The sequence below is a fragment of the Rousettus aegyptiacus genome, unplaced genomic scaffold (assembly GCF_014176215.1).
Source record: "Rousettus aegyptiacus isolate mRouAeg1 unplaced genomic scaffold, mRouAeg1.p scaffold_m13_p_16, whole genome shotgun sequence".
Lineage (NCBI taxonomy): Eukaryota > Metazoa > Chordata > Mammalia > Chiroptera > Pteropodidae > Rousettus > Rousettus aegyptiacus.
The window spans coordinates 34492912-34725780 of NW_023416291.1; the positions used below are offsets into that span (position 1 = coordinate 34492912).

The following is a 232869-nucleotide window of genomic DNA, read 5'->3' on the forward strand; positions in this document are numbered from 1 at the left end:
TACAAGCAGCTCTGACCTCATCCCGCCACCTCCCTCCAGGGTTCCCCCAACATGTCCAGGTTGATCCTTACCGCTGGGCCTTTGCATGTGCTGGTCCCTCTGCCTGGAATACCTTCCATCTCTATTTGCTGATGTCCGCTCAGAAAACTCATATCATAGTTAAAGATTTGACACCACTTTCCTCTGGGGACAGGTTACTTAATTGTTCTGTGTCTCAGTTTCCTCTGATGGGCAGTCTGGACAGAAAGGGGATGTCCAGGGCAAGGCATTAGGAAATCTGAGAGGCAGCAGGGAGCCACAGAGGGTGTTTGAGCAGCAGAATGTCCTCATGGGTAAGAAGAGAAAGGGCCCCCTTCTTTTTGTCCTTCCCCACCCCCACCCCCACCCCTACCCCGCCAATTTTTCTACAAGGGTCTTAGGGAGTTCGTATAAAAAGCTGTAGCCCCGACCCAGTCCCTGGATCCCCAGTGGCTAGTCCAGCAGCTCTCCCTCCCAGTGGGGCTGTTGGCTCCCCAGTGACCCCCCTGAGCCTGGCCAGCCCACAGCACCTGCCCCCTGGGCAGACACCAGCTGGGGGAAAGCCCTGCAGGGAAAGCCCCAGGCTGAGGGGTGGGGTGTCACCTCTACGGAAGTGCTGGTGCCTCCCTCTGCTGCAGAGGAGTTGGAGGCCCCACGGCTGATGTGGCTCACGCAGGACTCGCTGGTGAAACAGTGGTGGGAGGTGAGCCCCCTGTGCAGGTGCAGGTCCAGTGGGGCTGGCAGAGTCCAGAATGCTGGGGGCCCTTGGAAACCCCAAACCTGGACCGCCTCCCCCCGCCCATCCCAGTTCCTCTCTGTCTCTCTGGACAATGTCCCTTCCCTCTCCTGTACTGTCTCTGAGTCTTCGCTGCTCTCCCGCAGCTTTCCCGCCCCGTCTCTATCTCTCTCTGTGTCTCTCTCTGGCTCAGCTCTCTCCTTCTCTGGCTCCAAGGGTCTCTGGCTCTCTTTTGGTTTCTCTCTGTGTCTCCCTACCTATGTGTCTCTCTTTGTCTCTGTCTGCCTCTGTCTGTGCCCCATCCAACCCCACTCTCCAGGTGGCGGTGGAGGGGAGGACACAGGGTCCTCTCTCTCCTTAGGTCCTGCCTCCTCCGGTTGCCCTGAGTGGGGGAAGGAGGGCACTGCCCTGGGGACGGGCAGGGGGGGGGGGCTGGCTGGTCGGGGAGGGGTCCAGGGCCAGGCCCCATGGAGCCAGCTGCGGGAGCATCAGGCTTCAGACCCCATCGCTAACTGCCATTTTGGGGGACCTCCAGCAGCCACCTTCTCTCTGCCACCCATATCCTCCCCTACTTCCCACTTTCTCTCCAAAGTCCATCTTCCTTCTGCCGCCCACCTCTCCCCACAGCCCACCTCTCCCCACGGCCCACCTGCTCCTGGCTTCTCTCCTTGCCCTTTCTCATTACCAGGCTCCTGACCTCCCCTCATGTCTTTGCGTCTTCCGTGTTGCCCCCACACTGGGCTCCTGTTCTTTGCACGGTGCAGCTGGTGTCACCTTACCAACACTAACAGAATGAAAAACCCTGATTCCATGCAACTCCAAAAAGGACCTAATAGCATCAGTCCTTATGGGTGACTATACCTGTTAGTGGGTGTGTGTGAGGGGCAGGGGACTGGGTTGGGACTGAGCTCTCAGAAGATGGTACTTAGGAACCAGGGAAGGACCAGCTGTTGTGTGGCCTTCTAGGTGTCTGGCTGTCAGGTTCGTCACTGAGGAGCCCACCTGTGCTCCGGGACCTGGTGGTGAGGTAGATCCAACTGCTCTACCAACCTGTGGTCCATCTGCTGTGGGATCTGACAGTTGTGGGGGTCCAGCTATCGTGAAGAGTTGGAAGATGGTTGGGGCCAGTGTAACTGCTGTGAGGTTCCAGCGGCGGGGGAGGATGGGAGTGAGTGGTCGTTGCAGACAGTCAGTGGTCACAGACCCCCGCTGCTCTTCGCTGGAGCCCCTCGGTGTGTGGGGCTGTGGTTTCTGGTTAGAAGCCATCGGTGCGTGCTCTCTCTCTCTCCTTCCCTCCCTCCCTCCCCTCCTCCCTCCCTTCCTCCCTCCTTTCCTCCCTCTCTGCACTTTCTGCTTTCTCTCTTTCTTTCTCTGTTCATCTCTTTCCCTCCTCTCTGTCTCTCTCCATCTCGCTTCTCTTTCTCTGTCCTCATATTGCACCTTCATTCCAACGTTTACTTTGTGTCCACCATCTGGCTACAGCAGGTGCCTGGGTGCTCTGGGGCCTGCTCTGATGGGAAGAGGAAGTGAGGCAGCCACACTCACCCAAGGCGGGCACAGAGGGTGGGATTACTGGTTCGTGTGGAGCAAATGGGCTGGAGGTTTGTGTCTCAGGGACCACCCCCTACCCTGGCCAGTTCCCCAAACTGCAAGTCTGAGCTGAAGCTGAAGAGCTCGAGTGGGTGCAATGAGGGTTATGGGTCTCAAGAGAGGGACCAGTCATGCAGTTATTGAAAAGAGAGGGCACTTCAGGCAGCAGGAACAGCCTGTGCAAAGGCCCTGAGGACACATTGGGGAGACCCATGTGGCTGGAGCAGAGTGGCGGGGAGAGAAGGAGGAGGTGAGTGTGGGGAGGTGATGGAGGCAGGTTGTACAGGGCCTTGTGGCTGTGGGGAGGACTTGGGATTTTACCCCGAGGGAGGTGGGAGGCACTGGGGCGGGACATGTATGGGGCTCTGCTGACATCCCACAGCCCAGACGTGGCCACCAGCACAGTGCCCCCTCCCCCACTTCCTTTTATCCAATTAAAAAAATTGTGGTAAAACACACACAATGTAAAGCATGTCATCTTAACCCCTTTTAAGTATCCAGTTCAGTGGCATTGAGCACATTCACATTGTTGTACAGCCATGACTACCATTCATTCCCAGAACTCTTCAAAATCCTCCCAAACCTGAAACTCTGTCTCCATTAAACCCTAAATCCGCAGCCCTAGCCCCTGGCATCCACTATCTACGTTCTGTCTCGGTGGATTTGACTCCTCTAGGGATTTCATATAAATGGAATCATACAGTATTTGTCTTTTTGTAACTGGCTTATTTCACTGCGAATAATGTCAAGTTCACCCATGTTGTAGCATGTATCAGAATGTCTTTCCTCTTTAAGGCTGCATAAGATTCCATTGTACGAATACACACGTTTTGTTTACCTATTGATCAGTCAATAGAGATGAGTTGAATCCGCATTCTAGCTCTTGTGAATCATGCTGCTATGGACACAGGTGCAGAAATAGGTGTGTAAGACCCTGCTTTCAATTCTTTTAAGTACGGACCCAGAAGTTGAATTGCTGGATCATATGGTAGCTTTATTTTTAATTTTAGGAAACACCAGACTGTTTTCCACAGTGGATGCACCATTTTACATTCCCACCAGCAATTCACAAGGGTTCTAATTTCTCCACATCCTGGCCAGTACTTGTTATTTTCTGTTTTTTTGTTTTTCGGGTTTTTTGTTTGTTTGTTTTTGCTTTTAGATAGTTGCCATCTTCAGGAGTGTTTTGATTTACATTTCCCTGATTATTAGTGCCGTTGAACATCTTTTCATGTGCTTACTGGCCATTTATATATCTTCTTTGGAGAAATGTCTATTCCAGTCCTTTGCCCATTTTAAAATCACATATTTATTTTTGTTCTCAAGCTTTAGTTCTCTATTTATCCTGGAGGTAAATCCTTCATCAGATATATGATTTGCACATATTTCTTCTGACTCTGTGGGTTGCCTTTTCACTCTGTGCATAGTGTCTTTTGATGGCACCCCTGTTTTGACAGGTAAAACAGTGGCAGCTGGGTCCAGGTGAGATCTACCCTGGGGATCCACTACCTCTGATCAAGTAGCTGCTGGGCCCAGGCCTACCTGCGGGGCATGTCTTTATAAATCAAGCTGGGATGCGGGTACTTCCCCTAAAGCACAGTGTTCCTACCACACACCGTAGACATCTGGGGCGGGATAACCTCTGTGTCCTAGACACTGTAAGATGTTGAACAGCATCTTTGGCCTCTACACATGGATACCCAGTCCTAAGGCTCCATCAGGCTCCCTGAACCCAGTGAGAGTGTCACCTCTTGGGACTTTGTGGTGCTTCCAGGGCAGGGTTTGGGCTGCCCAGGGCCATGGGAACAGACATTGTGGGTCTCTCTCCTCCCTGATAGCTTCCTTAGAAAAAAGCCACCTTGGAACACCTTTATCCTGGATCCCCTGAGTTTGGGCGGGGAGGTAGAGAAGTCGGAGAGGAATTGAGGGAAGTGGTTTCTGACCACCCCCCCCCCCTTGAACACCTCCTGTGATGGACGTTTCGTTACCTCTCATGGCAGCCTTTGCAGGATTAATAAGCTGGAATTCTTCGAAAATTCTTTCAGATGCCAGCCCCAAACTGTACCTCCATCTCCTTCTCTGTGTTCCTGGCTCTGCCTTCTGGCACTACACAGAGCATATCCACCTCTTCGAATATTTCATTCCTTCTGTATTTATCAAAAGCTTATTCCAGAGACCTGTGGACATGGAGGAAGGAGACCCAGAGTGATGGCTGCAATGTAGGTAGAAATCCACAGGGCTCTAGGAGTCCAGAAGAGGCTCCTGGCCTAGCTTGGAGGGGTCAGTCTGATGAGCTTCTTGTAGGAGGTTACATCTATGCTAAATCCTGAAAGATGAGTAAAATTCAAGCAGGAAAGAGATGAGAGAAGAGAATGTTTCAGGCAAAAGGAACAGTATGTCGAAGTGAGAAAATATTTTTTCAACAAACAGGCTAGAATGGCATGTTTAATGAAGAATATTGGGGTTGCTGAGGCCAGAATAGAGAGATGCCTTATACAGTGATTCAAGTGAAAGGGAAGTGACACTTTCATTCCTCAAACAGCAGATGAGTCTAACTTCGATTCATATTGCATGATCGTTTTTCCAGAAAGCAGTTCACACATCCACCTTCTAGGTACAGAACTGCCCATCTCACCACAACCATGTTAGCATTAAGTTTTATCCTTTTTAAATTTTTTTCCAATTTCAGCTGGGAAAAAACTGTGTAAAAGAAAACAAATAAGTATTTGTCTTGTGAGCGATAGATATGAACAATTTATTTAGATGCCCATTGGTCATACAAATGTCACTTCTTGCCTGTGAATGTTAAGAAGTCTTACACCCACTGGAGAGTTTGTGGTCATTTCTAGCTCACCCCTTAGCATGGAACGAAGGGTAATCTTGTGGCCTTCCCTCTAGCCACATGGGTGGGGGAATTTGTGAGACAACCTATCCTCTCTTTTGTGAGTCATCTTTTTGTCTGTCCTTTCAAAGTTTTAAATTTTTCTCTCTTCCACTGATGGCTGAGTTGCCATGTAACTGTAACCTTTGTCTTTGGAGTCAAAGAAGAGGGTTTCAGAGTCCCTAGAAGATGTTCCATGTGAGATCATCGAGATATGCCAGATGTCTTGTACACACAACTTACTACGTAATTCTCAAAACATCTGTATGTGATGGGGACCCTTGAACCTACTTTACAGATGAGAAATCTGAGGCTCAGAGACATCAAGTCACCCATCCTGTGGCAATCATTGGCCATTTCTCTTATTTTCACTCATTCAGCTCATCTGACATTAATATGTTGTTTAATTAAATTCTAATTTTGGAGAAGAGGACTGGCTGGCTATTTCTCCACACCCATTGTCCCACCTGGCAAACTATGTTTCTCAGTAGGAAATATCTATGAAGTCCACCTCAACAACAACCCTATAACAGGAAAAGAAAAGAAAAACAGGAAGGAGAGAAGGGGAAACCACAGAACACTCTTGGAGAGACACAAATGACCTCTACGCTCATCTCTTGACTTAGATATTTGATATTGGCTTTTGAAACCTGGGCTCCAGGTTCTGGGTCCATCTCTGCCCCTAAAATCTCGTGTGACCTTGGTAAGTCCCTTCCTAGATCTGGGTCTTGGTTTCCCCTTCTACTACTCAACCCATCTCTTAAGTTTTGTAGAAACTATATTTTTCGTATCTTAGTTCTAACTAGTTCTTAGATATAACTACTTGTTTTTGTTTCATAACCTCTTGTTCTTGTTTTATGGCTGTTATTCCATCCCTTATATTTTTGAGTCACTTAATTTATTCATTTTAATAGATTTTAAGACTGCATAATATTCTCTATTTTCTCTGATGTAAATTCTTCCAGTTGGGGAGTTTATGGAAGCTTCATGAAGTGGTTGTGAATTTTTCATCTCTTCAGGATATTTCTCTCTGGTCAGAGTCTTCTGAGAGTGTGTGCTTTTGACTTTATATATTGGGGGCTACTGCGCTTCCACAAGTGGGACCCCATTGCCATCAGGTACCTCTGCTTTGCTTTCTGGCTTAAGTTAGCATTTTCCTACCATTATTAAGCATTTGGAAAAGAATTGGGAGGTTTCATTGTGATTTGGACAGCCATCTTGAAAGGAAGTCCAATTTTATCATCTGTAAACTGATATAATTGTGTTAATTGATCTCTGAGGGTTCTCATAGATATTCTAAACACAGAACAGCCCAGGAGTCTGGCAATAGATGCCCATTGGAAGAAAGTTCTGACACCACCACCACCAGATAAAAAATAGCAATGTAGACCATGTATTATTATTATGTCCTGTATCCTAACACATACAATCTCATTTATTCTTTTTGTAACTGAGGGAGTATGTGTTACTATTTTCCTCTTTTTAGATGGGGCATTGAAAGCTCGTAGAGGTGACCTGACTTGCCCAAGCATGCTCAACTAAGAAGGAGAACTTGAACCCAGTAAACCCAGGGATAAGCTCTTAACTCTGTCCACCTATTGCATCATCCTAGTGGCTCGGGTGCTCATCTCAGTCCTACGCCAGGTTAACTGTGTGGTTTCTAGACCCTTTTTACCTTTATGGATAGTGACCTCTACCCCTCAGAGGTGCTAAACTAACTCAAAAGTGTTTCCTCAGGGGGAGAATGGGAAAAGTGTGTTAACCTGGAGCCTGCCATGCCTGGAATCTGGCTGTACTAACTCAGGCTGGACACTTGACTTCTCAGTGCCTCCATTTTTGGTAAATACAAGGTGAGAAATTGACTGTGCCTGGCACAGAGTAGGTACTTTATAAACACCATTGCTTTTCTTGGAGGAAAGCAGACTAGAGTAACAATGAGAATGTGAGCATCAATTTTTCAAATCCTCAAAACATTTTTGAGGTCAGAGGGAGAAGTTTTTCATGGACACAAAGAGAGAACTGATTTCAATACATAAAGACCCGATGAAGGTGGAATTTAGTTCCATTCCAGGAAAGCTTTCTTGACCTAGACAGCCCACCTAGCCTCACAGAAGCTGACTAGAGTGAATGAGGTCCCCGTCCTCAAGGGAACCAAGCAGAGCTCTGATTGCCATAGGCCCGGGAGTCTGCAGAGGCTGATGGAGCTGATGGGGTTGAGTTGGCCTACACCAGGCCCTTTTTCTGTTTCCTCATCCCCCATGCTCTGTTTCACAAGGAGAGCCCCTTGTCTCACCACTTGCCATTAGTTCTTTCTCTGTGACCACAGGAAGGCCCAGCCCAGCCCTCACTGCTTCTTCTCTAAATAAACACATGCAGCTGAGCTATCTACTGCCCCATCTCCCTCTGGGTTCCTGTGGAGGTGTGGGGGGCGGTGGTTAGGGGGACCTCAGGCCAAGCCACAGAGAAGACAGACCAGGGCAAGGAGATGGAGCCTGCCCCTCCTCTATCTGACCATCAACCCACACACAGCCTTCTTCTTCAGGCATCTGCTTATTCGACTTGGCTTACAGGACATCTGTGCTGTGTCCCCTTCCCTTTCTAGCCCAGCTGGCCCCTGGTTCAGTCATCTCTGGGCTCGCCTGCCACCTGTTATCTCTCCCAATGCCAATGTGGTGCCTTCTGGATGCTGGCCCCAGGGCCCTGGCATGTGCCTTCGACCTCCACACTAGTGCACCTTGACTCCTGGTCTTCGGTTAGTATCCTTAAAGTTGGAATGGTGATCTGGACCCCATCTGAGGGTCCCAAGGACATAGCAAGGCAGGTGACAGGAAGATGCTGTGGCTACTGGGACAAGAGTTCCTGAGTGAGAGCTGGTCTGGAGACTGGTCTTGGCCAGGGCTCATATGAACTATCCGGGTGGTGGAAGACACAGGCCTAGTCCTAGAGTGGAGAGAAGACCCATTTGGGCTCACTGTGTCCCATTCTCGCAGCCCCTGCCCCTCGAGCATTACTTCCTGCGCTCATGCATTGTTTCACTCACATTTCACTCATTCTTTAATTTATTCAAACGCTCATGCATTCTTTGGTTCATCTCAAAAAACATTCATGCTTATTTATTCCCGCCCCCTGGGGAGAAGATGGGGGTTAACTGAGGCGCATAGGAACACTACTCTTAGGAGTCGAAGATGCTCACACTTTCATAAGCACATGCCACAGATTTTAAGCTGAAGGTAACTAGAGTTTTAAAAAAGACTTCTCTGGCCCAATGGAGGATTTGGGCGAACCAGGATGGAGGCTGGTGGGGGCCCAGGTGGGATAGGAGATGCCAGAGCTGGGGCCAGAGCTGCGGGGATGGGGAGAAGTGTGGGTGCAACTGTGAAGGGGGGACTGGTAGGAGATGGGGGTGAGTGGGCCCAGGGGAGGAGGATGACAGATGTGTAAGTAGCAATTTTGGGGACAAAGTTGGTGGGGTATGCATCACGTTGGGAGCGAAGGATGGGTGGGGAATAGGGAAGGTTTACTTTGGGAATTTTCAAGTATCCTAGAGCAGCCACTTAACTTCCTGAGCCTCAATTCAACACACTCATGACCAAGGGCATGGTAGTCTCAGGTGTCCAAAAGAGATCAGTGAACTTGGACCTGAGCAAGATTGTGTTAGTTGGTCTGGCTGCTGGGAACAAAGCCTGGATGTGAATAGCAAGCAGGTGCAAACTTAGGGTTCCCCACCTGGCTTCTGTGTACCAGGGCACAGGAACTGCAGATGCTCCAGCCCCTGTGTGTGGGCCACCGTGGTTGCCTCTACTGCAGCCAACACCAGCAAGGGAGGTGGGGTGGGCCCAGGTGCCTGTGGAACTCAGAGGGGCTCTTGGGCTTCGGTGCTGGAGTTCCCCCAGTGACCAGGTATTCTCGAGTTGGGGGAGTTCCAGGCTTTGGCTCTGGGTTCCCTCCTGTAACCAGGAGTTCTCATTGACTGCAGAGCCCCACAGGGCTTTTTTTCCCCTAAGCTCAGCCAAGAATGCCAGATACGGCAGCCCCTCAGAGCCATGAGCAGGCCACAGGGTGTAGCAGAACAGACCACACTAGACAGATTGGGTTTAAATCCTAGTCGTGCCTCTGACTTACTGTGAGACTGGGGAAGATAACATACCTCCTCTGGGACCTATGTCCTCCTTCATTGTCATGCTCACTCGTACCTTTTCCATAAGACCTGGGTCTTTGTGAAGGCAGAGAGGCTCTTCCATTTTATTAAGCACACTCCCAGTTTTGTGTAATTATCATCACCATCCATCCCTATCACTCTCTTTATATTGTGAAACTGAAACTTTGTACCCATTAGACAATAACTCCCCATTTTCCTTTCCCTTTAGTCTCTGGCACCCCCATTCCACTTTATGATTTCGACTACCCTAAGTACTTCGTATAAGGAGATACAATCATATGGTTTGTCTTTTTGTGACTGGCTTATATCATTACACATAATGTCCTCAATATTCATCCATGCTGTAGCATATTGAAGAATTTCCTTCCTTTTTAGGATGAATAATATTCTATTGTATATACAGACCACATTTTGCTTATCCACTTATCCATCTCTGGATATGTGTTGTTTCCACCTCTTTGCTATTGGAAATAATGTTGCTATAAATATGTGTATAAATATTTCTTTGAGACCCTGATTTCAATTCTTTTGGGTATTATGCCCAGAAGTGGGATTGCTGAATTATATGGTAATTCTATTTTTCACTTTTTGAGGAACCGCCATACTGTTTTCTACATGGCAACTCCATTTTACATTCCTATCAACAATTCACAAGGGTGCTAATTTCTCCACATCCTGGCCAATACTTACTATCACCTTCTTCTTCTTCTTCTTCTTCTTCTTCTTCTTCTTCTTCTTCTTCTTCTTCTTCTTCTTCTTCGTCTTCGTCTTCGTCTTCGTCTTCGTCTTCGTCTTCGTCTTCGTCTTCGTCTTCGTCTTCGTCTTCGTCTTCGTCTTCGTCTTCATCTTCGTCGTCTTCTTTCGATAGTAACCATCAAATTGGTGTGAGGTGATATATCACTGTAGTTTTGAACTGCATTTCCCTAATGATCAGTGATGTTGAACATCTATTCATATGTTTACTGGCCATTTGTATATTTGCTTTGATGAAATGTCTAGTCAAGCCCTATGTTCATTTTTTTAATTGGGTTGTCTTTTTGTTGTGGTGGTGGTCGTAGAGTTTTAGGAGTTTTCTATATACCCTGGATTTTGTGTGTCGGGAGGTTTCACTTTGATGCAATTGATGGTTTTTTAGTTTGTTTCCTTTTTAAATTTTCAGTTACAGGACATTCAGTATTATTTTATGGTAGTTTCAGGTATACAGCATAGTAGATAGACATTTATATATAACTTATAAAGTGGCCCCCACAGTAAGTCTTGCATCTAGCTGGCACCATACACGGTTATTATCATATTGACTATATTCCCAATGCTGTACTTTATACCCTCATGACTATTTCATAACTACCAATTTGTACTTCTTAATTCCTTCACCTTTTTCATCCTATACTCTCCCCATCTGGCAGCCACCAATTGTTCTCTGTATCTATGTATCTATTTCTGTTTTGTTTATTCATTTATATTGTTCTTTACATATAAATAAAATCATATTGTATTTGTATTTCTGTCTTAATTATTTCACTTAGTATAATACCCTCTAGGTCCATCCATGTTGTCGCAAATGGCAATATTTCATTTTTCATGGCTGAATAATATTCTATTGTATATATGTGCCACTTGTTCTTTATCCAATCGTCTTATTGTCCACTTAAGGTTTCTTCCATGTCTTGGCTATTGTAAATAGTGCTGCAATGAACATAGGGGTGAACGTATTTTTTCAAATTAGTGTTTTGTATTTCTTCAGATAAATATCCAGAAGTGTAATTGCTGGGTCATAAAGTAGTTCTTTTTTAAATTTTTTGAGAAACCTCCAAACTGTTTTCCAGAATGGCTGTATCAATTTACAGTTCAACCAACAGTGCACAAGGGTTTCCTTTTCTCCAGATCCTGACCAACACTTATTGTTTTTTATTTATTGATGATAGCCATTCTGACAGATGTGAAGTAATATCTCATTGTGGTTTTAATCTGCCTTTCTCTGATGATTAGTGACATTGAGCATCTTTTCATATGTCTATTGGCCATCCGTATGTCCTTTTTGGAGAAATGTCTATTTGGGTTCTCTACCCACTTTTCACCTGGATTGTTTTTTTTTTATTGCTATTAAGTTACAAGAGTGCTTTAAAAATTTTAGATATTAACCCTTTATTGAAAGTGTAATTGGAGAATAGTTCTCCCAATTGGTAGGCTGTCTTTTCATTTTGCTGATAGTTCCTTTGCTGTGAAAAAAAACTTTTTAGTTTGATAGTTTGATGTAGTCTCATTTGTTTATTTTTGCTTTTGATGCCTGGCCAATCTTATCTTAAAGTCAGTTGATTAGCAAACGTATTCCGTCTACTACATTAATTCTCCTTTGCTACGAAAAATGACATATCCCACTTTTTTCTTTGATTTTCCTTGCCCAAGGAGATATATCGAAAAATATTACCAAGAGCAATGTCAGAGAGTTTGCTGCCTATGTTTTCTTCTAGGAATTTTATGGTATTGTCTGACAATTTAAGTCTTTAATCTGTTTAGAGATTATTCTTGTATATAGTGTAAAAAGGTAGTCCAGTTTCATTTTTTTGTATGTATCTGTCAGTTTCCCCAACATTTATTGAAGAGAGTGTCTTTACCCCATCGTATATTCTTGCCTCCTTTGTTATAGATTAATTGGCCATATAGTCATGGGTTTATTTCTGAGCTCTCTATTTCATCCCATTGATTGATCTATATGTATGCTTTATGTCAGTACCATGCTGTTTTGATTTCTATAACCTTGTAGCATAATTTGATATCAAGAAGTGTGATACCTCCAATTTTGTTCTTTCTCAACATTGCTGTGGTTATTCAGGAACTTTTGTGGTTCCATATAAATTTGGGGATTATTATTCTTGTTCTGTGAAAAATGCCATTGGTATTTTGATAAGGATCACATTGAATCTATGGATTGCTTTGGATAGTATGGACATTTTAATGGTTAATTATTCCTATCCATAAGCACAGTACATGTGTCCATTTATTTGTATCTTCTTTAATTTCTTTCTCCAATGTTTTACAATTTTCTGAGAATAGGTCTCTTATTTCCTTGGTTAAATTTATTTATAGGTATTTTATTTTTTGATGCACTTGTAAATGAGATTGTTATTTTAATTTCTCTTTCTGATAACTCATTATAAAAGTATAAAAGTATAACTGATTTCTGAATATTAATTTTGTATCCTACTACTTTACTAAACTTATTTATAAGTTCTAGCAGTTTTTTGGTGGAATCTTTAGGGTGCTCTCTATACAATATCATGTCATCTGCAAAAAATGAGTTTTACTTTTTCCTTTCCAATTTGGATGCCTTTTATTTATTTATTTATTTTTGTCTGATTGCTGTGGCTAAGACTTCCAATACCATGTTGAATAAAAGTGGCGAAAGTGGACATCTTTTTATCATTCCCAGTCTTAAAGAAAACACTTTAACTTTTCACCGTTGAGTATGATGTTAGCTGTAGGTTTGTCATGTATGGCCTTTGTCATGTTGAGGTATGTTCCCTCTATTCCCACTTTGCTGAGATTTTTTATCATGAATAGATTCTGGATTTAGTCAAATGTTTTTTCCTCATTTATTGATTTGACTATATGATTTTTATTCTTCATTTTGTTTATGTAGTGTATTACATTAATTGATTTATGGATATTGAACCAACCTTGCATCCTAGGAATAAATCTCACTCAATCATGGTGTATGATCTTTTTAATGTATTGCTGAATTTGGTTTGCTAATATTTCGTTGAGAATTTTTGCATTTATATTCATCAGGAATATTGGCCTATCTTTGTCTGGTTTTGGAATCAGTATAATGGTGGTTCTATAAAATGAGCTTGGAAACTTTCTATCCTCTTCACTTTTTTGGAAAAGTTTGAGAAAGATAAGTGTCAAATATTATTTGAATGTTTGGTAAAATTCACCTGTGAAGCCATCCAGCCCAGGACTTTCATTTGTTGAGAGTTTTTAGATTACTGATTCAACTTCATCAGTTGTAATTGGTCTGGTCAGGTTTTCTGTTTCTTCTTGATTCAGTCTTAGAAAATTGTATGTTTCTAGAAATGTATCATTTCTTCTAGATTGCCCAATTTTTTGGCATATAATTGAAATATAATCCTTTGTATTTCCGTAGTGTCAGTTGTCACTCCTTTCCTTTCTGATTTTATTTATTTAGTTGAGTCCTTTCTTTTTTTTCTTGATGAGACTGATTAAAGGTTTATCGATTTTGTTTATGTTTTCAGAGAGCCAGCTCTTGGTTTCATTGATCTTTTGTATTGTTTTTTAAACTCTATTTTATTCATTTTCACTCTGATCTTTATTATTTCCTTTTTCTACTCAACTTAAGCTTTTTTCCCCCTGGTTCCTTTAGTTATAATGTTAGATTTTTTATTGGAGATTTTTCTTGTTTCTTGAGGTATAACTATGTTGCTATGAATTTCTCTCACAAATCTGCTTTCACTGTGTCCCATAGATTTGGAATCATTGTGTTTTCATTTTTATTTGTCTCAAAGTATCTTTTGATTTAATCCTAGATCTTATTGTTAACCCATTCATTTAGTAGCATGTTGTTTAGCCTCTATGTGTCTGTTTGTTATTCAGTTTTTTCTTGTAATTGACATCTAGTTTTATATCGTTGTGGTCAGAAAAGATGCCTGATCTGATTTCAAACTTCTTAAATGTACTGGGAAGTATTTTGTGGCCTAACATATGGTCTATAATGAAAATTGTTCCATGTGTGCTTGAAAAGAATGTGTATTCTGCTGCTTTGGGGTGAAATGTTTTAAAATTGTCAATTAAATCCATCTGGTCTATATGTCACTTAAGGCCTATGTTTCTTGCTGATTTTCTGTCTGGATGATATATTCATCGATGTGAATGGGTGTTAAAATCCTCTATAATTACTATTTTATTGTTGATTTCCCCCTTTATGTCCATCAATATTTGCTTTATAAATTTAGATGCTCTTACATTGGGTGCATAAATGTTTACATGGGTATATCTTCTTTTTGGATTGATCCCTTTATCATTATGTAGTGTCTTTCTTTGTCTCTTATTATAGCCTTTACTTTAAAGATTATTTTGTATGATATAAGTATTGCTATGCCAGTTTTATTTTACATTTCCATTTGCATAAAATATCTTTTTCTACTGGTTAACTTTCTGTCTGTGTGTCTTTTGATCTGAAATAGGTATCTTGTAGACAGCATATGTATGGATCTTTTCTTCTTATCCATTCAGCCATGTTATGTCTTTTGATTGGAGCATTTAATCCATTTACTTTTAAAGTGGTTATTGATAAGTTGTAGTTATTGTCATTTTATTATTCACATTTTTTTCTTCTTCTTATGAAAGTTCCTTTAACATTTTTTTTTGTAATACTGGTTTGGTGGTGATGAATTCCTTTAGCTTTTTCTTGTATAGAAAGCTTTTTATCTCTCCTTGAATTCTAAACGATAGCCTTACTGGGGTGAATTGTCTTGATTGTAGGTCCTTGCTTTTCATCCCTTTGAATATTTCATGCCAATCCCTTCTGGTCTGTAAAGTTTCTATTGAGAAATCAACTGACATTCTTATGGGAGCTCCCTTGTAGATAACTAGATGTCTTTTTTTTTTTCTGCTTTTTTGAATTCTCTCTTTGTCTTTAATTTTTGGCATTTTAATTATCATGTGTTTTGGTGCGGACCTCTTTGGGTTCATTTTGTTTAGGACTCTCCAGGCTTCCTGAACTTGTACATCTATTTCCTTTGCCAGGTTAAGAAAGTTTTCTATCATTGTTTCTTCAAATAAGTTTTCAATCGTTTGCTTTCTTTTTTCTCCTGCTGGTACGTACCCATATAATGTGAATGTTGTTACTCTTGAGATTGTCCCAGAGGCTCCTTAAACTACCCTTATTTTTTTTTGGATTTTTTCTTGTTGCTATTCTGATTGGGTGTTTTCTGCTACCTTGTCTTCCAAGTCGCTGATTCAGTCCTCTACTTCATCTAATCTGCTATTGATTTTTTCTGGTGTATTCTTTATTTCAGTTATTTTTTTCTTCATTTTTGGCTAGGTTTTTATGGTTTCTATATATTTTTTTATGTTTACTATCTCTCTGTTGAAGTTCTTACTAAGTTGATCTACTTTTTCCTGAGTTCATTGAGTATTTTATAACCAGTGTTTTAAACTCCATATCCGGTGGATTGCTTGCCTCCGTTTCGTTTAGTTTTTCCTGGAGTTTTCTTCTGTTCTTTCATTCAAACATGTCTCCTTGTCTCCTCATTTTGACTGCCTCTGTGTGTTTGTTTCTATGTATTAGGTATATCTGCTTTGTTTCCCAATCTTGGCATGGTACCCTTATGTTGTAGATGTCCTTTGGGGCCCAGTGGTGCAGCGCCCCTTTTCACCTGAGCTGAACACTTCAAGAATGTTCATTGTGTAAGTTGTATGTGCCCTTATGTTATAGTTTAGCCTTGATTGCTGTTGGCACATCAGTGGGTAGAGTTGACCCTCAAGCTGACTCACTATGAGGACTGGTCATGACCCCAACAGGGCTAGCACCATGGATCAGGATTCGCCTCTGTGGGCCTCTGGTGCCTGCTGAGACCACCTTTTGTGTATGCCATTGTGAAGCTAGGTGGGTAGTCCTCTGGTGTGGTCTGAAGCCAATCACAAGGTGTGTTGGTTCTCAGGCTTCTTGGAAGGGGCTCTGTTGCAGGCCAACTTCAGTCTCTTCCTATACCTGGCCTGAGGCTATGAATCAATTTGTGGTAGGTAGCTCCCTGTTCTGGGCCCAGAGGCATGTGGAGAGGCTAAGCTGTGATCCAAAGCCAGCTGCCACCTGCACTTGGCCTAGGGCCACTCAGCACAAGGCACGGAGCACACTGCTGCTTGCCTGTGGCCCTCAGACATGGAGACGCCATAAGAAATCTTGAAGCACCAGCCTATAAAAGAGCCAAGGAAGGTGTGAGAGTTGGGGGCAGTAGAATCCAGGGAGTCACCAAGGTGGGGCATTCACCAGGTTGAAGCAGATTGAAACTTGGCACCCACCTGCACAAGCAGGCTTTATTGGAAGGAGGCCTCAACACAGGGACCATGGAGGCCCTTACCCTGAAGTCACATAATTTGGTTTCTCTCAATATGTCTCTGGCACCTTTTGAGCTGTTGTCCCTTTGCTGAAGCGAAGGTGAGTGTTTGTGAGAGAGTTAACCTGTGTGCAGGCCCTTTAAGAGGACGTCTGGGTTTTCAGCTGCCCTCCATCTCACTGGGACTGGATGACATTTCAGCTGATTTTCACAGACAGCTTTTGTGGAGACTCCTTTTCCTGGAACCCTGGAGTCTGGTGTGGGGCTGGGACCCCTGGCTCCTCAAGGGGAACGCCTGCATCTGAGGTATCTCTCCTGATATTCAACTGTCACATGTGGGTGTGAAACCAGCTCATTTCACTTATCCACCCACCCACAGTCTCAAGGTGGTTTCTTCCTTTTATCTTCAGTTATAAGTGTTCCATCCAGCTGGTCGTTAGATGGTTCTCCAGATTGATTGTTTTATAATTTAGTTGTAATTTTCATGTGGTCATAGGAGGAAGCACATACAGCATTTATCTATTCCATCATCTTGACTACTGTATATATTCTGGATGTTAATTCTTTATCAGATATATGATTTGCAAATGTTTTCTCCTATTGCTTGAGTTGCCTTTTTATTCTGTGAATGATATCTTTGATGTACAAAATTTTAAAAATTTTATGATGTTAAATTTGTCTATTTTTCATTTGTTACCTGTATGTACAATATTTTTTTAAGTGACTCTATCTGTGAATGAGAGAACATTTGGTGGTAGATAAATAGATGATTGTACAATGGGATAGAGAAAGGATGGCTATTTGAATGAGTGGTTGGATGGGTAGATAAATGGATAAATGAATGAATGGTGATTTAGTTGGTGAGGCTGGTAGAAGAATGGACAAATGCGCAGCTGAGTAAGTGGGTGGGTGAATAGATAACCTTTTGAATGTGTGGGTAGGTGGATGGATGGGCAGGTGGAAAACTCCAGCCACAGATGCCGATCTTGCTGTACAACCTGGGCACAATTCCTCAGTTGTGGGTTATTTTCTGACCTCGACTTGGCTCACATTCACTCTATGAACGTATACTCTCTCTTTCCAGGTTCATACCTTCTTCTATTTTCCTCTGGGCCTCCAAGAATCTTACCCTGGAGCTCAGATCAAACTGAGCCCTTCATTTGTCTGCTGACCTTCTCAGTGGTAAGAAACCTGTGGGAAGGAGCCTGTATCCTCCTGAAGATAGAGTGCCCACCCAACCAGCTCTCCATGATGACTGTAGTTGGCCCTTAAGTCCTTCTCAGCCAGTGGTCTCTCTGGCGGCCTCACCCTCATCTCCATCAGGCATCAAACCATTCCATGAGTTCTCCATTCTTTTCACTATACCTCTCTTTCTGCCTCCACCCTGGCCTCCAGCCCAATGCTCACCCTACCTGCACCCCTCCCCCAATGGGGATGGTGAGGGATAAATTAGAGGGATAAGGTAATTCCAATCAGCCTCTTATTACCAGTCCAAGTCCTCTTTCTTGTTCTCCAGGTTCTATAGGCAACCATGAATGTGAGTCTTTTGGACCTGCCAGATGAACCCCAGGGTCGCAGCAAGACCTTACAGGGAGCCCAAGGCAGGGTCCTGGCTGTGCGTCGGCAGCGGGAGTTCCTGCCAGAAGAGAAGAAGGACACGGTTTACTGGGAAAGGAGAAGGAAGAACAATGAAGCAGCCAAGAGATCTCGGGAGAAGCGCCGTCTCAATGACACAGCCCTGGAGGGCAGGCTAGCAGCACTGCTGAAAGAAAATGCTCTGCTCAGGGCTGAGCTGAGGGCGCTCAAGCATCACTTTGGCCTTCTGCCCCCTGCTGGTGGTGCCAAGACTCTTTCTCTGCAGGCTCTGCTGTGGGAGTCCCCCTGGACTGGAGACCCCAGTGGGGCTGAACCACTCCCATCTTTGCCTGGCTCCCATGGCTGCTTCTTAAGGCCTTGTACCCCGGACACTGGGGTTCCAGGATTCCAAGGCTGCCTGATGGCTCACAGGTTGACTAGCCCGGCTACCTCACCCAGCTTCTCCCAGGACCCTGCTCCCCCTGACCCCAAGAGAATGGACATGGCCTTGCGGGCTGCCTTCCCAGCCACCTTCTTCAGCTGTCATCTCTTAAGTGAGCATACGAGCCCCAGACCTGAGCTCAGGCCCTGCTGGGGGCTGTGGTCACCAATACCAATTGATTGCAGGGACTCAAGGCCCTCAGATGTGTTGCTGACACACACTGCTTATCCCATGGTGTTGCTTCCCAGGGAGCCCTGTCCAGTTTCGGGGAACCATCCCGAGGGTCTGGCTCAGCCCTCCCTGCCCCACAAACTACGCATCAAGTCCCAAACCTCAGGCAGAGCACCTGGAGGCTGGAAGGGTAGCCAGGGTCCCCTCTGAGGGCTTTCCCTGGGCAGAGCCAGGCTTACAAGGGGTGTTCTGGGCTGAGCGTGGGTTTCAAATGAATGGGAATGAATGGCTTGGCCTTGACCCAGGTCTCAGGACTGGGCAAGGCTTGTGGGGAGCAGGGGCGGTACCCGGGCTAGGGGGTCTTCTCAGTGTCCAGAACCCTAGAGTTAGAGAATGGGATTCCATCTTGGATCATACCATAGCTCCTGCCCTGCTTAAAATATGTGCTTTAAATAGTAACTTTTTCTTCCTTCTTTCCTTCATGTTTTCCATCCATTCATCCATCTCTCCTTCCATCCATTTATTCATTTAATCACTCATTCTTGTGCTCATTTGTTTATCATTCGCCTAGTGAGTCATTCCCTCACTTATTTATTTACAATTTACTTGTCCCCTCATTCACCCACTCATGATATTTCTATCCCTCCCTCTGTCCTCAGTTTAGTGACAAGTGTCAGGACACCCTCCTGGCTTTGGGGATCCTGCTCTGGGAGTGGTGGTGGGGATTTGGAAACAGACACACTTGAGTGCCATCCTGAAGAAGGAGGTAGTGTTTCAGGATGTCTGAATCATTTCTTAGAGTCTCTTCGGAGGCTAGCTTCCCATACAGTTTGGGGCTCAAAACCATTCCAGATGACTGTGTCTTGGGTCAGAACTTTGAACCACCGGAAGAGGTCAGCACTATCTGAGGGAGGGAGGTCAGTTTCCTCTCTCTCCCCAGTTGCTTGCTGCCCTCTCCTCCCAGCACACACACTCCTAGCTGGGTAACAGAAGGCACCTCTCTGCAGGAAGGGGCTCCCAGGGACCCTGGAGCCCAAGAGTTCATCATAGCTCCCTCTCTTCTCAGTTTCTCACTCAGGACCCTCTATTTAAAAAGTCATTTTAAAGATTTTATTAGATTCAGGATGAAAAGACCCCATTCCACTTATGGAGAGATCTTGTGGGCGGGGGCAGTCCTCTAGGTTGATGCAGTCACTGAGCACTGGATGACCCTGCCAGCCGATCACTGGGCCTCAGATATACCCCCACCAAGCTCAGGCTGGGATAGTTCTTGGCTACCCAAATGTGTGCATGCCAAGAGCCCTGCTCTTCCTAGGCAGTGCAGGGAACCCCTACATCACTGTCCAGGCCTCCTCTGCCTGCTCACCATCTGTTCTGGTCCTTCACCCTGTGCTCAGTACTCCAGCAGGAACAAAAAATAAGAGCCTGGCCATGCCTTCCATCGTGCTGGTCACAGCTGCAACAGTCAGCTATGGAGGGGGGCGCCCAGCCAACATCTGCCACTCTGAAGACTTACACTGCCAGCTTCGCCACTGCCCTCCCGGGCACAGGTGAGTGGGAAGTGCCCAGTGTCCTGCCTTCTCCCTGACCCTTGGGCTTGACTTGGAAACATATCTCCCAAGAGTGTCCTGGGGAAGGAGGAAGGATGGCTATCTGGAGGAGGGGACTCTGGCCTCTCTCTCTCTAGCCAGGAGGGGTAGACTGGGAGTGCAGAGAAGCCAGCTTCCAACACAAAGATGCCACATAGCTATAACTGATCCTGCACAGAGGCCTTTAATGCAGCCCTGGCCCTGACCGGAGGACTATTAAAAAATGCTAAAGAGAGAGGGAAAGAGGAAGTTGGGTGACTGTGTAGCATCCTGCTGGTGGGAAATGTGTATGGCTTGGTGATAACACCGAGCCACTGTCCAAGATGTCCGAGGTGTCTGGGCCCAGCTCTGTCATACTCCATGGATATAGGAGAGCAAGGCCGACCACCTTTGGTCAACAGAACCCCTCTTTAACCTTCCAGTGCCAGCTGGAAAAGCCCAGAGAAAGATCTGCCTGAAGCAAATCATAGAATTCTCACTTCTAGAGGGGCCCCCAAAGTCTATTGGCCATTCAGTTTCTACTTGAATACTTCTAGGGATAAAGAACTCATTTCCTCGAAAACCCTAATACCTTCTCTAGAGTCAAAACTCACTTTTAGCAAACTTTTACCTATGATCCTGTTCTTACCTCAGGGGGACACTCACACCCACCTTCCCAAAATTTGGGGGCAGCTGGCGTGGTGGAAGGAGACTCCTCTCTAAAGTAGAGACCAACACACCTATCTCAGATGATTTGAGAAGATTAAATCTCATTTATTGTGTGTGGAGCACTTCATACACAGCAAGCACTCAACAAACATTAACTGCTTTTTTTTTTTTTTTTAGAAGGCTCTCCTTTTCCCAGCACCAGAGTAGTGCTCTCATCAGGGGAAACGTCCTCTCATTTTTTTCAATATTCCCTTTGCCCTGGCTTGGCTCTTATTTCTTTTGTCAATAGCATTTATGTGTAATGGATCCTGGAACTGAATATGAATCATTTATTCATTAATCAAATACATATATTTCATCAACAAATATTTTTTGAACTTCTACTATGTGTCAGACAGAAAATGGATAAGGGAGAAAGTGCTCCAAAATGAGGAGTTTGCAAGAGGAAACTCGCTCAAATATCTAGATCACCACCCTAGACATGTCGATTACTCTCTTGTGCTGGGCTCTGGGACCACAGGTGTGGCCTCTGCCCTCTGAGAGCCAATAGACAGCTGGCAACCTTCCACGTGGCTGCCTGGGAACTGCTGCTGCAAGAACTCTGGTGCCATGTCCTACCCTGTGGTGTTCGTGGGCCCCTTGGGTAATGTCTGTCACACTCATGTTTTACGTGGGGACTGAATTTTAAGACATTGCTCAACCGAAAGTTACATTTTGTCTTCCACTCATCCTTGAAGGCTGGTAAAATCTCTTTGACTATGAATGCATAAAATTCCCTTCCTGCTTCATGTAGAGTGTGCAGTAAACATTAAATGAAACTTCCTAATCTGTTGGTTATTGCCAGGGGCAGAGAGAAAATGAGTTGAAGATGCTGATGAGGTCACCTTTCTCTGTCTTGTCTATAAGGATTCACAGGCACATCCTGGCTGAATCCTATGCTCCCTCCATCCTTGGTACCCAAATTGTGGTCCACGGACCAGCAGAGTTGGCATCACCCAGGAACCTGTTAAAAATACAAAATCTCAAGCTGCTCCCAGACCCACACTTTGATAAGATCCCCAGCAGATCCATATGCACATTAAAGTTTGAGAAGCATTAATGCAAAGCAGGGTTGGTAAACTTTTCCTGTACGGGGGGCCAAAGAGTAAACATTGTTGGCTCTGTGACATTGTTGCATCTGTCCACTGCTGCATCTACTCTGCTCTGTCATTGTAGTGTGAAAGCACTACAGCATGGAAACAAATGAGTGAGTGAAGCTGGATTCCAATAAAACTTTATTCTCCAAAATGGGTGTGGCCAGATTTGGCCTTATGGGCCATAGTCCACTGATGGTGTATACCTAGGAATGGAATCGTGGATTTTAGGGGTACTTTTCTTCAACTTTAATATTGCTGAAGTGTTCCATACAGTGATATTTCCAATTGACAGTCCCTTGCATGTAGAGGAACTTCGTGTTCTGCCATCACTTGGTTTTGATAAGCTGCTTGATTTTTGATAATCTGGTATGCAAAATGATTTAAACCTGCATTCTCTGTTGAACATCTTTGTCAAAATCTATTGGCCACCTGGGTTTCCTAATCTACGATTGCCTATTCTGCCAGGATATTTCCCTTTTTCTTATTGATTTCTCAAAGCTCTTTTTATATTCTTTGTATGTACATATATTTCTTTTGTCATGTATGAACATCATTTTTTTACTTTTTTTACTTTTATTCATGATGTGTTTTATTGCACAAAAGTTGGAAAATTGAATGTAGCCAAATTTATCAATCTTTATGGTTTATATATTTTTGTCTTGTTTAAGAATCCTTCCATGTTTCAAGATCATTAATATAGTTTCCTAAATGTTCCTACAAATGTTTTCAAGTTTTGTTTTTCACATGTAGATATTTAGCCCATCCTCTTTCTGTTTCTTTTTCATTCTGTTACATGAAATGTCATTATTCAAACTTCTTTGATTAAAATAATCATCACCTATAGGTGTTTGTTTAATCACAGACCTCCTGAATTCAGACTTTTCAGGAGATAGGCCTTACAATCTGCACTTTTTACTAGCACCCAGTTGATTCTTTTAATCAGACCAGTTTGAGGAAAGCTGACTTAGTGGTTAGCAGATGGATTTGGGTGCTGAGCAAGACCAGCATCCTATCCTGGTTGGGTGGTCTTGCTGATATCATTGTCTCCCTCACATATCAGTGAATGGAGATTCCAAAAGTGCTCGTCCTCCAGAGAATTCTTGTGAGGATTAAATGAGAAGAAGTGCATAAATGGCTTGACGCAGGGCCTTTTCCTGGGAACTAGACTGTTTTATCCTCATAGAGAATGTAACATTCTATTTCCCTTTTCGTTTTGGCCACCAATGGGCTCAGGGCTAAATTTATGGCTCAATCATGATACATGCTCATTCATTCATTTTTCTAAAAATTCCTTTACTTAATTAACAAATACTTGTTGATCATATAGCATGTTTCAGGCACTGAGGAAAGAGCAGCGAACAGAACAGATGTGGTCCCTGCTTCTGTGGTGCTGCCAGCCTAGTGGGGAAAAAAGATAAAAAATAAATAAATAAGAAAAATGTACAGTTGAGTCAATGGTGATAAATGTCATGGAGAAAAAAGAGGTAGAAGATTTCGGAGGGATAATGGTGAGTGTGTTATAAGAATCGAAATAGGTCAGAAGGGGCCTTGCTGAGAAGGTAACATTTGAGCAGAGACTTGAGGGAACTATGTATGTGCTAAGGGAAGAGCGTTCTTTTTTTTTTTCTTCTTTTTTGTATTTTTATTGAAATATAATAGACCATTAATTGCTTGTATTTACATTGTACAATTCAATCAGGGTTTTGTTCACTTATAGTTAGCACACAATAATATATTAGTTTCAGTTGTATGGTATAGTGATCAGAGATCCACATATCTCGCAAAGTGATCACTCTGCTAAATCTAGTACACTTCTCCCTTACATATTTATTACAACATTATTAACCATCTTCCCCATGCTACACTCTACATCTCCATGTCTATTCTGCAACTATCCATTTGTACCTCTTAGTCCCTTTGCATTTTTTCGCTGTCCCACCAAACCCCTCCCATCTAGTAGCTCTCAAAATATTCTCTATATCTATGAGTTTGTTTCCATTTTTGTTGTTTATTTTGTTCTTGAGATTCCATGTGTACATGAAATCATGCAACATTTGTCTTTATCTGACCCATTTCATTCAGCACAATATCCTCGAGGTCCATCAAGGCAATATCTTTTTCCACCCCTTTCCTTTTAGTCTGTATCTTTTCATCTTAAATGAGTCTCTTATAAGCAGCATATGTAGGGGGGTCTTGTTTTCTTATCCATTCAGCTACTTTATCTTTCTGTTGGAGCACTTAATTCTTTTTCATTTGAGGTACTTGTTGATAAGAATGTAGTTATTACCATTCTTTATTCATGTTTTTGATACTTTTTTTTTTTTCTTAAAGAAGTCCCTCCAACATTTCCTGTAATACTAGCTTGGTGATGATAAATTTCTTTAACTTGTTTTTGTCTGAGAAGCTCATTATCTGTCCTTCAATTCTAAATGATAGCTTTGCTAGATAAAGTATTCTTGGTAGTAGATCCTTGGTTTTCATCATGTCGAATATTTTGTGACAAGCCCTTCTGTCCTGCAGTTTCTTTTGAGAAATCAGCTGCCAGTCTTATGGGTGCTCCCTTGTAGGGAGCTGTTTTTCTCTTGCTGCTTTGAGATTCTCTCTTTGTATTTAACCTTTGGCATTTTATTTTATTTCATTTCATTTTGTTTTATTTTTTATAGTGACATTGGTTAACAAAATCCAATAAGTTTCAGCTGTACACTTTAACAGTAAGGCATGTATATATTTACACTGTGTATTCACCTCCCATAGTTAGACTTCTTTCTGTCACCACATATTTAACCCCTTTTACCCTGTCTACCTTCTCCCTACCCCCTACCTCTACCCTCTGGTAACCACTAGTCTATAGTCTATGTCCATGAGTCTCTGTTTGTTAGTCCTGTTCATTTGTTGCTTTTAGGTTTATAGCTCACATATAAGTGATATCATGTGATTTTCAGCTTTTTCTGTCTGGCTTATTTTGCTTACTTAACTTTTGGCATTTTAATTATGATGTGTCTTAGTGTGGGCCTCTTGGGGTTCCTGGTTTTGAGGATTCTCTGAGCTTCCTGGGGTTTTATGTCTATTTCTTTAATCAGGGTATGGAAGTTTTCCAACATTATGTCTTCAAATAGCTCTTCAACATCTTTTTTTTCCTTCAGGTACCCCTATGACACAAATATTTTTACTTTAAATAGTGTCCCATATGCTCCTTAAATTATTATTATTATTATAGTCCTTGGCTTTTTTTTTTTTTTTTTTTTTTTTTTTTTTTTTTGCTATTTTGATTGAATGTCCTTGGTTTTCCCATCCTCTATATAGGTCGTTTGATCCTCTTCTTTATTCACTTTGTTTATTCTACTTAATATACTCTTTATCTCAGATAATGTGTTCTTCATTTCTGACTGGTTCTCTTTTATAATTTCCATTTCCATTCTTATGTTTTTTATCTCTTTATTGAAGTTCTCACTGAATTCATCTACACTTTCCATAAATTCATTGAACATCTTTATAACCAGTGTTTTAAACTCTATAGCTGTTAGATTACTTGATTCCATTATATCTGAATCTTTGTTCTGTTCTCTCACATGGTGTCCGTTTCTTTGTATTCCCATTTTGGCTGCCTTTATAAGTCTGTTTCTATGTACTAAGCAAAGCTCCTAAGTTTCCTGGTCTTATTAATGTGGATTTGTGGCACAGTCCTGAGAGGGACTCAGCTATAAGCCAATTTTAGCTCAGGCCTGTGCCCCTCCAGGTGCTCTGCTTACAGTTGCCATACCAGAAACCAAGGTCAGCTGCCACCAGTGTAAATCTTGGCACTGCTCAGCAAGGAGCATCTGACTTGCCAAGGATACATCTGGATGTGACTTGGATGGGGCCGCAAGTTGGAAGAGGCAGAGTTTCAGAGAATCCTCTGGCATCCAGTTCGATGACGTCTCCACTATGAGGCACTGAGTCTGAGCACTGGGAGGTAGGTAGGGCTCAACAAGGAAGAATGAATACTGCTGGCACTTCTGTACAGAGCAAGTCTCCCCTGGGCCCTCACTTCATCAACTCAGTGACCCCCTGTAAGTCTTTTCGCAGCCGAACCAGCACTGGTGCTCAGAGCAAGCAGGTTCATCACCACGAATGTCTGCTGGAGGACATGGCCCCTTTAAGAAGTATCTGCAGCTGCCAGCTGCCACTCCTATGGCCTCTGTTCTACTCAGCCACTTGGAACTGGATAGCCTCGTGTCTTCACCCCATCCTACCTTCTGCCATTGCAGGGTGATTTCTTAGATTTCTCCCTAGTTATATAGCTTGTTCATCTAGATCCCAGGTAATTTTTACTTGCTGTTTGCTCCTCGTTTCTGTCCCTACCTTGGTTTGGTTGCCAGAGGAATGAACAGAGCCTCTATCATCTATGCCACTTTTTTCCACCTCAGGAAGAGCATTTGTTAGGCAAAGAAAACAGTCCGTGCAAAGGTCCTAAGGCAGGACTGTGCCTGGTGAGTTGGAGAAACATGGAGGAGGCCCCTCTGGCAGGACCAAAGTGAGGAAGGGGGTGATAGAGAGAAGGAGAAGACAGGGAGGTGACAAGGGCAGGTCATGCAAGGCCTGCGGGTTGAGGTGAGGACTCTGTCTTCCTCTCTGTGAGACTGAGGTGTTGGGGAGTTTCTGAACATATTTCTGCTATAACTGCCCCTCCTCCCACCCCCACTCCATCCTGTGGTGGTGTGTGAGGCTGAGTGAAAAATAAATAAACCCACCACACAAGCACAGGAGAGTGGCTCATCATATGAGAAAGGGGGTGACTGATCACAGTGTCACTGGAACTCACCTTCCTACAGGAAACCCACACACCCCTTGCACTCTGACCCAAAATGTTCATCCCATCTCTGTTTCTGATTCTTTCTGAAGTATGAAAAGAAGAATAAGTAAAGCTGCCCCATGAGGCACAATCATGGAAGGGATAAAACCACCTTCCACTAAATAACCGTTTTGAACAAGCATGGGAGGGTGGGCTCAGCAAAACAGGAAGAGTTGGAGATAAGCTGGAAATAAGGAGGCGCTAGCTGGTGATGGTAAGAAGGATGGCCACGAAACACTACGGGGGTGAGAAAGAAGTAGAGGGTTACACTTGCCCCACAATTACTGTGACCACCGAGGGCATTTCACGTAGGATAAGTGGGCTCATTTCTCAGCCACCTGGTCTAGGCCAGTGTCTGTGCCTTGGATGTTGTTTCACCCTCTGCGAAAGGCTTCATTATTACTATTCTCATTAACGGATGGGGCGACTGAGGCTCGGAGTAGCTACATATCTGGCCTAACACTGTGCAGCTGGTGGCGAACAGGCCGCTTGCCCCCATGTCACTGCACTGGCATCACAGCCAACTTTCTCCTGCTTGAATTCCTTTTCTGCCTCAAGTCTTCATGCTTGCTATTCCCTCCGTTACAGTGATTTTCTTCAACCTTTATTTTTTATTTTATTTTTATTATTTCCAATTTACTTTCTATTTAAGTATAGTTGGTATACAATATTAGATGTTATATTAGTTTCGGGTATACAATATAGTGATTTGACATGTTTATACCCTACAAAGCGATCATCCCACTAATTATAGTACTCATCTATCGCCATGCGAACCTATCCTCAGCCTTTAAATGACTCCTTTCCCATCTTCAGGTCTTGGCTTAAATGTTACTTCCTCACTTAAGGCTTTAAATGCCACTCTAAAATACTTCTATTTTTTTAAATCAGTCTTGCAATAGTTGTTTAATGAATAAATGAGTTTGATATGAGCAGTTGAGCCTCCTTATAACAACTTCGACTGCAGTTAAATCCTGTTTCACTAGGTTTGATGGTCTGTCTCCACTTCTAGGATGAAGATGCCATTGGACAGAAAGTTTGTCCTTCAAGTCCACTGCAGGAAACCCAGTGTTTGGGATAAGACCTGTCACATAGTAGGTGTGTGATACTGTCGAGTTGCATGCTAGGTTTGACAAGAACCAAGGGCCACATGATGGGACAGAGAGAGAGATAAGGAAAAAGGAGGGTGTCACATGAGTCCTTCATTCATTCTTTCATTCATTTATTCACAACTTTCTGAGAGAACAAAATCAAATTCTTTGCCCTTCTGTGCCTATGCTTTGAGAAGGCGATGGACGACCATCAAATGGACGCATAGATGGTGAGGATTATGTCAGGTGCTACTGAAGGCCATGAACTTATGAGCAGGAAGCTAGAGCATTCAGGGCCAGGGGAGGCCAGGAAAAGTTCTCAGAGGAGGTAACATTTGACCTGGGACCTGGAAAACATAAGTAAAAGAAGCCAGTCACAAAAGGCCATGTGTTGCATGATTCCACTTCTGCAAAATATTCAGAATAGACAAATTCATAGGGACAGAGAGCAGGTTGGTAGTTGTGGGAGGAGAAGGGATGACTGCTTAATGAGTCCCAGATTTCCTTTTGGTGTGAAATGCACTAACTACCACTGAATTGTTTATTTTTAAAATGTTAATTTTATGTTGTGTGAATTTCACATCAATTAAAAGAAAATGCCAGTGAGTCTGCTGTGCACAGAACGGGCATCTGAGAGACAGATAGGAAGAGATCAAGGAACCGGGCACAGAGTGCAGAGGAGCTGTAGAAGGAGATGGGCCCTTGTTGGGTCCTAGCCTGGAGACATGACCTTCAGAAGATGGGGGTGCCTGGGGGCGAAATTGCCGGGCCTGCAAACACACACAAACTCCCGCCCATGTGCGCATGCGCACATGTGACAGGTACATGCATGTATGCACATGTACTTGGGGCCTGAGTAGGGACATGAAGCACACACATACATACATGTGCCAAAGCCTAGGTGTGCAAGGATTCCCTCTGGTCTCCCCAGATGTGGCTCCCCACACTCTGTTACAGGGGCTAAAGGCTCAAAGAGGTGGTGGAGGGTTGAAGACGGCAGAGTCCCCTCGTAATCCTAGGGGTGTGGGGACTAACTTCCGAACTGGGGTCTCTATCGCCCTATCTTTCTCTATTGCTGTGCAGGTCTTGGGGCAGCCCAAGCCTCCCCTCCCCCATCATACTGTAAATTCTGAGAAATCCTGTCTGTGGTTGCTCTGGCCCCTCCCCCACCCTCTGGCTGGGCTGTCCTGGCCACTGTCTTCCTGTCTTGGGGCCTAGGTGGGGGGCCAAAGAAGGCAAAAGCTAGGACCCACCCCTTCCCAGCTGGAGACCCAGACACTGGGGACAGGACTCTGCACACTGCCTCTGAGCCCTTCACATTGTTTTTCTGGGCCTTAGTTTCCCTTTTTGTAGAATGGAGATAATAATAATTTCTGCCTAAGTGTGGTTAGAGCAGCCTCTGGCAGGGAGGAAGGGCCTGATTTGCACTGGCTGCTGCTTTTACCCACTTCCTGCATCTTGGTTTCCCTCGATCCAGACTCCACACTTTTACCCTTGTTGTGCCTCCACCCAGAATGCCCTCGCTCTTGTCTCCATCGAACGCGGTGTTATTCAAATACTAGTTCCACCAGAAACAGGAGAGAGTAGGTGGACCACCCAGGTCTGTGAGACAGGAAACCTGGGTTTGAATTCCACCTCTGGCCCACACACACTCGACAACCTCAAATGAGGGACTGTGTGGCTCTGTGCCTCATTTTCCCAATTGGGCTCTGACACTCTGCTCCATTGGGTCAGCTGTTCACCATCCAGTCCTCACAACAAATCAGCCTGAAGGTCGATCCCTCCCATTTACGTGCAAACAGCAACCAAGGATCAACTACAACGAAACAGCACACACAACCTACACAAGGGACACGCCTGGAGCACCTGGCTCAGATGACCAGGAAGACTGCATCAGTGGGCCCGACAGGACACCTACTACATAAAGCTACTCTACTAAGACTGAGAAACATAGCAGCCCTACAAACACAGGGAGGCAGACAAAATGGGGAGATAAAGAGACATGTCCCAAGTGAAAGAACAGAACAAAGAACTCCAGGAAAAGAACTAAACAAAATGGAGACAAGCAATCTATCAGATGTAGAGTTCAAAACACTGGTTATAAGACTATTTAATGAACTCGGGGGAAGAATAGATGAACTCAGTGAGAACTTTAACAAAGAGAAAGAAAACATAAAGATGGAAATAGAAAACATTAAAAAGAACCATCAGAAATAAAGAATATAATAACTGAAATGAAGATTAGCAGAAATCAACAGATTGGATGAGATAGAGGATCAAATCAGAAATTTAGAAGGTAAAGTAGCATAAAACATCCAGTCAGAACAGCAACAAGAAAAAGAATCCAAAAAAAAAGAGAATAGTATTAGGGACTTCTGGGACAACATCAAGTGTAACAATATTTGCATCACAGAAGTATCAGAAGGAAAAAAGAGAGGGCAAGGGATCGAAAACTTATTTGAAGAAATAATGACAGAAAACTTCCCTAACCTGGTGAAGGAAATAGACATTCAAGCTCAGGAAGCACAGAGTCCCAAACAAGATGAATCCAAACAGACTCACACCAAGACACATGGTAATTAAAATTCCAAAGAGAAAATCTTAAAAGCAGCAAGCAAAAAGTATCTAGTTCCCTGTAACAGAGCTCCCATAAGACTGTCAGCTGATTTCTCAACAGAAACTTTGCAGGCCAGGAGGGATTGTCATGAAATATTGAAAGCGATGAAAAGCAAGAACCTACTACCAATGTTATTCTACTCAGCAAGGCTATCATTAAGAATCAAAGGACAGATAAAGAGCCTCCTAGACAAGAAAAAGGTAAAAGAGTTCATCACCATCAAGTATTATAAGAAATGTTAGAGGGACTTCTTTAAAAAAACGAAGTTAAAAAAAAAAGATTAAAAAATATGAACAATAAAATGGCAATAACTACACTTCTATCAATAATTACTTTAAAAGTAAATGGATTAAATGCTTTGATCAAAAGACATAGGGTAGCTGAATGGATAAGAACAGAAGACCCTGACATATACTGCCAACAAGAGACTTACTTCAGATCAAAAGACACACAGAGACTGAAAGTAAAGAGATGGAAAAAAGTATTTCATGAAAGTAAAAACAAACGAAGTTGGGGTAGCAATACTTATACTGGACAAATTAGACTTTAAAATAGAGGCTATGACAAGAGGCAAAGAAGGACCCAGTAATCCCACTTCTGGGTATTTATCTGAAGAAACTCAAAATACCATTTTGAAAAAACATGTGCATCCATATATTCATTGTAGCATTATTTACAATAGCCACAACATGAAGACAACCTAAGTGTCCATCAATGGATGAATGATTAAAGAGGAGGAATGATTAATATTCCAATATATATATTGGAATAAAAATGAATGTAATCTCGCTACCTGTAATAACATGAAAGGATCTGGAGGGTGTTGTGCTGAATGGAATATTTCAGGTAGAAAAAGACAAATGCAATGATTTCACTTACACGTAGAACCTAAAGAACAAAACCAACAAACAGAAACAAACTCATAGGTACAGAGAACATTTTGGTGGTTGCCAGATGAGAAGGGGGGTTGGGAAGTGGGTGAAAAAGGGGAAGGGATTAAGAAATATAAATTGGTAACTACAAAATAGTCATGGGGATGTAAAGTATAGCATAGGAATATAGTCGATATTGCAATAACTATGTATGGTGTCAGATGGGTATTAGATTTATCAGGGTGATCATTTTGTTATATAAATGTCTAATTATTATGTCATACGCCTGAAACTAATGTAATATTGTATGCAAACTGTAATTTTAAAATGAAAATTATAAAAAGAAAAATAAAGAAAAGATGGGAGATAGTAAGGAGCATTCTGACAACAGGTAATGGCAGATGCAAAGGTCCTGTGGTAGGATAGGTTTGGGTGCTTGGCATGTTTATTAGTCAGGGTTCTCCAGAAGAATAGGAAAATATGAGGCACATATGGGGAAAAAGAGATTTATTTTGAGAATTTGGCCCCATGAAGGTGGAGACTAGCGAGTACAAAATCTACAAGGTAGTCCGGCCGGCTGGAGACCCAGGAAGAATTGCAGTTTGAATCCAAAGGCAGTCTGCTAGCAGAAGTCCTCCTTCCTTGGAGGAAATAGTCTTTGTTCTATTAGAGCCTTCAACTGATTAGATGAGGCCCACCCACATTATGAGGGATAATTTATTTTACTCAAAGTCTCCTGATTCATATGTTAATCTCATCTAAATATACTTTTATAGCAATATCCGAATGGTGTTTTACCAAATACCTAGGCATCTAGCTTAGCCAAGCATGCACATAAAATGAACCATCACAAGGTCATCCCTTGTCAACTTGGCACACACACATCTCCTTAACCATACATTTGCTGTACAAAATATGGGGCCTTGCTTTCCGCACTGGTTCTACAGGAACCAGCAGAACAGGAACACACGCAGTGAGGTCAGGATGAAGGCCTCCCTCTATATGGAAAGAGCAGATCCCTGGCGTGTGTATGTGTGCACGGGGGAGATCAGGATCTCTGCTGCTTTCAGTGCTCTGGGTGGGGATGTGACAGGCAGAGAGTGCAGAGGTTTACCCACAACTCCTGGGATGAGGTGAGATTTCTAACAGTCGAGTCTTGGTAGGGAGCTCCCCATCCCTAAGTGTGTACAAATCTGAGGGGCACATATCCAGAGGTTTGTAGAGAAAATTTATGCCCCAGGGACAGTTAGGAGCTGGGGGAAACAGTCTGGTCTAAATAAGAGTCCACTCAGCAGCCCAAGGGTGATGGGGGTTTCTGCATCCTCTTCATTTCCTGTAGCATTAGAGACAGCCTATCCCACATCCCTTCTCTGTGTGCATGTGGCTGGCAGTGCCCTGACACCTCGGCATGGGGTGGTCTCACTTGAGGGCTGGGATGACTGGTTTGCTACAGTCATTGTAGTTCCAAATTCCATGTGACCCTCTGTGCCTTGAGCTTGGGCGTGCTGCCCATGATGGGAAGAATTAGAAGTTTCTTCTTCACTACACTGTAACCTCCTGGGGGTTCTTGCTGATTGTACAACCTGGGGGTTCTTGCTGATTGTACAAACTGAGATTGCCGTCTGGGGAGGTGAGATGGTGGCGGGGAGGGGGGTCCAACACTGGGTGTTTGTGATCTGGAGATCTGGGCCTGACTTTGGGGCCATCCCCTTAGGTGAGAACCATCTGCTGGCCAGGAATGGGAATGAACACAGTGGGACAGGGTGTGTGGGGATAGCTAGGGCCCTCACCCATTCCCATGGTCTGATGGTAGATGCAGAGGATGGCTGAGATGGCCTCAATACTTCACAAATAAATGAATTTCTACTCCAGAAATTCCTGCATAAAAAGTGCTGGTGAGTGAGTCAGACACACAGAAAAACTCAAGGAGAAACAGAAACAGAGCCTATAAGAGAGGCTCGAAAACATATTGACTGGTTGAATGAATGATGAATAAATCCTTGGACAGGGGAGGAGAGGACCCAACGTGAACAGAGATAAGCTCTGGCAGCTCGTGTTTATTTTGTTGATAAACTGGGGGAATGTGTCCAGGCCGAAGGATGGAGTTCCTGATATTTGTTGGGCTGGGGAACCTAAAGGTCATAGGTCCTGCCTCCAGCCAGGGCCTGGCCTGAGGACAGGGCCAAGGGAGGAGCAGAAAATCAGGTTGTCTTGTGGGGAGAATGCCCAGCCTCCCTGTCCCCACCCCACCCTCTGCCCCCCAGGCCTCTGCAGAGACAGGGCGGGGCAAGAGAAACTCATATGTCATCCTCATGGCAGGTCCCAGAGAAAGCCCCTGGGGTGATGTCACAGGACTGTTAAATAGGACAAGGTCTGGGCGGTTCTTACTAAATGCTCTTCTTGCTAAATGTTAAAAGGTAGCACTGTATTTCGCAGAGGTAGCTATAACCCCAGGAGACTGACAGCAACACAACAGGTTAAGTTCAGCCAACTGTAAAGAAATCAACATGTAATTAACCAAATAGTGTCTATAAGCAATGGCTAAACCTCTCTTCCTGGAGACAGAGCTTTGGATGTGACTATCCTGTCTCCTCTACTTCTTGCAAATAAAAACTACCTAACAACCACATCTCTTTCTTGAATGAAACACCCTAAGCACTGACCCCATTGAGTCTGGTAACAGGAACAGGCTGAGCGAGGTCTGGGGAGATGGAATGAGCTTGTAACAAGCTAGGGGAATGAATGGAGATGGGGATGGACAGCCCAGAACAGGTGGCCCCTGGAGACCTGTATAGGAATGGAGGGAGGGAGCCAGTGTGCAGATGGAGCCACCACCAGGGTTATCTGCACCAGGTCATGGTGGGCTGGGGAGCCCTCTGGAATATCACTGCCCATTAGTGTCTCAACTAGTGGGATAGCCCAGGCACTAGTCCCCAGGGTAGGTACCTGGGAGTCCAAAAACCCCAGGACGAGCTGTCCTGTAGGTTCATCATGTGGAGACCCTAGAAGAGGGTCTTTGAGGGTAAGAAATGGGGGATGGCCCTGAGCATAAGATGGATCATCACGAGATGGCCCTGTAGGCTGGAATTTTGGGGAGGGGCTGAGAAATGGGCTCCGGAGGTACACTGTGGGACAGGCCATACAGGAATATTTCGGGGGCAGATGCACTAAGAGCAGAGGGGGCCATCCCAGGGCCTGGGAGTCTCAGAACATGGCGTTCTTTTGGGATACATATAAGGGATTGGTTCTGGGAGACCTGGATGGAAGGAAGGAATCTGGGGAAACAAATCACACCAGGAGGGCAGAGTTTTGGGGGAGGATGGAACTTGGTGACAGTCTGTGGATATTGGAATACTCTTCAGTGGGCCATTATAGGAGAGACCCTTGTGGAGCAGAACATGGATCTTTGTGGTGGATGTGAGGTCTCAGCACTTATGAGGTTTTGAGGGCTCTCAGAACATCAGGCTGTTGGATAACTTTGGGTAATCAGACAGGGAAACCTACAAGGAGGTGGCTTTGGTGTGTTCAGAATCAGGGATATCTTAACAAGTGGATTTGGGGAAGTATGTTTGCCAGCATTAGAAATAGGGAACAAATTATAAGAGTGGACTTAGGGGGTGGAACATTCATGGAAAGATTCTGGGAGGAGAGGTTGCACACCGGCGCAGGCTCCTTAGAGAGGAACAGGTTATGGGGGCGGGGTGGAGGTCCTTGAGGCACATAGCAAGGGAGATGAATTTGACAGGGTTACTGGGTCTATGTTCGCTTGGGTACTAGTAAACTGGACTGGCCCTGGTGGAAGGCAGGACAGAGCTGGCTGGATTGCAGAAGTTTACTGTCCCCGCCCCACCCCACGTCCCCCTGCCCACGTCAGTAACATCTGCGGTACACGATGTGTGGCCCCTGCTCCTCGTACTGCTCCCGCAGGACCCAGCAGGACTGGAAGGCGCGCAGTGAAGCCAGGATGGAGCCCCCGATCCACACAGAGAAGTTACGGGTGGGCTGGGCCGCCACCACCACGTGCTCCTCAGGGGGCAGACTCCGCAGCAGGTCTCCCCGGAAGCGGCCCTCGAACCCCACAAAGAGTGAGGAGCCCCCGCAGAGCAGCACGTTCTGGGCCACATCCGCCCGCACCTCCGAGGGCACCTTGTGAAGACTCTGTTTGGCCATGATGTGTACACCCACGGGCGACAGCCCTGGCATCTCCGGGGGGCCGAACAGCAGTTCTGGGCACTGGAACAGCTCCTTACCCAGCGTGACCGTCCGGCCATCAGGCAGCTTCAGGGTCTGCCGGTACTCCTGCTCCGGCCGGGCCTGCTCCTTCTGGAAGTCGGGGGCCACGTAGCAATAGCGGTGCTTGATGTTCTCCACAGTGTCCAGGTCCTGCTGCCCCAGCGGCAAGCCGGAGCCCAGCAGCATCTCCGCTAGGAAGGCAGTCAGGTGAGTGCCTGCCAGGTCCAGGCGCTCAGTGGCGTGGGGTAGGTGGTAGCCCTGGAAGACCGGCACTGTGGAGGTGACCCCATGGCCCGTGTCCACCACCAGCCCGCTGACTCGCCCGTGCGCATAGACAGACAGCACCGACTGGGAAGCTACATACATGGCAGGGGAGCGCAGTGACTCGAAAGCCACCTCTACCAGCTTCTCCCGGTTGGTGGCGGGGCTGAAGGGCGGGTCGGAGAACAGAAGCGGGTGGTCCCAGGTGGCTATGCGGAGGTCGTGCTCCAGCATGTGGCGCCAGATCAGCTCGGCTGCGTCCCAGTCCACCAAAATGCCGTTCCGTACCGGCTGCACCAGTGTCAGCTCTGGGCGCATGCGGGCGGCCTCGCCGATGAACGTCTCCAGCACCGGCTGACCGCTGGTGGCCGGCTTTTTGGGCTGGCAGCCCACGATGGTGGCCACGGTGTAGGTGGGCCGGGCCTGCCCCGCGAAGCCCACCTTACAGGTACCTGTGCCCATGTCGATGACCACTGCACTGTTCTTTGGTAGCAACCTGTCACCCACCATGCTGGGGGTAGCCTGCTGCAGTGTCTTGTTCGCCTGTATTGAGCTGGGAGTCAGGCCCGGCCTGGGGACCTCTGGCCGGCACTGGGGCAGCCAGAAGTTGGAGTCGTCTGCATCCATGGCTTCAGGTGGTCGGTGGGCTGCTGGGCAATGCTGACCTCTTTACTCTAGGGTATGGGAGCTGTGGGGAGAAAAGGTTGAGCCTGGGCCACAGGTGGGCATAGGGCTAGACAAGGAGAGGGGGGCCTTTCTATGACATCAGCCTGCTTGTTGCCCCCTTCAGAAGACTTCACAATGCAGCCTGGGGGTGGAGCTCCTCCCTGCCCCAGAAAGCTCCCAGGGTACTCATCTATGCTGCATTTCCCACAAGGTGTCCAATTTGGAGGAAGACCAGGATAGGTCCCCAGGCAGCACCTCTGTCCTCCAGAACTCAGAAGGACCCAGGAATCTTTTGCTGCCTTGTTTTGAAGTTACTTAAAGTGTGGTACTGAGAGGTGGTCACAGGCCTCCTTACACTATTAAAATATCAATCCTTAGAATATTACTCAGAGGTGGTTGGCAAGAGTGGCTTTCTGGTTTCCAAGAGGATACAGAAGCCAGCCAGGGGTAGGGGGCAAGGAGAGACACAAACACCCTGCACTAGGTTCTTTGACTCTTCCGCCCTTCTAGCTGCCTAAAACTGCCTCCTTGCTCCATTCCTGCAGATCAGAAATTTTCCTCTTCAAATAGCGGTGGGACACCACCTCCTCCTGGAAGGCTACCCTGATTGCCCCTCTTGTGCTGAATATGTCATGGTGATATCAAAGTGGGAAAGAATTTCCTAATTGCGTGTATAGATTTATTACCTTGGCCAGAAAGTGAGGTTGAGTTTTTATTAAATTAATTAATAAAAATATTTGTTTGTGATCTAATACTGTTTTTGGAAATATTCATTTACTCAGTTACTTATTGAGTGTCCAAGCACTCCCCTATGTCCATTAACACAGAACATTTTGTGAGTTTAAGGTGTACAATGTATCAATTTGATACCATGTATATTACAAAATGATAACACTATATAGTTAGCTAATGTCTCCATCACCTCACATCATTACCATTTCTTTTTGTGGTGAGAACATTTAAGATCTTCTCTTAGCAATTTTGAAGTATATAATACAGTATAATTAACTATAATCACCATGCTGTACATTAGATCCCCAGAAATTATTCATCTTATAACTATAGGTTTGTGCCCTTTGACCAACATCTCCCATTTGCCCCCACATCCCAGCCCTTGGTAACCACCATTCTCCTCTGTTTCTATGAATTTGGCTTTTTTCAATTCCACACATAAGTGGGATCATACAGTATTTGTCTTGTACTCTCTGATTTATTTCACTTACCATAATGCACTTAAGGTTCATCCATACTGTGGCATGTGTCAGAATTTTCTTCTTTTTTAAGGCTGATTAATATTCCAGTGTATGGGTGGACCACATTGCGTTTATCCATTTATCTATTGATGGACACTTGGGTTGCTTCCACCTCTTGGCTATTGTGCATAACGCTGCTGTGAATATGAGTGTATTACTATCTCTTTGGAACCCTTTCAACTGTCTTGGGTATAAACCTAGAAGCAGAATTGCTAGATCATATGGTAATTATGTTTTTAATTTTTTGAGGGATCACCATACTGTTTTCCATAACGGCAATGCCATTTTACATTCTTGCAAGCAATGTAAAGGACTCTCCTTTCTCCACATTTTCATCGACACTTGTTATTTTCTGTATTTTAAAAAACCTAGCCATCCCGATGAGAGTGAGGTTGTAACAGAGCTTTAAGCATCAGCACATTAGAAAGACATATTTGGCTCAGATGGACTATTCTACAAAGAACTGGACAGACTGTGTTCAGGGTCCAGCCTTTGGTGACAATAACGATCCAGCTGTGTGCAGAAGGCAGATGTCTCCCACTGCTCCACTTCGTGCAGAACACCTGCAAGATGAACCTTTGACCCCATGAATGTTTGGTGAATTTAGGTTATAGCCACTCAAAACAATAACAAACACTTTTTTCCCCTTTAAAGAATCATCATGGTGAGTCAAGGTATGATAGATGGCAGCTTGGAATGCAGATTAAGTAAATTCTCACTGCAATTTAATGACAGAAATGGGTACCGTGTTCTTTTTTTTTTTTTAATGGAGAAATAGAGACTCAGAGAGGTGCAGTGACTTGCTCAAAGTCACACAGCTGGGATGGAGGCAGAAAAAGGATATGAATCCAGGCCTCTGAAATATTTCAGTAACTGTGGGCCTGAGAAAGTGTGAGGTCTAGGATCCGTCGGGAACAGTGGAAATGGAGGCTGAGGCTCTCTGAGCCTCCATTTCTCAATTGGCAGATCGTAAGTAATAATGGCACTGACTTCAAAGGGCAGCTGTGAGGATGGACGAGTTATTTGTGAAGTGTTTAGATCAGTGGGTGGTACAGAGTAGGTTTTCTATGAGGGTTTGTTACATAAAGTACAGATAGCGTAGTCTTTGGTGTGTGTGTGAGAGAGCACATGATAACTAGAAACATTCAAGCAGTAGCTTTGAATTAGGGACTTAAATGGGCATTTTTCTTGAAAGAGTACTTCTTGCAAAGACATCAATCAGACGTCAGGTATGTGCAGCCAACTCATCCGAAGCAATCGCGTGTCAGCACCTCTTTCCACCAGCATCTGAGGTTGCTTGGTGACGAGAGGTACAGCCTCCTGCCAGCAGGGGGCATCCAAGACCATCAGTTTCTTTTCCTTCATTCAGTAACTCCTTTGTTCTCTTGCTTAGGAGCTCACAACCTTAGTTGAAAAATAGTATCACCAGGGGAACTTAGAAAACAATCTCCACATCCAGGCCACACCCAAGACCGACTGAATTTGAATCTCTGCAGATGGAGGCCAAGCAGCAGTGATTTTTTTAAAGCCCCCAGGAGATCTCAATGTGCAGCAAATGGAGATCCAAGTCGTCAAAATACTCACATTCTTAATTCTGCCAATCATCAGAGCGGACAGTGAAATGGTGGTTCTGAGGCAGTTCTTGTAGACCAGCTAGTTCTCATGCTTAAATGTGAACCTCCAGGAGGGTTCGTTAAAACACATCCTGGTTCAGCAAGTTTGGGGTAGACAAGAATCTGCATTTCTCACAAGCTCCCAGAAGACGCTGATGGTGTGGTCAGCGGACTCCACTTGGAGCAGCATTATCTGTAGCCTTGCCGACATCCAAAAGATGAAAGGGAAAACCCAGGAAAGCTAAAACTACAGGACTGAATTATTTTGTTTCTAAATTATTTTTTTAATTAAAAAAATTTTGAATTACAAAATATTTCAGCTTACACAAAATTCACACACACACACACACACACACACACACAGTCAAAACATCAAAAATAAAGAAAAAATTACAATAGCCAAGCTATGGAAACTGCCTAAGTGTCTTTCAGTAGATGAATCAGTAGAGATGATGTGTATACACAATGAACTACCATTCAGCCATGAAAAAAAAGATCATGGCATTTGTAACAACAGGGATGAACCTTGGGGGCATTATAGTGAACTATGTCAGAACATGTGAAGGCATTTATATGTAAAAATCTTTAAAAGCTGAGGAACAAATAGGAATGTTGTATTGATTATATCTTTTTATTCGGTCATTTTGATGCTCTGACATCTCGCTGACCTGGGAGTGTTCCTTTCATGTGCAAACCAACCAACACAGGGCTCATATCCCCAGCCACCTCCTTTACAAAGCTCTCACAGTCAGGGCCACTGACCCTCTGCCCTGACCACCCCAGGGTCAGGTGCCAGACTACCAGGGCCAGCCCTTAAGCCCCAGAGGCCACTGAAATTATTTCACTAGTCAGTCCCAAACCTGCTTACCTGTTTCACCTTTTTCCCCTGTGAAACATTCTTGCCCAAATTTCCCAACCACTTGTCGCCAAACCAACCCTGGTGCCTCCCTGTGTGCCCACAAGGCACTTCGAGGCTCCTCCTCTTGGGAACTGTGAGAAACGAAGTATCTTTTCAATGGCAGTCATCTCAAGACCTGTTAGCCTCACCATTCCTAAATAAAATAAACTTTTATTTTAAAACAGACTCCTTCACTCATCTCACTTTGAATTTTCAGTGGGGCTGGATTATCCAGCATTTTCCAGTCATCCATGCCAATACTCTGCCTCTGCCTCTCCAGTGGTTAATTAATAACTGAGCATAACTGATGAGCTATTGCTTAAGTGTTTGCTTTACTTGGAAAATCTTCGTTGGCTGTTGTTATTTCTTGTCCTTAGGTTTTGATTTCTTCTTTTTTTTTAATACATATATTTTTCAATTACAGCTGCCACTACAATAGCTTGCTTTGCTTCTACATCTTCTCTATAAATCCTCTCCAAGCTCTGACTGATGCAAATAGATTTTTGCTGCAATATGTTCTTAATATTTAAAAAAAAAAAAATTGAACATAATTATGTTCTCATGCTCTGCTGGGGCAATTTTTAGATGGAAGGCCCCTGATTCCCAGTACAGTTCATTTTCTCTTCCATAGAAAGGGGAAGCCAGAAAGATGTCTCATGTGATGCCTTCCCCCAGAACTTCCATCCTTTGGCTATTGGGTCATCACTACTTGGGTGAAGAAGGTGCTGGTGGGCTATGCAGGGAGTGACCCATTCCAGGGAGGCGATTTTAGGAGTCACTGTGGCATGGGAGTGTAATTTGGCGTTACTCCCTGGGACTGCTCACCACCTGGCTGAGTGAACTCAGAGCAGGGTAGGGAAGAACCAGAGGGAGATGTCTTTCACCTTTGATCTGTGAGACGGGAAGCAATAGGCAGTGCTGGGGCCAGTTTTCCCGGCCTGCAGACCACACCTCAGGATAGTTCACATCATCTTTCTTCTTTAAGTGCACAGCAATGTGCATTTTTAGTGAGGCAGGCTCTCCAGACATGTCATCACACAGAGCTGTACGCAGGTGCTACTGGTATTAACAGCTGGTTTTGGGCAGGCGCGATGGTGAGAGATGAGTCTCTTTTTTTCTTTTTTGAAATCCAAACTCTCCCAGCTTATATAAATCCCTTCTCCAGTCTTTCAATCACACAAAGTGTTGTATCAGTTTAATCTTGACCAAACTTCTACTGGAACCTCTAACCTGTGTCAGACTGAACTAGCTGAACAGCCATCGTCCTACCATCCCCCTTACCATGTCCTAGGGATTCCCGTTTAGCTTGGGTCCTCTGTTTCCCAGAATCCATATCTTCTCTTCAGGTGGACGCCCCACGTATGTGGCACACATGACCCTGAGAAAGAGTACAATGGGGACAGGTGTTTTGAAAACCATCAGGTTTCTAAAAATGTCTCTACGCTATTTTTATACTTAAATAGTTGTTTGACCAGCTGTAAAATTCCAGGCAGCAATTCATGTTCCCTGAGTACTCTGACGGGATCGCCCCATTGCCTTCTAGTATTTGTTGTTCCCCTTGAAAAGTTCAAGGCCATTCTCACTCTCGATTTTTGTAGGGAATCTGTTTGATCTCTCTGGAGGTGTACAGGATATATACTTTTGTTTATTCTGCTGAGCACTTTTCAGTCTCGAAAATCACAACTTTCATTCTAGAAAATTTATTAAATTATTCCCTTGAAGTTTCCTGGGTTTTTTTTCCCTCCTGTATTTCCATACTTCTGAATGCCTGCTGTTTTGATGTTGGGCCATCTGGATTGATCCGCTGATTAATTCATCATTTCTCTACTACTATCCTCTTTGTCTTTTTGTTCTTTTGTGGTGTTTTCAAACGTTTTATATTTCAACCCTTCTCTCCAGTTTTTCATTTCTCCTATCACAAAAATAATTCTAAGAGATACATATTTTTCTTGAAGAAAAAAAAATCTTTTATTTCATGGATGATATTTTTTTTAGTTACATCTCTGGGTTCTATTCAGTTATAGCTCTAACCTTACTGAGAGTTTCTTTTTAATTTCTTCTACCCTCACAGTCTGCTTCGTCCAAAGTGCTGTTACTTCCAATGCGGCTGTGTTGGGCTCTGTCCCTCGCATGAGATGCTGTTTGGTTAATTGGGTAAGAAGTTGACCGGAAGCTCTGTGAGCATGAGTTCGCCTTGTTTCCTTTCGTTTCATATTCAGGGTGACCTGGCGGGGCCATTTTCTTGGGGATAAAACTGGTGGTTTTGTTGTTGTTTTCTTTTGTAACCTGGCTGATGCCCAGAGAGGAATCCCTCACACAGAAGCCAGCCCCTTGGGTGAGCCCCGAGAGGCTGGAAAGTCGGACACATGCTCCCATTCGTTCCCTCCTCGGGAAGAAGTCAGGATTCGGGTTTGTTTGTTTGTTTGTTTGTCTGTTTGTTTCCCCACCTACTCTGTGCTGAGGTGGGGAAAGGTCAATGGCGGGTGAGCATGTGCTGCTCCAAACCAGCGCCTCTGTTCTCCCGAGCTGGGGCACTTTCCGGTCAGTGCTCAGACTCTGGCAAGACAGGACCAGTCCCTCAGGCAGCCCCTCGAAGTGTTAGAAGGATGAATGCACAGTCCACTCCTCTCCTTCCCTCCTCAAGGAGGAGCCAGGAGCTGGGGGCTTCCTCCTGAGAGTGTGGTGCTGCGGTGGGGGGGGGGGGGAGGTGGATTATGGCGAGATGGTGCACTGCGTTCTCCGACTGGCTTCGATGCGGCCGCTCACATGCTCGATGGGGCTGCAGGAGTCTCTCGACTAGTCTCTGGGTTTTTTCCAAAGAGAATCGATTCGTGTGTTGTTGTGGAATCACTGTGTCCACGAGGCGGAGCAAGTCTGCAGCTCTCTACTCTGCCGTCTTGCTGACTTTGCCCCTACTCTCCCCCACCCTACCGACCTCATTCTAACTGAGTTACCTCTAATGACCTCATCTCTACAAACAGTCGTGTTCCGCAGTGTGGGGGGTTAGGATTTTCAACACATGAATTTGGAGGAGATACAATTCAGCCAATAGCAATGCTGCTAGAACATCATGCTAAGTGGAAGAATTCAGACACGAAAGGTCACATAGTGTACGATTCTATTTGTAAGACATATCTGGAACAGGGAAACCTGTGGAGACAGACAGTAGATTGGTGGTTGGCAGAGGCTTGGAGAGGTTCTTGGGGAGTGACTACGTAATGAGCATGGGGTCTCCTTCAGGGAGATGACAATGTTTTGGAACTCGATAGAGGTGACAATTACACCACTGGTGAAGGCACTAAATGCCACTGAGCTGTAAACCTTAAAATGCTTAATATTATGTTACATGAATTTCATATATTACACAAATTTGTGAATTTGATGTCATGTGAAAGCGTGTGTGTGTCTCCGTGTTCCTGTGTCTATAAAGAAAAAAAAGCAATGTGGCAAAGGAGTCACAGTTGGTAAGGAATCTGGCTGTTCCTTCGACTTTTCTGCAGGTTTCAAGTTTTTCGAGTAGAAATTGAGAAAGACCGAGAAAAGACTTGTTTTTGCTTAAGCAATTCCCATCATTTTAGGTTTATCTCTTCCAAAGGCAAAAGGCGATGGCTTGGTTGCATAAACCAGGAAGTTCGGTCAATTTAAAAGAACTAAAAGTGAGTGATTGAAGGAAAACCCGGGCATATCCTACAGACCGTCTCTCTGGTTAAACTTTTCCCAGTGGAATGCAGTCTCTTGGTGATGAGGCCCAAACTTCATAACATGTGTATCTCAATACAACGTTTCCTGGGCCAGTTTACACAGGAAAGGTTTATATTTACCTCAAGCTAAAAACAGGATTTTCAATAAAACGACGTGTAGAATGTAGAAAAGTGGCCCAAGTGATAACGAAAAATGACTTTCAGTCTTGAAATTCACAACATTCATTCTAAGTGACAACTTAAAAAATAACGTTTTAAGCGTGTGTCTCCGATACTGCCCGTGCCGAGAAAGGTTATCGCAACGTCACTCTCAGTGTGAGTCGCTCCTGGCTGTGGTGTGCCCGTCCTGGACTTGTTTCCTCAGGACCTTCTACGTGTTGCAAACGCGAAGGTTCACGTTCCACAGTGAATCCGCCTGAAGAGAGAGCAAAGACGATCTCGGGAAAAGAAGCGATGGAAGAAAATAAGACCTCGAACCAAACAACTGTCGACGACCCCGTTTGTTGGGCGTTCAACACAGAGCGGCGCTTTCAGGGTTTCGTATCCTGACCTGATAGTTGTTGTTACGACACATACACCTTTTACTGGTTTTAGCTTTGTTTCAGGAAATTGGCTGAGAGTTTGTGGTTGATGTATAGTACAACCTTTCCCATTTAAAATAATAAAACACGCAGACCCAATGCACAGTTTTACCTGCTTTACAGGAGTGGATAACCAGCATTACACAGCAAATGCCTGAATCGAGAAAATGTGATTATGGACAGAACGTGGAAATGGCAAAAAATACAAAGGTGATATGCCAAGAGTTGCTGTTCAGGGCACACAGCTAGAGTACTAATGCTTTCTTTGCCGTTGTTTTCTCTTCCCCTGTTCTTTACAATATGGCCCAAATAACTTAACCATGGCTTATTCCACTCATTTCTATACCCTTCCTTCCTTCCTTCCTTCCTTCCTTCCTTCCTTCCTTCCTTCCTTCCTTCCTTCCTTCCTTTCCTCCATGCACTTTTGAAGTAAGTCAACGTGCCTGGTGCTGAAGACCTAAGACTCACTGCCCACTTTTTTAGATCTTGATTTTTCGTTCCAAACTTCCTGTTTAATAAACATTAATGTGTCCATTGCTTTGCGTACCAGTCATACAGAAGTTCATGGTCCATGGTGCTGTTACTCAAAGTGTGGTCCATGAACTGTTACTGGACCTTGGGGAGGAAAGGACCTTGGAATAGACTGTAGATACACAATGTCAAAAATTTCGTTCAACTGACATTTCTTCCAGAGCAAGACATTCTCAAGGAAGGAAGGAATGCATTGAATGACTTTCCGGTGTGAGCTCCCTAACTCCATGCAGACTGTCATGACTGCTAAAAGTACAGGTCGAGAGTCTGCTTGGAAAGTACATTTCATAACAAATGTAAAATCCAGTTGGGAATGTCTAGGTGTTTGGCATGTGGAGTTGAGAAGCTCCATCCAGGCTCAGAGGTAGAAAGCACTGAGATCGATTACTAATGTCTGCCATGGGCTTAACACTATTGAGTGGCAGCTTGGTCCAAGGAATATGTTGAGTGTTACCTGTCCTGGATTCTGCTCCACTTGCAACATAGTGTTGGATCCACTGGGCAGGGCCGACAGGCAGGACACAAGGGACCCGGTCAGCCTTATATACAAGAACCCATGTCCACTTCTCACCTCTCTGATTAAAACTCCATGTTCTCATCCCGACCACATCCTCACCCTGAGCTCCAGGTCAAAGGCATGTGCAACCCACTTCAAATGAGAGCATCTCAGGATGCGTCTTAATACCCGGCTCTCCATGTCCTTCCTGACTATGTCTGAGGGGGAGTTCTCTGGGCTGGGTGCACGCAGAAAGCCAGGGATGGTGTCTGTAGGAAACAGTTGGCTCTTTCACATGAGAAGGAAGGCGGGATGTCTCCTTGTGCCTGAGGATACAGAGAAAGATGTCGAGATGCCCCAAACATGACACCTGTGTCCATGCACCTCATGTACCCATGGGGTCTCTGAGGGTGAAGGAAAACAGGAGACATAGAGGGAAGTGCTGCCTTTCTTTCCGAGTGGACAAAGGAACCCTAAGATCTCATTCTACAAGCTCCCCTTCTGCAGACAGGGGAGACCGCTTTCAAGTGGGGCCCACGGGAAATGGACCGGGAGCGCCAGTAAGTCCGGACAGGCCCACTGAAAGGCGGACACAACTTCCGCACCACCGGGTGCCCCTGTGGCTCGGTGCCTCTCCCTGTCGTCGAGGGCAAAGTACCCAACCTCATGGGGGACTGGGGTCCTCTCCCCTAGTGCCACCCACTCACCCCCACCCACCCACAGACACACAACCCACACACGGGGCGTCCTCCATCATGCACACACCCGACTGACCTGCTCTCTCCTGCAACGCCGACCTTCGGTCCCGTCCTGGATCCACAGGGCTCCTTAGACGCCGGTAACCATACACAGCAAAGCTCTTCCGTCCCCTCACTGTAGGTAAACCCTCATCGTGGTCCTCTTACCCGTCGATCCAAACTGTTGGCCCACAGATCCTTTACCTCTCCTGAGGGAAAAGCGTCAGTCCCAAAGCTGGGCCCCCACATGGGATGTTTTCAAGCAAATGTTCCTGTGGCTCGAGGGGAGGTGGAAGGGTGCAGGGACAGAAGGGGACCTGGGGAGGTGGGAAATCCTCCAGGTTTTGTCAAGGGCCACGTGGCGGGGCCCATGGGCGTGTCATCAAGGTCTGCGGTGATTGGTTGGTTCTGGTCCGCAAAGGGCAGGGTCAGCGAGGTGGGGACGGGAGGTGTGAGGATATCTCAGCCCATAAGAAAGGTGCACCTGATTCAGCCTAATGCCCCCAAATCCCTCCAGTGGAGCCTGTTCCCTGACTCCACCCCCATTGTCTAATCGGAGTTTACTCCCGCACATGTAAAGACATTTTCCAACACACAGACAGACCTAAACCTGACCTCCAGCAGGCCTTCGGTGAAAGAACCAGAACAGAGTACACATTGGGAGGCAGAAATATGAACCTAGAAAATCATTACGTGAGCCATAAAGAAAATAAAAATCAGTGCATCTACATTAGTATTTTAAAAACAAGACATCAAAACATTCTGACTAAAATCCCAGATGAGTGCCGCGTGGGAGAATGCAGGAGAGAAGATCCCAGCAAATAACTTGTCTTTAGGAAAGATGTAAATCCTATCGATATGCTATTATTTTGAACACGTTACTCTCAGAGACTGATAAATTCATCAGACAAACCCCAGTAATGATAGAGGATCTGAATAATACAACCCGCTTAATCAGACAAATGAAATTCAACAGGCAGAGGCTTATTGTTCAATTCACAATGCTGAAAACAGTCTCTCTTGATATCATGATCCCTCGAGCGCCATGCTAGTTTTCATGAGTCAAGTTTTAAAGACTTTAAACAGCAACTTTTAAACATCTAGAAACTGAGGGAAAATGTATTAGTTCCTTATGTGAAGATGCGAGTTAACATGTAACGTAAGGACAGAAAAATACAGATCTAGAAGTCTATATCTTACTTGACATCCTGGATGTAACAGGTCTTTAATGAAATGTGATATTGGAATCATTTGGAATATTGCACAAAAAGAACAATCCATTATGAGTAAGAAGGATTTGGCCTGTGACTGTGGGGGCAAAAACTGAATAATCCCACGACTTTGATAATTTCCTATTGTCTTTAAAATACAAATTAATAGTGTACATATTTACTAAGAGCACAACGCGAAAGGGAAAGACGTCCTTCCATTTCTCACCTGAAACCCAACCTCTCGCTTCCAAAGGAAGTCACTCTTGATAGTTTCTATGTTGCACACAGCAATTCAAAACAGGAAGGGAACTGGTATATTTTAAATGTTTCAAGAGCTCAGAGCCCAGAGCAAACATTTAAGACAGTGCAAGGGCAGTAGAGTGCAAACCCCGTTCCACCGGCGGCCATGCCTCTGTGTTCGCTGTGTTTCAGGGTCGCCTGCCTTCCGGGCCCCTCACTCTCTCCCCTCACTGGAGAGTCTGCAGTCGCTGCTGTCTCCAGTCTCCCTCTGGCCATCTTCTCTTCCCTTTCCTGATCGCTGACGTCCTCCTCAGTCGCCAGCAATTGTTGCAGAGGAGCTGTGGGATACCCGGACCAGCTCCTGGGACCATCTGTGCCAAACGCGAAGACCAGGCAGGGGTGGCATGGGGCTGGGGCGAGGGCCATCAACCCAGCGGTCACGTTCAAAAGTAAATAATTCAGAAGACATATTGATAAAGATGAACCGAAACTTTAAGCAAACAGCATCAGTGGGGAGGGGCTAGGGAGGAGCCGGGGCTCATGGAAGTTCGTGCGCGCTCTAGGTCAGGGGAACTCTGCAGGCGAGAACCCCGCCGCCCGGGCTCTGCGATTTTAACAAAGCTCCACGGTTCTAACTTCTCCTTCCATGAACTTCCTTTTTCCCTCTATAAACACCCCTCCATCTCTGCGAGGGGGGCCCGGAGCGTGCCTGCGGCTTGCCATATGTGTGCTCTGGGTTGAACCCTAAAAACGTCTTGGTGATGGAACACCTAGTCGTTATTATTTTTTCAGGCGACGATATTCACCCACCACAAAGTCCTGATTTCCAGTTTTCACTCAAACACTAACGCAATAGATGCCTGTTCTTCAAGATGGAAGCGATGCCAGATCACCATCTCCGTACCGTAATTCTCTCCTCCTCGTCCATCAATCCTGGGTTCCACGGTCCATGATCTCGATAGTCCCCTTGGAAAGAGCCCATATTCCTTACCACTGATCGTATGGGCTTTGTAAAACGCAGACCCGGGAGCCCGCGCACCGGCCACGCCGGAGCTGCTGCTGCTGCTGAGGTGACCGCGGCGAGAAGCGCGCGGGCTGGGCTTCTGGACCCGGCGAGTCCCAGGCCGCCTGCCCGAAGCGGGAGCAGCCGCGGTGCCCGGAAATCTTGTTTTAAATGTTGGCGTATTTACTCCTCAACTTTCCTCAAAGCTTGGTTCAAATATCCCCGCTTTTTTCCCTTTGTACATATTCACGACCCTTTAACTTGCCTGATATTTCACAGAAATTGCTCCTTCTGCTCCTTGTCCGTCCTTGAGAGTCACTAAGAGGTCATCCCCACCGCACGTCTCCGAGGCGTCACACCGCCCCTTCCTCGCGCCACCCCACACCTCCACGTGTCCTCACCTGGGGGCTTCCCCCTCAAGGTCACAGTGGCTCCTCCGTTGCTAGGCCTAGCAGGAGCGTCGGACGTGACCGTTTAGGAACAACTTACTTTTGTGAAACTTATTTCATAGCGGTGAATCTTATAAAATCTAAACACAGAGCAGGTTGAGCTGATAAAATTCAACTGAAAACTGAGGTTGTGCACACTGGATTTCTGGCAGTCAGAACAAAAGAAACGTAAAGCGACTCATTACTAAACTTAACACTGATTATCTGCAGAAGTGACAAATCTTGGCTGCATGGATTAAATGATACAATCGAAATGATTTTCACCAGTTTGCTTTTACTGTATTTAATGTGGCTACTGAAATGTTTTCTTTTTTTATTATTATTATTCTATAAAATGAAGTGCATAGTGCTCCTCTTGGACCATGCTGTTCAGGACATGAGTGAAATAAAGCCTGAAAAACATGGTCAGGGAGCATTTTCCATGGAAAGGGGACTTCCCTGAATCCCCTACCACAAGATGCAGTGAACACTCTCATAGACACACACACACACACGCACGCACGCACGCACACACACAAACCGCACGCGCGCTCGTGCGCGCGCGCACACACGATGAACCGCACATGGTCCCAGAATCCCACCGCCACTTGTCAAATGCTGTGAGGTTGCACTCCTACTTAGTCCTAACTGAACTAATCTCAAGGAGAACACAGAGTTGATATAATTTTCATTAGGAAGAACCAAAACCAGAGAGCAAAGGTCAGGATTTTTCTTTAATTGAAGTAATAAAAGTTCTTTAATATTATCAAGTATTTAGTTTGTATTTACATTTTTAATTATATTTTATTTTTAAATTAAGTTATTGAGATGACATTGGTTAATACAATTATATAATTTTCAGGTGTACATTATAATTTCACATCTGCATATTCTATTGTGTTTACCACCCACAGTCCAGTTTCTTTCGGTTACCATGCATTTGATCCCCTTTATGCCATCTACCTTCTCCCTCCTCCTCCATCCCATTAGTAACCACGAGTCTATAGTCCTCTGGTAACCACTAGCCTATAGTCCATGTCCATGAATCTCTGTTTGTTTGTCCTGCTCATTTGTTGCTTTTAGGTTTATAACCCACATATAAGTGATAGCACATAATTTTCAATTTTTTCTGTCTGGCTTATTTCACTTAGCATGATTATCTTGAGGTCCATCCATGTTGTTGCAAATGGCTGTATTTATCTCTTCTTATGGCTGAGTACTATTCTATTGTATATATGTACCACAGCTTCTTTAGCCAATCATCTATTGTAGGACACTTTGGTTGCTTCCATGTCCTGGCCACTATGAATAATGCTGCTATGAACATCAGTCCGCAAATATCTTTTCAGATATGGGTTTTCAAGTCTATGGGGTAAATACCCAGTAGAGGGATTGCTGGATCATATGGTAGATCAATTCTTAGTTCTTAAGAAACTTCCATACTGTTTTCCATAGTGGCTATACCAATTTGCAGTCCCACCAGCAGTGTATGAGGGTTCCTTTTTCTCTGCATCCTCTCTAACATTTGTTATTACTTGTCCTTTTGATTATAGTTATTCTAACAGGTGTGAGATGATATTTCATTGTGGTTTTGAATTGCATTTCCCTAACAGCTAGAGATGATGACCATCTTGTCCTTATCAGAGGTGTTGCTTATAAATATATTTTCCCATTTGGATGGTTGTCTCTTTACCTTATTAACGATTTCTTTTGCTGTGCAGAAGGTTTTTAGTCTGATGTAGTCACATTCATTTATTTTAGCTTTTACTTTTCTTACCTTTGAGATCAAATTCATAAAATCCTCTTTAAGTCCCAAGTCCTTGAGTTTAGTTTTTATGTTTTCTTCTATGCATTTTATTGTTTCAGGTCTTATATTTAGGTCCTTAATCCATTCTGAGTTAATTTTGGTGTGTGGTGATAGACAACAGTCTAGTTTCATTCTTTTACAGGTGGCTTTCCAGTTTTTCCAGCACAATTTATCGAAAAGTCTTTCCTTTCTCCACTGTATGTTTTTGGTTTTTTTGCCAAAAATTATTTACCAATATAAATATGAGTTTACTTCTGGACTCTCAATTCAGTTCCGCTGGTCCGTGTGTCTGTTTTCCAGTCAATACCATGCCTTTTTGATTACTGTTGCTTTGTAGTATAATTTGAGGTTGGGCAAAGCGATGCCTCTAGCCTCATTCCTTTTTCTCAAATGGCTTTGGCAATTTCTCCTGCCTGATTGCACTCGCTAGGACCTCCAATGTTATACTGAAGAGCAGTGGTGATAGAGGACAACTTGCCTTGTTTCTGATCTTAGAGGGAAGGATTTTAGTTTTTCACTATTGACTGAGGGTTTGTCATATATGGCCTTTATTATGTTAAAGTACTTTCTTTTTATACAGATTTTGTTAAGTGTTTTGATCATAAATGGATGTTGTATCTTATTGAAGGCATTTTCTGTATCTATTGATATGATCATATGATTCTTATTTTTTAATTTTTTATGTGGCGTATCGCATTACCGATTTGTATATGTTGAACCACCCCTGTTCTCCTGGGATGAAGCCCACTTGATCGTAGTGTAGAATCTTCTTAATATGTTGCTGTATTTGGTTCGCTAGTATCTTATTTAGGATTTTTGCATCTGTGTTCATGAAAGACATTGATCTGTAGTTTTCTTTTTTTTTGTTATCTTTACCAGGTTTTGGTCAGGGTAATATTGGCTTCATAAAATGAGTTGAGAAATGTTGCCGCCTCTTTGATTTTTTGAGGAGAATAGGTATTAAGTCATCTTTGAATGTTTGTTAGAATTCACTGGTGAAGCCATCTGGTCCTGGACTTTACTTTTTGGTACAGTTTTGATGATTGTTTCAATTTCCATACTGCTGATCAGTCTATTTAGATTTTCCAGTTCTTCTTAATTCAGTCTAGAGGTTACGTCTTTCTAAGTACTGGTCCATTTTTTCTAGGTTATTAAATTTGGTGTTATATATTTTTTCATAGTATTCTTGTATGATTCTTTGTATTTCTGCAGTGTCTGTCATAAATTCTGCTCTTTCATTACTGATTTTGTTTATTTCTCTTTTTTCTTTAGTGAGTCTAGCCAGGGGGTTGTCAATTTCATTAACCTTTCAGAGAACCAGCTCTTCGTTGCATTTATTTATTTTTTTTTTTTTCATTTTCACTTTCATTTATTTCTGCTCTAATTTTGATTATTTCTTTCCTTCTGCTGACTTAGGCTTCATTTGTTCTTCCTTTTCTAGTTTTTTGAGATGAAGTGTTAGGTTGTTTAGTTAGGCTCATTCTTGTTTTTGGAGATAGGCCTATAATGATATGAACTTTTATTGATATGTTGTAGTATCATTATCATTTGTTTCTATGTATGTCTTGATCCCTCTTTTTATTTCTTCTTTGACCCAGTTATTCTCCAGTAGTATGGTGTTTAATCTCCATGCATTTGTGGTCCTTCTCACTTTCTTTTTACAGTTTATCTCTAGTTTCAAATCATTATGATCAGAGAATATGGTTGGTATGATTTCAATCCTCCTATATTTGTTGAGGCTATCTTTGTGTTCCAGTATGTGGTCAGTCTTTGAGAATGTTCCATGTGCACTAGAGAAGAATGTATAAGCAGCTCTTTTGGGATGAAAGGCTCTGTAAATGTCAATTATATCCAGTTGGTCTAATATGTCATTTAAGGATGTTATTTCCTTATTGATTTTCTGTTTGGACAATCTGTCCATATCTGATAGTGAAATATTTAAGTCCTCTACTACGATCGTGTTTTGATCTGTTTCTCCCTTTAGTCCTGGTAGTAATTGCTTTACATATTTCAGGGCTTCCTGATTGGGACCATAGATATTAATACGTGTTATATCTTCTTGGTGCATGATTCCCTTTATCATTATGAAGTGTCCCTCAGTACCTTTCTTTGCCTTTTTTATTTTGAAGTCTATTTTGTCTGATATTAGTATCACTACTCGCACTTTTCTCTAAATGCCATTTGCTTGAAATATCATTTTCCACACTTTCACTTTGAGTCTATATTTGTATTTGGAACTGAGATGTGTCTCCTGGAGGCAGCATATGGTTGGTTTTGTTTTTTGATCCAATCTGCAACTCTGTGCCTTTTTATTGGTGAGTTCTGTCCATGTACAGTTCGAGTGATTATTAAAATACAAGGTCTTCTTGTAGCCATTTTATCTTTTGCTTTCTGGTAGTTCAGTGTTTCCATTGCTTCCTTGTCCTTGTATTTATGTTTCCTTATTTTAGTTGGCTTTTGTGGGTTTTCCCTTTGGTCTTTCTTGTTTTACGTTGTATACTTCAGTTATGAGTCTTTGGTGTGTAGTTACCATGAGGAATACGTAAAGGATGGTTATATATATGCAGTCATCCATTGTCTCCTGCACATCCCCTATCTCCACTCCCCTTTGTGAATTTAGATCTTTGAATCCTCCCTTTTTCAGTCATTGTCTTAACTTGTCCCTACGTACGCTGAACATTCATTACTATCTTGCTATGGCAAATCTCTTCTTATTGTTTAAGCTTATAATGACCTGTTCTTAGTAAGGGTTGCACTACTCTACTTCTATTTGCCTGATAGTCACCTTACTCCTAATTACGTATTTTTTTAAATTTTGTTTTAGGTCAGCTGATGACCCCTTTCAGTATTTCCTATAATACAGGTCTCATAGTGAAGAATTCCCTCAATTTTTGTACCTCTAGAAAGGTCTTTATTTCTCTTTCATATCTAAAGGAGAGTTTAACTGGATACATTATTCTTGGCTGGTAATTCCTTCCACTTAATAGTTTAAATATTTGATTCCACTCCTTTCTGGCTTGTGAGGTTTGTACTGAGAAGTCCAACGATAATCTAATGGGTTTTCCTTTATAGGTTATCATCTTCTTTTACCTGGCTGCTCTGAGAATTCTGTCTTTGTTGTTGATTTTTGCTAATTTTAATACAATGTGTCTTGGTGAAGGCCTTTTTGGGTTGAGATAATTGGGTGTTCTGTTGACTTCTTGAATTGCAAGCTTCAGCTCATTCCTTAGATTTGGGAAGTTCTCATCAACTATTTGTCTGAAAATGCTTTCTAGTCCCTGCTCCTTCTCCTCACCTTTGATAATGCCCATTATTCTTATGTTTCCTCTCCTGATGGTATCAGGTAGTTCTTGTATTTTTCTTTTATTATTTTTCGTTGTGTTTCTCTCTTTTTCCTTCTGATTTATTTCTAGATTTCTGTCTTTGATATCACTGATCCTTTCCTCCATTTGGTCAAATCTACTTCCCAAGCTTGTTATTTCATTTTTCCACTCTTCTAGTGTACTTTTTTTTATCTCCAGAAGTTCTATTCTGTTATTTTTGAGGGTTTCAGTCTCCTTGCTAAATAACTCGTTTTGCTGATCTAGTTGTTTTTTCATTTACTAAAATTGTTGATATGATTTGTTTTTGATCTCATTGAGTTTTTTCAGAAGTATCATCCTCAATTCTCTGTCGTTTAAGTCACATATTTCTGCAAGCTTATTTTCTGGAGATTTTTCTCCTTTCTGAGCTGTCCTGTTACCTTGGTTATTCATGGTGATTAATGGACTATTTCTCTGTCTGGGCATTAATGGAAGTGTATTCTGTTTTGTTTTGTTTTGTTTTTTCCCCAGAAAGAAGTTTTATTATGCAAAGGTCTCTCTTTAGCCTGTTGCAAAGAAGGTGTTTTTCTTCTGGTTTCCAGTAGGTGACATCTAAGCCTCTTGGATCCCGGCTTTATATAAAACCTTAATAATGCCTTTTTCCTCCCTTATATATGGTTAATCATGTTCACTACCATTAGTCTCAGTCCCTGTCAGTGTTAGCATCAGTTTCAGTAGCGTTTGCTCAGATTCACCTGGGGCTCTATGGTGTTCAGTCTCGGAGGACATAGGGGGAGGAGCCCTCTGGGTCGAGGGATTGGGGCTGTGTCTCAGCCTCGGTTTTTCAACCATGGCTGGTAAAAGTCAACTGTTGTTCTCTGCTGTCCCTGCTTCTCTACCATACCTGTTTTTCTACTTTCTGCCCGGGTGACTGGGAACTGTCGCCAGCCACACAGAGCTCACAGCTCTCTCAGGCAAGGCTGTTTAGGAAATTCACTGTGAAATTTAATTGAGAATATTGAGGTGGGTCTATATATGGACTGTATTTTATTTCTTTGATGTATATACCTATTTTTATATATGTAGCACAGAATTCTGATACTGTAGCTTTATAATAAGATTTGAAATTACATAGTATAAGTGCTCCAACATTTTTATTTTTCAGTTGTTTTGTTTATGGTATCAGGTGTTATGTCTTTAACCCATTTCAAGTTAATTTTGTGAGTGGTGTAAAATAGTGGTCCCATTTCATTTTTCTGCATTCTTTGTCTACTTTTGTAACAGAATTTGTTATAGAATCTGTCCTCTTCCCATTGAATATTCTTTTCTGCCTTGTCAAATATTAGCCGACTGTATGTACAAGTTTATTTCTAGGTTGTCTGTTCTGTCCTGTTAGTCTATGTGGCTGTTTTTATGTCAGTACCATGCTGTTTTAATTACTGTGGCTTTGCAGTATAGTTTGGAATTAGTAAATGTGGTGCTTTTGACTGTTTTTTCTTAGGACTGCTTTGACTAATTTTTTTTTGTGGTTCTATATAAATTTTAGAATGTTTTTTGTCTATTTCTATAAAAATGACTGGAATTTTGATAGGGATTGTTTTTAATCTGGTGGCTTTGAGTAGTATGGACACTTTAACAACATTTATTCTTCCATTTCTTGAACATGGGATGTCTTTCTATATATTTTGTCTTCTTTAATTTCTTCCATCAAAGTCTTATAGTTTTCATTGTACAGATCTTTCACTTCCTTCATTAAATTTATTCCTATTTTTTGATGTTATTGTGAACGGGATAATTTATTTCTTTTTCATGTGTTTTGTGCTTATTGTATAGAAGTGCAACTGATAGCTTTATGTTGATTTTATATCTTGTAAATTTACTGAATTCATTAATACATTCTAAGAGTGTTTTAGGTTGAATCTTTAGAATTTTCTATATGTCAGATAATATCATCTTTAAATAACAACGATTTTACTCTTTCTTTGATTTATATGACTTTCATTTCTTTATCTTGCCTGACTGCACTAGCTAGGACTTCCAGTACTATGTTGAAGAGTGGTGAGGGTGGGCACACTTGTCTTGCTCCTCATCTTACATAAAATTATTTCAAACTTTTACCATTAGGTATGATGTTAACTATGGCTTTCTCCTATATGGTCTTTATTATGTTGAAGTATGGTTGTCCATACAGCATTTGTTGAGGATTTTATTATGAAAGGATGTTATGTTTTGTCAAATATTTTCTGCATTTGTTGAGATAATCATATGATTTTTATCTTTCATTCTATTACTGTGGTATACCACATTATTGATCCTTATTTTCCAGGCATAAATCACACTGGGTCGTAATGTGTGTTTAGTCCTTTAAACATGTTGTTGAACTTGGTTTGTTAATATTTTGCTGAGAATTCATCAGAAACATTAGTAAATAGTTTTCTTTTCTTGGCTTTGGTATGAAGGTAATGCTGGCCTTGTAAATGAATTCAGGAGTGTTCCCTCCTATTTGTCCTTTCTTGAGAATAATTATCATTAATTCCTCTATAATCTTTCTTAGAATTCACCAGTGAACCATTTGGTCCTCGAATTTTCTGTGTTGGGAGATTTGGTTAGTTGCTTTGTCTCCTTAGTCATTATTGGTCTGTTCAGATATTCTCTTTCTTATGATTCAGTCTTAGTAGACTATATGTCTTTAGGAATTTATCTACTTCTCTTTAAGATTTCTGGAGTTAAGAAATATTTTTAAAAACAAATAAAAATAAACCACACTGTGTTCTATGCTCTGATGTTTCATCTGTAAAATGGGATATTAATAGTGAAGTTCAAAGAGTTTAGGGAGATGATTTCGGGAATCATTTAACTGTCTCCCTGGATTTGAACTTCTGGGAGACTTTTGATAACGTTTGGAGATAATGTCTGGTTGTCATAACTTTGGGGGTTGGAGTACTGCAGGATCTAGTGGGTAGAAACCAAGATGCTGCTAAATATCCTACAATGAACAGGACAGCCACCCACAACAAGAAATATTTAGCTCAAAATGTCAATAATGGTCATACACCAAGAGCCCTGATGTCGGATGTATACTAAGTGTTTGCTGTGTGTTAGCTTTCAGAAATACATGTGTAAGTAGTGTGCAGTTAGAGGCATGGTAGGTTGTGGGTGTGTCCTTTATGAGGAATTTAGTGCATATCTTCAAGTGACTATATTTTGTTATTTTGTTCCTGATAAATATTGCATGAGACATTTGAGGCTCAGGAGGATAGGAAGTCCTGAAACAGAGCCCGGGAACTAGTAATCTGAGAGATAGTGGTTGTCTCAGTTGGGGAGCTGGAAAGGGCTGAGGCCAAAGGGAGGACTCAGCGCTAAAGAACTGTGGGTAAGAATCCACCTCACTAGGCCATGTCCTCTGGAGGTCTCACCTGAGAAAGGTTGACCTTCAGTCAGAACAGAAAGGGGTTAGAGGGTAGATGATGTTGGTGTTCTTGAACAAGGTTCTGAGCTGCTGAAGGAAAGAAAAGTGAACAAAAGGACTGATAGCAACAGGGGCAGGTCTGGGATGAGGTGGGCAGGGCTGGCCCCATTTGGGAGTCAGGAAGAAGCGGGCAGGGTTGGTGTCAGTTGGTAGGCAGGAAGAGGTGGGAGGGGCATGAGAGAGGTGGAAGTGTGAGATAGCCCAAGAATAACAAGAGGGACTCCATTTTAAAACAGGATTCCATCCTGTCTATAAGGTCAGAAATGCAAAAGGAAAAACCCAGGATGCTGATTAACTGCCAGCTGCCCACACCAAAATGTGCATAACAAAGAAGGCAGGAGAACACAACGCAATCAGTAGGCCTTGTAACAATAACCAACATGTCCCATTCTTACAAGGATAATTGCAAGAAAAAATAGAGATTGAAAAATCCTGCGTACATCTATTTTTACAGAACCTGAAAGAAAACCCTGTCATGAGACAAGATTGAGCAGACATCTGCTGACTGTGAGATGGAGACACTGTTTGCTGGTCACACAGTCATGATCCTGTGACAGTCCACCAGCTTCCCCTCCCTAGCACCCCTTCCCAGCCCTAATAGCGTACAGAAAAACTTCACATGTCTTGTGGGGGGACTGCCACCTCCATTTTTCTTGTTGGTACCCCGGAGCGTAGCCATCACTCCATTGAGCTTTGCTTACCAAACTTCACATCAGGCACTATAAAATTGGGATCCAAGAACCTGACATTCCTCAGCTCCAGCAACAGAGGACTGACACTAGTGGGCATGGCGGGGTGGAGGGCACAAGTGGGCAGTGCAGGAGCGAGGCGGGTGGGCTCTAACCAAGTGCTGCAGCATTGTCTCGATACTTGGGGCTTCACTGAACCTGCAGGCTGTATATCCTTTGTGTAGTGCAGGTGGTAATGGCAAAGTTATGGGTTAATGTCACTAGGACAGAGATAGAGACTGCAGCTATGTGGAGAGAGAAGATGGCACACCCTGAGTCACTGCCCAAGCTGGATTTAGGGGAGCTAGGTGAGACGATGTGAGTCTGGATCCACATCCGTGTTGCCTATCTTACATCTGGTGCAAGAGCTCAGTCTCCTTCCTTCCAGAATGAGAAACTTTATTTTGAAAGACACTAATAATACTGATGATAACAATAATGACAATCGAAATATCAGCAATAATAACAGCCGGTGTGTGGAAAGCACTTACTTTATGCTGCACTCTGTGCTAAGCACAGTCCATCGAGTATGTCATGGACTCGTCACGTGACCCCTGGAGATGTATCCTGTTACTTACCCTCAACTGACAGAGAATAAAAATAAGTTTCAGAGAGGTTAAGTCACTACCCCAAGCCACACAGCTCTTTTAGGGAAGAAGCTCAGACTCTAGAGTTTGAATGATTTAGGGTTGAGTCCTGCCCATCTGCTGGCTATGTGACCTTAAAAAAACACTGAGCCCCCCAGGAACCAGTCTATGCCTCTCTTAAATGAAGAAATAGTAGGGTTTGAAGGTCATGATTGTAAAACAGTGTTCCGTCATATGGCAGACAATCAGTGGATGTTGCTGTCATGGCTTTGTTGCAAGTTTTGTTGTTATTAATCTAGTCTGCTCTCTCTGCTGACCCCTTTAGTCCATGTCCTTTTGTAATTAGTCCTGGATTTTCCCTTGACTATTTGCATTCTATTCTAGCAGGTGAAAGTTCAAGAACTATTCCAGAATGTACCACTGAATCTGGTCTCACTAACTGACCCTCTACCCTGGTCACCTAAGGCCAACATGGTCACAACTTAGTCCCTGGCAGGTCACTTGGGGTAGATTATAAAAATGGCTGGCAGTTCTTCACCTCCTTGCATTTACACCCTTGCAATGTGGTGCTCTAGCCTCTTCCACCAAGAGATGAGAGCCTATTCATCCAGCTTTTGACTCTGGCTTGGCCACGACTTGCTTTGGTCAATGGCACAAGAGAACCATGATGTAAGCAGAAGCTTGAAAAGGACTTGTGCACCGAGGCTTGCCCTTTCTGGCTGCTAGAAACCCTAGGACCACCACAGGAAAGAGTAGAGCTAGTCTGTTGGATGATGAGAGGCAGATGAAGGAGAACTGCATCACCCCACCCATCAGTCAGCATTCTCCAGAAGCAGAGTCACCGAGCTAACCTGCAGGTGACTGCAGACACATCAGGAAGCCTCATGCAGACTACATGAACTGCAGAGCTGGCACATGTCCTCATGAGAAGTAAGAAATGATTGTTTTAATCCAGTAGATTTGGAGGTGGTTGTCTTGCAGTAAAACCTAACTTATATAAAACCTTAACAGAAAGCAAAAGGAGGGTTAAAATGAGCCTCCCCTTCAGTCTTGGATTGAAAACCTGGAGTTAGAGAGCTCTCCAAACATAGGAATGGAGCCGGACTGCTCTGTGACAAGGACATGGCCCCCTAAAATTCATCCTACCCTCGCTGTGCTCTTGCCTTGACCTATCTGTGCACACTCTTGCCTTTCATTGTGTAGCAGGGGTGTGTAGGTGGGAAGGAAGGGGACATGGAGAGAAGGCTCTTACCTGCAGAGCTGGAGCCAATGAGGTTCCTGAGGAGGGTGCGGAAGTCACAGAAACTGAGGAGGAAGCATTAAAAATGAGAATGATGCAGCTTCACCTTGGAGATGCCAGAGACAGGGGCCTCGATGCCCAACCTGAGTTACAGATGTTGGGGGAATATAACCAGGGCCCTATGGCTTCCTTCCCACCCATGAGTCCCTGGACATAGGGAGGAAGGACCAGTTGCACCCAGAAAGCCTAGTGGGGCCCTGGAGCTGTCTGGGGTTTGAACACCTACCACTGGGGATGGAGGTCAAGGCTGGTTGGTATAACCTGCAGAGAGTGGGTAAGAGCGAGGTGGGATGTTTGAAAGGGTTCAGGCAGCGATGAAGGGGTTGGACCACTGGTGGAAGAGTAGGTGTCATCAAGAGGTTGTATCCCTTCCAAACAGAGTATTGTGCCTCCTTTAAACTTCCCCTGACTTTCTGCCTCTCTGCGTGTGATGTAGCCCTCAGTGCGGCAGGGGAACCTCACGAAGAAAGGAAGAGTGAGGAGAGAGAAATCTAGAGGCAGACATGGTTGTATCCTCAGGCCAGAGGTCAGAGCATTGACAGAAGAATCCACCTGCAGATGCAGGAGGAAACCCCTGTCACTACCAGACACCATTGACAGAGAGACGATCCCTGTCCAGGATGTAGGGACCGAGCTGGGTGACACTGTGGGTCTGTTGGCTCAGCTCCCAGAAGAGCCACACCCTGTCCAGCCCAAAGTCAGCAGCATCAGGACGGTGGGTGCAGGAGACATCAACTCCAGTGGCCGCTCCGCCCTTTTCAGGCCTAGGGAGAGAAGGAATGGATATGAGGACAGGACAGAGACATTCCTGTAGGACATCCTTTTCTCATCTCGCTTGTATGTGGATGCCTGCTTTTCTGCTCTCCTGGTTTAAGCATGAGCTGCTCACAAGAGAAAAGACATCTTTGAGCCACAAAAGACCAGAGTAGATGATTTAGAGTCAGAAGACCAAGGTTCAACCTCAGCTCAGTCACTTGTAGAAGAATCCACATGAGTTTCTCTGACTCGGTTCTCTCATCTTTGCACCCTGGAGAATGCTGTAACCACAATGCTAGAATGTCATGGCATTCAGAATGACTGATATTAAATACACAGTCCTTCTTCCAGGTACCTAATTAAGTGTCTATTAATTGTGAAATAAATGTTTACACAACACTCACAGAGTCCCCAGTGAGACTGGATGGCAGCTCCGAACAGAGACTCATTAGCCCTCGGGAAGCGGATCCAACCCAAGTTTTGGACCTGAGCATCCAAAAATGAGACACTGCAGAGCAGAGATGCCTGCCCTCTGCCTGTTTGCCTCTCATATTACCATCTCCCTAGGTCAACTAGGCCTGAAGGGATAACCTGGGAGACCCAGCAGGCAGCATGGTCAGAGAGCATCACTGATGAGAAACAGTGTCCCTAGCACCTCAGCAGCATGGAAATGGCCTGGAGCTAAGCTGCTAGCTCTGGTCTCCTAGAAACGATCAAAGTACAATGTCAGTTACATTGCCTGGTAATGCTGCTTGTGGTGAAAATGACCCCTAGTTGATGATCTGCATCTTTTCTGGGAAGACCTTAAATCAATACCCAGCAGGAAGCTAGAGCTTTGGTGTGGGGTGACCCTGTTAACAGGGCAAGACTGTTACAAGAGATTGGTTCCCCTTTGGGACATGGGACTTATAAGTCAGGGTGGCTCCGGCACCTATCCATTGAGGTTTCATTTCTTGGCACATGGACCGTCACCTGGAATACCAAAAGAATAGCTCTTGGACTGCCAAGAGGGTTCTTGCAAAAAATGAATGTCCCCTGCTGCCCTGCTGTCATGCTGTGTCCTGTCTACATCCTTCCAAGTGAAACTGAAGTCATGTGTGGCCCATTTAGAGCTTGTAATACTGACTGCTTGGATTCAGGATGATCTGGAGAGGGCAGTGAACAGCACTAGCACTAGGGACAGGGTGTGGCAAGCAAGACACTCAGATACAACAGTTGAGGACAAGCTCACTCTCAGGTTGTACAAACAATTGGTTAGCACCCAAGGGATAGTACCTCCTTTAATTTTGTGTCCTTGGCACCTCACTGCCTTTACCCAAGTCCAGGCCCTGACTAGCCCAACCAGCCCACACCTTACCACACCTCTTACTACACCACAAGACAAGGAGGAGGTCTCACCTTAGTGCTGTCAGTCTGCAGCCAGTGTAGAGAGAACCAACACTGCTGTTGGTGATTAAGGGCCTGGGCTGAGGAGAAAGGAGCAGGTGGATAGAAATTAATGTAAAGGTAATCATCATTTAAAACACAGTATTTAAAAATAAAACAGCTCCCTAATCATGTCATATCACATTTCCTTCTCAAAAGGACCCTTTGGGATAAGTGCTTTTATTGTTTCAGTATCACAGATGATGAAATTGTACCAAAAAACAAGATCACTACTCCAAAGTCACATCACTTGTCAATGGCAATTCCAAGTTTTGAACCTGGAACTGTCTACCTCCTCAGCCCTCTATATACTCAAAAAAACTGTACAAGGAGATTCAAAGACAGTGGGGAGGACGCTGGAAAAGAGAAGTAAGTAGCAGGGGGGAGCTCACCAGGTGTTGTATAACTGACTCTGTAGAGTTGAACTTTGCAGAGCCAGGACGCATGTCCGTGAAGCGCAGGTTGATGATGGTGAAGTTGAGGGTGAAGGGCACCAGGGCAGGGCCCTGGGGGAGGGGGTGCTGGGGAAGAGGGAGGAAAGACCATGCCCCAAGTCAGCCTCGAACCAGATGTGCGGCCAGAGGTCTCTGGCACACAACCCCTGCCTGCTCGGGGGACCCCATCATCTTGGAGATACAAGGAAGGAGGTGCCCACGCCTGGGGCTTTTCGTGAGTACCATTCATCTGAGGCTGGAGATGGAATGGGGTGGGGAGGGGAGGCAGCAGTATATTCTATTTTACGTGTTTCCAATTTTGGCCACATGCAGAAACCCAAGGTGGTGGTGTCAGGGGTCACATAAACAAGCCCAAGAGGGTTCCTATATATTAGCCTCGCAGTTCCTCACGTCTTCACAGCAGGCTGGGATCTACTAGCTCAAAAGCCTGCCAGGACTAAACTCAAATCTTTACATGTCCGGTTGTTTCAAACGTAGCCCAAACAAGCTGATTTTAGCCATTTCGAGCCTGCTTGCTTCACGTATTTTGTGAAAGGGCATCAGCATCTGACGGCAATAAAGAGGATGAATCTTGTGGCTGTAAAGAGTCTAACCCGCTGCTGCCCTTCAGAGCTGGCTGACCTAGAGACTCCCCACTGTCCTGCTTGTGATATCACCTAGACACGTGAGCCTCCTCCCTGACCCCCTCCTTCCCTGGGAGTTCCCTGGCCCTTCTCTCCTTCTGAATCCTGGGCCACAGCCATCACCTCTTGAAGGTGTCTGCTTTGGGGGACCTCCCCTGCCTGCAAACCTGTAAAAGCCTTGCCCTGCGTGTGTTACTGCCATCTAGTGGTCATTTCTTTTTTCTTTGATCGCGAAATCACTCCAAACCCCTGTGCTGGGTTGGACCGGCATGAAAATAGGTGAGAAACCGTTAGTTAAGGACCATGAGCTTGTCTCGGCTTGAACCAGTTCCTTCCTCCTACCAAGGCAGCTTCGAGGACCCTCCCAGACAGGCTCGCCTTCCATAACTCGTTTGAGAATTGGCCTGAGGGGCAATTCGCCAACTAACAATTTTTTCTGATTTACCTAATTTACTGATTTAGCAAGACCGATTTTATGGATAATTCCTCCCAAATATATTCTTATTCAACAGTACATTTAAAGCAAGAAGATAAAGCCAGATTCTGTTCTGAGGTCTTTAGAAGTCAATGTCATGATGATGATGATGATGATGATGATGATGATAAATAAAACAAGGTGGGATGGAGGTTCTGTGTAGGATTATTCTAAATCAAATGACACTCAAAAGACAGAATGGAGAACTTGATGAACCCTGGTTTGAAAAAAGCCACCTATAAAAGAGAGACAGTCGAGGGAAATTAGAATATGGACTGCATATTAGATGATACTAAGGTATTCTTCTTTGAAGTGTAGTAATGGCATTATGGTTTTATAAGACAATATCCTGATTTTTTGGTGATTCTTGCTGAAATGTTTAATGGTGAAGCATCATGATACTTGCAACTTTCAAATGGTTCGGAAAAAAATGTATGTCTCATCTATGCGCAGTCAGTTCTTCTTTAACGCCTGTTATAAAAACACAATTATTTTTGGCTCATTGATACACGAGGTAACAATTTAAACATAACACAAATTCCACGTTTGCTCATATGCAATTTCATTTGCAAGAAACATAAGAGAAACACTAGTTAAAAGCAGAAACCTGTGCTGGCTGTACCCCGCTGCACAGGCCCACACAGCATGCACACATACAGCCCAAACACCCACCTGCACAGTCAGCAGCCCGCCTGTCAGTGATGACGGGTACCTGGATCCACCTGAGTTCTGACTTCCTGGCCGATTTCACATAATCCTCCCTCCCAGCTTCTTCATGGTTAACTCACAAGCTTCAATCCTGTGGTGACCGTTCCACAAGCAAATGCCAGGCTTCTTTCAAGGTTAAAGTGCTGTATTTTTTGTAATCTTTATGTATTTCTTAAGTATTCAAGATATATAAAACTACCATTTTATTATTCTTATTTTTTATGTGTCGCCGACAAGGTTTTTAAGTCCTGAGCCCCAGTCTCATCCTTTGCATGAGTCCTGTGGTTTTCATTGTGTGATTCTGCATAGCACACTTAGGAACCCCTGTATCAGGTTACAGCAGAACCATGTGCAAGAAATAAGACCAAAGGTCACCAATGTGGCCAGATACGTGGATGCTGTTTGCCCTAATCTTTGAACATTTCTGTTATTTTTGACAGTTCTCATTGTAAAGAGTTGGCATGGAGGTAAACACATAGAATATTCATGAAAAGTAGAAACAATCCCATGGTCCCTAGACTTGGGGTATATTGAGCATTCCTAACGTGCTACTAAAATGAAATGGCTCTGTGCATTGATCATCGTCAGAGACAATGCGAGGTTGACCCCTGAACAGCATGCGGTTTGGGGTGCCAACCTGCTGTGTGGTCCAAAATCAGCGTATAGCTTTTGACTCCCCCAAAACTTAAGTTGTCCCTCCATATCCGTGAGGGATTTGTTCCAGGACCCTGCAGATAACAAAATCTGTGGACGCTCACATCGCCTACATAAAATGGTGTAGATAGGTGCATGCGGTTGGCCCTCTGGGGATCCACAGACCCCCGACCATGATAGAAAACAGTACAGGTACTTATTGAAATAAATGAACCTACGAGTTCAAACCCATGTTGTTCAAGGGCCAGCTGTACTGACGCTCCCTTCCCATCGATGCAGGATGAGGCCAATTTCCCCGAGTTGGGGGAGACCATGCCCTGCACCAAGAGAAGAGAGTCCTTTGGCGAAGAGTATAGAAAGAATTCAACATGCATGCCAAAGTTAGAGTCAAAGGGGAAGTTTATTAGAAAAGGGATAACACTCCACAGAGCGTAGTCTCCTCTCAGAGACAGAGTGAGAAGGACCAAAAGAGACGTGGATAGGCAATGAGCAGGGGGCTGAAAGTTCAGGGAATTCAGTTTATATGTCATTCTTTAGTTCCCATTTCCTTTGACATGGACAAACGGTGAAGATGGGGAAAGGGAAGAGGATTTAGCGCTAAAAGCCCACAGCCTTTAATACACAGCCTTTAATATGTAGGTTCTCCATGGTTTAACATTTTTAATTATCTTTTCTCCTCCCTACGTTACCACCGAGCTGATGTTGGGGGCGGGTGGGGTGGGAGTGAAGGTCCAGAATCCTTTGGGAGTGGGATAGTGGGACACTGGCGGGCAGCCCTGGGAGGACCTCTAGGAGTCCCCAGATGTGACTCCCCATCTGGGCCCACCCAGGTAATCTCAAGGTCGGCAGGATACACATCCCTCTGCACCTACTCTCACCTCATATGGCCTCTTGCTGTTGGGGCACCTGCCCCTGTCCAGGGGGATGCAGAAATTGTCCCCATCCCCCATCTCCTCCACAATCTCCTGAGGGGAGCCCTGCAAAGACCGTGCCGGTGATCCAGGACAGGAGACATCAGGTCTGGCTGGGCAATGCCACAGGGGAAACCCCACCACACATTCTGCTCCCCAGATCAGGCACAGAGGGCCATCTGCACAGACCTGCAGCCAGGGAGGGAACAATGACACCTGGAGGGCCCGGGTACAAGCAGGTAGGTGAGCTTGGTCCCCAGCACTCACCTTCTCATCCTCCAGCCATGACCTGGGCTATACACTTGACAGACCCACCAGGCCTCCAACACCTGACATCCTGCTCCACCCAGGAAACCCCACCACCGCCTGCCCTTCCCGCACCCCACCTATGAGTAGGGGGTGGGGCTGCGCATGTGGGATCACAGTTGTGGCCTGGCCTGCACCAGCTGCCCTGGGCGCCCCATGTCACCTGAGGGTTCGCCTTGCTGAAGGCCCTGTGCAGTGGAAGGCGAGCCCCAAGCCTTCCACTGTTGTGGCTGTTGCCTTCATTGTTGTCTCTCCCGCAGCCGCTGCCTCTCAAACTCGGGAGACAATGGGAAAGTCTCCTATTTTGGCTGTCTCCACATGTTCCCGGAGAGTGGGGATCCTCTCCCGGTGTGTCATCCGGGTTCTTGAGGTCTCGAACAAAGAATTGAGCCAGACACCGAAATACAGCAGAAAAGAAAAGTTTCGTGAGAAAGGAAAGGACACTTCCAGACTTGGCAGGCCTGAGCAAGAGAAGTGGCTCAAAAGGCCTAGAGCCTTTGGGGTTTTTATCCCTTTCTGCTGTGAGTGGTGACTTTTCTTAGAGGGGTGGGCTTTCCTGATTGACAACTAAGATGGACAGGACTCAGCGATTCATCATTTGCGTTCTGAGCATGCTCGTTCCCAGAATTCAGTCTGTTATAATGATATTAATGAATTTCAGGGCATATGCCTCATATAATAATGATGGTATAATGAGGCTCAGGTGAACTGAAGATCGTTGGGATCTTTATTGCACAGGTGTGAGTGACTGGCTGAAACTAGTACCTGCTCATTTGTTTCTTTCTAAGAATTACTTTTAGCTCTAAAATGCCTTCTGGCTTGCTTAATGGTAGGCGAATTAGCATGGGCCCCTTCTAGGATAGGATGACCTCAGTGTCTTTGCATGACTAACTTTCATGCCTAACTCATTTCTAAGAGCCAAGCATCCCCTTATTATTAGTATGGATGTTGTTGGGTGGGAGGTCCCTATCTTCTGTATCTGCTTCCTGATTAGAAGGGTCCTTATCCCTGCCTATTGGGATTTCGTGGAACTCTTTCCCTGTCTGCCTCTGTCAGGGCGGGGTCTTGGGTTTCCTGCCGAAATGCCACCTCAGTCCCTAGACAAGGAAAAGAAGATACAAATTTGTTATTTAAATCATATATCTATTAATTTTCTATTATTGATTTGCCTATTGAGTGAGTAAAGGGGAACAGTCTTGGTTAATATAGTTCTTAAAGCATAAAAAGACTTTGGCCTCAAGTCCCCTCCCCTCTGTGATTCTCAGGCCCCTGCCTGGACTAAAGCCATTTCCGCTTACAGTGGGCCCATGACCCTTATTAATAGTCAGAGGATCGGAGTCACCAGTTTTAGGACAATTATCAAGATTTGAGGGAGAGGGCCTTTTTCCCAAAGAGAGGAAGGAAGAAGACTTAACTAGGTTTACTAAAAAGATGAAGAACTCTGCAAGAGATGTTCTGGTTCATTTCCTGCTAAAAGATTAAGAATTTTACAAGAGATGTCCTGTATCACAGTCACATGAGCTGGGTAGGAGGCAGTCTCTAGAATGTGGGTACCTGATCACCACAGTAACTTCTGTTTTGTTTCATTACAAAGGCAGCAAGGTCATCTCATCCAGGTCCCATGACCTGGGCCCTCCTTCAATCAGACCCACCCAAAGGCACTCTGTCACCTCCTTAACTGCACACAGGTATCCAGTGCAGCCCCCACCCCCACCCCAGCTCCCTGGGGATGTCACTAGGGGCCCAGCTCTGAGGAGACAAAGAAAAATTCAGACCTTCTTTTTTTCTGACCAGTTCTGTGTCCTGGAAAAGCCATTCCGTCTCTCTGGTCTCCCAAACTGTACAGGGGGCATCACTCTAGAAACTACTTCCCAGGGACATTGTCAGGTATATATGACATGAAACCTAAAACATCTCTGTGACGATGTCACATGTGTCTGGCGCACCAACGCAGAGCTGGAAGCATTACAAGAAGGCGGGATGCAGCACGGAACACTGATTCAACAAGCCTGGGTTTCGCTGAGTGATCTTGGGAAAGTCACGCCTTGTGAGCCACCTCTGAGGGCCTGCACGTTTAAGGGGCTGAAATTAAGGAGATCCAGATGTTGTCCCCAACCCTTCTATGGGCTCCTGTCACACCTGGACACAGGCCCTGTGCCTCGGGTGGGCTTACATGGCGCACATCCTCCAGTGGCTCCCAGTGCCCCGTCCTCCTGGTATGCACACCCTCGTGTCACCACCACGTGGTTAGTAGCTGGCTTCTGAACATGGAGTACAGCCAAGGCGATAGGATGTCACATCTGAGTTTTATTTACAAAATGTCTGTCAGGTCCCTCTTATTTACTTCTTTGACTCCCTCCATTCCTCTCTTCCTGTGATTCTCATTCTCTCTCTCTCTCTCTCTCTCTCTCTCTCTCTCCCCCCCCCCCCTCACCCTGGCCTCTCTCTCATCCCTCATTTCTCTGGACCTGGGAGAGCAAGCACCAGTGTCCCGAGCACCATGTAGGCCCCATGGGAGAGAACCGAGGAAGTCCCCAGTACAACAGACAGCAGGGAGCTCAGGCTCTTGGTGCAAACTGAATCCCAACAACACACACGTCAGTGAGGGGACCGAATCTGCCTCCAGTCCAGCTGCAGTCAAGACTTCAGCCCCAGCTTGTGAGACACCTTGACACAGAAGCACCCAACTGCTCACAGAAATGGCAAGATGTTAAACATTTGTGCTTTCTAGGTGGGAGGTTTGGGGGGCACTGTTGTCGGCAGGGAACAGAGACCAGAGGGTTTATCAGGCCCGGGGTCTGGCCCAGCCACCCCCTTCTATGCCCCCTTCCTGACTCCTTTCAGCCATGCTAGACTCCCTACTAAGCACCCTGAGTCACACTTTTTTCCCTGTGAGTCTGCACCACTGCTGCCTTCTTTCTGACACTGTCCCCAGACGTAGGCATGGGTGGCATACACTTGTCATTCTGAGACAGCAAATGTCACTTCAGTGTGGCCCTTCAGAACCTCTGGGGCACAGCCTCTACCCCATGGATCTCACCTGTGGACATGCAGGAAGTCCCGTCCTCCTTCCTGGTCCTGTTGAGATAAAGTAGTCTGTGAAGATGGGCTGCCTGCATTGTCTGAGCAGAAGCAGCTCGTCAGGGTTGCACCAGACACAGGACAGTGTCTTCCAGGCTGAAACTTTCCCCATAAGGCCCCTGGGAAAGGAAGCATCATTTATCTCTTTCCTGGTTTTCTTTCTCCCCATACTGCAGCACCAGCCCCAAACCCACAGCCAGAAAATCAGCACCCAAGTTGAGATATTACCAGATCCTGAATTCAGTGGCTGCTGACACCCTCCTGTCCATATAATTCAGTGTGACTCTTGAGGTCAGCCTTTCCCCTGAGACTCAATTCCCAGCCTGCCCTTAGCTTGTGAGAGAGACTGTGAACTTCTTCAGAGCCCTCCCAGCCTGGAAGAAAGATTTGGGAATGTTTTCTGTACTCATTTTCAGGGATAGAGGAGACTGGTAGAAGTCATTTGAGTGTGCACGTGCAACACTTTCTGGCAGAGAAAGTAGTTTGATCATGGGATATGTATGAATCAAGAAAATGAAATGTTGGTCAAACTTCATGGTGTGAAGTCTTGGGAGAGCAATTATCATGGGGAAGAGCATAATATACAAAGCTGACATTTCATGTTCAAATTCCAGCTCCAACACTCACTTGATACTTATATTGGGCAAAGTACTTACCTTGTTGATGCCTCAGTTTCTCCATCTGTCAGCTGCCAATAATAATGAGTGCGCCCACTCTGTAAGGTTATGGAGAATATAAAAGGAGTTAATGTTTGAGAAATGCAACACCTGACCTATCACAAGCACTACAGTTATACATTTTTAAAATAAAACTAAAAACTGTTCCAACTCTGTCTGCGAGCTCCTGGGGTGGGAACTAGCTCCTGTTATATGCAGAAAGCTGTCCATTGCACACTACAAACAAGTGAAGGACTAGCATCGTCGTGTGCATGACCGACATCACGCGTGTCACCCTGTGGGCCATCCCAAGTAGAATCATTCCCAAACAGACCTGTTTGTCCTGCACTGTCTCCCTCGATTCTATCTGAGACTCGCTGGGCATTCTTGGATCCTGGTAACCATGCACAGTGTATAAAAATAACATAGATGAAACCACTTTAAAATGGAGTCATAGCTGCCATCCCAGAGGAACTGCCTTGCATTCCTTAGGTCTCGTCCTTTGCAGTATTAAAACTGGGCAAACTAACCTTAGGCCTGGGCCTAACGCAACACAGCCTCCCCAACAACTCTTTGCAAGGACAACAAGAAAGCAGGCATGGTGACTATCAGACTGATGACTACCTCACAGAAAACTAAAAACACTGTTTAGAATTAGCCTCACTATGTTAGCTTGACTGCACCCAGAAAAATGCCTTCCTTCTGTTGATATCCCGGTTCCCTTTCCCTTTCTCATAAGTACCCCTTGTCTTTCTCCCCTAATCAGAATACTCTTTGGGCTTCTACTTGAATCAGTGCTTTCTGAATAGCTATTCTTTTTTTTTTTTTCTTAGATCAATGCTTGCTGCCTCTCACTTTGACCTTTCATTTTTAGGTTATCCACACTAATATTCCCTTCTGTCTGTCAGCAACGCCCGGTCCTTGTCCTACTTCCTGTCGTACACAGGGTCCACACCCGGATCTTTTTCTTCGCTTGAGGGAGCAGTGTCACCCAGAGCTGGGCACGCAGAGCATGAGCCTGGGAGGAAGTGTCTGCCTGGCCCACGGCAGGCAGGAGGGTCAGTGACAACGCGGCTGCTGGGTGGCCTTCTAGGTGCTGACAGGGGTGGATCCAGGGGGTTCGTCAGAAGGACCGGTCTGCTTGGTGGGCCTTCCTTGGTGCTTAAATCATAGAGGGGTTGACAGGGTTCAAGTTCCCAGCACAACACGACATGGTCGGGGTCAGATCAGCCTGATGACCTCAGGTGATCTGGTGTCACCTGTCCCCTGCCTAATTTATTATGGTTTCATAATAATGATCTGTGTCCTATCATCTCTTTCTCATGTCTCGGCTATTGTAATTAATCTTTACATACCTTGTATATTGTTACACAGTGGAGAAAAAGTGTTTTAAACCATCATCCTTGAAAAGTCTCCCAAACGTTGAAGCAACAGAGGAAGCCATTGATGGGAAATTCACAAGAGATCTTGACCTTTAGTCTGTGGTTTCGGTTCTTCCTAATTAGTAAATTATCTTGACTTCTGCAGTCTTCTTGAGATTAGTTCAGTTAGGACTAAGTAGGAGTGCAAACTCACAGCATTTGACAAGTGGCGGTGGGATTCTGGGACCATGTGCGTTTCATCGCGCGCATGCGGTTTGTGTGCGTGCGTGTGTGTGTGTGTGTGTGTGTCTATGAGAGTGTTCGCTGCATCTTGTGGTAGGGGATTCAGGGAAGTCCCCTTTCCATGGAAAATGCTCCCTGACCATGTTCTGCAGGCTTTATTTCACTCATGTCCTGAACAGCATAGTCCAAGAGGAGCACTACACACTCCATTTTATAGAATAATAATAATTTAAAAAAAAATTTCAGTAGCCACATTAAATACAGTGAAAGCATACAGTAAAAGCAAACTGTTGAAAATCATTTCGATTGTATCATTTAATCCATGCAGCCAAGATTTGTCACTTCTGCAGATAATCAGTGTTAAGTTTAGTAATGAGTCGCTTTACGTTTCTTTTGTACTGACTGCCAGAAATCCAGTGTGCACAACCTCAGTTTTCAGTTGAATTTTATCAGCTCAACCTGCTCTGTGTTTAGATTTTATAAGATTCACCGCTATGAAATAAGTTTCACAAAAGTAAGTTGTTCCTAAACGGTCACGTCCGATGCTCCTGCTGGGCCTAGCAACGGAGTAGCCACTGTGACCTTGCGGGGGAAGCCCCCAGGTGAGGACACGTGGAGGTGTGGGGTGGCTTGAGGAAGAGGCAGAGGTGACGCCTCGGTGACCGCGGTGGGGATGACCTTCTCTCAGTGACTCTCAAGGACGGACAAGGAGCAGAAGGAGCAATTTCTGTGAAATATCAGGCAAGTTAAAGGGTCATGAATATGTACAAAGGGAAAAAAGCGGGGATATTTGAACCAAGCTTTGAGGAAAGTTGAGGAGTAAATACGCCAACATTTAAAACAAGATTTCCGGGCACCGCGGCTGCTCCCGCTTCGGGCAGGCGGCCTGGGACTCGTCGGGTCCAGAAACCCAGCCCGCACGCTTCTCGCCGCGGTCACCTCAGCAGCAGCAGCAGCAGCTCCGGCGTGGCCGGTGCGCGGGCTCCCGGGTCTGCGTTTTACAAAGCCCATACGATCAGTGGTAAGGAATATGGGCTCTTCCCAAGGGGACTATCGAGATCATGGACCGTGGAACCCAGGATTGATGGACGAGGAGGAGAGAATTACGGTACGGAGATGGTGATCTGGCATCGCTTCCATCTTGAAGAACAGGCATCTATTGCGTTAGTGTTTGAGTGAAAACTGGAAATCAGGACTTTGTGGTGGGTGAATATCGTCGCCTGAAAAAATAATAACGACTAGGTGTTCCATCACCAAGACGTTTTTAGGGTTCAACCCAGAGCACACATATGGCAAGCCGCAGGCACGCTCCGGGCCCCCCTCGCAGAGATGGAGGGGTGTTTATAGAGGGAAAAAGGAAGTTCATGGAAGGAGAAGTTAGAACCGTGGAGCTTTGTTAAAATCGCAGAGCCCGGGCGGCGGGGTTCTCGCCTGCAGGGTTCCCCTGACCCAGAGCGCGCACGAACTTCCATGAGCCCCGGCTCCTCCCTAGCCCCTCCCCACTGATGCTGTTTGCTTAAAGTTTCGGATCATCTTTATCAATACGTCTTCTGAATTACTTACTTTTGAACGTGACCGCTGGGTTGATGGCCCTCGCCCCAGCCCCATGCCACCCCTGCCTGGTCTTCGCGTTTGGCACAGATGGTCCCAGGAGCTGGTCCGGGTATCCCACAGCTCCTCTGCAACAATTGCTGGCGACTGAGGAGGACGTCAGCGATCAGGAAAGGGAAGAGAAGATGGCCAGAGGGAGACTGGAGACAGCAGCGACTGCAGACTCTCCAGTGAGGGGAGAGAGTGAGGGGCCCGGAAGGCAGGCGACCCTGAAACACAGTGAACACAGAGGCATGGCTGCCGGTTTGCACTCTACTGCCCTTGCACTGTCTTAAATGTTTCAAGCACTCAGAGCGCTTGAAACATTTAAAATATACCAGTTCCTTTCCTGTTTTGAATTCTTGTGTGCAACATAGAAACTATCAAGAGTGACTTCCTTTGGAAGCGAGAGGTTGGGTTTCAGGTGAGAAATGGAAGGACGTCTTTCCCTTTCGCGTTGTGTTCTTAGTAAATATGTACATTATTAATTTGTATTTTAAAGACAATAGGAAATTATCAAAGTCGTGGGATTATTCAGTTTTTGCCCCCACGGTCACAGGCTAAATCCTTCTTACTCATAATGGATTGTTCTTTTTGTGCAATATTCCAAATGATTCCAATATCACATTTCATTAAAGACCTGTTACATCCAGGATGTCAAGTAAGATATAGACTTCTAGATCTGTATTTTTCTGTCCTTACGTTGCATGTTAACTCTCATCTTCACATAAGGAACTAATACATTTTCCCTCAGTTTCTAGATGTTTAAAAGTTGCTGTTTAAAGTCTTTAAAACTTGACTCATGAAAACTAGCATGGCGCTCGAGGGATCATGATATCAAGAGAGACTGTTTTCAGCATTGTGAATTGAACAATAAGCCTCTGCCTGTTGAATTTCATTTGTCTGATTAAGCGGGTTGTATTATTCAGATCCTCTATCATTACTGGGGTTTGTCTGATGAATTTATCAGTCTCTGAGAGTAACGTGTTCAAAATAATAGCATATCGATAGGATTTACATCTTTCCTAAAGACAAGTTATTTGCTGGGATCTTCTCTCCTGCATTCTCCCACGCGGCACTCATCTGGGATTTTAGTCAGAATGTTTTGATGTCTTGTTTTTAAAATACTAATGTAGATGCACTGATTTTTATTTTCTTTATGGCTCACGTAATGATTTTCTAGGTTCATATTTCTGCCTCCCAATGTGTACTCTGTTCTGGTTCTTTCACCGAAGGCCTGCTGGAGGTCAGGTTTAGGTCTGTCTGTGTGTTGGAAAATGTCTTTACATGTGCGGGAGTAAACTCCGATTAGACAATGGGGGTGGAGTCAGGGAACAGGCTCCACTGGAGGGATTTGGGGGCATTAGGCTGAATCAGGTGCACCTTTCTTATGGGCTGAGATATCCTCACACCTCCCGTCCCCACCTCGCTGACCCTGCCCTTTGCGGACCAGAACCAACCAATCACCGCAGACCTTGATGACACGCCCATGGGCCCCGCCACGTGGCCCTTGACAAAACCCGGAGGATTTCCCACCTCCCCAGGTCTCCTTCTATCCCGGCACCCTTCCACTTCCCCTCGAGCCACAGGAACATTTGCTTGAAAACATCCCATGTGGGGGCCCAGCTTTGGGACTGACGCTTCTCTCTCAGGAGAGGTAAAGGATCTGTGGGCCAACAGTTTGGATCGACGGGTAAGAGGACCATGATGAGGGTTTACCTACAGTGAGGGGACGGAAGAGCTTTGCTGTGTATGGTTACCGGCGTCTAAGGAGCCCTGTGCATCCAGGACGGGACCGAAGGTCGGCGTTGCAGGAGAGAGCAGGTCAGTCGGGTGTGTGCATGATGGAGGACGCCCCGTGTGTGGGTTGTGTGTCTGTGGGTGGGGGTGAGTGGGTGGCACTAGGGGAGAGGACCCCAGTCCCCCATGAGGTTGGGTACTTTGCCCTCGACGACAGGGAGAGGCACCGAGCCACAGGGGCACCCGGTGGTGCGGAAGTTGTGTCCGCCTTTCAGTGGGCCTGTCCGGACTTACTGGCGCTCCCGGTCCATTTCCCGTGGGCCCCACTTGAAAGCGGTCTCCCCTGTCTGCAGAAGGGGAGCTTGTAGAATGAGATCTTAGGGTTCCTTTGTCCACTCGGAAAGAAAGGCAGCACTTCCCTCTATGTCTCCTGTTTTCCTTCACCCTCAGAGACCCCATGGGTACATGAGGTGCATGGACACAGGTGTCATGTTTGGGGCATCTCGACATCTTTCTCTGTGTCCTCAGGCCCAAGTAGACGTCCCGCCTTCCTTCTCATGTGAAAGAGCCAACTGTTTCCTACAGACACCATCCCTGGCTTTCTGCGTGCACCCAGCCCAGAGAACTCCCCCTCAGACATAGTCAGGAAGGACATGGAGAGCCGGGTATTAAGACGCATCCTGAGATGCTCTCATTTGAAGTGGGTTGCACATGCCTTTGACCTGGAGCTCAGGGTGAGGGTGTGGTCGGGATGAGAACATGGAGTTTTAATCAGAGAGGTGAGAAGTGGACATGGGGTTCTTGTATATAAGGCTGACCGGGTCCCTTGTGTCCTGCCTGTCAGCCCTGCCCAGTGGATCCAACACTATGTTGCAAGTGGAGCAGAATCCAGGACAGGTAACACTCAACATATTCCTTGGACCAAGCTGCCACTCTCTAGTGTTAAGCCCATGGCAGACATTAGTAATCGATCTCAGTGCTTTCTACCTCTGAGCCTGGATGGAGCTTCTCAACTCCACATGCCAAACACCTAGACTTTCCCAACTGGATTTCACATTTCTCATGAAATGTACTTTCCAAGCAGACTCTCGACCTGTACTTTTAGCAGTCATGACAGTCTGCATGGAGTTAGGGAGCTCACACCGGAAAGTCATTCAATGCATTCCTTCCTTCCCTGAGAATGTCTTGCTCTGGAAGAAATGTCAGTTGAACGAAACTTTTTGACATTGTGTATCTACAATCTATTCCAAGGTCCTTTCCTCCCCAAGGTCCAGTAACAGTTCATGGACCACACTTTGAGTAACAGCACCATGGACCATGAACTTCTGTATGACTGGTACGCAAAGCAATGGACACATTAATGTTTATTAAACAGGAAGTTTGGAACGAAAAATCAAGATCTAAAAAAGTGGGCAGTGAGTCTTAGGTCTTCAGCACCAGGCACGTTGACTTACTTCAAAAGTGCATGGAGGAAAGGAAGGAAGGAAGGAAGGAAGGAAGGAAGGAAGGAAGGAAGGAAGGAAGGAAGGAAGGGTATAGAAATGAGTGGAATAAGCCATGGTTAAGTTATTTGGGCCATATTGTAAAGAACAGGGGAAGAGAAAACAACGGCAAAGAAAGCATTAGTACTCTAGCTGTGTGCCCTGAACAGCAACTCTTGGCATATCACCTTTGTATTTTTTGCCATTTCCACGTTCTGTCCATAATCACATTTTCTCGATTCAGGCATTTGCTGTGTAATGCTGGTTATCCACTCCTGTAAAGCAGGTAAAACTGTGCATTGGGTCTGCGTGTTTTATTATTTTAAATGGGAAAGGTTGTACTATACATCAACCACAAACTCTCAGCCAATTTCCTGAAACAAAGCTAAAACCAGTAAAAGGTGTATGTGTCGTAACAACAACTATCAGGTCAGGATACGAAACCCTGAAAGCGCCGCTCTGTGTTGAACGCCCAACAAACGGGGTCGTCGACAGTTGTTTGGTTCGAGGTCTTATTTTCTTCCATTGCTTCTTTTCCCGAGATCGTCTTTGCTCTCTCTTCAGGCAGATTCACTGTGGAACGTGAACCTTCACGTTTGCAACACGTAGAAGGTCCTGAGGAAACAAGTCCAGGACGGGCACACCACAGCCAGGAGCGACTCACACTGAGAGTGACGTTGCGATAACCTTTCTCGGCACGGGCAGTATCGGAGACACACGCTTAAAACGTTATTTTTTAAGTTGTCACTTAGAATGAATGTTGTGAATTTCAAGACCGAAAGTCATTTTTCGTTATAACTTGGGCCACTTTTCTACATTCTACACATCGTTTTATTGAAAATCCTGTTTTTAGCTTGAGGTAAATATAAACCTTTCCTGTGTAAACCGGCCCAGGAAACGTTGTATTGAGATACACATGTTATGAAGTTTGGGCCTCATCACCAAGAGACTGCATTCCACTGGGAAAAGTTTAACCAGAGAGACGGTCTGTAGGATATGCCCGGGTTTTCCTTCAATCACTCACTTTTAGTTCTTTTAAATTGACCGAACTTCCTGGTTTATGCAACCAAGCCATCGCCTTTTGCCTTTGGAAGAGATAAACCTAAAATGATGGGAATTGCTTAAGCAAAAACAAGTCTTTTCTCGGTCTTTCTCAATTTCTACTCGAAAAACTTGAAACCCGCAGAAAAGTCGAAGGAACAGCCAGATTCCTTACCAACTGTGACTCCTTTGCCACATTGCTTTTTTTTCTTTATAGACACAGGAACACGGAGACACACACACGCTTTCACATGACATCAAATTCACAAATTTGTGTAATATATGAAATTCATGTAACATAATATTAATCATTTTAAGGTTTACAGCTCAGTGGCATTTAGTGCCTTCACCAGTGGTGTAATTGTCACCTCTATCGAGTTCCAAAACATTGTCATCTCCCTGAAGGAGACCCCATGCTCATTACGTAGTCACTCCCCAAGAACCTCTCCAAGCCTCTGCCAACCACCAATCTACTGCCTGTCTCCACAGGTGTCCCTGTTCCAGATATATCTTACAAATAGAATCGTACACTATGTGACCTTTCGTGTCTGAATTCTTCCACTTAGCACAATGTTCTAGAGGTTCGTCCGTGTTGCAGCATTGCTATTGGCTGAATTGTATCTCCTCCAAATTCATGTGTTGAAAATCCTAACCCCCCACACTGCGGAACACGACTGTTTGTAGAGATGGGGTCATTAGAGGTAACTCAGTTAGAATGAGGTCGGTAGGGTGGGCTCTGGCCCAGTGCGACATGTGTCCCTACACGAGGGGGAGAGTAGGGGCAAAGTCAGCAAGACGGCAGAGTAGAGAGCTGCAGACTTGCTCCACCTCGTGGACACAGTGATTCCACAACAACACACGAATCGATTCTCTTTGGAAAAAACCCAGAGACCAGTCGAGAGACTCCTGCAGCCCCATGGAGCATGTGAGCGGCTGCATCGAAGCCAGTCGGAGAGCAGTGCGCCATCTCGCCATAATCCCACCCCCCCACCGCAGCACCACACTCTCAGGAGGAAGCCCCCAGCTCCTGGCTCCTCCTTGAGGAGGGAAGGAGAGGAGTGGACTGTGCATTCATCCTTCTAACACTTCGAGGGGCTGCCTGAGGGACTGGTCCTGTCTTGCCAGAGTCTGAGCACTGACGGGAAAGTGCCCCAGCTCGGGAGAACAGAGGCGATGGTTTGGAGCAGCACATGCTCACCCGCCATCGACCTTTCCCCACCTCAGCACAGAGCAGGTGGGGAAACAAACAGACAAACAAACAAACAAACAAACAAACCCGAATCCTGGCTTCTTCCCGAGGAGGGAACGAATGGGAGCATGTGTCCGACTTTCCAGCCTCTCGGGGCTCACCCAAGGGGCTGGCTTCTGTGTGAGGGATTCCTCTCTGGGCATCAGCCAGGTTACAAAAGAAAACAACAACAAAACCACCAGTTTTATCCCCAAGAAAACGGCCCCGCCAGGTCACCCTGAATATGAAACGAAAGGAAACAAGGCGAACTCATGCTCACAGAGCTTCCGGTCAACTTCTTACCCAATTAACCAAACAGCATCTCATGCGAGGGACAGAGCCCAACACAGCCGCATTGGAAGTAACAGCACTTTGGACGAAGCAGACTGTGAGGGTAGAAGAAATTAAAAAGAAACTCTCAGTAAGGTAAGAGCTATAACTGAATAGAACCCAGAGATGTAACTAAAAAAAATATCATCCATGAAATAAAAGATTTTTTTTCTTCAAGAAAAATATGTATCTCTTAGAATTATTTTGTGATAGGAGAAATGAAAAACTGGAGAGAAGGGTTGAAATATAAAACGTTTGAAAACACCACAAAAGAACAAAAAGACAAAGAGGATAGTAGTAGAGAAATGATGAATTAATCAGCGGATCAATCCAGATGGCCCAACATCAAAACAGCAGGCATTCAGAAGTATGGAAATACAGGAGGGAAAAAAAAAAACCAGGATACTTCAAGGGAATAATGTAATAAATTTTCTAGAATGAAAGTTGTGATTTTCGAGACTGAAAAGTGCTCAGCAGAATAAACAAAAAGTATATATCCTGTACACCTCCAGAGAGATCAAACAGGTTCCCTACAAAAATCGAGAGTGAGAATGGCCTTGAACTTTTCAAGGGGAACAACAAATACTAGAAGGCAATGGGGCGATCCCGTCAGAGTACTCAGGGAACATGAATTGCTGCCTGGAATTTTACAGCTGGTCAAATAACTATTTAAGTATAAAAATAGCGTAGAGACATTTTTAGAAACCTGATGGTTTTCAAAACACCTGTCCCCATTGTACTCTTTCTCAGGGTCATGTGTGCCACATACGTGGGGCGTCCACCTGAAGAGAAGATATGGATTCTGGGAAACAGAGGACCCAAGCTAAACGGGAATCCCTAGGACATGGTAAGGGGGATGGTAGGACGATAGCTGTTCAGCTAGTTCAGTCTGACACAGGTTAGAGGTTCCAATAGAAGTTTGGTCAAGATTAAACTGATACAACACTTTGTGTGATTGAAAGACTGGAGAAGGGATTTATATAAGCCGGGAGAGTTTGGATTTCAAAAAAGAAAAAAAGAGACTCATCTCTCACCATCACACCTGCCCAAAACCAGCTGTCAATACCAGTAGCACCTGCGTAGGGTTTGAGGCCATAAGGGGGTGGGATGGTTTCATCGTGTCCGGAGAGCCCGCACTGAAATGAGCTGCACTGGGAAAATTGTAAAATTGTAAAATTCCCCAAGCAGTGCACCAGAACGCCATGCTGCTTAGTTCTTCTTTAACCACAGCAAGGGAGGAGAGAACACTCGCATAGACGACTGAAAAATGCCGGTCCGTTCCAGCCCCACAGAGAGTTTCCAGTGAGAAGACTGATGGAGTCGGCTTTAAAATAAAAGTTTATTATTATTTAAGCATGCCAAGGCCCACAGGTCAAGAGAAGATTTCCATTAAAAAGATAACCCATTTCTCACAGTTTCAGGAGGAGGGGCTCACCCTGCCATGAGGACCACACGGGAGGGTGGGAGACACGGATGGCGTGGTGTGGGCAGGAGCTGTAACTGTATTTTACATGGGAAATGGTAGGTGAGGCAGGGAGGCAGGCTCAAGGTTGTGTGCGTGATCTCAGCGTGTCTGGGTGTGGGCGCTGGCCATGTTCCCTGGCACCGGGCCCTGGGGTGGTCAGGGCAGGGGGACAGTGGCCTGCCAACCTGATGACAGAGGTGATGAGTTTGCACGTGAAAGGCACTTTGGCAGAATGCTGTGACAAGCTAGCTCTGGGACAGATGGCCCATCTCTTCTAGGTTGGCAAGATGTCAAAGCATCGTAAAAATACAGAAAATACAAAACATTGTTAATACAAACAGACACCTCCTACATTACTCCAGAGCCTCCAGCATGACCTGTGCCTTGTTCTAGCCGCCTCCGCGGCAAGCAGTCTACATGGACAAGGCGAGCAGCAGCACCTGATTTAAACACAGGTAAAACAGTTTTGTCCTATCAAAGAGGTCCCCCTACGATCCCTCCTAAGAAATGCACAAGAAGTCCAGAGATAGACTGCAGAACAGGCCTCGTTCTTCCAAGGGCGCGTTCTGCCTCCCAGTCCCCACTTCTCCACAGCCTGTATCCCGGTGAGTATGACGAGGGGCAGGGCTGCAGAGGCCACGCAACGGAAGCGAGAGAAGAAACTGGTAGGTAGCGGAGACCAAGCAGACGAGGAGGGAGTGGGGAGGGGTGGCCGCTTGGCCCTCAGCCCTGCAGCCTCCTCCTCTGGCCACAGGAGGATGTCATTGTCACAACTCACAAGAGGCAGAGGGCAAGAGTGCCTGCTCGCCTCCACGTGGTCAGCCGCTGGGGGCAGCGAACAGGGTGTAGAAGCATGGAGAGTGGTCCTGGGGAGGGAGCGACACATGATACCAGCTCAGCATTTGATCAAAACCCAACCCCCTTCTGGATAAACGAGCAGCGAATAAAATAGGAATGTTTTCATCAGGTGCCACCTCCTGGTGTGATAGAGAATCCCATAAATTCACACGATCACAGCCAGGTGCTGTGCTGAGAACTTTCAGGTACTCTCTTATTTCACCTCCCTGGCATCCCCACGGAGAAGGGATCGAACCCCTGCACATGGCCTCATGGGCGAACACTGCTCAGGCCTCCTTTCCAGAGAACCTTCGGGGTACCAGTAAATTGACAAGCCCCTGCTGATGCTCTTCAGACAACCTGCAGCTGATGCTGTTCGCCCAAAGCCACGTTGTCCCCAGGCTGCTCCCAGTCCATGACCGACCCGAGGGGAGTACCTACGCTGGGTCACTATGCCCGATGCGAGGAGCCTCCAACGTGGGAATCCTCCAATGGGCAGCGTTTGCTCTGGGGCACCCTGTGGGCCTGGCAGAGACTTTCTCTGAGAACGACTTCTACTTCGTGCCCCCTTTTCCACACATCTGATTCTGTTATGTGTCCACTTTTCTGAGGACCTGAGCTGCAATGGTATTTTTCAGATGAGGAAACTGAGACATGGGGGCACAGTGGGGTTAAGTAACTTACGCAAGGTCACACAGCTGGTCAGGGATTCAAAATCTGACAGTCTCAGAATCAGTAATCAACTATCTTGCTATGGGGTGGGGAGGGAGGGGAGAGACAGAGAAAGGGGTAGAGATAGAGAGAGGGAGACAGAGGGAGGGAGACAGAGGGACAGAGAGAGAGAGAGACAGACAGAGACAGAGACAGAGGGAGCGAGAGAGAGATGGAGAGAGAGAGACAGACAGAGAGGAGAGAGGGAGAGAGACAGAGGGACAGAGAGAGAAAGAGACAGAGACAGAGACAGAGAAAGACCACAGGGACCAAAACGAAATCCAAAAGGATCCTCATCGTTATGATTTTGTAGTTCGATTTGAACCAGGATTTTCTGCTACGTTGATCCGTCTTTCCAGAGGCTAACAAAAACAAACAAAAAGCTCTAGAGAGCCCTTGTTTTCAACTCCAGATTTGGCCCTAGAGGTGGCAGTGTTTCAGGCTACATCCACAAACCCTTGTTTGCCCTCTTGCTGGCACTAAAGAGCGAGCCAATGGGGCAGCACTCTCTAGTCCATAACCCGCAGAGCAATTCTTTCTGGGGTACAAATCAACACAAATTGCTCTACTATCCCAGTCAGGAGATTCTTCCTCTTCCAACACACATGTTAGTTGACCAGAGGACCGGCCCAGAGCAACAAAGTGCCAAATAAAATCCCCACCCCCTCACCCTGGGCACCAAGATGATGTACCAGGACACTCATGGCGACTTTCACAAAATCACAGCCAAACAGAGGAGCAAAATCTGGGAAGGCTCCATAGTCGTCAATATGCAAGGTGTTGCTCTGTTCTGGTAACAGGTGGTCCTAATGGCTGCAGGCGCCTAAATGGAAACCTTGAGCCAGGCCTTGGTTACATGACACACACACACACACACACACTTGCGGTGTCTCCCCCCAGTGGCCCTAAGAAGCAGGGACCATTCTCCCTCCACTGTACAGATGAGGCACTGGAACCTGGGGAAGCCTGAACACAGGGACGGCTTGGCATGGTGCCGTGGGGACTCAGAACCAGGCAGAGAGCTTCTGAAGAGGATGCCTGGGCCACGGACAAACCAGGTCCCTCAGGTGGCAGACAGGCAAAAATGGAACAGAAGCTGAGCCAGCCAAGTCCACTAGGGTAGGGGTGTGGGCCATTAGAAGGCAGGGCCCCAGGCCCGGCCCTGTAGTGCTCACTGAGGGGGCTTTGGTGTGGGCTAGAAGGATACCTGTCTTGTCAACAGGTGGGACTCTGACAAGCAGCTCCACTGAGACCCAAGGCCCAGGATGAAGTTTCGGTAACCTCTGGGCAGACAGACACCTGCCTCTCCAGGCCAGGGCCCTAGGACCCTGCTAAGCTGCATCAATGTCACTTGGCCAGGAGTTGGAGTAGCCTGAGTGGCCCCTCTGGGCAAAAAGACCACCCATTCACCTGCTCACCCTCAGACTCAGGCATCCCTTGGGGAGAAAAGCATTTTTCATTTTCCAAGAGACTTCCATTGAATTTCACCAACCCGGGGAGGCACAATGCAGGTGACCGCTACTTCCAGTTAGCCATAGCATTGATTTCTTGGAGAACGGAACCTGGAGTGGTTTGGGGTGTGGGAAGGACCGGGGGGGGGGGGGGACATGAATAATAAACCTTACCTCGACTGGTCTTCACTGTGGACATATGAGCAGGGTCTGTCACCTCCGACCGCGGAGGGCTGGGTGAGAGGTGCAGGGGCTGCTACAGGTTTGACTCCCAGCTGGTTTGCACCCTTTTGTGTCCAAACCCTCGTGGAACCCCTCCCCTTCCCATACTGACTCTGGGCTCATCCACACCTCTTCCTTTGGTCAAGGAGATAGTAGCAAACACCACAGAAGTGGGAGTTTGGAAAGTATTTGCAAATTTGGGGCTTGCTCTCTGATTCTGGGGTATGCTGCAACCCACACCATGTGAACAAGCCCCAGCTAGCCTCCAGGAAGATGAACTATCCCAGCTGCCTCAGCAGTGGCCTCACACATGCCCAATTGGCACACAGAACTATGAGAAATAAGTTATTTTAAGCCACTAAGTTGGGGGACTGTTTGTTACACAGCAACTACTAACATGAGAAGTTACATGACTTGTTCAAAGTCACACAGGTTGCTGAAGGCTGGGAGTCTGTCTCTTTACCCACTACATTTTGGACTCGGCTCAAGGAAGGCTGTTCAAAATCCTCTTATAAGATATGCCCGCCCCCACCCTGCCCCCTCACTGCCCACCAACCCTGAAGACATGTCCATGCACCCAGGATGATATTAAAAATATTTAATATGTTAAGTCTCTAGCATGTCGAAATGGAGCAAGGTCCCGGAGGCTCCCTAGCATTCTTGGAATGAACCTCTTAGTGCTTGGGGTCACGTGAGGTCTGGGGTCCTTCAGGTAGCAGTTACATACCAACTGGTATGGAAACATGATTTAAAGCACCATTTTGCCCGTACAGGTAGGTATCAGCGGATCGTCGGCCCTGCTGGTCACAATACTTAACCTCCTGCTTCACTGCTTTGAAGAACCAGGGGGGGTTGTTGAAACAGGTCCCCACAACCTCCCAGATGTCCCTTAACATGGCCCACCCCATCGCCACAGCTCCACACAGTACACAGGTCCTTGCTTGGACACCACACAGAAAACGAAGTATCCTCAGATAATTTATTCAGAATTTTCACATAAACAGGTAATTATTTCATATCTTACATGCAGAGCAATTTCACTATCCACCCTCCCCCCCCCAAAAAAAAAAAGGCATATTCTGTACATTGCACTACTTGGCTCTTGTAGGAAAACACTGAAAAAAATAATTGAGCTTTTGGTGGGTTTTCTGTTTCTGAGTTGTTTTCCATGCAAGCTGAGACACACTTGATCCTGAGAGGCTGACGGCGGATGAGAGGTGTCTACTGCTGACACGCAAGGCCGAGGCCCCCCCAAGGCACATGAAGTAGGAAAACTAAATAAGCCACTTCTCAATGTGTAGGGGTGCACACTCATTTAGGGGCCTCCTCCCTCCTTCTCAAATGAGACCAAGAGCCTGAGATTCATGATCTGCTTTTTCACAAGGACTTTTAGGGTCTATGCCCAAATAAAACTCTGGCTGGAGTCTGGTTCTGGACCTTGACCAGTATCAGAAAGTGACAGTAAGCTCAAAAAAGTCATTGTTTCTAAGGGGACCCTAAAGAAACATTCGCCTTAGGTTACAGCCCCTGAAAAGTCCATCATATTCTCTCGCGCGTTTGAAAAGAACACAAACCGATCTGTTCTTTCCATCCAAAACCTCACCTCTGGTGTAAATCAGTATTCTAAATATTATTCTAGAAGGTTTTCGGAAGGGACACCATTCTGTGTTCACCATTTGCATGCAAGCAGCATTAGCCCCATTCTGCACTCCCAACAAAACCATCATTTCTGAGTAGCCTGAGGTCTCAAGGACTCACCAAGTGGCATCCAAGTTTTTAATCCCAAACTTCCGCTTAAAAGTAGAAAAATGATTGTTGTTGGGACTGCAGTACATCCAATCACTTGCCCAGATGGCAAGCACGGGCCATGCCCTGACGGCTTTCCTGCCCACTGACTATATAAAGTTACGAGGCCTACAAATAAACACCTCCCAACCCGACAGGCACATTTCATGGCAGCCTGTCCACTCTCTTGGGAGACAGGGAGAGATCTGTCCATTGGTCAGCAGCTGTCTCCAGTAGTCATGGGTCATACGTGAGACCCTTACATCAATTCCAACACTTTCAGTCATGCTCAACAACTATCCAAGAGAAACAGCAGCATTTCTCTCTTCCTACCAGCTCAAAAATGACAGGAAGTCACCCAGAACCACTCCTGGAATACAAACATTTCCAGGTGTGTGTTTGACATCACTGGTCCTGGGAGAAAGTGATGTGTTTGGTATTTTCCTCCAGGAAGAAATTATTACATGGATTTCACGTGAATAAAAAGGGTTTTCACAATAGTGAGGCATTTTTATAAACAAACATCAAAAAGTGTCAACCTCAGCTGGCTTTGATGCTTTTTTTGGTAAGCCACCACTACAACCCGCCAGGATAGCCATGAGTCTCTAAGACCAAAGTTCTGTCATTACAGTTGACACAGTGACAAGGGCTGCAAGGTCTGATGAGAATGACAACAGCCCTGCCGGCCCTATCCAGACTTGCATATGGGGTCTCAAAGCCCACAAGGTCAAACAGCATTGGCTTGAGGTCGACCAAACCACATTACGGGGTCCAGGGTTTTGTTGCTAAGAGACATGTTCAGCATCCTGCTGGGTGTGGATTGGGATTTCCCATTGTGCCCCTAAACGCTCAGAGAATAAAAGGAGACCCTGCCTTGGGTGTTTGGATGTGAAGCACCCATGACTGTGATCTGACCCACCACCTACAGCATCTCAGCCTAAAAGGAGTAGGAATAAGACAGGAGCAGGGCGCTGTGGTGCTCACTTCCAGGGGACATGGTGATCGGGTGGGGGTATCGGTTCTGCACCGAAGCCCGTTTACCCTGGCAGGGGGACAGGGCAACTACTCCTCACCAAAGGAGGGCAGCTCAGGTCTGAGCACCCCTGCGTCAGACACATCACAACAACCTGAGGCTTGGTTCATGTTTGGGAAGCTCGGTGTCAATGCAGGATCAAAAAAAAAAAAAAAAGGTTAAATTAGGAGACTATTATCTGCCAGGGAAAGGATCTATGCTCACGGAAGGCCACGTTTAATTCCAAAGCCCTCTCTCAAAATTCTTCCTGGTCCCTGGCATTCGGAATCAGCTGATACGGATCTTCCCTGATTCGGATTGGATCCAGGAAGAATTCTGACGTCTCAGAGATGTCCATTATTGAACCACATCCTACCAGTATGCTGAGGTAGACTGTGCTGGAAAAAAAAAAATTCATTGCCCCACATTCACCTGTTTATTTTCCTCTGATAAAAATTTACATGCGCTCCATTTTTTACTAAAGTGATTTTTACAGTGATTTTTTTATATTAAAATAAATAATTTTCCCCTAATATAAGAAAACCTTTCTGAATTAGAAAAATGTGAAAACTGCTGCTAGTGTAATCTACGCCCACTACAAATTTACTATGAAAAGAACTAAATACCTAGATCTGCATGTTTTTTTAAATTTACTTACATATTCCTATGTACAAAATGAATTTGGCAAAAATAGTTTCTGTACTCTTGCTCATTGTACCCAATCACGGAGGCTCCCCAGGAATATTTTACATGCTGTAATTTCTCGAATCGTATAAATAAGAGAGCAATAGGCCGTTGAGATTTGTGTCTACCTGTGCTCTTAATCAGGAACCGAGAAGGTTCAGAGGTCGCCCCTGCGCCTGTACTGTCCCTTAAGCCCACAACTTTTAAGAGGAGAACGGAGGCATCAAAAACTTTTGAGAAAATGCACTCAGGGATAATCAGCATGAAGATTCTGATGAACCAAAGTAACGTGTTCACCGTGTTCTTTATTTGAGCAGCTGTGGTTCTTTTTCCCAAAGGGAAGAAACCATGGATTCGGGCCGGTTCAGAAGTTCCGGGAAGCGTGGGCGTCCTTCACGGCTTCTCCTCTAGGCTCTGCTCCCGGAGGGACTGCAATGGCTGAGCACCTGAGGGTTGGCCCAGGCCCCACACCTGGCCCAAGTGAGGTCGCGGCACAGAGCAGCATCTGGGAGGTCAGGTCTGAGGACAGTCGGGAGCCCTGAGGTCTGAGCAGACCGACGGGTGCATGTCATTTCACATCGTAGTGCTCTCAAAGTCCGTCCGTGCCATCACGCTTTGGGATCTGATTTTGTCGTGTCTGCACCACCACCATAGGACATGCACACCCCCTGAGGAGGAGCGTGGGGTACACACAGGGAACCAGGAGACCCCAGAGCCACAAATGTGTTCCAAGTGGGCCCAGCTCCTGGCGGCTGCTGGCAGAAACCTAACCGCCGTCACACCCAACTGCCCACGCCCTCAGCGAGGGTGGCCTCACGACATCCACAGGGGTTAGCAGCAAACGTGGCTTTTTTCCCAGAATATGGATGCATTGCAGACCAAGTGGAGGCCTCTGGTGCCTGGCACCCCCCCATGCCAGCTGAGCGGCTGCCGGCCTCCCCGACCCCAGGAAACAGTCAATAACTTAAGAGGCTGATCGGAGAGTTTTAAAAAATTAAATATGTTAGAAATACATTCTCAAAACTCTACCATCACAGTTCTTTTTTTCCTTTCGTTTTGTTTTGCTTTTTCTTTTTTATGTCCTGGCTTGTTTGGTCTTGAAAAGATCCATTATCACTCCAAACCACTCCTACGGCTTCTAGAAAAAAACATTTTTCACCAAAGTTAAGGGAGAGAAGACTCCTGAGGCTAGACTTGTGGCACAATAAAAATTAGTGGGGGGCACAGTCTCTCAGTAGGGAGGGGCGGTGCTGGGGGCCAGATGGGAAAAGCAGAACCTTCATGAGCTGATCCCCAAGGTGTCAACTCAGGATGAGCGCTTTACGCGCATGCGCACACGCGCGCACACGACCAGCCGCATCTACCCAGGACACACACGCGCACGCACGCCGAACTGCAAATCCTTATCCAAAGTACGAAAGCAGCAGCTATTGGTCAATTTGAGGAACTGATTTTGTGAGGAAAAAAAATTCTTCAGCCTGGATGAGAAAATCCTTTCTAAAGCCCACTCCATAAAGCCCGGAATTCTACTGGAACAGGGTTGGTTTGTTCTTTCTTTCAAACGTTTGTTCCACACCCAAGTTTTATGTTTTATACTGTAGCTCAGACACCAGCCAAAAAAAAAAAAATCTTTGTAAAAACAAGTGATCTCTCTCAATCGACTAGAAAAAGAAGTGACATCCTGGCTTGACCCCACAGTTGCCCGAAAGGACAGCAGCCGCCGAAAACCCTCCACGTTCACAGTTACACTCTGAAGACTCATCATATTGGCCATGGGTCAGATGCATCTGAAGTCATACAATGAACTGAAAAGGGCAGTAACGTTCTCTGAGCTCCACTGGATGCTGGCGGGTCGGGGAAAATCCTGAGAGTTCTGGAGGCCTTCAAACCAAAGTAGAGTGACTGGGGACCCCTCCCCCAAACAGGCGCCGTTAGGAAGGACTGGAGCGTGGCAGAGTCAGGACCCGCCCATTTTTCTTGCCCCCATTCATGTGGGTGTAGGGGACATGATCCTCGTAATTCCGCTTCAGGCCCAGCGTGGACCCTCCGTCCTCTTCCCTCTGAGAGTGTGAGGACCGGTCCAGGGGAACGCTCTCCATGTCCTCAAACTCCATCTCCAACTCCTCGCTCTCAGGCGCCTTGTTCTCCTCACTATGGAAGAAGGAAACTTCTGGAAAGCTGGGATGCAGGTCGTCCTTGAGCAGGTCGACGATCTCCAGGAAGGCTGGCCGCATCTTGGGGTTGAACTGCCAGCACATGCGCATCAGCTCGGTGCTAAGGATAGAGGGACACGTTAGGGATGAGTCTGGGGCTCCAGCCAAGCAGCCCCCAGCCCGGCCCGGCCCACCCCACCCCGGTGGCCCAAACCCACAGATGACAGGTACTCATTTCAGACAGCAACTACGTGCACAGGTGACAGACAGTCAAACAGAAGCAGTGGTTCTATTGGGGCTGAAGGTGGCTTTGAAGAGCAAGCCGAGGGGGGCTGCCACCCCCACTGCCAGATCAAGAAGGGCCTCTCGTGATGCTGCCACGTGCTGGAGACCGTGGCTCCTCATGTGACATATCCTCGCGCCAGCCGGCTGAGCTGTGTGGACTGGACCGGGAGGGCTGGCTCTGAGAGGCTGTCTTGCAGGTCGGCAGGAGAGCCTTAGGACAGTGCTAAGTCAACAACACCTAGGACGGGGGCCGAGGGCTTGGGCTTTCCATTTTACCTCTTCCGTTCCCCACTGTACCTTCTTCTAGGGAAGAGGTTGGCAAATTTCGGCCCCTGGACCAAACCTGGCCCCCTAGTGTTTGTAAATAAAGTTTTATTGGCACACGGTCACATCCATTTATTTATGGATTGCCTGTGGCTACAGAGCAGAATTGAGGGGCTGTGACAGTCACATGGCCCACAAAGCTGAAAATACTTACAAAATGGCCCTTTACAGAAAAAATTTGCAGATCCTGCCTTAGGGTCTACTGAATGTCTGTGGTCCTGGAACCACAGCTGGCTGTTCATTGGCATGGTTAGCAAAAGACCTCATGAGGCATATGGACAAATACTTTGCTCAAAAATTCTAAACAGTCTATGGGCATGCCACCTTGAACATGCCTAATCTTGTCTGATCTCAGAAGCTAAGCAGGGTTGGGCCTGGTTAGTATTTGGATGGGAGACCACCTAGGAATACTAGGCACTACAGGAGTTAAAAATAAAGATTCTAAACAACTCTGCTCTGTACTTTTTTTCATATGCAGTCTCTTCATATCAGGTTTTCTAAGTTGATGTCTTATTCTTCTGGGGACAAAGCATAAAAATGGCATCTCTCCACGAATTTTTCAGGAAGTCAAACATTTTTCTTAAGGAACACTGATGAAGGACTTTATATGCAATAAATGCTCATTGTAGAAAATTAGAAGACATCCCCAAATATGGAGAAGATGCAGCTCGCGCACAACCTTCCTTCAGATATAACCTCTTATCTTTTCTATCTGAGGATATTTGGGAAGGAAATACATACATGTTTTTTCCACTCAATGTTTTAACAGGTTTGTCCACCAAGCTATAAAATATTTTATAAGCATCATTTGAAATTTCAATCGCTACCTCATAGTCATGTATCAATTTACTGGGAAATTCTCGTATTTTTGGATGTTTAAATCATTTCCACTACTTTGGGACTTTGAAAAACGTTACTCTGGGTAGCTCTTACAAAAGGGCGACAGGAATGGTTCTCCAGCCATATAGTTCCTAGCACTGAATATTAAAACTCTCCTTCTCTCCCTTCTTTCTTTTCTTTCTTTATTTGCTCATTTAGGAAAATATTACTCTCCTTCAGTTTACCTTATACTTACTGGACTATTATTAGTAGGGCTGGACTATTTTGCAAGTGTTTAATAGCGTGCTGGGTGTGTTGTCCATTTGGTCCCATAACAAATACTTAAAATAAAAATTGGGGGGATATATAATACATATTTTTGACTAACTTTCTTAATGTTTATACTCAATGATGTTTTTCCATTACTGAGACATAATTGAATATAATATCGTATTAGTTTCTTGACAAAATTTTAAGTGTGTAAAGAAAAGGCAGTTAAATATAAATCTTCCACACTAGCTCCCCAGTTTCCTTCTCCCAAGTTAACCGCTGCTGTGGGGTTTCTTGAACAACTTTCCAAAGATACAATATGAGTAAAAGCATACATGTAAAGATATGATATGCAAATACAAGCATGTATGCAGACATAATGTGCACAGTGTGCATGCAAAGAAACGATATGCAAACATAAGCATACATGTATACATGATATACAAACACAGATGTGTGTGTACAAAGATACAATAGGCAAACACAAGCATGCATATAAAGGTATAATATGCAAACACAAGTATGCATATAAACACACAATAGGCAAACGCAAGCATGCATGCAAAATCCTTTTTAAGTGAACACCCCTTTCTACACTTACAGTCTCTCCGGACAATTTTCAGGTTGATCCAGATACCCTCCTTCCATGACAAATTTCAACACCTGCTCATTAGACAGGCCTTGGTAAGGCTGTTCTGCCAAGCTGGTGATTTCCCAGAGGACCACGCCGAAGGACCTGCCAACAGTTGAGAGGAGGAACAAAGAAACCATTAAAACACACACACACACACACACACACACACACACACACACACACACCTTGCTTCGTTTACTAGAACCTGGCTGGCCAGTTAATTAAACAATTCATGCTGTGCTCAGAAGATTAGTCTCCACCAGAACGTGATAGTAGCCATGCAAGAGTCCTCACACGTGACACCCCCTTCGTTTTCTTGATGGAGAAGCCGTGAGAAGGCAGGTTTTAACTGCCCCCTCCTACTTATTGAGTGAAGAGATCTGGAACTCAAGCCCAGCACTCTGTCTGCCAACCCACACACAACTCACCACATGTCTGAAGAAGCAGTGAAGACTCCGTCCTTCAGGGATTCCGGCGCCATCCACCGCACAGGGAGCAGGCCCTTGCCCCCTTTCCGGTAGTAATCCGTCTCATAGATGTCTCTGGTCATTCCAAAGTCTGACAACAAACAGTTCACATGCTCTTACTTCTCAGTCCATGGCCCAGGTGTCTGCCATCTTCACTGCTCTGCCCCTCGTAGAGCCCTCTGATGGGCTCGCCTGCCCCAGGTCTGTGCTCTCTGGGTGGCCACTAAATGCAGGGGGAATGGATTCTGAACGTGCTCATGGGGACATGGAGGGAGAGGATGGGCCACTATTTAAAGGGAAGGAAATGGAAGTGGGGACAAAGCGACGTTCCAGCCTGGAGCTTGGGAACTGCTTTCTCAGAAATGCTTCCTTCCCACCCATGACTCACAGGCATTCCAAACGGAACTTTTGACTTCGCAGCCAACCTACTGTCCCCCAATGGATAGGGCTCCACCTAAGAGCCAGCTGCCCAACCAGAAAAGCCAGGTTTGGGTCCTCCTTTGACCACCCCCTTTCCTCACATCCCTCATGCAAGGCAGCGATGAGTCTTGCCCCCCTCCTTCCTTCCACATCCCTCTCTCGTCATCTCTCCCAGCACCCCCCAGACCCACTACCCTCTCTCACCTGCAGGACCCTCCCTCCATCCTGACTCTGACAGCCCACTGCCCGAGAGAAGCTACATAAACAGAATGACACAACTTTGTCACCTCTTGCTCCCCTTGCTGGTATAGGATAAAGTCTTTGGGGTTTATATAGGATAATGTCACCTCCTGCTTCCTACTGACTTTTATTGTAGGGTAATGTCTTTTTGGATCGTAAACGGGATCACATCACATCCTGCCTTGCCCCAGCTGCGTCATATAAGTTCTAGGTGACTTACTATGACTTGCAAGACCATTCTGGGTCTGGGTCCTGCCTCTCTCCTTAAGCTCACAGTCCATGCTGCTGGCCCCCTCTAAGTCCCTTCCATTCGCACCACATCAGCCATCCTCTGGCCTCATGGCCTTTGCATGTGCTGTAAGGCCCCCAGGATGCTGTCACTCAGCTCAACCTCTAACCCTGCGGGTCTTGGGTGAGATGCTGCCCCTGGCGGATGGAGGCCTTTCCTCCCTGTCATGGAACTCCGTTTCCTGCGGTGCTCCTTTCCCAGTCTTCGCTGTCTGGTTTGTATCGGCGTGAACTATTTCATTGTGTTCATAGCAAACACCTCTGTCCAGGACTATCTGCAGCGATGAACACGCTCTATATCCCCACTGTCCACTATGACAGCCACTGGGCGCTAGGTGGCTGCTGGACACCTGAAATGGGGCCCATGCAACCGATGGACTGACCTTTCAATTTTACCTAACATAAATTAACTTAAATGTCAATGGCCACATGTGGCCCGTGGCTACTGTGTTGGGTGGTGGTGATAAAGACTGCGAGCTGCATGGGGACAGAAAAATTCTTCATCACACCCACAATACCTCCTTAAGCAACCTGCACATACCGGGTACGCGAATATTATTTTAAAAAGTGAATGAGTGACTTAATGAATAAATGCAATCAAATTACGGTGCAAGGATCGGGCCCTCCAGCTAAAACCTCTGGAAAAGATTTAACGCATGATAGAGAACTCCTTCTGAAATTAAATGTGGCCTGGGCAGTGCATTTGACAGCAGAAAGCCAGACGAACCTCCAATTTTAACAGTGAAATCATGGGCAACCATGCAGTTTCGAGCTGCGAGGTCCCGGTGCACGAACTTCTTGGCGTTCAGGTACGCCATCCCATCCGCGATCTCTGCTGACATCTGGATCATCTCTTGCAGAGTCGGGGGAGGGCGGCCAGGGTTGTTCTAAAGTCAAAACAGAGGGTTGTGTTGTGTTCAGCAACACTAGGGCACATGGCCCCACAGGAGGCGGAGCCCAGTGGGGTACCCAAGGACGGCTCACCTCAGCCTCGGGTCGCAGGGAACGAAGGTAGCTCTTCAGGTCTCCGTGGGTCATCAGCTCCATCACCACCAGTGTCGGCTGCCCCTTGGACACCACCCCCAGGAGGCGGACCTGAGAAGCAAGCATAAGGGGGTCGTTATTAGGAGGGTCTATGGGAGACTGTGACACCCCAAGGTCTCTCTGGTTGCACACAGCACCCTGCTTCTGGGTGGTATGTGGTCGACCTTGGTCCATCAGGTCAACGCCCCAGTGTGGGGGGAGGACTCAGCGAGGCAGGAGAATTCGGACTCTCAATCTGGTAAGGCAGGGGCAGACAGAGCTGCCCACACGGCAACCTTCCAAGGCAAATCCTCGGCTACTTCCTTACCACCTCTAAGCACACACAGCACATCCTTGCGCCCAGGGCTTCCCGTCAGCTGTCCCCTCTGCCTGACCCTCTGTTCCCTCCCACATCTACACAGCCCAGGCCCAGGCCCTGTACCTTCCCCACTCCCGAATTCCCAGTCCCCCGACCCTGCTCTCCCTTCCCACTTTCCCAGAGCATCATCTCCTGACAATGAATCTTCTGGGTTTAGAGTCTGTCTCTACCTGCAAGGGCAGCAATCTGCTGCACTGCAGACAAGAGCGAGTGCTCCACTAACGTGTGGGGGGTGACATGAAAGGACTCAAGGCTCAAGGAGGAACCAGGGGACACTGGGCCAGAAGGCCAGGAAAGGCTGTGCCAACCTTAAGGGGGCAGGGAAAGGGTGTGTTGCCATTTGTTTAAGAGTCAGAGGAGCCGAGAAGAGGATGAGATAGCAGACTCCGGAGAGCACCAAAGCAACAAGAGTCTGGCTCCAGGTGACTTGGGAGAGGATGGGATTGGAGAAGGGAGAAGAGAGACCCTCTTCCCCCCTTCAGGATGCTCAGCAGGGGTCCACACCGACTGTCCTCATGCTCTGTGCAGGAGGAGGGACGAGGGAACCAACATGAAACGATCATGGAAAAGAATAAAATGGAACAAGCCTCACCCAGAGGCTCACTTAAAACAGAGTCGGGAGGCTGCTGGGAAGTGGGGCCTCTGCACGGCTTGTGCCTCAGGTCTCAAGAGCTGACCTGTCGCTGGAGTCAGCTCAAGGCCAAGGGAGGCGCAGCATCCTGGAACCACTACTGCTGCATGGACAGCTGTGGACTTGACCTCCTTGTAGTTTTCATCCTTCTAGTTTGCATGCTGGAACTAACTAAGCCCTGTTAACGTAGCCAGGACCCTTCATTTGCAGGAAAGCTTGCACTTTGTGGGTTTCGAGATTATATGCCCTTCCTTTCTTAGTTCTCTCTGGAGGGCAGGCAGTGTAGTTGCTACCTGAACCTCTGTCCCCTGGGTTGCAACTTTTTGCTCAGATGCCTTCTGTTCTTTACTACAGCCCGAATCTCCTCTTCGGTTAGCAAAAGCAGCAGACTCACCACGTGATGGCAGGTGAAGCCCTTCATGACCGAGGCCTCGTTGAGAAACTCGATCCGCTCACGCAGGCTGGCCGACTCGTTGACTGTCTTCACTGCCACCCGGGTCTCTGCCTCACCCTTGATGATGTCCTTGGCGTTGCCCTCGTACACCATGCCGAAGGAGCCCTGCCCCAGCTCTCGCAGGAGGGTGATCTTCTCCCGAGGCACTTCCCACTCGTCCGGCACATACACAGAACATGGGAACACTACTCCTCATTTATCTACACAGCCTGCTCTGCAATCCCCGGCCACCTCCCTCCGAGCCCCCTAACATGCTCATTAAGCAACTTCTCTGATCCTGGACCTGTGCCAGGCACACAGCCAAGAATAAAACAGGTGTGGGTCCCCACCCTCATGGTGGGTACAGCGGAGGCTGGGGAAGGAGCCACACGGCTCCAGGGGTATGGCCCGTAAGTGCTGCTGAGCCTGCATCCCCATCCTTCCTGTCTGATCTCAGAGCCCCACTGCCTAAGGATGCCACTTTCCATCTAAGGCTGTTGTTTCTGCAAAGGGGCCAAGGGGGTCAGGGACTATCCAGCCTATGCCACTTTCCATCTAAGGCTGTTGTTTCTGCAAAGGGGCCAAGGGGGTCAGGGACTATCCAGCCTATAAACCCCTGGCCATGTGAGTAAGCCCAGCCAGGACCACCTAGCTGCTCCACAGGCAGACACAGCCATGTAAGTGAGACCAGAAGAACCGCCCAGCTGGGCCAGGAAGCAGACCCACCAAACCGAACTAATTAATGGTCATTGTTTTAAGCCACTAAGCTTGCAGTGGTTTGTGATACAGAAAATGATTCGCAGACAAATGCACCGAGGCCTTGTAAGAAAAGCCAAAATGGTCCCTGTCTTCCTCTTTGCCATCACTGTTAGGGGCCACACTGTGTTGCCCCCAAATTCATATGTTGAAGTCCTGATCCTGGTACCTCCGAATGTGACTATATTTGGAGATAGGGTCTTTAAAGAGGTAATCAAGGAAAAACGGGGTAATTGGTGTGGGCCCTGATCCAGTCTGACTGGTGTCCTTACAAGAGGACGAAATGAGAACACAGGCACACAGAGACAGATGGCTGGGTGAGGATACAGAGAGGAGGCAGCCATCCACATGCCAAGAAGACAGGTTACAGACCCTACCGTCACCCTGGCCTTGAACTTTCAGCCTCTAGAACTGTGACAAAATAGAATTCTGTTTTCTAAGCCACCCAGTGTCAACACATAGTTACAGCAGCCCTAGCCAACTCATTTGGTGGCTGATGGCTCATGCAAGGACGCTGGGTCACACAAGAGCTCTGCACCCAAATGAACTTGCAGATGCTCAAGGAGGGCTCCCTGCCTCCAGGGGCCTGAGCCCAGCTCTCTCCTTGTGTGCAATACTCATCTCGGGTCTTCCCGACCTTAAAGGCCCTCGAGCCCCAATTTCCAGCTCTGACTGGATATCCTGGTGCTTTCAGCCTTTGCTGTATTCCCAGAAAGGAGCAGGATGGCCGGGTGCTAAGGCAGCCCTGAAGACCAGCTTCCCAGCCTCCGACGTATGGTAAAAATGCCATTTCCAGCAGGGAAGGGAGTCTCCTTGATCAACATTCGTTCTCTACCAGTCCTGTTCCCTCCACACATTTCCACTTGCAATAACCACCTTTTCTAGTTTCTCTTTTCTGACACTTAGACATCTGGGGCCCCGCTTACCCTGGAGACTGCCCCCTACCCTAGGGTAGCCAGTTCCTGGAGATAACAAGGACTGCAAGAGATCCTTTCATACAAGCCATCCGATCCCTGGCTCACACCCTGAGCACCTCCTTTACGGCGGTCTCACCCTCTGGACCACATCCCCTCTGCTCTCATCACCCCCCCGGCCAGGTGCCAGACAACCAGGCCGCAGCCCCTAAGCCCCCAGCCCGCTGAAATCATTCACACAAGCCAATCCTAAGTCTCGCCCTGCCCCTCCCTTTCCTGTGCAAACCACAAAGAAGCTCTCGCCCACATCCCCTCTCCCTCTGCCTGCTGACCGGCTGGGTGCTGCCCCAGGGGGCCCTGCATGGTGTGCATCTCCTGCTTCCACGGGACCATGGGGATAAACGTCTTCCTTCGTGACAGTCGTTCCCATGGCTGCCTGTCTTATCGGATCTGATTAAAACAAGTCCCAGGTACTCTTACCACACCACCCCTGTATCCCAAGCCAGCATCATGCCAGCAATGGTGCCCTGAAAGTCGCTTTTTGATTTTGCTGCATGAAGTACTTTAGAAACTTGCTATACAGTAGGTGCCCTCCCCTCGGAAGGAACGGCCAGGCCTTATCTGCCGGGGTCATTCACTGCCCTTTGGTACAGTCAGGGAAATGCAGATGTCAGATCTGTGCTCCCGCCACCAGCGTCGCCGCCACATCTGTGCTCAGCTGGCACCCAGAGCAGATGCATCCCTGGCGCCTACACAGCCTCCCACCCATCACGCCGTGTCCGTGCTTCTTGTCTTCCCCACCGCATCCACAGTCCCCCATTTTGGCTTCCAGTCCCCACCTCCCAGCTTGGGCAGCAAGTTCAGACATAGCTTTCGGGCGCTGGCCCTCGGCACTCGCGCTGGCACAGGCCCGAGGCTCCACACCCCCACAGCTGGGGCACCAAGCCCTTGGCCTCCCATCCCAGTCCACAGATCACAGACCAACTAGATCAGCATATACAAACAGGCGCCAGACACAGAGGCCCGACTGCTCCTGGTGACGGGCTTTCCACTGAACAAGAGGGCTCGTCCCAGCCTCTCGGGGTGTCAACCCTTGACTTCCACTTGACAGTGATGGCAAAGAAAACCAGACAGCAAAATTCTGGCCACCCCCAGGGAAGAGGACGGTACTCACCATCGCTGGCACTGAGGTACTCGGGGTTTGAAGAAGCATACAGAGGTCCCAGGGGCCCATCTGGCTGCCTGGAAGAGAAAAAGGGAGGCATTCCGGCTTGGGATTCTCATGGGACTTCAGGGGTCACTACAGGCGGACATAGGCCCCTCCTCTGCAAACGAGAACCTTATCAGTGGCAGCCACGTACAGGGCTGTTCTGTAGCCATGTCATCCCAGCTTGTGAGAAACTGTTAGATTTTCAGGAAACTTGCGAGCCAGTTGTTAAATGTAATCATCATTCAAGAATAAATTATACAGGCTCACAATTAAATAAATTATATTATAAGGGAAGGTAACGATCTTCTCGAAGGTCACCACTCTCTAATTATCATTCTAATCTTACTATAATCAGTGTTCCTCGAGGCTATGTACGTTACCTCATTTATTTACACTATTGGATCCATGTGGAGAAATACTACATCATGGTGAGCAACTGCTCATCCCTGCCCACTCTGTGCTCAGTGACTTCAGGTCTGTGGGTTGACATTGGCCACCGTAGGAATATTTATGCCACGGGAGTAGGTAAACACTGCAAACCAAGACTCGATTTATTGTTCTGTTACTTGTCCAGGCTCAAGTAAGTGATGGAAATAAAGTTAATAATGAGGATTAAACATTACCATGTGCCATCTCTAGCCACAATGTTGCATATAGCGAAACACATGGAGGAAATGTTAAGTATTTAAGAATTATCATCTGATTCCACGATGCTACTCCTGTGATTGAAGAGCATATATATCATTTCATTTTTGTACTACTCTTTAACACAGACAAAATATCAATCAACATTCACTAACACTGTTCATCAATTGCAACCATAGGTTGGCTATAGATAAAAAGGTTCAGGGGGGAAAAAAATCAAGGAAAATATTTGAGGAGAATCCCCAGGCTAGAGGAAATTTGTGATAAAAATTATTGTATATTGTGTTAAAACCATCATCTGTAAATCGCATGCTACACATCTTTCACATCAGTAAAATTTTAAATAAACTCAGACACAGCTACATCCAGGCACACTTTTTTCTGGAGAGTTAGTTATTCACCATGACCAGCACACCATCACACCTACCTTTTCCTCAGGAACAGATAAATACTTCCAATCACAACACTGAAGAGGAAGACAAAGATGAGGGGACCGATGATAATTTTTGCAATGTTTGATGGGACATCTACTGAAATAGAATAAGAAAATAAATGTTTCATATCAAAATGTGTTCACACCACAAATCGCATCTACAAATAGGATAGCAGGCCACACACACCTTGTCCCCCATCTCTTGTCCCTGAGCCTCTCTCTGCTGGTTCCCTGGACCCTTACTTCCCAGGAGACCCAAAGCACCATTTGGCTCCAGAGGGCTGGCGGAAAGCTCAGAGGTCTGTACTCTGGAAGCATACCCCTGAACTCCAGACCACTGCTCGCTCAGCCTTCTCCCGTTCCCGTCCAGGGCACCACACTCAGAAAGGCCCTGCTCTAGGTTTTAATGCTCTACTGTCACCATCCTGAAAGTCTTTATTTTTAAACAAAGGCCTTGCATTTTCATTTTGCCCTGAGCTCTGCAAATCAAATAGGCTAGCTTAATTCTGAGCAGCACCTACGGCAGATGAAAAGTTCACCAGGAGGTGCCCCGTGTGTGCTAGGGGGCCCTGTCCCTCCCCGCTGGATGGCTAGCCCATGAACCTGGGTGCCAGATACGGTATCAGATAAAACAAAAGACAGTGCATTTCCCCCGAAGAACCCCTTTAAAACGAGCTAAAGAAATGCCATGCGGCCTTCATTTTTTAGGTTCATTTTTGAGGTTCACATGCAAGGCCAAGTTGTCTGTAATCATCGACATGTCCGGTATTCAGACTCTTCTAAGCCAAGGAAGAAAATGGGGTCTGAGAGGTCAGAGAAGGAATCTGGGCCTCTAGGTATTTTGATAATAGCAGTTTCCAAATACTTACTCAATGCCAGGCACTGTTTGACATGCTTTGTGTGGGTGATCTTAATTAACCGTGCCACAAGCTAAGGTGGGAGGTACAATGACTAGCACCAAGTAACAGATTGGGAAACAGAGGTTCAGAGAGGGGCGAGGTCTTGCCCAACGTCCCAGAACTGATCCACAGTGTCGCAGGTATTAGAACACGGGCCAGCTGAGTGAGTTCTGACCACTGCCCCACTCTGCCTTCGGTGGCCAGCTCTATCCTGAGACACTTCGTCCACCTGGTCCACCTTGACCGACAGCAAACCATCAATGCTATCTCTGGTGGTTCCTGGCAGGCAGGAAGTCTCTGTAAACGTCTGGTGACTGAATGGACCGTGAGCAATGGAAATGATCTGGTTACGTACAGCTGCTCAAGTGTCCGTGCTCTCCTCCCTCCCTCCGAAAGAGCAGGAAAGCTGGAGGCCACTGAGTGCTCAGGTCTCAGCAAGTCTCAGGGCAGAATCCGAGAGCCACCCCGCCTCCGCTCCCCAGACCCCACAGTCCTGCTCACTCCTCAGATTCCAGTGGCAACCCGAAATGGCGTGACAGAAGAGAGGCACCCAGGGTGCAAAATCTGAAAGAAACTCTTGCTCTGGGTCATGCAAGGGCAGGGACAGCCCAAGGATCTGGTGTCCTGCTTTCCTCCTTGTTAAATAATAAGAAAGAATTTTTAAGTGCATTTGACCCTTGAACATGGGTTTGACTTTGATGGGTCCACCTATATGTGGATTTTCTTCAATAAATACATACAGTACAGTAAACGTATTTGCTTCTTCTTATGATTCCTTAGTATTTTCTTTTCTCTAGGTTACTTTATTATAAGAACATAGTACATAATACATGGAACATACAAAATATAAATTACTCGACTGTTTATGTCATCGGTAAGGCTTCCACTCAATAGTAGGCTATTAGTAGCTAAGTTCTGGGGGGAGTCAAAGTTATATGGGGATGTTAGACTGTGTGGGGGTCGGTGCCCTTGACTCCTGTGCTGTTCAAGGGTCATCTGTCATCTAATGTGTCAAACATTTAACTCTCCAGATTTTTGGCTACTGTGAGTAAGCTGTGCTGGATTTCCTTGAACATGTATCTTTTTAAAGTATCTCTGATTGTTTCTTTATGATATATTTCTAGAACCGGACTGTTGGCTCAAATAGTAAGAGCCCTTATGAGATTTTTGATGCACATTATTAAAGTACTACATTTTAGCACTCATCAACCAAGAAAAAAAAAAGGTCTTGTGTTTGTGCTCATGGATGACACTAAGTACCGTAGTTATAAAAAATAATAATAAAAACATTGCCAATTTGATTTTAATTTGCATTTTTTTGGTGTGGTTTTGAATGAGGATGGACATTATTTTCTTCTGTTTTCTATTTCTCATATTTCTTTTTAAATGGGCTATTTATGTTCTTTGCTTATTTTTGCATTAGGACAAATATCTTTTACTCATATAATATATACAATTGACCCCTGAACAATGTGGAGGTGGGGGAGCCAACCCCTGCACAGTTGCAAATCTGCATATAATTTTTAACTCCCCCAAAACTTAACTACTAATAACCTACTGTGGACCAGAAGCCTTATTGATAATATAAACAAGTGAGTAACACATGTTTTGCACATTATATGTATTATATACTATATTCATATGATAAAGTAAGCTAAAGAATGTGTTATTAAGAAAATCATAAGAGAAGATGCATTTAAAGTATTTATTAAAAATAAATTTGCGCATAAGTAGACTTGTGAAGTTCAAGGGTCAACTATATTTCATTTTCTATTAAGTATATTAACTCTTTGTCAATGATGTTACAAATGTTTTTCCCACTTTGATATTTTCCATTTGCCATTCATGGTGTCCCCACTTCTTGAGAGAGAGACTCCAACTCTCTGGATACCGAGTAATACGCAGCATCTTTGTTATCAATGAACCTCTTGGACCACGCCTGAGTTTAGGTCAACACGTGGGATGACTCACACGGGGCTGGTCACCAGAAGAGCTAGCATGTGATTGGCGAAGCAGGACTGTCAGCCAGCCTGACCTCCAGAGAAGGGAGGGGGCTCGTGATGGAGTTCAATCACATGGCCAACCATTCACTCAATCACCCCTAGGTGATGAAACTCCAATAAAAACTCTGACACCAAAAGAGCTTCCTGGCTGAGGAGCATATCGGTCTACCAGAAGGGTGACATGAGGTGTCCTGATTCAGTGGGGAGGACACACCGGATCCCTGTGTCCAGGACCCTCGGGCCCTCGTTCTACATCTCTTCATTTGGATGGTCCCAACCTATAACCCTTAAATAAAATCGTCTTTAAAACTGTACCATTTTCCTGAGTTCTGTGAGCTGCTCTAGCAAATGACTGAATTTGAACGGGTGGCAGGAATCCCCGAATCTGTAGCTAGTTGGTCAGAAATGCAGGTGGCCTGAAGAACCCCCCAGGCTAGCATTTGGCATCTAGGCAAGAGCAGTCTTGTGGGGAACAGTGCTCTCAGCCTTATGGGTTCTGTGCTAGCTCCAGTAGGTGGCATCGGACTCATCATGTGTGCTCCCAGTCGGTCAGAACCCTCTTCTCAGTCCTGACCCTGACCAGACCCCTCCAGCAGGAAGCTCTCCCAACTTCCATGCTCCCACTGTGCCAGGTACGTGAAAATCTGGCCAGCAAGCAGAAGCCTCATCTTGCCCCTCCCCGCCAAGCTCCCGTTCCTCCTGCTCTAGAGTCTCCCCTCCTCCTGAGGAACTCATTTGGTTGCACATTTAAGTGTCTGGGTTCCTACCATGTGCTGAGCTGAACAACCTCTTTTGTCACCCACTTGTACACTCTTCTGGGTCTAGGATAAGAGGTCATCACCTCCAGGGAGCAGAGGTCATCACCTCCAGGAAGCACTCCCTGACCAGCTCAGCCTTCCCTAACTCTCCGCACTTACTGCTTGGACACCGAGAGCACACCCAAGGCCGAGTAGGGAAGCTCCCACCTCCTTTGTTATTATGGCCCACATAATAACAAAGGCTGATGTGTTGATGTGTCTATCAGACTTGCCCTGTGCCAGTCACTTGACCTTCATGATCTCATTGAAACTCCCTTCACTTCCAGAGGTGGTCCTATCATCATCCCCATGGACAGATGAGGAACTACAGGCTCAGAGAAGGCAAGTACCTTGCCCTAGTCACATAGCAGCAGCCGATGGGCCCAGAGGGCAAGTCCAGGGCCAGCACGCATAGCCTCCGACCTTCCCCAACTATCCTCTGAAATATTCTGCCCTTCCCAGCACCAAGCACAGACCCAACCAGTCCAGGTCGCTGTGCACGCTTACGGTAGTCTGTCACGTAGAAATAGGTGGCTTCCGTCCAGGAGCCATTGCCTGCCAGGGAGGTGGCCCGCACTCGCACGCTGTAATTCCCTGGGGGCAGCCCACGCAGCCTGCAGCCCCGCTCCAAAGCGAAATGCCTGCGGGAGACGCAGAGGTGCAGCTCCTGGAAAACATAGGCAGCCTCCACTCAGAAATGACACACAGGGAGGAAGGCACAATCAGAGTGCAACATGCGAGCGACTTCGAGACTTTGGGAATGTTAGAACCTTAGCTCTACGGACAAGGAGACAGAGGCAGAGGCCATCGTGATGGATGACAGCCAGTCTTCCCAAACCGCAGGCAGGCTTTCGAACCGGATCATTTCATTTAATTCTTACAACAACCCCGTGCACAAGGAAAATGAGGCTTAGGGCGAAGTAGGGGAACTTTTGCTGTACAGGGCCAGATAGTAAATATTTTCACTTTAGAGGGGCCAGAGGGTCACTGTCACCAACTCAACCCTGCCATCGAAATTAGCAAAAGCAGCCAGACAAATCCCAAGTCTGTAATATCCTTAAATGAACAGACATGGCTGTGTGTCCAGATGCTGAAAACTGAACTTCATATAATTTACACATGTCCTGCAATACAATTCTTCTTTTCATTTTTTTCCTAACATTTTAAGATGTGAAAGTGATTCTTAGCCCACAAGCTTAACACAGTCAGGCATACAAAAACAGTTTGCCACTGAGAATGTGAGATAATTGGCGGTGATCTCACACCCTGTGAGCCGCAGGTCCCACCCTTGTGCCCACAGCCTCTGGCTCCAAAACTCCTTGCAAGCGCAGTGGGATTTTTTCACTAAGCCTCTAGAAAGTTCCAGAAGCAAGCAGAAGGAACCCACATCACCCTTAAGGCCTTTCCCCTACACCTCTGCCTCTTAGAGGTGAATAGATATGTGGGCTTAAGGTCTTGAGAACAAATTTAAAATTTCCTTCCTTCCCATGGTGGCTTTGATTTCATTTTCTTTCTTTTACCTTCATTAGAAGAGTTGGGATCTATCTACCTGTCTGATAAAAGAAAGAAGATAAGCATACAAACCCCAGTGACAAACATATACATACAGATAAGCCCAGAGCTTATCCAGAAAGGCATAAGGCTCCCTGGGAATTAACTAAGACCATGAAACCTGCCAGGCTCAGGCCAGATTTTGAAAACTTTCCGAAACAGCTCCAAGCTCATAGTGTATGCCGGGCACTGGCCTGGAAAATTTTAGGGAGAGAGAAAGAAATGTAAAAGCTCTTGTGTTAATCATGTGACAACAGCAGGCAGAAAACAAATCCAGCTGGAGGCAGGGGGTGGGGAATTCTAGTCCAAAGGTTCTTCCAAGAAGGATGAGTCACCAAATAGAAAGGGACAAATCAGCAAATATAGAAACCACAGGTAGTTGCTATCCAGGACAAAGGGGACACGCAGCCTCCAATGTCAGTCATTTACCTCAGGGTCGGGGACTGAGAAGGGATCATAATGGAAGGAACTAGAACCAGATGTACCTCTCCCCAAAGATACCAAAACATCTTAACCAAAAGCTGAAGAAAATTTTGTAACATTGGCAAAGTCATAATGGTGTAAAATAATTTTTTTACTTTTTTTTTTATTTTATCAAAGTGATGCTAGACATTTAAAGAAAATGTTGGAGATCACTGATTGACCAGTCTTGTCTATGAAAACGTTTTTTTAAAGTTTCCTGTAACCCCTCATTCTCTCCTAATGTCCCCCCATCTCTGTTTCCCTAAAGGTTGACTAGGGCTCTTATGTATGGGACCAGGGTCAGGCCCCACAGGGCAGAGGCTGGTGGGCATTCCTGGTGATGACCCTTGGGCTCCGAAAACAGGAGAGGCAGTTCTCCCTAAGGGGAGAATACAGGGATGGGTCCAATGCCAACAAGGCAACCAGCTGTCCCAGTTTACCTGGAACCAACAGGTTCCTAGGATATAGGACTTCAGTGCTCAAACCTGGAAAATTCCAAAGCAAACAGGGTAGACTTGATCACAGCAGTAGAAATAAAATCTGCACAGAATCTATGTTCTCCTCCTTGCTACCAACAACACCCCAACTTCCCTTGGAAACTGCACCTTCCCTTGAAGTGGCTCTCGCCTCCCACCCCCAACCCTACCTAGGTTCCAGGGCTCACCCTGACTGCCTAAAGCTGAAGCATCCCATTGGTTTGGGGAAGGGCACAAAACTCAGACCCAAAGGAGCCACTGTCGAAATACAAATCAAGACCACAATGAGATACCACTTCGCATCCACTAGTACGGCTACAATCAAAAAGATGGACCAGAACAAGGGTTGGCAAGGATGCACAGAAACTGGAACCCTCATACACTGCTGGTAGGAACATAAAGTGGTGCAGCCACTTTGGGAAAGAGCACAGTGTTTCCTAAAATGTTAAGTGTAGAGTTACCATGTGACCCGGAATTCCACTCCTAGGTATGCACCCAAGAGAACTGAAAAACGTATGCCCACATAGCAGCGTGACCCATAAAAGCCCAAAATAGAAATAGAAATAACCCAAATGTCCATAGGTGGATGAATGGTCCATTTTATGATGGAATATTACTTGGTCATAAAAAGGAAGGAAGCACTGACACGTGCTACAATGTGGATAAACCTGTTATGCTAATGAAAGCCAATAACAAAAGACCACATACCGTATGATCTGTTTATATGAAATGTCCAGGACAGGCAAACTCATAGAGACAGAAAGTGGATTTGTGGTTGCCAGGAACTAGAGAGAGATGAGGCAGGAAAGATTGGGGAGGTGATGGCTAAGGACAGGGGGGTGAGGTTTATTTTGGGGGTGATGAAAATATTCTGAAATTGACCTTGGTGATGGCTGCACAACTCTCTGAATGTACCACAAACCACTGAATCGTGCACGTTAAATGGTTTTATTTTATGGTATGTGAATGTATCTCAATAAAGCTGTTATTAAAAACCCTCATGCCAGAGCCAATCAGCACACAGCACTCCCCTGGTCATGTGATTTGCCACTGGGTGTCACATGATCTCAGTCTGGCTGGGACACAGACTCTTTCTCTCTTCCTATAGACTTGGTACTAAGAAGATACGAGGCTTGGAACCACAGAAATCACAGGAGGACAGCCAGGAGTTGTTAGGGTCATTGCAAAGACCCTTAAGATGCAATTGAGCCAAAGGAATTCTAGATTTGGCATGCCCGAACTCCTTAAACTGTTCAGCTATGGGAGTTAATAAGCTTCTTTTCTGTCATAAGCTAGTCTGATGGTGGGGGCGTGGGGGTGGGGCAGGGTTCTAACGGCTAGTGGGAGGTAAAGGATAATAGCATGGAGGATCTCAAACCCAGAGCCTATAACCTCAACCTCTACATTACACTGGACAAAGTTCTGTGCAAACACCCTTGTAAAAGGCTGCGTATCCACTGTTTTATAGATATACCATGTTCTGTGTACTCATTCTCCAGTGAACAGACATCAAGTGGCTTACATTTCTTGCTAGTGATGAAAATCTTATGCATAAAGTTTTGCCCCCACTCCAAATTTGAACTATTTCCTTCAAACAGATGGGATTAATATATATAGGACAAGATATTAGCAAACCTTGCAATAATGGTCCCATATGAGTCATGCCTCCCTTTGGGCATCACTGAGAGGCCCTGTCCCACACTGATGCTGGGCTCGGCCACTGGACTCATGCTGCTGCACGTTCTTCTTTGCTTCTTTTTACAACTCTGCAGGCCATATAAAAACGGGCCTTGGGCCAGATTTGGCCCACAAGCCATAGTTTGCTAATTTCAGTTCTAAATCATCTAAAGCTGGATATTTGAGCACCAAGAACAGATGTGATCTCAGGAGGGGTCAGTAGAGGGAGACCTACCTGTCCTTTCTGGCTCGGGAAAGCTATACTATGCCTGCCTGGTTATGGGATGACCAAAGTTCCAGGAGATCAGTTAGTTTTGTTACAACATCCATTAGGTGCTAATAAACTACGGCCCACAGGCTAAATCTGACCCACTGCTCATTTTTGTAAATAAAGTTTTATTGGCACATAACCATACCCATTCATTTACTTATCATCTATATGGCAGCTTTTGAGCTACAATGGCAGAGTTGAGTATTTGCAACAGAGACTATCCAACCACAGAATCAAACATAGGTACTATCTGGCCTTTTACAGAAAAAAGCTACCTACCCTTGAAACAGAACATATGATAGGCTTGGGTTTGAATCCTGACTGTATTGTTACGACCTCAGACACAACTCAAATTCTGGACACCTTAATACCAAGCTCATTGGGTTATGTACATATTGTGCTTCATCAGTCCCAAGAGGTATATAATTTTCACATTTCTAAAATTGGAACACATAAGCAATGCCAGCTTACAGTTAGATGTGGCAGTATCCTTTTGTTTCTTAACAGTTCGTAAAAATAATGGGGCCTCTCATCACATCTTAGATGTGATAAAATACAATAAATGAGACACAGGGCACACAGTGGGCCTTGGGCTGCCTTAACTACTTTTTTGTTCTTGTGTTCCATGTTTGTGCATTTCTGGCGTTCACCTTCACCCTGCCCAGCATCTGGTAGCAAAGGGAGGCGCCCAACAAAAAGTCACTCATTAAAGTTTTAAGTGATGTATTTCCAGACTTGGATAACTCTCTCTAAAGTGAGATGAGTCTTCCTGTCACGTCAGGAAAGACACAAAAGCAGGCAGCCATCATTCAACTTGTAGGACAGAGCAGACAGTCAGCGTGAGAAATGCTGTAAGAAAGAAGTTTGTGAATTGGCATTTCCAACCTATCTCCCAGGAAATTTATGTATCAAGGCAACTTGAGTCCTAACAATGAAACATCTAATGAAAGAAGGTAGAATTTAAGGTGCGGAAGGAGGTACCAATTACAGCCTCGAAGGCTCATGTCCAAAGTCTTACCTCATCACTATATCGTCGATAACTCACTTCGTACAGCACAATCAGACCGTTGGGTTCCTTCGGCTCCTGCCACATCAGATGAACGACGTTGTTCTCGAAGATTTCGTGGGTCACGGGGCCAACAATGTCATCTGCCTTGGCTGTAAGGAGCAGTGGTTAGAGTCAAGGACCTGACCCCCGGGTCAAATCCCACCTCAGCCACTCAGCAGTTAGTGACCTCGAGCTGGTTACATAACTCTCCAGTGTTCCATTTCCCATGCTGGAGAATGGACATGTACAACTCACCTCACTGGATTTGTCTACATATCTATGTCTGTCTGTCTATTTATCTCACATCCTATTAATTCTGTTTCTCTGGAGGACCCAGATTAATACACCACATATTATTTCTTAATTTTACTTTATTTTTCTTATGGCTTGAGTGTACTTTCTAATGTTTATATAATGGCTATATATGACTCATGTAATTAAAGAATAATCAAAGCAACGTGGATGGACCTTGAGGGCATTATGCCGAGTGAAGTAAGTCAGACAGAGAGACAAATCCTGTGTGAGCCACTTAAGGACCTAAAAAAAGCTGAACTCATAGAAACAAAGACTAGAACACTGGTTGCCAGGGGCGATGTTGGTCAAAGGGCACAAACTTCCAGTTAGAAGATGAAATAATTTCTGGGGATCTAATGTGGAGCATGGTGATTACCATTAATAATACTGTGTTGTGTACTCAAAAGTTGTGAAAAGAGAATTTAAACGTTCTCACCAGATAAAAGAAGTGGTAATTACGTGGTGTGACTGAGGTGTGAGCTGATGCTTAGGCTGTGCAAGCAGTATAACCACACTGCAGTTTACAAGGATATCGAGTAGACATGGTCCACCTTGTTATTGGAACTTACAGTGTTATGTGTCAACTTATCTCAGTGAATCTGGGAAAGACTAAAGATAAATAAAAAATATAAAGGAAAATAAAGAAGGCAGGCGGGGGAGAGGGCTTCTCCTGGGTCAGCGTGGGTCTCCCAGGTCACTGCGGGTCTCCCGGCCCCTGATGTGCCTACACACCTTCGGGCATGGTCCTGGCGCTGACGTAGGCTGCTACGCTGCACCTTTCCTCGGGGGCATCCTGGTTGCAAGCCTGCAGCTCAATGCGATAGCCAGTGAAGTGGCGCAGGCCGGAGATGACCAGCGACTCTTTGTTCACCACTTTCTCGAAGGGCCGGTGCTCCTCCGAGCTCGTGGGCACGCTGGTCCAGGAGGTGTTGGGAAAACTCGGGGCCGTGGGTGCGACTGTCGTCACATTCTCCATATCGCCAAGGGCCCTGCGCTTCCTCGATGGCCTGTCACAACAGTAGGACACACGCGGTCATGCAATTGCCACCTTTAAAAATATGCTACCGAAGAAAAGAGGCTTTGATGAAAGACTGGAGTGCAGTGGAATGCGAGGGCAGGTGGATTAAAATGCAGATCGCCAGGAATTACAACCCACAGCAGCTTCAAGATGCCCTTGGAAGCATCGAAAGTAGGGGCGGCCCACCCGAGAGGGCCGGGGCTCCAGGACCGGCCCAGTGGACACACACAGATGTTGCCCTCCGCATGCTTGATTTCAAGTGTTCATTTTGCAGAGTAACAGCTCGCCCGATGTCAATGTTAAAAATAAGGTGCCAAGAGCATACAAGAGTCAAGTTTTTCAGTCATCTGTCCAACACCCTAGCTACTGACCGATACTATCGGTTTAAACAGGAGAGAACATATCCTGTGTAATTTGAGTGATTCAGCTTCACCTCTTAGCTCTCAGGTTGGTATGTGTAACCCCAAAAAATGCCTATGCAACTCGTATGCTTTTCCCCCTTAAAAAGCTATATTAAGAAATGTATTAATAGCATAAAAGTTAGAAGTACCAAAAAAAGTATAAAGAAAATTGAAATTACTCGTCATTTCACTGCCCATAGCTTCCTGTGGGCAATTTCTTTCCTGGACTATGATGAGGCTCAAGCTAGCTTTATGGTCCACTTTGTTCACTTGTATTGAAAGTACTTATCAAATATTTTTCTTAAAACATAATGTCTTAAATCAAACAGAATTTACGTTTTCTTTTCACCATGAAACAAGGTTTCTTCTCATTATGAAAGTAGTACATGCTCGCTGCAGAAAACTTGGAAAACTAAAATACTCCAATGCATGCATGAGCATGCTTTTCTTAACCATCCTCCTATATTTTTAATAAGAGAGTTTCCAATTCTTTTTTGCTGTTATAAACAGTACTTTGGTCTCTGTCCAATTGTCTTATTAGGCCCTAGAAGCAGATCCCTAGAAATCACTAGGTCGTGCCAGTTAGCACAAGGGGTTCAACTGCACTCTCTCGACCTCGATGACCTTAAGGCAGCCTCGTGCTCTCATCAGAGGTGCATGAAACTGCACCTCAACCATACTGGGGCGGGGGGAGTGAGCCCGTTTTGTTTTCCTTTTTCCTTCCTTTTTCATTTTTTCAAATTTTTAACCAGAGAGATTCTTTTTAAAGACTTCACTCTACTGCTCTGTTTGCATCTCTTTGTACTGCTCAGTGTGAACTTTCCTTTCCTTTATTGGTTCTTTTATGTCTCTCCAGGGAATTGTCTACTCTGATCCTATTTTTTCCAAGAAGTTCTGCTTTCCTCACTGCTGCTCCTAAGGTGTCCATTCACTAAGGATATTAATCCTTTATCAATGGTGCCCCACGATTCGTCATGGTTTGCTGTTTGCCAGTGAGCTTCCTTAAATGATCTGAAACCGTCATTCCCATTTATCTGTAATATTTGATATCAGCAAATTAAAAAAAAATTACAGATAATTAGAGATGGAGTCACTAAGGTTTCATGGCAGTTATGAAAGAGATCTTTTCCCATTTTATATACTAATTATTGCTAGCATATCCACTGGATTCTGTTTTTTTCTATTGTCCCTATTTTCCTAAACTCTGATTCCTGAACAATGAATTCTAAGAGCTTTACTGTTGATTTTCTTGTATTTTCAAGGAACATACCAAAAAAAAGGTCAGCAAACTTTTCTTGTAAGCACTGGAGAGTGAATATTTGGGTTTTTGCATGACATGTGGCTTTTGTCACAACTACTCAACTTTCAATAGTTTTCAAGGCATTATAACCATAGACACAATGGAAATAAATGAATGTGGCTGCATTCCAAATAAAACTCTGTGACAAACAGCCAGCCAGCCCAGGGTCCAGCGTTTGTCCGGCCTTGCACTAGAATATCCACAAATATCAATGATTTTATTTCCCACAATCTATTCTCTGACATTCCAATTTCCGTTCTGCATCTGACTGCACTGGCTGGATACCCAGAGAAAAGTTAAATAGTGATGATGACTCTGGACTCCTTCCAACTCTAAGGGGAATAGTTTTAAGAATGACGCTAACCTGGCTATTGGTTTCATCTAAGCAATATTTGTCCTGCTGCCTCTTTCCACCCCCTTTCTCTAAATTAGAATGTTTCAAATTAACATTATGAAGTGAGATTATAACATGATTTTCCTTACTGAGCCCCTGGATGAATTAGATTGCATTATCAGATATCTGGATCTTAAACCATCCTTGCACTCCTGAGATAAACGACACTTGGACTGAAAGTCCCAGATTAGCTGATCCTGGGGTTTCCTTTCAATGTAGCATCTTTGTCAAGTTCTGCTAAGGGGTGTTATGTTAGTTTCACAGAATGAACTGGGAAGGTTTCCGTAGATTTCTATGCTCGGGAAAAGTTTCTATATTACAGGAAATAGCTGCTCTTTCAAAGTTTGAAAAAACTCATCTGTAACACTCTCTGGGACCAGCGGGGTTTTTTGTTTTTTGGTTTTTTTTAGAAATTTAATTGACACCTTTTTAAAGTCTTTTTTGAAGGTTATTAGAATATTTAATTTTTCTTCTTCTTGAATCAGCTCAAACAAGGTAAATTTCTCACTTCACTGAAAGTTTCAAACTGAATAACACAGGATTGTCCAGAGAATTCAACATATTAAAATCTGCCTTAGACCCCAGTTTTATATCTCCTTCTTTACTTCTAGTTATTTGTGGGTTTTTCCCCTTTGATTACATTTACACGGTTAGCCACATTGATTTTCTCCTCCATCCCTAATACACTTTTATTTTTACATTTTAAGTTTTTTCTTAATTTATGAAGCCATTTAAGTCTACTAATTTGCATCAAAGCCCAGTTTTGCAACATTCTACAAGTTAGGTATGTGATATTCCCATTTCCATTATTTTCCAAATGGACTTTAATGAAAGTTTCCATTTCTGCTCTGACCCAATAAGTAGAATTTCTATTCAAACTCAGAAGTTAACTTTTGGTTTTTATTGCACTGAAATCAGAAAAACATGTGGTCAGAAAACAAACCTTAATTTGGGGGTACTCATTAAGATTTTCACTGTGGCGTTTTTGTATGAAAAGAGCAATGACATTCTCAGAGGGGAATAAAAAGTATCAAACAAAGACATATCCATATTAGCAAGATTCAAATATTTCTATGCAGCCATGGTGGGCCTTGCAAAAAATGACCATGAATAACTACTGAGAAACTGATATCTGAACAAACAGAACGTAAAATGGTCTCATCAAACCGGCAAAATATGTATATACCAAAAGAATTATACACAAAGACATCACGAAGTGGTTGGGAAAAACCATCATGTGCCCACCACTGCTCTCTACTTACACGGCATGTTATCATTCCACACCCTCACACTAGACCGGGGGTTCTCAATCAGGGTCATTCTGCCCCCTGTCCCACCACTGGGGAGACAAGGGGCCCGCCTGGAGACATTTTTGGTTGTCACTATTTGGGGGATGAGTGTGCTACTGGCATCAAGTGAGTAGAGAGCAGAGGTGCTGCTCGACATGCTACAATACACAGAGCAGTCCCCACAATCCGAAGAACCTGGCCCCAAGTGTCAACACAGCTGAGAACAAAACGCCCTGGTCTGGACCAAGGCCTCAAATTTTCAGATCTCTTTTCTACAAGATTATACTGCAAATGGCCACTAGGGGGCAGAGCGTGGACACGCACTCTCCCCCTCCCCTCCCCTCCCCTCCCCCTTCCCCCCCCCTCCCTCTCTCCCTCCCTCCCTCTCTCCCTCTCTCCCTCTCTCTCTCTCTCCTGAAAATAAACAAACACTGCTTCATAAATCGCTGGGATGGGGGAAATGGGTGAAGTGGATCAAAAAGTGCAGACTTCCTGTTATAAAACAAACAAGTCCTATGAGCGTCATGTACATCACGGTGACTATAGTTATTAACTCATATTTGAAAGCTGTTGAGAGAGATCTTAAAAGTTCTCATCATGAGAAAAAAGAAATTTGTGACGATGCGAGATGACAGATGTTCACTAACCTTCGTGTGGTGATCACTGCGCAGTAGGTACAAAGAGCAAACTATCAGCTTGTACACCCGAAAGTAATACAATGTTAAATGCCAATTACACCTCAATAAAAGTAAAATAAATCCCTTCACATGGCCCCACCTGGCCTCACCAGACTGGTCTCCTGTTCCTCCCAAGAGCCCACAATTCATCCCACCACCTGCCTGTCCCTCAGCTCCTCTCTGCCTATCCTCTCTTCTAAGACCATGCTGTGTCTTAAAAGAATAAAGAAAGTTCATTCAAAAGGAAGCATGCCTGACTGTCCCCGGTGGCATTCCGTGACATGGCGCACCTGGCTCATACCTGCAGTCCCCACCTGTCACCCCCAATAAAAGTGTTCTATCTCCAGATCGGTCTTCCCCACTACGCACCTCACGTGGTTTAGACCTGGGTGCTGGGCACAGTTCTGTATACAAAGGGGACGTTGTTAAATGCTCAGTGAGTGGACACAGGGGGTAAAACACGGCATGTAGGAGATGCCCAGGAAGTACCCCCTCGACCCTGTTTTAGTAAGAGTGTGTTAGTTAAGATTTTCCCAGCATTCATGCCCAGATCCCATTTCAGGGTAAAGGCGCTTAACGTGTGAATCTGTGAAGCACCCTGCCTTGGCACTGCAGCCTGTCACATGCATCAAACCACGGAAGCCCCTGGGGTCTCAAAGGCGTATGGTGTGCTTCCTGCCTCGTGTGGCCCACTGGCCCTGCATCGAGCAGACACAGGGTCCCCACAGATGTCCCACAGGTGAGTCATACCTACTGTCCTCAGCACCAGGGCCTGCAGAGGATTTTCTGTGAAAACAAAACCAAGTGCTTTGAGGACAGACAGAACTTCTTCAGAGAGACCTCTTGCTTCTGACACCCCGGAAGCTGTGTTTCCTCCGAGCAGCCCAAGGGCACCGTGCCCTTGACCATGGACCACTTCTACCCATCTCCTGAATCACATCTTCATCAGCAGGTGAGGAGAATTCAGTAAGAGGGGAGAAAATCAGAGAAAATAGCACCCAGAGACCGGGCCATCTGGGGTTCACCTAGGATGTCACACTTGACCGTCTTTAAACATCACAATCAACTCAGCCATTTCCCCAAGTATGACAGGGCATTGTTTTTAGCAGGTAGGACAGTAACTGCCTGAACGCCCAGGCTGTGTCATTTAGTGCCCTTTTGGACTCAGGGCATGGGGGTGGGGAATGCAAGAAAGAAAAAGCAGAAATGTTATATGTTGATGGTTCTGAGGAAATGTCTGGTCTGCTCAGATGGGGTGTGATGCTAGGCGTTTGAACAGACACACTTTAGAATCTTGTTTTTATCCCAGTGTAAACTTTCTGGAGTTTCGATCCACTTTTGAAATGGTCAACTGTATGAGACATTTCTGGGTAACGGTCTGCTGGAGACTTTAAGGGGGAGGGGAGAGGTCAGGGGTGAAGAGGCAAGAGGCAGTTCAAAGCCTACTTTGTACATTTGCTGCCACAACTTGGGGCGAGTCACTCGTCAGCTCAGAAACACAGGCTTTGGACCCACATAAGGGAGCTGGCATCTGCCTCATGGGGGAGTGTAAAGATTCACGAACTAATGTGACACAGATGGTGCCATGGGCATTGGGAGGGGGCACGGATGCTGCCCAGCACTCCACAATGCACAGGACAGCCCGCCGCCGAGAACGAGCTGGCTCCAACCGGCAGCAGTGTCAAGGCTGAGACTCCCACATGACTCCTGGAACCTCATTATCCTAAAAGACAGGAACTGTCGTTATCTCCATTTTATGGATGAGTAAACTGAGGCAATGAGAGAGGTGGCATAACCTGTGAGCCACAGACTCGCCTTCTGCCTAAATGTCTTTGCTTAAAGGAGAAAACGGGTGAAAAATCAGTCCCCTCACTCACTAAAGCAAACTCGACGTATTAAACAGGAGAGGTCTCTGGGCTTTGAATATGCTGTTCCAGAAGGCTCAGGTTACAGCGATTTTAAGAAAGAAAGAATGCCCTGAGCTTGAAACCTTACGATAACTCAAGCCTGGGCCTAGGCTGGGCAGGCACATCTTGGGACCGGCCCCCACAATCCTAGGGAGCTTGTCTGGGAATGCTGAATGCGTATGCAGACCATGCAGACTGGAGGCTGTAGTGAAGGGCTCTGCAGACAGCAGGAGGCAAACCTCTCCCCCTCTTCTGGTGAATATTTGCTCTTCCTGGCAAGGTTCTGTTGAATTTGCAAGATCCCTTCCTCCATGTGGGAGGAGACTCAGCATGGACCCTGCCCACCCTCTGGGCCCGTTTCACCTTGTCCCCCTAGTCTACAACCCTCCACTCCAAGGCAATGAGGGCTCCTGACCTGGGGACGAAAACCACATTGTGCAGGTAGTCCTCGAACGTCTTCCGGAACGACGACTCCTCCAGCTCCTTCAGGATCTGAGAGTCGGTCTTGGGGCAGGAACAGCATTCGCCCGTGGCATCATCGTACTCACTCTGGTTGTGCTTCTGGGAACCCTCCGACTCTGATGGCGGAGACCAGGTCCGGGAGGGCAGCTTCAGCCCTACAGGGAGACAGAGCAGGTGGACTTGACCCTCCCCACTGAAACGCACATCCACACACACACACACACACAGAGAGCAAAGGGGACCTTCTCAGAGCAGCTGGGCACAGGGGACAGAGCTCAGGGCCATGGTCTGGGTTCAAGTTCTACTGTGAAAAGTAATACCTTTCACTGGAGGGTCCGGTCAGTATCAATAAGATGGTGCATGTCAACATGTTCCAGACACAATGGGACACCATAACTCCACAGGGCTGGAGGTTTTAAGGTAGCCAGGCCTGTCCCTGTCCTCATGGAACTTACATTCTAGTGCACAGGGGCCAGAGAGGGGTTTGGGGAATACACAATAAACTAATACACACATCTGCCATGAGTCAGACAACAGGATCAAAGAACAGAGAGTGTCTGAGGATGCTATTTTTCATGGGTGGTCTTGGAGAAAGTGATCACTGAGCAGTCCTGAACTAAGTGAATAAAGGAATGAGCCACATACATATCTTGATGTAAAACAGTTCAGAAAGAGCACAAAGCATGTGCAAAGGTGCTAGGGTAGGAATTTCTTTGGCATGTCGAAAGACTCCTAAGACCCAATGTAGCTAGACGAGGCTGTGGGAGAGAATGGTGGGGGGTGGAGTTAGAAAAGAACAGGGATGCCAAGTCATGGTTGAATGATTCAATCAATTTGCCCATAAGTCCAATGAAACACATAACTACAGAGACAGGAGGGCCAAGCAGAATTCCACAGGGAATTCTAAAGGGTCCAGCTTAGAGACCAGATGGTTATACTGAGCCATCAAGCTGTGCAGCACAAAAGAAGGAATCTACAGCTCATTTGGGAATCCAGAAGTCAGATTAAAGCAGTGGTTCTCCCCAGAGGGTGATTCTGTACCACTCATGACCCCAGGACACTGGGCAAGGTCTGGAGACAGTTTTGGTTGTCAGGACTGGTTGCGGGCATCCAGATGGTGGAGGCCAGGGACACTGCTGGACACCCTCACCTCATAGAACTATCCAGCCCCAAAAGTCAACACTGGCGAGGTAGAGAAACCCTGGACTAAAGACACAAGAGGAGACTGGTGGAAGGAAACGTCCAAATAAGCATAGAAAAGGCAAGTAAATTTAAAAAAAACAAAAAACAAAAAACCTCTCAAGGTAGCAGTCTTAAAAATACAAAGCTGTGTTTAGTACCACAGCTGGCATGTCTTGACCGCTGATATCCAATCATACAACCATAATTCCGGCACAGGCTCGAGACGGCACGCTACTCCGATGGGCAAATCCACGACAGCCCCTTCGAGTCCTCTCTCCTGCCACCAGCCCCTCAGTGCTTGTCTAGTGTCAACTGAACAAAGGAAATTCCATCCCTCCTCTCTCCTTGAATGGATCCTGCAGACAGTGAGCTCTAAGGACCTTCCTGTGAGTGTGAGTGTCCACACAGAAGCCCAAGTAACTACCCGGCTTTGAAAGCCTACAAAGGACTCTTAAAATCATTTCTTATGTTTATTAATAGACATGGAATAACCTGACCAGGTTCACTCTTGGAGGGCTAGTGACGGCATTATAGATGGAAGAAACTTAGGATTTCCTTAGCAAGGGGGTTTCTGACAATTTTCTAGAGAGGAAGGAACTTCCTGATACCTGCTACCCTTTTCAGCACAACTGTGTGACATGGTTTTTCTATGACTATAAAGTATAATGACATACCTCGGACAGTCAAATCCACACAGACAGAGTAGACGGTGGGTGCCAGCACCTGGGGAGGGGGCTGGGGAGTTAGCGTTTAATAGGAACAGAGCGTCAGTTTGGGAAGATGAGGAAGTTCTGGTGATGGACGGTGGGGACAGCTACTAACAAAGTGAGTGTGCTTAATGCCACTGATTTGACACTTAAAATGGTTAAAATGGGAAATTTTATATTATGTATATTTTACCACAATAAAAAAAAGCCATACAGTTAATAAGGCTTATTGTATAATTTAAATATGTTAAAGTTAACGTATGCTCTAAATTTTCCCAGCAAAAAAAAAAAAAGATAGCATGCGAGGTGATGGATGAGTTAACCAGATGGGAGGAGTCCTTTCACAATCACAATGTATACATGTATCAAATCATCACAGGGCATGCTTTAAATAGCTTAAAATTTTGATTGTCTATTATACCTCAATAAAGTTGAAAAAAGACCACTAGCAATAGTAACAGGAAGCCCCTACTGGTCACAGAAATTTATTTTTCATGTTAATTAAGTTTATTTGCTTGTGTGTGTGTATTTTTTTTAATTGTGATAAAATACACCTAATATTTACCATCTTAATCATTTTTAAGAATAGAGTTCCGTGGCAGTAAGTACATTCACGGTGTTCTGCAATCATCCCCACCATGTGTCTCGAGAACCTTCTCACCTTCCCAAACTGACACTCTGTCCCCATTAAACACTAACTCCCGTCTCCCCCACTGCCCCTCAGGCTCCTGCCATCTACTCTCTGTCTCTATGAATCTGACTCCTCTGGGGACCTCCCATGCATGGAATCACACAGTATCTGTCCTTAGGAAGTTTATTTGTAATTACATAAATCCTGGGATCATTAGACATAAAACCATGCTTAGTCATGTTGTGATGATAGATTTAGAGTTCCAGAATAAAAAATAAAATGGGTAAAAATAAAAAATAAAAGTTGTTGCTCTTTGTTTTAAAAAAAGGAAAGCACCGACTGCCCGCTGCTGGAGGCTGCTCGCGCTGGCAGCTGCGGGGCCAACCAAAGAGCTCGCAGCTGAGCCAACAACGGCACTTGCTCTGAGTTCTAAAAAGCAGCTGAGAAGATAAATCGGGTTTGCAGCCCTCAGCTCAGGCGGGGAATGAGGTCACAGGCAAACACGTAGCATATGATCCTAGAGCTGGGACAGCTCCTGGCAATCAGTTGGACTTCTATCCCTTCTCCCCAAAAGGAGCCAGCGGGTAACAAGTGCCGTGACTTGCCCATAGCCCTGCAGCAGGTCAGAGGTCCAGCCAAGGGCGGACAGCGGGCTCCCCACTTCTGCCACTCCTCGCCAGCAGCCCCAAGGTCAAGCAATGAGGATACGGCTAACTCAAAAAATCTCAAGAAAAATACAATGAAACAAAAACAACTAAATAAAAAAATGACTGTTTCTCCGGTTTGATGGGTTTTTTTAAAAACCTAGTTTTAAAACAATGAAACTAATTTATACAAACTAGCTTGAAGCATCGAATATTTTTGCAATTTTTTTCTGTACATAGATGGGAGCCCATTAAGTAAATAAGATTAAAGACTGAAAAAAAAATATTAGCATAAATTGTTAATAGCACAAGAGGAAATAGATGATTGCTCCTATTGTCTCTAATTCTTAAAACTTAAGGGTCTAAATTCAGAGGCCAAAATCCTTCTCTGACTTTGTCAATCATCTCTCGAAATGGGATGCTGTGTTTCTGGGCTAGCGCAGTTAACACAGCTACCAACCCACAAGGGAGGGGGAGGAGAAAGGGAGATGGGGGAAGGAGGAGAAAATGCAAGAGGGAAGTGGTGCCAAGACCTGGGAAACAGCTAGTTTCGACATGGGTCTTCACCGTGCATACTCATGTGATGTTTAGAAATGGTGTGTGCACATGCGCGTCCTTATGAGCAGGAGCAGAGTGTGCACATGCCCACTGCACACACCAGCCCGCAGGGGAGAGGAGTTTCGCTAGAAGCACAGCTGAGCGGGTCAGACAGACATCTGTCAACTCGGCTGCTCCCGCACCTCTTCCTGCACTCACCTTTGAGGCAATAATCCAGCTCGTACAGCTCACTGTCCTCTGCCTGCCTCTCCCACGAAACCAGGTAGTGAGTGATGTTGCCGTTGGGGTCAGAAGGAGGCTTCCACTTCAGGATGATCTGGGATGAGGAGTTGGAAACGGAGATGGGGTCCAGGGGGACAGAAGGATCTGGAAAGGAGAAAGAAAGCAGGTCCACTGTGAGGAGGGTGCAAGCTGTCCAACTGTTACTTAACATCAGAGAAAACTGGAGACACTGAATGTTCACCCAACAAGGGCATGAGTCACAAAATTACAGTCCATTCCTACTACAGGTATGTAGATTGTGTAGCCATTCGTTCATCCATTTATGCCACAAACATCTGTCCAGCTCCAGCCCTGTGTTAAGCTCTCTCTGTTCTGGGCACTGGATAGGCACTGGGGAAAGGGAAAGTGGTGAAGAGACAGACAAACTCACATTTTCTGGTTAACATTTACCCCAAATTGAACCCAGTCACATGGCAAATTTCGGCAGCTAGACGCCATTCCATCCTGTCACTGAGCTGGCAGCTTATCTGACATCTCCCCTCAAAATGTACCAGCGTTGGGCTTCACAAAACCTTCCCTCGAGGATGGAGGTGGACAAGAGATTTGGTGAGGGGTGGAGGTGGGGGTCTCAAGGCAGAGGACACAGTGTGTACAAAGGCCTAGGAGCTGGAAGTTTCTGGAAACTGCAAGTCCTTTGGTATCACTGGAGGACATAGGGTGAGAAGGCAAATTTGGACTCTATCCTATAGGACATGGTTTCTCACCCTTGGCACTACTGACATTTGGGCCAGACAATTCTTTGTTGTGGGGACCTGTCCCATGTATCATAGGGTGTTGAGCAGCATCCCCGGCCTCCACCCACTAGATGCCAGTAGTACCACTTCCACAATCAAAACCACAATGTCTCAAGATATCACCAAGTGTCCCCTAGGGGACAGACTCCCCCACCCCGACCCCCACCCTACCCCATTTAGCCCTGAGAACTACTGCTGAAGAAGGACTTGGACTTTATAAATACAACTAAATGGTTCTGAAATATTGTAGCACCTCCACTCTCCCCCTCCCCCCCTACCAAAAAAAAGGGGGGACGGGATGGGCAAGGGGTACAAAGATGAAATAAAAAAGGCCAACTGTTAATAACTGTTTAAGCTGGGAGATGGTTCATGGGATTCACTCTTCTTTCTACTTTTGTGATGATCTGAAAACGTTCCACAACGGGAAGAAGAAAGATATAAACTGCCCAGGCGAATGACTGCTACTGTGTTATCTTCTGAAATTATAAAGCTCAGCACCCAGTTCTTTCAGAAGCCAATGACCATGCAAAAAAAGCACTTCATACAACATCACCATATCAGCTTGTTAAAGACAAGACGTCCGATTCATGCACAAATTCATATTCATACCGAATACTTACTGGTGGCATCTGTCTGGACATAGATGATGTCGCTCTTGGCCCCATATGTGCGACGTTCATCAGAAAAGGTGACCAAGGTCTTGACGAAGATGGCATACTGGGTCCAGGGCTTCAGACCCCGCATCAGCCACCCGGGGTGGCTCTGTGACTTCGGGTCATTGGACCTCAGAGGTGGGTCAATGTCCACCACCGTCCAGCTGTTGGAGCCACACGCATCCTGCCCATCGAACTCTGTCACATTCTGATAAGGGCTTTAGAAGTGAAATAGGAGAAAGCAGTTACCATTATTCAGCTATCGCTCTGAGATGCAGCCAAGGGAAATCATATCCTATAGGGTTGCATCCTCTTCACCAGCCTTACGCCACAAGGGATGACGACAGAAAAACAGCTGAAGAGAACGGAACCATCTCTTCTGATGTCTCAATAATAATATTATTTACTATTAATAACATTGATTAATAACAAAGTTTTAGTTACTTAATATTATACAATTATATATTTTATTATGTATTATATAATTCTAAGAAATATTAAATAAAGTGTAAGTAACAAATAATATTAAATAAGATTTAATAAATAATATTACTTCCCAATAACAATGATGATGATAATGATAACAGCAGCTACCTCGTTAGTTATGGATAAGATTACACGAGAGAATACGTGCAACTTCTCGGCACACGATTTGAGAGGGAGCTATTATTGAATTTAACATTATCACCACTTTCATTATCTTCCCATAAAATTTCAGCACAGTCACGTACTCAAAGTGCCCAGGTGTTGTTTAATGGGGACAGAATATCAGTTTGGGAAGATGAGAAAGTTCTGGAGATGCATGGTGGGGTTGGCTACACAGCCTAATGAATGTACTTAAAGCCACTGAGCTGGATGCTTAAAAACAGTTTAAATGGTCAATTTTTACCACAATTTTTTAAATGTTGGAAAAATACAAAATAGATTATTTTTTAAACCTATTAAGCAGACTGAGTGACATTTGTTGAGGACGTCTGGTGAGATGTACATATAAGAGGGAAAGTAGAATATTGCTATAGGAAACTGGCCACTCTGAACCTCCAAAAGAAACCTGTCCACTTGATTCTGGCTTTTCACAAAAGGGAACATGACTGACTTTGTACACCATTGACTGTGATCATAAAAAGGAGCCTGTGATATTTATTCTGCAAATGGGAAAGAGAGAGAGAAGCCTCGGGGGGAACAGCTGAGCACTTGGGCAACACGCGGACCTCTCTACCCTCTACTTACGCCTCTTTGTAGAACAGCATGAAGCCTAGGAGGTCTCGGAAGTCCGGCGGCCAGTACGGCTCCCATTTCAGCAAGATCTTGTCAAAAGATGTCCGAATGTTAGAAAATTTAAGTAATTCATTTTCACCTAGAAAAGTTTAAAGAAAAAAGGAAGCAATATCAGTATTTAATAATTTGCTTCAGCCCAAAGTGGGGGTTCTCTGCCCCCAAGAGTATCCATGAGAAGGGAAATTTCAACCTCCTGCTCTGAGGACGAGTCTCACCCCCACGTTCAGAGGCAAGAACTGCACGTGGAAGTGGGCCCCTTCCTCCAGCCAATTACCTGGCCAGATGCTCAACTGAAGAGCAGCGGTTGGCGCCAATGTGAGAAGGACAACTGGCCAATATTTAGGGACTTTCAGGAGTCATATTTGTCCTGACATGATTTTGTTATGCATATGGACTTTTGAGCCTGACCCGTGAGAAGCCATAACTCCTGTGCAAATGAGCACACACTAAGTGAGTTTAGAGAGTATGCAGATCACTATACTATGCCTTGGACAGACAATGCCTTGGGCAGATGATGTCAAGGAGCGAGTAACTGCCTCTGCCTGGAACAGAAGCCTTCCCTCAAGCTCCACCCCAACCACACTCTCTCCCTCCCCTGAATTCCCACAGCTTGGACCACATCCAGCCACAAGGAACCAACCCGCATGTGAGTATTAAAGAAACCCAGCTCGATGTTCAGATATCCCTTTAAGAGAGAACCTGTCAGAGGAGGGCAGTCGGCCGACAGTCTCCAGTCATAGCAACTGCAAAACCTGCCGTAGTATCTGAGTCAAGGCCGTACATAAGGAGGTGTCATTCATTCATTCATACATTCGATGCGTATGCGGCATCTTCCAGTATCAGGCACTGATTCCGGTGCAGCAGGCACAGAGTCGAGATGTACAACACTGGTCCTCAGTGTACCAGAAACCCTAGCACACACACAGTTGCTCGAGCTCCCTGGGGACCACTGAGGTGGGGGAGGGGCAAGGAGCCACGTCATCTGGTCCACGGGCCGGAAGAACCAGGGCATCACCACTTACAGGATGCCTGGTCCCCATTGGTCTTCAGGGCAATGTCGTTCCTCTCCTGGCGCCCCTTGGTTCCTGAAACTTCCTCCATCTTGTGAATTTCCGACAAGCAGAGTTTGGGATTATAGTGGAAAAACAGTTTCCCCTGAGTGATGGTGAGGTGGTGTTTGCTCCAGTCCCACAGCTGCCTCAGGTTCTGGTTGTCCAAGGCATAGAAAGAGTAGTTCCTACGGAAACACACACCATAGTCGGTCATCTTGTCACCTCCAGCTCCAAGATGGCAGGGCCATAGCTGGAGTGGATCCTGTTCAGCCCTATAGACCCAGCCCTAACCACCTGCTTGACACATACACAGTGAGTGTGAATGCGGGGGAGGAGGGGAGGGACGACAGACCTTGAGAAAGTGTTCATGGCGTGGGGAAGCTGTCTGAGCTCCACCTTGTAGGGTAGGAGAGTAAGACTACATTGGACTGTTGGTTCTAAGTTGAAATAACACTTTGGATGTCATAGGTTAAGTAAAATGTATTATTTTTTGTTTCAATTATTTTTAAATTTTATTAAATTTATGGGGTGACGCTGATTAATAAAATTACAAAGGTTTCTATTTTTTGTTGTTGTTAAATTACAAAGGTTTCAAATGCACAATTCTATAATACATCATCCTCTGTGTATTGCATTCTGTGTTCACCACTCAAAATCAGTCTCCTTCCGTCACGCTGTATTTGACCCCCTTCACCTTTTTCTACCTCCCTCTACCCCATTTCCCCTCTGGTAACCACCATACTATTGTCTGTGTCTGAGTTTTTGTTTGTCTTAACTGCAAGTGATAAAACTGAAAGCAACAAAATGCATCATTAAAATTCATTTCACCTATTTCTTTTAAAGTTTTCTAAATTTGGCTACTAGAACATTTAAAGTCACATATGCAACTTGCATTAAATTTCTGTTGGACAGCACTGGTTTAGGTCTAGGATGCACACTGGAATAATCCAAATGAAAGGTCTAAACTTCAACAAAAAGGTAGTTTTAGGGCAGAAAAATCAACATGAACTGGTGATTCAAGATGGTAGTCTAAACAATTCTGTGGATGGCTTCTCAGAAACCATTTGCAACCCTCCTTTCCCCTTGCCTTCCTCTAATGTGCAGACTAAAAAAGGTAAATATTCGCTCTCCCAGACTCTCTTGCTGCCACATGGCTCAGTTCCAGCCAAGGAGATATAAACAGAAATCGATGTTGGAGGTGGGAGTGTGGGAAGTTCCAGGCAAGACTTTCTTAAAGAGACAGTCTCAACTGGCATACACCTTTGTCCCTTTTTCCGTTCCCGTTGGTTCTATAGATGTAAGGCTGAGGGTGAGGCAACCATCCCGTGACCCTGAGGAACACAAAGATGGAAAAAACTTGGGTCTTATCCTTGATGGCATTATTGGACAGGCCTCCTCAGACTTCTTGTCTGTGAGTCCATCGTATCTACATGAAACATAGCTGGTCTGGATTTCTGTTGTTTCACTATCTGAAACAAGGTCAGTGTAACCTCTAGGAGTGCGGATCTGAGAAATAAGGATGAACCAGGGCAAGAAGGGGAGTTCCGTTTTGTATATGTTGCATTTGAGGCTCCTGGGGGTCACCCAGCTGGAGACAAGCTTGGGGGCTGAGGGTCTCAGCACTGGCTGTCACTAGAGAGATGGCTAGGACTGGGAGCTCATGACACCAACTCTCAGAGGCAAGTGGAAGCAGGGGAGCCTGGGAGAGGAATGGGGGAGGAAATTGAGGGAGGCCAGCAGAATATCTTGAGGAGGTAGAACCCTATGGGCTCGAACTGAGATTTCAGCAAGGAACAGGTGCAGGTGCAGGAAGCACCGAGGGGGCTAAGAAGTGAGAAAGTTCCAGATGCCTCGACTGGAGGCTCCTGCTTAGGCCAGCTCACACGGAAGCCCAGAGCGCCAGACAGACACCCTATTTCCTTCCCAACGGTGCCTCTGGAGGGCACAACATTAGGGTGTACCCCCTGCGACTTCTAAGAGTGACTGTAAAAGGGGCATCACCGTCCTGGGCTGGATCTTCAAACATGTTCCAACACATATCCCTTCCTCTCAATTTTTCTCTAGGCACCTTCTCCTGATAAATGTTTTTTGGCTCTAAAAACCCCTAAGTTACAGCATGGTGACTATGGTTAACACTATATTTGATGGCTGCTAAGAGAGTAGATCTTAAAAGTTCTCATCACAAGAAAAAAATTTGTGTAACTGTGTGGTGACAGATGTTAACTAGATTCATTCTGGTGATCATTTCACAATGTATACAAATATCAAACCATGCATGATGTTATACACATGAAACTAATACATTATAATCAATTATACCTCAATTAAAAAAAATCCTAAGTTTTTCTATCCCTGCCACCCAGTTTTATTGAGATATAACTGACACATAACATTATTCGTTTTAGGTGTACAACATAATACTTAAATATAGGTATATACTGCAAAATGATTATCACACTTAGTTAATACCCATCATCTTACATAGTTAAAATTTTTTTCTTGTGATGAGAACTTTTAAGATTCTTAGCAACTTTCAAATATACAGTACGGTATTATTAAAGTCATCATACTGTACATTACATCCCCAGGACTTATTTATTTCATAACTGGAAGCTTGTGCCTTTTGATACACTTCATCCATTTTGCCTGCCTCTGCCCCTTGCCTCTGACAACCACCAACTTGTTCCCTATATCTATGAGCTTGGACTTTTTGTTGTTGTTTTTTTTTCTTTAGATTCTACATATAAGTGAGGTCATACAGTACATACCTTTCTCTATCTGACTTATTTCGCTGAGTATAATACCCTCAAGTCCATCCACGTTGTCGTGTTGTTACAAATGGCAGGATTTCCTTCCTTTTTATGAATAATATTCTGCTGTGTATATATACCACATTTTCTTTACCACACTTAGGTTGTTTCCATGTCCTGGCAAAAACTCCTAACTTTTTCTAACTCACAAACTTCCTAGTTGGCATTCCAGCCACAGACACAGAAGCAAGACCCACATACCCGACTTCCAAGGTATCCCCCCGAATCAGACGCAGCTTCCGGAAGAAGGCAAGTGACACGAGGGCGTAGGAACGGCGGATTTTCAGATACCCTGAAATTTCTTCAATGAGGCCGAGGTTGGCCTCCAGCTCAGCTGCCAGATTATCTAAGAAAGGGAGAGAATATCAAGTGAGTTTTTACATAAATATTTTAATCTTCCCATAATTTCTCATAATGAGGAGTTAAATTACAAATGAATCTGCTCAAAATGAACCATACTTAATTAAAATACAGTCCAAACCCCTTACTACAGAGTGGACGAGTCCCTAAACAAGTGACCGCTGCTCTCTGTCTCCTCTCATCCCTTGCTCTCCCTCCTCCAGACACGTGGGTCTTCCCAGTCCCTTCAACAGACCAGACACACTCCTGCCTCAGGACTTTGCCTGGCCATCTCCTTGGCCCAGACTATCACTGTCCCCTCCATCTGCTTGGTTTGCTTCGTCGCTAACCCAAAGCATGGCTCCTCTCACTGGAAACTCTTCTAAAAGAGCAACCGCCTTATTCTCTGTTTCAGAGGCTCACAAACCCAGTCTGCACGCTTTGTAAATAAAGTTTTATTGGAACAGAGCAATGCCCATTGGGCAGAGGTGAGTAATGATGATACAACCTCTGCCCCACAATGCTGAATATATTTATTACACGACCTCTTTATAAAGAAAAGCTGCCAACCCGCGACCACTCCCTCTCCTCCTCTGCTCTGCTTCCCTTCATCGAGGACGCCCACCTGGGTTTACATTAGACACTGACTTGCTTATTTGCAAGATCCATCATGCACGGACTTTGCCTTGTTCACTGTGAGTACTCCACAAATGTTTGCTGAATAAACAAACAAAGAAATGCCTTTTTGCCTGTGACAGTATTTCGGAAGACACAGTCCCCAGACCTGCAACAGGGCGTGCTGCCTGATTGTTAAAAACACAAATTCCAGATGCCCCAGTTCCCAACATGGAAAATCAGAATCTCAAGTGCAGGAAATGCAGATTTCAGGTTTGGAAGCAAACGTTTGGTTGACTCTGCTGATCAGAGAACCACTCAAGACAGTCTTAAAATCCCCTAAGTAGCATGAAGCAGAATCTGACCATTTTCCCTCTCTGCTCACAGGGAAGGTGGACCCCAGCAGGCCATTCCCCCCCACACACTCACTGCCCCCTCGAATGTTGATGATAAGGCTCCCATTGATGACAGTGCAGCCTCGGAGCTCCTGGGCGGACGTCACCGAGTCGATGGTCTTCTCGCCTTCCAGGAGGTGACAGACCTTGGGACAGGGGCCCAGACACGGAGTGCACATCAGGCTAAGGGAAGAGCAGAGAGAGAAGGGTCAGGGCACACAGGACCCCTGTACACCAGGTAGACGGCACATTGCACAGGGTCTCAAGCGACGGGACTTCCGCCATTACCCACAGCACTGCTGACACTTGGGGCCAAAGAGCTCTCCGTTGTGGGAGGCTGTACTGTACGCCAAGGGTGCTGAGCAGCATCCCTGGGCTCCACCCACTCAATCCCAATAGCACCCCCATTGAAGGCATGACAGCTAAAGCATTGCCCCCTGGAGGGAGGAGGGCAAAACGCCCATGGTAAGACCTACCACCTAGGAAGACAGGCTTATGCCCTTTGTCCACGGAGGCAGGTCCTATAGCATTACTCTAAAGTCAGGAGACTAAGGCTTTTCCCCCACATGACGGGCTCCTGCTCTACTCCAGACCTGTAGGATTCACACTGCACCCTGTGGCGATGGGACTCACACTATCACGCGAATGGATGGGACCCCTGGAGTTACCATGGTGACAGAACAATGCCAAGCTGGTGGGCCTTATGTGGGACTCACTTTGCTGCTATGCCAAAGTGCCAGAACTACTGCTGGCACCCCAGGGTGGCAGAACTCAGGCTGTCACTCCATGGAGACAGGAGGCTTGTTCTGTGTGGGGTCTGATGTGCCCATAGCTACAACAGGACCTCATAGCTGACGGAGGGTGCCTGGGGCAGACTTTTGCTCCGCTTGCCTGCAGCCTGTTTTTAAGAGCGCATTACTATATTGTTGGCCTGGGGCAGGAAGTCAGAGAGAGACTGCCTGAGACTGCCTGAGAACTAAACCAAGGCAGGGAGAAATAAAACCAAGAATGAAAAGAAACATCTCATGTGCATCATTTGAGTTCCTGAATACGGGTGATCTGAAGCTATCCCCTGAACTTTTCAGTTATAGACATCAATAAACTCCTTTAATCTTGCTTCGGCCAGTTTGGGTTGGGGTTCTGCTACAAGCGACTTTGACATTCCCAACTGTTACATGCTTTAGTCTCAGTCTCCTCACCTGTGAAATGACAGTACCCACTCTTGCAGGTGGAGATGAGGACTAAACGATATACAAATGCCTAACGCACTTGGCACACAGAAAACAAAAACCATTAGGCACTGCTGTGAGGACCACTTTTCATTCTCAGTATTGTTGCTACTGTTATTTCCACACCCTTGTGTATCCAGTTCTTCAGAACCATCTTTGTGATGGGGGTAAAACGAAGAGCATAGGTGGTCTCTGTCCGAGAGCCTGGCTCAGAGCTTTAAAAGCTCTTAGAATTTCCCGAGTGATAGGAGCATCCTCATTATGCTAATGAGGTGACCTGTGCTGGTCCCTGTGTCGTTTCAGGATGAGGGCTGGTCACCAAAAAGACCAAATATGTGGTTAGAGGGCTGGGCATTTTAGCCACTTGACCTCGAGAGAGAGGAGCGGGGCTGGAGACAGAGCTCGTCTCCTGGTCAATCGGTCATAACAGGAAACGAAGCCCAAGCAAAGCTCTGGACTCCATCTCAGTGGGCTCTTCTGGCCGGCAAACACTCGACGTGCCAGGAAGGTGACGCCCCCGACGCCGGCTCAGTGTCCAAACACTCCCAGACCCCGCCCTACAGCACCCGGACACTGAAACACAAAGCTGTGCTTTAAGTGTCCACAGTGTAAATGCCTGCCAGTGAGCACTCTGATTGCCCAGGCATCCATTTCGAAAGACATCCTTCTAGAATAAACACAACACCAGCACATATACAGCTACCGGCAAAACCACCAGAGGAGGAATCGGGCTGCTCCCACCCATGAAGGACCCTCTCACATAAAGCTCTGGGTCACCTAGACAACTGACCACTTGGGTGACCCCACTTCTCCCTTCCAGCACCCTAATTCCTGCTCTTATGCTTCAAGTTGGCCAATAAAGAATCCAGGAAACCACAGATGCCCCACCCCAGATCCTATTATAGGCAGAGCCCCAGGGTCGTCCCCCGCCCTCTCTCTCTCTGCCACCCCATGACCTTGCTGGGTGGCCCACAGGTGTACCATGTACCCTTCAGGGCCTATGAGTAATAAATCTCTTTCTTCAAAGTTCCCTTATGGTTTCTTGCTGAAGTGTGTCCTGTGATCATAATAAGAACCTTGAGCCATAAACAGGAGCCCCCGTGGGGTATGTCTGTGGGGCTCACTGGGAGTGACGTGTGCCGGGGGGGGTAAGGCAGGCATTCCTAAGGCCCTACTGTCAGTCGGCTTGGTACTGACAGAATAAACGGTACAGCTTTATTTTAGTTCTGTGAGTTCTGGCAAATCACTGAACCCAAAGGGTTTGTGGGAACCCCCAAATTTATAGCCAGGTGGTTAGCGTCAAATTGTAGTGCAGCACGCCTAGGTGGTACCAGGACAGCTGGGGCGGAAGCAGAATCTGACCAAATGCTTGGATCGTTTCGTTGGTTCTACAAACATTCACCAAGCATGTATTATGTGACAGGTGACACTCAAAGCTAGGGGTCCACGAAGTGCGGCCCATGTGCCAAATCCAGCCGGCCACCTGTTTTTTGTAAATAACATTATACACGGCCACACCCATTGGTTTATGGATCATCCAAGGCTGTTCTCTATAAGGACAGAGTAGAGGAGCTACAGCAGAGACCATATGGCCTTCAGAGGCAAAAATATTTACTATCTGGACCTTCGCCAACGCCTGCTCTAAGCCACAGGTACACATGCATGAACAAAACAATCGACTCTCCGTGTGGGAGATTACAAATGGCCACACGTTCTTCTCAGCCTTCTCATGGAGAAGCGGGGTCTGTTTACCCATGCAGTGAATTTGGTCTTGGCCATACGAATCGCTTTGGCTGATGGACATTAGCAAATGTGATGTAAGCAGAGGCTTGAAAAGTGCTTGCACACTGAAGCATGCCCTCCCTGGCGACCGGGATGAGAAACCCCATGCAGAGGCCTCAGCCACCCACCTGAGCCGTGAGAGGCTATCCTATACCAGCCGGTCAGGGTCGACCTAGCCCACGAAATCATTAGAAACCATAAATGAGAGTTAAATCACTAAGTTCTTGGGTGGTTTGTTTGCCGCATGACTAACTGATACGTTCGTGAAGCATATGGTCTTGTTGGGGAATATTAGTAAGATTACGATTAAAATATCAGCTAGTGGGAAATGTCACAAAAAGTTAAAACTGAGTGATGGGCCAAAAAGTAGCTGGATGGCTAATTCAGACAGGGAAGGGTTCTCGGAGGAAGTGACTTGTAAGCTGTGACCTGGATGACAAGAAGAAGCTGGCATGCTAAGAGCAAGGGGCAGAGCATTCTCGGGGAAACAGAGATGCCCTGCACCCGTCCACACTGAACATTCACCCCGAATACCGAGTCCTCCCCATCTCAGGAACGAGCACCCAGTGCTCCCGCCAGGTATCTCGGGGTGACCAGGGACAAGGAGACCTTTTAATGAACCCATGTGTGCTCCAAACACATCGAGAACTACTTCCTGGCAAAGCCGCAAGCATGGAAGCAAGCATATCTGGTCTTGTTTGGTAGCAGATCGCGTGAGAAAATGCGACGGTACTAATGTCTTTCACAAAATAAAACAAAGGCTTCAGAAAGAAAAACTAATTTTTTAAAAACCTACAAAGCACCACAGTGCCATACTGGGTCGTAATTAGCATCTCTCGCTTTGCCCTCTTTCACTCGGTAGGGGCCATGGGCACCGCGGGACGTGGCTATTCCCTGCGGCGTTGGTTCTGGGGACACCACGGTCAGAAGGTGACGGAGGCAGCTGCCACGCTTCTCAGGCCTTAGTCATGCTGAGGGGGCACTACCTTTTACTGAAGCCAACGTTAAACAAACATCTTACCAGATGTTAATAGCCACACTTCATTTCAAACGAACAAATCCAGAAATGAAGCAAAAGGAATATAGTCACTTTCCCAACCTTACTGACAAATTGGCTCCCAAAAAGAAAAACAGCTCTGTCTGGCACACCAAAGTGATTTATATCACCTATTTTTGGTCAACAAAGCCGTATGACAGGTTTTATCAAAAATGAATAAAACAAAACATATTGTACTTGCAGGTTTCACAAACACTCAAAGAGAGGCTCTTAAGAACTGAAATAAAGATTGTTTTTCTTCCTACCCTCTACCCAGGGAATAAAATTTCCCACCAGAACACTCTTGATTGGCTAATTCTCAAGTCTGAAGAGGAAGATTTTTCATATAAGCAGGTCAGCCCAAGGCTCCTCAGCATGCGTCTGCTTCTGATTTGTTTTTGTGTTGTTCTGTGGAGGTTTTTTTTTTTTTTCCAAACACAAAAACCAGGAAACAGATTTTTAAAACTTGGTTACAGCCCCAAGACACCAAAATAGCTCATCTAAGAAACTAACAACATGAACAAAAAGTCTGTGATGTGTGTGGGACATCTGACTCACGCCAAAGAGAGAAAACGCTGCTACTTCTCACCCAAATGGTAGGAAATGGTTTCATGGCACTGCGCTTCAAAATACAACAAAGCCCTGGGAATAATTGAGAACCAAGTCTCTTCCTCCTCAGCACACTGTCCGGCTCCAGATCAGAGAAAACATAAAAAAAGAAACCGGAGCTTCATCTTGGCTGAAACCAGGCAGCCACGTCAGTGGGGACAGTCCTGTAAATGTGAAGGGTTCTACAGGCAGCCAAGGGCTCCTGTCTATATGTCTCCTATTCCCAAGGCTGAGCACAGAAAGCTTTAAAAATCATGTACAAGAGGCCAAAATGCATCCCCTTCACTGAGAAAGCTTGTTGACTCCTGCTCTAAAGGCCAGGACCAAAACAGGAGGCTTCAAATGGCATCCCAGAGACCTAGCTTATTGCTGGTCAACACAGCTCCCTCACTCATCATCACTGACCTCTGGTTTTGTGCAGTTTTAACAGGCAGTACCTCCATTGCCAGCCCTGTGTCCCTTCTCCTCTTCACAGCCCCCAACCCGCGGTACCCACGCCCAGGACTCACTTGCTGGAATTCATCGTGTATCCGGAGGGACATTCAGGGATGCACTTGTTATTGTGGATGACATACTGGTGGCAGCCCTGCCTCCGAGAGTTCTTGCATTTGTCGTGCAGGTGCAGGCAGAAGCTGAAGTTCACGCAACGCCAGTCCTGAAAGTGGTAGTACGGAGGTGGGCAGGTCTCCACACACCGGCCGTCCAGGTAGAAGTTGCGGCAGGCTGTGCACTTGGTGGGGTCGCCAGGCTCAGAGCAGTTGCCCAGGCACTCGCTGTGGCAGCAGAGGCCTTCGGCGGTGCAGCCGTGCGATTTACAGATGGTCGGGCAGACTGTAGAGAGAAAGAAAACAGCTGGTCAACGGCTTTGCCCAGTTCCTGTCTGCACAGACAGCAATGTTGGGTTAGGGAGTACAAGCCAAACAAAATAATAACAATAACAGCCACACGTCTACAGCGCGAGCTACGCGCCGGGCACAAACCCATTAACAAAAGATTTAACTCATTTAAGCCCCCAAACCAATAGTGTGCTCATAAATGTTTAACAACTGCTTCAAAGAGGAGACAGAGAGGCTCTAACCTGTAGCATCTTCCAATTTCCACAGTGTAAATGCCACCAACCTGAAGCTCCTGACCACTGGGCGGGTAAGAGACATATGGGTGCACAGCATAAATGGCATTTCCACCATGGAGATGCGAGAGTAGCAAAGAGTCCCAAAAGCATAAACACAGTCACCCCTCCCCATATCTGTGAGGGATGCGTTCCAAGACCCCCAGTGACGCCTGAAACCACGAACGACAGCGATCCCTGCACATGCCATGCTTCTTCCTGCACATGTGTGCATCTACGATCAAGTTTCATTTATAAATTAGGCAAGAGCAAGAGATAAACAACAATAACTAATAGCAAGAGAACACTTACAGCGATACACCGTAAGAAAAGTTACATGGAGGCGGCACCGTGAAGTAAAAGGAGGGTGACTGACACATGCACGCGATACCAGGAGAGTCCATGTCGTCACCCAGATGCGCGAGTGGTCGGTCAGTGGGCAGCGACGCGCCGGACGGGGGCACGATTCTCGGCTCGGGCAGGACGAAGCCATGCGGCACAAGACTTTCGTGCACCACCCAGAGTGGCGCACAATTTAAAATGTATAAATTGTTTAATTCTGGCATTTTCCATACACTATCTGTAGACCAAGAGGAACTGAAACCTCAGAAAGCAAAGCGGACAAGGGAAACGGAGATCAGTAGGAAGTGGGGAGCTTTGAGTATTTATTACCTTTGTTTTTAACACAATTTAATTATAAATTTATATTATTTAAATTTTAATGACAGCTTGCGCAACACCCAATTCGCAAATTTCCTGAAAAGTAAACAACCAGCTCTAGCAAGCCAATTCCAGCATACAACTGCAATCCTGGTGTAAACGGATGTATCATTGTCCCCATTTCCTCCATTTTACAAATGGGGAAACTAAGGCACGAAATGGTTAAACAAATCACCCAAAGGTCAATTACTGCTTCCACAGACATTTGCGTGCACTGATCCAGATACCGCAGCCTCTGTAGGAACAAAGTGGAAGCAGACCCTGCCCTCAGGAGCATGGGGTCTAAGGGAGACGGTGTATTAGCTATTTAAACACACAATGTGTAATTAATTGGATAGCAACAAGCATTGAGCAGGAGGTAAGGGGAGATGCATTCCTGCAGCGAGCCTAAGGAGATAATAACCGATAATAACCGATCACGACTGAGCAGGAAGGAGAGGGCTCTGGGGCTGGAGGCCATGCTGGGCATAGATTTCATGGCTGGAGGGAGTTTCCTGTTCCATGCAACCGAAGGCTGGACTCTGCCCGCTTCCTCTAGCTTGTCAACATCCCCCTTCTCCTGACGTCTCACTCCCCGTGGCTTACTAATTACCCCTTGATTCCGGTCCCTCAGCATTTGCCCTGGCCCTCGATGAGCATCCCAGGCGGTCGTGGACAGATGGCATCTCCAGGGCTGGAGACTTCAGCCACAATGGAGCCTGTCCTCACTTACTCCCTGCACGCCTTGAATGGCGATTTGGGAACTGGAGAATGTCAGACTCCAAACCCCCGGGCCTTCCAATCACCACATCAAACATCACGCCCAAGTGGGCTCCAAGGACTGGGCCCAGGGACCAGAAGTGTCCCCTGAAGCCACATTCACACATGAGCAGCACCATCTCGTGGAACTTCCTGCGATGACAGGAATGGCACGCCGTCCACCATGGTGGCCGCTTGTCCCCTGTGGCTGTGGCCGGTGGTGAGCTCAGCCAGGAACCACATTTGTTTCAACTGTGGCAAAACACACAGAGTGCAAACTGTGCCGTTTTTAAGTATACAGTTCTGTGGCATTAAGTACATTCATGGTGTTGTGCAACCATCCCCACCATGCATCTCCAGAACCTTCTCGCCTCCCCAAACTGACACTCTGTCCTCATTAAACACTCACATCCCATTTCCTCCCCTGCACTGCCATCAACTTTGTCTCTATGAATCTGACTCCTCGGGGACCTCCTGTGAGTGGAATCACGCGTCATGTGTCTTTTTGTGTCTGGCTTATTTCACTTGGCATAATGTCCTCCAGGTTCGTCTATGTTATGACATACATCAGAACTTCAGAATTTCCTTCTGTTTAAGGCTGAATACTATTCCACTGATCCATTCATTCGACCATGGAGACTGGGTCACTTCCGCCTTCTGGCTGTTGTGAACAATACTGCTATGACCATGGGTGTGCAAACATCTCTTCAAGACTCTGCTTTCAATTCTTCTACGTATATACCCAGAAGCAAAATTGTTAATTCACATGGTAATTCAATTTTTAATTTTTTGAGGAATCACCATACTGTTTTCCATGGTGGCTGTACCATTTTACATTCCTGCCAAGAATATACAGGGTTGCAATTTCTACTGAGGAACCAAACTTTTAATTGTATTTTAATTTTAATTTTTATAACCACAAGTGGTGCTTGCATTGAACAATAGCATCTTAGAGAATAAAAATAAACTCCTTGTCAAGGTCAATAGGTCTTATATGTGGATCATTGCCTGCCGGCCTCTCTGAGACCTCCCAGCACCAGGCAGCAGCCACCTGGCCTCCTTTCTGGCTTCCACATACACAGGCTTGGTCCTACCTCAGGATCTTTGCATGTGCTGTTCTAGCTGGCTCAAGCACCCTACCCCTTATCCTCTCATGACTGGCTCCTTCTCGTCCTTCAGGTCTCAATACCTTAGAAAGACCTTCCCTGAGCTCCCCACTGCAAGTCATTCCTTCCTTCTCAAGCCATGTTCTAGCACATTATCTTGTTATATTTTTCTTATAGCACTTATCACTCTCAAAAATCACCTTAGGTGTTTGTTGACTGGCTAGAGGGGAGCTTAGGGGTCAGAGCTGTGCACTCGTTGTACCCAGCAGGAGCTCAGCAGACACATGTCCAATTAGAGAGGAGGCAAAAGGAGGGGTGATGGAGCACTTCCAAGTCCCTCAATTTTAGCCCATAGCTCAAGAATTCCTGCAAGAATTCCCAGTTGCAGTAGCTCCACAAACACCCTGAAAACCACATGTAAAATCTGGAGCATCTACGCATCAGTGCATACTCTTATTTCCTCCAAGGATCCAGAAAGAATTAGGGAGCTGTAATAGGAGGGGCATTAACCCACCAATGTCTGTGTAGCTTTTGTAGGGTTCACATACCACCCATTAGCTGCTTAATGCCAACAAAGATCCCAGCAGGAAGGGGTTAAGTAATAGTATGTCCATTTCACGAAGGCAAGAAGACTGGCTGGGCTGACACATTGGGGTCCAAAGTGGAACCTCCTTCAATCTTTTGGCTCTGAATCTGATTTCCCAAGTCTAGAGAAAGACGGCTATCCCCACAGACCACGCAGCCCAGAGGGAGGGGCAGCAGGTGCTGGGCCTCAGCGACGTGTGCCCGCTGCCCTGCGGGAAACACTGTGAAGGTTTCATGAGGAACAAACGGCATCCTTGGCTTCCTTACTTGCAAAGCACGGGTGGTAACAAAAGTGCCTTCACTCCCTCTCATAACTAAACAAGCCGATGCGGGTAAAGCGCTGGCTTCTCTGACAGACACTCTATAAGTGTGAGATCAGTTAGCTACTGTGGGTGTTAACATCATCATTACTCTTAATGGGACCGCAAGGGCTTAAACTCAATGGCAGGAAGCAATACACACAAGGCAGACAACAATGACAGACCCCACCTGCTGGGAGGTCACCGTGAGAGTAGGAAGTGGCCCATTTCCTGGGCTGGGCCTCATCTCAGGGTCAGTCATTAAAGTTCAGAAGAGGTGTCAACAAAGACCTAACAAAAACTTCCCAAACACATAAGCCTTCCGGCCTAGACAATGCTGAGAAAAAAGATGCAAGGCCAGCAAACAGGCCCGAGGCTGACCACAGGGCTTTTACATCTTATGCCAGGGCCCTGCCTAAAAGGCCCACATGAGAACTATTTCATTCTCCAGCACAGGGGCTGGCAAACGTTTTCAGTAGAGGGTCACAAAGCAAATATCGGGGCCACACGGTTTCTGCTGCAACTAGTCCAGTCTGTGGCTGCAGCGTGAATGCAGCCCCAGACCCACTGTGTCCAATAAAACTATTTACAAAAGTAGTTGCCATCCCCCTTACCCAGCGAGGCGTACCTATGGTTGATTTACTGTTTCTACTAGGGCCTAGACTCGGGGAAGCTGATGTCAACTTACAGACAGACACACTGTAAACCATTTTTATCTGATTAAAGAGATAAGCTCCCCAAATAGCAGTCATATTGTCCCATACGACATCAAGCTGCCCCGTACCTAACTCTGCAATCCTATTTCAGTCATTGTAAATGCTTCGGCTTTACCATCCCGCTGGCCCCCTCACTAAAGGGTTAAAAATGTTCTTGACAAGTGTTCTTTCCTTTTTTTCCCCCTAAGAGTTCTGTTTTTAACTTTTGAAGAAAATTAAACTTTGATAATGATAAGCTAACCCCGGGTGTCTCTCCCACTGTTTCCAAGTACTTTATCTTAATAGACACGTGCTCAGGATGGCCGCTCCTCACCCCCACCCCCACCCCAGGCTGAATTATGAAAACCACGTGCTGTGCAAGATGAAAAAACGGCCGATGTCGGAGGGGGCTGACTTTCCTCTCCCTGTGCCCCTGGTCTTGCTCCCTGTTGTAGACACCAAATGAGTCCCGGCAGCCCAGTCACAGAGGGCCACCACCCCCGTGCTGTTTCTGCCAGGAAAGATGGCAGCCTTTTCAAGAAAACACCAAGCAATCAGGAGCCGTCAACCTTCCAAGCACAGGTGCGTGCCCTGTGTGTAGGGAAGAACTGCCCAGGCCTCCAGGGGATGGCCAGCACCAGCCCTGTCCCTCCAAACACTCAAGTTCCTTGCCTGGCCATCCATCCACCACTCCCAAGCTGCCTTGGGCTGCTGGCCCCAATTTCTTCCCAACTCTCTCTACAGTTTCCAAAAGCCTTGTCTTCCACTGGCAGAAGCTGCCACCACCTTCCTAAAACTGTCACCTCCAGAGGCATTTCACTATACCTTGCTGAGAAGACCAAAAACTGACCTCTTCATAAATTGGTGAAGGAGGAAGGATGTCAGAATCCTCTGGCTGGGCCTCCAAAGTAGGTGCATGTCCCCACCCAGCTACACCAGCCAGCCTGGGAGAAGTCTACAAAAAACACCAACTTGTTTGAGAAAGGTGCTTCAAAGCAAAGGGGACAAGTCCGATTTGACCCAATGTTTCCACTTCTAGGGATTAACCTGCAAAAAAGAAAGGATCTGGGCACACAGACACCTGGACGAAGATATTCTCCGCCATGGAGGTCATTAACCAGTTGGGTTTACAACAACAAAAGACTGGACACAATCTAAAGGTCCATAGCAGTAGACTGTGTAAACAAACTACTGTGGATCAAGGAGGGGGAATAGGACGCAGCCACAAAAAAAGAGGTGGCTCTGCGCAACCTGGTGCTGGAGGCACATCCCAGACAGCGGTGAGTGGGAAAGCAAGCGCAGGGCAGCGTCTGGAGGGCACTCACTGGTGGAAAAGGGAAGAAACACAAATCCTGGGAATACAAAATGCGACAGCAGTTTGGAAACTAGTTTGATAGTTTTATGTAAGGTTAAGCATATACTTCCTATCCTGACCACACGACCGAGGGGTTCAACCAGGTGAAATGAAAAGAAAAAAAAAGTTCACACGAAGACCTGTATGGGAATGTTTACAGTGGCTACCTTCATAATTACCTCAGGCTGGAAATAATCCCAGTGTCCCGTCACTGGGGACAAACAGTGCACATGCACAGAATGAACACTACTAAGCAACAGAAAAAAAAAATGAGTGCTCCCACCCACATGACAACAGGGATGAATTTCAAATGCATTATACTGAGGGTAAGAAGCCAGTCTCAAAAGCTACACAGTACATGATTCCCTTTACATACCATCATGGAAAAGGCAAAACTATAGGAGCAGTGGACAGCTGCATCAAGGGTCGCCAGGGGCTGGAACTAGGGAGGCTCTGACTGCAAACGGGCACAGGGAAATTTGGGGGGATGATGCACCCACCACATCTTGACAGTGGTTGTGGTTACATGACTGTGTCAGTCAAAACTTGCAGAACTTTATACCAAAAGGGTGAATGTGCGTAAATTAAAACTCAAAACGGGTGGGGGAATAAAGGCAAGACATATGGGATCTACCTCCCTCTGCAAGGGCCACAAGAAACATGCCCAATGACTGCCTGTGGGGAGCAAACTGGATTTTCATTGTTTATGATGTATATTAACCTTTTAAAACTGACATATATTTGGAAGCAGATTTTATAAAAAACTGCTAGACAATTAATGTTATTAATCAGTTATATAATTCTACCTCCCAGATATTCCAGTAGTGACTACGTAAGAATAGCTGACAGAAAGGCACCAATGAGACCTTTTTCAAAGGTTCTCTTAAGATGATTTCTGCCTTATAACAACATCAACAGTCAAGGGAACTAAATACCAAGTGTGAGCCTAGACTGGAACCTGGACAACATTCACACACGAATGAGATTTATAGCCAAGACAGTGGATTAAAATATTGCATCAGTTTTAATTTTCTGATTTCGATTATTGCACAGTGGTTGTATATGAGAATTTTCTTGTTCTTAGAAAATATCCACTGAAGAATTAAGGGTTAGGGGCAATGCCTACAGTTGACTCTCGAGAGGTTCAGAAAAAAAATATGCAGGTATATAATGTGTGTGCACAAATACATTAGAGAGACAATAAACCAAATAGGGCAATATGTAACCATTTGATGGATCTAGGTATAACTCTTGCAATTTTTACATAAACCTAAAATTAAAAGTTACCAATTTATCCACAGCGAAGTTAAAGGTTGGAATAGCGGGAGAGACAAACCCGGCGCCCCATTATAAATGACAGGCGTACAAAACTACGGGCCCCCTTTGTTTTTCTTTGTCTTTCAAAGTTCATGCTAAAAACAAAACAAAACCAAAAACAAAACCCACTATTAAATGTTTCCATAGCACGACATGTTAATAACATTTTGTTACATTTCTTTCCAAAGCCTGTAGTTTAAAAAAAAAAAAAACCCTCAAGATTTATTATTCCAAAAATTACTGCTTTCCAGAAATTTCCAAACGGAACACTTGCGTCATGGGTCTGCAGACACATTCACCGCAGTGCCCCAGGGCTCTCCCTTGAAAGTGTGAATTTTATAAACTCCTCGAAATGATTTACTTTGTTTCCATTCAAATATTTTCTCTCCCACCGCAGCCCCTGACCCTGACTGGGACCCTGACAGCTAAGGTTCGAGTTCCCGGAGCACCCCGGAGCGCGGGCAGCACGTTGCAGAGAAACTCCTCCCACTGGAATCTAGAAAATGATTTAAAGAAGTAGGGGGCGGCGGGGGTGAATTTGTCAACAGACGCCCTTTCAAGTCTGCGATCCCCGAGAGGCGGTGACCGCAGGAGCGCGGGTCCTTGAAGCCCAAAGCTCCCACCTTTCCTCCCCTGACAGTGCCGCCCCCACGCGCAAACAGACTCGCTTTACAGATGCTTTTGGAATCGAGTTGCAGAGCTCCATGAAGAAATACAAACGCGCAGGCCAGAAAGGGGGCGGAGTCCCACGGGACCTCCCGTCAAGGCAGCCTCGGGATTGGTCAGATCCCGGGCAACTGTGTGTGCGTTCAAGGGGCGGGAGAAGCCCCGCCCCTCGAGCAGAGACGGCGCCACACAAAGCCTTGGCCACCGCACACTCCGCTCCATGGAATCCGGGCCGGGCAGTGGCGACGGCCACAGCGCCGCCCTCGCGCTCAGCCAATGGGCGGGCGTTCTGACGGGGCGCTGGCCCCGCCCCGGGCGCGCGGGGCTCCCCTCGCCCAGCTGGCGCGGGGGCTGTGACCGCCGCTGGGCAGTCTGCGCTGCGCTCCCCAGAAGGCCCGCTGGGGGGTACGGAGCCTGCCGGGCGGGCTTACAAAGGATGGAACTTTGGAAACAATTAAAGAAAAGGAAAAACCCAGTGTGCTGGCCGCCCTAAGCAGCCACCGGGTGGCCTAGGCCACGCGCGCGGAGCTGGGCGTGTGCCCGGGAGATCGAGTCACCACCTGGCAGCGCCCAGGAGAGCCGAGGGGCACCCTGGCCCCAGGCCTCACTCGGGAGGAGCCCAGAGAGGGGCAGCAGTTCGCCAGGGTCACAAAGCAAGATCACTCAAATTAGGCAGAGGGTGGGTCCGCACCCCAGGGTAGGGCACCCTACCCCCCCCCCCATATCTCCAGCCACCAGTCGCCCAGAACACCAAGGGCAATCAATACTCATGAATTAATTATATTCTTTAAAAAACTTAACAGGCTCTTTTGGGGGAGCTGCCCTCCACCCAATGTTCCCCATGCATTTGAAGGCTTCAAACCTGACTGCAGCACTTGTATTTGCAATTCCAGTAAACCAAGGTAGTGAATGGGCATTATCTCTAATCCTCTCATCCTCCATGAATACACTTTAAAATGGAGATTCTATTTGCAGCATACAACACTCAACTAATTAGATCTTATTAATCCTGTTATTCAAACAGCCATCTCCATTACTGATGGGGGAACTGAGGTACAGAGGGCTGCTTTGCTAATAGTGCCAGCTCAGCTAGCAAGCAGCAGGGCCAAAGCTCAAACCTCAACCCAGGTCTCCCAGGGAGACTGGGACTGGATGTGGCATCATGGAGTTACACTGTGAGTTTAATACAAGCCCACCTGGATATGGCCTTTTCTAGGCATTGGGGTGCAGAAATGGATGAAGACACTGCTCTTCTCTCTTAGGAGGCACAAAAGAGACAGGTAAGTCCCATGAAGGAGAGGGCCTTGTCTGTCTCATTACTGCATCCCAAAGCCAGGCACATAGGAGGTGCACAATAAAGCTCATAGGGGAAAAAAAAAAAAAAAAGATGAGGATACAGGTGACTGGCAGGAGGGGACAGTCCATGCAAATATGTGAATCACCAGGGCTGCCTTCAGGGAAGTCTAAACAGTCCAGAGTTGATGAAGGGCAAAGTACAAGTGAAGAGATACGGGAGACCAGGCCAGAAAGGAAGGTCAGGGAAGCAGAAGGACCTGGACTTTGCACTGTGGGAGGAAGAAACCAGAAAAGATACCACCAGAGCCACATTTGGGGCCAATTTTCTGGCTCTCCAGTGGAGGGCTGAGGAAGGCAAGGGCACAGGAAGAGGGAAGAGGCTGGTTTCTGAAACCATCAGGAAGGTGGAGTCATCAGGACTTATCACCTGGACAACTCACAAGTATCCACCTTGGACAGGTGGAACCATAGATATAGAGAAGCCAGGAGCTCAAACCTGGAGGATCTGGGTACGAGGTGTGGCCTTTAGGGCATCAGGGCTTCTGCACACAATTGATTCTGGTTGTGATTGCTAAGTCATGCCTCAAACCACCTCAGCCCACTCCTGCAAACCACTCTTGCTAAGGTGCATGGGTCCTTGTTTGCTGGTTGTGGACATTTTTAAATATTTCCCTCATTTATTTACTTAGTAATATATACAAGTTTTAGGCAATTAACTACAGCAATAACTTGTTAAAAGTTGTTGAGTTTCAGCCTACTCAAGTTTTCTGCTTCTTGAGCAAATTTAAATTTCACAGCCTATATATTTTTTTTTTTTAGAAATTAATGATGGCATGACAATGCAATTCATGAGATGCAGGCATAGCTGTTCCTGGGAGCAAATTCAGAGCCGTAGTTTCTTGCAAAAGGAAACAATCTAAATAAAATAAGCACTTAAACCAGTAAATGAAGTTATTTTAAAAATATTTCCAAATGATTTCTTTCCAGAGCTGTCTTTATCATTTTTTTATGTATTTTAAATTACATCTCTGTTTTTCTTAGTTATTCCTCCTGTTAAAACAGCACTGTCAAACTTTCTGCATTAACAGAAAAATCCTATATCTGTGCTGTCCAATTTGGTAGTCACTTAGCCACATGTACCCACCATGTGCTGGAAATATGAGTAATGTGACTGAGACCTGAATTGATTTTCCTGTGGCTTGTGTCTACCTTATTGGGTACTGCAGATCAAAAAGGTCCAGCTCTTAAATTTGTTGGTTCTGGTTGTTTTCTAGTTGGTTAGTCCCTGCTAAATTGTTATTTCCTTCTTCCTGTGTAGATTCATTTCTCTATTCATTGTCTCATTTTTTGTGATTTCTCTATATAATCATTTAAGGTTCTGCATTTGTCTCTGCAGCCACATCTCCACTGCCTTCTGAAGAGTCTACACTTGCAATTTTGAGATCCTCCTTGTTAAGAGTTATGTTTTATTTTTAATTATCCCATGGTAAGAGTTTGTCTTGCATGCTTGTTTGGTTAAGCTTTTAAAAATTACTTTCCAGTTACATTTACTTGCAGCCAGAGATTAGGGCCAGTGCAGTGTCTGCTCTTTGGAATGTACTGGGTTGGGTGGGGTTTTCTTTTTATTTGGGAAGGAGGAATGAGATTTAACAGGCAATTAGTTTTTCTAAATATTCCAACAGCACTTTCAAATGTGTATTGTTTGCAGAGTACAAAGTTCCGTCCATATCTGTTACCATGATCTTATTAACCATATTATTCAAACTCCTGTTGCCTAATTGAGGTTTATCTACTTGATCAAGGTTGTGTTTGAGTCTCCCCCAACCCAGGTTTTTCAATTCTCCTTGTATTTCCTATGATTTGCTCTGTAAAGTTCACCAATAAGCTTTCTCCCCATTAAAGAATGTCCCTTCACACAATGCAAAACTGCCCTCTTTTCTCCCTAATAATACCTTTTGCCTTGAATTATTTGCATATTTTTCTCTGTTCATGTTTACCCACAGGTTTCAATTTTCTGTGTCATTTCTGGAAATAGGTATAATTATTTCCTGGAAAGGGGGCGGGGAAGAAGGGGAGAGGGAGAGAACCACAGCCTTCATGGGAACAAGAAGGGGGATGCAGGATGTCAGAGTTTGAAATGTCACCGTGGAAGGTGGGAATTGCAAGGAAGGTTTCCCTAGGGACAATCTCAACTATGAAAAGTTCCACTCATATGACCGATGACTTCTCAGTAGCAAGTTCACGGTGGTCTTGAATGTGTACAGATCGACACAGCCAGTTTCCTAGGAGCTGCCGCACCCACAGGCTAGCAGAGTTTAGGCAGAGACAAGGAATGGAGAAAATTTCCTTAACTCCTAAAGAACAAGACAAAAAATACCAAATTTCTGCAGAGACACCATGAAACAGAATCACATGTCAGATTGAAAACACATCTCTTTCAAATTCCACCGTGACCAAAGGGATACAACTTTCAGCTTATTTCTTTATTGAGTTGGTTCCTAAAGCCAGTCTGGCTGCTTTGTTTTCCATCTAGAAGGGACCAACTCCATGTACCATCTCCATGCCAGCAGCCCCGTGGCTATTCATGGGACATTCCCATGTGTACACCAAGACGAGGCTATTCTATCAGGAAAAGATGGAGTTCTCTGACTTGGAGGAAAACCCATTTCCTGCCTATGTTTACTTCAACTTGAGAAAAGAATATATTCTCCCCTTGGCCACTGGATCCTCAGACTTCGGTGGCTCTTCCTATCCACTTTGCAGCCCTCAGTCCCCCTGAGCAAACAGCTGGTGCACCTGGAGCTTCCTGGCCCCACCTCGACTGAGGCTGACCAGCCCCTGCACGCGCGGGCATATGCACGAAGCAAAGGAAAGCCATGCAAATGCTTCCCCATCAGACTGGATGCCGGTATCAACTTAAAGATAGGTTGCATTTCAACACCCAGACTAAGTCAGCTGATGGGGAGAAAGTTTTTCGCTGAAAAGCCTCTTTTATACACACGCAGATCAGGACCAAGGAGGAGGTGCTTCCCCACCAGGATCAACAATGTTCACACCATCCGGCCAGTATTCATTCCAGGTGGACTGTTTTCTGCACCATGGAGATGCCCTAGGAACCCCTTCTATCTTTTCAGACAGGCTCCCTGACTACGAAATATTCGTTTCTTAATTAAAAAGTAAATACATCCCATCACCATCTCCCTTCTACTGCCCTCAGTCAATAGCTCTGAGCTCCTACAGAGTGGCTGACACCATGCTAAGCTCTAGTGAAAAGCACAGACAGCCCCACTGCCTCCTGGGGAGACAGAAAGCAGGGCACTGGCACAGAACATTTAGTTACAAATCAAGAACATTTAGTACAAATCCCACTAATACTCCAAGCAAGTTCACCAGGGGCTGTGACACGCCTGGGCTGCTAATTTCCTCAGAAGTTATTCTGTAAAAGCTAAAGTGCTTCTTTCTTGCATTGAACAGCCAGAAAGCCAAATGCCATCTTCTGGCTGAAGCCTCTGCCTGCTTTAGTCCCTCAGCTCCCCTCTCCATCTCTGCCATGCAATCAAGCTGGGAGACGTAGGGGCATGGGCCATGTATCTCAGTCCCTCAGCCACCAGGACTGAGATGGGGACAGTATGATAGACTTGGAGAAATTCTGCACTGTGCAAATCTGTTCTCTTGAGGCCTCCCATCAGACCTGGCGTCCGTGACTTCAAGTCACCCAAGGGTGGAGCCCAAAGAATTATGGAGTCGGGCAGACCTGGGTTTCAACTGGAAGCATCCACCTCCTGGTCACATGACTCTGCTTTCTATGCCTCGGTTTCCCCATGTGTGCACAAGGACAGTAATGGTACCTCGGGCTGTCCTGAAAATCAGATGGGAAGATGCCCAAAACATGCTCAGCACAGCATCCAGCCCCTTGCAGAGCCCAAGAAAAGATTTTCAAAGGTGTCATCAGCACCAGCATTAATTTCAGGCCCCTCATCCCTCAGCTTTGGACTCCACAAAACAGGAATAACAACCTTGTACATCTATCCCATGGGGGAGGGGGTAGGTTAAATGACCGAATTTAAAGTGTGCCCCAAGAAGCTTTCATTTCCTTCCCCTTGAGGCATTCTTGGGGAAACTATTCATCCTCACTTTTGCGTGCTCCTCCTCCAATCTGCCAGCTTGGGGGACAGGAAGGGGGGTGGCAACTGACAGTTGGTATCTTGGGGGACCCTGGACTGATGGCTGATCCTGGAAATCCAGCCCATCACTGTGCTCCATTCAGTTCCACAAACACAGACACCTGCTCTGTACCGGCAGCTGCAGGCCAGGCACGGGAGGCACACCTGACTAGGCCGTCCCTGCCCTCCAGGAGCCCACAATCCAGCACAGAAAGGTCCCAGCCAGACACTTCTGTGTGGCCATTTGGATCCGAATCCACAATATCTCCATGCTCCCGTCAACCCCACACTCACCTCGTCCCCAAAAGGAAACAGCCTAAAAGAACTGTCCAAAGCTCTAAATAAACCACACGATGTGCTCTTTCTAAACTCCATAAAATAACCACACTATCTGAAGAAGCCTGAATGGCCTTTGAAACCACTTGGAAGTTTCTAGAAGAGCTGATCTAGAACACTAGAGACTGAAAGAGAAAACACAAGATGCCTCGTTTTCCTCTCAGAAATCAAGATTTAATAGACTCCTAAGCAAACTGTCATTGGAGGGTCATTGGGCGTGTTCCTCCCTGAGGTCTGTGACCGTGGAACGCTGAACAGGCCGGGCCATGAGCGACTCTGGGCTCAAACTAAAACGAGTGCAACCCAAAGCAGGAGCTGTAGCTGAGTTCCTCTGTGCAAACATGGGCACAACGAGAAAGCTGGATGGGGCACAGAGAGGTTGCAGAGAAAGAAGTCTTCATGCACGGAAATAAAGCTACGATTTCCACTAGATCAAGGTCCACCCAGTTATGTGCGAGGAGAGTGACCTTGGATATGAAAGGGGTTTATGGTGAAGACCTGCCCCTGCCCCGTGCCTGCCCTTATACCCCAGAAAACCACCTCACAAACTTCTGCTGCTCAGAACTGGCCTACAGCAAAGACAAAAGCCTCTGAGGGATCACTGATCCTGTGCCCCCCATCCCTGTGTGGCTGCCGGGAGGAACTGCGAGGTCGGCCTCGGGGTGGATTCCTAGTCCAGGCTCCCACCTCACCTTGATTTCCCCTTTGAAATCTGAAGATCAGAGATACGTCTTGGTTCTCAAATAGACATCCCCCAGAATTTCCTTCCTGTTTCCTTGGCAATTGTCATTCCCGGTTGCCCATTATTCACAAAGACTTTCACAGGACGCAAAGATAAAATTTAATGCACTTTTCCTTAGCAACCAGAAAAAAAGAAAAAGAACATCCTTGGAAAATTACATAGTACATACCCAAATAGAAACTGCAATAGAAAAATGGACTCTGACACACACACACACACACACACACACACACACACACACACACAGCAGCGTCATAACCTTGACCAGCTCCAGAAAACAGTTCTCACAAATGTGAGAAACCAGCAGCCGGAACCATGGAAACTGTGGAAGCACAGTGGGGTGAATGGTTAAGATAAGCATAGGCCCACTGGCGCTGGGGCCAGCGACCCCTCTGAGAGGCGCGGCTGCTGCGCTGAGGGAGGGGGGACTGGTGGAGGGCTGTGAAGCAGTGCTTGGTATTCCACTTAGGGTTGGCAGCGCCAGCGGTTAGAAACTAAAGCCAGAGGATAAGACCCACGATGGAATCTGCCGCTCTCTAACTCTGGGCTCTTGGGCAGTTGTCTTAGCTTCTCCATGCCTCAGTTTCCCCCTTTGCAAAACGGAAGATCATTAGGCCGCCTACTTTGTCAAGCTGCTGTAAGGTTCATTCCGTTCCTCAGTCATAGCACAGAATAACCAGGCAATAAAAATCTGTTCCTGAAAAATCATCAGGTCACCTCAGGGCCTTTGCACATACAGTTCTGGCCACTTAAAACTCATTCTGCCCACCCCCGGCACCTCCCATAGTGGTTTCCCATTCATTCTTCTGGTCTCGGTTCTAATGTCAGCCTCAAAGGAGGTCCCCCAACCACTCTATGTAAAGTAGCCCCCTCCATTCCACCGCACCTTGTCACCCTGACTTAACTGCTTCCCAGGACTTACCACCACCTGAAGATGTCCTGTCCATCCGTCTATTGGCCTCTCTTTTGCATGCCAGGCCCACTGTGATGCAAACTTCAGGAGATCAGGCCCCTTGTGATTTTCATTCACCACCAGACCCCAGAGCCCAGCACAGAGCAAGAGCCGCACAAACAGTAGCTACTGCTTTTAATAATGTCCTCACGTGGGCTGTTTTCTGCCATCTCATAGCTTAGGGGCCAGTCACAGAGCCTAAAGGTGACAAAATTGAGGACTTACAGGTGATAGGCTGGATCCCCAGCAACACTAGGTCTCAACTCCCTGTCACTATCTGGAAAATACACATACCCTGTTCTGCTATGTAAGCATTCCTAAAATCACCACATTTATGGAGAAAACAGGGTTAGACCACAGTACTCAAATAGGTCATCAGTGACACATAATAAAATAAAACAGGAATCTAATAAAAAAAAAAAGAGTAACACTGTTTTACGCATGCCGAATGGTTAAGGACTACACAACAACTACAAAATATGAGACACTTGACCTTGAAAAGGGCCTCAAGTTTGCTTGTGTAGAACTGGGTGCCAGAGGCTCATAGCTGAGAGTGTGAAGAGGTGGACGGGGCACTGGTTAAAATGGGGTGGACAGTCGGGACTCCAGATGCAGATGGTGGCGGCTCACAAACCCCATGGGGGTTCGCGGGAGGGGTGCAGGTCTCAGGTGCATGCATGCATTTGGCCTACATGGCTTGGTTTAGCTGGGGCCAGCTTTCTGAGATCAGGTCACCCACTGTTTCTCGGAACAAGCTCGCTCTGAGGCAGAGGTGAAATCTGCATTGTACTCCAACTGTTCCCTTGTACCACCATCCTATCGGAACAAATTCAAGTCTTCAAATCCAGCATTAGAGCAGGGTTCACTGTATGACCAAGGTCAGAGCATGTGGGAGCGTGGAGGGTCACGACCTACACCTGGAGTCTAGACGCATAACCCACCTGAGGTTCGTATGGGTCTCAGCACAAGCCTAGGCCTCACTTAAGAGTTAAGGGTCAATTCCTCCTCATAAGCCTTGCTGAGAACAAGACATGTGTAACTCACACCTCACCCCCAGCAGCCTGCATCAGCCAGACATCGATTTGAAATCTCCAGCCTCCACTCTTCCATGTATGCGAATATTGAGATCAACTCTGTAAAAGTCATGTTTGACTCCAGGAAAGACTCATGTGGGTTTGAGGATAACAAAGAATGAATAACTTACAGGTTAAAGTCCAGAATGTCCTGCACCCCTTCCCCATCTTTAAATATCACCTCATCCGCCACTTCAAGCCAAGAGCAAAGTCCAGGATGCTCTAGGTGCTCAGAGCACCCCTAAAACAGAAATTCCATGCATGCCAAGTGTGAGGACAGTCAGTGCTTCACCACTTACAGTAATGGCTAGAGATGTCCAGGGGCGCAGATTGGAGAAATATGTTACAACTGAATGTGGCCACAGGGGGAAAGGATCCAGACAACTTCCAAGAAATGTCATTAAGGGAGACAGCTGAGGAGCCAGCAGCAAGAGAAGCACCTGTGCAAAAAGGAGACAGGCGGGTGTGTGTACCCACACATGTGTAGACACAGAATTCTCTCTGAGTAAACGGGACACTTGGAGGGGTGGTTGCCTCTAGGGACAGAACAGACACAGAAAGGCCTTACTCTTCCTTGTGAACCTCTTTAAAATGGTGTTGACCACTGCATGTATAATAGCCTTTAAAAAACAGATTGAATGGATAAACAGAATCAGACAGACAGACGGTCAGATATACACACGTACACACAAATACGCATACTATGGAATATCATCCAGCCTTAAAAAGGAAATTCTGACACAGGCTACAACATGGAGAACCTTGAGGACATCAGGGAACGATGCCAGACACCAAAGGACAGATACTGTGTGATTCCATTCACATGAGGTCCCAGAGGAGTCAGATTCATAGGGACAGAAAGTAGATGGTGGGAGCTACGGGCCGGGGGATGGGAGGGGAGTGAGTGTTTAATGGGGACAGAGTGTCAGTTTGGGAAGGTGAGAAAGTTCTGGAGACGGACGGTGGGGATGGTTGTAAACAGTGTATGTACTTAATGCCACTGAGCTGTGTACTCAAAAGTAGTTAAAAATGGTACATTTTATCTTAGATATATTTTACCACAATAAAAAACTTTAAAAGGCGGCGTGTCATAGATGGGTAGAATCTGACGGTGTGAGCAATTATGGGCCAAGGCTCTGTGTCATCTACGCTGCCATCAAGCAGCAAAAGCCAAAAGGAAACAGAGATGTTGCTTCTCCATAAACAAATTAATAGGAGAAACTCCGCCCACCTGAAACATAAACAGACTTAGGAAACTGACAAAACCTAAGAGGGGAGAGAGTGTGGCCCCCAAAGTCCCCCTCCACTGTCTGCTGGCTCTGTGATCACAGGACGGAAGCCAAGCCTCCAGGAGCCTCAGTTTCCCCATTTGTGGAATGGACTGAGAAAACTACCCAGATGTCCAGGGCTGGGAGTGGGGCACCAAACAGTCATTAAGACGAACGACATTTTAATGGAATATTTATAAAGCCAAAATTGAAGCCCAAAAGTCCACGATGCTCAAAATATCAAAATTTCAAAGAAAGAAGATTTGACAGGGTCAGGACCAGGGTGAAGTGGGCAGGATCAGATCCCAACTTTATGTAAAATTCTGAAATATTCTGTTCATCATGGATGTTTTGTCCTTACATTTGATTTTTTAAAATATTGCATCAAAGTGCTGAGTGTTTTGGTGTTACCTTCAATTTTGTGCCAGGGGACCCTTATCCAGAGACCTCACTCAAAATGTCCTTAATACAACCAGGTAATTCTAGAAAACCTGTCCCCTAGAGGTCAAGTTGTTGGTTTATTGAGCAATAAGCTAAATTGGGTTTTCAGGAGAGGATCCTGTCATTGAAGTGCCAGCAGCCACTGCGGTCCAGGGAAGGATTCTACTCCATCCTCTGCTTGTCCCAAAGCCAGCCTTTGAATAGGTCGTGTGTGCCACGGAGCATTCTCAATGACCTCGGGCTTCAGGGCCAGGTAAGTTCCAGATTTTATTATTAGTAACAAATTAAATTGACAAACAACAAAAGGAAAGCACACAACTCGGTGACCCCCTGAACCAAAACATGCGAGAGCATATTTACACCGGACAGAGTAATGACTGAGCAGCTGCCTCCTTTCCCACAGACGGGGAGCCACGGCCAGCGGCCATGAAGTAGGAAGCTGTCCCATCGATGCGGTCTGGAACAATCCACAAAGCTTATCGAGTGAGATATCACGGGTCAGAGGAAATGACCACGTTCTCTGCCAGACAGAGCATTGGTTTGTCCAGGGCGGGACAGGACCACCTGCTAGCTTCCTCCATCCTGGCCAGTTCCACACCTGGTAGGTCTGGGGCGTTTTCCCAAGTTGCGACCTGGGACTGGTAATCCATCACCATTGACTGAGAGCACGTTTCTCACCCACAGCACTGTTGATGTTTAGGGCCAGTCATTCTTTGTGATGGGCAGACGTCCTGTGCATTGCAGGATGTTCAGCCACATCCCCGGCCTCTACCCACTCGATGCCAGTGGCACTTATTCCCCCCAGTCATGACAACCACAAGTGTCCCCAGACATTGCCAGAATTACCCTTGGGTGAAAGCCACTGCCTTAGAGTGCTAGCCATCGCAAAGACAGAAACATGAAAGTAGATGGAGCTGAAACAGCTGAGCTTGTGTGTGTCTGTCCGTACAGCCCTCAGTTACAGCCTCCGAGACCCCCAGCACCCAACCCTGGGCCTCCCTGCAGTCACCCCGGCTTCCACATCCCAAGTCTTGCAACGCCAGCTCAGCTCACAACTTGCACACAAACACACAAGCCACCACATCCTCCACCTGTCCAAGTTTTGCTAAGGGTCTGCCAAGTGCCGAGTCAAGGTGTTCTGCTGCCACTGCCCTCACGATGCTACCAGCCTAGCGGGCAGGCAGAATCAGAAAGAAGCTTCCATTCACTTATGCACCGCCCTCTGCCTGCCCCCTCAACCTCAGTCCCTGCCACACAGCCGTGTGGCTCCTTTCTCAGCTCTCTGTAAAACGTGAGGCTCAGCTGAGGGTTCCTTAAACCAGGCAAGGCACTGCAAGAACCCACCCTCCATGATGCATGCAAAGAATTATTATCCAGCATCCCTTTTGCTTCTCTCACCAGGGAATGCTCAGGATACAGTATCTTTTATGGACTCTTAGTTCATCAAGACAAAAGATATCTTGGAGAGGACGATTTCAGAAGCAAAGATTGCAAACCTAAAGTCGGGTATTCCGCCGCTAAAGTCACAAAGAAAAACAACACCATCAAGAACCCCAAACCAGTAGGAAAGACCTCAGACAGAAAAAGTCCAAGAGCAAATGGAGCAGTCAGAGCCACCACCACGTGCGAGAGGAAGGAAGCGGCTCCAAGGTCTGCATTTGATACTTTCAGAGCAATTTCACATGCCCTGCTCCATCCCAGTCCCTGTGGCCATCTTGTAAAATGGGCTGGGCTTTCTCATCTCTCACAGACGGACTTAACTGATGCACACAGCCAGGGTCATGAGTCCTCGTATTTGTCCCCTGTGTCACCGTCTAAAGCCAGGGAAAGGATCACGACCGAAACACCACAACGATCTCCCAGGCTCCTGATCCGGGCAGAGCAGACAGCTGTCACCACTGCTCCCCATATCTGCTCATACGACATGTCTTTCCCCGTCCCACTTGGTTGTGACTCAAAAGACAGAGAAAGACACAAAGCCAGGGGATGGATGGAGAAGCAGGGCTTTCACTCTACATACACATGACGGAACATTTATTCGTTACCTATGAGCTAGAAAACACGTTTGCAAGATGTCAGTGTGAAGCTGGGTTGTAAAACCCAAGGAGCATCACTGATGGATAGATGAGCACAAGGTGGTCCATCCAGACAGTGGGATAAAAGGAAGGAGATTCTGGCACCTGCTACAACGTGGATAAACCCTGAGGACATTATGCACAGTGAAATAAGTCAAACACAAAAGGACAAGCATGGCAGGATTCTACTCACATGAAGTCCCTAAAGGAGTCAGATTCACAGACGGAAAGTAGTAGATGGTGGAGGCCCTGGGCTGGGGGAGGAGGAAGGGGATTAGTGTTTAACGGGGACAGAATATCAGTTCGGGAAAATGAGAAAGTTCTGGAAATGGACAGTGGGGATGGATGCACACCAGTATGAATATACATATAAAATGGTTAAAATGATAAATTTCACGTTACGTATATTTTACCACAATAAAAGATAACTGAAAGAGCAACAATATTACCAGGCCAATGCCAGGCACTGTAGTAGGGGGATCAGCATTCTCCCACTAACCACACCCAATACAAAATTATCTTTCTTTTGTAAACAAAGAAACAGACAGTTCAGAACTTTGCTCAAGGTCATCTGTCCAGCACACGGTGGATGAAGCCAGGATTTGAACCCAGGCAGTGTGGTTCCACAGAGTTGGAACTTTTAATGTCCACATTGTAGAATCTTCAAACTCAGGCTTCCTCATTCTTGATGGCTGCCAGTACTCCCTGCCTTCCAGTAAATTCCTTGCCCTTCCCTGAGTGACTCTCCAACAGCTGCCTCTGTCTGCAGCCTCCAAGACAGCACGTGGGAACTGTGACAATCACAGGACCCCCAGCCATACCACACACACACACTCCTTCTCCAGTTCAGCTGGCCCTGAGCCAGGCCCTGGGGACACATGGGGAACTCAAGGGGCTCCCGACCCAGTGGGGAGCAGGACAGAACTGATCCCAACTAGCGCTCAGAGCTCAGACCGAGGACAGGGAGACCCAAGTGCAATGACCAACTCTGCCATTATGCAAACTCAATCAAGTGAGTCCACATCCCTAGGCCTCAGTTTCCCCACTGTAAAACAAGGGTAGTGAATAACAATATGGGTTCTTAAAGGAAACAATAGCTAATGCATGGGCTATAAGCACTTGAACTTCCTAAGACCCAGGGTATTGGCTATTAACAGTCTATCCAAACATTATCTGAAGCACCCCTTTTTAAGAACGGCAACCTATGAAGGTGTCTCTCTCTCTCATTAAACTGCACACTCATCCACAGGGGGAAATTCAGTTTAAGAAGTGAACCAGGCAGGAGAGGACACATTCTGCCTGGAGGGAGGCAATGACCGCGTTCCCTCGGCTCGCCCCAAACACTCTTCTCGCAATGCCTTTTCATTTACATGCTCACATGCTCGTCCACCAACGCCTGAGAAAGCAGGTCTGGGTCATGTTTCCCCCATTGCCCGCCCTCCATAAACACTGACTGAACAAATAAACCAATGGGCTTGGAGGCAGCGGAAACCCCAAGACGCCTGGGTTCCCCGTCAACCGGAGGGAACCAGTCCTTAGCTCTCAAGTTAAAAGTTAAAAGCTTTCCCAAGGTCAAAAGGTCTCTCTGACCTGGCCTGAGGTCTTTGCTCCTCTCTACTGTGCTCACTCAGGATAAAAAAAGGACCTTCTCTGCAGGTGGGCAAAGGTCTGGGGGTTTGAAATCGACTGTAGCTGGAGCCAAGGAAAAGTAACAGAGGCCAGCTCCATGGTGGGCACTGGGTTAGTGGTTCGCAAAGACTGTCTCGTGTAATCTACTTGATGACTGCATGTGGTAGATACGAGCATTTATCCCAAATTTATACAAAGAGGAAACAGAGATGTTAAGTAAGCCCCAAGGTCACACAGCAAGGAAGTGGGAGAATCAAGATTCGAACCCAGGACTATGGGCTCCTCTCTACTTGCATTAATGTGAACACCAGTCAGCTCAGGCAACCTTGCAGTGTCAGATGCTTCCAGGGAGGACACAGCGAAGGTCATGGGTCCTAGTGTTTGTCCCCTGTGTCATTGTCTAAATCTGGGGGAAAGATTCATGACTGAAATGCCTCAACGATCTCCCAGGCTCTCGATCCAGGCAGAGCAGCCAGCTGTCACCGCTGCTCCCTGTATCTGCTCACACGACACGCCTTTCTCCATTCCACTTGGTTGTTACTCGAAAGACAGAGAAAGAATTAAAGTGCGATGCTTTGCACGGATGGTCGGCAAGCCCCGGAAAATAGTAGCCTCCTTTGCTCAACTGGTAGCAGCAATGGGACAGAACGGTGGCACCAGCACTTGAGAGGAGAAGGGACTCTTCACCAACACCTGGCCCGGCATGACCCTGTGGGCTGCAGCCCGCAGGCAAATCCCTGGCCTCTGATGACCTTGAGCTGCCTTGGCCCTGAACCCTAAGCCTGAACCTGCTTCCTATGTACTCCACTAAGGCTGACACTTGACACACGCGCCCGGGCAGCTCCCACAACCACGTGCTCCCCTAACGGATGGGGATTATGTTCGCCCGTCACCCTTGGGGGCAACTGGCTATGTCCTTGGGGAGGGCCAGGCTGGAGTAATTACACTTCCTCAGAAGAGGCTATAAGGAAGCCCGCTCATTCCAAGGATGGGGTGGCAGCACCCACAAGGAGAGGGCAAGGAGGGCGAAAACTCCAGGGACTGTCGTGGGTCAGGTGCTTTGCTTAGCTCATCGTAAGCATGAGTTACCTTATTTAATTCTGACCCAAACCAAGAAATGGAAGAGTCTAGAGGAAGAAGACTAGCAGGAAATACAAGGGAGCACTCTGGGAAATGGCCACAGTTAGAGATGAGGAAATAAAGAAGTCAGCAGGTCTCCAGGCTCTGCTGTGAGATTCTGCTGCTGGGTGAAACCTACGGTGACCCGCTGTTCTGGTCTGCCTGCAACTGATGGGTTTCTCAGGAAGCAGGGCTCTTAATATGAAAACAAATACTAAGAAAGTCCCGGGCAAACCAGGACAAGCTTGTCACACTAATAGCCTAGTTCTGGTCTCCAAGTATTGACCTCTGGCCAATTTTAGGAGGAGCAGGAGGCCAAAGTCAATACAGGATATGTTGCTTCTTCATCAAACTCCTATTCAGCCTTCAAAACCCAGCACCAAAGGCCCCTTTTCTCTGTAAGGCAGAATACAGCAGGAAAAGCTGAGTTTCTCAATGGTACTTAACAAAAAACATCTTGTAGACATTCCCAAGGTGCCTCTGAGCCCACAGTCTGCGGTATCTGCTACCCGTCCATGTCCTCCATTAGACCCAGAGTTCCTCACCTTCCCTTCTCTGAACCACCAGAACGGACTGGCACATACGTCAAAAACCACTAAAGAAGATAAAATCTTATAGCAAATGCAAACTGGTTAATGCTAATCTCTACCTCAGTCTTTCTCCATCACCCTCAAGCCCTGACTCCAAGCAGGGCTATTTTCCACTCGGCTTTTCCTCACCCAGTGATTGCACAAGAGCCCACAGTGAGGCATGCAGCAAAGTAAACAAGAGAAGCTCTGACAACCCATTCATGGGCAGCTCCTAGGTGTCAGGCGGCCCGGTGTGTGGCTGAGTCGCCAGCCATGGGCACAAGGAGCCTCCGTGAAGGCGAGGGGACTTGCCGACGGCCCTGCTCTGGGCAACCAAGCCACATATCGACCACAGGAAGCAGAACACACAAAGACAGACACTGTCACTGCCAGAGGACAAAGGTCTAAGGCAGCACAAGCTGCGAGGGGCGAGGGAGCCCCAGGACTGACGACCCCGAGGAACTCACTGCGGCTGCAGACAGTGAGCGGCTGGTGGTGAAATTACGTCTGAGAGTGGAGACGGTCTGGCCTAACCAGTAGCAGGTGGGTTTTCACACAGATAAATGAGGGCCTTTTTCACAGGGACACAGGGGCTATGCAGAAGACGCGACACTCTGTTACATATCCACGTGACTCTCGTCTCCAAGATGGCTGGCTGAGGGAGGCCTATGGCCGAACTGCACCAGAGGAACGGGGAGAAAAGGACAAACGGCAAGGCTGCGGGGCAGGGGTGGGGGTGGGGGGGGCCGCAGTCAAGCGAGCGATGAGCACCACAGCAAGCCGGCAGGGGAAAAGGCGGCTGTCCTCACAGGCTGGCAAACACTCAGACAGGGTTTCCTTTGTGCCAAGCACTGTTCCGATTATTCATCATCTGTTCCTCACGACAACCTTAGGTGCTCCTCTTATTCCCAATTTACAGATGAGAAAACCGAGGCACAGAGTGGTTAGGTAACCTGCACAGGGTCACACAGCTGGTGGGTCCATGGCCGAGCTGCATGATCAGTGTTGCCGTGGGCCTGTACTGGGCCTATTACTCTGCCCCCCACTGTGTGTGAAGCACTAGAGGGAAAATGCCGGACGTCCCCTTCTGTGACTCCTCCTCCAGATCAGCTTAGGGGTGCTTGAGTTGCCAGCCCCCACCACAAACCTAACAAACTTGAGTTGCACCCTGTGCTTTTCTAGTCTGCGATGTCACCGATCAGGTGTTTAAGGGACAGGGTTCGAGAGTGTGGACCCCTGTTTTGCTGCCCACTGCTGTGTCCTCACCAACTAGCAAGGTACCTGGGACATCCATAAACCCACCCACCAAACCACTGATACTGCACGCATCTGGCTGACAACCGGCTCCCAGTTTCCATTTTGCTGTGAAAATGAACAGTGAACAACGGTAAAGTGCCTTGCCTCCCACGGATTTGGTCATCTGAGTCCAGTGGCCCTCAAAAGGCAGTGACTCTGCCATCCAGAGGATACCAGCAATGCCTGGATTCAGGACCTGCGGGGAAGGGTACTCTGGCATCATGTGGTGGAGGCCGGGGATGCTGCTCGACAACCGACGACCACGGAGAACTATCCCGGCTCGCAGGTCAGAAGTGTCAAGGCGAAGGCCCAGTGTCCCAGAGTGAGAAGATCCCCCCGCCAATGCTTCCAAACCCAGACCACCACATCTCCACCTTTGACATGAGCTTAGAGAAAAAGTCTTGTCTTTCAAATGACTGGCCTCGAAACTGAAAAACAAAAAAAAACTCGAAATAGGGGTAAATCCTAGAAACCAGCCCAATATTATCCCTACCCCAAACAAGTTTCCAAATTGCAAAAACATTGATAAAAATCCCTACGCACGTGACACGCCTCTCCCCCCACTCTTGAGCAACTTCCCGGCAGTTCCACTTGGACAATGGAAATCTGTGCCAGAGGACACTTCTCACGCTAACAATTTCCTTCAGTTCCAATCTTACCTTGAAAACCAATGAAACAAGGAGAGTGAGCCACAGGGCCACATGGAGCCCTTTCCTTTCACCATAAAACATAAGACTCTCTGTGACTTTTGGTGGGAAACATGGATGTTTCTAGAATAGCGTGAGTGTTCCAGCACGTACCTTTTTCACTTATTTTCAACAGGCTTGGTGTGATAGATTACACAACTAGGAAATAAGAAGCAAGAGAGAGGGTCAGACAATTGACAAATGCACTGCTGGATGCCAGCGAGCCCCTCTGGGCTGGCGTGGAGAGCAAAGAAACCGCCCCCAGATTGACGAGACCCTTCCTTGCATTCTTGCCTAAAGACCCCCTTGCATTTCCCAAAGCATATCAAAGTCCTATATTGATTCCAGCCAGCTCAAAACACTTCCTGGCACAGCTCTCTCCTTCCACCCCGAGGACCAGCTACTCCCTGCAGGTTACTCAAGTTTCTCCAGAGACACATAGGGCTGGAAAAGCAGCCCATCTAGATGAGAACCACAGCAGCGGTAGAATCATGTTGGGTTTGCTGGCCTGTTTGTTTTTTCCTGAAAATCAACATATATCACCAATTATTCAAATGATACGCTGAAAGGTACTTTTCTGTTCCTTAATCTACCTGGCACAAGTAGTCACAAGAGAGTCCTATTTCAACACAGGAATTAGGGTGGCATCACCTAGATAAAACGCTGGCAGCCCCAAGCCAGACTGTCCCAAACCTGCAGCTTTTCTCAGAGCACAAGAAACATTCTCAGAGGCCCCGGTAGGTCCCACCCGCAAAGGCAGCTTTTCTCTGGCTGCCGCTGTGCAGGGCGGCTCTGAAACCTACCCTCGCCTCAGTGAAGACATGGGACCCCAAGGGTTCCCAGGCCTGGAGCCCACCAGACCCTTCACGGAAAAGCGTGCCCAGAATGGAAGTGGCCACTTGGCAGGAGGTGACGAACTAGCACTCCATTCTGTTCAAAAACTGGGGTGGGGGTGGGGTGGGAGGCACTTTTAGCAGCTTAACAGCTTAACACATTGAATCTGCTGTCCTTCTAAATGGACAAATGCCATTTATATTGCTTGGATATATGAGACAGTCAAGAGTTCATGATCGCAGTCCATTTACAGAGTGAGGCTGAAAACAGGAAGGTCAAGAGTCTTGACAATTACACAATTATTCTCTGCAGTAAAACAACTGAAGCATTCCACTCCAATCAGAAGTGAGCTTGGGCTGACCACACTCCAGTCTGTCATTCAACACTGTTCTGAGGGTTCCTGCTATGACAATGTCAACAGCAATGACTAGCATAATTATTGGTAAAGGACAGCAAATCACCATTATCTGAATGTGCTATGATTACGAACTTAGAAAATCGAAGGGAATCAACTGCATGGCTTTAGAATTAGTAAGCATTTAATAAAGGAGCAGCAAACAGAGAAAATCCGGTCCCAGTCCCAGATTCTGGGAACTTATCACTCTGAAGGCTTTTTAAAAATCTCTCATTAGATAGATAGATAGATAGATAGATAGATAGATAGATAGATAGATAGATAGATGGATGGATGGATGGATGGATGGGCAGATGGATAGACAGATGAATGGAATGATGGAGGTGTGGGTGGGTGGGTGGGTGGATGGATGGATGGATGGATGGATGGATGGATGGATGGATGGATGGATGGATGGATGGGTAAGTGGATGGAGAAGTGTATGAACGAATGGATGAGTGGATAGACGAATGGGTGTTTGAGTGGATAGTTGAATGGCTGGCTGAGTGGGTGGAGGGACAGACAGAAAGCCAGCCAACAACAATGCTCACAAAAGTTTTCTAAAGAAAAATCATAAAATCTTTCTAAGAATAGAAAAGAACCCATGGGACAATGCATACATGCAAGTAAACATGATCAACATGTCACTTCTCTCCAAGTCAATTTATAGGCTTACCATCTCACAATATACCCGCGAAAGGCTTCCAGGTCTGGGTTTTTTCCCCTCTTGTTATTTCTCTCCATTTCCTTGCTTGGAACTTGGTTATATTCTCTACATTTTAAGAATAGTTCACAAAGCTAGGGTGCTCTTTCAAAAAATGGAAAGAAAGACTACCTGGAAGACACCGTTAGGATCATTTTAAGTGACATGAAAGCAAAATGAAACAATGGTTTACAATAAGTGGCTAAAAGCTGATAGATTCTAGATTCTGTTATACAAGTACACGACACACAAACAAAAAAATAAAGGAGATATGACCCTCGGGTCCATGAGGCAGCCCACTCAATCCACGATGCTACACACATTTATATCACAGTCTCACCTCTCGGCAAAGGCGCAGGAAACCCCAGATGTATGTGAATAGCACAGAACTATTTTAAAAAAGAAAACAAAACTAAAACATGGAGGGATGTTTCCTACCTACACATGGAATGAGAAAGAACAGAAGCAATGGCAGAATAATAAATTAGAGGGCTAAGAAACAAGTCCAAATTTAGGAGATTGAGATGTGCATGCAAACTCCAGACCACAATCATATGAGCCCTTTTGAGGCTTGCAACCCAGACAGAGCCTTGAAAACATCAGACATGTCTCATCTCACAGTTTTGGAGGCCAGAAGTCTGAAATCGAGGTATCGGCAGGGTTGGTTCCTTCTGAGGGGATGAGGAAAGGATTTGTTCCTTCACTTGTAGAGGACTGTCTTCTCTCCACATCTCTTCATGCCGTCTTCCTTCTGTATGTATGCGTTTGTCTCTATGTCCAACCTCCTCTTCTTATAAGGACGCCAGTCGTACAGGATTGGGGACCACCCCGATGATAACATTTTGAGTTGGTCACTTCTGTCAAGAACTGATTCCCGAAGAGGGTCCCATTCTGAGGTCTTGGAGATTATGGTTCCAATACATCTTTTGGGAAGTACACAATCCAACCCACCACAGAGCCCATTGGGGCCACAGTGGTGGTTGGGGTTCCAGGATATGGCAGACACCACCTCTGGACCACAGCAAGCCCACCAGTGACAGGACATAAGCACCCGCCTCTCTTCACCATCTGACAGCGCCTCACTTCCTTCCCTCCACAAACCCGAATTCCTCACTCCTTCCTCTACTGAATGGCACCGCTGCCTGCCACACTGCAGACACCAAACAGATACTGAAGATACAAAAGACGAAAAAGCTATACAGGTCTCCAAGCGCCACAAGACACCTCCAAGCCTGCCAACAGCTTCACGTCACCTGGCACAGAATCCCAATTTCTTCCCATGGACTACAGCTTATTTCCTTTTTCTTTTTTACTTATTTTTTAAATTGTGATAAAAGATACATAACATAAAATTTACCATAGTAATCATTTTAAGTATCCATTTCAGTGGCATGAAGCACACTCACATTGCACGACCATCCCCACCATTCGTCTCTAGAACTTTCTCATCTTCTCTAACTACTGCTCTGTCCCCATTAATCACTCATAGTCCCTCCCCCTCCCCCAGCCCCTGGCACCACTATCTACTTTCTGTTTATGAATTCAACTCTTTTACAGGCTGCATATAAGTGGAATTACATCGTATTTGTCTTTTCTGGTTTATTTCATTAGCATAATGTCCTCAAGGTTCATCCATGTTGTAGCGTGTACCACAATCTCCTTCCTTTTCAAGGCTGAATAATATTCCATCGTGTGTATGTGTGTTCCACATTGTGTTTATCCGGTCATCCATAGATGGACACTTGGGTTGCATCCACCTTTTAACAATTTCAAGTAATGCTGATAGGAACACAATGTACAAACATCTCTTCCAGGGTCTGTTTTCAGTTCTCCTGGGTACAGACTCAGCAGTGGGCTTGCTGGATCACATGGTAAATCTGTGTTCAATTGTTGAAGAAACCGCCATACCATTACCACAGGGGTCACACCATTCTACATTCCCACCCGCCATACACAGGGGTCCAATTCCTCCACATCCTCGTTAACACTTGTTGTTTTCTGTATTGGGGGGGGGGGGGGGCAGGTGGGCGTGATGAGGCATCTCATTGGCCTGATCAGCTACCAGCTTACTAATGACTATTCACTAATGATTAATGCATAAATGATGCCCCCGATGGAACGTCAGCCTCACAAGGGCAGAAACCCTTGTCTCTCCCAGTCCAGGCCACATCCTCAGAGCCTGGGCTCTTGGCAGATGGATGGAGTAGCTTGGGGGAGGGGAGATGGCATTGCAGGCAGTATAAGGAGTTAAAGGCACAGGCCTCAGTGACCCCCTGGAGAGAGGGGTGAGGGAGAGAAAGGCCTCCAGCTCCAGGCCCTGGTTAGGCTGCGAGAGACAAGCAAAGGGTACAGCCCGTCCTGGTAGGAGTTGGGTCCCTGACTTTCCTCTGAGCCTCAAGTTCTTCCTCCTTTGTGAAATGGGGATATAACGGTGACCACCTGAAGAGCAGGGAGATCATTCTCGCAAAGTGTCTGGCCTGCAGCATGGCCTGCTGCCCTCCCTAAGCGTTCGCTCACGGCCTGCCGGAGGAGAAACTAAGCCAGGTTGCTCCTCGCACAGCAAGGCCTACAGCAGCAGAAGCCTAGAGGTCTGTGCAGAAGAGAAACTATCTAGCGAATGTGTTTTCAACAAAGCAAATGCCAGAGGAACACGTGTCTACAGCCAGAGCCATGGCCTTTAAAAGCTTCTAGCCTCACTGCCTGGCTCGGGCACAGGGGACTTACTCCCTCGGCTGGCCCAAGACCTTGGGTGGCCTTGGGAGCGCCAGCCAGAAGCTGGGAGGGTTGTGCCAGCCTGCGGGACTGCAGACACCTGAACCACCGGCTCCATTCGCACAACTCGCGTGGAGGTAACAGAAAAGCAAAGAACCTCTGTGGGATGCCCTAGCTGACCAGCAAAGAGGAAAAAAGTCCCTGATGCTGAACTGGCCTCTGCCAACATTGTTTTGGTTCAAATGCTCTGTGTTATCTTGATAAAGTTCAAAGTCACCAGGACTGCAGGGCATATGCATATCTGCCACTGGTGATCTGCCCCACACCCATTCCCCCTCCCCCACATGGCTGGTCCTCAAGTTGTGGCAGCTCGGGCAGTGAGCCTCATCTGCCACAACCACTGACATCCCTTAAACTTTCCCAGCAAAACTTTTCTTAGACTACGTTTCAGACTCACTCATGCATTGTTTACATGGAGGGTGTGACAAATCTGGAGTGACAAGGAGTCCTAGGTGGACCACCCCCATCCTTTCCCAGCACCCCCACTACTCGCCCACTCCTTCCCAGCTGGCCTCTTCGTCAGAAAACAAACTGTACGGTAATAATTCATGATGAAACAAACTGAACGGTAATAATCAGTGACGATGACTAGTCTAGCAACGCAACATGCCTGCAGTGGGGAATTCATGGAAAGGGACCCCAGAGAATTGGCCCCTTTTCAATGGCCTTATTTTCTATTTTGATTTTGGTCGTGGTTACACAAGTGTATACACTTGTCAAAATTCTCTGATCCGAACATTTAAGATCTGTGAATTTTACTGTACATTAACTGTCTCGGTTGTTCAAATTAACTGAAGAGAATAAGACAACAGCAACACAGGACCACAGTTGTCCTCCCCGTCATCTATGGAGGATACATTCCAAGACCCCCACTGGAAGCCTGAAACCTAACCCTGTACATACTGTTTTTTCCTATACATACAGCAAAGTTTAACTTATAAATTAGGCACAGTAAGAGATTAAGAACAATAAGTAATAAAATAGAAGAATAATAACAATTTACTGTAATTAAGTGATATGGCTGGTCTCTCGCTCTCAAAATATCTTACTGTACCATATTCACCTTTTCACTTAAAGGAAGCACTTTACTGCTTCTCTTTGGCATACCCAAGTTGGCAGCATCACTGCTCTTGTGCTTTGGGGCCATTATTAAGTAAAATAAGGGTCACTCGACCACAAGCACTGGGATACCACGACAGCCGATCTGATCACCTACGAGTCTACAGTGTGGAGACGACGGGCAGAGGGATGATTCCCATCCCAGAGGGGCCATCACGAGATTTCATCATGTGACTGAGAACAGCGTGGCATTTAAAAGGCAGGAATTGTTTATTTCTGGAATATTCAATTTACTATTTTCAGACAAGGAGACTACTGTATAATTCATAACTACCATATGAGGATAATAATAGCAACAATGTAACTTTTTGTTACATTCCTGCATTATCATTATTTGATCCTACAACCTTGTGATATATTTCTCTTCCCATTTTACAGATGAAGACACTGAGGGACCCTGGATAATTGCAATAACTTGCCCAGGGTCCCACAGTTAGTATAAGTAGCAATGCCGGGTTACAAATCACAGTTCTCCCTGTGCGTCTTGGCACGTCCTAGGTAGGGAGGAGTGCAAAGATACAAAATGCAGCCGTAGCTTTTCAAGAAAACTCTACGTTGAAGCCCTGAGGCCAAGCGCTGTGAGGCACGGACAAAGAAACCTCATATCTGTCTGTCTGTCTGTCTGTCTGTCTCTCTCTCTCTCACACACACACACACAGCCCACCGAACCTCCCTATAACCCTGGACATCCGACACTTTCATACCTAGAATGCCCCTTACAACTCTGACTACTGAAAGAGCTATTTATTCTGACACTTAAGAAAGTTCCTTAGTAATCCAAAACTGCAGAGTATGCGTTTGTGTGTGTGTGTGTGTGTGTGTGTGTGTGACATTTTGTTCTTAACAAAACATAGACAACTGATTTTTTTTTACCATGATTGATATCAGACTGTTTTCTCCTTCACATTCCTGAATCTGAACTGTGACGTTCTGGCTCTAAATGACTCCTTACTACATGCTAAATGTTTTTATGTCCATTGTCTCACCACTCCATGAGGAAGCCTGGACCCTGGTTTACCTTTTACAGGTGGGAAAGCAGAGGCCCTGAAAGGGTAAACACCTGCCCAGAGTTGTTGTCAGCTAACAGCGGGTTGGGATTTGAACTCATCTGAGACCCTAAATCACAACGACAAAGTGCTTCCTGGAACATGGCTGCTGAGTTGTTTCGCTTTTAACCTTCGATTCTGGTAATTTGGTGATTGTGGACCCAACCCTGTGACGGAAACTTCTGAACAATCTTTAAAACTATACAGCCTTGTATTCCTAATGCGTCAGCCCCTCCACTGACCACTTTATGTCTTTGTTCCAGAGATCCCTGAGAATTACAGAGCAACGTGCCCTTTAACATGTATGTGTGCTTTGTGTTTGAAATGTGATATTAAGTCATTGTCAACCTGAGGCCCTAGTAGAGACCCAAATACCTGATATACAAAAATAACAAACTCAGTAAAATGTACCTGACTGGGCTGAGAGGTTTTGTATGTGAGTAGAATGCTGTTAAGCCATTCAAAATGGATGCAGCACTATGTGGGGGTAACGTTTTATTGTAAAAAATATAGTTTTGGTGGTCACTGAAAAATACAGTTATCTCTAGGGAGAGGAAGGAAGTTTGATTTAAAAGAGACAGATGTAGGTGGAACTTTAGGGAACTCGGAATGTCCTGATACTTGACAATTACTTGCTAAACCACACAAACACCCTGTGCACTGTCCTGTGGTCACGTTTCACACCACAATGCAGTCTGGAGGAAAGAAAGTGAGAAAATCGACAATTCAGAGTATCAGGACCTAAGAATAAGGCTTCAAAATACTCACTTTCGTATGTTCAAATCATGAAAACGAGGGTTTGGGTTTTTTTTTTTTTTTCACTCCAGTCTTTAAAATATTTCCTGAAATAGATTTTTCACAGATGCTTGTGACAGTGCGAGCCAGAACCGGATCGTCCCTCTTGATCGGTCAGCCCTGACTCTGCTTCGGCCTCACTTACTGAACTTTAAACCCCCGCAACGGTCTGAAAACAAGGCAACGGTCAACCTCCAGCTTTTCAAAACACCCTCGAAAGACCCCGAGAAGGTCAGCACACTGCAGTGTGTCTCTCTCTTCAAAGGCAGCATCGAACTTAAATTCTGACTCCTTTTACTTAGAGATGAAAAAGCACCCTAAAATCTTTGATCCAAACTCTCACACATGAAAGAGGATTTCTACTACTCTAAAGGATTAAATTCAGGGAGTTTTTCAAAAAAATTTAAAAAGAACTATCATGCAATCCAGCAATTCCACTTCTGGGTATTTATCCAAAGGAAACAAAAACTAACTGGAAAAGACACCTGCACCCCCAATTCCACTGCAGCACTGTTCACAGAAGCCAAGACATGGAACAACCTAAGTGTCTGTCAATGGACAAACGGATAAAGAAATGCGATGTATATATGTACAGATATATAGGTATAGATATAAGTAATGGAATATTATTCAGCCATAAAAAAGAAAGGGGTCCTGCTTTTGCAACAACATAGATGGATCTAGGGGGTATTATGCTAAATGAAAAGTCAGACAAGAGAAAGACAAATGCCGTATGACTTCACTTATATATGGAATCTTAAAAAAGAAAAAAAAAAAAAACCACTTATGAGGTTTGCCATAAGAACAGATTGGTAGCTGCCAGAGGTGGGGTCAGGGGTGAGGTGGGCAAAATGGGTGAAGGGGGCGTCAAAGGTACAAACTTCCAGTTACAAAATAAATCCTGGGGATGCTGTGTATATCATGGTGACTACGGTTAATAATACTGTTGTATATCTGAAAGTGGTATAGCTGAAACTAACATAATCTCACTCGTCAATTATATATCCCCCCCAAAATAAAAACTGTGGGAGGGGGGAGGGCTGACCGGATGGAGCACAGAGAGCGTGAACGCACTGTCACCCACCGGCCAAACGCAGAGCACACACGACACAGCGCGCGGGCCCTAACGGCAGCTGCGGACTCCGCTTTTAATACTATGCCGATGTTGGGTCATCAGTTATAACAAACCACACTAATGAAATTTTTAATAATAGGGGAAACTGTTGAAGAGAACGAAGCACTACATGAAAATATTTTTTACTTTCTACTCAAGTTTTCTGTAAACCTCAAACTGGCCTGAAAAATAAAGTCTCTTAATAAACAAAAAAGAGAATAAAATTCTGCAAATGTCTGTCTGGGGCTAGAGCTTCTGGAAAATTCTCGGAGCCACACCTTGGAGCCAATTAAGTTAATAGCCTTACCTTGTTAAAAATAGTGACTCTTCAAAAGAAGGTCAAGAAAAATGAAAAAATTAAGCCACTAAGTGGGAGAAAATACTCACAATACCTCTTTCTGACAACATTCCCGATTCCAAAATGTATAAACAACAAGACAAAAATCCCCAGAATAAAAAAAAAAGAAAAACAGACAAAAGATTTTAACATTCACTCCACGAAAGAGAGACAGGCCCCAAAGATGTGTGACATCACTCGACTTCAAAGAAAAGCAGATTAGAGGCGGAGTGAAACACCGGGCCACACCCACTAGAATGGCTGTGATGGAAAAGCCTCAAGGCGCCAAGCACTGCCGCAGAGGTGAGCAGCTGGACCTCTGCACGCTGCTGGTGGAAGCTGACGTGGTGCAACCACTTAGGAAAACCGTCTGGCGGGTTCCCAAACATCGGTATCACTGCGACACATGCAGCCAAGAGAAATGACAGCGCAAGTCCTTGCAAAGGCTTGCCGTACACAAATGTTCACGGCAGGTTTGTGCAGAATAGCCCAAAACTTTTCAGTTTTCACGACCCAAATGTCCTTCAACAGTAAATACAAAATACTGTGTGTCCACACTCTAAGTACTCCTCAGCAGCTTTAAAAGGGGATCCACTGTCAATAAACGCAGTAACACACGTGAATCTCAGATCATGATGCTGAACGAAGGAAGCCAGCCAAATCATCTGATTCCATTCACACGAGGTTCTGCTGGAGAAGGCAAAACTATAATCTACAGTGGCGGAGAGCAGAGGTGACTGCGTGGGCGGGTGGGAGTGACAGCCGCAAGTAGGCAGGATCTCTGCAGGTGATGGAAACGGCCTCCATTCTGGTCGTGGTGACGGTGACACCCGTTAGACCTATGTGCAGGTCAGTCAAAACTCACTCAGCTGTACACTTAAAATGGGTGTTTTTCTTAAACTGTTATAAAATATACATAACATAAAATTTACCATCTTAACCATTTTTTGAGTGTGCAGCTCAGTGGCATGAAGCACATTCACACTGTTGTGCAACCATCACCACTATCCATCTTCAGAACTTTATCACCTTCACAAATTGACGCTCTGTTCCCATTAAACACTAAATCTCCACCCCCCGCCCCCAGGCCCCAGGTCCCACCACCTACTTTCTGTCTCTATGAGTCTGACTCCTCTGGGGACCTCATGTGGGTAGAATCACACAGTATTTGTCCTTCTGCATCTGGCTTATTTCACTAAGCATAAGGTCCTCAAGGGTCATCCGTGTTGCAGCAGGCATCAGAATCCTCTCCTTTTTAAGGCTGAATAATATCCCATTGCATGGATAACACTGTGTTACCTATTCATCCATCAGTGGATGCTTGGGTTGCTCCCATGTTGCTTCCTCAGAGCCTTGGCATCAAGTCACTGCCCAAATGAGACTATCTATCACCTGCCATATTATGGGCTAAGTGTATCACCTCAAAATTCGTGTGTTGAAGCCCATTCAGGGGCTCACGCCAGTGCAATGGTGTTTGGAGATGAGGCCTCTGGGAAGTGAATGGCTTAGATGAGGTCTTGAGGGTGGGGCACTCAGGATGGGATTAGGGCCCGGCCTCCCCTGGACATCCGAACCTCGAGCCCAAGCTACGAGGCTCCTCAGCACCAGAGTCCTGGCCGATCCGCCCCCCTGCAGTACACACAGACAGGGACAGGCCAACATGCCACAGGGCACACTCCGTCACAGGGTCCAGAATCCAGGACACCTGCTCTCAGCTCCCGCTACCTCCCCTCCACCTCAGGGAGGGGCGACACAAACCACACTTTCCTCTATGAAAAAAAGAAAAGGACATGAGGCGTGAGGATAGGAGCCCTGCTGGGTTACTGCCTGCCTTTGCACAGGATTTCACAGCACTGACAAAGCAGCCTCACACCACGTCTCGCCTGACTCCAGAAACAACCCTGCAGGTCTGGCAGGGAACAGCCACAGGCAGGGGACACAGAAGGAGGCACTCGCTGGCGCTCACGATGGGAGAACGTTGCCACCAGGCATCACACGTAGTAGGCACACTCCACATGGCATGGAGTGGCTCCAGAAGCTGTGTAGGGCCAGTGACCCTCTGCAAACCTCAGTTTTCTCATCTGTAAAAAGGGAAAACTGAAGTCTTGCCCGCACAGGGTGGTCGTGAGGATCAGACTGCTTCCGAGCACACAGTAAGGACTGAATATACATCGGAGTTCCAAATCCTGTGGCCGTGTTTTTCCTTCTGGCTCCAAATCCTGTAAAATCCTTTCAATCCCAAAAGCATCAATAATCACAGGAGAGCAGTCTTATAAAACAGGAAGAAATAAAGTTAACCCATTAAGCTGCCTTCTGAGATCAACACATAGAATCAAGGTCTGACCTACTTCGATCAGTGCCCTGAATGGGAAAAGGTTCAGTTGCCAGTTCACCCCAACACTTGTGGGTGCCAATGGAGGGCCCAGATCCAAAAGGGGCTTGGGGGAAGGGGCTACAGAGAAGAGTCAAGCCGGTCCCCAGCGCAAACTGGCTGAAGGGAGTGACCACTGCGAATTGTCCCGCAGATGAAATGCAGAAAGAAACTGATGCTAAAATAGAAACAAACGCCCTCGCACAGTCTAATGGATGTATTAGGGGCGGGAACCGAGTGAAGGCAGGTGGGATCCGAAGCTTTTCGATGCCGGGATCCAAAATCTAATTCCATCCAGAAGAAAACGAAAGTCTCTGAACACCCACGAGGAGGGACTGACGTGACGTGCACCTGGAAGGGAAGGCAGAAAGGCGGAGAACGGACTCGGGGAGCAGGGGGCTGGGGTCCGAAGGAATGACGAAGATCATCTGTGCAAGGCAGGGCTGCAGATCAGGGATGTGCTCCAGAAAAAGCTGAGTCAGCCTGGGGCCGGGGGACTGGTCGGGTGGGAACCAGACACCTTTCAGGATGACGGAAAGTGTTTATATCTTGATTGGTATGGTAGTTACATGAGTGTCTACTTTTGTCACAACTCATCAAATCATACTCTTTGAATGTGTGTCTTTTATTGTTTGTAAATTATCTCTCACTAAGTCTAGGGAAAACAGAAATTGAGAACAATCAGGAAGTAAACAAAAATAAATCATCTAAATTTTCATCACAGTGTTCTTTCATGCCAACGATAAATTAGAAATAACCTCCTGTTATTAGAAATAACAGGAGTTAAAAGTGTGATTCGTATCTACATAGAAAGAATCTTAGTAGGTCTAAGAGAAAAAAAAAGTGGATTGCAACCTAGGCATTACTTGGCATTGTATAACCTCATGGTTTTCTTTAATGCACAATAGGATGCCAATTGATATATATATATATATATATATATATATATATATATATGTTTGCAAGGATAATTATGGAAGGTTTCATGTCAAAATTAAGATGGCAAGGCCCCTGGGGGATAAACTTCAGGGTAGTTTTCCTTTTATCTATATTTTTCTGAAATAAACACAATTTACGAAATGAAAATGCATTTTAAAGACATAATAAAGGTTTTTAAAATGGGCAAAATTACCCTATGTGTCTCAGGATGCAACTTTGGGTCATAAGACCATAGAGAAATGCCAGGCGGTAATGAATATAAGTCAGGACGGTGGTCAGCTTGAGGGGAGTGACAGGAGCTACGATTGGACAGAGGCTCAAATGGAAACTGGCAAAGCGCTATTTTTTGACCTGGTAAAGGTAATGAGGGTGGTAGTTCTCAAACGGGGGACTTTTGGCAATGAAGTCTGGAGACAGACTGGGTCATCACAACTTGGGGGTGCCACTGGCATCTAGCGGGGGACTGGGCCCACGGATGCTGCTCAACACCCTACGATGCACAGGACTGCACAGGATGGGCCCCCGCCCCTGACAAGAAATTATTCAGCCCAAATGTCAGCAGTGTTGTGGTTGAGGAACCCAGCCTAAACTCATTATGTTTAAAAGAGGAAAGGATACAAGAGACAATACGAATGGTCAATAAACATATTAAAAGATGACCAATTTTGTTAGTGAGGGAGAAGGTACAGGTCAAGGCCACAGTAATATACACTTCAATGCCCTCCACTCGGACTCAAACATAAAAGTCTGCCATTATTAATGTGGGAGAAAGATGTGGAAAAAATGGTGACTTTTATTCCATACCAATATAAGAAAAAATTAACAATTTTTTCATATTTATTACTTTAGAAAACAAATCGTCCTTGTCCAGTTTGTTCTTTCTGTGTTTGCTATTTAATTTTTAAAAAATTTTAACCTGCCTGTCTATGATTCTTATGTTAAATAAGACAAAATTTATGATGTAAAACTGTAACACTGAAAACATTTGCATATTGTATCAGAGAAGCTTTGTTCAGGTCCACAAAAATAAAAGGAACAGAGCAGAAACCCAGGAGAGGACCCCCCCTGAGGATCCACAACTTGCTCTCAGCCTCCCACTGCAGCCAAGACAGAGAAAATGAGGTTCGTTAGCACTATCAGCAAACCCATTCCCCCCACTACGACGCCATTCTGAGTCATGAACAATAAAAAAATATAAGGAACACAGACTCCAGATGCCAGATTCAAACCTTTATTAGACTTCAAACGAAAACTCCTACTGTAATACTTTTAAAATGATATAGCCCCATAAAAATAAAGATGAATCACAGCCCAATTTAAAGGAAAGATTTAACCAAATTACGTCACAACAAGTCACACTGGCTTGCAGCATCTTCATGCTGAGAGCAAGACCCAGAAATAGAACCAACGGCCAAAAGGCAGGTCAAGTCCCCCCCTGGCCGGGCCCTCACTATTCTGAGCCAGCATCATAAAACCATAAGCACATGATGAAGGAGGGAGAGAGAAAGTGCGCTTGCAAAAATCAGTTCCAGCTGTCTTAGGAGGCAGGGCAGCTGAGACAACAGAGCAAACGTGGAGTTAAGAACTCTCCAGAAACAAACCCTAATTCTGATGGGGCAGAGACATTTGCCAGTGAAGTTAAGCCTTTATTTTCACACTCCACGTGCATATGGGTCCCAGGGGAAGTTTTCCCCATGGAAATGCACATTCTGAGCTGATTCAAAATTCACTGCCTCTTCCAGCTTTCACGCAACCAGTACAGAAGCCGACTGAACAGTCGCTCAGCTACCAAGAAGCCACAAGCAATTATAAAATGCAGAAACTCCACCGGTCATGACAAGTTAAACTTTTTTAAGCCCCATCAAATTGGAGATTGAGACGACCCATTAAAATAAACGGTTAATTTTTTTAAACCCTAACAACTAGTGATTAAAACTCACTCGAGTGGAGAGGCAGTGTAGCATAGTCAAAAGGGCACATGGTTTAGAATCAAAACAGATCATGGTCTAAATTCCAGTCCGACCCCGCCCCCACTTCATTATCTGTGCAACCTTGGGGCAAGTCACTTAGCCTCTTTTGGAGGCTGGTTTCATCTGCTGTTAAAATAGACTGTTAAACAAGGATAATTTCTAGGATGGCTACGAAGATTAAATGAGATAATTTATATACAGTGCTTGAAGGAGCATAGGCACTCACTAGCAGCTTTCATGATAACCATCAAAAATAACAAATCAAAATTGTCTTCACAAACTCCTTAGAAACAATGAAGAATGTTACATACTCCAAACCCACAAGGGCAACCAAAGCCGTGTTCATGGCCTAACAAGCTCTCATTGTTTTAAAAGAATGGTATTAAATTCATTCATTCATTCATTCATTCATTCACTCATTCTCCATTTTTTTCCAAAAAGGACTAGTGTCTGGTGAGTCACCTAAACATTTCATACCAGGGGTGTGGGCAGGGGGATGAACATGGCTCAGAATCATCTGAAAATGCAAAGAATTATGATTACAACAGACTAATGAATTGTGGGGGACAGAATTGATAAATAAGTCCAAGATCTGCTCTTTCAAAAAAATAAATAAAACTGACAAATCAAATAGACATAAAGGAGAATATGTTGACAGGATTAGAGCAAGCATAATAGCAGTTATTTACCCTGAAAATTTCGATGGTGACTAAAAAAATACAAATCATGAAAGTTGACTTTAAAAGATTTTATAAGGTTAAAATTTTTTAAGCTGAATTCTCTAACAACCTTATATAAAATTTTCAAAGTCATCAAAGAATCACTCCCCCGAAAGGTTAGAGCACCATACAATTTTTCCAACAAATAATCGGTTTTTCAAGGAAGTGTTGCTGCCATAATTCTAAAACATTTAAAATGGAAACTTGCCTAGTTCACTTTATGTAGCTAGATTATCAGATAATAAAACCTAATGAAGAGATTGCAAAATCAAACAGACCAAAAACACAGCACAATATCACTCATGAACACAGAGGGCAAAAATCCAAAAAACAAAACAAAGCAAACCCAGCAAATCAAATTCAACGTTATGCTAAGAAAATAATTCATCACACCCGAGTAGGGTTTACCGCAGGAAAGCAAGGATGATTTTATATTAGGAAATCTATTAAACATGGATGTCCAATAATACCATTGTTAAATATTTAATATGAGTCTTGGAGCCCTTGTCAATAGAATAAAATTTAAAACTGAAATGAGATGTACAACATTTAGACAGGATTTCTTTAATGACCAAAATGTAGAAAATAAAACTGCACACAATGATTTAAAATCTATAAAGCCTACCAATCAATTTCACTAAGGGATGTGGATTCAGCGTACATACACTTATAGCAAAAAACTAACAACAAAAACTCTGGGATATAAGAATAAAGAATCATCCTAACAGGAAACAGATGGAATAAATATTTTTAAAAGCACAATATGAAGAGATCTGAACAAATGGAGAAACTGATCACATGCTTGTATGGAAAGGAAAAATATGAGGGTATTGACTTTTCAAATTAATTTACAGATTTAATATAATCTTTCATCAAAATCTCAGTGGGTTTTATGAGTGCTGGAGGAGGTAGATTAGATATGGAGACTCTTAAGTTCAACAAGAAAAATGAACACTTTGAAACAGTATAAGAAAACATGTTCAAAATCTATAATAACTAAATCAGTATGGTACCGGGATAATGGATGAAAACAGAACTGATATCCAGGAAGCAGACAGTCGTTTTTGGTTGAATTTAATAAATGATAAAGAAAACATCAAGAATCACTGGGAAAGGAATTGATTTTTCAGTAACTGGAACTCAGGAAATTAAATCACTACTCAGGAAAGTCATTTTAGCTTCTCGGTCACACCACTCAGTCTTGGGTGTTTGATCGAGCTCTCAGTAAAAATGTTTCCTGATTCCCACTGCGCTGGTTCTGGGGGAGCTGGCCTCAGTCCTTCCCCTCCAATCAGCAGGTGGCGTCTATATCCTCCCTCTTCCTTCAAGCTTGCCTTAGCCACGTGACTTGCTTTGACCAATGGGACACTGGACACACACAGAGAAAAGCACTTGTGCACCGAGATTAATCTTTTGCTGCCTCAAAACCATCCTGTGATACAAGTCCAACTAGCCTACTGCAGGATAAGCAGCCATAGCAAGGAAAACCAAAGCTCCCAGCTGACAGCCAGCACCAAGTGCCAGCCCTGGGAGTGAGACCACGCGGCCTCATCCAGCCACCAGCATCCCACCAGCTGACCCCAGACCCGGGAGAGGGCCCAGCCTGTGTCTGTGGTCACCTGGTGAGTCCAGTCCAGAAAATGACCGGCTAACCTACAGAGTCATGAGCAAAACAAATGGCAGTGTGTAAAGCCATTGTGTTTCTGGGTGGTCTGTTACACAGCAAAAGCTAGCTGATACAAATTCCAAGAGAAGGCCCTCTTTCCTCCCCATAAACTGCCCTCCAGTGGTTTAAGTTGGTCTAAGCAGATTCCCATTACCAGCAATCAAGAGTTGACTGAGACGCCCAGTGCTGAGCCGGGAAGATGAATTCGGACTGCGGTCCTCTCCCTCAGTTCCTTCCCCATCCCAACGGTCCTTCCTCTCGGCCTGCACCCAATCATTCATTCTGCTGATGCCGAAAAGCAGAATGAAAGTTCTTCAAAGTCCCCCAGAGAGAGAGGAGAAGCCAGGAAGGAGTCGACACATTCCTCCTTGGTCACTCACAGGCAGGACGACACTCAGCCCCGGTCAGCACACCTCGCCCTTCCTTGCCCCTCTTCTCACTCAGATGCGGCCACAACAGCCTCCTGTCTGTGCTCAGCTCCTCTAAGCCTCTCCTTCCTCTACTCCAGACTCTCTCCAGGGTCTACAGAGGTTGAAAAATATTTACTGTTACATTTTACACCTAAAGGGAAAAAAGTCAAACTCAATGTGGAGACGAGAAACGGGATTTTTATTTTCATCGAAAAAGGGATATCAGCTGAAAGTTGAGAAAAAACTTTAAGACTGTCTCCTTTATAATTTCCTCATTATAGTGAGGAAATGGGGGCTGAGAAGAGGTGGACAATGTGCCCCAGGTCACAGCACAGACGCGGGATTCCAGCCCCAGTGTGTCTGATCACAGAGCAATCTCCAACCACGAAATGAAATGCTGGAGCAGAGCCTCCAGACAGAGCCTCCTGCAGCAGTGGGAATGTTCTACTGTACATGCCCTAAGATCGAATGTTTTGTTTTATTTCATTTCGATTCAGTTTAGTTGACCCACACGTGGCTAGTGGGGCCACCGTAGTACATGGCCCAGCTCTAGAGTGTCACCTAGTTGGTTTTACACCTCCATCAAAGATGGGACCCTCAACGTCCTAACTCCCATCCACCCACCCCAGAGAAGGGGTCACTGGAAGCTGTAAAACGCAAGGGGAAAGTAGCATGAGGGAAATGCGGTTGCCTCCAAACGTAGGCAAGCCCTCTACAAATACCCTAATGTCCCCTAAGATAAAATAAATAGACAGCCCGTGCCATTTCACACTTACTCAGTTAGCAAGAACAGATAGATCCCAAAGAAGTGACTGCCATCGGCCATTTCGGGCTGGCGAGACCCTTTCCGAGATCTCTCTCACTGAGTCAGAAAAAACTTAAAAATATGTTTGCCTCCATATAGGCAACGTTTGCACTTTGGGTCAAGAGGGAAACAATCAATGTCTTTTTCTGACTTCTTTGATTCTGAATTTGTAACTCCTATGACCTGGGTCGACTTTATCTTTCTTCACCCCTCCTCCCAAGAAGTCAGGGCCAAGAAGCCCACGTGTCCTTCACTTCCTCATGTCCCCCAACTCCTAGTTTCCATTCTACCAAATGCCTGCTGTTGTTACTGGCAATCCCCATTATGTACTTGTAAATATAATGTTCCCGATAGCCAAAGACCCCCAAATCAAGGCGAGCAGTGCTTATGGGTCTCTTTCAGAGACATCCTTCCAAAACCGTGAAGAAAGTCTGGGAAGAATTATGTCCTCCTCTGAACCACATTAGTGTCTTTAAGACAGCTTTCCGACTTCTTTCTTCATCGGGCTCATCCCTCCGTGGGACATTGTTTGCCTCTGTCATGTGTCTCGAGGTTGGCTGCCCGCTCTGTCTCCCCTACAACTATAAATCCTAAGATTGGCTTCTTGTTGTTTTTTTTTCCTCGCCTTTGTAAAATCCTTTTAAAAATCACCCTCATAACTCATGCTGGATAAAAATAATTTGCTGAGCAAATTATTTTTGTAAAGAACACAGAGTTTCGTTATGAAGTTCAGCCTGTGCCTTGTTTATCATAAACTAAAAAGGGAGGCCCGTGGGTACCATCAAATGGCACAGCAAAATTTGCAGATTTTCCAAAAGAAAAACAAAGCCTAGGGGCCCAGCACCACCTAACCATGTGGGGGAAGAGGCAGTAGAATGATCAGCCCTGAACGTGGCTGACTGCAAATACCGCTGGGCTGAGGGTGGCGCGTGTTAAATAAAGGCCACTGAAAGAGACAGAGCCCGGGTCTGACCCTGGGTCTGGGTCCAGGGAACAGAGGGCCATGCTGAACTGCACCAGGTGACACTCAGGCTGGGGGACATGCCCCAGGCCAACCAGCCCAGTTCTCCAACAGGGAGAGTGGAAGGAAGGAAAAGGGATGCAGAGGGGGCCTGCAGACCAGCGTCCTCGCCCTCAGCACTGTGATGTTCCAGAGCTGGATCACACTTGGTATGAGGGCTTCCTCTGCCTTGCACAGTGTTGAGTGGCACCCCTGGCCCCGCCCACTTGATGCTAGTAGCACTCCCCACTCAAGTCGTGACAACCGAAAATGTCTTTAGACACTGCAAGATGTCCCCTGGGCATCTAAAATCACCCCTAGCTGGGAATCAGTGCTATCGATCCAAAGAGACATATCAATTTTTTTAATGGCAAGACTAAACTATATTGTCTAGAGATTCGCTTGAGTGATAAAACTATATGGAAACGAGGAAGTGGCCAGTAGAAAGCACCGGACAGTGATGACTCTGGGGGTCCGGGAGGGCTGTGACTGGGATGGGGCCCACAGAAGGGCTTCTGAAGGGGGGGAGGTGTTACTAGCACAGCGCTATTTTTCAACCAAGGCAGGGGTTCATTAAGCTACACATTTGTTTGCATGGTTTTCTACATCTATATTCTTTGATGAAAAAAAAAAATTAAACCAAAAGCAAAAGGAAAAAGAAAAGAAACCTTGACTCAATATGTTACACATAGAAACAGAATTACCAAATGACCCAGTAATTCCACTCCTAGATACATCCCCCCAAGAGAACTGAAAATAACTATTCAAACCAAAGCTATGTCACGAACGTCTGTACCTTGTGCAAGAGCCAAAAGGCAGAAACAACTCGAACATCCATCGGTTGGTACAGGGATAGACAAAACACATATATCCACACCACGGAATGTTGTTCAGCAATAAAAGGAAATGAAGTCCTTATACATTGCTACAATGTGGATGAACCTGGAACTCAAGTGCAGCGAAAGAAGCCAGGACATAAATGTGATTCCATGTATAGGAAACACTCAGAACAGGTAAATCCAGAGACAGGGACGGTGGGAGGGGGAGTGGGAGGTGGCTGCTAATGGGGACAGGGTTTCTTTGCGAGGCGATGAAATGTTCCAGAACTTAACAGTGGTGACAGATGCACAGGCTGTGAATGTACTAAATGTTACTCATGGTAAATATTATGTGCATTTTACTACAATTTAAAAAAAAAAAAAAAAACATGGTATTGCTTTGCAGGCGTGAAAATCCTTAACCTCCATCACCATGAACGAGGGAGCCTGTGACAGGAGTCCTGTTTGCCCGCGGATGAGCATGGCACGTAGTCGATGAACAACATGGGGTGCCAGCCCTTGAAACCCTTTTCTTCTCACACCTTCCAACGACAGCAGTTTCCTCCACAGGTGAACACTTGGAAATACCCCACAGATCAAGCCCCCTTCTAGACTGCCACCATCGTTAAAGACCTAAGACCCTCCTTGAGGGACAGAACTAGAAGCAATGACCCTTTACCCAAAACCTTCAGGCACTTGAGGATCACAGGGTTTTATCCTCCAGGGCCCCCCAGTGCCAGTTTGACGACGATGCTCCATCCCTTACCTGTGTCCTGTGGCTCCAGGCTGGTCCACTTCCCAAACCGGGAGGTGGAGGAAAAGAGATGGATCTGTGGCTACTCCCAAGGCCCCACCCATGGCAGACCAAGGGGGCAAAGGAAAGCAACTCCTGTTTGTTTGTTTCCCACTATCGACATTATTTATCTCTAGGAACGGCAGACATCTGGCCTGAGCCACCACAGACTCTAACCCTGACATGAGGGGACGGGATAGGGGGGTGGGAGAAGGCAGGCAGCAGGGAGGGGACAGGGGCGGAAGAGAGAGGGGAAGGAGAGGGGAGGGGAGGCAAGGGATACAACTTTGAAATCCCAGCATGCACATCAGGTGTCTTTCCTGAGGAAGAGAACATTCTGTCAGTTGCTGGTGCCCGGAGAGCCAAGGGCTGACCGCAGGGAGCACCTGGGTGCCCGGCCAGACAGGAGCTGAGGTCCCCGAGACCCCCTGGGGCATTTCAGGGGTTCAGTCACAAAGAACAGATCTTAATTCTGACAAAGGGTCCAGTGCCAGGTGCCACAGTAGGAAATAACTGGTCAATGAACTTTGTCAAGTAGGAGGGAGAAAAAGAAAAACTCGTCAAACCAGTTACCAGAGAGCCACCTTTCCATAATTATGTATTTAACTCTTCCCCATCTTCTTCCGAAGGATTGGGCCAATTTATTTCTCTAAACAAAAAGGTAGCTAAACTGGTACCCCTAAAGCTCCCTCTAAGCAGCTGGGCTCTTATTAAAACGGTAAGTCTGGGTCTCCAGTACTAAAGATTTGGACAGTACTGTCCCCACGCGGCCAGCTGGTCAACTTTCCCTCAGAGCATCCTCGAGCTACATGTGCCTATGTGGCTTATAACTTTACACTTATTTGACTTTCTCCCCAACCTGTCAAGGACTTTGGGGTCCTAGCAATATACCTGACTCGGCACAGCCCGTCCTAAACACAGTCCGGTGTAGCCTCCACGACCTCTCCTGGGCGCCCACTGGAACACGCCTGCCATTCAGCACTTATGTTGGGCCAGGCCTCTCTTCGCAGCATGAGACAGCTGCTTCACTCTTGTCCACAAAAGACCTCTTTTTGCTTTTTGTCACTGCCTTCCCACCCATTCGGAACACCCTCCGCTCTTACTCGCCTTCTAAGCAGCACTGCCACCCAAACCAAACCACATCTTTTTAACCACTCCAGGCTGGAACCATCTCCACCCTTCTACAAATGCCAGTGGCAACTTATCACCCTTATGGGGGAGTGGGGGGGGGGTGTCAGAAGTGTACTCTCCAGAGCACTTCCTTCTTGCTACAAAACCCAACCATCTCCACAACTAAAAATCATCTGAAAAATTCCAATCATTTTAGTGACAAAGAAATTACAATGACTGCAGTGCTTTTAATTCTGCCCTAGATTTTTTAAAGGTCCATGACAGTACAAAAAGGAATAAATATGAATGAAAAACGCACATGGCCCATCGTGTTACACGATCTACTGTCCTTTTAAAAATTATTATTACCGTCCAGTACCCACGTGAACATGCCTACGTTCTGCAGGGACTAAGTCACATAGCCACAAAGGAATTTAATTTATCAATATTCTGCGACGTTATCTAGAGAACATCATGATTTCCAGGTGCGCTGGCTCCAGACGTGTCTAGAGCCACCGGACCAATGACTCACGTGGAGGGGAAGGGGGGCCTACCTTGTCTTGTGACAGCTCTTGCTGGTCGGGCTGCCTTGAATGGTTAGTTCCCTGCCCTCTAAGTCCCTCAGCTAAACCAAAAGCTCCCAAGGACCAAGGCTGACATCCTCAGTGCCAGCAAGGGGCAGGGGACCGTGTTGGCCTGATACTGTGGCACTCCCAACTTCCTCTGAAAACAGCCTCTGCCCCCAAGCGCCAACCTCATCTTTATAAGGCATAGAGCCAAGAACAGGGGTCGGCATTTGTTCCTTGTGAAAGGCCGTACAGCCCTGTCCAAACCACCCAGCTCCCTCCTCAAGCAGCCCAGGCAGTATTTAAATGAGTAAGTGAACCAGCAAGGCTATATGCCAATGAAACTTTATTTAGGGACACTGAAATGTTTATGTCATCTCGTTTTCACCTCTCGCAAGATATTATCCTTTAGATTCCCCCCCCACCACCACCACCACCACCTTTTTAAAGTATAAAAAGCATTCTTAGTTCACAGGCCATACAAAAATGGCTGGCAGGCTAGATCTGAACCACAGGCACAGTTTGCTGACCCTTGGTCAAGGGCAACAGATAAGCCTGAGGTCAAACCATCTCCCAGCAAGGTCTCCTAGAGTAAGGTTCTTAATTACTCTTTAACCCTCAGTGTTCTCCTCTGTAAAATGGTAGCAACATCCTCTCATAAGCTGTGGTGAGCACTCTGTCAAATTCTTAGCACACAGTAAGTGCTCGATAAACATCAGCCAGTCATGAGTGCTCAAAGATGTCACTGCTTATCTACATGACAGATGCTGCGACACAACAATAAATGCCACGGTCCCCATATTCAAGAGAATCTAGGCTGATGGAGGAGGCGGCTAACTTAAGCCGGGATGAGAAGGGCTCTAAGAAAAGCAGCCCTAATGCTGGCAGGGGCACACCCTAGGGGATGCGCCCTTCCCCACAAGCTCTGTGATCTCTGCACTTCACCAGCTTTCCATGATGAGCACCAGAAAGCACAATGGTTAAGAGCTCAAATTCTGAGCCAGAATATCTGGGTTTTGAGCACTCACTAGGGACGTGACCCAGAGCAAGTGGCTTAATTTCTTGGGGCCTCTGTGGCCTCGCCTGTAGGAAGGCATTGCTGGGAGGACTCGATGCAGTAGTATAAACAGTGCCCTGCACAAAATAAGCACAGGCGGCCAAGAAGACTGATTATTAAAATACCAAAGGCAGAGTTAAAACATGGAAGAAAAGTTTCCATATGAAGCTAAACCTTCTGCCTAAAAGCAAACCCTTCCAGAGTATGCTTGCATTTAAATATTTAACGTTTAATGTAAATAAGAGCACCCCAACTTTCGGAGAATCGGAAACACAAATGGAAATGCAAACTAGGGGAGGGGAATGCAAAACCTGCCCCCTCAGCCTCCTGCCTCTGCTTTCTTGCTGATGTCTGTATGTGACATCGCCAACCAGCTTTCTGGCACACAGCATGCCCTGGCCTCACACACCCCTCTGACTGGCAGTGGGCAGCTGGGGTAACCTCCCAGAAAAAATAAATACCAGTGGGTTTGGCTACAGCAGCTGTGGTTCCTGGTCCCCCAAAAGCCCAGAGCTTGGGGTCTTCAGAACACCACAAGCTGAGGCACCAGGTGAGCAGAGTGGTCTTGCTCATACGGTGGGCCCCCCTCTGCCTGCCCCCAGACCAAAGTCAGAGATGCAGCCAACACTAGGCAGGTATTCACCCAGCAGCTTATCTTCCCAAAAAATGTGGTAGACCCATGGCACTTCCAAGAAGCTTCTAGGACACTCACAGAGGGCCAGGCACTAAGCTAAGTGCACCTCTTACACAACCTCATTTAACCCCCAAACCACATCCCTAACAAGCAGCTCCTGTAATTACCCCCCGACCCCCGTTTTCCTGCCCAGGAAACTGAGTCTCAATCCAGCTCATGACCTGTGGGTGGCTAAAGGGGACTCCAAGGTGATTCTGACAGACTCCGAACAATTCTGTAGCCACTTTGGAGCGGGTCCAGCGAGGCCAACGTAGGGGCCTTAAAACACGCAAAGTTTTGGGGGTGGGGGGACATCTTCTGACCCCAAAGACTAGCTTTGGGCTCCCACCATGCTTTTGCCCAGAGTTCTCCCTCTGTAACTCTCCCCACATGGGTACTTGGTCACGTACTCAAAGTCTGTATTTGCCACCAGAAGGTCCACTCCAAGGAGGCCTCTCCTGGGGTTCCAAGGACCCCGACACCTGGCACATAGTCGGCTCTCAGTAAACACAATTCATGACCTGCCTCACAGACTCCGTCACCTCTCTACACATCCAGGGGTCCCCACGTCTGGCTTCTCTGGCCTCCTCAGTCTAGATCCACAATAGGTAACAGAAAGGAAGCATCTCTGGCACACACCACAGTGACCTTTTTCCTTTAATTACCTTTACCATTCAGGATCTTCCCCTTTGCTCTCTCTGCCCCAAAGCATCACTGTCTGGGGGACAGGTAGAAGAAGGGACATTGTAGAGAATGCTTAAACTGGGTCCACAGAACAACCCGACACCTTTGTCCCAAATGCCGAAGAGTCCCCAGCAGCTTCCAGAGCCTGGCAAACATGCAAGAAGAAGACAATGACCATGCATGCTGAGGAGGCTTTTGAGAGGATTCGAGGGGCCTGGATGAGCTGACAGGTAGTTTTTGCAGGTCTGTACTTGTCTCCTCAGTCAGGGGAGTACTCTCTAAAGGCTCATCTGGTCTGCTTCGCATCCCAAATCCCCACACGATGGTGGATACAACTTCTAAAGTCACCACCAACAAGGTGCGGTAAGCGTGCGGAAAGCTGGAAACACACAGCCACATCCGCAGCAGCATCAATCACAGAGGCTGCCACATGGCAGCAGCCCAAGGGACCCCGCACGGATGCACGGATGGGCGAGGTGTGGACCAGGATCCGGCCTTTAATAGAAGGAATTCTGTAGCACACTACAACACAGAGAACCCCGAGGACGTCATGCTCAGTGAAATAAGCCAGACAAGAAAGGACAAACACTGGGTGTCCTCACCCCTAGGAGGTCCCTGGAGGCAGTCAAATCCACAGAGATGAAGTGGATGGTGGGGGTCGGGCTCGGGGAGGCGGTGGGGGGTGAGTGTTTAATGAGGACACAGTTTTCAGTTTGGGAAGATGGAAACGTTCTGGAAATAAAAGGTAGTGACAGTTGCATGACAATGTGAATGTACTTAATGCCACTGAACCGTACACTTAAACATGGTCAAAATGGTAAGTTCTATGTGTACTTTAATGTAAGAAAAATTATTTTTTAGAAAACCAGAGCTGAGTTGTACTCAATAGACAGGGATTCAAAGAACAATCAGTTGTTGATATCTGTTAACAGGACAGGACAATGTATCACCTAGGGGACCCCACCACGGGTTCCACACCAGGAGCAGCCGACACTGATGCCAGATGCCGGGAACCCCACTCCCCAGCAGGTGTTGGTCACAGCAATTAACGAAAAGCCGCCTCTTCCCTAGTGACAAAACCCCCAGTGCTGGGAAAGCAAGCCTCATTCTCGAGAGCAAAAAGTAAAAAAATAAAAAAGACTGCTGGAAACACCAGGGACATTTGCAGATAACATTGTCCTGGACATTTTGACTAAAGCAGATACAGAAATAAATCACAGAAGAATGTCTTAAATTATATTCCAAGATGCATGAGCCCAGAGCATTTCAAATGAGCTCCTAAATTTGGAGAACTCAGCCTTGGAGCAAGAGTTCACTCTTTTCCCTGACACCTCATCTAGAAGTGGCTCTCCCATTTCTAAACAGAGGGGACACCCTCCAACAAAAGCATAATGCTTTTTTGTGCCTCAGACTTGGTGCAAACCCCAGCTGTCTTTTATTAGCTGTGTGGCCTTAGGCAAGTTAAATAACCTCTCTGGTCTCTAGAGTAAGGATACCAGAGCTCCCTTTGCAGCTGTAGTTTAGCTTTTCTCTGTCCCTGACCTACTAACATTCTCAAGATTTTTCCATAATACGATAACCACCATCCCCTCCCCAACCCACAAACCTCCAGGTTCTCTTTCCCCTCACTCACTGCCCAACCTCTCAGGGGAGATGTGGTCCCCACTCTCAACTCTCCCACCATCTCACAGATGTTTCCTACCTCCAATATCTATGGCTCCAATGGAGTCCTCGCTGGCAACTCCACGGATTCTACTCACCCTGCATGGCTTCCTGGTAGCTTTAGGCTCAGGTGAGAAAACCCTCCATTCTCCCTTTCCCTGTCTCTTGTGATATAACCCTTAACCCATCCACTCACGTTCTTCCACCTTGACCTCATGTTCACTAATTCTTCCCAAGGCATTTCACAATGTATGAAAATGGCAATAAGATAAAAAACAAGCAACAAGTGTGTGTGGAAATTGCCACCCTGGATATCAAAACATTATAAAACTACAGTGATTAGAACAGCAACAGCTCTGGCGCAAGGAAAGACAGATGTATTTACGGATTCCCAGACCCAGAACCCAAATCAACAATGAAGGGGCAGATTGCTAAAATAAATGGCACTAAGACCCCGACTTGTTATTTTGGGGGAAATGGACACCCCTTTGAATCACACACACAAATATATCCCAAATGTCCGGGACGAATTTGGTCACTGATAATAATAAAAACTGAAATAGAAAATTTGAGGGGAAAAAAACATTCATTTTACGGATAGAAAGGGGCTCCCTAAGAATAAAATAACATGAGAAGCATGCAAAAATTCATCTCTAAACTCCATAAATATTTAAAGCTTCTCTGACAACTGACATTTAGAGCATTTGAACAAAAAATGTCTGAAAACACAACTGGCAAAGGGTTAATAGCCTTCATCTGTGAAAATTGCATACAGATTAATATTTTGAAAAACGCTAAGGTCCTAAAAGATACATGGACAAAGGATATGAACAGGAAAACCCAAATGATAAATAAACATGTTTTAAAAGGTTCAACCCTCCGATAGCAATCAAAGAAATGCAAATAGAAGAGTGACAACACATCAGCTCCTCCCTCCAATGAATTATGAAAGACTGTCAAACAACACTCGGAGCTGCCCAAGGTGTTCCCTCTCAGCCAAGGCTAGGAGGAGCACTCGCTGGTAGGACGTTTCCGCAAAGCCATTTGGCAATCAGGATCCAAAACCTTTGACTCAGAAATTTCACTTCTAGAAAAGCAAGACTTAAAGAAACAAATGCTCAATAAAGCTCTGACCCCCAAATGTCTGTCCTCCTCTTTGTAAAAACTAGAAAGAATCTAATGTCCAATGACAGGGAAGTAAAAACACAACAGAACCACTAGAAGAAAGATCCCCCTCCCCCAAATTGTAGAATAAGAATTGCTGTTTTGGTTTATTTCCCTCTGTGCATTTTTTTTTTTCCAAACATCTACCATGAGCAATGTTATTTCTATAATCGGGTAAGGATAAAATTTGTATCTTCTACAACTTAAGTCTATACTCATCCACTCCTACCTCTCTCTCAAGCAAGAAGAACATTCTGTCTAGCACACCATTTGGCTTTACGAATAAAGTTTTATCAAAACAAAGCCACATACACTCATTTATGTCCTGCCTGTGGCTTCCTTCCCACTCCAATGGCAACACTGAGTAGTTGTGACAGACACTGTACAGCCTGCAAAATCTAAAGGATTTAATATCTGAGTGTTTGCAGAAAAGGTTTGCCATCTCCTGGTCTTGGGAATTCCTCTGGCTTCTCTAACGAACAAGACACGAGAGACAGCTTAGAACCCCGCACACGCCACATACCTTTCTGGCAATGGCTATGAGTCCAACACCGCTCCACAAACTGCCCGTTGATGACGGTGGCAGGGCAGTTGGTTTTGCCCTTTGCAGTGCCTGGACAGATGTCCCCACACTCCTCGTTGTCGTCTTTGTTCAGCACAATGTAATTATCCTCCACCGAATCCAGGATGCGTGACCAGTCGATGGTGGCCAGGTAACAGAGCTCATTGTTCTTCTCAATACGGACAGAGCCCCGGGTGATGTTCATCAGGCTGTAGAGGCCAAGCTCCTTCAGGTGAACCATCTCAAAGATGACCAGCGCATAGTTGAAGAAGAGACGGGAGCCCCGGATGACCGTGAGGTTGGGGAACAGGTCCTTCAGGCTCTCCAGCCCGTAGACCCGGAACAGCAGCAAGTAATCAGTGATCATGATGAGTTTGGGGAAACTGAGGTCTCGGAAGTCCTCAGGCCTCGTTTTGAACATCAACAGTATCTGCAAATGTCCTTCGATGACTGAGCAGTTGGCCAGCTCGTGCAGCCTCGTGAGGTTGTTCCGGATATCCATGCTGGGACACACTAGAAGTGAAAAGAGACAGAGAGCGTGGCAGGTGAGCAAACATGCCACGGATGGGTGATGAGAACCAGCGGCAGGGCCAGGTTCGTGGGCACAAGACCTGAGTCTCAAACCTGCTCACAAGGGCCCTGCCCTTGCCTGAATGCGCTTCCATCCATCTTGAAATCCTTAATTATTTCTGAGCAAGGGGCCCCACATTTTCATTCTGTACTTAGACTGGCAAATTCCATAGCCGACCCTGGTGAGTGGCTTTTCCTGTAAAGCATCTGTGCCTAAGTAATCATTTTCAAAAGGCAAGGAAAATAACTCCTTTGGCAGTACCTGTTAGAAATCTTACCATCATTGCACGGAAAGTGACGTAATGAAAGACACTAGGATTACAGGGGATCGAATAGTGTGACAGGTGCAGAAGGGGACAGGAGAGCCAAGCCCTTCCCACTGAGTCAACACTGAAGAGCTTCAGGAAATGGATTTATGGGGATCAAGGTGCCCACATCAGCAATGTGGGCAAGGAAGGCTGAATCTGTTTGTCAATTTTCGCACCTCACTGACTCTCCTTCTCAACTTGCCTCCTTTCCAGGCAGGCAAACAAGGCCTCCTTACCTTTTACCTGGGCGTGGCAAAGGCCTCCCAGGGAGCCTGATCGCTCCTTCACAAACATCCAGTGTGCCCATTCTCCTGCAAGTGGTCCCTCCCGGGCTCAGATGCCTGCCGTGGCTCCCTGTAACCTGCACTTTCCTCTCACTGCCCTCAAGGTTCACCACCTCCCCCACCCCGCCCCGCACCACACTAGACAGGTCTGGCCACCACTCACACATCTCCAATGCACTGTGTCCTCTCCTGAGTATAATAACGCAGGACAGGCCTGCGAGCACATAGTAGGTGTTCATTAATGTCAGCTCTTTTGTTGTTTATTTCTCCCAAACATATCACAGTCATCTCTAGGCTCTGTGCCTTCATTCCCTTATACCAAGTGTGGGCAAACATTTTCTATAAAGGCTCAGATATTTTCAGCTTTGTGGTCAGACGGTCTGCGGTAAGACTACTCCACTCTGCCATTACAGCTCGAAAGCATCCAGGGACAATATGTGAATGAGCAGATGTGGCTGCATTCCAATAAAACTTTATTTACAAAAATAGGGAGCAGGCCAGAGTGCTGCCCTCCAGGTGTAGTTTGGCCACCTTGCCCTCGTCCAATGCTGTCCAACATAACTTTCTGCAATAATGGAAATGTTCTATATCTTCACTACTCACTCTGGAAGCCACCAGCCATTTGTGACTCTCAATGTGGCTAAAAAGACTGAGGAACTGAATATTTAACCTCGCTTTAGTTAATTTAAATGCAAATAGATACATGAGGCTAGTGGCTACTGTATTGTACAGGGGAGCCCTTCTCCTCTTTGCTATCAAAGCCCTTTATATATACCTTAGCTCCCTATTTCTCAATCCAGCCCATTATCCTTCAAGAGCCAGTTCAAATGCCATCTCCTCCTGGCAGCCTTCTCTGATTTCCTTTCCTCCATATACCTATTTGAATCTTTCTCCTTTTCTTGTGCCCCTTATTCTCAACATTCATCAGAATCAAACTTATCAAACAGCTTCTCCTTGCCTACACACACACACTAACATACACACACAACCCACAGACCACAACACCTAGACACAACCACTACTTATGCTATACCAAGACATTAAACTTTCCCCCAATATCTTTGAGGCAAACAGATTGTTCTAGAGAATAGTAGTAAATCCTCTTAAAAATGCACCCTGAGAATGACTTGCAAAACAAGCACTAATTAGGGAAAAAAAAAAAAAAAAAAAAGCATCAATGTTCCTGGGTCACATTCCATACAGATTAGACTAAATCAAGAGAAAACACATACACACTCACTCACTCGGAAGCTGGGAGGCAGCTCAGAGAGGCTGTAGACACCAGTTCCAGCCTCATACACTAGTGCCACCCAAGCCCAGTCCGAAGCTCCCAGCTACAGTCACATCGGCAGCATCCACACACAGAGGTCTCTACAGGCACTAAGCCATTGATGCCTCTGAACGAGCCCCATCCCCACCCCACAGATGAGAAACCTGGACCTCAGAGAGACAGAGCCAGTCACCCAAGGGCACACAGCCCACCAGTAGCAGGCAGGGTTGCCAGATCTGGCAAATAAGAATCAGAATTCCAGATAAGCAAGAAGTACTTTTTTAGGATAAATATATCCCATGCAATGTTTGGGATATACTTATCTTTTAAATTATTCATGGTTTCTATGAAATTCAAGTTTAACTAGGTGTCACGTCTTTTATTTGGCAACATACGGCTTAAATTCAGCCACAGATCTGGGCTTCTAAAGCCTGAGCTCACACTCTTATTTCTCTCTCTTTCCCTCCCTCCCTCTCACTCCTCCCCTCTGTGTCTGTCTGTCTGTCTTTGTCTGTCTCTGTGTGCGTGTGTGTGAGTGTCTCTCTCTCTCTCTCTCTCTCTCTCTCTCTCTCTCTCTCTCTCTCTCTCACACACACACACACGAAACTGATACAGATGCAAAGGACACCTGCCCACCATCTTCTTCTTCTGATTTTGTGGCAGGCCCAAAATCAGACATGAGCATGCATTCAAAGATTAACCAGCTGTTAGACATCAGGGAAACGCAAATGCAAACTACAATGAGGTACTGCTTCGCCCCCACTAGGGTGGCTAAAATCAGACAGTAATAAGTGTTGACAAGAATGTAGAGAAATTATGGGTGGGAATGCAAAATGGTGTGGCTGCTGTGGGAAAGTCTGGCAGTTCCACAAAAAGTTAAACAAATAGTTACCACATGGCTCAGCAATTCCACTCCTAGGTATGCACCAAAGAAAAATGAAAACACACATCCACGCAGAAACGCATAGAGAAATGTCCACTGCAGTATTACTTATAATAGCCAAGAAGTGGAAATGATCCAAATGTCCAGGAACAGATGAATGAATAAACACAATGTGGTCCATCCACACAGAGGAACATTATTTAGCCATAACGAGGAAGGAAGCACTGACGCATGCTACGGTGTGGACGAACCCTGCAACATGATGCTCGGTGAAAGAATCCACTCATGAAAAACCATCACGGGACATGATTCCATTTACATGGAATGCCCAGAATGGGCAAATCTATAAAGACAAAAAGTAGATTAGTGGTTTCGAGGGGCTGGGGGAGGGAGGCAGAGGTGACAGCTGGAGGGCGGGATTTCTTCAGGAAGAGATGAAAACGTTCTAAAACCAACTGTAGTAATGGCTGCACAACCCTGTGAATGTACTTAGAACCACTGAATTGTAAACTTTAAACGGGTGAATTGTATGCTATTGAATTATAGTTCAATAAAGTTGTTACAAAAAGAGATTAAATGACTATAATTACAGGGGACAATAAAGAATTGCCTTTTTTTTTTTTACTCTCCAATGACTGTAACTCATTAAAGCCATATGTGTCCCTATTAGTCCAAGACAATACAGCAATTTAGTGTTGGGACAGAAATTACCCAGGGGATGCTGGAAATGGTGCCAGAAATAGGTGTTGGGCCTTCTGCTGGTTTTTAATGCCCCTAGGTGGAACCAACGGGTGCTTTAAATTCTTAATAAGTGGCACCTGGCTAATCGCCACTCTACACACAGGTAGCGAAGGACAATGAGAAGCAGGAGGAGGAGGGGGACCCTGTGACGGCTAATATTTTCTAAGCACCTACTGCATAAAGTATTTGGTCCACACTCTGGAGCACACGTTCTCCGCCGAATTCTAAAAAATTATCTCCAGAAGAGGCGCCTTTTTTAGACCCAATTTCGTGATGAGCAAACCAAGACTCACACAGGCTGTCTCGGCAGTGGCTAGGATCGAAAGCCTGCAATTAAATACAAAGTCTGTGCTCTAACTGCTATGTTACAGTTTTACCATCTTTGTTTTTTCAAATATATGTGTAATGAAGAAGCAGGTGACTGGGACTTAGGGAAACAATGGACTAGCTGTCACACAGTGACAACCTGGAGAAAGCTCATTACAGAGAATCTCCTTCCTTCACTCCTTCAGCAAATATCTGCTGTTCCGTGCCAGACATTGTTCCAGGTACTGGAAGTCCTGGAGGGGATAGAGCAGGTGCTGCCCTAGATCTCACAGGCGAGTAGACACCACTGACTGTCCGAATCAACTTAAAATATAAACGAAGAAGATGCCATCAAAGAGAGCTTCAGGGGCTAGAAAAGCTCACAGAAACAAGCCACTGGGGTGATCACAGAAGGCTTCCCAGGGAAGGTGATGCCAGGACTGAAACCTGCACGAACAGTGCAGTAAGAATTATTCAGTTGTACGTACTTCGTTTAAAGATCAAGGGTGATGACGAACTATAGCTCGCCCCTCTGGCCAACCAGGGCATGCAGGGTCTAGAATAGCACTATCCAATAGAAATACAATGTGAGCCACATATGGCATTTTAAACTTTCTCTAGAGAGGTAAAAAGAAGCAGATAAAATTCAATATATTTTACTTACTCCAGTATATCCAAAAACTTCACTTCGACATATAAGCAATACTAAAAAATTACTAATGAGGTACTCTACAGGATTTTTTACACTATGCCTCTGATACACCATTGTTTTACACATGCAGCCTGCCTCAACTCAGATGCTTAATTAAATCATAATCGCTCAATCTATATAGGTAGATTTCATAAAATGAATCATTGCAAACATTCCCAAATTGTTCCAAACATACAAAAGTTTTCCAATAACAGAATCAAGCAATGATTTTTACATTTGAATGAACTAAAGTGAAATAAAACTTTCCATCTGCGTTTAAATGAACTAAAATAAAAGTAAAAATTCAGTCATGCAGGCCCCATTTCAGGAGCCCCCGTGAGGACAGTGGCCACCGTGCTGGACGGCATGGACATGGAGCATCTCCGTCCAGCAGAATGTTCTGGTGCACAGTGCTGGTTTAGATCTCCCTCTCTGCCAGAGGTACCTGGGAGTTTTCAGAAGACAAGATTGACATGACGGCCGTCTTGGAAAGCACTCCCTCTCCACTGGTTTTCTCTCCACTATAAAAGCAGCAGAGAAGTGTTGGGGAGCAGGGAAAGTATCTGGAAGATTCTGAAAACCCTTTACCATGCTAAGTTTTCTACTTTCTGCTTTCAGTCACAAATGTACTCCTTCCTAAGAAACAGCATTCTTAAAACACTACCCGGTGACCTATTCTGGGGCTGCCCATTCCTCTGTGCGTCTTTTCCATCTTAACAATGCTCCTCCCAAAATCCTGGGGTCCCACATCCCCAAGCCTTGGGCTCAGGAGTCAGGCCACCACCCCTGCCAGTTTCCGGGCACACGAGAGACCCAACAGATCTGGCTTCCCACCCCGGAGTTGGCACCTGCCAGCTGTGTGATTCTCAGTCACATCCTCAATCACTGGGTGCCTCGATTTCATCACCTGTAAACAATAATAATCGCAGGATAAAAGCAATGAGGAGTATGTACACATGTTCGCTCTCCACTCTGAGCTATACAGAACCAGTTCCCAGATTTAGTACCTTCAGAAGTTAGAACTTGGGCACACCACTGCATCAGATACCCTTACGATTCTCTGCCTGCTCCAAAGACAGGCTCTTAAAATTCACTTCTGCTAAGAAGGAAAAATGGAAGACGCGCCATAGGTGGCAGCTCTGGGAGAAGACTCGGCTTCTAACGCAGGTTCTAGAACCACAAGTCAGCTGTGGGGAAATCACTCTATTATTTATTCAACAAATGTTTGCCGGGCACGCTGAGCACGGCAACTGTCACGCCAGATGAGGCCAAAGGCTTGCGGCACCCAGAGACCCCTGTTCTGGAAATCCGCTGCAATAGGCTCACACATGAACTATGAGCTTGGTGCCACGTCATTCGACCCAGCACGGTCCACATGGTGCAAGACCTGAAACAACATAGCCGTCCATTAAAAGAGGACTAGTTAAATCAATGATGCTCCACCCATGTGATACAGTGGTTCTCAAAGTGGTCTCAAAGTGGTTCTCAAAGCAGCATTAGCATTACCTGAAAACCTGTTACATATGCAAATTCTCAGGCCCTACCACAGACCTCCTGGATCAGAAACTCAGGGAGCCCCAGAATCTGCATTTTACCATGCCCTCCAGATGATCTTGATGCATGCTCAGGTCCCAGAACCAATGGCAGAAGGCAAGGGTCAGCAAACTTTTCCTACGAAGGGCCAGAAAGGAAATATTTTTGGTTTTGTTAACAAACTACTCAATTCTGTCTTTGTAGCACTAAAACCATGACAACACATGGCATGGTTATACTCTAGTAAAACTTTATTTAGAGAAACTGAAATTCAAATTTCACATAATTTTCATGTGTCTTGAAATCATAGTTGGAGTTTTTGTTAAATCATTTAAAAATGTGAACACCATTCTCAGCTAAGGGGCTGTACAAAAGCAAGTAGCACGTTACATCTGGCCCACAAGCTGTAGTCTGCCAATGGGATGGGATGGAGTACTACACAGCTGTGAAAAAGAGCAAGGATGCTCCTTACAAGTGATAGGAAAGATCTCCAGGATGTGATTTTACCAGTAAAGAATAAGATGATCCCTCTATGTGATATGCTATTACTTATATAGAAATAAAGATACGTATTAGCTTATATATGCAAACACTAGTCTCTAGAACGGTAAACATGCACCCCAAAAAAAAAAATTGCAACACTGTCTCTGGGGAGAGGAAATGAGTGGCAGCGGGACCACCAGGGCCCTAGAACACCTCCACTAGGCAGACCTGTGTTTACGGGCACCCAGAGGGGTATTCCCAGTCTTTGCTGAAAGGGAAAGAGAAAGAATGGGTGGTGAACCAGGGAGGGAGGGAAGGAGGCCTCTGGACAGCTTCTGTGGGAAAGAAGCAGGTGGCCATGGACAAAAAAAGGGAGAAATGGATGTTTGGGGCACAGGAAACTCATTCAAAAATGCAGAGGCATGCAGAGCACTGTTAACCAAGGAACTACAGCCGCGAGCTCCCAGAAGTTACACTGCACACAGCCCAGCGGCCAAGCTCAGATGCCCAGGGAAGGGACTTAGCTGGCAGCTGTGGAAGGACCCAAGGAAGAAGTAGAAAAATGGCTCCAGCAGCAGAGAGGAACTGAACGAGCACGCTGAACCCCGCTACACACGGCATGGCCTGAGGGGCTGTCTCAGGGCTGAGTACTAGAGGAGGCTTGAGACCCCGAGGAACTGGGGAGTTAGCATCCACTGAACTTGATCCACAGGGAGGAGAAGAAGAAGAGGGCGAAACAAGGGCGTCGTTAATGAACCTGGAGAGGCTGAGACAGTTCAGGGTGATGAGGACAGCGGGCTCAGTCTGCGGCGCACCGAGTGCACCGGGGCTTTGGGGTGTTCATGGACGGGGGTCCAGTAGGTGTTGGGCCTGGGGCTTGGGGAAAGCAGCAGACAGTGGGAGATGTGGTGACAACAGGTGAGAAAACCAGGAGGAAATAGGGCAACCGGGAGGAGGAAAGGATGGGGGGTGGGTTGGGGGGGGCACAATAGTTAAGGACAGGGAACTTGAGAGGGGGCCAAAGACCCACAGCCACCCTGACACCAGCACCTTCTATAAACCTGTCTGAAAGCTGCGGGACATCTAGGCCAACTCCTCCAGTCAATCCTTGTTTGTGATGCTAAGGATGTCACAGGTCAAACCACAGGATCGTGAGGGCCTACCATGCCATCTCGCCAGTCCTGTCTCCTCACTTACAGACACAGGGATGGGGAGCACCAAAGGAGACGCAGGCAAGAAAACCAGGAGCAGTCCGGAGCAGGAGGCTCCGATACAACGCAACTGGGTGTGAGTAGGAAGGGGCGTCCCGGAACCCACCCCATTCCTGACCTTCTGCAAGGGAACAGGGCGCATCTTTGAAAACAGATTAGCAGCAAGGAATCACTGACAGGTGACAGGTGTCGGAAAACAGGTGGGGCGCCACTGTCTTTATCCCTCTGTGTCCAACCCACTACCTTTTCCACACTGTTAACCAACGCAGTTTTCGTAAAGTACCTATATTCTCCACGAAGGCATGGGAGAGAAGCGAACATCGCCTGGGGACGGGCTGCCATTCCTGAACACAAAACACAGGCGACTGTATAATCCTGATGTGACACCGTACCCTTATGGAACAGGAAGAAAACACCCAGACTTGAAATCACATTTTAATCCTCACAAGTCCGCCTCACGCTCCAACTGGAACTCATACTCGGCCGGCATTCGGCACACAGAACAGCAAAGCTTGCTCTGCTGGAAACAAAGTCCATCTCTAAAATTCCGGAAGCTGCTGGGGCACGCCCCCAACACCAGGGTCCAGAGGACGAGGGGAGACCCTCCTCGAAACACCTTATTTAACATACGTGATTGATTCGTTCACTTTGAACTCGGCAGACAACACTAAGCATCATAGCTCACCTGAGCAAAGCTTGTCCAACACCCTTATTTTCTCCATAAGCACATCGGCTTCTTATCTTAGCAACTCTAGACAACACTTCAGAACTACACGTCGGGGCCATTTTAAAACGACAAAATCACCAACAAAAATCTCCAAAATGCGAAAAACATGGCATTCGATATATCACAAAAAGGGCACTTGTTTTAACTCTCGAGGACTGTGTGAGTCCACATTAGGAGGGCTGAATCAGGAGGGCAGGGCACAGCCCGCAGTTGATCCCAGCTGGAACGCTGAAGCCAGGTGATTCGAATTTCTCACTGCCCTGCGTGTGTCCAGGAGTGACCGCAAAAGTGCTCTGAATATTGACTTTGGAGTTACAAATAAATTCTAGCAAAAAGGCGAATTCACAAATATGGAATCCAGGAATAATGAGGATCTTAGAAGTACTTAAATTAAAATGTTCAATTTCAGGAATATTAATCCATTTATAAAGATATCTTTTAAAGTCCGGAAAAAACTATGGGGATGAAGAACAGATTGGCGCTGCCAAGGGTGAGGTGTGGAGAGGTTGTAAAGATAAAAGGGTGGCCCGAGGGGGTCTGGGCGGAGATGGAAGGGGCTGGTCTTCATGCTGATTACAGGGACCGCCACACAGCTCTATACATGTGCAAAAATTTAAAAACTGTGCACCAAAAAAAAAAAAGTCAATTTTACTGGATGATAATTTAAAAAATTTTTTGAGATACATGCCAAACAACTTTTGTTTTTCCTCTCTGTAGTTTTCTGATTTTTTTTTTCAATAAGAATGCATTACTTGTTATTATTCTGGTTTAAAGACCATAAGTATAGCCCGACTGCAAAACATAAACCAAGCCACCTCTGACATAGTCTCAATAGAAAGGAACACAAGGGCTCTTGAGAGAAAATCCCATGGCAGACGCCACTTCCTTGTGGGGTCTAGAAACAGGACCGATGACACCGAAGCCTTGTTCAACACCAAGATGACTACCGAAACAGATAAATCCTTATCACACACACACATGCACGCACGCGCACACACACACACAGAGCTAACAGGGAAATGTCACTGTTATTTTCTCATCATCGGAACTCATATATTCAGCACAGCAAATGTATAAATATCTTTAATATTACTTGCTTTGTAAAGGGAAAAACACAGCATCCCTCGACTGTTCATTTAACTCAATTCATTCAAGTTGTACCAGAGACCACACGAGCTCTTAGTCCTGATCTTCGAGGGGACTGTTCTAAACCAGGAGTCAGCAGACTTTCTCTGTAAAGGGCCAAAGTGTAAATATTTTTTGCGGGCCACGCAATTGCAATATCCTCTGCCATTAGAGAACAAAAGCAGCCATAGATGATACATAAATGAGTGTGGCTATATGCCAATAAAACTTTATTTACAAAAACAAGCATGGGTGGGCAGGATTTGGCTCCTGGGTGTAGTTTGCTGGCTCCAGTTCTAGATGGAGTTGGACTCTACGTAAATAAAAAAGTGGGCTGAGAGAGGGTTACAGCAGGTATTGGCCCTCTATGAAGAGTTAACATCTTAGGTCAGGGATGGAACAGAGGAAGGGGAGAGAGGACATGGGTCCCCATGAAAACTCACCAGAAGACAGTGCCTTACAGCTGGAGGGCGTAGGCAGTGGTGAACCCAGAGAGGCCAGTGGGGTGAGGCTGTAGAAAACGCAGTTTGGAGGTAAAGAATTACCATCTCTAGAGCCATCAGCAAAGCGATGGAGACACAAGCCAAATGCCACGGGCAAGCAGTGGGTGAAAGGTTAAAGAGCGACTGCAGTGAGGGCCTGCCGGGCCGGCAGAGGCTTGGCGGGGGAAGGCTGGAGGTGGACGGTGTGGGTGATGGGTTCAAAGGAGTACCGAGTATGTGTCGGCTGGAAAGAGCAAGGCTCCTGGGCAGATGGCGATCCCTGAACAATCAGAGAAAAGTGAGCAGAGAACCCCGGTGAGTAACTATACTAAACAATGAAAAAGTTTTATCTCCCCAACTGCAGTGGCTCTCACTTGGGTACAGTTGGCAATGTCTGAAGACGTTGTTGGTTGCATTGACTTGGAGAAGGGAGGTACTACTGGTGGACAGAAACCGGGGATGCTGCTCAACAACCTACAGCACACAGGACAGCCCCCCACAACCAAGACTGTCCAAGCCCAAATGTAAAAATCACTGAGATCAAGAGGTACACGCTAAGCAAATAAGAATGAGAGTTAACGATATAGTGGGTGAGGTGGGGCCACCAAGGGTGCTCACCCCAATGACTCTATGAGTCAGTGGGGCAGGAACAAGGGGCAAAGGTTAGGAATACCCAGGGAGGTGACTCAGCAGGTGGACATTCTACTCCTAGGGTCCCAGAGCGCACAAGAGAAGACACAGAGAAACGCCTCCTGATATCTTGAAAAATGAGGGTGATTAGAAGTGTCTTCCACCTCAATTAGCCAACTCACTAGACACGCCCTCAAAGCTCTGTGGGTTGTTATTTCAATTTATCCCGCATTACCTTCGTCCTCTGATTTTGCAAAGCCCACAGGTAATCTCTGGCCACAGCCAGCCAACCAAGAAGTGGAAACAGAAGCCATCCCTTAGCTCAGCAAAGCGACGTGACTCCAGGGGAGAATGAAGTGAGCCGGCATCTCTGAGAGAGTCCCTCACTCCTTAAAAAAATGTTTTGCTTTCCCTCCAGCCGCACCCCAGCCAGAATGTGGCACTGGTTGACATTAGAAATTAATGGTCTCTAAAGTTTCTCCCCCCTCCCCAAACCTCTGAGGGGTACTCAATCTTATTTCATAGGATTTTGTTAACCATTCCGCAGGGCTGAGGTGGGGAGGCCCAGACCCTAAAGAACTGTTTAGTAGGAAACCAGCGCTCTGCAGCCAGACTAGCTGGGGTTCTAACCCCAGCTCTGCCACCTGCTGGCTCTGTAACCTAGTCAACTTCCTCACCTGTGGAAAAAGGATAATAAACCCTACCTCATAGGGTTGTGGGAAGAATTAGCTCAGATTATACATGCAAAGCACGCTGAACAGCGCCTGCCACATGTTTGCCATGACTGTTAGTTAGATATAGTCTGGAGAATAAAGTGAAAACATAAAGGACAGTATCTGAATCAGGAACAAATATTTACCAAACACCTACTACTCCCTGGGCCCTGTTCTTGGTTCTGGAAATGTAGCAGTGAATGAAAGGATCATAAATTTCCGTCGCTGTGGAAACTGGAAACATGTAAAGAAGTGGTAGAGACATCTACTGACCCTGGAAGCCCAGGCACAAATCCACAATTAATTAATTACCAAAGCTGCAAGGAACAGAGGAGCAGGGAACCACACATAACCACATGAGCACACACACAAATGTGAAGCCCGACGTAGGTCTAACAACACCTCTTGGATTTTCTTAGAGAGAGAGCAAACCAACCGCCACCCTTCATTGAGTGCCTACCGTATACTGGGCTTCAGGGGGTTCAAGACATTGTATACTTGGCAGAGGTGCTCAGCAAGCCCAGTCTGTCAACTCCAGAGCCCGTGTGTGCTTTCTCACATGCCTCACTCACCATCAGGGAACTCAGGAGCTTCTGTTCCTTCCCTCCCGACCCCTTCCTCATCATGACAGATTTCCTTTTATGGAGAAATCCCAACAGATGTTTTTAAAGCAGGGCCTCAGACACCACAGCGAAACACCCCAGCTATATTCTCTGAGGTGATCTTTCCGTCCTTGTCCCATGACCAGAAAGGCCTGCTATCAAGCACTGCGGAAGATCCTGGGTTGGGGTCTGCCTTTGTCTGCTGCCAGCACTGGAATGCCCAGGAGAGGGGCCTATGGGACTAGGGAGTAGGAGAAGGTCACCAAAAAGGTTACAGACCTCCTGGGGCCGACAGGTAAGGTCCCCTTTATGAAGAGCTGAGCTGTAGGGGGAGGTTATCAGGGACAAGTGGGACACCCAGCAGTACACAAAGAGCTTGGATTCCTCCCTCTGGCCGTGAATCTGGGGTGAGTTATGTCTCCTCCCTGAGCCTGTTTACTCTTCTATAAAATGGGTGAGCAACAGTATCTGCCTCCGTTGTCCAGAGAGGTAAGATGGACCAGCCCAGTGGCATTCAGTGATGCTACTTATAATAATCATGATGAAAATTGCCACCGCTTCTGCTACTACAGTGCGTGCTGTTGCCACGGCGCTAGTTTGCCTCTGGGCATCTGGAAACCTAAGCCAAAGTGTAATAAACATGGACCTGACGTCCCAGGTGGCCTCGGGCCTAGATCTCAGGAATAGGAGGAGGTGGGTTACAATTTCCCACCCTGGCAGTGTCGCCCATCAGGAGTAATCCCAAGGGAACCCCTGTCCCCAGTCCTTCACTCTCCACTCTGGCTCCAAATTGTGTGTGCCCCGGGAACTGGGCTCTCCGAGGCCACCCGGACCCAGGCAACCCAGACTCAGGCAACCCAGACTGGACGCGAGTCCATCTCTGAAGTGAGTTGGGCTCCGAGGGGGCCCGGCCCAGGTCCGAGGCGCATTCGAGGGAGGCGCCCGCCGTGGGGCGGGCACTAGGGGAAGGTTCCTCCAGCCCGGGGCCAGCACGCGAGGAGCGGAGCCGCGAGCCCAGGAGGGCAAAGGCCAAGGTCAGCGGCTTCCCGCCCCCCGCGGGGCTGGAGCGACGATTCCAGCCACCCGCTCCCCACCGAAGAGGGTTCTGAGTCCCCAGTAGGGCTCCATTTTGACGAGGGGCCGCTCCCCACCGCGCTGCTCCCTGCCCACTCCGGGACCCCAGACTCACCCTCTCCGGGATACAGATGGCCCGCAGCGCCCACCAGCAGCGCGGCCACGGCCACCAGCAGCGGCGCCGCGGCCAAGCCCCGCCTGCCCGCAGCGCCCATGGCTGCGGGAGCACCGGGTCGCGACGGATCAGAGCGCGCGGCGCCGGCCCGCGGGGCTCATGCTCCGAGGTGGCTGCCTGGCAGGTGCTGGGTCCGTACGTCCTCCTTTTCCACGCCTGAAGCTCGCGGGCCGCGGCCCCGGCCGGGAGAGGCTCTCCAATCCGCCCCGGGAGGGGCGCGCGGCCTCCGCCGCTACAAACACGGCGGCGCGGCTCCGACCCGCGATCTCGGGGCCCGGAGCCGCGCGCTGCGCCCCAGACCTCTCGGCTCTCCGCTCTGAGCGCTCTGGGTCGCGATCTGCGGACGCTCGGACAAACGGACGCGCGTACTGAAGGACGAGCGGACGGGCGGGTGGGCACCTGGGCTGGCGGGTGGCGGGCGGGCGGCGGGAGCAAGGGCTGCTCGGCCCGTAAACAACGCGGCCCGTCAGCTGGGCCCCGCGCGGACCGCGGGAAAAGTCGGTGCGGATTGCAGCTCGGAAGGGACTCGGCACCGGAGAGAGGCCTGGGAGGGGTAGATGGGGGCCGAACAGAGCGAGGCGCCGCCCCTCCCCGCCCCGCCCGCCGGACCGCCGGGCTCCCTCTCCCCGGCCCCGCGCTGCAGGCCCCGGTTGTGCTTTAGGACCGAGGGTGCCCCAGGTTCCTGCCCAGGCTGAGCGCCCCTTCTCAGAGCCTGGGGGCGCCCCCGATGCCCGACCCAGCGTGACCGATCCCATCTTTAATATTTTGCTCTTGTGTTCCTCTTGGACTTTGGGGCATTTATTTTTAAAATATCGCATTAAAATATTATTTGTCTTGGTTACTCGCTTTTTTGGAACTCCCTTAAATTGTTACCCTCCCCTCGCCTTCCTCCTGGTCTAGCCAGCGAGTCTGGTCCTAGAGCGCCTGGTGCCCTAGACGTCCTGCCCCGCGTGCGCCCCTCGCCCAGCCACAGGCCCCTGAGGACAGCCATGTGCTAGTGCGCCTCGTGGCGCTCATTGTGCTCGGTAGCATCGGCCCCTAGGCGCTGCCTGTGTTTCAAGCTGGAGAGTTGATACCTGGGAGGATGTGCAGAACCTCGCCAAAGTGCACAGCAGGCACTAGAGATCCGAGCAAGTGAACACCCGATTTTCAATACACAGACCAGAACTTCATGCTTGTCTAAATGTCTAGCAAATGTCATCCACAAATAGGGCATAACAATGGTCAACCCACTTACTGAACCCGGGGAAGGCGCCTTAAGTACCGGAAAGCAGAACCGAGTTGGAATCTGGCTCTCCCATCCCTCACTTCTGGTTGTCCTTGAACCAGGGACTTAACTCTCTCTGTATGGTGAATGGGATAATGCCTGCAGGTCAGATTTGGGGAGTTACAGGGGAAATAGAGCATGAGAAAGCATCAGCACAGCTCTAGGCCCAAGGCATGAATTTTTTTCTCTCTTTAGTTTGCGAGGAACTGGGCCCATTGTTGCTCTGAGGCACCAAACCTAGCCCTGCCTCCAGGCCTTTACCTTGGCGGTTTACCCTGCCTGCCCCTCCTGTGCCTGGCCCCATCTCTCTGCTCCAGTGACCCTTCCTTAACCACACCCCCTCCCCCAATCCTTTGTTCCCTTCCCTATTATTTATATCACACCTGTATCCCTACCTAAAATTCTTATTTGTTTTGCGTGTGTGTGCACATCTTCTCCCCTCACCACAAAGGCAGAAATCTTGTCCATCTCGTTCACCATTTTATACCCAGTGCCTGACATATCCGTTGCTTAATAAATGTTTGTTGAATGAAAGAATCAACATGAAAGAAGTAATGGGATTTACAATAAGCAAAATAAACAATCGTTTCCCTGTAGACTCACAGTCTAGTGGGGAAGAGGGCTATTAATTAAACAATCATATGTGTTTTAATGGGTGGGAGGGACGCCCCAGGAAGTGATTTTGAGATGAAATCTGAAGATGAGGAGTAACCAGCCAAAGGAAACATCAGGGAAGCATTCCAGAGACAGGGCCCAGCACATGCAAAGGCCCGGAGGAGGAAAGACAGGTGTTCTTGCAACTGAATCAGGCACTGGAGCTGGAGCATAATAGCTGAACTCGTGGGCAGGACGGGAAGGGGCGGACTATGAATACACCATGTTAAGGGCTCCTGTCACCTTTATCCTAAAAGCAATGGATAGGCATTAGCGTGTTTACACAAAAGAGTAAACGTAATCTGCTACTCTCCAACAGTATCTCATCATCTTCAATGGACCCAGGGAGAAGAAAAAGAAGGCGACCACAGTCCCATAGTATTAGAAAGTGTGGATTCAATAAACGTTGTTCCCTTCCTTCTGGTACAAACCTGTTCAGAGCCATGGGCTTCCCTCTGACCCAAGGGAGCCACAAAAGCCACCAGAATTCCAGGCAGGCAGGACGTGCTAAAAAGGCATGAGAAGAGGCCTGCTGTCCTCTGGAAATCCTTGATAACACAGGACTTACGTGTTGGGTAGAAAGTCAAAATAACTATTTCAGTTGCAACTTACTGGGGGAAAATTAAGATCCCCACCACTTCCCCCAAAACACTCATTATTCCTATTGTAAACCTCCCCCCACCCGCCCCCACCAAATAAATAAATAAGCATCTAGAAATTGAAAGTCAACCTCTGCCTTTTATTAACATCATGGGAACAGAAGTAGAAAATTACCATTTGACAATCTCCAAAATAACTTATTCAAGCAAGAACCATCAATGAATGCTAAAACTAGCGGTTGGAAGTTTGAGAAGTGACAGGATATTTACATGATCTTCAATAATAAAAGAAAGGAAAAATGGTGGCATCATGGAGGAGAAAGCTAGCAGATACCCCTCCTTAAGTGGTCAAAGTTGCTCCAGATTTTTTTTTATAGTAAAAGACATTACGGGGACAATTGGGGAAGATTGAAAAGGTCAATTTGAGAATAATATTATGCCGATATTAATTTTGATAATTGCACTGAGGTGATGTACAAGAATATCCCTGGTTTTCGGAAATACAAGCCGAATGAGGTATGTGGGGATAAGGGGGTATAATGCCTGCAACTTCCTCTCTAATGGTTCAGAAAAAAAGGAGACAGAAAACAAAGTGGATGCAATGCGTGTGACAAAACTGGTGAATCTGGAGAAGAGTGTGCACGTGAGGTCCTTGCACTATGTGTGAAGCTTTCCTGGGAGTCTGACATCGTGTCAACGTAAAGTTTTAAAAGTTCGAAAACTATTCGGGGCTTTTTGTTTAGCTTTGTTTTTCTTAGATTGTCTCTGTTCTGACGTTATATTCTGATGCATGATCTAAAGAGACAGATCACTTCACAGTTCATGAATTTCAGCACCTTGTGCTCTACGTTACTTTCCCAGCGAGGAATATTGGGGACACTCCAACCACCACCCTGCTGGGTCTTTCTTTAGTGCGCCCTTGGCACAATCTGCCTCCATCAAGCTGCTGCCTGTTTCATTAAAGCTGGAAACCCAATGTAAATCCTGTTACCTGTGTTGTCATGGAAACCTGCTTTAATACATTAGATGTAGGAGGAAGGGGGGAAACTACAGATTTCATTTGTGAATAGCAATGCAGATACCCAGTGTCAAGAGTTTGCAGCAGAACCCGGAGGAAGTTAAAAGAGCAGAACACCAATACCAGTTCCCGAGTGGAACCCAGACTATGGATGCAGAGATGGTTTGACGCTTGGAAGATTAGTCAGCACAATCGATTGCTGTAGCAGAGACAGACTAGAGGATAGAAGGCTCACGGGCATCTCCGAGCCGCCACAAACGTATTCAATGGAGTCTGAAATGAAACCGCAGGACTCTACAATACAGACATTTCACTATGTAATTTCAAAGTAAGGATTATCTCTTTAAGCAATACAAAAAGTTCAAATCTAAAAATAACACATTTGGCTATGTACACATTAAGATTATATGAAGAGCAAAAAATCGTACATAAAATCGAAAGTCAGATTTTTCTAAAGTGAGAAAAAACATACAACTTAAGGGACAGATAAAGGGCACAGATGATATTAGAATATGTACTATATATTATAATATATAGTACATAATAGTAATTTTTTTCAGCGAGAGAAAGACAAAACTCTGCCAAAAAAAATTTTTTTTTTGCCAAAATTTTTATGGTAAAGGACATGAATAGGCAGCTCACAGAAACAGACCACTGAAAAGAAATAAAAAGGAATACAAAGGTATTTAAATATATAAAAGGCTGTTCAGCCTTTCTCATGGTTATAAATATGCTCATGTCACTTTCAGTGAGTTTGCCAACACTCAGAAAACGGGCAACACAACGTGAAGTTTTGTAAGAAAACGGACACTCTTGGAGTCACTGGTATAAATTAGTTCAGCCTCCGGGGGTGATTTAGCAATGACTTTCAACATCTAAATTGCATTGACCCTCTTTCCCACTGGTCTCATTTCTAGAAATTTCTATCCCATGAGTACAAAAAGAAATATTCAGGACATTTATTGCAGCAAAGACTAGAATCATCCTAAATAAATTTTTCTCAAGGGAGACCTATACAATCCCCTGGAATAACATCTAATCAATTCAAATTTTTCCAATTTTCTTCTTTCTCTCCTTTCTTCTCTGATACCACTCACATATGATTTACATAGACAAGTTCTTATAGTAACATGCAATATTCTCATTTTTTCATGGGCTTTATTTTTCCTTTTATTGGAAATGCAAGGATATTAAGGCAGGGTGTGAAAACTGGTGTAAGAGAATGGACACCTTGAACTTGTACAAACAGTGGACTGGGTTACCAGCGGCTGGGGGCTGGCGGAATTGGGGAGCTACTGTCAAAGTCACAAAGTTCCAACTAGTAGGTAAGTAAGTCCTGGATGTCTAATACACAACACAGTGGTTATAGTCAATGGTACTAACTTACAAATGTCAAAGTTGTTGAGAGACTAAATCTTAACTGTCCTCAACACACACCAAAAAGAAATGGTCACTATGTGATGCGATAAAGGTGTTAGCTAACACAACAGCATTAATATCGCAATATATAAAGTATCAAACCAATGCACTGTACACCTTAAAATACATGATATTATATGTCCATTATATCTCAATTTTTTAAAAAAGAAAACGAACATTTTATGCTTACACAGTTTGATGTCTGTCCATCCTGCTCCCCATGGGGGTATATTTCTACACTTCCATGGAGCTCTATTATTCTTTTTTAAGTAATTTCTTATTATTTGATTACAGTTGACCGACAATATTATTTTAGTTTCGGGTATACAGCATACTGGTTAGAATGTAATGTAACTTACAAAGTGATCCCCCACCTCCGATAAATCTAGTGCCCACCTGACACTATACATAATCATTACAATATTATTGACTATATTCCTTATGCTCTACTTTACATCCCCATGACTGTTTTGCAACTACCAATCTGTACTTCTTAATCCCTTCCCCTTTTTCACTCTCCCTCCCAACACCCTTCCCATCTAGCAACCATCAAAATATCTGCTGCATCTATGACTTTGTTTCCGTTTTGTTTGTTCATTTATTTTGTTCTTTAAATTCCACATGTAAGTGAAATCATATGACATTTGTCTTTCTCTGTCTGACTTATTCCACTCAGCCAATATGCTCTAGGTTCGTCCTTGCTGTTGTAGATGGGAGTATTTCTTTTTTTTATTGCTAACATTCCATTGTGTATATGCACCACCTCTTTTTTATTCATCCATCCATCGATGGACACCCAGGTTGCCTCCATGTCTTGGCTGTTGTAAATAATGCTTCGGTGAACACATGGATTCACATGTCCCTTTGAAGTAGTGTTTTGGGTTTCTTTGGATAAATACCCAGAAGTGGGATTACTGGGTCCTTCCTTGTCTCTTGCTACAGCCTTTGTTTTAAAGTCTATTTTGTCTGGTATAAGGATTGCTATCTCAGCTTTTTCTTTGTTTGTTTCCATTTTTATGAGATATCTTTTTCCATCCCTTTACTTTCCGTCTGTGTTTGTCATTCGATCTAAAGTGAGTCTCTCATAGGCAGCATAAGTAAAGGTCTTGTTTTCTTATCCATTCAGCCATCCTGTCTTTTGATTGGAGCATTTAATCCATTTGCCGTTAAAGTAATTATTGATATGTAATTATTGCCATTTTATTATTCATTTTTTTCTCCTTCTCAAAGAAGTCCCTTTAACATTTCTCGTAATACTGCTTGGTGGTAAGGAACTCCCTTAGCTTTTTCTTGCCTGTTATTCTTAAACCTCCATTTCTGACCCTTATTCAAATACATGAGGTTATTGTTTTGTTTGATTCAGAGTCCAGAGTGCTAACCATTACACCACAGAACCTCATGCTTGTTTGATTATTTTCGTTGCGGTAAAATATACATAACGCAAAATTTACCATTTAAACTATTTAAAAGCGTACAGTTCAGTGACATTCAGCAACTATTACCACAATGTAGTTCCAAAACTTTCTCATCACCCCAAATGGAAACCGCATCCCTGCGAAACAACCATTTCTCATCCCCTCCCACAGCCCCTGGCATTGGCTAATCTACTTTCTGCTTCTGTGGATTTGCCTATTCTGAGTGTTTTCTACAAATGGACTCACACTCTATATGGACTTTTGTGGCTGGCTACTTTCACTCCTTAGCCTAATGTTTTTTAAGTTTCAGCCATATTTTGTAGGTGGATTAGCTCTTCATCCTTTCGTATGGCTGAATGACACTCCATTATCCAATTGGACTTTGAATCATCAGATCCGCTCCACATTTCCATCTTGTTCCCACACTTTTGAAGCCACAGTGAGGCAGAGGTGCAAGCCCGGAGGGGGAGTGTTGGGGCATTAGGAGTGCTGGGCTTCTCCTGGTTTCTGATGCCGCTGGAGCCATGGTCAAAATTGAGGCTTTGTCTTAACAGGTTTCAGAGATTTTTTTATTTTTATTTATTCTTTCTTCTTAGGTTTCAGAGAATTTAGATAGCGACTGGACTCACTGACTAAAATGCTTACAAGATGGGAAAGTTTCTGTGTAGAACTATTTATTTATACCTGAATAGGACAAAAAATATTAAGGAAGTACCACCAGTTTATGGGAAGGTATAGCTATCGTGCTGCCTCTCCTTCTGCCTACTTTCCCCTCCCAGCGTTGTTTTCAAGAAAGATGAAAGATGTGATGGACCCATGTAAAAAATTTTCATTTCTCAAAAGCGTTTGTTTTCATCGTCGTACTGTACAGGACCCTTTGCTACTGGCCGAGAGTAACAATTACCCGTATCTAGGTAGAAAAAGAGCATGTAAAATTTATAATTCAAATAAAGATGTTTTCTAACATTTAAAAAAGTAGGAAAATATTCAGTGGGATACCATGGCCTTTAAAGAAAATAATTAGTTAAATCTATGTGTACTGAGATGAAAAATAACCAAGATATATATTATTATACAAAAAAAATTAAATGAAGAACAGTGTAAATGGAATACTGCCATTTGTACATTAAAAGAAATGCAGCAACACAAATTAACTTATACTTATTCATAGATGTTTCTAGATTCATGATATATCTCTCAAAAAATACACTGTAAACTGGCAATCCTCTTTTGTCTTTTTGGATTGTTTTAACCATGTATGGTAATTTCCTTTTTAAAAATCAGCATAAGACAGTGTCATTTTCCAGAATAGTATCATCATATCTACAAAGTGAAATAAAATAAAGTACAGGGAAAAAATTTTTTGACAAGCAATGGCTCTGACCCATTGGGAATAAAACTATAGTACCTTATAGGGGACATAAAATAGGACTCAAATAAATAAAAACTACACCTTGTTTCTGTGTGACAAAAATATAATATTTCATAGAAGCCATCTCTTCCCTTAAAAAAAAATTGTAAATTTAATTCAGTTCAAAATCTATACCTGAAAGAATGTAGCAAAATCATTCTAACGTTTATCTAGAGGAGGACTGTGGATGTCGGGGCCAGATATTTCTTTGTCGGGGAAGCTGCCCTGTGCACTTGCGGTGTTGAGCAGCATTCCCAGTATCTATGCCAATAGCACCACCCCAGCTGTGACAACCAAAACTGTCATCAGACATTGCTGAGTGTGCTTTGGGAGGCAGAATCCTGGCTGGGAACCACTGTCATAAAATAATAAACTCATCATCAGGAAGAAAGATTTGAAAAAAGAAAGGTAATCAGGAAGGCAATAACACTCTCAGATATGAAAATATTAAAATCTCGTAAAGCTAAAATAAATGTAAATAGGCACAAAGATAGGTAGTTGAATCAATATATCAAAAGGAGTAATCTAGAAAAATGCCCCAGTTTTTAGCAATTTATTTTTATAGGTGCCTTCCAATTTGTTGGAAAGAGAAAATTTTCTCCAACACCGTCGTTCAGTGACAGGGGCTGAAATAGCTGCCTGGTGATTTGAGAAGAAATCTATTGTCTTTAATAGATGGATTTAAAAACTAGATCTAAAAGTGTATCTAACTATCATTTGCTAAATTAAAAATTTGCTAAACCGAAACTTAAAAATTGTTCTATTCTTCTAGAACAAACTAGAAGAATATAGAATGGGATATGTATCAATCTTCCAAGAGAGAGTTTGCTAGGCATGATGTTATCAAAAGAAATGATAATAATAACTTCAAGATTTCACTCTATGAAAGTAAAAATGTCTGCATACCCAGAAAGAAATGACAAAAATAGAAATACAAGCAACAGAATGGGAAAATAGATTCAACAAGCATGACAAAAAGAGGCTCACGTCTGTATTCTGTAAAGTATGTTTTCGGTCGGTAAGGGGAGAGAGGTTCTGCCAGACAACAGCCAAATGGTGCGAAGGAACCATTTCCAAGAGAAAATAATATCACCGAGGGGCCAAGTGCTCGGTTTCTTCACTCTCAATCAAAGATAACAACTTAGATGGCTGCCATCATCCACCCACTACGTTCCCAAGTCTTACGAAAGGTGATGAAAGCACACGGAGATCACCATGTGACCCAGCATCCCACTCTTAGGTGGATACCCAGACAGAAGTGAAAGCAGAGATTCAAACAGATGTTAGTGCACCTGTGCTCACAGCAGCATTACCCACAATGGCCAAAAGGTAAAAACAGCCCAATGTTCATCGACAGATGAATGAATAAACGCAATGTGGTCCATCCAGACAATGGAATATTATTAATAGCCTTAAAAGGGAATGAAATTCTGGCACACTCTACAATATGGATTAACCTTGAAGATATTATGCTAAATGAGCCAGACACAAAAGGATAAGTATTGTATGATTCCACTTCTTTAAAGTATCTACGATAGTCAAATTTATAGGGAGAAGGTGTATTAGATGTTACCAGGGGCTGGGGAGAGAGGGTAATGGTAACTTGTTTAACCAAATAGAGTTTTAGTTTGTGATAAAAAAAATAAAAATTAAAAAAAATGTTCTGGGAATTTGCCAAGAGAGTAGAACAAGCATCTTACCACAAACAAACAAACAAAAAGTAATATGCGAGGTGACGGCTATGATGGTTACCATGACCGTGGTTATCATTTCACAAAGTATACGTGTATCAGATCATCACATCGTCCACTTTAAACATATACTACAATTTTATTTGTCAATTATACTTCAATAAAACTAAGAAAAGTTCTAGAGAAGGATTGTGGTGATGGATGCATGATATTGTGAATGCATTTAGTATCACTGAACTGAACACTTAAAATGGTTAAAATGGTAGGTTTTATGTTATGTATATTTATAGCATAATCTCTTAGAAAGTAACAAAGACATGCAGGAAGCATCAATGCGTATCAGTAAGTGAAAGAAGCCAGTCTGGAAAAGCTCCGAGCCAGAGGATTCTAACTCTGAGACATTCTAGAAAAGGCAAAATTAAAAAGACAGTAAAAGGAGCAGTGGTCGCCAGGGTGTGGGGGAGGGAGGGATGAGTAGGTGGTCACAGGGGCTTTTTAGGGATGTGAAACCACTCTGTGTGCTACTGTAATGGTGGATACATGTCACGACACATTTGTCCAAATCAAGAGTGAACCCTAATGTGAACTACAGACTTTAGTTAACAATAATAACCAATGTCGGTACATCAGCTCTAGCAAGTATATCACACTAATACAAGATGTTAATAATTAGGGAAATTAAGGGAAACTGTATTTTCTGCTGTTTTTCTGTAAACCTAAAACTACTCTTAAAAACAATTTTTAAATAAAATTATTTTAAATTTAAAATAATTTTTTTGGAAAGAGAAAAACACATCTCAGACACCTTAGCCAGCCAGCATCGTCGCGATACCGTGAAAACTGTGATTGGAAAGGGTGGAATTGATCTGGGAACCCCTTCCTGCTTCTGAAGTATTTCCATAAGGAAGGCATTAGCCAGCTCTGACCTTGAATTCCATGCCCGCTAAGCATCCCCCCTACTAACCCCAAGATCTCCACCCCTCCCCTGTCTGCTTCACGTCCCCTTTAACTTGAAACTTACTATATCTTCTCCAGTTCCGGGTCCTGAGGTCACCAGTCCAATCATTCAACAAATATTTACTAAGCATTTACTAAGTGCCAAGCTGAGTGGATCAGTTTCCTAGTGTTACTGTAACAAATTACTGCAAACCAGTAACTTAAAACAACACATTTCTTTTCTTACAGTTCTGAAGCTCAAAAGTTTAAATTGTCCAGATAAGCAAAAACCAGTGTTGGCAGGGCTGCATTCCTTCTGAAGGCTCTAGGAAAAATCCCTTTCCTTGCCTTTTCTGGCTCCCGGAAGCTGCCCACAGTCCTTGGCCAGGTGTCATTTCTCCATCCTCCACGGCAGCATCGATCGGTCCAAGTCCTCCCCATCTTTCTGGTTGTCTCTCCCTCTCTCCTCCTCCTCCTCCTCCTCCTCCTCCTCCTCCTCCTCCTCCTCCTCCTCCTCCTCCTCCTCCTCCATTTAAGGACTCTCATGATCGCTCATCCAGATCATCCAGGATAATCTCCCCATCTCAAGATTGACTGACTTGTAACGCTTTGCCACATAACCTAACATCGTCACAGGCTCCAGGGAGTAGGACATGGACATCTTTGGAGGGGCCATGGTTCCACCTATCACACCGGCAGATGTGGCCGTAAGTAAGACAAACAAGATCTCTGCCCTTGTTCATTGAGCTGACAATAAACATGGGGAGAGGAAGAGAAGCAATAATAATAAGAACTACAGATAGCAACGAGAGCCGTGAACAAAATAAAACAGCAGAATCTGATAAGGGTTAATAAAAATACTAGAGGAGGGCCAAGGAAGAGCCCTGCGGCACACCACTAGAGACCACCTAGAGGTGTGCCGTGCACTGACAAATCTGGTGTCCTCCTGTCTCCCACTTTTACATAGATGCTGCCACCACCAGTTTGGAAAAAGAAAACACAAAGACTCTCGAAAGCATTTCGTTTTTAACATAGCAATTTTGCCACCATCTCTAATCACGAATTAGGTCAATAAAAATCAGACCAAGAAGCACCCCTGGAAACGGAGTTCACCATCACACTGGAGATGATAACGATGCTACAGACCATTCTAACAGGGCAGAATTCAGCACCAGTACATGGTGGCAAGTAAGCATCACAAATTCCAGCCAGCCAGCGAACCGTGCTAGATAGGAACCGTGCATAGCAGCACATCCAGTCGGATGAGCTCCACACACACCGGTGGCCGCTCCAGAGGCTGGGATGTGTGTGACGTGAGATCTGGAACTTGTAAGGAAACAACTCCAGGCTGTTGGCACTTTTTACTTCTTTCAATACGTGTACACTAGCTGTCACCTGGCGTTTTGTAAATTCCTCTCGAAGGTCACAGATGAGAAAGTAGAAGTATGACCAGGAGCTGACTTCTAGAAACTGTATTCTGACTTAAAAATCACAGCGTTGATTTTTAAGATAGGAAATAACAAGCACTGGCGAGGAGGTGGAGAAAAGGGAACCCTCGTGCACTGTTGGCGGGCTATACGTCGGCGTGGAAAACGGTATGGAAGTTCCTCAAAATATTAAAGGTAGAATTATCATCTGACCCAGCAATTCTTCTGGGTATTTATCCAAAGGAAACGAAAACCCCCGTATTCATTGCAGCATTACCCACAATAGCCAAGACATGGAAACAACCTAAATGTCATTGACAGGTGAATAAAGGTGCACACAAACACACGCACACACATACAGTAAATACATCTCAGCCATTAAAAAAAAAAAGAAAGAAAGAAAATCCTACCGGTTGTGACAACGTGGATGGAGGGCATTATGCTGAGTAAAAATCAAACAGAGAAAGACAAATACGATACGATACCATGATATGAGAAAGCTAAAAAGCCAAAACAAAACAAAACTAAAGCCAAGCTCATAGGTACAGAGAACAGGTTGGTGGTTGTCAGAGGTAGGGGGTGAGGGGTGAGGGAGATGGGTGAAGGGAGTCAAAAATACAATCTTCCAGTTATAAAATAAATTAGTCCTGGGGATGTAATTACAGCATAGTGACTACAGTTAACCATACCATGTTGTAGATTTGAAAGTTGCTTAAGGGACTAGATCAAGTTCTCTTCACACACACACAAAAAACAATTGTGATTATGAGGTGATAGATAGTAACTAGACTTATCGTGGTGATTATTTTGCAATATATACATACACCAAATCATTATGTCATGCACCTCACACTAATACAATGCTACGTGTCAATCATATCTCAATTAAAAAGAAACATTTCCATCTGCACAATCCATGTTGTGCAGATTATACCTCATAAGGTTGGGTGAACACTGAATCGAACGAGATACATATATATAGTTATATATACAGTGTGTGTGTGTGTGTGTGTGTATTTTTAAATTGAGGTGAAATTTACATTGCAAATTAACCATTTTAAAGTGGACAATTCAGTGATGTTCAGTACAGTCACATGCTGTGCAACTATGACTTCCATTTAGTTACAGGACATTTTTGTCACTCCCGAAAAGAAACCGCATACCCGTTAAGCGGTCGCCCCATTCCTCTCCACCCGTTGGTGACCACTGACTGACCTTCTGTCTCTATGGACTGATCTGATCTGGATATTTCACATAAACAGAATCTCACATTATGTGGCCTTTCGTGTCTGGCTTCTCTCACGGAGCATCACTTTTTTGAGATTCGCCCAGGTCATAGAGGGAGTCAGGACCGCCCTCCTGTCTGTGGTTCAGTGACATTCCATCATCTGGATAGCCCACGTTTTGCTCAGTCACTCATTGGTGACGGACCTGTGGTGACCATGAGCAGCACTGCTGTGAGCATGCCTGTACCACGGGCTTTGTTCGAAACTCCCGTTTTCCATTCTTCTGGGTGCATACCGGAAGCCGAATTGCTGGGTCAGACGATAACCCTTTCTTTAACTTTTTGAGGCACCGACAAACTGCTTCCCCAGCATCTGCGCCCTTTTACAAGGTGCATAGCTCGTTTCTCCGCATCCTGCCAGCACTGGCCGCATGCCCTACAAACACCTCGCACCCCGACGCCTTCTCACTGCCCGCTTCCAGAGCGCCCCACAGCTTACACCCCTAACCACTGTGCTACCTGGCCTCCCTGCTGTGGCTCAGTGTCCCGTATGTCTCTGGGCCACAGGAACCTTAGAGAAAAGGCTCCCAGCCAGCTGAGGCACACAAGGCACTGAGGCCTGGCTTTCACATGGGGTCTCCAGATCAGAGAACATTCTTTCCCGAATTCCTGTTCACTTGTCCCCCAGTTGCTCCCCACAACTAGGTTCACATCCCCCGTTCTCCTCAACTCCCGCAACCCCCCAGGTCCACCTCACACACACCCAGCTGGTTACCTTCCCTCCCACTTTTGAAAGGACGAGAAGTCATAGGGTCCATCCCTCGCCCTCTCAGCTGGTACCTGGATCTCCATCCACACCCATCTGCCTCTCCTTCTTTCCTCTCCTGAGGCCGCTTGTTCCCAGCTGGGCCGGCCCTTCCCCTGCATCTGGGTCCTGTCCCTCCACATCTGCAGGACAGTGTCCACCAGTCATTCCATCTCTCGTGTGCCTCTGACCTTCACCACCCCATTCCCCTGGCTGTGAACTCAAATGGGTCTAGCTCCAGATCCTGGCCCTGCCACATCTGTCCTGCCTGTGTGAGAGGCAGATCCGCCTCTTCAAGCCTCAAGCTCCTCACTTATTAAACAAGGCCTCACGGGTTCTAATGAGGATGGTAAGAGGGAACACAGGCACGGGGCGATGCTGGGCCCACTGTGCAGTAAGCACTCAGTGGTGTGTGCTGCTCACGTCATGTATGAGTCGGCTTGGGCTGCTGTAACAAGTACCCCAGACTGGGCAGCTGGAAGTCCCGGATCAAGGTGAGGAAGAGTTAGTTTCCTCTGCGGCCTCTCTCCTTGGCTTGCAGACGCTGCCCTCCGGCTGTCTGTTCATATGGTTTTTCCTCCCTGTGCACCCACATCCCCGCTGTCTCTCCATGTGTCCTAATCTCTTCTTATTAGGACCCCAGTCATGTTAAACTAAACCCATCCTGACAGGTTCATTTTAACTTAATTTTCTCTCTAAAAGTCCAATCTCCAACACACCTGCATCCTGAGGTACTGGGGGCTAGGGCTTTGCCGTATGAATTTTGGGGTGGGCACGATTTGGCTCATAGCACATCCCCTTAGAAAGGGGACTTTCATTCTCTTTCATCTTAAAGGTAACAAAAACAGCTGCTACCCCATTTACCTTGCCTTCCCCGGTATATGCCTTCTCTTTGTTACACAAATGTCCAGGCTATCCCTCATTTTATGTCCAGGCTGGAGAGAATCAGAGAGAGGAGCTAGAAATCACTGGGAGTGAGGGTGAGACTTTAAATAAGGTGCTCAGAGGCATCACCTTGGACGAGGCAGCATTTGAGCAGAGACCCAAAGGAGTCGAGAAAGAAACCATGTGGCGACCTGGGAGAAGAGCTGTCCAGGCAGTGAGAACCGCACGCGCCAAGGTCCTGAGGCAGGATGGTCCCCAGCACGCAGAGCAGCAAAGTGGTCTGCGGGGCTGGACCTCGAAAAGTGGACCATCACATTCAGCCCCGGAAGTAAAATGATAACTCCCACCTTCGCCGCCAGGTTGTCAACACACAGCAAAAATCAGAGAAATCAGCTTCAGCCTCACCATTCTCCAAGGCAGCCTGACCTCACTTGGAGTCCAAGGAGTGGGTCCCTCTGAGACCGCGATGCATGTTCCCAACCCAGGCGAACCCGAAGGTCAGTTTTGAAGTCACAGCCTCCATCCACCCATCTGGCAAGGCCAAAACAAGCAGCCGCTGATAAGCAGATTCTGTTCTGAGCAGGTTACCACACCCAGCCCTGACCCAGACAAAAGCCATGTCTCTCCCTGCCTGAGAAATGTGAATTTGCTCAATGGTGTAGGAAAACAAAATAAATAACATTACTGTAAGTGGAGACCTTTTTCAGTTAGGAGGGTGTTTCTGTTGACATTGGGGACTAGATAATCCTGTGTGTTGTAGGATGTTTAGTAGCATAGCCCCAGCTTTTACCCACAGGTGCCTTTTCTCTAAGGTTCCTGTGGCCCAGAGACATACGGGACACTGAGCCACAGCAGGGAGGCCAGGTAGCACAGTGGTTAGGGGTGTAAGCTGTGGGGCGCTCTGGAAGCGGGCATTGAGAAGGCATCGGGGTGCGAGGTGTTTGTAGGGCATGTGACCAGTGCTGGCAGGATGCGGAGAAACGAGCTATGCACCTTGTAAAAGGGCGCAGATGCTGGGGAAGCAGTTTGTCGGTGCCTCAAAAAGTTAAAGAAAGGGTTATCGTCTGACCCAGCAATTCGGCTTCCGGTATGCACCCAGAAGAATGGAAAACGGGAGACGGGCAACAATGTCTCCCAATATGGCCAAACATCCCCTGGGAGGCAAAGCGACCACTGGCTAAGAACCGCCGCGTTAAGATAATGCTGGCTGCTATAACAAATAAACCTCAATGTGTTAGTTCTTTCTTGCTCACTCACATGACTGTCTCTTGCTAGATTTCAGTTTCCACATCTATAAAATGGGTGCTTCCAGTTAATGGATGATGACATGAGGATCAAGGATCGGTTTTTGTAAATAAAGCTTTGTTTGCACTCGACCATGCCCATCCATTTACATATGGTCTGTGGCTGCTTTTTCAATTGACAGGAGAGCTAAGAAGTTGCGACAGAGACCATGTGATCTGTAAAGCCTAAATATTTGCTCTCTGGCCCTTTATGAAAAAGTTTGTCAGATACTGCTACAGAATATTACACTAGCATTAAAAATAGCATGCTAAGGCTTGTTTTCCACGGTCAGTTTTGAAGTCACATCCTCCATCCTTTTGATCTATTACGTCAAAAAGAAGTTACAGAAAAGTTCATCTAGTACAATCCCATTTGGACAAGATCGTTTCCCTCTTTCGACCATCGTGGATAATACTGCTATAAACACGTGTACAAATATCTCTTCATGTCTCCACTTCCGATTCTTTTGAACATGTACCCAGAAGTGGACTTGCCGGATCATGAGGTAATTCCGTTTTCTAACTTTTGAGGAACTGTCACACTGCTTCCACGCGGCTGCACCGCTTCGCACTCCCAGCGGCAGCGCACAGGCCTCCAAGTGCTCCACGCCAAGTGCTCCACGCCAAGTGCTCCACGCCAAGTGCTCCACGCCAAGTGCTCCACGCCAAGTGCTCCACGCCGTCGCCAACAGCTGTTTTCCGGTCGTGTTTTACTTTCGTAATAGCCCGTCTGATGGGTGCGAGGCAGAGTGTCAGTGAGGTTTAGGTGTGTGTTTCCCTAATGGTAGTGATGCTGGACATCTTTTCAAATACTTGCTGGCCATTTGTATATCTTCTTTGGAGACATGCGTATTCAAGTCCTTTGCCCATCAATATGTATTACCTTTGAAATCAGATAGAAAAGAAAAAAAAATGCTTTAAAGTCCTAGCGGCCCGTGATGGTGGAACTTCAGACGCCGAGGCTACGCAGAGGCGGGGACGCTCGGAGGCAGCTGCGGTTGCCTCGCGCCCGCGGGTAGGCACGCCTGGCACTGTGGGCTGAGTGGTACTCAGGGCTGTTGCCGCAGAGATGGAAGAAATGGAGCCTTCTGGAAATACGTGTGTGTGTCACCTAATTCAACTTTAACGTTTACATTTGAAAGACATGTTTAAGTTTGCATGGCAGAGAAACAGTGTTGGGGACCCCAAGGGATGGATACAGATGTTGGCACTTGGGGATCTCCATTCTGCCTGTGAAGTTAGCATAGCGCCTCGTAGTGCCAGCCTTGTTTCTTGGGGTGCAGAGGGCGTGAGGGCCCTCACCTCCTTCTCACCGGCCAGAACCTCACAGGCATGATAACGGCCAGAACTTGGCTTCGAGTGGCCAGTAGACCTTTAAAAGTGCTCTTGAGTGTTTACCCAGAGTTGTGAAAGCTTATGTCCACATGGAGACATGCACATGAGTGTCTGTGGCTCTGACTGTGACTGCCCCCAACCGGAAACACACCCAGGCTCATTCTCAGGAGAACGAATAAACAAATTATGGTTTATCCGTAGGATGGATATAACTTAGCAATAAAAAAAAAAGAACTAAGTGTGAACACACAGAACCACATGGACCAATTTCAACATCATTGTGCTGAGTTTGCATACTGCACACTCGGTGGGAAAAAAGCATATATGGTATGATTCCATTTATTTGAAACACTAGAAAATGCAAACCAGTCTATAATAACAGAAAACATGTCAGTGATTTTTTGGTGATTCAGGGTGGTGGGGACAGATAGGAGGGAAAGAAATTTGTAGGAAGTAAGAGCAGTAGGAAATTTGGAAGGCTGTATACCTTCACTTTAATTTAATTGTTTGGTTTTAGAGGTGTACAAATATGTCAAAACTCATCCAATTTTTCTGCTTTAAAAATATGCAGTTTATTACACATCGGTGACACATCAACAAAGCTAATGGAGTCTCTAGTCCAAAGTAGTTTTACACTCGCAGCTGCTGGAGAGGCGCCTTGCCCTCTGGGGCCCGCACCCCCACCTGGCCACCCAGCTTCCTCTCCTGCCCCCTGTAGTCCATTCTCAGCACTGCAGCCTTGGGCTTTGCTGCTGTGTCAGGGCCTGGAACAAGGCTTGGCACACAGCAGGCATGCTGGGAATTCATTGTTTCCTCAATAAATATTTGTGGAGACACACACCACCCCCGCCCCCGCCTTTGGACCAGGCTTGGAGTTGGACACAAGAAAATAGGGGCCCTGTCTTCGTGGAGCTTACAACTGAGTCAAATAATCACACGAATAGATTAATATATTATAGTGTGTTATAAATATATTAAATTATATTAACTGATTTATTCAATTGTATAATAAATACATGAATTATATTGTAAATATAATAAATGAATATATTATTACAAATGCATTTCATTTGTCCATTTAACTACACCATGCCGGTGATCATTTCTGGAATATAACTGGTCTTTCATCACTCTGTGTCTGGTACCTCAACTGGAAAGAACTTTTTCTCCATCTAGAAAACTCCTATTCATCTGTCAAAACTCAGCTTAGAATTCCCTTCCCCGACTCTCCTCTCTCCTGCACTTCATGAAATGAACACCTCCCTCCACTGCACTACTTTGGAAATAAAAAAACTACAGAAACATCCAATTCAAGAAGTCAGAGAGAAACGAAAGAAGCTAAGGAAAGAATTTGTAAAGAGTGACAAAGTGGACCTTCGTCACTTAGAACACATAAAAACACTATAATAAAGAAAGGAATTTGGGAACTGAATAGACACTTCCCTAGCCAGTTTAGTCGAGAAACAGAGAAAGAAAACAATGCAGTTATCTGAAACCAGAAACAGAAAAGGGGCTGTAAACACAGATACAGGAAGGAGGTTTTAAATAAAAGAATCTGATGTACAAGTCTATGTCAAAAATTTTGAAAATTTTAGTGAAATTGAACTTTCTACAAATATACACCTTACCAACATAAACTCAAGAAAGAATAGAACACCTGAAAGGATAAATAAATAACGATAGAATAAAACTAAAAACATTATCAAATATAACCTTTCTGAAAAAGGCCAATCCCAAATATTTATGTCATTGTGCAACTTCCAAAAGTTCAAGGAATAGGTGAAGATTTCCAAAATATATGGAAAATGTTCTAATCATTCTGTAAACAGCCCAACCCTGACATGAAACCTGATAACCTAGAAGAAAAATTTAAAGACCAAGTTCACACAAAAAAATAGAGCAAAAGTACTAAAAAAAACTCCAAGTTCACAGACTTTTATCTATAATTCTAAAAATCAAAAAGTTCCTCAAACTGAATTTTTTGAGTAAGTTTGGCACCAAAACTAATTTGATAACTAACTTGACCCAAAGTGATATGAGCCTCTTCATAGTATTTATCACAAAGACTGTGAATATTCAAGCATTTTTGCTGTTGAAATATTGATGTGCTTTATCACAAGATTCTTCTCCATATCCTACTATGAGTTTTAAGTGACAATACAGTTTATGCCCTTTGTTACATATGTGCATGCATATTAAAATAATAATTCACCATGACCTTGTGGGTTTATGCCAGGAATGCGAGTACGAATCAATGTTAACAGCTGGGTCACGAGAACCAACAGAGTCCATCTCTTCCCATCTCCTCATTCAGTGATATGTGATTGAGTGAAGTTCACAGTAGGAGTGTTTACACCACAAAAATCAGCACACGTCAAAACTTTTTTCTTTTCATTTACCAGCACTCTACTGAACATCGAGATGTCTTTTAAACAAAATTTGTGAAAGAAAAAATAATACACTCTCACCTCCAAAGAAGTCAGAAAGCTATCTGATAAATGCTTGATCCATCCCTGATATCAAAACTTAGTAAGACAGTAATGGAAGAACGTTTTTATTGTCTAGGTAAGCTGGACAGCATAGAGTTAACACACAGGCTCATGAGTTCTATTACCTGCGTTTAAACCTAATTCTTCCATTGGTTGTTTTTTGGGGGGGCACAGCCGTGGGCTGGTTCTTTCTGAACTTAAGTTTCTTCCTATGTAAATGTCAATTACAATAGTAGGTACCTCTGAGTGCTGTTTGAAAGAATTAAGTGAACAATCCTGTAAAGTTCTTAGAAGAATGCCAGACAGATAGTAAGAATCCAGTAAATGTTAGCTATTACTATTAAATGGTAAGTGTGAAAAAAAAATGATAGTACTTTCCTTATAACAAATTGTTTTATCTCAGTCACTCCATCATGGTTAAGAGGAAACACAAACTTTCTTGTTACAATTAAGGAAATAATGTGTTGCTATTATTAGAATGCCCATTGTCTTTGTTGACATTTGAGTGTTCTGACAATCACAGTATCACAAGAAAATATAAGAAAAGTAAATGTCAAGAGAAAAGGAGATCGAATAATCTTTATTTTCATATGATAACATTATTTACCCTAGAAAATCTAACTAAAAAACTATTACGTTTAGTAGAAGTTTATTAAGGCAATAGGATACAAAATAAATGCATAAATATTAATAGCTTTCCTGAAGACCAGTAATTACCAAAAAAATATAACCAGGGAAATGACTCATTTTATAATATCAACCCAAACGATGTATAATATAGGAATATAATTGAAAACGACTGTATAGGGTTAATAGAAGTGGAATCATAAAATTTTTAGGAGCTATAAAAAAACAAAAAATAATAATATTTTTGAGTGGGAATAATATCATGAAGATATCACCATAGTACCAATAACAAAAAAAGATAGATTTAGAGAAAGGAAGAGAAAATCTTTAAACAGACTCAAATATAGAGAATAATTTGGTATTTATAAACCAAGATCTTCAAATATGAATGCAAACAACTCCTTATTCAATAAATAGATCTTGGGACAAATGACTAATCATTTGGAAAAAAATAAGTTTTGACCTTCACTTCAACCCTTCACAATGAAATAAATTCCAGATGGATAAAAAGTGAAGTGTAAAAAAGCTGTAGTAACACACCACAAGAAGATAATACAAGATGAATATTTACCAAAGGTATCAAAAACTTTTAAAAAACTGGTAAATTTGACTAGATAAAATTTTTAAACTTCTGGAGGCCCAAAAAAAACATTTTTAAAACGTTAAACGAGAAAAGAAAAACTTGAAAAGAATATTTGAAACAGATTTGCCAAAAAATACTTTATATATAAGAAATATCAGAAATCAGAAGGGAAAAGATGAAAGACACATGGCCAAGAGACACATAAAAAATGCACTATCAAAAGTTTGCAAATTAAAATAAGATGTAATATTTGCCTATTAGTTTGGCAACACATACGTAATACAATAGTTTCCCCTTTATCCACAGTTTCAAATTCCAAGGTTTCGGTGACCCACAGTCAACTGTGGTCCAAAAATACTAAATGAAAAATTCCAGAAGTAAACAATTCATACGTTTTAAATTGCACACCGGAGCAGCATAATGAAATCTCAAAACATCGGCTCTGTCCTGCCCAGGACAGGAATCCTGTCCTCGCCCGCTCGGAGTCTCCATGCTGCAGGCACACGGCCCATTAGCCACATAGTAACCGTCTTGATAGATGGCCACAGTGTCGCAGTGCTTGTGGTCAAGTGACCCTTATTTTACTTAATGGCCCCAAAGCGCAAAAGTAGTGATGCCGGTGATTCCAAAATGCCAGCAAGAAGCCATAAAGTGCGTCCTTTTAAGTGAAAGGTATGTATGCGCAGAAAAAACAGTCTCTGTAGTACCATCCACAGCTTTGGGCGCCCACTGGGGGTCTTGGACCGCGTGCCCCACGGATGAGGGGGACGGCTGTACTGGTGCTGGTGAGCAGGTGGGGAAACACACCTACCTTCTCTGAGCCTCAGCCAGCTCACCTGGAAAGTGAAAATACCTCGCAGGGAGGGCACAAAGACCCTTTGGGGCTGGCAGCGGATGTGCTTAGGGACGCCCATCAGGGTCAAGATCACTGTTATTTTTGAACTTCAGTCTCCCCAGCGTGAACGAGAAGATACGGGACTGGGCTTCTCTTCTGTAGCTAACACATCACAAGTTCTCAACAAATATTTGTTGGATGAATGAATCCTTGAAACAATGGACTTATATGCACAAGGCTCTTTCTTGCTTCCTGCTATGAAGATTTTTTTTAAGTACATTTGAGCATATATGTCCCTGATGCTACATTTTAAGCACTTTTTAATAGATTTACTCAGATTTAAAAACATTATCGTATTGATTTTGTAGACCAGAAAAAGGAGGCACAGAAATGTTGAATGAGTTGTCCACCCTGGGGTGAGCAGCTGAGTTTTAGATTCCACCGGAAGTAGACTAGACAGGGTCATGATTACACAAGCCTCTGTTCCAGATGGAGAGTGGGGGGGGGGGGAAGAAGAGGGGGAAGGAGGGAGGGAGGGGAGAGGAGAGAGAGACAAAGTGAGAGAGGCAGAGAGGGAGAGGGGAGACAGAGAAACAGAGTTGGGAGGGGGGAAGAGGCAGGAAGGGAGAGAGGAAAGAGCCTAGTAATAATGAATAAACTCAAAAAAGTGTCATAAATGTAATAAAGAAAGCAGTTGAGTGAAGGGGGCAGGGTGTTTCCACTTGACCTAAGGCCTGGAGAATGAAAAGGGCCCAGCCACAAAAATCAGGGAGAAAAGTGAGCACTAGACTGGAGTAACAGAAGGTGCAAAGGCCCTGTGTCTGGAGAGAGGTTCATCTGAACAAAAAGGTGGCCCGTGTGGCTGGGGGGCAGTGAGCAGAAGGATAGGGGTCCAATTAATGGAGAGGAAGATATAAAATAGTATTAATAGTGTCTTAGCCCAGGGGGCTGGCACACAGCCAATGCTCAATAAATGTGACAATTGTCATGACTGCATTCAGAGAGGGGGAGCTGCCTTTGCTGCAGGGAGGTTGAACTTTGGGATGTTCTCTGGCCTTCATATGTGGCCCCAGAACAAATGCTGGCCGTGGTAACTCCTCTAGGAAGACCCTGTCTGGGAAGGCCCTGAGGGGAGGCACGTCACCATGCTTCCTCAAGTCCAAACACTACCCTGCAGTCACCCACACCCACCTGCTGCAAACAGGGCTGGAGATTCAACACCACGTTGACACTTTCCCAAGAAACCTCTGTCAGATGTCGGTCTCTCCATTTTTTTTTTTTTTTTTTACATAGCCATGTTCAGGAAAAGAACAACTGAGTAAAGAAACTGTTAAAAACTCATCTTTATTCCAAAACACCGTAGGTATCAACTATATTTAAAACACACTTCAATGATGGCCACCCAACGCAGGCTTCTTAGGAAGCCAAAGTCATTGACATCTTCATGGATGTTTGCGCCGATCTAGGACAGAAGTCCCGGAATCCTGGAGTGAGACCCAGGCTCCCTTTCCAGAGGGGAGCAGGGAAGCACTGTGAGCCTGGGGAAGCGACATTCTGCTCCATCAGAAATGTGACCGCAAGTCTGTCAGGAGGGGCTGTCTGGACAGAACGTGGTCGCACCATCTAGCACTCTGCTAGCAACAGTGGGAGTGCCGATTGCTCTAAATGTTGCAGACACTCAGAATCCTCCCGTTTTCCTCTGTGTGGTGGCATCTCACAGTGGTTCCAATCTGCATTTTCCTGATGGTTGCCAATGCGCAGCGTCTTTTCATGGGCTCACTGGCTATTCATCTGCTCTTTTGTCCTAAATCATCTGTCGAGTCTTTTGCACCTGAAAGACCTCTTATATCTCTAATTTCAGCCTGTGTTTCAGGGTCCTGTCTGCCTCCCCTCATGCTCCCGAAAGCTTGTGGGAGAGCGTCTCAGCCTGGGCACTGCTGACGTGTGGGCTGGACCGCTCTTTGCCACAGGGCCGTCCTGAGCCTTGTAGGATATAGAGCGGCGTCCCTGACCTCCTCCCACTACACGACAGTGACACCCCTCCCTTCGGCAGACGTGGAAACCAAAACCACCTCCTGACCAGACATTGACAAAATCACCCCCCAGTTGAGAACCACTGGCTTAGAGTCAGTCACCCTTGCTTGAGTCAAATCCTGTTCCTCTGGGTCTCCCTGGCTCTGAAATGGGGACACTGTTGACACTGCTCCCCAAGGGGCCATATAGCTCCTGGAGGCCCCATGCAGAGGCACGCCCAGGAGATTGCACCTAGTTTGCCACTAGCATCGTTTCTGTGTCTGGACCTGGCAGGCAGTCGTGGAGTGGCTCCTGCCGGCAGAACCAGACCCGAGCACCCCACCGTGCGTGGCCCCAGCTCCTGCCCCTGGGAGCCAGGGCCCCGACCAAAGACTGTTCCCACTGCAGACAGCTCTGGATCCCTCCATGGGAACCACCAGTAGGCCCGGAAGCTGCCAGGAGGAATTTCCTGCACTGCATCCTGGTTCTTTGAAGTCACAAGTCTGGCTTGAGGGAAGGCCAGAGGGGCTTGGGCTCAAGGCTGGGAGAGAGAGGGAGGCTGGGGGACCAGGCTCTTCTCGTTGTCTGAAATCAGGCAGTGCCAAGGGGTCAGGAGATCCCTGGGCTCAGGCCCAGCTCCAAAGGCACTTGGACACCTGACATTCACATACTCAGACACACTCATGTGGGTACACATGCAGGCATGTTGCAGACACGTATGTGTTTGTGTGGACACATGCACAGACGTGCTCAAGTTCACATTTGCACATTAGTAAGAATACTCAAATGGACCCATGTGAATACATACACAGACACATTCGTGTGCACAGGGGTACTCATGTGGTCATGAACTCCCAGATATGCTTCAATGCACCCTGGGTGGGCTCCAGTATACGCACGTGCCCCAGACACAGATCATCACGGGCACACATGTGCACAGATCCACAAGTGCACATGTGTGCCCGTGTGGGATGGCATGCAGAGATGTGCTTGGACACACGGAGACTGGTGTGGACGTGAACGTTTAGACAGCCTCAGGCATGCACATACACAGAGAAGTGCTCAGCTCATGGGAGCACACACAGACTTGTTCAGACCCACACACAGACAGCGGCGCCCACGTCCTCGTTGCTCAGGCCTCTGTCCCCAGGGCCCGGCTTCACGTCGGCAAATGTCCACTGAGCACCTTATGTGGATGTGGGCTCTGTGCTGGGCTCTGGGGACCAGTGGGGACTAATAAATACCAGTGGTCTGCAGGAGCACACAGACCAGAGGGGGCCCAACACCTCCTCTGCCACCTGCCATCAGAGACCTGACATGCAGAGACGATCCTAGGGGACACGTGTGTTTAAGGATTTCGCAGGGCTGGTAGGGGGCAGGGCAGGGGAGAAGCAGGTCCTCGAGGAGGTGCCACTATAAGTGGAGAAGGAATTAAGGAGAAAGAGCCAGCGTGGGGAGACGCGGGGCAGGGGCTGGCACAGTCACTGAGTTCCAGCTCTAACGGGCAAATGAATGAAGGAAAACACCCAGAGGCAGACACGTGCCCGGAGCAACATGCAAATGTGAGTCCAGATGACCCAAATGCATCCGCAGCCCCCCACCTGCGTCCAGATAACCCAAACACATGTCCCCCAGCCCCCGCCGGAAACCTGGGCTTCCTGACCCCTGAGTCCATAAGGGCTCATCGGGAAGAGAGGTCCCCATGGCTGAGACGCCCTGCCCTTCCTCTGGGGTTCCCAGACACCCTGGCACACCCCACGCCCTCCCCCAGAGGAAAAGGAAGAGCGTCAGCCCAGGGCAGCCTCGGCCTTAGGGTCAGCTGCTGAGGTAGGTGATCTACTCCCCAGCCCTCTCCCTTCCAGGGTGCCCAGAGAGCATGCTGGAAAATTCCAAGCCCATGAAATGTAAATAGGCAAACAGCGGGAAGCAGACCAGGACGTTACACCCACGGCCTCTGTCCCCGGTGCCCGGCTTCACGTCAGCAAATGTCCATTGAGCACCTTATGCGGATGAGGGCTCTGTGCTGGGACCCAGGGGAGTTGGTGCCATGCATTCCAGGTGCTGACCCTGGAGCCTCCCACATGGCCTATTTGCTAGGGAACCAGGCTGGAGCCAGGAGGACTCCCAGTCCCCCACGTCTACATGAAAGCCAGCTTATTCTACCTCTCGAAGCCCCCTCAGAGCCCCCTGCTTCCTCCCTCCCATGCCTGGGCTAAGCCACCACCCTCTTCCCCGGGGCACAGCACCGGCCCCTAACCAGCCTCCTGGCCTCTGGGATTGCCCCCCGTTTCCATTCTCCCCTCACCCGGCCAGAGGGATCTTTCTAAAACAAAGCCCAGGTCCCACCACCACCTCCCACTGCATAACGCTTCCCATGGCTCCCCACTGCCCTGGAAGCAAACCCTAAAACTCTTTCCATACCCATGTCCTCCAATCCAGCACACAGTGGCCTCTGTCTCTAGCCTCCTTCACTATGGCCCCTCCCACTCATGGCTGTCCTTGCTGCCGACAGGGGATCTGGTTTTGTCCCCACTCCAGTCCTGTGCTTGTCACAGAGTCCCCCAGCCTCACTCATCCCTCAGGTGTCTGCTGGGCGTCATTCCCTGAGGAAACCTTCTTGGACTCCCAGGTCCAAGTTCGCCTGGGATCCCACTACAGCACGTGCCACACTGCTCTGTACTCACTGCCCTGAGCTTGGCGATGGCCTCCCGCACCTGGCACAGTATCTGTCCCGAAATAGACGCTCGACAGATGACACAAGGTGTCCCGAACCGGAAGGCGGGTTTCATCTGACTGTGACAGGCAGGGGGCAGCCTGCTGCTGTCGTGGCCACTGTCCGTGGTTGAGGTGGTCACCACCCAGGCACTCACCAGCTGGTCCTTCTCGGCTCGTGCTGACGGTGGACATAGGCCACCCCAAAGGCTGAAAGCCTGACCTTCCCCAGTACGGGGCTTGAATGACCCCGGTGTCCAGGCACTCACTACCTCTCATTGTTAGCAACTCTGATCATAGAACACAGGGCTGGGCACCATCTCTTCCCAAATTCTGTGTACCCCGCCTGGCCACTAAGGATGATGACCCCTGACCCATCCCAGATAAGCCTTGAGAGGGCGTCTTGGCCGGAAGAAAATGCTACAGGACTGGGTGAAACACTGGGGAGGAACGATGATGCCTTGGCGCTCTCCAGGAAGCTCAGGTCCAAACTGGAGGAGCCTCGCAGAGATGGCGACGAAGGGAAGGGCGCCCTGGGGCACGGCGCCATGTCCCCGGGGTGTCCATGTGGGCGCAGAGCTGGGCAGAGCCGCCCACTTCACCAGCCCTACGAGTGTGGGCCCCCGGCAGAGACAGACAGGTTCACTGCATGGGCGCATGGGTGCCCCTCCCCGACCACAGGGGTGAACACCGCTGCCCCGCCCTTCCCCCTCAGCGTGCCCTCAACTAGGCAGGTGTCCAAAGGGTTTATGCACACCACAGCCCCTAGGGGGCAGTGTGTCACAGGGTCTCACCTCACCAAGCCTCAGCTTCCTCATCTGCAAAACAGGGCCAATGTCTTGCCTCCCATGACAGCTGTGATGACTAAATGAGTTGAAATAAGCCCATAGAAAGTGCCCAGAGAGTTGGGACCCAGTGTTTATGATTCATAACCAGCTTGGGAGCCACCAGGCAGGTCTTACAGTTAGTTGGAAGTACAAGGAGACGGTGCTGAGCCCCTGTAGGCATCGCTTTATGGGGATGTTGTGCCCTGGGTTATATTAAGATGTGGTTTTCCTGCTGAAACCCTTGAAGTCCCCTGTAGTTTCTCTGGGGGTTCCGCATCAGGAGAAGGGGCAAGTCCTCAGCAAAGAGTGGGCAGAAGGGGCCCAGCGTCTCCCAACTCGTGTTTCTGTCTGAACTTGGGAAAGCACTCCCAGGGCTCGAGGGTACAACAAAGTGTCCCCCAGCAGGGCCACCACCATGAGTAACTGAAAGAACAGGAAGTCCAGTCGCTTATGTTTTATCTGGCAACCCTGAGTCCTCAGGGGTGCTGGGGACCCTCTCTCAACAGAGCAAATAATGTCTCCTGCATAGGTCTATTTTCTGTAACATGAGAGGTGCTGTTTTGTTTTTTAAATACAAATGGATTAAAGGCATTAACGAACTAATCTTAGCTTTTGCCTACACGCACAGAAACACACACGTGCGCGCACACACACTCACACACATTCACAAACTTACATAGCTGAAAGGGGACCAGACTACTATTCCAACAGAGAGCACGGCAAGTGCAAAGATCCTGAGGTTGGAAGGCCGTTGGCAGAAGAAGCCGCAAAGGCCGGGCTGCTGCCCCAGTGAGTCAGACCCTGTCCCGGGCCCTTCACCTGCGTCGTCTCCTCTAAGCCCGAACAGGGGACATTACTGCGGTGGAAACTGCAGCACAGACAGACGTGGTTATGTCCGCACGGGGCTCACAGCAAGTGGTTGGCAGGATGAGGAGGTGACACTCCTGCAGACTATCACCTCTAGTCTCGACCGATGAGTATTAAAGGCCCCAGAAGTGGCCATCCACACTTTCTGATGTTATAAAGGGGCCCTGACACGGTGAGAGACCACTGCACGCCCGTGGGAACAGCTAAAATTAGAAGGCGACAGCACTAAGTGCTGACAAGGGTCCGGCTGGTGGAAATGCAAAATGGTGCCTTGTCACATCATTTGGGAAGACAGTTTAAAGGTTTCTTGTAAAGTTACACAGGCTACATTTACCATGTGACCCAGCTATGTCTTTCCTAGGTATTTTCTCAAGAGAAATAAAAATGTATGCTCACACAGAAACGTTTATAGTGACGTTTATAGCCAACAACTGGATCTAACCGAGGTGACGGTCCACGGACGAGCGAGTAAACAAACAGCGGGACGCCCCGCGATGGGACACGTGCAGCAATAGAGAGGAACGACCAATATACACAGCGGTGTGGACGGTTCTCAGATGTTTCACGCGGAGTGGAAGAACTCAGAGTCTGAAACAACTACGATTCTATTTGTATAATGTGCTAGAAAAGACAAAACTATCGGGACAGAGAAGACACCAGTGCTTTCCAGGGGCAGGGAAAGCGGATGCCTACGAAAAGGCACGAGGGAATTTTGGGGGCGGACGATGGAATTGTTCTATGTCTTAATTGTTGTGGTGAATACATGACTATGAGGATTAGACAAACTCATAGAACTGTACACAAAAAAGGATGGATTTTTGCTATATATAAATCATATCTCATTTTTTAAACACTGAAAGAAGGGGAAGGTCTATAGGACCCTAGTGGAGATCTTCCTCCTTGGGTCCTACGTCAGATGGGATGGGAAATGGTCAACAAATCCTAGAGAGTAAGGTTTACTTCTGAAATGAGATGACATAGAGCAGAGGCTGCTAAGGGGTGGCCTCAGCTGTGACCGTTTATGGTCCATACACATTAGAAGAAGAAGCGTTTCTAATTATGTGAATGTGCACCAGTACCCTTTCCTCTGCATCTCTGCCAGCAGTAGGTGTTAATCATCTCTCTAGGTTTTTTTAGCATTTATTTTTTACATGTTTTATAACAACCACTTGAAAAATTTTAGAAACTATCGGAAACTCGTAGAATTTCACACATTTTCTGACTTTTACTACAATATTAACTGCAATAAGATGATGATCAATACATGTCGTCACTTATTTCGTTGTCGTATCACTCTCTTGGGTGTGAATGGACAGCTCCTTGCCACTGAAATCCACATACCCTGGGCTCCTGGGACTATATTTTCTTATGTTTCGCTCTGTATGCACCGAGCCTCCACTTCCCCAGCTGCTACTCTGTCTCACCTCCAGGAGGGCCCCTCTGTCTGCACTACCCTTTCCTGCTTTCCTTCCTGGTAAAATACACGTAATGTAAGATTTTTTAGGTTCTGAGACATGTCTGTTCATATCCTTTCTCAAGTTTCTATTTATGTTATTTGCCTTTTTCTTTTGAATATGTAGAAACTCTTTATACATAAAGGTACTTTATACATAAAGGTACTTACTAACCCTTCTCAGACAATGAATTGATCTTTACTTATTGGCTTTCTTTATAATATTTTCTCTCTAAAAGTTTTGTTAGTTTATATATAATCAGTTATGGCCATCTCTTCATTCACGGCTACTGGGATTCCTCTCTTAGTTAAAAAAAAAAAAAGTTTTCAACCGTTAGTTGTAAAAACAGCCTTGTAAATTCCTTCTATGATCTTTATTAACTCGGGTTTTTTTTTTACATTTTATCTTTTGCCAATCTGGAAATTACTTTATATTTTTTCTGTAGCACAGAAATATTTTGCTTAACCACAACTCTATCAAAAGTAGAAGGAGGAAAGGTAGACCTAATGGCCACCTGTGTCCCACACCTTGTCCCCTACTAACTCAGGTCACCGCCTGGCCCCTAGGTGGCGGGGTTTTCCATCCCTGGCCTGGTTTTTCTGTTTTTTGAACTGTGGTATTCGCTAAGCCAAGACATCCCAGAAAAGCACTGCCCTCTAGTGGCCATGACTGTGATAGCAACTATGATCTGAAGAAAAAGCCGTCTCTTAAAGCTAAAAACAGGACGGGTTCACAGACCCAGGCTTAAAGCTCGCCAGCAAGATATACCCAAAAGGGTTGAGATCGGGGATGTAAGCAAATCTGTGCACACCCGCGTCCACAGCAGCATCATTCACAACAGCCAAAAGGTGGAAACCACCCAAATGCCCACCGATGGATGGATGGACAAACACGACATGTTCCATCTACACAATGGACTAGTATTCAGCCTTAAAAAGGAAGGAGATTCTGACACCTGCTATGACATGAATAAACCTTGAGGACACTGTGCTCAGTGAAATAAGCCAGACACAAAAAGACAAACATTGCTTTATTCCACTTACGCAAAGTCCCTAGAGGAGTCAGATTCATAGAGACAGAAAGTAGATGGTGGAAACCCGGGGCTGGGGGAGGAGGATGAGAAATTAATGTTTAATGGGAACAGAGTGTCAGTGTGAGAAGATGAGAAAGTTCTGGAGATGGATCGTGGGGATGGTTGTACATTTTTAGTGTACTTAATGCCACTGAACTGGACGCAAAATGGTTAGAATGGTAAATCTTCCATCATGTATATATCTTATCAACAAGGAAAGCAGGAAAGGGTAGTGCAGGCAGAGGGGTCTTCCCTGGAAGTGAGACAGGGTAGTGGAGGGGGCAGGTATACACGGGTGAGGGATCAGCATTCAGGAGGCCAGTGGGGACCTCAGCAGTGGGCTCGGAGGCCGGGGTGCAGAGGGCAAGGAGCATGCACAGAGAGTGCAGACAGCGTTCTGAA

At 46.1% G+C, this 232869-nt stretch overlaps 3 protein-coding genes, 1 long non-coding RNA gene and 1 pseudogene across 9 annotated transcripts; 2 read left to right on the forward strand and 3 right to left on the reverse strand.

Moving 5' to 3' along the window:
- The first annotated feature begins 660 nt into the window (after positions 1–660).
- Positions 661–22636, forward strand: NFILZ (NFIL3 like basic leucine zipper). 3 transcript variants are annotated; one of them, XM_036233763.1, is made up of 3 exons: positions 661–721; positions 17545–17642; positions 17977–22636. In XM_036233763.1, the coding sequence occupies exon 3, from the start codon at positions 17992–17994 to the stop codon at positions 18856–18858; it is 867 nt and encodes a 288-aa protein (XP_036089656.1). In that variant the 5' UTR covers positions 661–721; positions 17545–17642; positions 17977–17991; the 3' UTR covers positions 18859–22636. The 3 variants fall into 3 exon arrangements, with proteins under 3 accessions (XP_036089656.1, XP_036089657.1, XP_036089658.1); XM_036233764.1 differs by lacking the exon at positions 661–721 and adding an exon at positions 7623–7977; XM_036233765.1 differs by lacking the exon at positions 661–721 and having other exon boundaries at positions 17509–17642.
- A 12666-nt stretch (positions 22637–35302) lies between these two features.
- ACTL9 (actin like 9) lies at positions 35303–36505 on the reverse strand. Its single transcript, XM_016163036.2, has one exon. It carries the CDS (start codon positions 36434–36436, stop codon positions 35303–35305), a length of 1134 nt encoding a protein of 377 aa, XP_016018522.2. The 5' UTR covers positions 36437–36505.
- Positions 36506–61172: 24667 nt separating this feature from the next.
- LOC118612448 lies at positions 61173–63085 on the reverse strand. Its single transcript, XR_004954935.1, has 3 exons — positions 63051–63085; positions 62632–62699; positions 61173–61241 (listed from the first exon to the last, which is right to left on the reverse strand). It is a non-coding gene; the product is annotated as an uncharacterized LOC118612448 (long non-coding RNA).
- A 22107-nt stretch (positions 63086–85192) lies between these two features.
- INSR (insulin receptor) lies at positions 85193–202066 on the reverse strand. Of its 4 annotated transcripts, none has more exons than XM_016163087.2 (22): positions 201559–202066; positions 187772–188323; positions 134004–134325; positions 128873–129021; positions 127691–127835; positions 124650–124864; positions 123580–123706; positions 122317–122567; positions 120879–121046; positions 116912–117113; positions 115340–115375; positions 110243–110517; positions 109187–109326; positions 104239–104398; positions 100027–100126; positions 98919–98986; positions 96036–96280; positions 94593–94703; positions 94336–94495; positions 92622–92751; positions 92161–92295; positions 85193–89982 (listed from the first exon to the last, which is right to left on the reverse strand). In XM_016163087.2, exons 1-22 carry the CDS (start codon positions 201656–201658, stop codon positions 89640–89642), a joined length of 4134 nt encoding a protein of 1377 aa, XP_016018573.2. In that variant the 5' UTR covers positions 201659–202066; the 3' UTR covers positions 85193–89639. The 4 variants fall into 4 exon arrangements, with proteins under 4 accessions (XP_016018573.2, XP_016018572.2, XP_016018575.2 ...); XM_016163086.2 differs by having other exon boundaries at positions 100027–100129; XM_016163089.2 differs by lacking the exon at positions 115340–115375 and having other exon boundaries at positions 201559–202065.
- On the forward strand, positions 90778–90896 carry LOC118612776 (annotated as a pseudogene).
- Positions 202067–232869: the final 30803 nt, after the last annotated feature.

Excerpts from the sequence above, each read along its gene's own strand:
- NFILZ (XM_036233763.1), top strand. The coding sequence starts at position 17,992 with ATGAATGTGAGTCTTTTGGACCTGCCAGATGAACCCCAGGGTCGCAGC.
- ACTL9 (XM_016163036.2), bottom strand. The coding sequence starts at position 36,436 with ATGGTGGGTGACAGGTTGCTACCAAAGAACAGTGCAGTGGTCATCGAC.
- INSR (XM_016163086.2), bottom strand. The coding sequence starts at position 201,658 with ATGGGCGCTGCGGGCAGGCGGGGCTTGGCCGCGGCGCCGCTGCTGGTG. Across the intron at positions 134,326-187,771 it reads TCATAGCCATTGCCAGAAAG|TCTGCCCGACCATCTGTAAA; the intron begins GTATGTGGCGTG and ends TTCTCTCTACAG. Across the intron at positions 96,281-98,918 it reads GTACCTCAGTGCCAGCGATG|TGTTCCCATGTTCTGTGTAT; the intron begins GTGAGTACCGTC and ends AATGAGGAGTAG.